The sequence below is a fragment of the Colletotrichum karsti genome, assembly GCF_011947395.1.
Source record: "Colletotrichum karsti strain CkLH20 chromosome Unknown Scaffold29, whole genome shotgun sequence".
Classification (NCBI taxonomy): Eukaryota; Fungi; Ascomycota; class Sordariomycetes; order Glomerellales; family Glomerellaceae; genus Colletotrichum; species Colletotrichum karsti.
In genome coordinates this window covers 514,510-722,723 of record NW_024065929.1, presented here as the reverse complement: position 1 = coordinate 722,723, position 208,214 = coordinate 514,510, and the positions used below count along the sequence as shown (strand labels likewise).

The 208,214-nt window shown below is 52.8% G+C and overlaps 57 protein-coding genes across 57 annotated transcripts; 24 read left to right on the top strand and 33 right to left on the bottom strand.

The window, feature by feature from the left end:
• Nucleotides 1-7,047: 7,047 nt before the first annotated feature.
• CkaCkLH20_08724 (WD repeat protein) lies at nt 7,048-8,657 on the bottom strand (the record flags this gene model as incomplete). The annotated part of the gene is made up of 2 exons (XM_038891439.1): nt 7,048-8,373; nt 8,433-8,657. The coding sequence occupies 2 exons, from the start codon at nt 8,655-8,657 to the stop codon at nt 7,048-7,050; spliced, it is 1,551 nt and encodes a 516-aa protein (XP_038743451.1).
• Nucleotides 8,658-9,270: 613 nt separating this feature from the next.
• On the bottom strand, nt 9,271-10,716 carry CkaCkLH20_08723 (uncharacterized protein; the record flags this gene model as incomplete). The annotated part of the gene is made up of 2 exons (XM_038891438.1): nt 9,271-10,235; nt 10,293-10,716. The coding sequence occupies 2 exons, from the start codon at nt 10,714-10,716 to the stop codon at nt 9,271-9,273; spliced, it is 1,389 nt and encodes a 462-aa protein (XP_038743450.1).
• A 584-nt stretch (nt 10,717-11,300) lies between these two features.
• CkaCkLH20_08722 (uncharacterized protein) lies at nt 11,301-14,524 on the top strand (the record flags this gene model as incomplete). Its single annotated transcript, XM_038891437.1, has 9 exons — nt 11,301-12,053; nt 12,100-12,421; nt 12,471-12,511; nt 12,559-12,828; nt 12,885-12,972; nt 13,025-13,425; nt 13,477-13,751; nt 13,799-13,947; nt 14,001-14,524. 9 exons carry the CDS (start codon nt 11,301-11,303, stop codon nt 14,522-14,524), a joined length of 2,823 nt encoding a protein of 940 aa, XP_038743449.1.
• A 690-nt stretch (nt 14,525-15,214) lies between these two features.
• Nucleotides 15,215-17,162, top strand: CkaCkLH20_08721 (uncharacterized protein; the record flags this gene model as incomplete). Its single annotated transcript, XM_038891436.1, has 5 exons — nt 15,215-15,304; nt 15,390-15,477; nt 15,528-16,154; nt 16,225-16,965; nt 17,074-17,162. The coding sequence occupies 5 exons, from the start codon at nt 15,215-15,217 to the stop codon at nt 17,160-17,162; spliced, it is 1,635 nt and encodes a 544-aa protein (XP_038743448.1).
• Nucleotides 17,163-17,470: 308 nt separating this feature from the next.
• Nucleotides 17,471-18,617, bottom strand: CkaCkLH20_08720 (uncharacterized protein; the record flags this gene model as incomplete). Its single annotated transcript, XM_038891435.1, has 2 exons — nt 17,471-18,214; nt 18,291-18,617. The coding sequence occupies 2 exons, from the start codon at nt 18,615-18,617 to the stop codon at nt 17,471-17,473; spliced, it is 1,071 nt and encodes a 356-aa protein (XP_038743447.1).
• Nucleotides 18,618-19,922: 1,305 nt separating this feature from the next.
• On the bottom strand, nt 19,923-21,174 carry CkaCkLH20_08719 (arca-like protein; the record flags this gene model as incomplete). Its single annotated transcript, XM_038891434.1, has 4 exons — nt 19,923-20,162; nt 20,225-20,331; nt 20,387-21,086; nt 21,142-21,174. 4 exons carry the CDS (start codon nt 21,172-21,174, stop codon nt 19,923-19,925), a joined length of 1,080 nt encoding a protein of 359 aa, XP_038743446.1.
• Nucleotides 21,175-23,938: 2,764 nt separating this feature from the next.
• Nucleotides 23,939-27,617, top strand: CkaCkLH20_08718 (MFS monosaccharide transporter; the record flags this gene model as incomplete). The annotated part of the gene is made up of 8 exons (XM_038891433.1): nt 23,939-24,059; nt 24,114-24,489; nt 24,538-24,658; nt 24,713-25,093; nt 25,155-25,458; nt 25,512-25,619; nt 25,679-25,943; nt 27,053-27,617. 8 exons carry the CDS (start codon nt 23,939-23,941, stop codon nt 27,615-27,617), a joined length of 2,241 nt encoding a protein of 746 aa, XP_038743445.1.
• A 1,063-nt stretch (nt 27,618-28,680) lies between these two features.
• CkaCkLH20_08717 (uncharacterized protein) lies at nt 28,681-29,568 on the top strand (the record flags this gene model as incomplete). The annotated part of the gene is made up of 1 exon (XM_038891432.1): nt 28,681-29,568. The coding sequence occupies one exon, from the start codon at nt 28,681-28,683 to the stop codon at nt 29,566-29,568; it is 888 nt and encodes a 295-aa protein (XP_038743444.1).
• Nucleotides 29,569-32,948: 3,380 nt separating this feature from the next.
• On the bottom strand, nt 32,949-35,999 carry CkaCkLH20_08716 (g-protein beta wd-40 repeats containing; the record flags this gene model as incomplete). The annotated part of the gene is made up of 5 exons (XM_038891431.1): nt 32,949-33,067; nt 33,465-34,465; nt 34,512-34,590; nt 34,791-35,852; nt 35,915-35,999. 5 exons carry the CDS (start codon nt 35,997-35,999, stop codon nt 32,949-32,951), a joined length of 2,346 nt encoding a protein of 781 aa, XP_038743443.1.
• A 5,349-nt stretch (nt 36,000-41,348) lies between these two features.
• CkaCkLH20_08715 (thyroid receptor-interacting protein 13) lies at nt 41,349-42,668 on the bottom strand (the record flags this gene model as incomplete). The annotated part of the gene is made up of 5 exons (XM_038891430.1): nt 41,349-41,727; nt 42,074-42,290; nt 42,345-42,441; nt 42,501-42,530; nt 42,591-42,668. 5 exons carry the CDS (start codon nt 42,666-42,668, stop codon nt 41,349-41,351), a joined length of 801 nt encoding a protein of 266 aa, XP_038743442.1.
• Nucleotides 42,669-44,941: 2,273 nt separating this feature from the next.
• Nucleotides 44,942-47,667, top strand: CkaCkLH20_08714 (uncharacterized protein; the record flags this gene model as incomplete). Its single annotated transcript, XM_038891429.1, has 3 exons — nt 44,942-45,247; nt 45,300-47,428; nt 47,478-47,667. The coding sequence occupies 3 exons, from the start codon at nt 44,942-44,944 to the stop codon at nt 47,665-47,667; spliced, it is 2,625 nt and encodes an 874-aa protein (XP_038743441.1).
• A 717-nt stretch (nt 47,668-48,384) lies between these two features.
• Nucleotides 48,385-49,452, top strand: CkaCkLH20_08713 (D-isomer specific 2-hydroxyacid dehydrogenase; the record flags this gene model as incomplete). Its single annotated transcript, XM_038891428.1, has 1 exon — nt 48,385-49,452. One exon carries the CDS (start codon nt 48,385-48,387, stop codon nt 49,450-49,452), a length of 1,068 nt encoding a protein of 355 aa, XP_038743440.1.
• Nucleotides 49,453-49,865: 413 nt separating this feature from the next.
• Nucleotides 49,866-51,791, bottom strand: CkaCkLH20_08712 (major facilitator superfamily transporter; the record flags this gene model as incomplete). The annotated part of the gene is made up of 3 exons (XM_038891427.1): nt 49,866-50,860; nt 50,917-51,186; nt 51,242-51,791. 3 exons carry the CDS (start codon nt 51,789-51,791, stop codon nt 49,866-49,868), a joined length of 1,815 nt encoding a protein of 604 aa, XP_038743439.1.
• A 4,675-nt stretch (nt 51,792-56,466) lies between these two features.
• On the top strand, nt 56,467-57,714 carry CkaCkLH20_08711 (F-box domain-containing protein; the record flags this gene model as incomplete). The annotated part of the gene is made up of 1 exon (XM_038891426.1): nt 56,467-57,714. The coding sequence occupies one exon, from the start codon at nt 56,467-56,469 to the stop codon at nt 57,712-57,714; it is 1,248 nt and encodes a 415-aa protein (XP_038743438.1).
• A 396-nt stretch (nt 57,715-58,110) lies between these two features.
• Nucleotides 58,111-62,382, bottom strand: CkaCkLH20_08710 (uncharacterized protein; the record flags this gene model as incomplete). Its single annotated transcript, XM_038891425.1, has 3 exons — nt 58,111-59,583; nt 59,635-60,341; nt 62,283-62,382. The coding sequence occupies 3 exons, from the start codon at nt 62,380-62,382 to the stop codon at nt 58,111-58,113; spliced, it is 2,280 nt and encodes a 759-aa protein (XP_038743437.1).
• Nucleotides 62,383-62,436: 54 nt separating this feature from the next.
• Nucleotides 62,437-64,380, top strand: CkaCkLH20_08709 (major facilitator superfamily transporter; the record flags this gene model as incomplete). Its single annotated transcript, XM_038891424.1, has 5 exons — nt 62,437-62,541; nt 62,693-62,898; nt 62,946-63,108; nt 63,155-63,878; nt 64,298-64,380. The coding sequence occupies 5 exons, from the start codon at nt 62,437-62,439 to the stop codon at nt 64,378-64,380; spliced, it is 1,281 nt and encodes a 426-aa protein (XP_038743436.1).
• Nucleotides 64,381-64,894: 514 nt separating this feature from the next.
• On the bottom strand, nt 64,895-65,178 carry CkaCkLH20_08708 (uncharacterized protein; the record flags this gene model as incomplete). The annotated part of the gene is made up of 2 exons (XM_038891423.1): nt 64,895-65,031; nt 65,103-65,178. The coding sequence occupies 2 exons, from the start codon at nt 65,176-65,178 to the stop codon at nt 64,895-64,897; spliced, it is 213 nt and encodes a 70-aa protein (XP_038743435.1).
• Nucleotides 65,179-66,347: 1,169 nt separating this feature from the next.
• On the top strand, nt 66,348-67,799 carry CkaCkLH20_08707 (uncharacterized protein; the record flags this gene model as incomplete). Its single annotated transcript, XM_038891422.1, has 5 exons — nt 66,348-66,539; nt 66,624-66,759; nt 66,813-66,936; nt 66,992-67,428; nt 67,483-67,799. The coding sequence occupies 5 exons, from the start codon at nt 66,348-66,350 to the stop codon at nt 67,797-67,799; spliced, it is 1,206 nt and encodes a 401-aa protein (XP_038743434.1).
• A 116-nt stretch (nt 67,800-67,915) lies between these two features.
• CkaCkLH20_08706 (putative vacuolar sorting protein VPS1) lies at nt 67,916-70,573 on the bottom strand (the record flags this gene model as incomplete). The annotated part of the gene is made up of 6 exons (XM_038891421.1): nt 67,916-68,176; nt 68,250-69,461; nt 69,516-69,642; nt 69,698-69,921; nt 69,988-70,266; nt 70,349-70,573. The coding sequence occupies 6 exons, from the start codon at nt 70,571-70,573 to the stop codon at nt 67,916-67,918; spliced, it is 2,328 nt and encodes a 775-aa protein (XP_038743433.1).
• A 1,124-nt stretch (nt 70,574-71,697) lies between these two features.
• On the bottom strand, nt 71,698-73,523 carry CkaCkLH20_08705 (sugar transporter; the record flags this gene model as incomplete). The annotated part of the gene is made up of 5 exons (XM_038891420.1): nt 71,698-72,232; nt 72,288-72,661; nt 72,717-72,851; nt 72,985-73,091; nt 73,145-73,523. 5 exons carry the CDS (start codon nt 73,521-73,523, stop codon nt 71,698-71,700), a joined length of 1,530 nt encoding a protein of 509 aa, XP_038743432.1.
• Nucleotides 73,524-76,664: 3,141 nt separating this feature from the next.
• Nucleotides 76,665-79,387, bottom strand: CkaCkLH20_08704 (Cel3c; the record flags this gene model as incomplete). Its single annotated transcript, XM_038891419.1, has 5 exons — nt 76,665-77,040; nt 77,095-77,486; nt 77,549-78,590; nt 78,641-79,247; nt 79,303-79,387. The coding sequence occupies 5 exons, from the start codon at nt 79,385-79,387 to the stop codon at nt 76,665-76,667; spliced, it is 2,502 nt and encodes an 833-aa protein (XP_038743431.1).
• Nucleotides 79,388-79,841: 454 nt separating this feature from the next.
• CkaCkLH20_08703 (uncharacterized protein) lies at nt 79,842-81,995 on the bottom strand (the record flags this gene model as incomplete). Its single annotated transcript, XM_038891418.1, has 2 exons — nt 79,842-80,642; nt 81,402-81,995. The coding sequence occupies 2 exons, from the start codon at nt 81,993-81,995 to the stop codon at nt 79,842-79,844; spliced, it is 1,395 nt and encodes a 464-aa protein (XP_038743430.1).
• Nucleotides 81,996-84,562: 2,567 nt separating this feature from the next.
• On the bottom strand, nt 84,563-86,185 carry CkaCkLH20_08702 (putative aldehyde dehydrogenase; the record flags this gene model as incomplete). Its single annotated transcript, XM_038891417.1, has 3 exons — nt 84,563-85,544; nt 85,607-86,002; nt 86,058-86,185. The coding sequence occupies 3 exons, from the start codon at nt 86,183-86,185 to the stop codon at nt 84,563-84,565; spliced, it is 1,506 nt and encodes a 501-aa protein (XP_038743429.1).
• A 595-nt stretch (nt 86,186-86,780) lies between these two features.
• CkaCkLH20_08701 (cytochrome b5) lies at nt 86,781-87,275 on the bottom strand (the record flags this gene model as incomplete). Its single annotated transcript, XM_038891416.1, has 3 exons — nt 86,781-86,924; nt 86,977-87,109; nt 87,163-87,275. The coding sequence occupies 3 exons, from the start codon at nt 87,273-87,275 to the stop codon at nt 86,781-86,783; spliced, it is 390 nt and encodes a 129-aa protein (XP_038743428.1).
• Nucleotides 87,276-87,759: 484 nt separating this feature from the next.
• On the bottom strand, nt 87,760-88,161 carry CkaCkLH20_08700 (endoribonuclease l-psp; the record flags this gene model as incomplete). Its single annotated transcript, XM_038891415.1, has 1 exon — nt 87,760-88,161. The coding sequence occupies one exon, from the start codon at nt 88,159-88,161 to the stop codon at nt 87,760-87,762; it is 402 nt and encodes a 133-aa protein (XP_038743427.1).
• Nucleotides 88,162-89,329: 1,168 nt separating this feature from the next.
• On the bottom strand, nt 89,330-91,069 carry CkaCkLH20_08699 (major facilitator superfamily protein; the record flags this gene model as incomplete). Its single annotated transcript, XM_038891414.1, has 2 exons — nt 89,330-89,526; nt 89,590-91,069. The coding sequence occupies 2 exons, from the start codon at nt 91,067-91,069 to the stop codon at nt 89,330-89,332; spliced, it is 1,677 nt and encodes a 558-aa protein (XP_038743426.1).
• Nucleotides 91,070-94,861: 3,792 nt separating this feature from the next.
• Nucleotides 94,862-95,267, top strand: CkaCkLH20_08698 (uncharacterized protein; the record flags this gene model as incomplete). The annotated part of the gene is made up of 2 exons (XM_038891413.1): nt 94,862-94,919; nt 94,975-95,267. 2 exons carry the CDS (start codon nt 94,862-94,864, stop codon nt 95,265-95,267), a joined length of 351 nt encoding a protein of 116 aa, XP_038743425.1.
• A 668-nt stretch (nt 95,268-95,935) lies between these two features.
• CkaCkLH20_08697 (aldo/keto reductase) lies at nt 95,936-97,210 on the top strand (the record flags this gene model as incomplete). Its single annotated transcript, XM_038891412.1, has 4 exons — nt 95,936-96,100; nt 96,163-96,340; nt 96,399-96,809; nt 96,879-97,210. 4 exons carry the CDS (start codon nt 95,936-95,938, stop codon nt 97,208-97,210), a joined length of 1,086 nt encoding a protein of 361 aa, XP_038743424.1.
• Nucleotides 97,211-98,257: 1,047 nt separating this feature from the next.
• CkaCkLH20_08696 (putative extracellular lipase) lies at nt 98,258-100,123 on the top strand (the record flags this gene model as incomplete). Its single annotated transcript, XM_038891411.1, has 3 exons — nt 98,258-98,949; nt 99,017-99,278; nt 99,338-100,123. The coding sequence occupies 3 exons, from the start codon at nt 98,258-98,260 to the stop codon at nt 100,121-100,123; spliced, it is 1,740 nt and encodes a 579-aa protein (XP_038743423.1).
• Nucleotides 100,124-102,314: 2,191 nt separating this feature from the next.
• CkaCkLH20_08695 (alpha-ketoglutarate-dependent taurine dioxygenase) lies at nt 102,315-103,553 on the bottom strand (the record flags this gene model as incomplete). The annotated part of the gene is made up of 4 exons (XM_038891410.1): nt 102,315-102,846; nt 102,894-102,968; nt 103,022-103,410; nt 103,467-103,553. 4 exons carry the CDS (start codon nt 103,551-103,553, stop codon nt 102,315-102,317), a joined length of 1,083 nt encoding a protein of 360 aa, XP_038743422.1.
• Nucleotides 103,554-104,103: 550 nt separating this feature from the next.
• CkaCkLH20_08694 (uncharacterized protein) lies at nt 104,104-106,101 on the top strand (the record flags this gene model as incomplete). Its single annotated transcript, XM_038891409.1, has 10 exons — nt 104,104-104,291; nt 104,344-104,614; nt 104,663-104,804; nt 104,862-104,951; nt 105,007-105,095; nt 105,150-105,376; nt 105,429-105,460; nt 105,519-105,731; nt 105,809-105,929; nt 105,984-106,101. The coding sequence occupies 10 exons, from the start codon at nt 104,104-104,106 to the stop codon at nt 106,099-106,101; spliced, it is 1,491 nt and encodes a 496-aa protein (XP_038743421.1).
• Nucleotides 106,102-108,215: 2,114 nt separating this feature from the next.
• On the top strand, nt 108,216-108,458 carry CkaCkLH20_08693 (uncharacterized protein; the record flags this gene model as incomplete). The annotated part of the gene is made up of 1 exon (XM_038891408.1): nt 108,216-108,458. The coding sequence occupies one exon, from the start codon at nt 108,216-108,218 to the stop codon at nt 108,456-108,458; it is 243 nt and encodes an 80-aa protein (XP_038743420.1).
• A 1,409-nt stretch (nt 108,459-109,867) lies between these two features.
• Nucleotides 109,868-110,493, bottom strand: CkaCkLH20_08692 (uncharacterized protein; the record flags this gene model as incomplete). The annotated part of the gene is made up of 2 exons (XM_038891407.1): nt 109,868-110,050; nt 110,146-110,493. 2 exons carry the CDS (start codon nt 110,491-110,493, stop codon nt 109,868-109,870), a joined length of 531 nt encoding a protein of 176 aa, XP_038743419.1.
• Nucleotides 110,494-111,879: 1,386 nt separating this feature from the next.
• On the bottom strand, nt 111,880-113,614 carry CkaCkLH20_08691 (uncharacterized protein; the record flags this gene model as incomplete). The annotated part of the gene is made up of 2 exons (XM_038891406.1): nt 111,880-113,501; nt 113,569-113,614. 2 exons carry the CDS (start codon nt 113,612-113,614, stop codon nt 111,880-111,882), a joined length of 1,668 nt encoding a protein of 555 aa, XP_038743418.1.
• Nucleotides 113,615-115,052: 1,438 nt separating this feature from the next.
• On the bottom strand, nt 115,053-116,799 carry CkaCkLH20_08690 (MFS maltose permease; the record flags this gene model as incomplete). Its single annotated transcript, XM_038891405.1, has 2 exons — nt 115,053-116,153; nt 116,215-116,799. 2 exons carry the CDS (start codon nt 116,797-116,799, stop codon nt 115,053-115,055), a joined length of 1,686 nt encoding a protein of 561 aa, XP_038743417.1.
• Nucleotides 116,800-119,976: 3,177 nt separating this feature from the next.
• CkaCkLH20_08689 (sterol 24-c-methyltransferase) lies at nt 119,977-121,301 on the top strand (the record flags this gene model as incomplete). The annotated part of the gene is made up of 4 exons (XM_038891404.1): nt 119,977-120,189; nt 120,252-120,286; nt 120,342-120,663; nt 120,717-121,301. 4 exons carry the CDS (start codon nt 119,977-119,979, stop codon nt 121,299-121,301), a joined length of 1,155 nt encoding a protein of 384 aa, XP_038743416.1.
• Nucleotides 121,302-123,110: 1,809 nt separating this feature from the next.
• CkaCkLH20_08688 (pectate lyase) lies at nt 123,111-124,233 on the top strand (the record flags this gene model as incomplete). Its single annotated transcript, XM_038891403.1, has 3 exons — nt 123,111-123,578; nt 123,636-124,041; nt 124,097-124,233. 3 exons carry the CDS (start codon nt 123,111-123,113, stop codon nt 124,231-124,233), a joined length of 1,011 nt encoding a protein of 336 aa, XP_038743415.1.
• A 265-nt stretch (nt 124,234-124,498) lies between these two features.
• Nucleotides 124,499-125,914, bottom strand: CkaCkLH20_08687 (uncharacterized protein; the record flags this gene model as incomplete). Its single annotated transcript, XM_038891402.1, has 1 exon — nt 124,499-125,914. One exon carries the CDS (start codon nt 125,912-125,914, stop codon nt 124,499-124,501), a length of 1,416 nt encoding a protein of 471 aa, XP_038743414.1.
• A 12,732-nt stretch (nt 125,915-138,646) lies between these two features.
• CkaCkLH20_08686 (putative RNA recognition domain-containing protein) lies at nt 138,647-140,071 on the top strand (the record flags this gene model as incomplete). The annotated part of the gene is made up of 3 exons (XM_038891401.1): nt 138,647-138,939; nt 138,989-139,952; nt 140,033-140,071. The coding sequence occupies 3 exons, from the start codon at nt 138,647-138,649 to the stop codon at nt 140,069-140,071; spliced, it is 1,296 nt and encodes a 431-aa protein (XP_038743413.1).
• An 807-nt stretch (nt 140,072-140,878) lies between these two features.
• Nucleotides 140,879-142,521, bottom strand: CkaCkLH20_08685 (uncharacterized protein; the record flags this gene model as incomplete). The annotated part of the gene is made up of 4 exons (XM_038891400.1): nt 140,879-141,493; nt 141,566-141,814; nt 141,908-142,084; nt 142,144-142,521. 4 exons carry the CDS (start codon nt 142,519-142,521, stop codon nt 140,879-140,881), a joined length of 1,419 nt encoding a protein of 472 aa, XP_038743412.1.
• A 6,504-nt stretch (nt 142,522-149,025) lies between these two features.
• Nucleotides 149,026-150,258, bottom strand: CkaCkLH20_08684 (uncharacterized protein; the record flags this gene model as incomplete). Its single annotated transcript, XM_038891399.1, has 2 exons — nt 149,026-149,864; nt 149,967-150,258. The coding sequence occupies 2 exons, from the start codon at nt 150,256-150,258 to the stop codon at nt 149,026-149,028; spliced, it is 1,131 nt and encodes a 376-aa protein (XP_038743411.1).
• A 2,622-nt stretch (nt 150,259-152,880) lies between these two features.
• CkaCkLH20_08683 (uncharacterized protein) lies at nt 152,881-155,222 on the bottom strand (the record flags this gene model as incomplete). Its single annotated transcript, XM_038891398.1, has 4 exons — nt 152,881-154,514; nt 154,572-154,888; nt 154,955-154,985; nt 155,045-155,222. 4 exons carry the CDS (start codon nt 155,220-155,222, stop codon nt 152,881-152,883), a joined length of 2,160 nt encoding a protein of 719 aa, XP_038743410.1.
• Nucleotides 155,223-157,420: 2,198 nt separating this feature from the next.
• Nucleotides 157,421-159,183, bottom strand: CkaCkLH20_08682 (UBX domain-containing protein; the record flags this gene model as incomplete). Its single annotated transcript, XM_038891397.1, has 2 exons — nt 157,421-158,502; nt 158,562-159,183. 2 exons carry the CDS (start codon nt 159,181-159,183, stop codon nt 157,421-157,423), a joined length of 1,704 nt encoding a protein of 567 aa, XP_038743409.1.
• Nucleotides 159,184-159,981: 798 nt separating this feature from the next.
• On the top strand, nt 159,982-161,412 carry CkaCkLH20_08681 (isocitrate dehydrogenase subunit mitochondrial precursor; the record flags this gene model as incomplete). Its single annotated transcript, XM_038891396.1, has 3 exons — nt 159,982-160,014; nt 160,261-161,270; nt 161,328-161,412. The coding sequence occupies 3 exons, from the start codon at nt 159,982-159,984 to the stop codon at nt 161,410-161,412; spliced, it is 1,128 nt and encodes a 375-aa protein (XP_038743408.1).
• A 365-nt stretch (nt 161,413-161,777) lies between these two features.
• CkaCkLH20_08680 (proteasome component ECM29) lies at nt 161,778-167,449 on the bottom strand (the record flags this gene model as incomplete). Its single annotated transcript, XM_038891395.1, has 3 exons — nt 161,778-167,130; nt 167,183-167,229; nt 167,282-167,449. 3 exons carry the CDS (start codon nt 167,447-167,449, stop codon nt 161,778-161,780), a joined length of 5,568 nt encoding a protein of 1,855 aa, XP_038743407.1.
• Nucleotides 167,450-169,210: 1,761 nt separating this feature from the next.
• On the bottom strand, nt 169,211-170,299 carry CkaCkLH20_08679 (uncharacterized protein; the record flags this gene model as incomplete). The annotated part of the gene is made up of 3 exons (XM_038891394.1): nt 169,211-169,698; nt 169,757-169,820; nt 169,907-170,299. The coding sequence occupies 3 exons, from the start codon at nt 170,297-170,299 to the stop codon at nt 169,211-169,213; spliced, it is 945 nt and encodes a 314-aa protein (XP_038743406.1).
• A 3,571-nt stretch (nt 170,300-173,870) lies between these two features.
• Nucleotides 173,871-176,174, top strand: CkaCkLH20_08678 (high-affinity methionine permease; the record flags this gene model as incomplete). Its single annotated transcript, XM_038891393.1, has 9 exons — nt 173,871-174,123; nt 174,188-174,255; nt 174,337-174,508; nt 174,567-174,662; nt 174,717-174,979; nt 175,038-175,131; nt 175,190-175,501; nt 175,560-175,812; nt 175,871-176,174. 9 exons carry the CDS (start codon nt 173,871-173,873, stop codon nt 176,172-176,174), a joined length of 1,815 nt encoding a protein of 604 aa, XP_038743405.1.
• Nucleotides 176,175-177,919: 1,745 nt separating this feature from the next.
• CkaCkLH20_08677 (uncharacterized protein) lies at nt 177,920-179,830 on the top strand (the record flags this gene model as incomplete). Its single annotated transcript, XM_038891392.1, has 8 exons — nt 177,920-178,051; nt 178,105-178,243; nt 178,303-178,487; nt 178,546-178,582; nt 178,635-178,702; nt 178,759-179,132; nt 179,186-179,253; nt 179,316-179,830. 8 exons carry the CDS (start codon nt 177,920-177,922, stop codon nt 179,828-179,830), a joined length of 1,518 nt encoding a protein of 505 aa, XP_038743404.1.
• A 132-nt stretch (nt 179,831-179,962) lies between these two features.
• CkaCkLH20_08676 (sister chromatid cohesion protein) lies at nt 179,963-181,609 on the bottom strand (the record flags this gene model as incomplete). The annotated part of the gene is made up of 1 exon (XM_038891391.1): nt 179,963-181,609. One exon carries the CDS (start codon nt 181,607-181,609, stop codon nt 179,963-179,965), a length of 1,647 nt encoding a protein of 548 aa, XP_038743403.1.
• Nucleotides 181,610-183,467: 1,858 nt separating this feature from the next.
• Nucleotides 183,468-185,119, top strand: CkaCkLH20_08675 (monocarboxylate permease-like protein; the record flags this gene model as incomplete). Its single annotated transcript, XM_038891390.1, has 2 exons — nt 183,468-184,112; nt 184,166-185,119. The coding sequence occupies 2 exons, from the start codon at nt 183,468-183,470 to the stop codon at nt 185,117-185,119; spliced, it is 1,599 nt and encodes a 532-aa protein (XP_038743402.1).
• A 1,365-nt stretch (nt 185,120-186,484) lies between these two features.
• On the top strand, nt 186,485-187,495 carry CkaCkLH20_08674 (dienelactone hydrolase; the record flags this gene model as incomplete). Its single annotated transcript, XM_038891389.1, has 4 exons — nt 186,485-186,623; nt 186,683-186,794; nt 186,873-187,222; nt 187,293-187,495. The coding sequence occupies 4 exons, from the start codon at nt 186,485-186,487 to the stop codon at nt 187,493-187,495; spliced, it is 804 nt and encodes a 267-aa protein (XP_038743401.1).
• A 1,183-nt stretch (nt 187,496-188,678) lies between these two features.
• On the bottom strand, nt 188,679-189,908 carry CkaCkLH20_08673 (duf814 domain-containing protein; the record flags this gene model as incomplete). The annotated part of the gene is made up of 1 exon (XM_038891388.1): nt 188,679-189,908. One exon carries the CDS (start codon nt 189,906-189,908, stop codon nt 188,679-188,681), a length of 1,230 nt encoding a protein of 409 aa, XP_038743400.1.
• Nucleotides 189,909-193,076: 3,168 nt separating this feature from the next.
• On the bottom strand, nt 193,077-194,861 carry CkaCkLH20_08672 (Aldehyde dehydrogenase; the record flags this gene model as incomplete). Its single annotated transcript, XM_038891387.1, has 3 exons — nt 193,077-193,823; nt 193,888-194,203; nt 194,269-194,861. The coding sequence occupies 3 exons, from the start codon at nt 194,859-194,861 to the stop codon at nt 193,077-193,079; spliced, it is 1,656 nt and encodes a 551-aa protein (XP_038743399.1).
• Nucleotides 194,862-200,038: 5,177 nt separating this feature from the next.
• CkaCkLH20_08671 (uncharacterized protein) lies at nt 200,039-201,480 on the top strand (the record flags this gene model as incomplete). Its single annotated transcript, XM_038891386.1, has 6 exons — nt 200,039-200,161; nt 200,242-200,338; nt 200,389-200,479; nt 200,529-200,543; nt 200,599-200,667; nt 200,739-201,480. 6 exons carry the CDS (start codon nt 200,039-200,041, stop codon nt 201,478-201,480), a joined length of 1,137 nt encoding a protein of 378 aa, XP_038743398.1.
• Nucleotides 201,481-201,908: 428 nt separating this feature from the next.
• CkaCkLH20_08670 (uncharacterized protein) lies at nt 201,909-203,138 on the bottom strand (the record flags this gene model as incomplete). Its single annotated transcript, XM_038891385.1, has 1 exon — nt 201,909-203,138. One exon carries the CDS (start codon nt 203,136-203,138, stop codon nt 201,909-201,911), a length of 1,230 nt encoding a protein of 409 aa, XP_038743397.1.
• A 937-nt stretch (nt 203,139-204,075) lies between these two features.
• On the top strand, nt 204,076-205,668 carry CkaCkLH20_08669 (uncharacterized protein; the record flags this gene model as incomplete). The annotated part of the gene is made up of 5 exons (XM_038891384.1): nt 204,076-204,228; nt 204,294-204,402; nt 204,460-204,723; nt 204,777-204,930; nt 204,990-205,668. The coding sequence occupies 5 exons, from the start codon at nt 204,076-204,078 to the stop codon at nt 205,666-205,668; spliced, it is 1,359 nt and encodes a 452-aa protein (XP_038743396.1).
• Nucleotides 205,669-206,146: 478 nt separating this feature from the next.
• Nucleotides 206,147-207,903, bottom strand: CkaCkLH20_08668 (high-affinity nicotinic acid transporter; the record flags this gene model as incomplete). Its single annotated transcript, XM_038891383.1, has 6 exons — nt 206,147-206,312; nt 206,364-206,556; nt 206,617-207,038; nt 207,093-207,327; nt 207,413-207,681; nt 207,749-207,903. The coding sequence occupies 6 exons, from the start codon at nt 207,901-207,903 to the stop codon at nt 206,147-206,149; spliced, it is 1,440 nt and encodes a 479-aa protein (XP_038743395.1).
• Nucleotides 207,904-208,214: the final 311 nt, after the last annotated feature.

Here is a 208,214-nt window from a genome sequence, read left to right as displayed (position 1 = left end):
GCGGCAGACGGGATTGGACAGGGAGAGAATGACACCCAACGACAGATAGCCTTGGCTGGACCGCCCAGAAATAGATGGAAATGGAATGTTGATACGGTAATTAATGGAATTCATGAGAATGAGAATGAGATGCATCTTGGAGTCGCACTTGCGCTCGCACTTGCAGCTTACCCCTTGCTCACCAAGAAAGGCTGTTTACCTCCAACAATACATGATACGTGATAGATGGCCGGAGCAAACAGTCAGAATACACACAACATGAATAAACAGTGACGGCATCGCGTGGGACAAACCGACCGTCACCCGGACAAAACACACGCTTCCATTCTCAACACCAAGTAAACAAAAAGCCCAACGTACCTCTCAAAATACGGCAAACCGAACCCCAGGAACGTCACTGACGTAATAGGGAACCCAGTTACGTATCCGAGGCGTCAAATGGGAGCTAATGCACCACCTGTACGCCTAATGCACCCGGCCCAAGCCCAGGAAACGGAACCGGACAGGACTGGACGAGAACCCACGAGACAACCTGGACGGACGCCGCCGCTAGATGGCGATCTCGGTTGAGAGGTGCGCTTGATTCGATCGTTTATTCGCTTCCGTTTTGTTGGCCGTCTTGTTGGGGGCCAAGTAAAATTGAAGGTCTGGAGTCTTGAGAGTCCTTGATAGAGACTAAGAGATGCGACTACAACTTGGACCCGATCGAAGCTGGATATACTGATCGGCCGCTCCTGTTTCGTCTCCGGTCACCAGCGCCCTCGAGGTTTTTTTCTTGGTGTTGATGTCGTTTTAAGTTGGCCCAAAGCAGGGTACACCACGTTGCCGCGCCTCTGGAGTCGAGCCTGGCTGGAGAACCGGGAGCTGCACCCACCGAAGCCAGGGAACAGGCAATGTGACGGAACCCGACTGGGGGGCAGCAGAACGGAGCTCACGTCCGGGGGTTAAATGGAACAGAAGAGACCCAGCAGAGAGAAGGCCCGGAAACGAGGATGACCCAGAAGCAGGGGACCGCCCTGTGTAATGGGTCGCGACGGGTGTCTTCGGCGTCGAGGATAGGGTCAGGAGGTTTTGGTCCGCGAGGTCCAGCGCAACGAGACGGTTCTTCTTCTTCTGATGATGATGATGATCGTGATCGTGATCGCGGTGGTTTCTTGGGGAAGAAATCAAGGAAGAGGAACACCAAGAACCGAAAGGCTGGGGTGGGGACGAGGAACGGCAGAGAACTGACGATCGGGGAAGGGATACGACACTTTTAACTGGGAGGGCCGCCTGGAATTTTCCGCCCGAATCAATGAGACGCAATTCACGCTCTTGTCCTCCATGTCGGCGGCATATTGTTCTACATGCTACGGCTACGGCACGGCATCCCGACTCTCCTCGAGTCTATCCCTCTCTAGCAAGATACTCCATGCAAAGAGCAGTTCCTGGGGAATAACTTACTGGAAGAAGAATGCTTGGGACCAGGGGACTGGGGCTGAGCTTCGTCCGGGCTGGCCATCGTCTCGTCTCGGGAAAGCTACACCTCACAACGCCAAGTCAGCACATGTGTACTGAAGTAACTACCAGTTTCTCACCCTCAAAGTAGCTTGTATCTTTCCCATCATCATCTGTATCACTGTGTGGTAATGTACAGTGCCATCCCGAGCAATGCGAAGCAACACAACCACCAGAATCCTACCTCGATAGGCCACTCGGCACCCCCTGGCTGGGCATGCGGGAAGAATTGGAACGAGATTCTTCTGCTGATGGAAAAGCTCACCGAGCACTGGAAGCAGCCGTACCGCGCCGCTGAGACTGGAGTACAGGGATCGCGCCGGTGCACCAGGCGACCGGCCCAAGAGTCCAAGACCACCAGCAGGGGTTCTTTTCGGGGACGACTGGACGAAGGGCCTAGGGTCGTTCTCTGGACTTCTGAGGGTGTGCTTGTTTGACTTGCTTGCTTGCTCGACGGCTTGAGAATGAGATGGTTGGACGGAAGTTCAAAGTTTTTGAGCCATCTACAAAGTTGCAAACGAAGACAAAAAACCACAGCTAACCTGACCTGGCCGTGGCCAAAATGTGATTGATGATGGACTAATAGCATCTCGTTCTCCCTGGCCGACGCGAGCCGGCCTTCACTCTGACTCTGCTCGTCAATTCTCTCATTTGTGACCAAAACAAACTCACGCGCGTTCAAGCTTCATAATCCAAACTTGTCAGTCGCAATGGCCCGGTCCAGGCTGTGGTCTTGGTTTAGATGATGAATGTCACTATCCAGAGGCCGTCCCATCCATGTTTCTCGTCTTGGGGCCGGGTATCCGTCCATGTGCGTCCCGCAAACATCGCACGCCGTTTGCTCATCGTTACCTCATCCCGACCGCCTCATCTGGGTCACCATGAGATGACCGCGTGGATGTAACGGCTTAGCCTCCCCGCCTCTGCCTTGCCTTCTTGCCTCGCCTCGCCTTATCACAATGTATCACAATGTGGCTGCCTTCCTGCTTGCTTAGTCTGGCAGCCAGCGAAGCCACTGATGTCTGGTAAGAGCCCTTGGCGCAAATGAAAGTTCAACGGCCGTGGGGTAAGGTAGGTAAGAGGAACCATCTGAGAGCATCGTCGCCAGTATCATGTGCCCCTTCCATTGTCTCCTCTTTCCATTAACCCCTCTTCTTCTTGCCTCCTTCTGGCCAGACTGAGGGGAAACGGAAAGACTAAACACCACCTCCTCCGTCTCCTTCATCATCACCACAAATCATTCGAAGCCACACCACTCCCACCTCTTTTGTTTTGCATGGCGAGATTCGGCACGTCCATCGGCCTTGAGGGACCAGGCACTCCAATGATTCGGCGATACCACCATGCCAGCACGCACGCCGTCTTCTGTCAGATTGCCGCCTACCACCCCGTACCCATACCGCGCGCGCATGTCGTCCAGCGCAGCTGCGCATCCAGCATTGACTCTGCATATGCACCTCATACATGCTACCTCGCCTTACCGAGCCCGGCCAGGTGTACCTTACCTCGGCCTACAGATACCTCTACTAGCTAGGTAAACCTGCTTCACCTGCTGGTATGTGAGCGGCGAAGAGCATCACTTCCCAACATTGGGAGTCCAGCCGTGCCGGGCTGCGTGTCCTCGATCGTCGAGAAGTTGGCCATACGCCATCGGACACCCCCTGCTGGAGAACTCTGGATTGCCCAGAGATTGTGATCCATCATTTGCTGCCGGCCGCCGACGCGTACCGCGAACGAATAGGCACTCGAGTCGTGTTCGAGGAAGATTACGTTTGGACAACTGCCGTCGCAAAACCCTCATGGCCGTTCGAAAGCATCCGCAAAAAAACATTCAAGCTTCTCATCAAGAATAAACACCGTCCGGTGCAGCTTCGAGCTTGAGCTAGCTCACAGCTACCCAAACCCCAGCTGCAGCTATTAACAGCTTCGCTCTCGGCCACGCTCTCCCGAGAGCTTGTCTCCGCCCGGGCGGTTCGCATTGAGCCTGGCGCAACGCTGATCTCCAAGCTCCGAAGTCAATCCACCTCGGTCTCTCATCACGGCGGACCTCTCCCAGCTCTTACTACTTCAAGGTTTAATCACTTGTACCCTTGAGTTTACCGGCACGTGCGGTGAATGGAGAAGGTTCTTGATACTGCCGGACTCAGCCTGGTGGAAGCGGCTTCCACTCACTTCAGATTGGCAGAGTCTACAATGAAGCTTTCAGAGTTTGAACGAGCGGCCAAAGCAACCTTCTAAACAAATCTTCGAATCCCATTTCGCGCCGGCCACCCCTGACATAACATCGGCTCTGGCCGGGTCCACAAGCCCCTGCGGGTTTGGACCAGTGTTCCACGTTTTTTTCTTCGTCCCTCGATGTCTCTGGACCTGCAACGGCGCGTTGCTGGAGAAGAAGACGACCCCTGCTGGAGAACTCTGCCCGTGTGACGGGAGGGTCTTTCTTGCTGGAGACGCGCTCCAGTTGGGCTGCTGCCGAGAACGATGCTCGCCATCACGCAAGACAGCTTTCATCAATCACCCGGCCAGTTTACAGCATACCAGTGAGGGGCTCGTCACTCGGAGGACGGACACCGGGGCAGCGAGAGTTTCCCTCTTCTCTCCGCGAGGGCGCATAATACCTGTTCAAGAAATTCCCAAGGCTTCATGTTCGTTGGCATTGGATGGCCGGCCACCCTAGCGCATTACTGCAGTCAAAGCCGCTCCAAGAAACATCGACATGCGCTTGCTGCATGTCACTCGAATCAGACCAGACGCTATTCGACCAAGATTCTTCCCTCCTTTCAGCTCACTTGGGTGTGAGGGGTGAACACTCGCGAGATAGGGCAGCCGGGACCGAATCAAAGCCTCGACGCGTGTTTCCCAAACTCTGGGCTGCTGGGCAATGGAGTAAAGAGGGGCACAGTCGACTCCTGCCAGGAGGCCTCGGTGTTGTGAGGGGTTCAACCTCTGTCACTTTGGTTCACGATGTGTCAAGCCACCTGAACCCTCACCTCCGTTATTCCTGGTGATCATCACGACGGATCTCGCAACTGGACATGCGTCTTGATGGGATTCGGCGCCCTCGGGTGACACATTGATGATCGGCGTTCGCTTGGCTGTTCAAACGATCGGCAGAGGCAACAGCAACAGAAGCCCAACGTCTCGATATTAACCACCATCAAGAACCGCTAGGTGTACGCAACGTTGGGCGCATGTAAGTCAATGGAAATGCCTCACTCGCGGCCGCAAAGCAACGACTGCGACTCTGATACTGCGCATCCGACGCGGCCCAACGAACCCCGGGCCACGGATCTGGCCTCAAACCTGGAAATCTCCCCTCCAGTCAAAAGTTTCGCACCGACCCCGTGGCATCTCCAAAACATCTTCTCCAGACGGAATAATCCACAGTCAGATCCATTCCATGTCCATCTGAGCCCTCCCCCACACGCAACGGGACCACAGTCCGAACCACCATCTTTTCCAAACATCGACACTGCCAGGATCTCGCGCTGGAAACGCATCTCGCGGGCTGCTTCTCCCGTGGTGCATCCCAACCAACACCAGAGTCGACATATTCCTCATCTTCTTTGTTAATTCTATCTCGCTATGATCCGCCCCAACGACAGCAGTCCGACATTACCCGATGGTGTAGCGGGCTTTCTCAGCTCATGAACTCCTCATAGGCTAAATGGCATGGCGAACAACCCTCCTCGATTCTAAGAAGCTAGCGGCATGCCAAACAAAACACAGCCCTCGCTGAACTTGATAATGAGGTAGCTCCAATTGCTCGTCGCGTCCAGAGCGGCGATTTGCATGTGGCCATCCACCAACTCGGACAACGGAAAAAAAAGGAAAATCGTCATAAATGACAGAACATCCCCGCCTCCTGTTTTCCGGTTCACATCTCAGTCGCGCCGCAGCCAGGCCATGCACAACGAGCGCACTCACATCAACTCCCAGGATATCTCCCGCGTTCTAGAATCAGTGATCCAAAATGACGGCTCGACATCGGCCTGTTTTCCCCATGGCTTAAATGGTTTCGCGGTTTCGCCATCACAGAATAGCATCTAGCGTTCGGCCATCCGGCCCAAGCGGCCACAAGCGCGGCCTGACTCGGCGAAAGTCGACTGCTCACTAGGGGCGGCCCGGTCCCGTGTTCCGTCGTCGCGGTCGTTATCTCTCTCTCTCTCTCTCTCTCCATGGGGAATTGCCAGTCCGGAGTAGTTTTACGACACTACAGCCTCCCAAGCGCCGGTGGGGGCGGTCGTCTCGGGGAGCGAAGAGAATGATGAACTACTGATAAGCTGGTGTCATTGGGGGGAGCGAATGGTCGAATGGAACGATTGGGGTGACGGGCTGATGCGCGCTTTCGCCAAGGACGCGCTGCAGAACGGATGCAGGAGTTGCTGGCATCTGCATCTTCTGTACAAGGGAGGATCGCTCGGCCTGGATTCGTTCAGCCTCTCTTGGTTTCTCTACAGATACATTGCTGTTCGTTTACTCGTTCCCGCGTCCTTTCGAAGAGACGTTGAGAAAGGGAGGAAAGCCAGTCCACACCGTCGACCTCAGGGATCGACAACTTCTGTAGGAGATCGTCTTGATCGGGCGGCCATCCGTTGAGTTCCACCCAGGTACGCGTTCTCAACGGGTTCGATGTGGTAATTCTTAGTAACGGGGCCGGGTATCTCGCGATGCCGCCTTCACCAACCAGGCCTGATTTCCCCGGACTCCCCAGTTGCAATGACGAACACCCGAGGCAGCCGCGCCGTGATGAATCCATATTTTGAGGGGTTCTCGGTCTTGGGTGTGGAGAAAGGAGATCATGGTGTGACTTGCGCCGAGGACCACCTGACACACGATGCCGCGAGGATCCCGATGCAGCTCCGTTAGTCCGCGGGTGGGGCCCCCGGGGCGGGGTGCCGGGAGGTAGCCGGTTTACGGGCCGGGATTGAAGGGAAAGAATGATGGGTGTTCTTGCGTCAGGCGGAAGAGAGAGTGCTGCCCGGCGTTCTGTCTCGTACTGGATAGGAAATCGAGAGAGAAGTGTTCAAATGCAGCTTCGAGAGCTTTGTTTCGAGAGAAGGGCATGGTGAGGCGTTCTACTATCACGATATACACGAATAAATCAAGTCACGTAGTCATGCCCCTCCTACGTTCAGATCTAGATGCTTTGTCGACGTAATTACGATTTTCATATACAGGCTCGTGGGAGTATCCCGCTCTGGAGTAGCAGTGGGTAGTGTCCTCCGAGAAAGACCTCCGTCGCATCCAATATCGTGGACGAAGCTACCTCAGCGCCGTCCGATAGCCACCTATAACCCGGTCCCAAGAAAATGATCTCTCAGAAGGCAAATGCGTAGTCAAGATGTGCCCTGACCTTCATCGAAGCATGCTATGCGCAGTACATATAATCACAACTCAAACAGCTTGCATCTTTCACGATCACGCCAATGCAAGTGATCTTACCGTCCATACTCCAAACCGTCGGGGTGAAAGGGGGTATATACTTTTGATTTTCTCTAATCCGTCTCTCTAAATCCCAAAAAAAAACTCAAGGCCCGCAGCAAACACTCAGTTACACCACAACCTCACGGCCTTATCCTTCCCACCGCTCCCCACGCGCCCGCCGTCCCTCGGACTCCAGTCCACGGCGTACACCTCGTCCTGGTGGCCCGGCAGGTCGACGGCCATCTTGTGGGTCGCCATCGACCACACCTTGAGCGTGGTGTCCTTGGACCCCGTGACGAGCAGGCGCGAGTCGGCGGAGAAGGCGCACTGGTAGACGGGTGCGACGTGGCCGCGGAGGGTGTTGATGAACTTGCCGTCGCGGGCGCTCCAGAGCTTGGTGTGGTTGTCCCAGCCGGCGCTGGCGATGAGGGTGCCGTCGGGCGAGAAGGTGACGTGGTTGACCTGCTTCTGGTGGCCGAGCATGCGCGCGACGGGTTTGGTGCCGGCGGAGGGGTCCCAGAGGTACATTGTGAAGTCGTCGCTGGCGGAGACGAGGCGCTCGGCGACCTTGCCCTGGACCCTGGCGGCCTTCTCGAAGCGTTCCTTGGCCTTTTGCCGGCGCGCGTCGTCGGTTTCGGGAGTGGGTGTGTGATCGAAGAAGCCGGTGCGGAGGGCGAACTCGGTGGAGAGGGCGAGGTGGTTGACCCAGTGCGCGTGGGAGGAGAGGGTGTGCACGAGGGTGCCCTGGACGGCGTCCCATACCTTGACGGTCTTGTCGTGGGAGGCGGTGTAGATGAGGCCGGTGCCGCCCCATTTGACGCAGCTGACGCTGGACTTGTGGCCGGAGAGGACGTGCTCCGTCCTGCCGGTGTTGACGATCCAGATGCGGACGGTGGCGTCCTTGCTGGCGGAGGCGAGGCGCGGGGTGTCCTCGCGCCAGAGGTGGTAGGGCTCCCAGGCGATGTTGGTCACCCACTTGGCGTGCCCGGTGAGCGGCTGGCCGACGGCGACGCCCTTGTCCGGGTTCCACAGGCGGACCGACTTGTCCATGCTCCCCGTCGCGAGACGGCGTCCGTCGGCGGACCAGGCCACGCAGAGAACCCACCCGGCGTGTCCGGCGAGGGTGTACTTGGGCGTTCCGGTCTCGGTGTCCCATATCCTGGCGGTCTTGTCGCCGGAGCCGGTGGCGAGGCGTTTGGACGTCTCGGGGGAGAACTGGGCGGCGAGGATGGCCTCGCCGTGGCCCGGGATGCGGTGCGCCATGCGCGTTACGGCCTGGACTTTGAAGACGGCCTGGGGCTCGGCGGAGAGGGTGATTGTTGTCTCGAAGGGGTTCGCGACGCCATGGCTTCGGAGGAGTTCGAGGAGGTTCGAGGGGTATGTGTCGACTATGATGTCTGTGTCGGGGATGTGGATGCGGAATTTGTACGGGAGGAACTCTTCCCTCTCCTAGTCTCGCGCATTAGAAACCTGGAGTGGTATAAGAAGGACGGAGTGTCGCGACTGACCTTCCCTTGCAGGGTGTTGAGGAGCAGAGTGAGGTTCTTTTCCGACGCATCGGCGAGGGGCACCTCGATCACCTCGGCGAGCTGCTGGCCGTCGCCGTCGACGAAACGGGCCTTGAAGGAGCCCTCGAGGCCGGGCGCAACGGCGTCGACATCCTGCTGCGTCTGTGTCCTCGCGAGGGTCTCGCGCTTCTGGCGCTTCGACGGCGGGGGGACTACCGTGGCCATTTTTTCGTCGTCGGTGGTTTTGTGTTGTTTTGACCGCCTTGGTGCGTCTCCAAAAGACGGCAGTGAAATTATTTCGATGGCGGCGGATGCGATGCGGGATGGTGGGGCAGAAATTTTGAAAAAGGACGGGACGTCGGGGAGAACTTGTCCGTGGTTGCGACCGTTCTCCACATTAAAATCCGACGAGGATCACACTCCAGGTGGGAGGTCGCCGCTATCTGGAACTGGTGGGGTGAAGAGCGAATCTCTGTTAAGACCTGACGGGGGCCCGGATGTCGAACACCGACAGCGTCCCCCGGCTGGATAGGTAAGGTAGGGAATAATCAAAGGACGACAAACTGACTCCGGAGCGCAAATCCCTGCGACTCCATTCCCAAAACTGTGCTTTTCCCGCGAGGATAAGAAAGAATACGCAGGAAAGAAGACCATGTCCATGTCCGGCCAGGCCTCGCACCTGTCCAGTGCATATAAACGCCCCAATTCCTCCGTACGGTGCTTCCAAATACTCAGATAAAACCTCCGCGCCTTTTTCCCACTCCCGCATTAACCACTGGCAGTCTTCACAACTGCAAACCTCTTCGGCCCCCTCTTGTTCAGACTCGGATGGAGATTCCTACCTCATGTGCATGCTCGCCTCGAGATTCGGATCCAAGGGGGTCTTCTTAGGTCGACCTCGGCGCTTCTGCTGGGTTACTGCCGGCGTGCCTCCGCCTGCTGATGCACCGCCAGTGTTCGCCGGTCCGTTATTATAGTGTCGGAACACCTGGTTATTAGGTCCCGGCCCGCCTTGCATGCCGAACTGCGGCAACGGAACAGGTGTCTGCTGAACAGGCGTTTGTTGCACGGCGTTACCCATGTGCTCGCGGGCCATGTTCATGAAGCTTTGATGGCGGTGGCCCACCTCGGCCTGCCGGTCACGATACTGCGCGTGCTCATCGTGGCCTGGCTGCTCGAACGGGTGTTTTGGCATGCCCGTCATGCTGTCCCGGGACATCTGGGTCATCTGATGCTGCTGTTGCTGGGCAGCACGATTATGGTTTTGATTATGCACTTGAGCGTGGTTGTGATTATGGTTATGGTTCTGGGCCTGCTGCTGTTGATGCTGTTGATGTGACGGATGTGTTTGGTGTTGCGGTTGATGCTGCTGCTGGTGTTGTTGCGGTTGTTGATGATGCTGGGTCTGAGTTTGCTGTTGGGTTTGACCTTGAGCTTGCTGCTGCTGCTGTTGGTGTTGCTGCGTTTGTTGCGTCTGCTGTGTTTGTTGCGTCTGCTGTGTTTGTTGCGCGCTCTGAGACTTCCGACGGGTGTCCTCAATCTCTTGGTGTTTCCTCTCTTGCCTTGCCTGACGTTCTTGCCTTTGCAGATCCTCGTTTTCGATGGCATAGAGCGCCGCTATGCGCAGCTGCAACTGGGACATGATGCCGAAGCGCTCGGGTTTGGACATTTTGCGATACTCCGACTTGAAGTTGTGGAAAGTCTCGCCCGTGAGTCGCATCTGGGCGTTCGAGACACCGGCTACAGCCAGAGCAGTCGAGGTATTAGAATCTATAGCGGCGATCGAGTTGTCCGGTTCTGGCACTGTTCAAGGTCAGTATTATACAACGACGAGATACAGCAACGAAGGGTGGAACACACGGGCTGAAGTTTCCTGGACATCCGCATCGCCCTCGGCGTCTGCATCCTCCTCGTCGGTCGGCGGGTCGGGCGTCCTAGGCTCGTGGTTGTGTTCATCGCAGATGATGGTCAAGAGCCACGCGCCCATGGTCTTGCGATTGACTGCCTTGGCCTTCCATGGACAGTCGGTCTTCTTTGTGGTAGTCTTGAGCTGGGTCGCGGTGCATTTGTAGGGCTGGCCTCCACGGTCGCAAACGAGATCGCATCGCACGACCTCGCTGCCTTTCTCGTAGGTACCGCCGACCTTGTTGCGATGGGTACGCGACTTGACGACCTTGTAACCATCCTTCTGCATGCGCGCCTTGAGGGCGGCGAAGAGCTCTTCGAACGAGCCATAGGTCTTGGTGTTGTTGTCGACATTGACTGCGCCCAGGATGCCGAACATGTTGGGCGTTTGGACCAGGATCGGAGCCCCCGGCGGTCGCAGGCAGACACAGGCCAGACACGGTCACCCCAGAAAAAAAGTCGCGATGGCTTCACCCACTATCGGGTCGGTGAGTAGTCTAGATGGGGGGGTCCTTCTTCGGTGTCGAGGGTGTCGCGGCGCGACGCGGTTCGGGTCCTGCGCAGAGCAAAGCTGTGTGGATTGTCTTGGTGAGCCTGTGCAAACTCTTCCAGACGTGTCCGCCTCGGTGAGGTTGCTCCACTGCGAGTCATCCAGGTCATCGCATTGGTGGCTGAGGTGGGGCGGATTTCACGTGGTCTGTGCTGATTAAGACCCACATGTCCGGGACAACCCCGGCTGTGCTTGCTGCGTGTAAGTCGGGCAGGTCCGCCTGTCATGTCTGGTCGAGACTTCCATTTGGAGCTTCACGACTTGGCCTCTAGGCTTTCTTCATTTCTTTCCGCGGCTTCCTCTATATTGGAGATGTCGTATTCATCCGAGCTGGACAGCCTCATCCTGTTCTTCTCCTGGAGAGATTGGAGGAAGCGTCTTCGACTACGAGTACGTCTACGCCTCTGCCCATCATGGATCCCTTTCGGCCGCCAGTCTCGAAGTCGGTAGCTTCGTTCCGCACGACACAGACCCGTACGCCAGAGCTGTCCAGAGGGTCATCGCCGTACTTCTCAAGTTCATCTCATCACCCCATCATCGACCCTTCCACTTCTACCTACTTCACGCCATCCCCTGAGTCGTCCTCCTTCCGAGACCACAGGCCAGGCGTGGTACATACCCCAAGCTACGACTACTACGGCGAGAACAGCCAGACTGGCTACACAAGCGGACCATCTTCCTATAACTCTCAGCCCGCCAAGTCTACAGTTTCTCGTGCGAGCACTTCCTGCACCACCCGAACCTCACGGACATCGCGAACTCCCCTGCCCGATGGCGAGAATCACAAGATCGTCTGCGCTCTGGCTGAGGCGCGTGGGGTGACACCTTCTGTTGGAATGGCATCCATAAACATAGCCACCGGCGAGGTGATCCTCAGCCAAATCTCGGACAGCAGGTTCTTCACTCGAACCATCCACAAACTTCAGATCTTGGAGCCAACGATTGTGTTGATGGTCAGCTCAAGCTGCCCTCCAAATCCAAAGTCACGCTTATACAGCCATATCGAGGACAACATGCCCGGCACCAAGATCGTTTCTCTTGACAGAAAGCATTGGTCCGAGACGGAAGGCATGGAACGTGTCAACACGTTCGCTTTCCGAGAGGACTCGGAATCGATCAAGGTGGCTCTCAACGGAAGTTTCTACGCTACTTGCTCATTTGCCGCTGTGAGTGCACTGTTGTACATATTTGCAACTTGCTAACTGTTTGTAGGCCATGAGCTATCTGGAAACCCAATGTGCGTTGCGGATCTACCACAACTCCCTTCGTGTTCGATTCCAGCCGTGCGAGGACACGATGATGATCGACGTATCCACCATTGTCTCCCTCGAGATTCTCCAGAACCTACGGAACCCGAAGTCGAAGGATAGCCTAATTGGTCTGCTCAGACACACGCGCACTCCTATGGGCGCCCGAGTGCTTCGGAGCAATCTCTTACAGCCGAGTACGCTGAAAGACCTTTACCTTGATCCGAGATACGAGGCGGTGGAGGAACTTCACAGATCCCAAGACATGTTCGTCGAGGTTAGAAGTGGTATGTTGGCTCTTGCAAGCATCAAGGCATTCTTCCTGACGTTCAGCAGCTCTTGGTCCATTCCCCGACATTGAGAAGATGTTGACACAGGTATGTTTCCTACGACCTTGAATTAGTACACTGTCTAACTTCAGAAGCTCGTCATCATACCAAATCAACCATCCGTTGCCGCAACGGAAATGTCGATGAACAATGTTCTGAAAGTCAAATCATTCGTTGACGCGATGTCAGGCCTGTACCAAGCTTTAAGCCCTGCCGTCTCTCCCCTCCTAACGAAGATACGGGAGCCCTTTCGCCCAGAGAAAATTGCACCAGTCCGAGATCTCATATACGAGACTATTCACGAAGACGTCAGATACGCCAAGAACTCGTTGGATCTGCGCAACCAGAGGACGTTTGCAGTCAAGGTAAGATTCCACTGTATTTTTTGGTCTTCCAAGCCGCTGACTGCCGTTGCCATCAGCCTGGTGTGAACGGTCTCTTGGATGTAGCTCGACAAGCCTACAAGGAGAACACTGAGGAAGTTCAGAATCATGTAGACCTACTCAATGGTGCGAATAGCCGTTTCCGACGTCCAAGCAGCAAATATCTGACATTTCACAGCCGAACTTGGCCTCCCTGCCCAGATACAATACGACCACAAGCGCGGATACTCCCTTCGAATACGGGAAGTCGAGTTCAATGATCGTCCGATCCCACCTGTTCTGGTCAACGTGACAAGGAAACGTGGCAACATCGAATGCATGACGATACGCCTGAAACAGCTCAATCAGCGTATCACGGACTCTGTCTCTGAGGTTGCGATGCAGTGCGACAAGGTGATTCAGGATCTGATCGACAGCATCAGGACTGAAATCACGTCGCTGTATCGGATTTGCGAGTCTATCGCCTTACTTGACATGCTCGCATCTTTTGCGCATGTCAGTTCGATGAATGACTGGGTACGGCCGCAGATAACAGACACATTAGCACTGAAGAACGCCAGACATCCCATCCTGGACAAGGTACGTCGAACTATGCTCTGTCTTTTCGGCCTTCCTGACGATAGACTACAGAATCTCAAACAAGAATACATACCTAATGATTACTACGCAAGCGATGACTACCGTTTTCAGGTCGTTACGGGTTGCAACATGAGTGGGAAGTCTACCTACATCAAAAGTATCTCCTTGCTACAGATCATCGCTCAGATCGGATGTTTCGTTCCCGCAGAGAGCGCCAGCTTTCCAGTCATTCACAGCATTTTTGCTCGAGTAACCGCCGATGACAGCATCGAGGCGAACTTGTCGTCTTTCTCCGTGGAGATGAGAGAAATGGCCTTCATACTCGGGTAGGTAGCATTACGAAAGAAACTGTTCGCATACTGACATCGTGCAGAAACGTCGACAACAAGAGCATGGTCATCATAGACGAGTTGGGCCGAGCTACGAGTGCGCGCGATGGACTCGCAATTGCCGTGGCGATGGCCGAGGCACTTGTACAAAGCCGAGCCAAGGTCTGGTTCGCCACTCACTTCTCGCAGCTTGGTGAGCTATTTTATTCTCGGAAGATTCGGAGGTCAATAGCTAACTCGCGACAGCGGAGGTTCTCAACGACCGCCCTGGAGTGCTGAATCTCCACCTCGGAAGCCACCTGTCGAACTCGGCCAACGGAGATCCGAAGATGACAATGACCTACAGGGTCGAAACCGGCAAGCTCGAACAGGAACTGTACGGTATCATCCTCGCAAAGGCCATGGGCTTTCCGGAGCGTTTTCTGGAGAAGGCGGAACAAGTTTCTCAGTCTCTCCGCGAGCAGAGAATGAAGAACAAGCAGAGCTCCGAGGCGAGGAAGGTTCTCAGCGAACGCAAGCTGATGATTCAACTGCATGCGCAGCTGGAGCAAGCCTATCAATCCGAGATGGACGATTCAGCGCTGCGAAGCTACTTGAAACGTCTCCAGGTCGAGTTTGTGAATCGGCTAGAGGCCCTTCATGGTGGTGATGAGGCGGAAGAGGACAACGTCACTGAAGTGATGGACGAAGATGATGGCGACGCCGATATTTATGATGACGAGGATGTTTTCGACACTGTTGATGTCGAATCTCTATCTATTAGAAGCTGAGTGAACGGAGTACTGTGGGTAGCTGCGCGGAGCTGGGAATGATTCTTTATGGCAGGAGATTTTGCTGCAGGACTAGAAGGGAGTTGTTATCATCTGATGACCGGATGATTTCGGTCTTACTTGCAGGACTGTGAAAACCAAAGATTGACGAATTCGGAATTATGTTTCATAGAGTATCAATATCCAGATCAAGGTGCTCTGTCATTACTAAGTTTCTGTGCGTAATTGTGTGCTTTCACGATGGTGCTCCGAAATAAATAAGACGACTATAACACAGCATTAGAAAAGAAGAAAAAAAAATTGCGGCTTCTAAATAAAGGAAGGAACTCTTGCCGCCGCAGCTCCTGCCTACTCTGACAACAGCCCCTACCTTCTGCCTGTGGATTTCAACTTCCAACTTCCCGTCGTCTTCCAGTCATCCGAACTTTCATTTTCTTCTCCCCTCCAACACAAAGACGATAATTTTCGTCGGCTACCTACTTTTTAGCCGTCGCTTTCATCCTCGACCTTCGATCACTCTTCCGCTTTCTTCCAGTCAGCGACAGAAACACCGGCCAACCACCTTTCAGCTTCCACCATGGCAGATGCCGACGCGGCCTCGTACGAAATTCGTCGAACATCTCCTATGGCACCTGCTAATCGTTTCGCAGCCTTTGGGGAAAGAATGCGGATACCGACATCCGCCTGGTCATGGGCAGCAACGAATGGAAGCTTCACGAGAAGGTCATCCGCGGCAGGAGCGATCTAGTCGACCTCATCCTCGATGAGCAAGCCTCCGTGGTACGTGGTCACCCTTCGCTTACCTTTCAGATTGCCTCACGATGCGACGACATGCGATATCCAAATGACTGACCAAAACCCACAGGACAACGGGATCAAAGTCATCCCACTCAAAGAGCACATGTTCCCGGCACCCGCCCTGGAAGCCACGTTGAAGTACTTCTACGCCGGAGGTGACTGCTTCCCACTGGCTTACACACGTTCCCAGGCTAATGCAACGCAGACGATGTTCTGGAGGACACAACCGAGATTGTCGAGCTTCTCGCAATCTACGAGGTCTCGGCGACCTTGCTCGTCCCGCCCCTGGAGAAGAAATTGGCCTCCCGAATCGGCGAAGAACTCGGTAACATCTTGCAGGATAGAGTCGACATGTTGGATGAGTTCATGATGATTGCGGACATCATCGTGAACGAGGAGGGCGCAGCCTGGGAGGGAGTTCATCGCGAGCTCCAGACCGCTATTGCTCCTCACCTGGTGATGCTTCTGCAACAGGCAGAGTTCTCCGGGTTTCTCAAGGGTCGCCCGGAGTTCTGTTTCGCGACTTTGTCGACGGCTGTCAAGCAGATCGAACACATCACCAATGACTCCGAGACGAAACTTGCCAAAGCAATGGAGAACATGAAGGTTGCAAAGACCGACGACGATACTCCCACTACGATGCCAAAGACGCCGATGACGAAACACTCCACGAGTACCAAGCAATCCCAGGATATTCAGACCGCTGCGGCCACTATCAATGTCAAGATCGAGAGCCCAGATACCACGGAAGTTCTGCCTGCTTCTCCTTCGCTGCGAACTGTTGATGCCGGATCGACTCCATTCCTTGGCTCTCGCTCCCGTAATGCGATTGGTATGTTACATACCAGTATCTCCGAGAGCCCTTGTTGTTTTCTCACAGCTCAGCTAATCACCGAATGTAGACTCAAAGCCTTTCAAGTTCGAGTTCAGAAGCGAGAGAGCCTTATCCCCTACACCACGTGCTGCAAATCGGAAGAAGTCTCTGACGGTCAAGTTCTCTCCCACGGTTACCGACGGCAAGGCCGCCTCTGATGACGAATCCCTTGTGTCCGAAGGTGGTAACATCTCTGTGTCCGATACATCGTCACAGTGGGAGTCATGCGACGAGGGAACTCTCCTGGATCATTCAAAGGCAGAGCAGCGTGGTCGTAACGCATTGGTAGCTACGACGATGGCGAAAAGATCGGCGCAGACCACAACCGAGATCGCGAACAAGAGTCGAGCCATGGTATCTGATGATTCTGCATACTCATCTCCTGCGTACACCGCCAAGGCTACGACTAGACTTGAGGAGGAACAGTCAGTCGGGGTCGAGCCTCTCAAGAAACGTACCGGCAGCTATCACTTCAGCAGCAAGCAGCTCCACCATGACCAGACGAGCGACTACGCTCCTCCTGCTGGACGAAGTGGCATGAAAAACCCCAGCAGCTCTATCTTTCAAGAGCCTCGGGTTTCCACGGGGGTCCAGGAGAGTTACACCAACACCTCCACAACCGCCTCGCGTCCCCGCACCTTGCCTTCCGCATACGCAGTCCCAGTTCAACACCCTGCGCCCTGTCCGGAGCCGGCTGAGCAACGTCCGATACTTGATCGCAAGACAACCCGGCAGGTGGAGAAGGGCCGCCTCCACGTTGAGACATCTGGTAAGCCTCAGAAAGCATTTGATTTCTGGTGGTGCGTAGACCCTTTTACCACTCGTCTCGGTTTCGTAGATATTCAAATTTTATTCGATGATTGCTAACAACGCATAGATACCTTCGCATCATCCGGTCGAAACCACGCGAGATCTCAGTTGGGGAGCCGCACTGATGAGGCTCCGATCGCTTGCAATCCTTCTTAAAGAACGATACCGCCCATTATGAAGCATTGCGAAATACCGAGTTCTGAGGTTGACGGTCAGGTGACCGAGGAGTACGATTACGCGATGGCGAAACCGAATTCGACATCGTTGTACGACGTATTACGGAACAAGAATCCGATTCGATGAGCTCTGAACGACAGATGTTTCCTGGACGGGCAAGATCGCGTTGTCATATTTGCAGTAAAGAATCGGACATTGGAGGCAGATGGGTATCAATCTTGTGCAGAGAACCCACAGTTCCAGTAGGTAGACCAAGAACACATGGCTCAATTGACCTTGGGAGTAGATTACAACTGAGCTCTTTCAGTACGGTTTCCGTTCTCGTCAAACCAGATTTTCTGTCCCTTAATCATCGACTCTTGCAGAGCAGCGCCAATCTTGACAGCCGCCACAGCAGTCGTCAGCTTGACCGGCACAGGCTTATCCTCCAGCACGCTCTCGGTGAACTCGATGGCCTCCGTCGTGAAAGCCGCCCTGAACCTATCCCAGTACGTCTGCGGCAGCTCCTGCCGGATTCCTCCAGGCTGGTAAATGCGCACGTGGTTCTCCGCCGGGAGAATATTCACCGTCAGCTTCCCCTTGGTACCGATGACCTCTGTCGAATCCTCCTGGCCAGCAGCCATCATGCGCGAAGCATACAGATACGCGATGCGACCATCGTAGAACTCGACCGTGCCGACGGCGTTGTCGCGGTCGTTGTGCTTGCGCAGGTCCGGCTCGACTGCCGTGATGCCCACCGCGTGCACCGACTTGACCTTTGACTTCTCCTCGTCGAAGAACCACAGCGCGAGGTCGATGTCGTGGATGCTGCAGTCCACAAAGATGCCGCCGGAGAACTGCGCGTAGGCGACGAAGAAGCCCGTCGGGTCCAGCACGTCACACGTCTGGCTGCGCAGCACGGCGGGGCGGCCGATGAGGCCTTGTTGCATCTTGGCGTGGGCGTCGCGGTAGGAGGCGTCGAAGCGGCGGGAGAAACCGCACATCACCTTGAGATCGGGCCGTTTGGCGGCTGCGTCGACGACTGTTTGGGACTATCACGGTATCACAGTCAGCATACCACTTTCGCCGAGCTCGACTCACTGAAGGACAAGGACACCAATGACTTACCACTTCGACCGTCGTGCCCAGCGGCTTCTCACACAGGACGTGCTTCCCCGCCTCGATGGCCTTGATGGCCTGCTCGGCGTGTACCGCGGTCGCGGAGGCGACGCAGACGGCCTCGAGGCCCTTGTGCGCGACCATGCCGTCGTAGGACTCGTAGACGGCGACGCCATGGGGGGCGAGGTTCTCGGAGGCCCATTGGCGCTCGGCGGCGTCCGGGGAGGAGACGGCGACGAGGGTCGCGCGGGGGACGTTCTGGTGGAAGTTCAGGGCGTGGCGTTTGCCCATGCGCCCGAGGCCGGCGACGCCTACTCTCAGCTTCTGTGTTGACATTGTGTGTGTCGTCGACTGAGGAATGTGAAAGGACCGGGTAGGGACGGTGGGATGACTGAGACTTTTGAGTCTCGCTTTGGCGGCAGTCGTTCGGGACGCTGGCGAAGCGCGAAGGTCGAAAAGGTGAGGCCGGAGGGGTGGGTGGTCTGGGGTATCACAAAGAGAACGGCTGGAACGGGACTCTGCTTTGTCTCTTTCTACGGGTTCCGCTGGACGCCTCTCGAGCAGCTGCAGAAGCAGCCGGCTGGGCGCATTATATACTGTCTCTCCTTTCCCATGCAGGCCTCACCGTTTTTCTTCTTTGGAGCGCAGGCGGTCGAGCTTTCATCCATGCTCGGGGCGTGATCGGAATCCGGTTTCCGGCATGATATGTCTCATATCGTGGGGCGTCCGCCACCGACGCCAGCCAGCAACAGAGAAGGTATCCTTCCAAAACACGTCAAACGAGCCCAGTTCTCCCATGCCTCGTGGACTCGAATTGGCCTATGGCAAGCGGAAGCGCGTACGCAAGAAGCTCTTTGGTGAGCGGCATCCCACTTGGCGACTTGGAGAAATTGGAGACGTGGAGTTGGAGGAGGCTTAAAATTGGCATGAGGCGAAACCCAGACCGGCCGGCCTCGACAGGACCCTTATTCTCGAAATAATTTGCCTGGAATTCCGGAAGAGGTAGGTGGGGGTTACGGCGATGCGTAAAGCGATGTCGGGGATTGGTCGGTGGTGTTTGTCGGGGAAAGTTGCCCCGATTTCTTATGGGTGAAGACGGCAATTTCGCCCGATCTGTGCCATGGATGACATTCGCAACGAAGATGGGACTCTTACCCCAACGGTCTAAACCGAGACTAGAAAGGAAACGCTGTGATGAGACTTTGACGTAGGTCTACCTTACCTGTTAGATTAACGTGCATATGTCGAGAGCTGAGACTTGATCTTGATCTCGTCTTTTCTCCGCACGTCACCCCCCCGAAATATTGGATCCGCTCATCTGGAACTGCATCGCCCCTCCATTCCCCCTCATCTGTGGGATCCGGGGTGTCTGGGGATACGAATTCCGGGGTTGAGTTGGTTAGTTTGGAGAAGTTGCGGTTAGTCTCACCGACGAACTCGGACTCGGGACTATTGTTGTTGGGAACACTGTCACGAGGGATGGGCGGTGCAAATCCTGATACGACTGGTAACTGAGAAAACAAGTCACGTTGGCTATGCAGACTTTATTTCAGCCAGGAATATTGGGTAGAGTTTGATTAAAGTTGTCTCCAGTGGATTCCCACTTCTGAATTGTCTTAATGTCTTTGCAACTCAATATTCTCATGAATCGTCTTCCCAACCCCATGCCCGCTTCAGGTGCGACTGAGCCGATGCCGTCGGCCACATGTGATGTACATCCGTCTTGACTAGGATATCGAGAAGAGCTTTTTGTTCGGCGTGATCTGTGAATCTGTCTCCGCAGGCCGTTACGCCCATGCAGGCTGTGAACATGGCTGGGATGGTGTCCTTGTTGGAGAGGGCTGTGCCGCAGAGTTCTCTGACCTGCGTTCTGATGTCGTTCTGTAAAATCTGGTTAGAGACCTCGTGTGTTATATTGTAATGATAGGAGGGTCGTGGCTTACATCAAGTTTCTGTCTGGCTATCCTTCGGCCGGGGCCTATTCGAGGGATGCTCTCGTCGTGACACATCAGAAGTGCTCGAGCTAGGGTGCCGTGTACGTTTCCGATTACTTACGGATGCTCAGCAAGTGCCTCTCTTAGACAACTCTTCGAGGGGTAACTTACCGACAGCGTGGTTGATATAAAAGATCCGGGGAAACGCCTGGTCCGCCGCGGGATCCGGCTCGCTGTACGCAATCGGCAGCCACGACAACGGCCTCGCGCGCAACCAGTTATGGTCATACTCGACAAGCCTCTGATACTCGCTCTTCCTATTCTCGACCTCGCCAAAGCAGAACTGCACCACCTCGGCGCAGTGCACGACAATCCGGTTCGCCCAGCAGTCGTCGTCGGCCGGCGAGAAGGAGCGGTCGATGAAGAGGTGGTCCACCTTGACCTTGATCGGACGCTGCGTGGCGAACGCCATCGTGATCTCCTGCCTGAGCCCGACCCAGAACGAGGCCTGCCGCAGGGGGCTCGGCGGCGTGGAGGACGCGTTCTGGGTGTTCATGAAGAGCTGGATGCCCAGGAGGTGGCCCTCGTGGTCGGTGCCGATCAGGGGCACGTCGAGCTCCTCGAGGGTGCGGAGGAGGATGGTGGCGGCGAGGAGGTCGTCATTCGTGAGGGCGGAGGAGTCGTTGGAGATGGTGGTGAGCTGTTTGAGGCATTCTTGGTGGTAGCGGTCCGAGGCGTAGGGGTCGTATTGGTCGTGGAGGCTGAGGTGGCGGGAGGAGAGGGCGAAGATCGCGTTGAGGAGGGTCGGGCAGGTTATTGCTCTTTGGGGGACGACGATGGCGAAATGGCGGCGGGCGTCACAGAGGTCGAACTGGAGAAATGTCAAGTTCACGGGACTGAGTTGGTGCTAATGAGACGCGACTAACCCATGTGCACATGTATTCTAGGTAATACTTCATCAACCTCACTTCGTGTGGTTGGGTAAATGGAAACACAACGTCTCCGTGGTGTTCATAGTTAGCTAGCCCGAGGGTCGAGCCCGGAGGTATCGAGCTGTAAGTCGTAGGCAACGGTACAGGAGTTTGGGCATCTTTCCCGGCCGCGGCTGGGGTTGAGCTGGGCTGGCTGAAAGGACTAATTGTTGCAGACTGGTCCTCGTTGACGACACGATGAAGGGACCGAGGAAGGCTGTGCGGAGGAGTTGACTCTGCAGCCGGACATTCTTCAACTGCAGGAAGAGAGTGTCTCCCCGATGGCGAATTCCCAGTCTCTGACCAATAGAGGGCTTCAAGTTCCTGCGTCTCATCGACGAAGTGGACTATCAAGACTCAAGAGACCCGGTTAACGATGAACAACTCATCCCAATACGTACGCACGCGGTAAATGGAAGCGAGCACGACAAATCTCCAGTCTCGAGCATATCTGCCAAGACACCGAGATCCAAGATACGGAAACTCACGGACAACTTACAACGCCGCGGGTAACGCACCCAAGTGTTCCCTACTGCGCTCGGCGCCCTGATAACGACGAATAGATCAGCGATCTGTTCCCGCAAAATAATAACGCAGTACCAATGCGGCGCCCCTCGTGACAATAACACGGCCGACGATAACGCCAGAGAGGGTCTCCAGAAAAGAAGAAAACCTGCAACAGGAAAGTCGCACGTCGGTCACGGAGCCCGCGCGAACGTGGGGCCTGGAGTTCCCGTAGCTTACTCGGTCGAGTGCTTGAATCGAATGGCGGGGGCCGGGATGCACTCCTTGCCAGTCGCCCTGCATCGAATACATGAAGTCAAGGTGCTGTCGGGCCGGGAGGAGGTCGACGGCGGCGGCGGACCAGCGGGAGCGGCGTCATCTGTGCTCCACGCGCATTTGAGATGCTGCCGTTTGCAAGTCTGTTTTTGGCAGTGTTGGGGGCTCAAGGGCTCTTCTGTTGCGTGGGAGGTGGGTTTCAATGTGTGTGATGCTGAATGAGGTTTGAATTTCCGAAGGAGATCCAATCTTCAGATCGCCGTTTTTACCCATCTCGGCACGCAGCAGAAGAGGTGCGCCCCCGGATAAGTCAGCAATCAATTGATTTCTTTCTCCATCACAAAAACGCCAGACTCCAGACTGCTTAGACGAAATCCGGGGTAAAGTAGACTTTGCGGGATGACAATCTGGGGTAAACGGGTTGAAGAATAAGGGGGAAACGTACCAGACATGTCGTCGACATGATTTGACCCTTCACCCCGTCTTTGGCGTCCTCAATCGCACGTCTTTTCGTGAAAATGAGACGATTGCGGTGACCAAGGGAAAGTCGGAGGATAAAAGCATTTCCCGGTTCGTAATAATGGGAAATAGCCGCATCGGAGAGATCTGCTCGGGCTCGTTGGAAAAGGAAAAAAGTTCCTAGCCCGGGCGCGCGCGGCCCCTCCTCACAGTTCACGCGGTGAGAAGCTCACACCGGCTCGAATTACCGCGTCCCAATGTTCCTTGAACCCCCCATGCCTATGACGAAGATGTTAATGCAGGTTCCAGCCGTAAAAGCGCGAATACCCCTGACTCGCGTCAACAGAGACGATGTCAACCAACCACCACCCCGGGCCATCCCCCGTTCAATGTGGAGCGTTCCACGGCCAGATTCCGGAGCTTTTCGAGCCTCCTCGAGACTTCGAAGACGCCGCCCAAATACCCACCGAACCCGTCCATCCCCACGGGCAACTCATTGCGAGAATCTTCCAACGACCACCCCTTGGTGTTGAATGGAAACATGGGTTCTTATCGAAGAGCCCGTTGGAAGTTGGGGCATCAGACCACTCACGGCTCTTCGTCTTCGATGCTCTTCTACAGTCCCGCCCGGGTGCTCCATTAACGGGCTACTCCAACGCCGACAAGGATCGCACGTCAAGCACTGTCATCGGCCTTGATTCCACCTCGAACACGTTCTCAACGACATTGGATCGAATTGCAACTTGCCTCGCGTTCCCAGCTGCTGCCAAGTTCTTCCCAAACTGCCGCGGGCATAACCCCGGTCCTATTCTCGCCCGGACTGATGGCCGCCTTTGACGTTGACAGCGTGGTGAATATGCGGAGAGGATGTGTGTGTGTGTGTGACACGGATTCCCCAATTCCCCAGAAACCCTCTTTGCCTCTTTTGGCCTCCCCCACGATTTAATTAGCGGCTCGCCGTTCCTTGACCAACTAGCGCCCGGTCATTGGTCGTCGCGGCTATTCCCACAGCTCTTGTGTCAACGAGCATCTACGGCCTTCCAAGCGTTGTGGGTCGCCATTCTTGACCCCCTTCGATGTCGTGAATTGAACGGGCGTCCTCGGGACCAGCAGTGCTGGGTTGGCATAGCCAAGGATGGGGGAGCCGGGTTGGGGTAGTCTAGATTTGGAGAAGTCTATAAAGACTTCGCTGTGCCGTTGTTTGAAGTTGAAGTTGGTCTTTTGTGATTCAGTCGAGTGCGACCTCAAGTCTCTTCTCATCTGTTTTTTTTTGATACCCTCATCTTCGTTTCTCGGTTTATAGACCGGCACATTGACCACACGTTGCAACACTGATCACTTGGTTGCACACCCGTCTCTCAAGGTACTGCCCATCCCAAGTGAGTTCGTCCCAAACCGGCCTCCCCAGATACGACGCCCGGCTTAGTCAGGGTGTCGTTTCATGTCAACACCACGTTGAACCGTCGTGAACTAACCAACAGTCTCATAGATCCGATAAGCATTGCGGTTCAAGATGGGTCATCGTTCACCATCCGCCTCCGACGTGGAGAAGACATCGACCAACTATGGCGTCTCCACAGAACAACAGGAGACAGTCCTGTCTGATGCGTCCCTCGAGCCTTACGGACCTTCAGGTACATCGACTCCTTTCTCACAACATCTCTCGTACAACCATTGACTCCTCATAGGTTTTCGTGGTATCTTCGCCTCCCACTATGTAGCTATGTGCGCAGCTTTCTCCGCAATTGGAGGGTTGCTGTTCGGTTATGACCAAGGTGTAATTTCCGTCACGCTGGTGATGGACCAGTTTCTCGAACGCTTCCCCGAAGTCTCCGACCATGCCGCCGGCTCCGGGTTCAAGAAGGGTTTGATGACGGCTATGATCACTCTCGGTGCCTTCATCGGTGCTCTCAACCAGGGATGGATTGCCGATTGGCTTTCTCGCAAGCGTTCCATCATGGTTGCCGTTGTGGTCTTTACCATCGGCTCAGCCATCCAGACATCGGCGCTGAACTACGACATGCTGGTCGGTGGACGCTTCATCGGTGGTCTGGGAATCGGCATGTGAGTACACCCTCTCTCAACTATTCAGACTTGATCTGACCAGGACAGGCTCTCAATGGTTGTTCCCCTCTACATCTCCGAAATCTCGCCTCCTGAGATCCGTGGCTCTCTTCTCGTCTTCGAGCAGCTCTCCATTGTGGTCGGAATTGTCGTGTCATTCTGGATCACTGTAAGCCCAAACCTCTTCTCTCTTATGTATATGTTAGCTCACAAGTACGTTTAGTATGGCACCAAGAGCATCCCAAATCACTGGTCCTGGCAGCTGCCTTTCCTCATCCAGATCATCCCGGGTCTCCTCCTCGGCTTCGGCGCCGTGTTCCTCCCGTACTCTCCGCGATGGCTCGCGTCCAAGGGCCGCGAGGAAGAGGCTCTCCACAACCTCTCCAAGCTCCGCACGCTTCCCGATACCGATCCCCGAGTTCGTCGCGAATGGATGGAAATCATCGCCGAGGCCCGTTTCCAAACCTCCGTATCGGCCGAACGTCATCCCAACCTCGTCGGAAACAAAGACCTTGCGAGCAGCTTCAAGCTGGAGGTGGTGTCGTGGACGGACTGCTTCAAGGCTGGATGCTGGAAGCGAACCCAGGTCGGAGTCTTGCTCATGGTAAGCCTCTCACGTAAACCTGCTGAGAATTCAAGAATTATGTGACTAATTCATCCCACAGTTCTTCCAACAATTCGTTGGCATCAACGCCTTGATTTACTACTCCCCCACTCTCTTCGAGACCATGGGCTTGGATCGTAACATGCAGCTCGTCATGTCCGGTGTTCTTAACGTCGTGCAACTCATCGGTGTGCTTCCGAGTTTGTGGACTATGGATCGCTTCGGTCGTCGGTCGATTCTCCTGATTGGTAGCGTTGGCATGACCATCTCTCACACGGTTATTGCTGGTCTGGTTGGCGTCTACTCCCATGACTGGCCGAGCTACCAAACCCAGGGATGGGTCAGTGTCGTCTTTTTGATGATTTGTGAGTACTCAAGTCTTTGGCAACCATCAACTATCGCTAACCAAAACGTGCAGTCATGTTTGTGTTCGGAGCCAGTTGGGGACCTATCCCCTGGGCCTTGCCTTCCGAAGTCTTCCCTTCCTCGTTGCGCGCCAAGGGTGTCGCCCTCTCCACGTGTTCCAGTAAGTCGCCAAACTTCCCACAGAAAAATAGCTCAGGTCAGATACTAACAACCACGCAGACTGGATCAACAACTTCATCATCGGTCTCATCACCCCTCCGCTCATCCAAAACACAGGTTTCGGAACCTACGTCTTCTTCGCCGTCTTCTGCCTGCTGTCCCTCGTATGGGTTTGGTTCTGCGTTCCGGAGACCATGGGCAAGACGCTGGAGCAGATGGACGAAGTGTTCGGCGACCGCAGTGGTTCCGCCGACGTGGCGAAGAAGAACCAGATCTTCAGGGAGGTCGTGGAGGAACACAGCCGCTCGACGGTGTCTCAGGTGGTGTGAGCAGTAGTAGATAAGATACCCCAATACTGGAATTCAAAGTACGTCGTTGAACATGGCCATGTGTTACACAGAGATTGCCCCGCACTGAGTGACAAGTCCGAACCAGCAAATGGCTTTGTTGGGTATTTGTGAACCAGAGTTGAGTGTGCATGCTTCGGAAACGATCGAATGAGAAGAGCTGGTGCCTGAAATGTGCTAGTGTCGAGATCTTCTTAGTGACGTCGCCAAAGTGCGGCTGCCGCTCGCGAAATACCAATCGCCATCGTGGGATAAAACAGAACGAATCCAATCCAGCATGCTGAAATACGCCCTCTCCCATCAATGGTAAAGTAGCCAGCTGAACATGTGATGATCCTACTCCAACGAAAGCTGATCCCAGCTGCGGTCGATCGAGGCCCTTTGAGGTAGACCTTCCTGAGTGAGAAAGCTGACAGCCGGCGATCATCCTCTAAATCCCATGTGTCAGCAGCGATTGGACCCAGGGCGATGCCCAGCTTTGCTTGACGTCAGATTTCTAGCCAAATACCAAAAGGGCTCTCCGTTTGCGCGACGTAAAGACTGCCACACGTACGATCGTGGCATAATTGTCGCCCTGCTTGTATGAGTGTATTTTGTAGCTGAGCTTGTCCTCGGGCGCGATGCGTCTCAGACTCTTTCACTCTAATGTCCTCTGCAGTATAAAGCCACAGTCATTTACAGTTTGTGGTTATTGTGGTGGTCGCTTGTACTCCTCATTCAATCAGAAAGACCGAATACTTTCGAAACTCTTAAGCAATCTTTGCTACCAGTATCAGTCGTCGAAGCAGAGTAAGCATGTTATCGCGGCTTCTGAACGCGGTCGGAGCGGCGGCTCTGGTGGTGTCATTCGCCCTCCTCGTCGTCTCTTGCGTTTCAATCCCAAACACCAGCCTGCCAGTGTTCACAGTCGATGTTGGTCGAAGAATCAACCGCGAACTACGTTCAGAAATTAGAGTCGACTTTGGACTTTGGGGTTATTGCCAAAGCACGTATACGCCAATGTGAGCTTTACTCCAGAACTACACTAGTTCCCCCTTTCCTCCCTCATCGAGCAGTGAGAGAATTTGGTATCTAACGATCAGTCAAGGATCCGATTCCAGGAAGGGTGTGTCAAAGTCAATGGTCCAGGCTACGACCCTACCGAGATATTGAGCAACATTACACCATCGGATTTCGGTTCGTCGATCAAGACGAGAGGCATGAGAGACCTCACGCCCGGATTTGCACTCCCCGCGGTCGCGACAGCTATTGCCGGACTGGCGATGATATCAAGCGCGATCGGTGTCGTCAAACGCAACAGGGTTACGCCTCTCGTCACGACGGTCTTGTCGGCACTGTCACTCATCTTCGCTGCTGCCGCTATCGGTTGTGTTTTTGGAACCTTTGAGAAGATTAGGAAAGCTATGCGGAACCATATCATCCTAAGAACCACAGAAAGGAACGGACTGGAGTACAGGTTGTCGCCGAGATATGGGCCTTGTGCCATCACACTGGTGGTTGCTTGCGTCATCCTGTTGGTCACGACAATCATCGCTGCCTGCGCATGGCTGGCATCGATACGTGAAGGTCGTGAAAGGCGTCGTAACAATGTTGCTGAGAAGCACTACAGCTCAGACTACGAGAGTAGGGCGTCAACTACAGCGGACCACTAAGGGACGACTGTATTATTGAGGCTAACTAGGTTAAATGTCAATTCATTATCTAAATGCTCATGGTTAACGAGCATTACAAGGGCTGAATGACATCAAAAATCATGTCAGCTTATGACCGTGCGTAAATACAACAGCGGCATACGGCAGCGAAACTGGGAAGACATCAGACGTTTCACCATCGGAGCTTGGTCCCGTCTTGACCTCGGATGTCCGGGGCCGATTATTGTTGCGTGCTACATAAAGCTTGAGATCCCCAGGATCATAGCTCGGTGGCTTTGACAACGTCTTTCGTCCGACAAAACAACCTCACCTCACCTGCGGTAAACAAACGCTCGGAGATACAGAAGCCATGTCAACGGTTTTCCACGTCACCGTCCACGTCGCACCGCGAAATGTTGCCCGATTCCTGGAGGCCGCGGAGCCAACTATTGAGAAGTTGAAGAGGGAGTCTGCGTTGATGTACTTTGAGATGTACCAGGTTCATGACTCACCTGGGACGATAACGTGGATTGAAAAATGGTAAATGAGTTACCCCTATTTTCCATGTTAGTCGACCACACAACTAACAACGGCAGGTCGGAGCCGGTGGAATGGATCATGAAGGTAATAACTTTTCACTTGTTTGAATAATTTTCTTGGAATTGCCATTGACACTCATCTGCCATGCAGCATCAAATGACGAAGGATTATTATAACGATTATTTCGATGCGACGGAACCGTTCTACGTCGCGCCTCGAGAACTGAGGGTTCTTAGTTCGTTTGGACCCCGCTACGCATATCAAAAGACATAGGCGCAACTTATGAACAGAATTTCATGGTATATCTGGGCTCAATAGAACTGATTCTGCGTTGCATTAAATTGAAAGTCACCAATGACATCAATCATGTGATCCTCCCGCGCGCCGTCCCTTCCTTCGACGGCGCGGTCACACAAAAGCGGGGTAGCTTACGACGGCCGACTACACTTATCACACAGGAAGCTATCAAACAACTTCAACCAACAACCATCAGCCTATTCAACTGCTTTCACACAGTCACTCGACGGAGCCAAGATCACTCACAATGTCCGACTATCCAATCCGCCCACCAACGCCTCAGGCAATGCTACACCGTCTGCCCGACAAGTCCGACGAACCGCGGGAGAGCACGAAGCCATCCAAGTACATCATCGTCATCATCGCCTCGACTTCAGTGGCAGGAAAAGTACAAATCGCCAAATCAGTTGCCGCCGGCCTCTCTTGCCCTCTCTTTCAAGGCGACAGCTTACACGAGACCTCAGCCAAGGCTGCTACCGTCGGAGCGAAGAAAGGTTTTCCTGGAGGTAAAGATGACGAGCAAGGCTTTGGGCCGAACGAAGCGAGATACCAGCGCATGTGGCTGTCCAAGATGACAAGAACCGGTCTCCTGTTTCCCGAGGAGTCGCGGCCTGCCAACGAGGGCTTCTCTGGTTTCGGCGGATCGTCGTCAACCTCGACAAGCCGCCGCGGTTCCGCCAGCTCAATCGCGTCAGCATCGTCATTCTCGGATACTACCAACTCTACGGCAAGCATCACCAAAAGCTTCGTCTCACCCACCGCCAAGTACATCAACAAGCCCCCTGCGGCCGCCTTGTCAGAGAACGAGAAGCTTCGGAAGGCGAACCCAGCATTGATGGTTGTCACTCATCCAGAGCTTCAGCAGTGGCACAAAGATTCTATCAGGAAGACCGTGGGAGAGTACGGTATTGGCATCATTTTTGTGCCGCTCTGCGAAGAGGAAGACGACGACCTACCCGTGTTGACGCCGCTGGACCCTAGAACCATGACCAGCTTCGCTTGCCTTGGTTCTTTCAATTTGATCAGAGCTATGACCTTGGAAGAAGAGACCGTATTGAGAGTCAACGTGGAAGGGAAGGTTGAAGACATTATCGATGAGATCATTGACCAGACACGGCAAATTATGGACGGATGAGCGGATAGGACAGGTTTATGAGATGCTACATAGATGAGAACCTCAGTTCCGTTTCACACTCCTAATGTACTGCCCATCAGCTTCAACATGCCAGTTCTGGGGCCTTTCCTGTGTTTCCAAACAACATCGTGAAGCAAATATAGCCACAAAGGTGTCAGAATTCACGGCGATAAAGCCAGCCATTGTATAGCCAATCCTGCCACCTGTCGATTAGTGGCAGCTTTTAGCCGCGTTCAGACTGGAACGTTTTGAGACGGCAGTGACATCAGCGCTATGAAGTCGCTCTGAGCTTGTACCGATTCAAACGACAGGCGCAGCCAGCTGAGATGCCGAGTCAACACGGCCAGTCAGTTCCATGTTCGACAAGTCTATGTCGAGGTCGACTTGAAGCAGGTCAGGCCATTCAAAGCATGGATTGGTCCCATCGTAGTCAACAGGGCCAAGAAACACAATCGCATGAAACTCCCCCTATAAGACACGGAATTCAGTTACAAAAAGCAACGTTAACGACATTCGAAGTACTTCGGAAGGTCAGGGTGCGCAAAGTTTACGTCCTTAGTCCGATGCTTGGTTTATATCGATGGTATTTCCATATATTCGCCTACGAACTCGAGACATAATATATTGTATGAAGCGCTTGTAACATCCATGATGCGTTCCAACTTAACGAAGTGAGCCAGTTGCCATCGACACAATCTGAGATATTTAAATGGAAGAAAGCTAAGTCTGCGTCTCAAGGATATCAGCATTATATTAGTATTATCTGCGACTTCGGAATCAAAATAAGACAGATGAAACTCTGGAACCATCGCCACAGATAAAGATGCAGATAACCTTCTTCTGATCAGTAGCCTTTGCTGGTCTGTAGGGCTTAAAGTACTTGATGTTTTCCAAAAGTCTGCGACTCGTGTTCAAAGTTGAGACATCCACAACACTCCCATAACTCTGGACAGAACGGTTTGCCCAATCGACTGACGTTTGCTCGAAGCCAAAGCAGGACTTGACATCTATTAGACAAAGCTAAGGCATATGCTTGCCCAGATTGCATTCTGTACGTTCCCATGGACTTTAGCCTATCCACCAAGCCCATACCCTCTATGTCGGGATCAGGCTTTCTCGAGTTTGTATCTAAGTACATGGCCGGAAGCACAGTTGATGAACATTATAAGCTCCCTTACGACAACTCTCACAGGCCTGTATAATGAAGGGATCCACACGATCTTCTTGTTATCTTTGACGATCCATTCCCTGTCAAGGCTCAGACCGTATTCACAAATAGCCACCGCTGGAACGCCCCTTTCTTCAGTCAAGCCTGAACATGCTGAAGAGTCAGAGTGCATGTCGATAATTCCAAACTCAGTAAGTAGGCGTGTGTTGGAATTCCTGTCAAAAGCCAGGTTGTCGATCGCACATCGTACCTTTATTGTCCGAAGTAGACTGCCCGCGTCTAAGTCCCATATTTGTATTGTTCCATCGTCTGATGCTGAAACTATGGCTTGGCTGTTGGGAGAAAATGCGACTAGCCTTACCATACGATCACGTTCGGGTTCTTGTAATGCTCTGAGCAGGACACCTTTATCAGGGTCCCAGATTTGTATGTCATAATGCTCGCTGCTTCCAAACAGGATATTGTTGAGCTGGACTGTTGCGAGGAACTTGCTGTCGGGGGAAAACGATATTGCACGAATTATCGAACTGCTGCTTACCCTGGAGTACACGGGACCCCGGAGCACTTCCAGGAGTCTGCGTCTTGTTATATCCCAAAGTTGCGTTGGCCCATAACCTGCGCTTATTGCCAGAAGGGTGTTGTTAGGCGAGAAGGCGAATGCCCAAATTGGTCCGTCGGGGCCCTCGCGTATTTGTTCTAGTGCGCCTGTTTTCACGTGACATAGATAGACTGAGCCATCTGATGATCCTGACGCTATCATCTGGCTGTTGGGTGAAAAGGCGACAGCGAATACCTCTTCACGAAGGCCCCGGAGAATTTGCCGTGGTGCGCCCGTTGTAGTATCCCAGAGTCGAATAGACTTGTCTTTTGATGCCGAGGCGACGAGTTGTTTATTCGGAGACAGAGTAATTATTCCAGAAATGGTCTGACTGTCTCTGAATACCTGTTGCGAGACGTCTTTTTCTATGCTCCAAAGCCGTATGGTTGCGTCCAGTGACCCTGATGCTATGATCCTGCCATTGGGCGAGAAGGCGAGTGAAAAGATAATTTCACTGTGACCCGCGAACACATGCTGCAGTTTACCCGTCGCCACGTCCCAGAGCCTTACGTCAACGCCCGCTGCTGACGCTACTGTCTGGTTATCCGGCGAAAAGGCTGATGTGTTGACAGGGCAGTTCTGGTGGTGCAGGATATGGCGTAGCTTTCCGGTGGTTGCATCCCAGAGTCGTATTCCCATTCACCTTCCCGAATATGATGTGATACTTTGGCCATCGCGAGAAATGTCGAGATCCCGGATGTGGCGGTCGTTGGTTTCGAGTACGTGCTTCAGTGAACTTGTCGTTGTGTTCCATACCCATACCCTACCATCGCGTGGTACTAGTGCCACAATCTTGCGGTTCTGAGAAACGGCGATGCAATAGCCAAAGTCGCCGTTGCCCCAGTTATTGTCGCTATTAGATGAATAGAATGTTGTGTTCGAGTCGGCACTACTGCAATCAAGTGTTTGCAATAATGCGCCAGTCAGTGTGTCCCAAAGCCGCACGGTGAAGTTGTTCGATGTCGTTGCTACAACTTGACCATCGTATGAGCAAGAAACTGCTATCAATGAATTCGTGTCACTGACAAGTGTTCGTGGTGGTTTACCAGCTGTTCTACTCCACAACTCTACTACGTTACGGGATGATGAAAACGCCACCATTTCACTGTTTGTTGTAAATTTGATACTGCTGACAGGGAAGTATTCGAAGTCGAGCGTTTGCTGTAATATGCCCGTTGACGCGTCCCAGAATCGTGTTGTGTTATCTGACGATGTCGAGGCAACGACCTCACCATCGAGAGAAAATGCCACTGCCAAAACCCCTCTGTGGTGGCCTTCAAGAACTTGAAGACATAAGTCCCATTTACGTTCAATTCCTTGAATGCTGTCATAGCTTGGTAGACGCTGATGCCAAAACCTCTGGCGTACTTGACTTGCTGTTGGGGAGAAGTACAATAAAGCGCCGTAACTCTGAAGAGGCGCGCGTCCAATCATAGAAGCAAAGTGTGTGATTGACTCCTTGGCATCTTGAATTAACTCAATCAGCTCTACAGGGATGTTGGGAATTTGCTGTAACCGGAGTTAGTCAGAGGCTCTTACAATGGCAGATTTGGCTACCAACCTGGAATGTGCCTAGAAGCCTTGTAACCGCAATCACCCCGTTTGAAAGACTTCTCAGGAGGGAAAGAGCTTCCAGCCAATGTAGAAAGTGCTCGTGAAGAAAGGTGCAGACATCGTCGACCATGGGGCGTCCGCTACATTGCAAGTGATGGTTCCAATGAAGACAAGCATATCTGAGGTGGTCAGGAATGTGTTCGTCAATCACCTGCTCGTTGATGTCGTCCAAGAAAATGTCTAGGTTCTGGAGATTGCAAATATCTTGTTTGAGCTCTGTCTCCATGCATTGAAGACAACCCGACGCAAGTGCCGCGTGTATCTCTAGAGCATCGACTCTATGAAATCTCGCAGTAGAATTGTCTGGGGAGAGGAGGAAATCGCTGAAGGACTTATGTAAAAGTCGGATTGGGTGATGAGGCTCAGCAGATATGTCCAATACTGCACGCAACTCTGGGAGCCACCAGTTGACATCATCCATGTCTAGGTGAAGGAGGGAAGCCAGAGATGCAGCCGCAAGTGGTGTTACGAGAAGAACTATAGCACCCAGAAACTGCAACTGCCTACTAGACTCACTCTCAGAGGCACTAGAAAATGCTTGACTGAGAACGGTATCGTATATCTGATCAAGCTGAGACTTGTTTTCTTCACACTGCTTGAGCCAAAGCTTTAGCTGTGTCTTCGGGTTCCTCGGGCGTTGTTCATCATAGATGAAGCGGCAAAGAGTTGCGGCGTAGATGAATAGTGGTTCGGGATTGGTGGCCAGCTTGACAAGGCGATCCAAATCATCAGCAACAGGCCACGGGGTTTGTTGAACCGTACGCTTTTTCTTGATGTCCGCAAACCTCGCCTCTAAGAAAGTGCGGATATCATCCTTGGTATCTTCCGGAAATTCGCGGTGGAGTTCAAGGCTTAACACAACCTTGCTGATGACGAGCGGCTCTATGGCGTCAATGATCTTAGGAGAAGACCTGCTTGTGATTAAGATGCGCAAGTTTACCGTAGTAATGTCGCAAAGCCTTGATAATAGTCCAAGAACACGTGAATAGTGCTCAGGTCGCTCGCATTCGTCTAGGGCGTCGATGATAATTACTTTGGAGCCTTGACTGGTGGAGACGGGTGGCAGAGCCCCTAAAGGGTTCCAGAGGAGTTTGTCAAATTGGAATTCGAGGCTCCTCTGTTCTATTGCGTCTTTGTCAAGGCTGTCCAGCGATTTCTGAAGATAGCATTTGAAAAGCGGGATTGCCTCGATTAGCTGCATAGCTAGGGTGGAAAATAGTCGAGTTGTGTCGTTGCGTCCCTGTTCTCCTCTCTTGAAGAAGTAGCCGGCAACTAGTCGGTTTTGGCTGGCGAGACTGTCCACCACGCTGCGCGCAATGGTGGATTTGCCGGTCCCTGCAGGACCAACAAGCCAGAACGTGATTTCAGAGGAGTCGTTCTCTGCCCATTGAGTGATCCTCTTCATGACTTGAGTCCGAGTGCCCATCTCGCATCTTGGACTGTCTCGGACGTTTGCACTGTCGTAGTACGCTTCGTGAACAACGCGAAGTTCGATCGGGCGGTCCTCAAGCAATTCGCTACCTCTATTAGTTAAATCCTACAAAGGCAGTATGAGTTACCTACTTGGTACGTTTATGCTCGACGAGATGCTCAGATGACACGTTGAGATGCTGAGTCGTGACCTGTAGTTGTTCCTTCGCAACTAAAGATAGGGGTCGTATGTCAATATGATACTCTTGTGCCATCTTGATGCCTCCAAGACACATAGAGCTACGATACTCATGACGGTCGATGGATTCCGAGTGCACACTCCAAGATATTGATCTTCAAGGCTACTCTTTTGCGATCATCGTAATGAATTGCATCCCAACTGACAATAGGCAGTCAATGAGAATTACTTACCAGAGACTAGTTGTGGTACAGGCTGTTCCTGCCGGACCCGTTCTGGTGGTATAAACGACAGAAGCTCTTTTGTAAATGCCGCCGCTGTTGCCGCTGCGTACTCTTGCCACATCTTGTTCTTGTGCGAGTCCGCATAGTCGCAGATACCGCGGATTACGAGACACGGGAAATCTTGAAGTCCCGCTGCCTCCATCTCAAAACACAACGTCCCAAGTGCTTTACTGAGCTGATCACGCGTCTTTCCATGCTTGATAACCTTATTGCCAGATGCTATGTTCCCGTAGTGAATGACTGGATCCGTGTCATCCCGTGCTTCGCGCCGAACCTTCTGCGCGGTATCACACTGGCTGCAACCAGGATCCACAGCGTCCCCAGAGTCCCGATCAGGATGATCATACTCTGGCTTGAAGAGGCAATCGTTGGAAGATCCCTGATAGCTGAATTTCTTCTTCATTCTTTTCGGGCTTTTGGCGACGAGCTCTGATAGAAACTGAGGGATAAGGCTTTCTTTGCTGAGGTGTTCGGCCTGAAGACGACTCAGTGCGGTTAGGAGGAGCTGGGGTGGCATGTTGAGGGATCCTGTGCGTTGAAACTCCCCTTCTTGTACAGTTTTCCCCCGATCGTACTGGATGAGACCTCCATGAGTCCCAGAGGGCTTGCTGACCACGACATCGCCCAGTCGAATATCGTTTAATGATGATGGTGCACCGCCTCCAATACCAACCATCAACCCGAACCGGACCGACTTGAAAGTTCGCAATAGATCCTTAGCAACAGTAGCAGCTGGTGTGGTTCCGTAAACACCCGTTGGAAGGCATGCGATAACGATATGGTGGCCCCCAATCCGACCTAACATATAGCTGTTATGATCGGCTGGATCCTGTTGTTGAAGGTCCGAGTATGATTGATCGAGCATCCCTTTCGCAGCGGCCATTTCCAGCGGAAGGGCGCACACCCAGCCGACCGTAAACTCCTCCGCGGCAATCCCGGGCTCGGCATCGGGCGTATCGATCGCTCGGTTTCGTTTTGATGATTGAATGTTGGAGCTTTTCGTACATGTAGCTAAATGCCATACCAGCTTATCAGTTTGAGAGATCTGGTAACGCAGAGGTATGAAGGCTTACGAGACTCTGGCCCACGGCTGCGCTTGAGCGTGCTGCGCATGTTGGCTTCCCCGCCTATGGCGAGGTTGTCGTTTGGATTCGGCATTGGCGTTAGATTCGGCTTCGACGTTGAAGAATATTAGTGTCGTTGCATGAGCTCTGCGAGGTCGATGGCGACATCCTCAGCCGCAGGACTTCCTCTGGACTTCAGCGTCCTTGGGATTTCTTACGCCTGGTTTGGCGTGGTGTTGTCTGCAAGATAATTGACAGAGGCAGTGCTGAGCGGGAAAAGCAGGCTACATACCACACCCATAACTCGGAGCCATTTTAGGCAAACACTGATCCCGACCTTCATTCGACATATGCAGCTTACGTTACAGTAACGTCTAGCTCTTCTCAGCAGCCGAATGCTTGGCCATTGCATATCAGCGAATGAAAGGCGAATAGCTTGAACGGTTGTGGGCGTTGTTTCCACTTTGAGGCCTCGTGTTCGACCAATGCGACAAGCCCACAACCCCGCCTCATGTCCAAGAGACAACCACCATGATACAGATCCTGTAAGCCGTCTCGGCCCATTGCCGAGATCATGGGGAACCTGATAAGCGGTAACTGGCAGAAAGAACGCATCGATTGAGAAAGTCAAGGCTCTACCAGGCGGTCTGTGGGAGTGACATCTTTTTGTCACTTATGAAATTCAAACAACACACGAACGGTAACTTGTCCTTGCGTGTGTGAGCGTGTCCAACCCAACATCCAGTATTCTCGATGGCTTGTAGCATTGCTTTCGGCCTCAGTCCGTGTCGTATCTTCTAATGTCCAAACAAAACATGTCGGCTTTCACTTGTTAGATTACACGTAGTTGTACTGGGCAAAACACGAACCTTACCTACTTCCTCAGCGCCAACGATATCTTTTCCCTCTACAACCTATCACCTGTATGAGCTCCAATAACAATCATGAACAACCTGAACACTTTTTCTCGTCCCTTTGAGACAAACGTTGAGGAGTTGTTAATTGCAGTGAAAGTAAACCAGCGGGGGTCTAAACGTTTTCAAGGAGGCTTTGCCGACCCCGAGAGACGAGCTTTGGTCCGCAAAATCGATTTCCAGATCATTTTGCCAGAAATTCCTCACAAACGCTTCAAAAAGATCCAGAGCAGCTGCGAGGCCCAAGACAGCAGCGAAATCGTAAGGAATGCCGTCGATGACTTGTTCTCTCGCCTTGCATGCTGGAACACAGTCAACGCCAGCGATAACGATGGCCCTAGCGATATCACATTCACGCTGAAAACCTTTTCCGAACGACATTTTAACAAAAGTATCTCAATTGTGGGCATGATATGTGGATTGCTGTAATTCCTGCGATGTGAGTCGAAATTAACCAGCCTTCCTCTAGCTAAGCTCCATCAGCCAAGAGCAACAAAATCGTAACCTAGCATCATAGCAGTACCCGAAACCAAGGTAAGTAGGAACAGGGTCCTTGTATCGACTTGGTGGCTGGACTTGATGCGGGGCACTAATCCTCTGCTGCCAGTTCCGAGGGTCACAACACGATCTCGAATCATGGTTCAGCGGGTGTTGATCCCGAATATGTCCGTTGACATATCCAGGGCCTCCTAACTTGACTGAGTCTAAACAGTTACCTAGAGTATCAAATTCATGTATCAAACCCGTGATGACGAGTACACAGATGAAGTTGAGCCGAATACTTTAAGCTCTCGTGGGCACTGCTGACAAACGACAGGGAACCGACATCTGAATTTCGTCAAGCCTCTAAGAACCTAGGATTTATGCATTGGGAACGCCTTCTAAGGCTACTTTATGACATGAGAGTAAAACTCTGCGTGACGTCTTCCACTGAAGGTTCCAACGAGACATTGCCTCTTACTGGATCCTTGATGTCCACCACGAGTACGTTGTGGCCGTAAGAAACATCCTGGCTTATGACTATTTCGAACTCGTCGAACAGTTCGAACTGACTTTGTTGTAACACTCTTACAACTCTTGCAGTAGGGCTACCCACCATTGGCTCGCTAGTCGTACATGCTCCCCTCCATTCAGCCGCTGTGGTAATCTCTTCTGGAGACCAATTTTGAGTCTCGCGCTTAATGACATCTCCAACTTCGCCCAAAGAATATCCAGTAGGCAACACCACTATCCTTGCGACTATGTCTTTTGGAGAAAATGTATCGTCAATATGATGATATGCCGTGTTCAAGGCCTGTATGACTAATGCTAAATCTGGCAAGTCCGTTTGATGGAGACGCACGATGGTGGGACGGCTTAGCTTTTTGTACACGTCGAGTCGTGACATGCCCACCGGAGAACGAAACGGAGCGAATGCCCTGGGGTGGTTCAGTGGGAACATCTGTGTTGCGATGCGCCATTGTGGCAAAGTGCGGAGAACGAAACCTCTATTCCTGTGATTCCGTAAACGTTGTCGCCTTGAATCTTCCTCCTTAAACATGAGCATCAATTTTCTGCGTTTTGCTGCCCATACTGCTGTCTGGACAGGAAAGAGAAAGCTCGATACCCTGTAGCAAGGAATCCGCTTTTTCTCGACTCCGGACTCGTGGGCGGTTGGAGAAGGACTGGTGAAGGAGAGTGCAATGCATTCCAGGGGAAACTTCTCTCTTCTGCACTGTAGCGGTACCAACATGTCGAAACTCTTGACATCCTTAACCCTGAGAAACGAATTCCCATGTTCGGGACCTTTCCAGAATGGAGCGCTGACTGCGATGCCACCATGTTGAACCTGCAAGACCGTCTCGACTTGACGCGTTCTGAAAGTGATGATGTCGCCTGAATGTTCGAAATCCTCCGGAGAGTTGGCGAGGAGATCTACCTGGAACCCAAATTTCGGATTGTGGCGGTCGCGTATATCAATTTCCTGTAAGGCGGCCATCCGTCCCCAAGCGAGGATGGACTGGTCATCCACCTCACGTAGAATGGCTTCCTGGAGCCTTCTTAACGCTCTCTTGCCCTCTCCGTAGATCAGAGGCATATTGACTTGAAATAAACCAAGCAAACAGTATGCCATGTCTTCAACCCTGGTGGTATTCCTTTTTGCGGCCCAAGACATGCGCCGAGCTACACTGGCATCATTGATCGGCGTGTCTGTTTTCAAATAGATTTCGTCGATGCCAGTGATTGACGCAATATTGCTGCTGATCTGAGGTTTTGATGCGATAAGCCTCCAGTCAGATGAATAAAAGCTGACCGAACGTGGAGCCAAAAGTTCTTGAAGAGTCCATCCTCGAGTGAACCACCGACTGAGAGCCATCTCTCCGAAAAGCTCTTGAGAGCCTACTGGACGACAAGAGACATCGGAAAGATAGGCGATGCACCAAAATGATTTCTGATACCATTCGAACATAGAGTTGATAGATTCCGATAGCTCTGCGCTGCTAGACTTGTCGATACAGCAAGTGTCTATCCAAATCCAGTCGTAGCTGTACGTAAGGGCAATTTTGCAGGCGTTGGTGACCTTCTTCCACCCGGCCTTTTGCCTTGGATCACGATCAAGGTCTTCGAACAGAACTTCATCGGTCTCCCACGTATGCGACAGGATGGCGTAAACGGGTATGTTGCCGATGAATTCGGTAAGCCGTAGGGTTGACGTATTGAGTAACCTCATCTTGACAACAAAGCTGAAGATCTTGTCACGTTGATGATGCTGTCGATATGTGCGAACAGCTTCCTGGTGCATCAACTTCAACGAAGATGAAGAGAACACTGCGGAACATCGAGGTGGGCAGGTTTGACGACATGCGCGGGGTAGGGCCAGCCTGATCAGGACGTTGGCTGTAGACATCAGTCTTTTCCACTTGATCACTTTGCATGGCGCGGGTAAGCTGCAGCAACGAATCAGAACGTGTGGAAATACGGGCTTGGCAATCTAGAGACGTTGGCTGCCATGCACCTGTCCAAGGTCCCCCTCCACGAAACCTGCACACCATGTACCGTCAGCCCTTTACGACGACGCCTCCTCTCCCACGCTACTGACGTCTTGATCGCGACATGGGTCCGAACCGAACTTCACCGGAAACTGCCTGAAGGGGTCCCGGACGATTCTACCATCACGTCATCTCCTAATCCACCCACGATCAACGAAATCTCCAGAGACGCAGAAACGCCTAAAGCTGCTTTTTCGGGTGTGGTTAGGATTGGGTACTGATGATATCAAAGCCAGAGATACGGCGACTATGTTCGGAGCATAAACACCCTTCATTCTCCGTCCGGCAGAAGAGAAGTCTTGCTAGAGGTCCTCGTATTCAAGGTTTAATGCGTTGCGAATATCTCTATGTCAGATCAAGGCGGAAGATCGAACCTTCATGCTGGCTTAAGAGGATACCTAACATGCAATTGGATCCATAGACCCATGATATCAGCCAGATGAAGTGTGAATGGTGAGCAAATGCTAACCGATCCACGAATCTCCACCGCATCAAACCCAGTATATTATATACACTTAGCCCTTATCAATGTTCTACGGCTATGGCAGGTCATAGAGAGGTTGAGGGCATTCAAGGTGTTGAATCGGGCCGCCTGATGATCCATAGTCCAAGACTTCCTGCAACCGTCAAAACTTTACTCAGAGACATCGTTCGCGCCTATGTCACCGTTGGAAAGGCAATTTGATGTTTTAGCGGGACAAGACAAGTTCAATTCTACAAAACAAAGCTCTCTGGGTATCATCAACATCCAGTCATCAAGAGAGCAGTCTCTTCCCAGGAAGAATGCCTCCGAAAAAAGTACTTCAAGTCTGTTCCCACTTTCCTTGACTTGTGCAGTCACAGGAGCCCACAATCCATCGTTGCGTGTAAATGGAGTATACGATGCACCATACGGGGCGAAAGAGAGACCGCTGGCGTTGTCCTTGAAAAGTTTCCCTTCTCTGGAATAGGGTGCCAGTGACCTATCCGGTGCCACTGGCTCGCGACGATGCGGAAGCCCAGCATTACTTGCGAGCTGGTGGCTCGTCGTCGTGGTCGATAATGTCACTCTCATCCTTGTTGAAATTGGCATCGTTGAAATAAGACTCGATTCGATAGTCGATCCGAGGTGAGGAAGGCTCCGCACGTCAAATGTGTACTCGTTGGGTATGGCGAGATATCAATGACCAGAATAATAAGGGTAGCTGCATTGTATTGCGCGGCATATTGCATTTGGTGGGAAAGGCTCCGCGTATATGGAGGACTCTGTACACTGATCAGCAAGCATATTCGACTTCGATGGTGTAGACATTGACGGAAACCTGTCATTGGATTGTCGCTGCTTACCAAGTAGCATGCTGCAGATCATGGAGACTAGAGCCAAGGCCTTGTCCATGCTAACCGCGCCTGTCAAGGCGTCTTTCACCGCGTTGGTCGTGTCTCGAGCAGAAGTGCCTCTGGGATGCACCTCGCGAGTTTCAGGACTTGCTGGCTGACGTTGTCGTTCGGCAAATCACACACCTAAGGCATGGAAACCGCCTTTTCGTATCCAGCTAGCGTGAAGTTGCAATTGATGACCTTGTCTCTCATGTATGCATCAAAGTGTTGACGGAAGATCTCATAACGTTCGACCATGAACGGTGGTTTCAAGGCACGCCGAGCGAGGCATTTGTCAAGAAACTGCTGGTCAGAAGTTTCAATTGAGCTGGATGTGCATATGACCAGCACGTTGATAATGGCCTCCAGAGAGTCGAGTCCACGCACGTAGTCATCAAGGAGCGTTTGGGATTCGTGAGGTCGGCCGTGGCTGAAAGCCTCATCGACGTCATCCACGATGACTATGAAGTTGTGGTCCGATTTAGCAAGAGCGTTCCTGGCCAGAGCATCGAAGTCGAGCGTGCTGCTCGGGGTTGCGTGCTGAAGGTGAATCTTCTGGTAGCGCGTGTGAAGGAATATGGAGATCTTCTAAGCGAGGGCTCTGGCGAAGGTCGTATTGCCAGATTCCGATGGGCCCGTGAGAAGAATGGCAGTGTGTGATGGGTTTGAGGCTGCTCCGCGGGCGAGGTCAGTGAATATTACAGAACGGTGGAGAAGGAAACAAAAGTCTTACCTATATGCATAGCCCGTCGAAACAGCCAAGGCTTCAGATTACCGAGAACCAAGTTACATGTTGGTCAGGATTAGCAGCTAGGCAGAGAGCAACATGTTAATAACGGTATTCTGTAGGGTAGAGTTGGGTGTCGTACAGCTCCCAAAGACCGTCATAGTGTGAGCTGGGCAGAACGGTGACCGTGTCGTCGTCAGAGGTAGGACTGGCGCTGGGGTCAGAGGGCGAGTCGTCGAAGCCGTAAATGTTGATCTTGATGGTGACATCATGCACCGGGACATTGCGCTCAGAGGGAGCGAAGCCCTGTAACTCAACAACGCGCAACGACTCGAACATGTCGGGTACGCCTCGTTTTACTGACAGGTGGTTAGGAATGGGTATGAAGACGTCTGATGATTCACCAAACCTACTTATGGGGTTGTCGAGAAGATCGCTGTCGAGGGTAATGCTAGGACCAGTCTTGGATTCCGTTCGGCACCTCAGCTCACGCTCCAGTTGGGCGATGAGCTGGTAGGGAGTCAGCGTCGTGGTACGAGCAAAGACAGGTAGCGGGTATTGAAAGTTACCTGCTCGTAACCCCTTCTGGTATGGGAGGACTGTTGGAAGTGTGAGCGATGTTTTTTGTCGTCAATTGTGCATGAAGCAAGAGCACGTACGTCGGATTTCAATCGCGCCTCGACGAAGGCAATGCCCTTCCGAGGTTTCGGGACGACGACGAAGTCATCGGCCATCATGATTGTGTCTGGTGTGGCGCCAGGCAACGGCGAGTCAATGGCTAAAAGTATGTCGTTGGAGTCGTCAGCGAAGACGAGGGCGGAAGTAAGATCGCAACGGAGCAGATTGGAGACGTCGGTAACACGTGTTTGCGTGGTTATTTTGCGAGATGAGAATGAATTGCAGAGAATTTTGGAGGGGTAGACGGGACGGCCTTCAATTCAAGTTGTGGGCCGAAGAAAGCCGGAGAGGTAGCGTCGCAGCGAGGAAACGGCAGTGACAGTCTGCAGAAAGGTGCGAGGCGAAGGCCGCTGGAGGTCTGGCCAGAGTCCGGGGAATGACGGGAGGAGGCAGGTCCCAACCCGGTGAGCCGGTTAGCAGGAAGGAACCTAGCTAGGGAGGGAGGGAGCGGCAGGGAAGGGACGGACGGGAAGGAAAGCGCTGGGGAAAGCAGGGGTGACAGGGGGAAGGAGGGGCCTAGAGGGGACAATCCGCGGGGAAAGAGGGAAAGAGCAGGGGAAATTGGCGCCTCCCTTGGACATTTTTTACTTAATTAATAAATGGGAGGTTCCGGAGCCAGCAACGGCAGGTACCTTGAAGGTGAGGTAGGTAGGTAACTACTATTGTAGGTATGTAATGTACCTCAGCCAATACAGATCATTTGATAGGTAACAAAGGCGGAAGGAGACTTTCGATTGGCCCTCGATCCCTCGAACTTTGCTGAAAGTTTTCAACATTGGAAGGTACTGGCCAAGGTCGATCTCGGCCGAAGCCAAGATGATGCGCCATCTTCCATCTTATTCCTCTCTTTATTCACCAGTTGATGTATGGAAACAGAAAGAGAGCCAATGAGCGACCGGTCACATTCAAATCTGAGCTCTGAGCTACATGGTTTTTCGATTTCATCCTGGGCTCAACCGCGCCGGGCCGCAGCTCGGCACTCGACCTGCAACGCTGTTTCGGCTCAGTCTCATCATTCCCACGACGTTTTATTCGGCTTGCTGCCTGCAGGGTCCCTTTCTCGAGCCTGCAATTCATACTGACATTATTCCAGGGCATCAGCTACAAGCAATGGGACTGCGCATCGGCAGCATCTTACCCTCGCGATTTCAATGTCTTTTGGACTTGGTTCTGGGCGTGATGTCAGTCTGAACTCAGTCCCGCAAACGGCTGCAAGAGGACGCACAGGACACGCCAGGTGGCTGGCGACGGTGATGCCTCTCCTCTTTGTCCACGCCGCCACGCTTCTCCAGGCAGCCCGGGATGAACGAAACTAGGGTAGTCCTTCGTGGACATTGAACACCAAACTAACGCAACAGGCGACCATGTTGGAGATCAAGCAACAGCACAGGGCAGAATGCAAACATTTAATGTCGGTGCGTCGGCGGTCCGCGGCATCAGAGCCCCGGAACCTCCCAACTTTTGAGGCGACGTCGTTGGTCATCCCAAGTCTGATTCCACCGTAGAGTTCAACTGTGCCTGCGTGCTTCCAAATGGTCAAACCGAGATCATGGGAATTGCCACCACGAGGCTGTCTTCGGTGTCGATGGCCAACACCGACCTCGGCAGGAGGCCCGAACATCGAAAGAGCTCCATCAAAATAGGGCTGAGTGGCTGGGAGACGTCCTGCACGCTGCCTTTGGAGGCTGGGCCTGGCCTCTTCACGTTTTTTGGGAAGACTGTTTGGTATGTGCAAGCTAAACCGATAAATCCTGAGCTGAATCGGGTTCGCTTTTCTTTTCATGATCAAATGTTGATAATTTCAACTTGGCTCATTTGGCTCGTGGATCCAAGTCTGAGCTGTGGGCATCAGGCAGAGGTGATAACCCAAAAGACCAATCGAGAGAAGTTAATCACCTGCATGGAGGCTCTGGAAAACCTGGTGAAGAGTTGGAAGATACCTCTCATTGATCTGACTACATATCAGATACGAAGATTACTATTGTGGTGGTGAAAAATTCGTCGTGTCTGCAAATTCCGGAAATGACACTTGAGGAATTGGGCGGCCGGCCTTCACGTGTCTTGGTGGCCGTTGCGGTGATTACATAACCGAACGGTCATTCTCCAGCTGCATCATCACGTCAGAGGTTCAGACGAAGTGGAGACCTTCCTTCCATTCTCGCGCCTTGACACTGGAGCTCCAGCTTCAGTTTCAACCCACTTCACGTCCAGCTCCCACCAACAGCATCTCCAGAATCCATCGAGCAGTCCTTGGCCGCTTGTCAGCTGCATCTACACCGCCAACCTCTTCAACAAACCACCGACACCGTCTCGAAACTATGCCGCACGCGAAATGGACGCGCTGATACTAAATTCGACCGATCGGTGTGATAACCGTAATGTCACCGAAGCCATCAAACCAAACACCCGCGCTGTCGTCGTGCAGCTGGCTCTGTCCTTGATTCTCGGTGTCTCGGCTTTCATCGCATTCTGCATCCTCCGTCCACGATGGCCTACACTTTACGCGGCGCGCAAGCGTCGACTCAACCCGAAAGTCGGGCTCCCGACGCTTCCCAACACCTTCTGGGGATGGATTCCGGCCCTGTATCGCGTGACGGAAGAGCAGGTCCTCGCCTCCGCTGGGCTTGACGCCTTTGTCGTATGTGCTGCATGATTCGCCCTGCACCAGGTCGCGTTACTGACTTTTGCAGTTCCTCTCCTTCTTCAGGATGGCCATTCGAATCCTCGTCACCATGGCCCTGCTTGCTCTCATCGTCCTCTTACCCGTCAACCTTCGATTCAAGCCCGACGATTTCCCTAAACCCAGGTTTGACAGCCTCGACTGGCTGATGTCAATGCCTTACCATGCCTCGGACGGCGCCGCATACATTTCCGAGGGCAAGGGTGGTGGCGACGACGACGACACCAAAGACCCCGACCGCAGCTACCTCTGGGCATGGCTAGTCTTTGTGTACATCTTTTCTGGGCTTACCCTGTACGTTCTGAACAAGGAGACCTTCAGGGTGATTCATATTCGCCAGGAATACCTGGGTACTCAGTCGACTATCACGGACAGAACCTTCCGCCTATCAGGCATTCCTCAGAAGATGCGATCTGAAGACAAGATCAAACACCTGATTGAAAAACTCGACATCGGCCGAGTGGAGAGCGTCAGCCTTGTTCGCGATTGGAGACAAATCGACAGCTTAATGGCGCAACGGGCCCAGGTGTTGGCGAAGTTGGAAGAAAGTTGGAGCGTGTTCTTGGGGAAACAGTCTGCTCTGCCCAAGTCGGTTCAACGCCTCCGAGATCCAAATGCCGAGCCATCCGTCCTGGAACCTCGGGAGGACGAGGTTGACACCGAAGCTGGAGAGAACGGCCGACTCCTAGGTCACGGCGAACTTCAACCCGAGCTTGCCGAGCGACAGCGCCCAAAGGTCCGGCTCTGGTACGGCTTCCTTAACCTGCAGAGTCGCAAGGTGGACGCTATCGATTACTTCGAGGAAAAGCTCCGCCGGCTTGACGAGGTCATCTACGAGGCCAGAGAGAAGGACTACACGCCGACCGATCAGGCCTTTGTCACGATGGACTCCATTACGGCCTGCCAGATGGCGATCCAAGCCCGTATCGATCCTCGGCCTGGTCAGTTCCTCACCAAACCCGCACCCGCTCCTTCAGACATCATGTGGGCCAACACGTACGCACCTCGAGGTGTCCGTAGGCTGCGGTCGTGGACAGTCACAACTTTTGTTGCAGCTCTCTCCATTCTGTGGATTGCAATCCTGGCAGCCATTGCAGGTCTCCTCAGCGTCTGCAACTTTCAGCAATGGTTCCCCTCGGTGGTCGACTTTCTTAAGAACTTTCCCACCATCAAGGACCTGATTGAAACATCGCTAACGACGGTGCTCGTTTCCTTGCTCAACGTTGCAGTGCCGTACTTGTACGACTACCTCTCTTACCAGCAGGGCATGATTTCCAAGGGCGATGTGGAGTTGTCCATCATCTCGAAGAACTTCTTTTTCACGTTTGTCAACATTTTCCTCGTCTTTGCCGTCTCGGGCACTGCGCTCAGCGTGTTCAAGATCATTAAGGACTTCCAGGATTCCTGGGGCAGCACACAGAAGTTGGCGCGATTGATCGGATCCCAGATTGAAGCCTTGGGTCTTTTCTATGCCAACTTCATCATGCTCCAGGGCCTCGGTCTGTTCCCCTTCAGACTGCTGGAGTTTGGCAGCGTTTTTCTGTACCCGATCTACCGCATGGGTGCCAAGACCCCGCGAGACTTTGCAGAGATTATGGAACCTCCAGTTTTCAGCTACGGCTTCTACCTGCCGACGGCGTTGTTGATCTTCATGCTCTGTCAGATCTACAGTACGCTGCCGTTCGGAGTTCTCATCCTGCCGCTGGGAGTCATCTACTTCACCTTCGGCTACTTCACCTACAAATACCAGCTGCTGTATGCCATGGATCAGCCGCAGCACGCGACCGGAGCGGCTTGGAGAACTATTTCGTACCGCATCGTGCTGGGTCTGGTCGTTTCCGAGATCGTCTTGTCCAGCGTCATGGCGCTCCAGACTGGGTTTGTGCAGTCGGTGCTGGTGCTGCCGCTCGTCGTCTTTACGGTTTGGTACATGTTCTACTTCAGACGCCGATTCGAGCCTTTAACGCGCTTCATCTCGTTGCGCAGCATCCGGGCTGAGATTGATGCCGAGGATGCCATCATCTTCGACGAAGACTTTGAGGGGCCCAGGCCTTCCCAAGGTCTGCTGAGACGTGGCAGCACTGTCGACGAGGACAAGGAGAAGGGCATGAAGTTTATGAACCCCAGCCTCACCGCGCGGTATGTCCTGGTCTCCTCTTCACTTTGAATCTGTACTAACCTTGCATAGACTTGAAAAACCGTGGATCTACCAAGACCCTCCTCCGGCCGAGGATTCGGAAGAAGAGAGCGGGCCTGAGCAGCAAAGCCAGGAAAGGCCGAGTGCGCCCGCGAATACTGCCTCGGGCGCATCCGATAGCTCAATGAGCCTGGGCGACACGCACATCTGGCGCCAGCAAGCCGACAGCAGCAACCGTTGAAGCTGTAGCGTTGGATAGCTGCCTCAATGTAGCAGCTGTAGATATTATTCTCAGTGTAAATGGGACCGGAATGTGTTGATGAATGGAGCAACGGCGGTGGGTATTAGCGGGGATAACAGTACTATACCACTTTGGAGTTTGGAATGGCCTTAATTTGCACGGGTAATGATACGAGTAACTTGGTGAGAAAGGATAAAATGAAAGAATCATCACCAACATTTGATCTAGTTCTTTCTCACCTACGCTGTTGTCAGTTGTGACGAAGTCGCTTACCGGGGCTTCCCCTGATGATCCAGGGCGGGCAGGCGGTCAGCTCCCTGTTTCGGTTAGCGAGGTGCCCAAGCTCCAGGAGAATGGAAGGCATGGCGGGTAGCTCCTCCACGTCATTCAGCACATTTCGTTGGTTCCCTCCATGAACAGGTGCTAATAATTGCGGTATCACAAGAGGCAGAATGCGGAAGGGAAGGCGGCCATCTCCAAGCCAAGGCTGACACCCGACCTGGAAGGAGGGGACAAGCCTTGGCTGAAGGTGCTTCCATTGCCTACCGCCTGAAAATTCCCTCGACCGACCTCCTCCTTGACCACAATCCTCTCCATCTTCACCACTCCGTTCTTCTTCCACCTTGGTCTTTTGGGTTCCTTATCATCTCAATCCATCAACCAGCAGCATCTTCTTGTTCAATTGCATCATTACTGCCCATCAATCAATCGCCCATCATGAAGCTCGCCGTCTTCAGCTCCAAGGCCTACGACAAGAAGTACCTCAACGCCGAGTACGAGGCCAAGCAGGGCAAGCTCGCCAAGCACATTGCGGGCGACTTCGAAATCATCTTCCACGACTTCTCCCTCTCTCCCGATACCGTCTCCCTCGTCAAGAACGTTGACGCCGTCTGCGTCTTCGTCAACGACGTCCTCACCGCTGACGTGCTCCACGAGCTGCACAAGGTGGGCGTCAAGGCAGTCCTGCTTCGATGTGCGGGTTTCAACAACGTCGACCTTAAGGCGGCCGAAAAACTCTCAATCTTTGTCGCCAACGTCCCCTCCTACTCCCCCGAGGCCGTCGCCGAGTTCGCCGTCTCTCTCCTGCAGACCCTCAACCGACGCACCCACCGAGCCTACAACCGTACCCGCGAGGGCAACTTTAATCTGGATGGACTCCTGGGAAAGACCGTACACGGCAAGACTGTCGGTATCATCGGCACCGGACGTATCGGTGTCTCCATGGCTCGCATCATGAAGGGCTTTGGTTGCACCTTGTACGCGTTTGACCCCTTTGAGTCGGATGCCTTCAGGGAGCTCGGAGAGTACTTGCCCCTCGAGGAGCTCCTGCCCAAGTGCGACTTCATCAGCTTGCACTGCCCGCTGATGGAAAAGACGAAGCACATCATCAACGAGAGGACGCTGAAGATGATGAAGCCCGGCTGCATGCTGGTCAACACGTCGCGAGGCGGGCTGATTGACACTAAGGCCGTCACCCATGCCCTGAAGAGTAAGCATCTCGGCGGCCTGGCGTTGGACGTGTACGAGGGCGAGGGGGACCTCTTCTACAACGACCACTCGGGACACATCATTGACGACGACGTCCTCACGCGCTTGATGACCTTCCCCAACGTGCTCATCTGCGGCCACCAGGGCTTCTTCACCGAAGAGGCGTTGCAGGAGATCTCCGAGTGCACCTTCCGCAACCTCGAGGACTTCATGCTGGGTCGCAGGTGCCAGAACTCGCTTGTCAAGGAGGAGTTTGTCATGTCTCGCAGAGATTCTCTGCCGGTGCGTATTGTCTAGGCTGTCGTTGTCGTTAGCTTGGGCTTGGTGGGAAACGAAACACCTGGGATTGATGATTGATGGATACCCTACTTCTCGACTGGCTGGGGACAAATAGGTAGTTATGGATCACGACTTACGAATTGTGTTACATGGCACTTGGTCTCCAACACCGAGCATTCCGAACTCCGTCTAGGTGATTATGATTTCAATTTTCGTCAAAATTATCTACGGCATTGCCGTCTATATGTCTAATGGTCTAGTATGCCGGCCGACTCCTGGATTCCCCCACCCAACGCCAATCATTACGCCAAATGAACCACATATGATGCTCAACTGACCATGGAATCCAAAGAAAATGGCCGATTTCTCGACAGAGCTGCCGAAGGCAGTGTCAATGCCCGAATGACATCGGTCTAGAAGATCGGACTCGCTTACGCGGGCTCGAAAGTGCGGGTAGGCGCCAGCGCGTTCTTCTGCGGCTTCGCCTTCTCCACATCGGACCCAGACGATGCCTGCTCGTCCTCCCCGGAGTAGGCATACTTGCTCCTCTCGCGGATCTTGGCGCCGTACACCCAGAACAGGAAGGGGATGGCGCAGCACGCGAGGCCGATGAAGGCGAGCAGGGTGGAGGCCCACTGGTCGCCGAGGCGGTCGTACATCTGCTCGGTGAAGAGGACGACGGCGGCGCCCCAGAAGGAGCGGATGCAGGTCTTGGCGGCGAGGGCGGAGGCGGCCTGGTGCTGGTACGAGTCGACGAGGTAGTTGTTGGCCGAGTTGTAGAGGAAGATGAAGCCGAAGCCGACGGGGAAGCCGCCGAAGGCGGGCCCGGCCCAGTGCAGGTCCGGGTAGGAGGTCCAGGCGAAGATGAAGAGGCCGACGGGGATGAACCAGCAGGAGAGCATCATGGGGATGAGGCGGATCTCGGCGGGGGGGTTGCCGTTGTGGCGGGCGACCATCTTGAGGTAGTGCCTGTTGACCCAGGGGGAGCACATGGCGGACATGACGACGCCGACGGCGAGGGGGATGAACATGAGGCCGGTGGAGGAGGCGGAGTAGCCCTTGCGCTTCTGGTAGATGATGGGGAAGGCGACGAAGAACATGTAGAGGAGGCCGTAGAGGACGGACATGTAGATGGAGATGAGGAAGACGATGAGCTCGCGGAAGAGGAGCTGGAAGGGGCGGACGAGGAAGATGCCGAGGCGCTCGGAGAGGGGCCGCATGTCGATGTCCTGCTCGGTGACGTGGGAGGGGTCGGCGGTGGTCTTGCGGAGGGCGGCGGCGCGGCGGGAGAGGATGGTGGGCGCGTAGGTCTCGGGCACGGTGAAGGTGATGAGGACCCAGACGACGAAGGCGAGGATGAGCTGGATCCAGTAGAGCCAGCGCCAGCCCGTCGCGTCGGAGAGGAAGCCGCCTACGAGGGGACCGACTGGGACGTGTTATTTATCGCGGTGTTGAGGGGGAGAGGAAGGGGGTAGAACGTACTGGCTGGTCCGATGAAGGGGGCGGCGGAGAATGCGGCCATGGGGACGCCGCGCTCCTCGTTACGCCAGAGGTCTGCGAGGGTGCCGCCGACGAGGGTCATGGGCGCGGAGAAGGCGATGCCGTCGATGGCGCGGCACACGAGCAGAGTCGCGAGGTTCTTCGCGACGGCGCAGGGGATGATGAAGACCACAGCGACGAGCAGCGTCGAGCCGTAGATGACCTGTCTGCCGTAGACCTCGGAGAGGGGAGCGAAAAACATGGGGCCGATTCCTAGGTACGTTAATCAGTGCTTTGCTCTCCATTTGTTGAATTACCCTGGACTTACCGAAGCCGATGACGAAGACGGAGATGCTGACGAGGGCGGCCTCCTCGGAGACGCCGAACTCGGAGGCGACGCCGGCGATGTCGGCGGTGATGACGGAGGAGCAGAAGGCGACGACGAAGCAGGTCAGCGCGACGACCATGGTGCAGTACCACTTGTAGGCCTTTGACCAGTTCTTTGGGTTCTGGGGGTCTCCCGGGGTGAAGGTGACGAGTTTGTAGTTGGAGGCCGGGCCGTCGCCGGCGGGCGGGCCGGGGATCTGGCCATCGCGGGTCTCGACGCGGTACTCGTCTAGGTTGGCGTTGGGGGAGAGGGTGCGGTAGGGGAGGTTGAGGTCGAGGTCCGGGTCGGCGACTTGTTCTTTTGTGGTGACGGGGTGGAGGACGTTTGAGGCGATGGAGGAGCGGCGGTTCGCTGCTGCTGTGTTTGTGTTTGTGGTTGTCGTGGGTGAGGAGGTGTGGTTTGTGATGGAGGCGTATTGGGGTGAGGAGGAGGAGGCGGAGCCCGGGGGGAGGGTGTGCGAGGACGAGGACGTCCGTGATGGGTTTTCCATCTTTGGTTGGTTTGTGGGAATAGAGTGTTTAAGAGTATGTTTGTATTTCTAGTGGGAAACGAGAAAAGGGATGGCTGTAATGAGAGACTAGTATGGAGGGTGTAGACCCGGGACGTTTACATTGAGCTCGAGGAGCAGAAACCAATCTTTCCATATTTCCGCGGAGGGGGATTGCCGCGTATTTATATCCTCTCTTCTGGGACGCACGAAAACTTGAGTCACATTTTACTTACTTTACTCCTGGTAAGTGTTGCTCCCAGGCGACAGACAGAAACGCGACAGGGCCTGGGATCCGGTCGCAATTCGGGCTATGGGGGTGGGAAATCGGCGCGGCGTTCGGGGTATCCACCGGGGGTGGGTACCCGCTTTTCCCGTCCGACGGTGCGATTTGTTTGGTCGGGCGGGTGTTCTCGTGAGAGTGAGGTATTCTAGACAGAAGGGGGTGTGTGTGTGTGTGTGTGTGTCTGCTTTGGAAAAAGGGCCTGGAAGCGATGGGAATAACTACCTAGATTACCAGACGTGGCCCGTGAGTCGTTCATGTGGGATTTTTCCAAGTCAGGTTTTTACGCTGATGGCGAATTCCCCACTGGTGTCTACCAACTTTGGTCATGTAACCGTACCGTCGCCGTGGGTTTTGCTGCGAGAACGGAGGCCGAGGGTGCTAATGTTGCGGTGATCGCTGAGATACGGGAGATGTGAATGCAGTCTCTATTGTCAGATTTCTCGTTGGTTGGAGCGATTGAGATGGAGGTTTGGGATGCAATAACACATCTCGCAGCTGTCATCAAAGAACAGGGGAGAGGGGTGAAGAAGACTGCATCACGAATACGTACCGGAAAACGTGTCGGGCACGTTTGACGTCTCGACATGGCGGTGCGACGCCAGAGGTGAAGCTATTCCCGGCTCGGGAAGGACAAATTTCCCTCTTTGGACTTTTTCTGAAGAAGCTTCGTTCGTGATGTGAGTTCTTGGTCCAATCGCGTCGTTTCCCAGGCCGATGCAATGCACGCGCATGGATGACATTTCTACCTCTTGGCGCGTTGTTTTTTCTCGTGAGAGTCCTTGCGGCTCTGTCCGGCGATGGCGCTGACGGGGTGTATGAGACTGCTGTGAGAGAGCCCAGGCAATCCAGGAGGGAGAACGGGTCTGGGAATAAGAGGAAATGACTTTTGGGCGTCTTGGCGGTGCTTAGTTCACTTGGTCGACAAGGGGTCCTTGGTGTGTTTTTCTGAGGGCTCCATCTCAGGGCTGAACAGGGGGGAGAATTCTCGGGATGTGTTCGGGGTGTCGTCATGTTTTTTCTCTCGTTGACATTTTCTCTGCGACGCGTTTCCCCAGTTCTCTCTCACAAGGGATCGTCCTGTTGATGTGATTTTCTCCTGTATTCTCCATGATGTTTCGACTCACCTTCCGTCCGAACTTTGGAAAGGCTATTCTAGCTCCATGTTTGGGGTTGAAGGACGAGTTTCTGGGATGTTGCTGTGTGCGTCGGTTGAACGCAGAGGCCTGGCCCCCTTTCGTCCGGGACGCACGGATCCGCAGAAGCCCGGCGACGACGGGACCCACTGCGGAGACCCGGTTCGGAGGGGGACCCACCGCCGGCCGCAGAGATTTCGTTACCCTGGTTTCTTGTGCGGCGAGAGACGCATTTGACTTGTTTTCTCGCGGCATTTTCCGTCCTGCTGGGTTGGTACTACTACGGATCTTGACTGATTTGTTTATTCCCATGCCAAGCTTGCTTTCGAGGCTGTCAAGCCGAGTCAAGTGTACAGATAAGCAACCCGCGCCGACGCTACCTTAGCGAGGACGGGCGCGGTAGGTGGAGTCGGAGCAAAAAGGTTTTCCAGGATGTTTAGATTGCGCTGCGGTTTGTGATTATTCCCGGAGCACTGGTGCGGAGTCTGGCTTTCGTCCGACTGCTGTACCGTTATCAGCGAGCTTTAACCTCGGTGTTCGTTGATAGCCAGAAGCGTGTTGGGCGTGTTGACGCGACTGCGTATGTGTGTGCACCTTGAGACGCCGCTGGATCCAGTTGTCCACCCCACCGTGTATCCCTTCTCTCACGAGGAAAGACAGAGGTTAATAAGAGGGGTTTGATCAGTCAGGGGAGACGTTTTACCATTGCACCGATATCGCATGTGGGAGCCTAGCAGACGAGTACAATGCAAGAGAAAGCTTGTGGTGGATAAAGAGACTGTCGCTTCTGTCGTCCTGCTGTCAAGGGGCGCGATGACAGAGTATCTTACGATGACATGGGTCTTTGGATGCACCCTGCGAGATGAGCCGAGATGGTGGGAGTCAGTCGAGTAGAGTACGTAGAAGGGTGTGTCTTGAGTGAGCAAGCGAGTGGATGGCGCGGGATAGTTCGCAATAGAGGGTTACGCGGGCTTGGGTTTACTGCAATTGATGCCCAAGAACCAAACCGTCGTCGCGGATATCGATCATCCAAGAATTCTCGGTCATGGGTGCTGACGTTTTTGGTTTGGCAGTTGGTCGACCAGCGGCCAGGTGGGGCCATTCTTAAAAGTCGGAGCTCGCGACTTTGCGATCCCCGCGTTTGCGGCCTCGTGGTCGGCGTTGGTCGTGCCGCTGGCCACCCCCGGGATCTGAGAGGATTTATCTTTCGGGTAATGCCCAGACGGGCTGATGCGGGAAGCGGCTTGGCTCTGTCACCTTTTCGAGACGTTCGACCAGTCAAGCTTACTCTCTCCTTGCCAGCGCCAAGTTTCTGGAGGAACATCGTCGAATCGATCAGCACTGATCTCGCACTAGGCCTATCCGAGTGACTCGAAAGAGCCGACAGTCGCCAACAACGGTCTTAACGCTATTTCTGTCGCTGTCGCGAGCGACCGACGGCGAAATTGTTCCGTCTTTCGAAGCTACCAACATCGCGGCTCGCCTGTCCGCTTGTCCCGACATGGAAGTGCCGATTATCTCTGCCGCCGTGAGATCGCGCTAGGTCGGAAGCTCGAGAGCGCCAGCACAACCGAGCAAAGGGAAGCAGGTCTCTCTGCGCTCTCTCACAGGTGTTGAGGTCGAGTTCTCCTCACGGAAATCGAATGGTACTTCCGCGTTCGCGAAGCGTCATCGGCCTGGTAGCTGCTGCCGTTGATGAAAGAAGCAAATAAGAGTGGCCTGAGTCGTAGACCTTCCATCTGCGGGGCCCCCAAGTTCAGCTTGGTAATCCGACAGCGATGAGTATGAATGCGTGCTGATTAGACCCTGCGGCAGAACTTCCGGGTGACGGCGGGAATTACGGCCCCGCTCTCGCCGTTCTCCGGGCCGAAGTGGGCCGACTCATCGGCGATGACGGCCAGGACGCAGCAAAGGTTCAGGAGACGATGCAAAAAGACGAAAGCTTCCAAGATTGAAATGGAAAAGTCGCTGCACTTCCTGTCGTAATCTCTGACTGAAATATGCGGCAGTCGCGACCCTTAACAGCTGCCTTGGGTAAGTTGATTTCCATCGGGGAGGGGAAGGAAAGGTCATGCTTTTCCCTGGCCTGCTTACTTTACTTGCAATTCAACGAGGAATCTCTGAAGGAACCAGCATGTCTCTTTCCCAAACTTCTGGGAGGTGGTATACGGTCAGTAATTTCCTCTCGTGCAACAGAATCCAGCATTACCTTAACCTCCCATCTTCATCCCCCAACTATCGTTGCTGGACCGGCATCGTCAATCAGATCCATCCCATACATCAGCAACAACATTCTTTCCTTTGTATGAGCTTATACAAGAAGCTTCGGTTATACTTTGCTGGATTCGCTTTGCCGTTTTCCCCCATCCACAGCACCATTCTCACGGAAGCCATGACGGCCGACGTGCTGCGCGTCCGAGGCCACACCCACAGCTTATCGGCGCCGCCTTCGATGCGACTTCCAGTCGAACTGATCCATCAGATATACGATTTTCTTCATCCTTTCGAGTTCAACTCCGCCAGACATGTCTGTAGATCATGGTTCAGGGCAAGCCTAAACCGATCCGTTCTAATCGCAATGCTAAGGAGGGGTGGATGGTGGTCAAGCGTCCATTCCATCCTCGGCTTCGACCTCCCTCCTTCCCAGCGACCACAGATACCCAACGAAGAATGGATCATGTCGAAGTGGCTGGCGAGGGAGTGCAGACTAGGGACACATTACTTCGGTTCGAAGTCAGCCTTCGTCGAGATCGGGCGGACGCAATTCGCTAGCTTAGGAATTGGCTATGCCGTTCCCGGGCTTCATGCCGCGACCTACGGCTTGACTACCAGTATTTGCGGCAAATTTCTCATGGTCAAATACGGGCGCCTCCTGTATATCTACGAACTGAATCACAAATGTGGCACGCTTCAGCAAAGTCTGCCTGTCTCTCCACGCGGGGAGAGCACCCAACATCCCACAGGCCTCCTTCGACCGGTGACGCGGATAGTCTGCCCATACAATATTGAGGCATGTGCGATGGATACGTCACTAGGGCGGCACACGGTTGCCATTCTTCTAGAGGGCCGGAAGGGCATTGTTTGCAATATCTCAAACCACAGCGTCTCGGCCAGAAATACGATCACGCCTCCTACACCTGGGTCGAAACCAGCTCCCCAAGGCGACGCGAGACATGAGGAGTGGTCCGCACAGGAACCTTGCATCTGTCAAAGATACCCAGTCTAGCAGACGCCTCCCCTTGAAAGTGGACCAAGAGACATGTATCAAAACGTCTGCCGTGCCGACGATCGACCTCGTTCTGTCGCCATTTGCCCCCACCGCGAATGCGTCGCCTTCGGTTGTGCATCCGCGATTGGTCTTTTCTGGTTCGACGATACTACAGGGCAAACCTTCTCGCGCAGTTTCCCGCTGTCTACGCCTGGCGACTTTCTTTACTTCTTACCACCTCGACCCGTTGTCGACACGACAAACAAGCTTCGGCTTCTTAGCTCTGCCGCTTCACTCAATCCCGAGTCATTTCTATCGCATGAGATTCTCGGTGCCTTTGCACAGCCTGTGGGAGGCCATCTTCAACAAATCCCAGCGGTAATCTCACGCCTCGAGACTTCTGCTGGCGGGACTGGGCCAGAGATTTCCAGCGTCTACACGCTCATAGAAGAGCCGACTGCCTTTGCGAATCGGCTTTCGGCGCATCATGAGTGGGTTAGAGGTTCGAACATACCACTCAGGTCAGCCTCTGCGACATCTTCCGAAAACTACCGAGCCGTTCCTCTCGGTGACGGCTATCACATTATCTTCAATGATCCCCAAACAGGGCATCTTTGCCTCGGCAAGGATGCGCCCATGGGCCCCATGTCTCGTCTCCAGCGAAAAGTTCAATTTCGAGCACCCGCAACAGCCAGTTCAACTGCACCCACTGCATTTGCTGTGGGAAAAGATTTGAGAGATGGCGTCCGCGTCGTCGCCGTGTTCCCAACTACAACATGGGTCGAAGGAGTTGGTTTTGAGTTCTGGAGGCAGCTTCTAGTCTTCTACACTATACCGCCAGATATGTTCCAGGACATATCCTTCTTCGAAAGTTTTGAAGAATTAGACCGACCTGTGGCAGACTGGATCTGGTGGTGGCAGCCGGTGAACACTCTTCGAGCGTTTGCAGCGGCTCACAACAGCGGACATCCGAGCCTTGACTTTCTTATCGGTCCTTCGTATCCCCTCGACGTTCACTGCCAAGTCATTGCGGCATGTTCCGGTGTCACTGAGCTTTCCTTGGATGTCGACCTCGACATCATCATCTGGGCCTTCAGCACCGCAGGTTGGGGACGCTGCTGGGCTCTCGACACTGGCAAGGCGGTACCGATAGTTCAATCCGCAATTCAGATGGACGGCAGTCTGCGCCCGATGGACCTTGAAGGAGACCTGATGATGCCGGACGCTGAGGATGACAGTCTACGCGCGATAGACTTTGAGGGAGACACGCTGATGCCAGACGCCGAGGATTTTTTTTAACAAGCTAGCGACGCAGCAGCACGTGTCCGTGACTGTGCCGTCAAACCCATTTAGGCACGTCCTGCACTCAGCATGCCGTCCAGGAACGAGTTTTAATACTGGACTACTGACATTGGACAGCGGTTGTGAGAACAGAGCAAACATTGTTAGCCTGGTGGAGAACCTACAAGTCATTACGAGACTTAACACCGAGATTCTTCAAGGCTTGGACGGCAGCTCGGGCCGGGCAGGATGGCACGGAAACATTACATGGCAAGGAGAATGATTAATAACATCAGTCATAGCATCAATAACTTACTTCTACGCTGGGTCCCCACATCTCAGAGTCCTCTTGAAGTATCCGTACCAGATGCTTGATAATGGATAATTCCTTAGCGTTGGTTGTTCACTCTCGATCTATCGTCTATATACTCCTTGTATCGTGTAATCCTTCTTCGGCCCGGTGACCGTGTATTCTATGTTCCATTCCTTCAGGTTGACAGCCTTGAAAATGAAGTCATAGTTGACGTTGTAGTAATCATCGATGCAGAGATGTCCCGCCTTGGCCTTCCATCCCTTGTCGTCACCTTCGGGAGGCTGGCTGAATTCGATCTCGTGGAATAAATAATCAGCCTTCTTGGCATCGTCCGTCTTGACGAACCACACGCTGACGCAGTCCTTCTTCTCATCATACCTCCAGACGTAGCGTCGCGTAGCGCGGAACACGAGCCCGTTGGCCGCGCGGAACTCGCCGTCCTCAATGTAGAGGTACTCCGTCGCCAGACCCTCGTCCGCGGGATCCTCGCCCGCCGGCGCCGTGCCCGAGACGCACTTCAGCCCGTCGGAGGTCCTGTCGCGGAGGAGGAACTGCGCTTTCCCGCTGAAGTGCCCGCTCGGGTGCGTGGGCAGCCTGCTCGTCAGGTCCCGCTCCAGGTTCCACGTCCCCAGCAGGCTGCGGAAGACGGCCTTGGCCGCGAAGCGCGGGGTGGTCAGGCCCGCGATGGCGGTGTCGCGGGTCGTCGCGAGCGACGTCGCGGCCTGTTCTCTGGCGGCGTCATCGGCGAGAGGGGAGAGGTAGCGCGCGGGCGTGAGGATGTCCATCGGTTTGCTGTTGTGCGGCAGGACGGGCGTCGGCGGGTCCGGGAAGGGGTTGATGGGGATCCCCAGCGCCGAGGAGAATTCCTGCATCAGGTACGCGTAGTCGCCCATGGGGAACTGCGACGCGCGGGGGTCGTCGCGGAGGGAGACGGTGCGCCAGTCGGAGGCGTCGTCGAGGAGGGCGTCCGCGAGCTTGGGCGGGCGCGGGGCGAGGGAGGACGGGGTCCAGAGGGCCGCGAGGAAGCGGGCCTGCATCTCCATCACGCCCCAGTAGGGCGACCTGTAGAAGCCGACGAAGCCGAGGGTCGGGAGGTCCTTGACGTGGGTGCCGTGGAAGGCGAGGGCGAGGGGCAGGTCGCGGTGTTGGGGGGAGTGTTGGAGGGTCTCGAGGACGGAGGGTGGCAGGAAGGAGAGGCACGGGGACGGGTCGAAGCCCGTGGCGAGGATGACGGCCGCGACGTCTTCTACGGGGTTCGTTGTTGTGGATGCGGTGTTGGAGGTGACCGAGGTGAGTTTGCCGTTGGAGACGGTGATGAGGCCGGAGCGGACGAGTTCCATGTAGTTCTCGCTCACGGCGAGGTAGGCGGGGTCGGAGTGGTGGTCGGGGGTGACGGCGACGGTCGGGGAGAAGGAGGATTGGTCTTCGCCGAGGGACGCGGTGTAGATGCCGTGGGTTAGCTTCGCGGCTTCGGGTGTGATGTGGCCTTGGCTGTTCTGGAGCGGCTGAGGGCGGTTGGCGAGGTTGTAGGACGGGAGGTCCAAGGGGAGAAAAGGGGCTGCTGCCGAGCCGGGCTGGAGGACGTTAGTTATTTGTTATGTGTTGATGGTGATGCTGTGCGTTACCTTTGGGGTGGTGTAGAGTGGGAATACCCAGACTGGACGCTGGATGAGGTGGTGAACCGAGAGTTTGTCTGCGTTTGGCACCGGTACCGGGTCGGGTGAGTTGACGGCCGCGGAGAGGTGAGTCGCGATGGTGCCGGATATCTCGACGCCCGACATCTGGCCTCCTACGACCAAGATCTTCCCGCCATTCTTAACGCCATCCGGGAACAGGCTTTGAAGATCGCGGTACTTGCTGCTGTGAATCACAGGCACGTCCGTCTTCCCAGCCACATCCGGCACGATAGGCTTCCCGAAGAATCCAGACGAGATGAGCAGGTAATCGAACACGCTCGTCTCCTCTCCAGCATCAGACTTCACAGTAACGCTCCACGTCCCGTCGCCGGCCAGATCGGTCTTCACGACGCGGTGACCGAGCTTCACCTCGGCGCCCTTGTAGCGCTCGAGGTACCGCTCGAGGTAGCGGCCGATCATCCAGGCGCGGGGGAACTCGGGATCGTCGGGGCTCCAGGCGTGGTCGCTGAACTGGACGGTGTGCTTGCTCTGGTTCGCGACCATGAGCGGGTGGACGAGGCCGTCGGAGTCATCGCGGCGGGTGGGCCAGAGGCCGCCGATGCGCTTCTGGGCGTCGTATACGGTGACGGTGAAGGCGCCCGCTGGCGCGTTGTGGAGGAGGGTCTTGGCGGCGACGAGGCCGGATGGGCCGGCGCCTGGGAACGGGGGGTTGGTTAGAGATCGGCCCGGCCGGGGGTTGGATCGGAACGGAAGAGTGAGCTCCGGGGAAGGGGGGTTCAGGTACCGACGATGCATACACGCTTGGCCATTGTTGAGGCTGTGAGCAGGGGATGAGGGTGGGATGAAGGTGGGATGAAATGCCCCTCACTTTTTTGAGTGATATCCCTGGCAGAAGATCTCAGAGATGCGGGAGAAGGTGAGAAGAGCTTGTTTTTGATCAGTAACTCGGCGCAAGATTCATAATCACGTGAAGCCTCAAGACTTGGTTCTTCATCGGCATTGAAGCGAGGGATGAAGTTCTCACGTCAGATGCCGCCCGCCGAGAACGCCTCTTGTCTTTCGGGGATTAGCGGCGATGGTGGGGGTTGTCGCCGATAGAAGCCGGCCTCGGTCTGAGTCAGCCGCCAGCTTGAATGATCGGCACCAGGGGCGACGATTAAGGTGGCGGGTAGCTTAAAGGGACCGGTGCCAGCTGTCAGTTTCTTCAAGTTAGCTGGTCGTCTTATCTCACAAAGAACGCCGGATCGTTTCAACATTGTGAGGAATTGTAGAGAATATACACCAAGTACCACAAAAATTATAGATTTTTAATGAGGTAAAAATATAAATGAATGAGACTTTTGAATGTACTCACCCTGATCTTATGAGATGGAAAGCTCATAACCGCCAATGTGGCGCGACTGTGACACGGACCTTCAATAACGCTGCGGCTTCATCGCTCCACGTGGTGATATCCCGTGGGCCATGGCCGTTAACATGTGAAAGCTGCAACTTTCTCATCAATATGCTCATAATAACCTTAAAGGTTCGTCTCTACTTCATAAGAATGTGAGATGCCCTCAACTCGCGCTGATCAGACAGCTCATCATGAAGCAGCACGGACATTCAATCAACTCATCGCTCCACGGGACAAGCCTCAAACCTATGGGCTGAGTGTCATCATCACGTGGATGTAGCTTGGTGTACAAATGAGGTATTCTGCCTCTCAAGCTACAAGAAATCTCTTCTCATCTCAGAAGCTGTCTTGAATAGCCGGCTTGAGCGGTCGTTCAATGTCGTGAGAGCACCGAGAGGGTATTACGAATGACTTATTAGTGAATATCATCAGTTCAAACCAAAATCACAAACCCAGATATTCAGATGGAAATCCGCTTCACTGATTATTAAGTAAATATGCGATATTACGATCAATATCATGCCAAATTGGTCATTGACATCCCATATACGATATGGATCGCGGGGCCATTACTTGAGATCTCATATTCTCGTGACGGTCCATTTCGTGAGGTTTGGTATTAAGCAGCGCAGATGCTGCTCACAGCCTGCAACTCAAACTGCTTTGTATGTACATATCACAGCATCAGGTAGCTCGACTCGGATGCCCTTTGCCTTATAGGACGCACCGGCGATCAAATAATACCACCACCACCACAAGCAAACTTCAAAGCATCACGAGAAATATACCGCACTTAAAATACTCTCGGCAGTGACACCATTCTGAAGCAATCCCCCGCAAGCCCCCTTCAGCCGGACAGCCGAAGCAAACCTTGACTTCAGACTAAGGCACACTGGCTGGACATCCGGGTTCCATATTGCCGTTTCTTCAGACGTCGCGAAGAACGAAAACATACAAGACCCGAGTCTTCATTTCGAAGCATTCATCCAGAAGCCCATAGACTGCACCCTTTTGACCCCGTAATCGTGAGTTTTCATGCAGTGGTTATCTCGGACATCTCAATTCGACGCCTCCCGAGTCCCGGAGACGACAAGGTGGTCCTATCGACGAAAATAGTCACCGCACTCCGGGGGAGACTAGAACGAGTATAGTCATCTCTTCCGACGTTTTCCCCTCCTGTCGTGCATACTGGGAGTATAAATTAAAAATTACACTTTTTTCGTCATCATTTTCACTTGACGTCGACACAGCACCATCTCCTCGAGCACAAACAGGTGTCTCATCGCCAAGAACCCAGCCGGCACTCGATTTCCATAGATCGCCGTCTTGGAGTACTCCATTTCGCAGGACCAGACTGCAAACTTTGAGTGGAACATCCAACTTTTCACGATAAAATGAGCGACACCGACAAGGCCACAGCTAGGCACAGGTCCGTCGTGGAAGCGGACAGTCTTCCCGATCCTGATGCACATCTCAGCACGGAGGAAAGGGCTCAGGTGGTAGGTTCGATGAAGAGCAATACATACACTCACAAGATCCTCACACTGATTCAGGAACGAAGGCTACTCAGGCGACTTGACTTGGCTCTGATTCCATGGGTACGGCCAAACCTTACTGATTGAATATGCTGCAATCTGACGTGTCTTACAGCTCACCCTCCTTTATCTGTTGGCCTTCATCGACCGGGCCAACATTGGAAACGCCAGGATCGCGGGCCTTCTCGACGACTTGCATCTGAGCGAGGCGCAGTACAACTGGACGCTCGCCATCTTCTTCATTTCATACTCGGTGTTTGAACCGTTCACGAATATTCTTCTCAAGTCATTTCAGCCTTCGGTGTTCATACCCCTTACCATGTAAGCGAATGCCCCGGCAGCGGCTGCTGAAAGGACTAACAGCCTAGGATACTATGGGGCATATGCATGACGAGCATGGGCTTCGTGACGAATTGGAGTGGGCTAATGGCGTCTCGGTGGTTTCTAGGCATGGCCGAGGCTGGTCTCTTCCCAGGAGTCAATTACTACCTGTCCTGTTGGTATCGACGGTCTGAGTTTGGGACGAGAGCTGTATGTTACCGTTGCGGTTTACGTTTCACAAAGCTGATGTTGCCAGGCATTATTCTTCTCAGCATCCGCCCTCTCAGGATCATTCGGAGGTGTTCTCGCCGCAGGGATCGAACAGATGGACGGCATTGGAAACCTCTCTGGCTGGTCTTGGATATTCATCGTCGAAGGTGTCCTCACCGTCCTCGTCGGCATTGCCTCCGTCTGGATGGTCCACGACTTCCCGGACGAAGCCACGTTCCTCTCCCCCGACGACCGCGCTCGCGTCATCCGCCGACTGAGGGCCGATCAGCAAGGATCCGCCGTGCGCGAGGATTTCAAGGCCCTGTACTTCTGGCAGGCCATGACCGACTGGAAGATGTGGATGACGATGCTGATATACACGGGATGTGACATGCCGCTGTTCGCATTCAGTCTGTTCATGCCTACCATCGTCAGCGGCCTCGGGTGGGAAGTCACCACTGTGTTCTCGCAGCTCATGACCGTTCCGCCGTACGCTGCAGCGGCGGTGTTCACGGTCATGGTCGGCTACGCTGCCGACCACTTTCGCCAGCGAGGGATGTTCAACATCATTGTTGGATTCATAGGGATCATCGGCTTCTCTTTGCTCATTATTACCGACAACTCTGTCATACAGTATATCGGTGTAATACTTGGTGCGATGGGTCTATATCCGTGCGTTTGTAATACGATCGCCTGGATTGCGAATAACACCGAGGGCGTGTACAAGCGCGGTGTGGTTCTGGGCTTTGTTATTGGATGGGGGAACCTCAGTGGTATTATCAGTTCCCACATTTACTTCAGAGGGCCGCGGTTTATCGAGGGCCACGGAGTCGTGTTGGGGTTCCTCGGCGTTTGTCTATGTCTAGGGAGCTTCATAATGATTATCTTGTTAAAGAGAGAGAACTTGGCACGGAGGCAGGGTAAGAGAGACTATTGGGTTGACGGGAAAACAACTCGAGAGATTGAAGAGCTTGGCGATCAGCGACCGGACTTTCAATATACTCTTTAAAGAGGCGCTGCATTCTACTAGGGATGCACGCAGGTAAATCATAGATCTTTTGATCTATAAGTAAATAAACGAAATTTGCTTTTCTTATGTCCCTGAGTTAAACTCATGGATGTTTCTCTCTGAGTTCCTCAAAACGTGGACCCTAAAAAATCGCAATCGTTCCACTCTAATCAGCCCCAGTCGGCGTCCCGGGTTACAATCTCGTTGTCACGACCTCCACCATATCAAGTTATCCAATCAACTTGTCAGCCCTGATGGTCTAGCGGTATGATTCTCCCTTAGGGCTTCAAAACCTATATCTGGGAGAGGTCCCAGGTTCGATCCCTGGTTAGGGCCCAATCTTTTTGCTTTTGCCTTCACGCGGCTTTTGTTCCTCTCTTTTTGCGATCTACAACCCTGGGACCTGCAGCCATAGCAACTATCTATTCTCTATTTAATTAAGAGCTTATACTATATCAGTCCGGGTTTAATACTTCTGTCCTAGGCTTATTAACTATAAATGGGCGTGCGAAGTGTTCGAAAACATGTGACGGGTGATGACATCTTCGTACTTTCATACTTTCATGACACTTTGAAAGAAACTAGCAGTTTTCTTTGGGCTTAAGAACATGGTGTCAATCTAAAATGAGCTGCACTGATGTCTCATTTGGGACTTGTTTGTCCCGTCTATTGGGTTTAAAGTACACCATCTTCTCGTTCTTATGTCTCCCTCATGTCCGCCCGGATCCCCAGGTCCGTGATACCCTCTCCAACAATTGACACGTTTGAACGACAACCTTACTTGCAATCGTCGCTGGGTACGTTGCTTGTAATGTTGGGCGGGATGTCAATGGAGCATTCTCCTAGGTTGTTGCAGGTTCCTTTGCTGTCAAACCCATCGATCTGCGCCGTGCACGCCTTTCCCGCCTTGCTGGCTGCAGTGTTATCAGTTAGCGCTCAAATTTTCAGGAGCGTGTAAGTTGAAGTGCCAGTTTCGTAGCCATACCCCGAGAGACTGGACCTGCCAGAACCTGGCCGATGAGTGAGGCGAGTATGATGTTGGAAACGGTTGAGAACTGCATTTTGTTGTAGCTGAACTAGGACGCTATGCCAGATAACGTGAGAAAAGAAGAATGAGGTGTGTCGGATATGATTGATTGGTGGAGTTTGCTGCGTGATCAGTTGAATTGAGCTTGAGGAAGACTTTTTGTTGACGGTATATATACATGGCTTGCTTGATAGCCTCTGCTCGCGCAAGACTGAGTTGCTGGTTACATTATACTGCTTGAAAAAATCTGAGGTCTAATGGATTACCCCCTCGACCATCAAACTTGCGCATCAAGCTAGTTCGACGGACATTCTGTCGAGTCCGACTGTGATGGGACGTACGTAAGAGCAGAGAGGCCCCAACTGCAATTGGAACATCCATGGGCACATGCAGGGAACGGGCCTCCAATGTCCCAATGACACACCAGATAGAATAGGCAAGAAACCAGACTTGCCTATAAGCTTGACGCTGAGTTGAATACCGTGGGTACGTTGCCAGACTCGGTAGGTTCCGGCAGTAGTTTAAGCTTCATCTGACATATTTGGCAGCTGTCAATTCAGGGGCGATACAACGGAAGTCAACTGTAAGAATGGTCATCTGAAGTATTCGGCGAGCAAAATCTCTTGTGAAATCAGATGTCACTAAACGATGACCTACATATCAGACATGCTAACGGATTTGAACGAAACCGTACAGGTTCAACTTCTTCTCGTAGCAAATCAAGTGACCTAAAAGCTGTTAGTCTGTGAGCAACTCTAGAACACTGTTGATTTCTTCATCCCCTGTGTTCGGGCGCGGCACAGCTACTCGGGACAGCTCCGGGCAATGTCTACGACATGGAACGCAAGTTCTTTTTTCGAAAATGACAGAGAATGAAAAAAAACCATCTTACCTGCATGATGACTGACCATTCATCAGTTCGTTCCATCCCCGCCAAGCTCTGCGTGTTCTGACGATACATGCTTACACTCGCGGATCTAGCCTGATCCATGCCTAAAACTCTGAGTTTAAAGCGAACACGTCCCCCAGGAAATCATGTTGTTTGATCCGCGTTCCACTGGAATCAAGCCCAAATTCACCGACCCCAGGCCGTTTGCCTCATATAAGCTCATTGAGGCCACGCCTTTCTGTCGCGTTTGAAGCAACCTTCCTCTTTCGGTGCAATCTGGATATCTACACCGTTCACACAGCTTATCACTTGTCATGTCTATGTCTCAGAACGCCAGTAACAACTCTGATTCGACTTTCGCTTCATTCATAAACAGCATAGAAAACGTGGGTTCTGCGTCTTTCAGCAATGAAGGGGAGCGGAGACAGGCGCTTCAGGCAGCCCAAGCCCTGTTGGTCCGCCTGGAGTCGCCATGGGACACAGCGATGAGACTGAACATGAGTCAGGTAATGCCTTCGCCACAGAGATCCTCACTTTGGACCACTGTCACCCCTTCAGTGCTGAATCAGGTGGTTGACTCCGTTGCTTAGCCTGCTGTCGGGGCTGCTTTGAGAATATTCAAAGACTTGAAAGTGTTTGAGAGATGGCACGAGCAAGGCAACGAACCACTCACAAGCGCTCAACTCGCCGGGATCATTGAAGAGAAATGCGATCCGACTCTGCTATGTAAGTGTTTGCTAAGTAAATTCCGCGCTGCAGTTGCTGACTTCCCGCCGAAGACCGGCTGCTGCGCTTACTTGCTGCGAATCATCTTGTCGAAGAGGTGTCGGTGGGAACCTTCAGGCCATCGCAATTCGGCACCGCAATCACCGCTCCCTTGTTCGATGGGCTTTTCAAAAGCTAGTAAGAAAGACATTGCGCCGAATCTCCAGGTAATTCTGACGCAGACTCTGAACAGCTACGAATTGATACTGCCGATATATCTGAACCTGCCGAAGTTCTTGGCCTCAACAAGCTACAAGAACCCGCAAGATCCAGAACAATCACCATTCCAATTCGCACATGATTGGAGAGGGAGTCTTTGGACATACTACCAGGCTCATCCTGAAAAACAAGCCGAGTTCAATCTCATACAGCAAAGTATTGCTTCGCTTCAGCCTGCCTGGACGGACATCTTCCCAACAAGTAGCTTCTTGGACTCCGACCCCGCGACGCCCCTTCTCGTTGATGTCGGGGGCAGCGCTGGCCATGACATCTTGAAGTTTACAGAACTTCGCCCCGAGTTGGCCTCTAGGCTTTATCTTGAAGACTTCGAGTCTGTGGTGGACGCAGCTCAGATGCCAAACGGTGTGAACAAGGTAGCCTATGACTTCTTCACTCCACAACCGGTCAAAGGTACGTCGGGATCGAGATATAACACGTTGTCAAACTTCGCTAATGGTATGCCAGGAGCGCGTGCGTATTACATGCATTCCATCCTTCACGATTGGTCAGACGAGCCTGCTAGGAAGATACTTCAAATGCAGAAAGATGCTATGACACCTGAATACAGCAGTCTGCTGCTTCACGATCACATTGATGTTGAAGGTCCCGCTAATCCACAAGCAACTGCTTTTGACATACAGATGATGGCAATGGTGGCTGGAAGAGAACGCACAGAGAAAGACTGGAGGGATCTTCTTGAGTCGGTGGGACTGGCCATTGTGAAAATTTGGACAATACCTTCTGCCCCTCAGAGTATCATCGAGGCTAAGTTGTTGACCTAGCCAGTTATTTCCATGTTCTGTTAAGTACCGAAAATTTCATTTCATGTTCAAAGTAGCAGAAACAAAGTAATTGTGGTTACACATCAAATCATCGCGAGGATCCCGTTGCTTCCATTTCACAAACCGCCCAAGCTTTGAGTCTGGTTCCTAGCGCTCTGGACAATCTCACCAGCGGTAGTCAGCTTCTCAACAACGTCATCAAAGTGAGCCCGCTTTTGAAGAGTGTCTTCATCCTCTCGAGCCAGCCTCTCTACTTCTTCTTCGTCCAGGTTGAACATCCAGTCTGTCGACAAACCCATCAGAGGCCCCTTGGAGTAAGAAATGAAGTCACTAGTGATGTACTTCGTGACATATCTGACGAAAGCCTCGAGCGAAAGCTGAAGTGTACATAAATATAAGTAAATGTTCAGGATGAAAGCTGGAGAGTAAACCCGGGGGATGTTCTCATACCTCGTAATACACCTTGACGATATCATGAGCATCATCAATCATGTTCTTCTCAATCGAGTGATGACAATGACCAAACACTGCGAAGATGTGGACGTTTGGATCTGTGTCTTTCTGAGGTTGAGGCATTGAGTGGTATGTGTTCAGCAACCGAACGCTGCGCAAAGCCCTCAGATTCTGCTCGAACCTCTTGTCCGTAGTCTGAAGATGGTGTTCTCTGTCTCGGCGGCAGTAATCCTCCAGCTCCGAGAGGGCTTTCTGCTTAGCTTGGGTCTGCAGCTGGCTCAGAATCGTCGACAGTTCCTGGAAGAGAATCGTGGAGCCAGTGGAAGGAGAACAGACGTTCTGGAGGATCGAGTTGGATGCGATTTCAATATCGCTGGCAATCTTGTTGATATGTGCCTCGGCCATGCCTTGCCATTTTTCCGACTGCTGCTTGTAAAGAACCTTGATCACCTCCGGATGGATGAGTCCCAGTAGCTCAGTTGTCTGCCAAACTTGAAGTTGCTTTTGGATCACGGACACGAAAGGTGCGGGGTTATTGTCCTGCGAGAGCGGCTTCCGTCCACGTCGTTCCTTCGGCGGTGTGGAGGGGGGCGTCATGACAGCCTCATACTCGCGCGTCTCCGCAGCTTGCTTCTTGGAAGTCTGATGCGGGTAGTGGTAAGCGAGAGCCTCTGTGAGCTTCGTCATTGAATCGACACCTTGATCTTCAAACTGATACACGTGCCCATGAGCACGCATTTCTTCAGTGAATGTCTCATTCGACTCCTTCACACGACTCCAGACACGAAGGGCTTCCATACTATCAGGCAACTTGCCGGGGCTGTTGATCGTCTTGAAAGCAATGGATCGGTACCGGTCGAGAATTTCCCGCAAGTACTGTTGGCGAAGATTGTGGTTAGACCTAGGATCTCCGAGACTCTTCCTCGAGCTTTGAGCATCTTGCAGAAGTCTTTGGATAGAACTCTGAATGGCGGGGAAGTTGTCGCGAATCCTGGCACAGAGAAGGTTGCCGAGATATTGCTTGAGCATGCTGGACCCTTTACGGTCACTGCGCACCTGAGCCCAGCGTGGTTGACTGAAGAGTCGATCCTCAGCGTCTTTGAGGTCGAAGTTGTCGCCCTCGTTCTCGGTGCGGTTTCTTACCACAAACCAGCCGTCATGCATTGACTTTCTGGAATGGGAACCTCCACCGCTGGCAATCTCCACCACCTTCATCAGTTGTCAGTTGAGATTCTCCTGTCTTGGCTCGAATGGAAACCGTACCTTGACTGGATCTTGAAGCAAATCACACTTGGTGAAAACTCCTACAAGCCGTTTCTTTTCAACAATGTTGATGGCCATGTTGAAGATGCCTTGGTTGGAAAGGTCGGTGATTGCATCAGCAACGCAGCTGCGCGCAATTCGTTAGTCCGTAAAACTCAGAAAAATGTCAGAAATCCTCTTACATGACAATATTGGCAGGCTGTCGCATGTATTCCTCTACCATTTTCTTGATACCGGTCATCTCCTTTGGCTTGACGGTATCTGGAAACTCAAAAACACCAGGAACATCCAGGATACTGAAGTGAGATCGATTCGGACCCGAGAGCTCAACACGGAGGACCTGTGTGGCAAAATTCTTGGATTGAACACCCGTTCCAGGACGAATTCCCATATACTTGGTGGTGATCTAAACACGTGATATCGTGTTATTCAATGACAGAGTTGCGTGCAAGTCAGCGCGATATGTGCATACCTCTTCCATGATGTCTCGAAATTGTTCAATCTCGAGGCGATCGCTGACGTAGCCTGGGTACTGCTTCCAAGCGTTATCCACTGGGTAACCGAAAGCATCCTTCACATCAGGGTCTGTGATGGTGATCTTGACGATGGGGTCGCTGCCCGGAGCGGTCCTGCGCGATACGATGCGTGTGGCAAAGCGAGTACACAGGCCCGCGCCGACAGGGAAAGGAATATCTGTTAAACTTTGAAGCAGCGAAGATTTACCAGTCGACTGTCCTCCGACAATGACGAGCTGAAATGGGGAAATGTTAGAATCTCGTGTTATCTGGACGGCTAGTCGAACTTGCCTGAGGAATAGACAATTCCTGGCTAACTCCACAAGATTGGAGTTGATCGATTGCGTCGAAGAGGATCTTACTACTCGTGCTATCGAATGGATTCTCTGGGATGCGCTTGTCTTGTGCCGCCTTGTCATGAGCATCCATGTAATTGGTGATTGGGGAAGTTGGGGCGGAGTTGGTCGCAGAGTTGGCTTCGGAGTCGACCTGCGACTCCAACCCAAAGACATCATCGGACTTGTTGTTGCTACGGGATGCCATTCTCAAGATGTCATGATCTGACTGGAACAGAGGCGATGGAAGAGACCGTTGAGCCATTGCTGTTGTCCGAAACTTGAAGAATGAGCGTGAGTGAAGTTGGAAGTGGTGCTTCAATGGAGTATGAAGTCTAAGAGTATACAATGGAAGACTGGAAGATTGGAAGTGAAGATGGTGAAAGAACTGTATGAGATGAGGGCTTATTCGAAGATTTGTGTTGCCAAGGAGTCGATTATTATAAATAATTGCTATGAATCGGCTCCTGACTCCGCCATCTCGTGCGAAGCAAAAGGGTCCAAATAGACGCCTAAGCGCTCGATACAGCAACTCAAAACTACAAGCATGCTGGTTTCTTCTAAATGCGTCTTGGCAAGGCAGATTCCGCTCGAGCTGATAGCGCCGGCTGGGTAACATTGCATCTGTTGCGGCCGGAGCAGCCTGGGCTTGAAACGCCATGAAAGTGTATTATTGATAACCATGGCTGACAAGTCTTGGGACTGTAGTGTCTTGGGAATAGCTTCCGGAAGCAGGTGTAGTTGAGGTACGGACTGACACCGTGGGTAGCAGATTGAACCAGCGACCGACGCGAGGCCATAGCTGGGCAAAAGCTCATTGCTCAGAGCCCGCCTGCTTATCTGCCCCTGAAGACCCGAGGGAATGGTCACGAAACCAACCCAGGAGGTGGGTGTTGGCCATGCCGACCTCCTTATATCGAATAGCCAATGCCGATTGCCGCCGGCCCGGCCCCGGCCGCAATTAGTAGGTAAATCCGTCGGGGCCGGTCCAGTCACAGAATGACGACCGAAAATCGACAGGGGGTAATCGAAACAAGGCCGATTGCGTGCAGCCATCATCACGACCCTGTGGCCGCCAGTCCCGCGGCCGAACCAACAGAGACCATGTTACCAACAGAAACCAAGCTTTCTTAGCAGACTTCTAAGAAGCCCAAACGAAAAAGTCTTAGCTCCCCCTGGAATCAGGAATCAAAGCGGCTGTGCTGCGAGTCAATCACTTGGTCACCATACTGATGTTGTCCGAAAAGTATCATCTTTCAAATCTCGTACGAGAGATTGGACTCAGCCCCGAAATAGTGACATGGCCTGCAGCGGACCGGCATGAATCATGTTTTACGCCTTCTCCTCGTGCCGCGCCGTAACAATCACGCCGGCCTTCTCGCCATCTTCCACATCCGCCTGAAACATATCCTCCGGCTTGTAGTTGCCAAATTTGCGCAGCGGAACCCCCTCGTTAAACATGCGATCGATTTGCTCCAAAGACTTGCCCTTGCACTCCGGTATGCAGAACCACGTGAATACGAATGCAAGAACTAGCATACCCGCGAATATGAAGCCCACTTTCGAGCCGAGTCCGGCGCCTGGAGTGTACAGGAGGTATGGTATGCTGAAGTTGACGAGGAAGTTGGCCAAAACATTGACCATGGAGGCCGTTCGTTGAGATGCATCTCGGAGTCGGAGGGCAGGGATCTCAGTCGTGATGACATAGTTCAGGGGCGCCCAGGCAAAAACGTAACCCGCAGCAAAGACGGTGAGCATAGCCACGATGCTCGTCTTAACGGCGAATGAGGGGTCTGATACGGTGCCAAGGGAACCCATGGTCACGATCGCCGCGAACTGCCAAACGGCGCCTATCATAAGAAGAGGTCTGGTAACAAGAGGTTAGCTGAGGCAACCGTGTTGAGAGATATGGGGCTACGTACCGTCGTCCTACGCGGTCGTTGAGGTAGAGGCCGACGAAGACCATTACCAAGTTGACTATGGCATTGACAATGGTCATCGTAAAGGGATTGACAGTTCCAATGTCTTTGATGAAGATTGCTCCGTAGGTGCTGGCGAAAGCCTGACCAGTCGCTTGTTGCAAGAAGTTCATAACCATAACCACGGCTGTTCTCTTCAGATTTACCCCCTTAAACAACTCCATGTATTTACCTTGCTCAACTTCTTGTTTCAGGGCGTATTGAAGGGCTGCGAACTGTTCGTCGATTTCGGCGTCGGAGATCGTACCGGCTCGAAGTTTCTTGAGCGACGTTTTGGCTTCCTCGATCCTATCCTGCATGAGAAGCCACCTTGGTGACTTGGCACAATGTTAGCCAGAGCTTTTCGGTTCAGACAGGCCGATAGTTACTTACCTCGGGAATGAAGAATATCAGGCACATGACGATGACAGGAATGACGTAGAATAGACCCATCGGGATTCTCCACGACGAATTACCTTCCAAGGTACTTGTGCCTCTGCAGACAGAGTTGACGATCAACGTACCGAACTAGAAACTTTGGTCAGGGCATGACTGACTACATTGCAGTTCGATGGTTTACCGAGAAAGTGTGGACATCGCGTAGCACGAGGGAAAAAGAAAAAAAAAAAACTCTATCATGCAACTTTGATGGGTTACTTACCATCAGACTGAACTGATACGAACCAACGGCAAAGCCTCGAATCTCGGAGGGCACAATCTCGGACTGAAAGACGGGGATGACGGAAAGCTCCATGCCAACGTAGATGTCTTGGGGGAAGCAGATCAGCAATGTCGCAACACTCACTCAGATTGGCTCTTACAGTTGAGAATACGCGCAGCCATAATCTGCTCTCGCGTACGAGAGGTCAGGGCAATTGTCGCAGGAATCACTGCCCAAGCACTCATTCCGAACATACACCATCGGCGACCCCAGCGAGCACTGACAAGACTACCAAGAATAACACCGGCTGCAAATCCGATGTAGTTCAAGGAGTTGAACAGAGCCAACCAAGATGACGGGATCTTCCACTTCCCAGTGACCGGATCTTGGTCGCCGAACTGCTGCTGGAACGCGTCCATTGCCTGAGTTGTTGAGTAGCCCGCATTGTCGAAACCGTAGTTGAATGTCGAGATGGCTACAACAGTAAACGCGGCACCCAAAGTGCGGTTGAAGTGCTTGAGAATCCTGTTGGGAGCCATGGCGCCGTGCCTCTTCGAGAGATTGGAGGTGTTGGTCCCTTCAAGAAACCGAATCGTGGAGGTAACATGGACGATGCATCCCTGATGATTAAGTATTGGAACGTGTTCGCAAAGTCGAACCGAGACCCCTCGTCAAGATTTCGTTGTCCCGGCTCTCCTTGAAGTGTGGAGTCAGAGCCTCAAGGCTTCAGAGCTAATGTGACCTCCACTAGTAATAAAAGTCGACCGATCAGAAGACTGATGTCAAACTAACACACGGCACAGCGGAGAAACACGGTTTCCCACCTCGGGGAGACTGGGGAAGCTGCACCATCTACGGCGCTAGAGGCCCGGGAACCATTTCCTGGAGAAAAGAGTGGAGGAGCTGAGTCCAGAACGAAAATCTTTCTGGAGTTGAGAGTGAACCCATTGACCAACCGGCCGGGTCTTTGGTAAGACTGGGGTGGCCCTGGGTTCGGAACTCGGGCGGAGGCATGACGAAGGACATATCACGGAACTCGGGCGGAACGGAACGCAAAACCATTCCCCCCCCGACTTCCCATTTCTTTTCCCGACTTCATGCAGCTCTCACACATCTGGGCTGTTTGACAAGAACTGCGGGTAACAAACATGGAGACGGCCGCACCATATCGAGCATCGGGGCGGCCCCGGAAAGGCCTGCAGATCTGTTTTCAATGCCGAAACCGGAAGGTGAGTTTTTCGGAGCTGCTCCGGATCGGATGAGGGTCCCCGTGGCTAACCCACACCCGATCAGGTCCGATGCGACGGCGCGGCCGGTGGTTGTGAGAATTGCCGTCGCCTCAAGTTTCACTGTTCTTTCTCGGTTTCTGATGCGCCAATTGAAGATGAAAACAATCCAACTTCACAAGACACGAGTCACCTGAGGTTGGAGAAGCGGCGCGTCCGCAGAGCTTGCATACCATGCAGGGACAAGAAAACCAAGTGCTGCGGAACGCAGCCGTTGTGTCGTCGTTGCTCGCAGAAAGGAGTCGCATGCCAATACCCAGAAATCACAACAAGGACAACAACTTCAAGTATAGCAACTTCGAATTCTCGAAACGAACTATTTGAAATTACGGTCAGCAATAAATCGACTGGCAATCTCGCCCAAAGAAGTACGCCATCCGCGCGAGAAGTCTCAATTTCGGCCTCTCCGGCTTCGCCTCTTGATCTGTAAGTATCACTGAACCTCGACAAGCTATCTACACATATGCTGATGCCAAAAACTTAATCAGTGAGCTGAACTCGGACAAACTTGTCGTCAGGCAACACATCGACGCTTTTTTTGACTTGGTGTACCCCATACCATGTTACAGTTTCATACACAAAGCAACCTTCTGCCAAAGCTGGGCCCAAGATACGCACAACCCGCGACTCCTGAAGGCGATGTGTGGTCTTACCGCCCGCTACTTGTCGTCGGGAGACCAAAATAGGTTGCAGCAAGCAACGAGGTGGATTCGAGAGGCCGAGATGCAACTGTTCATGCGACTAAGTGAACCGTCGATGTCAGACGTCGGGGCTCTACTGCTCACGACACTGGACCACATAATTGCGCGACGATTTAGCAAAATGTTGGTTTCGTCATGTCTTGCTGCGAGGCTGGCTTACATGATGAGACTCAACTATGAGGATAGTAGACACAACTCTCTCATCCAGGAGCGACGTCGGCGTCTCATGTGGGCAATTTTCACTCTGGACACGCTCTACTCCAGCGGAAGGGATGAATTTACCGGGTGTTCCAAAGACACTCTTCACTTGCAACTTCCTTGTAATGAGCGGTCCTTCACCTTGGACATTCCCGTCCTGACGGAGCCATTGACACCGCCTCTGGATCGTTGCTCCACGAATCTGGGTCTCATGGCGTACAATATCAGGGTACTTGACATACGGGATCGCATACAAAGGTAAGCACGTCATCAAATTTAGCAATGGACCGTAAGACTGACAAACCGAAGACTATGCCACAGAATTACTCATGGTCAGAAGCCTTTACAAGAGAGCATCGTGCAGCTGAAACATCTTGCGCACGAACTCGACAAATTGCTCCTCTCTCTGCCCCAGCATTACACCTTCGACAAAAAGAACCTATTTCTTCGGGCATATACCCCTCAACGAACTTCATTTGTCATGTTTCACGCATGGTGGCATCAGTGTCAGTGCGACATGTATCGATTTACCATCCCAGGCTTCCGCGAAGGTCTTCCTTTTGAGGAGCTGCAAGCCTTACCGTCAGAATTTGTCAACTACTGCAGACAGAAGTGTCTTGAACATGCACTGGGTGTTGCTGATATCATGTCCACGGTGACGGAAATGGGAAAAGACATTTTCATCACAGACCCATCATTGGCGATGTGCGCATTTCACTCAGCACGCGTCATAAATCGACTTGGATCCCCTCAGTTTTCGCACCTGCCGCGGGCGACTTTGATCACCAAATTGAAGGCTTGTTGGAATATCTTAGAGATACCATCCGAAATCTATCCCACGACAAAACTGTTGCGGAGCGGTATCTCTGATCTGATTCATGACGCTGAAAGGAACTCGGGTGATTCAAGCCCACTGAGGTCCAATTGGGAGGCGGAGCAGCCTGCAGCGAGAGGTGAAGTGACTTCATCTGCACGGCCAGCTGTTCAACAAGGGCTTAATGGTGAAACTCCAGAAGTTTACTCCAAGTTCAGCGTCACGGACGAGATCAGGAAACTGAAGTTCAAGCCGGACGAAGAGGATAACCCACATGTGTACCAGGTCGAGCAGGAAGCGAGGGCGACTGGTGAAGCCCTGGAGGCACCTCACTTCGAGCCACCCAGTACATCCAAGCCGGAGGGCTTTCAACCATACATGACGATGTCTCAAGATATCGGTGGAAGTGGATTCTTTCCAGAAGCTGGATTTGGGGCAACTACTGCGCTATACGATGTGTCGATGACGTTGGGTTTTGAGCCGAGTTATGGAGACTGTCAGCCTGATCTGTTCTTAGACTCTTTCATGCCATTGCAGAATGACTGGAACATGGCTGACTCTGGATGCTTCTAGACTTGTATTACACCTCAAGATAGCAATTTCTGCCGTGGATATGTACCCCCGCCCGATCTCTGCCTGTGAATCCCCTCTGAATCAATCTCAATGCACTGGTTTTCCGGTCTAGAGCCCGTTCCAAAAAGTGCTCTTTTCCAGCTCGAAGCTTCCCTCTAGGCATTGCTCACCCGCGACAACAGAAGCAGTGTACGAGCCCTTCTCGCAGCACCAACTATTCCTCTTCTCATCCCACACTGCTGTGCTGTATCTGTCAATTGCTATGACGACCTCCTTTCGTTCTTTTGGTTCAAGGTAAATCTTCTGGAACCCGACCAGCACACGTTTTGTCCTGGCGAAGCGAGATTTAGGCGTAGTAAAGCTGAGGTAAAGACGAATAACCTCGGCACCAGCAAGGCTTCCTGTGTTCTCGGCACTGACTAGAACGCGGGAGGGGTTTGCCTGCAGCCCAGATATTGAGAAAGTCGTATAGCTCAGTCCATGCCTAGAAGAAAAAAGTAAATGTGATTTCAGACCATAGATCGGGCACCGGACTTACCCGAAAGGAAACGCAACTTCCATTCTCCGCGCTTCATACCATCGATATCCAACGAATACTCCCTCAGAGTAATGAACTTCGCCATTGTCGCTTCCGAATCCCAGGAAAGCAGGGTTATCTTCCAAGCGAGCTGGGAAGGTCATCGGAAGTTTCCCACTGGGGTTGATGCGGCCAAAGACTACATCCGCAACCGCGTTTCCGGCTTCGTTGCCACCATACCAGCTGTGAAGCATAGTACTCGCCTTGTGTCTCCAAGGCATGCTGACCGGGTTCCCTGCCTGGGTGATTATGATAGCATTTGGCTGTGCTTTGAGCACCTCCGAGATGAGCTCATCAACATGGGGAGGCATGTCCATGGTATCCCTATCCTTGCCCTCTTTCTCTAAATCAGCCTGCCATTGGATTAGCCGGGAACACTTTAAATGCATAGCATCTACTGCAAGAAACCACTCACATTCAGACCTGCAACAACGAATGTGTATGTGCACTTCTTGGCCAGCTCAACCGCTCTCCGAATGCCCTCGGCCGGGTCAATCTTGAGGCATCCACCTAACCGGCAAGCACCTCCCGGGATCGCCAACAGCGAACCACCATTGACCTTGGATGTTAATGCACTTCCGGCTTCTACTCGCAGGCAGTACCGATTGCCTGCCTGTAAGTCATAAGTGGCTCGCCTTTCCGCCGACCCCTTGCCAAAGAACATGCCACCCGGAGTTTGTTCAGTGGAATTATCGATCACCAACTCATCGTTGATGAACAAGTCCCCAATACCATACGTAGCCAGTCCGAACTCATACACACCAGATTTTTCAGGGGTGAAGTGAGCACGCATTGACATGAAGAAGACGTCTGACTTCTCAGGGTGCTTGTAGTCCATCAGCTGGTATGTTGTGTCAGGTATCGTGACGTGATCGAAAGGCTTTCGATGTTCCACCGTATGTGGTTCGTTGAACATTTCTATCGTAACACCGGGACTTCCAGCATCGTTGCGGGCATTCTCTTCCGTAAAGGCGGGTAAGAGGATGTGTCCATATACACCTGGCTCATGGTGTATCGTCGAGATAGGTGGCAAAGAATCCCGAATGCCCTTGAGCACAGAGCTGGTGTAGTATGGTCTGAGACTTGCGCTTCCTCCACCACATGCAGCCGGTAGATCCGAGTTCGGACCAATGATGGCAACTTCATCGCAACGTTCAGGGTGAAGAGGAAGCAAATGAGATGAGTTCTTCAGTAACACCACGCTTTCTCCAGCTAGTCGCCGGTTGAGACTCCGATCCTCGGGCACGTCTCGTGTGGTCTCTTCTTTCCCAACGCGTGCTGAAGACGCGTCGTTGACGAACTCCAGGACTTTTGTCGCACGCTCGTCTATGATGTGATGAGGCACCTTTCCGGAGAAGACGGCGGCCAGAGCCTCATTTTCTCGATAACGGCTTGGTCCCGGCATCTCAATGTCGACTCCCGCGTTGAGAGCTGCCTCACAAGAGTATGTACCATACCTATTCACGTCAGGAAACGTCCGGGCTGTGGTAGTGCATTCAAAACATACCAATCGCTCATGATGAGACCGTTGAATCCCCATTCCTTTCGCAAGATGTCCTGTAGAATCTTGGGATTCTCGGAAACATGCAATCCCTCAACTTTGTTGTATGATGACATGACTACTCTGGGATTGCTATCCCTCAGAGCAATCTGAAATGGCATGAGATAGATCTCACGCAGTGCTCTCTCAGACATGCGAACGTCGACCGACATCTTCTCGGTTTCCTGATCGTTAGCCACAAAGTGTTTCAGAGCCGCTAGCGTCCCCCGAGACTGGACGCCTCTGATGATGGCAGCTGCCAGAATACCGCTGAGATACGGATCCTCAGAAAAAGACTCAAACCCTCGGCCATTCAAAGGCGAACGTATGATGTTGACAGTAGGACCAAGCCAGACATGGGCACCTTTGGCGTCACATTCTTTGGATAAGAGCTGACCAGCTTGCTCTATCAGCTCGAGATTCCAAGTTGCGCCCAACCCACTACCACAAGGGATGCACAAGGCGGGCACCGGGTTGAAGAACCTCGAGCCGCGGACGCCGTTAGGCCCATCAGTGCATTTGATGGCCGGAACGTCGTGCTGGGGAAGAGGGGTAGAGTGCCAAAAGTCGGAGCCTGAATATTTTCGTTAGCATTGACCTGAAGTCATCTTTTTGAGATCTTGGTGTACCAGCAAGAAGTGATATCTTTTCTGCAAGAGTGGCGTTCTCGAGGACGCGGCCAATGTTGACCAACTTCCGAGGAGGGGGTTGCATAGTTGAGAAGCAGTTCGCGGGCTTCATGGGTCTTCGACTCCGATATAGGAAGATCTGATCCGAACTACAGATGTAATGGATTCGAAGAACGTGTCAGATCGGGAACCACTTGGAGACGCACGAGTAGAAGTTCGAAAAGCTCCGGCGGCCGGCCCTGAGATGAGACTCTGACTCGGATGTCGGCGACGGAACGGTCCCGGAAGTCGCCATAGTGCAGATGATCGGCTGCATGCCGTGTGGAGTAGACTAAATTAGGCCCGTCGCCGGTGGGATGCCCCCTGAATCTCACTGAAAGCAAGGCACAATTCATGTCTAGAAGCGACGAGATTCCCGACTTATGAGTTGGCACGATTGAAGTGTCGCCTGAGTTCTGTTGACAAGCACCCAGAAATGATGGCTTGAAGCCTTTTTAACCGATATTTGTTGAGAAACACCAACGTAACAAGAGAAAGTCTTAACCGAAAGCCGCCAGCACACTTCGGTGTCCTCCATTAGCACTAACAGCAGCCCCGTTTACCCATCTGCCCTCCTCGCTAGCCAAGAAACCCACGATGTACGCGATATCCTCTGGCTCGCCCACTCTACCACAAATCGAATCCTGGATTTGCTTCATGAGAAAATCCGAAGGGAAGGACCCTTTAGCCCTCTCAAGCGCGTCTGTAGCCGTCGGTCCAACGCCAACACTGTTGAAGGTCATACCTTTCTCCGCGGAGTACTGGTCAGCGAAAGATCTTGTGAAGCTCTCCAGAGCAGCTTTGCTGGCACCGTAAGTCATGATCGGATCCCGGTTTCCCTGCTTGGCGGCGATGCTGGAGATGTTGATGACCCGCCCGCCATATGCCGGCGCATGAGGCAAGAAAGCGACCGTGAGAGCAACTGGCGCGAACACGTTGGCGTGCATCATTTCATTGAAGTCTTCTGGCGTCGTGTCGACCACAGACTTCACCTTGTCGGAGTTTCCAAGGATGGCGTTGTTGACGAGAATGTCGATAGTCTTCGTGTCTAGCCCACTGAGTGCTTCATTGATGACCCTCTGACCGACGCCATGTTCGACCATATCCGCTTGAATCATGCAGGTTCGCTGAGCCCCAAGTTCGCGACAAGCTTTGAGGGTCTCCTCTGCCGCCGTCTTGTTCGCAACGTAAGTGATGGCGATGTTTGAGGCACCCTTTCGCGCAAAGTGGATTGCGATTCCTCGTCCGATTCCGCGAGAGCCTCCCGTGATAATCGCAGTCTTCCCAGCCAATGACCACGGCTGCGGCGTGGAATTAGATTCAGACATGATGAGATTGAGATCCATTTGAACGGCTGGTGTAGGAAAGATGAGATGCTGGTTAATCGGTCTCCCCCGCCCAGGTTGGCGAACGGCTCCAAATATGTACTACCGATGCTTCAGCTATATTACAAATAGTATCAAACTTCAGATGGTGATCTCATCGCGCTCGTATCTCATACTGAGTTCTAGCTAAGCAAGTTTGAGTTTCGGTACGGGCAGTGAGAAGGTCCGAGGCACCTGACCTCACAGACGGTTATGAAACGGGCGTGATGAGAAAGCCGTTGTGGTGAACTTTGTGATCGCAAGCAGGCTGTCGCATTTCTGTTTCGATGACTCTCATTATGAGTTGAACATATGGCATTGCAGCAGTCGTTGCGCAACCGTCATACAGCTCGAATATGCACATGGTCAATACCACGGAAGAGCCACAGAGCTTCCAGAAACATTCATCATCGCAGACCATTCGACTTCAAATTCGTAAGGTTTAGATATCTATGTCAACAAGAAGCATTTTTGACAGATAGGAGAGAGACTGGGCCCGAGACAGGCACCTTTTGTTGATCATCTTCGTCTCTCCCAAGCGGACATCGACGACGCATTCGACTATTTTTTCGTTTGGCTAAGGCCAAAGCTCGTTAGATGAGGCCAATCTAGATTGGAAATGTTAGCAAATAGATCTTTCATTTTAGCAACTAATGACTGACCAAACGTCGTTCTTGCTGTGTTGACATGAGTCACCGTGGCTCTTTCGCCAACGCGCAAGGACTTTCCAACCGAGGACCCAAAGCAATAGCCATAGCGTCCGAACACAGGACTGTACTTTGCGCCCTTGTCAACTCTTCGATCCTTATTGAGCTTTTTCCACGCCATGCCGCGGTCGTCTGTTGCCGTCTTCCCAGTATCGAAGTCGACTGTGATGCTCTGACACCTGTAGCAGTTTGCAGTCAGGGGCATCTGGATCCCTCCGTCAAATGTCAGCTCGCCCCAGAAGTCCTCTACAAAAGGACCAGAAGCTCCCTTTACAACTATGTTCGGTCGAAACTTCGTGACGTCCATCGTGCATCCTCCCTCCAGCCGTGACGACAGATGGTTGTTCGACTCTTCGGTGACCACGAGATAGTGGGCGATGTCGTTAAAGACGAGACGCTCTTCCGGAAAAGAGAGGAACGGAACGAAGGACTGGAGGCGTTTCAGAAGTCTTGCCTTTCTCAGTCCTATCTTGCTGTGAGGTGCCATGGAGCCGAGAACGGGCCGAGAGCCATGGCCTATGTAGGCGAGCCGAGTCTCGAAGCCAAGTCTCTCGGAGAACCATGAAGACAGCTGATCGCCCATGTCGTAGGCTTTGGCCTGACTTCCGTGTAGACTAGTTTCGTATTCATCGCGGCCTTCAGTCGTAGGATTCAATGGGAATCGAATCTCGTCCTGGGTATTGACCCCCGCATCTCTTGCAGCTGCGCCAAACTCGGTGTTACGGCCCAACCATCTCACTATTATCTCACCATCGTCGTCATTTTCTCTTCTGCCCTCGAATTCAACCGTTGCTTGAAACAGCGCCAGTTGAAGATAGTACCCAGCAAGCATGGTTTCATATCTTTTCGCCTTCGCATCTTCCCCATCTCTATGAATTCTTTGCAAAGAGAAAGTGCGGTCTCCTAGGAATCCGTATTTTCCCAGACGAGCTCTATTGATAGCGCATCCTCGGAGTCCTTTTACTGGATAACAGTAGAGCTGATACAAACCGTCAGATTCTCTATCGTGCTAGCTCGGGTTGATGGGAGGTAAATAATTTTATCTTACTTGTGTAATCTCAAGTATCTCTCCAGAAGTTCGGGTCGAGTCCAACAATCTACTACCCACGAAGAGTGTTACAATCAAAGCGGCAACTGCAATAAGCGCAACGTTGGACGATATCGCGGATAAGGATGTTATCGGAAGATGAATATCCGTCAGGTTGGTGAAAGCGTTCATGGTCAGGATAGCTCGTTTTGTATCATAGAAGTTCTTCGATAGGGCCGTGATGAGAAGCAGCCAGCAGACTTTCTCACAGAGGGTTGTCCAACACTTTTATTCGGGGCTTTGACCGGCCGTCGGTATCCCACTCTGGGTTGGACCCTGGACCAAGCTTCAAGATGTCATTCTTTGAGCAGGCGGAGACCATCCTGGAGAACTTCAACTAAACCCGTTATGGAAACAAGATGGACCAAATCCTGCAGGGTGTTGACTTGATGTCGAGAGACCCCGGCCCGGGTTCCAAGCTGTCTCCCACTCATTCCCCGCATGTCTCCCCCAGATGCCGAGTCTTTATCGCCTATCATCGGTGAGGGGGCGAGCGGAGCAGATGTTCGCAGCCCTGATAACAGCTGGCAACGTCAGTCTTACTGCGTCCGTTATCCAATATCATCCTGCATGAATCAAATCCGCTTTACATCACCACATATCCACGATCTCGACGTCGAGGCAACCATTCGGTACATCTCTCATCATGGTCACCAACCGCATCCGTGTTGTCGAGGGCTCTTGCTGGCCGTGCAAGAAACGACGCATCAAATGCGACCTCACCAAACCACAATGCGTCCGTTGTGCCAAAATTGGAGCCGACTGCGATTTCAGTCCACGAAGATTGAAATGGAGCACACGACCAACGATCAAAGCCCCGGCGATTTATCAAATCACCACGCGAGACGAGCAACTCGCGTCATCACTTGCGGCCGACGAGAAACGAGCTCTCGACTACTTCCACCACCGTCTTTGGCCAATGCTTACCACGGCACCGGAGCCATGCGCCGCGCCTATTTTGCAGGCTCTCGAACATCGTGTCGTTCTTCTGGCGACTTGCGTCATCGCCGACGCTCATAGGGTGCTACAAGACGGCAGGAACAGTCGTAACCTCCTTCGGATGAAGCGGCTAGAGTGTCTTGCGGCAGTAAGGGGAGAGCTAGGAGGTGCTCAGATTGACAGCATTGATAAGGGCTCGCTGATGACACTGCTGCTGGCAGTACTCCTTCTCTACTTCCATGATGGTTATCTCGAATGTGCGCAGTCTTCAGCATCGACTTTGAGTCATCACGGAGGCGTCAAGGCGATCGTCGAAAGTCTTGGGGGCATCAACACGGTGCTGGAGACCAGCCATGAGTCCATTCACATGCTTCTCTCAGAGTTCGTATCGACAGATCTCACTACGGTGATGCTCAAAGGAGGACCGCCATCGTTCCAACCAGAGATCTGGCAAACGATAGACAAAAGATCTGTCTGGTGGGGAAGAGACATCTTGGGCCGGTCATCATTGGCATCTGTCTTTCAGCAGACATCAAGGCTGGCGTGGTATTTGGATAGTCTCAGCAGTGGGACGGACAAACTCTCCATGGACGTCGTTCGCAATTTCGAAACCACCTTGTCGCCGGTATACGCGAGAATAACGGATGCGGCAGACAGCGATAGCGAGATGGAGGCCGAAGCAAACCATGCATTCACCCTTATTCGGGCCTTCCAACACACGGCACTCATTTATATGTACCGAGCGATTTGCGGCTTGCCGGTCTATCACTCTCTCGTTCAGCAGCATGTGTTACCGTGTTTGGAGTGCATCCTCGACATCAAGCAGCCCTCGAAGGTGCTCAACTGCGTCATTTTCCCACTGCTGGTCGCCGGGGCACACGTTCGGTCACCAAGGCACCGGAAAGCTGTGCTGGGGTTAGTTCACGTAATCCGGGATGAAGTTCGCTTTGCCTCTTTCCACTCTGTTTGCGATGTTCTCACTGGTATCTGGAAAGCGGATCAGGAGGAAGTCACTTGGTTTGAAATGTTTTATGAACTTGGAGCGGACGCAGTTATTCTCTGAACGAAACAGGCTTCTTCCATGTGTATCTGATATCTCATATTAAAATACCCAAAGCGCTACTTCAAAGGACCGTTCCCATGTTCAGATGAACAGACTTGGTCTGGGTGTACGCCGCAAGGCCAGCCTCACCTAATTCACGACCGACACCACTTTGCTTGACTCCTCCAAATGGTACGCGGATATCGGAGTCATTGGAACTGTTGATCCAAACCATTCCAGACTCCAAACGGGCTGCGACCCGGTGACCACGCTCGATGTCCCGAGTGAACAACGCAGCGCCAAGGCCATAAGAAGTGTTGTTGGCCAAGGCAATAGCTTCTTGTTCGGTCTTGAAGGGAGTAATGGCAACGAATGGCCCAAACACCTCTTCTTGGAAGATTCTCATGTCCTTCTTCACATCGGAGAAGACCGTGGGCTCGATGAAGAAGCCCTTGCCATCGCCAACGTTCTTGTGAGGCACGCCGCCAGTGATAAGCTTCGCACCCTCGTCTTTTCCAGACTGGATATAGCCCAGGACCTTGTCGTACTGAGCCTTCGTGATCTGAGGCCCTTGGAAGGTATCGTCATCAAATGGGTTGCCAACCTTGTTCTCGAGGCAGATCTGCTTGAAACGGGCAACGTAGTCTTGGTAAACCTCCTCTTGGACCAGAATTCTTGAGGTTGAAGTGCAAATTTGGCCTTGATTGCTCATGATACCAACATGGCCCCACTTGGCAGCTTGATCCAGATCGGCGTCCTTGAAAACTACCAGAGGCGACTTGCCACCGGTCTCCAAGGTGATGTTCTTGAGGTTGACACTGGCACCCTTCATGATCTGTCGACCAGTCGCAGTGGAACCGGTGAAGGCAATCTTGTCAACATCGTCATGGGAAACAAGGGCGTTTCCAGCCTCTCGTCCCAAGCCGTTGACAATGTTGATAACACCCGGGGGGAAACCCGCCTTCTCGATTAGAGTAGCGAAGTAAAGGATCGAAAGAGGGGTCTGTTCAGCAGGCTTGAGGACAACGGTGTTACCACAAGCTAAGGCGGGGCCGAGTTTCCATCTGCGAGAGTTGGCGGTTAGCATGGGCATAGTCATGCCTTGAGAGAGAACTTGGAAACTCACGCAGCCATCATCACCGGGTAGTTCCATGGGATGATCTGCCCGCAGACACCAATTGGCTGCTTGAGTGTGTACGCAAACTTCTGCGGGGTGGTCGGAATGGTTTCGCCGTGGATCTTATCGGCCCATCCGGCGTAGTAGCGCAAAGTGGCAATGGTCTCAGCAAGATCTTCTCCCACTGCCACGCTGAACGGCTTTCCGCCGTTCCATGTCTCAAGCGTGGCGATGGTCTCCTGGTGTTCCTCCACAAGATCAGCCAGCTTGAAGATGAGCTGGCCCCTCTCGGTGTTGGAGATGTCGCCCCAGCCAGGGCCGTAGAGAGCGGCGCGTGCAGCCTTCACGGCCTTGTCGACGTCCTCCGGGGAGGCAGCCTCTACTGATGCGATTTCGGACTCATCGCTAGAATGCTAGTTAGCTAAGGTAGGTTCAGCTGATACCTCTGTGACTTATTTACCTTGGGTTGATGGCTGTGATCTTGGAGCCTGAAGTTGCCTTCACGAATTCGTTGTTGATAAAGAGACCTGTGGGGAGGGCGATTTTAGTGCCATTGGGCGCAGTGAGATCTATCGTCAGGGCCGACATTTTGGAGAATTTGAAGCGGTGATGTAGAGAAGAACGATTTGAATGAGAGAATACAAGAGACGAGCTAGGCACGTTGCAATATGTGTCGACCGAGAAGGTCGTGGGTCTTAAGGCTTGATATCTCAGCTAGTCTCGAGGCGAATTGATGCTTAGGGAAGCAAACGGGGCCAAAGAACAGGCCGCAGATACATTGCCTCGGATGAGCGATCTGCCCAACTCGCCGTATCGGTGGTTGACCCAGCGGCAAATGGATACTCTCCCAAAGTAGACAAAAGATGGGCAATGACCAGCATTGGAACGGAGCTGTCAAAACCAGTCCACGAACTGTCAAGCCGAACCAGCCTGGGGAACAGGCAGATAGCTTCCCCGCACTCTCCAACACTCAGCTTCGAGCCCAGCCCGCTCGTCATTGGGGAACACAACGCGTGCGGGGATTCCCTGCAGGATAGATGATCTCCCGCATAGTCTTGCCTATTAGGGTAATGAAATGGACCACTTTGGCGGGGTACTGCAGATGTCCGAATATTTGCACTTCATGGGAACGAGGATGTTGATTACGCCGATTCGATTCTCACAGCTCTCCATCTACAATGCTCTAACGTTGTGCTGATGACGACGCCTTGACTTGAAAGAAGATAACAGCAACTGAGGACAGGAGAAACAACATGGCAACCTCTACGATGCCCTTCCAGTAGGGCACCAGCAATATCCAGCCGCGAGAATCCGGTTTGGTTTGTGTCTAGGAGGATTCAACATTAGAGAGGACCCAATCTTTTGAAGGGGCGTTCTACCTTTGGTTCAATCTTGAGCACCCCGACAAGAAGGGCTTCGAGTTGGGCTTGAGCGCCCTTGCTGTGTCCTACTTCGTGGAATGCCTCGGTAGCATCCTGGCCAAGGACCTCTGCTAGTATATCGTCGCCGCCGCTGCCCAAGAGAAATTAGTCTTGTAGAAAGATCATAGAGACCAGAGATCTCACGGGTGCTTTGCCATGTAATCCGTAATGTTGTAGACCTTTCCCTCGATCACAATCAGCCCGCTCTTGTCAGTAGACTGCTCCGCAACTTGGTCTAAGGTGAAAGTCGATAGCATTTTGAAGATATTGCGAAGTCCGGTGACGTTTACCGATAGTTGCTGATGTGAAGAGTACCATATTATCAAGTACACGCGGAGACTCTTGTAGTATATATACTCGATCTCAATATCTAGCATGGTATACATAACAGAGGTCAGATCGATGTGAAGCTTCTGTCGGCGAAAAGACCCGCTCTGAGGATTGAAAACAGGGAGCTTAACTCATGTCAATTCATCGGGGCTTGTTTTCTGACACAATCATGCCTGCTATTTGACATGTCGAGCCTCGAAAAGATTGAAAAGGACAGTCCTAACTTCATAAAACTTGTCTGGGGAGCGAGTCAATGGGATCATTTTGTTGAAAGGCTGTGTAGATTCATCATAACACAATTTCGAGATGGCATTGCACAATTACTGCTTTCCATTTTTCATGTTGTCACCAACCAAATCTCTGTTTCTGATGGCATCCATTACATGGCGCTCTCCATCCGAACACAGCTAATTACGAAGGGACCAAAGCCTCAACTTCGATTTCCACCTGCATTCCCTCCAATCCAAGCTTTCCGATCTGGATACACGTCCAGATCGGACGGTGGTTGGGGAAGAGCTTCTTGAACAACCCAGTCATGACGTCGAAGCTCGTGTCCATCTCGAGGTGGTATGAACGAATTGCGTGGATGTCGTTGAACGTCAAACGGGAGTCGACCGCCTTGAGCGCTTTCAGGACATTGTCGAATGTGGTGGCGATCTGCTTCTCGAGATCGGGAGTGATGTTGCCTTGTTCGTCCCAGCCACCTTGACCGGAAGTGCGAACGATGTTGCCAAGCTTGACAGCTTGAGAGTAATGGTATTGCTCGGCGTTTGATTCAGTGCCGGGATAGTTGAAGAACTGAGCGGAAGCCATGGTTCAAGGTTTGTGACTTCTTGAGAAGTGAGATGGACTAGCGTATGAGACCGTATGAGGTAGTCTGAGTCGTGGGAAATGGTGACGATTGAGTGGTAGTCGGGTTGAAAGGTCAAGCATTGTCCGCCTACTTATCTATGCGGCTGGCGCGACAGGTGTGGGAAACATGGGTATTCCGACCGAATGCGGGGTGATTGCCAAGTTTGATCGGGCTTGTTTTCGCTTGATAAAGCATATCTGCATGGTCAATCTTACTACTAATTAAGTGCTGGTCGATTTTCTACCACGCTGTTCCGAGATACTCATGCATTGCACAGCCCATCGGCTGGGCTGCGTGTGTTCTTCCGTGATGTTCACGCAGCAAAGTGGGCAATCTCTCGAGAATGGTCCAATACCTTTCCCAACAAGGTATGGTTTCATGCTGCAGCAGTATGCCGGTATGACGCGGTGTGGCCATCATTCGATGCCCAACTTCGGGTCAATATGCGTTCAGATAGCCGTGGGCGTTGCCAAGATGCAGGGGATAGTCACTGCGATCCCAGAAATTGCGAAGGACCCGGCCATGTAGTTCGAATCCAGTTTAGTCAATACGTGTAAAGTACCAACAAAGGTATGCTGGAACGCAGGTTTGGACTGCGTCCAATTACTGCCTTATGACCAAATGGCCACCATTTGCATATCTGCGTACCGCTGCACAGATCAAAGAACCACGTGCCATGTTGGAGAATTGCGACTCGTCCTCGACTTTCTACTATGCTCGTGGTCTCGAGGACATATTTTGTGCAGTATGAATGCCTAAGAACTTCAGTAGGCTGGAGGCTCTAATATCAATTTGCTGCATTTCTACCGTCTTAATACGGTGCTTGAATGATCTGGCACAAATATCATATAATGAATAAGGACGCATGTCTTAAGATTATGCAACTTCATCCAGTCTCCATCCATATCTAAAGTCATCGAGTATAGCTGAACGCGAGACTTCATTAATCACGAATATGTCTGGGTCTGATTCCTCACTCTCAATAGGGTGTCTCTAGATTTGGACATCTCTTCCTACCACTTACCAGGCAGCCGCCATTTGATTATTCACCACACACCGCATATGTCAAAATTCGAATTCACAGTCTGCCTCAAATAAGTCTGCCCACGCCATTTCTCAAGACTGTACTCAATGTGCCAATGCTCCGTGATCTTCAACAAGCTTCCAGTAAGGACCTGCTGCACTCCTCCTGAATGATTTCCCAACGAAGATCATGACCAAACACAAAGCCCATAAGCCCACACCAAGTGCAGCCGTCAGTATGAACGCATTTCGAAGTCCTATGTTCTCGATCATCGGTACGACAGCGTAGCTGAAAGCAAAACCTACATGTAAACCGAGTTAGCTAAACATTCGACCCCAAAGTCGACGTCTGAAATTGAACTTACCCATAGAGTTGCGAATCAGAATAGCGGACACAAAACCTTCCCCGGCCACCTCCTTGAAGCTGTCTAGTATGTATGTGAAAGCCAGACTCGTTCCAAGAGGGAGGGTTACCGAGATCATACCCAGACCGAAAGCTATCCCAACCCAGTGAACACCATAGAAAGCGCCCACCCCGTAAAGAATACAACCCACAGGATGCGCAATAATGGCCAAAATGCAAAGCCAGAGACGGTATTCGGGCTCCATGACTCCTCCACGCCTCCGAGACATCATCACGGACAAGGCGTCGCTAGCATATCCCGAGACAGCGCATCCTATGGAAACCCCGATTACTGAAGCGAGATAAAAGAGGCCGATAACGTTGGAACGAAAGTTGTAAGGTGGATTGCCTAGAATCAGGGCAAGAGATCCGCCGACAACGTTGTACCATGACAAGATACCTCCAACGAGAAGACCTGCGAATAGAACGGTCGGAAAGCGAAGAAGTCGGAACGGGAGGAGGGCGTTCTTGAAGCTGCTGGGTTTCCGTGGATCCTGATGTCCCCAAAGCTTCAGCTTGGATGCAAAGGAAATGTCCGAGGCGCAACCGGAAGCGTGAGACTCGGTGATGTCAACGTTTGACATGATTCTTGTAAGACCTCCATCAACAGCGTCTCCGGGCTTTGACTCTTTCGTTTCCGTCAAGTGTTGTTCGCCTAAGACCCCGGTCTCTGTCACCGTATGTTCGGTGCTGACTGTACCGATAATTTCAGCATGGGTAGTCGGTCGGTAGAACATGGTTTCCTCGAAGAAAAGGAAGGTCGAGACGCTGACAGCGCCGCCCAAAATCGATAAAATGTATTGTATCCATCTCCAGCCCAAGGTTTCTGCGACGAAGCCGGACGCCACTGGGCAGAGAAGCGCTCCACACCATAGAGTCCAACTATAGATGCCCATGTAGAACCCTCGCTGGTGGACGAAGAACAGATCGTCGATGACGACTTCGATGAGGGTCTCCATCGGAGAGGAGACGATACCGATGATGATTCGGTTGACGAAGAACTCGACACGGGATTTGACGTATGCTGACCAGAGGTTGACAAAAGTCGTCAGAACGATCGAAACAACAAGAGTTGGTCGTCGGCCATAGTTGAGCGCAAAACTCTGCGTGATCAGAGTTCCCCAGCCGAGGAAGAGAAACAAGAGACCATTACCAGTGCTCAGATCAGCCACAGAAATGCCAGTATCGGCCTGGATTTGCAGGTATGCAGGCGACAGGCCCGAGATGATGGCAGCTGCGAAGAAGCACCAGGTCATCACCCAGAATATGTTGAAAGTCTTGCGCTTCTGCGTCCACGAAAGGGGGTCTTTTGGGTCGCTGCTTGGTTGGGGGACAAGAACGATGTTCGCTTGGCCACTTCCATGCTTGACATCGAGAACACCTCGGTTGTCGACAAGTTGAACAGTCCCCGGAACGTCGACGGCGGAATGCTTTTGTGGCATGGTTGATACGTGATGCAAATACAGTTTGGGTGTTATTCCTTCTTGATTCAAAAAGCTTTGTGGTGACTCAAGGATAATATATCAACATAATCTGCATCGTCCAAGTTGTAGGAGTGCATACCTGGCTTACAACGGTCGTCATGCAGAGCAACTGTTCGTGGGATTCAAAGGCCTCATCCCTGTCAGCGCTAAACCAATCGTAGGTAAAAGATGGACCAGTACCACATGGCCTGTCTCACGAGTCGCGCCGAAAGTCTATTGAACCTACTGTCAGTCTGTCAATCTGCCATGAGTTATCAATGCCGTTGTGTTCAAGCGTTCCCCCTGAAAACCCCGGGCGTTATCTCTCTGATAATCACTGCACAGCTATCTCTGCAGATCTGCTGAGGATGCGTTACCTTTCAAGACTCTGCACCCAGCTATCCCCCCAATGAAATGCGGACTATCTCTTGGCCCTTTTGGTTGGGGAATTCGACGAACAAGCATCCTTTCTTTCCTAGTCCTCAAGCCTTGTGACTAGCTTTTCAACGTGCACAGCTGGCCGCAATATAGGAAGACATTTTGAGTGGATAGAAGAGGGGATAGAAGGATAGAAGGATATAGTTTATCGTATAATCTTAGTAGTAGAAAGGATAATCTCTTATAGACTAATATCCCTTATTAAGGTCTTACTACTTTTAACCTTAAGAGTAAAGCTATTTATATACTATTAAATATACTAAAAATCTTATTAAGATAGAGTTTTATTCTTTTAGAAATTAAATATTAAATATATACTTATTAGGTATAATAAGATATCTAAAAATAAATTTTAAGGGTAGCTATATTATATTGCGCAGCTTATTGCATTTATTTAGTGGTGCACAGCTGGCCGCCAACCGTGTAGTTCGTAATCATCCTTACTACAAGTCCACACACTCTACCTTTCCTCATCAAAGGGTCTTGGGCTTAGTTGAAGCAAGACTAGATGCCAATAACCAACAGGTAGTATCGCCGCCAGTCTCCAGGCACATTTGTTTGATTCTTAAATGATCCGAGCATGCAGTTGCAACGAAGGAAAGGCAGTTCTGTGCCTTCAAGCGACATATCGAAACATGCTATTTGCGCTCATGAAATCTGAACCAGTATGTTCTATAAGCACGAACCTCCCAATATAAGGAGAAAATCAAAAAAGTTCAGCCCGGCCTTTTTTATTACTGCCTTGATGATTATTGCAACTGCGGCCCTGACTGCTAAAGCATGGAGCGCAGTGTCTATCTCGATTCAACCCCACATTCGGTCTTGACGACTATAGCCAAGTTTATTTGCCAGTTTGCGTCCGCCTTACCGATGCCAAGGGCTGCGAATAGACGCCCCTCTGTTTCTTCCTGTCCTTGTGGTTTGACACGCAGCACCACACACAACATCCAACAAGAAGGCAGAAGATGACCGTCGGAACAACGGCGATAATAATAATTGCCGTCTCCAGTCCCGTGAAAGGCGGCTGGGATTGATATGTCTGGGTTGGTCTTGGTACTAGCTCCTGCCCCGGAACCCACGTGCTCAAAGTTGTTGAAAGACTCGGCGGCTGAGGAGACAACGTCGATGTATCAGACTCTTGCCATGTGATGTGCCACGCTGGATGAACATCGTAGCCCTCTGTAATAACAGTAGTTGATCCGTTGGAGTACGTCGCAGTACGGTTCCCGTACACATTCAAACTGCCAACAAAGTTTACCAGGCAGACTGGATACAGCGTCTGAACCGGAATCGCTGTGGATGTGTCCGTGACCCGCGTTATGACGCGGTATCTGCCGCTGAGAGAGCCGTTAGCTTGAAGAGTGCCCGGAGTTGCAAGAAGCTCGTGTGGTGTTTACTCGAGACAACAGTAGGCTGTCGTCAAAGTAGTGGAAGACAGAACCGTAGTGGCCATCATGTGAGCTACCCAGTCAGATGGACACACCGCGGGGCTGAAGTTCAGCTGCCTGCTATCCCCTCTACTCTTCCACTCCGGTGGTTGGCATGCGGAAACAAGAGGGTCGGCTAGATTGGAAATGGCCACATCCCACGTTTTTGTTGTCGTTCCATCTATGCGAACCATCGATATGGCTTCTAGGATGGCGCTGCATGAAAGCGGATATCGAAAAGGAGTAGTAAGTGCGACTTCTTCCGATATGGTAGATGTCGCGAATTTCGTAAGTTCTGAACTCGTGGGCGACGACATTTTGTGATAGAACCGAGGTATATTGGTAAAAGAATACGAAAATGGACTTTTGGAATCGATCTCGAATGCGGTAGCGCGGGCGATGGTTAAATAAGACCTCTTATACCCTGGTCTTTCAGCTTCGTATTCTACTGAAGCCCCTGGGTTCTGGGCACCCGTACTTCAAGACCGGACTTTATGTCATTATCAACCGAAGTTCCTAATTTCAATAATTTAACCTGAAAGATGTGGCTGAATGCCTTTGCTTTTGACGTGCTCTGCATTGGCACCTGCCTAATCGAGCCATGCTTCATGGCCAACGGCTTTCAAGCTTGTTGGTGTTGGTGGTTGTACGCCAGCTAAGCCACCGTCGAAATTAGCCTGCAAGGGACACGATGAGTCTCATTGGTGGTGAATGTTGGACATGTTGAGCAGCTAACCTCGTTTGGACACCTGGAAACATATTGGCTGCATGACAAGGGTCAATAAGCTTACTTCGCGATGCAACAAAACCCTCCATGCCCACAGCGCCTGCAGAGACCTCGGGATTCAACTCCTTTCATACATCAAATGCTCCGAGAACTCATTAGTACATTAATACATTTCTGGCAGAAAATGGCCTTCACGGTTTGCGTGATGGCATTTGCGTTTACATCAGCCGCTATAATCTGGTCAGAGTTGAGACCTTTGCCTGACTTAATTTCAACTCGAATATTTTCTGACTAGCAACTTGCGCTTCGGTTGACGTACTTAACTCATAGACACGACACCAATCATTTAATTTGTTCTATTCGCAGCTTAAGCTCTAGTTTGATGGAAAAGCAACACTACATGTCTGCTAACAACACACTGCTCGTGGACAATTATAATACAGCGGTTATGTCTTTGTACGACTCCGGTCTGAGTTCTTTCCCATCTCCCCACTCCCACTCGTCCGGTACTGAGTCAAAGGTTTCAACTCTGTTAAAGTTGGTTTAAAGTAAGAACGTGCCTATGACGGAGCTGTCCGAATGCTACGTTCTCAAGAGAGTCGCAGCCCCTGATCGCTGAAACAGTCGATCCCTGATGATAGCCCCCGAGCTATTTCAACCCCTTATAATTGCCTTGAAACCTCTGGGCCAACCAATAGTAGACTGAAAATCGAAGCTGTGGTCTGATCATAGCATTCCGGCTAAGTTTTATGAGACGAAAGGTCAACGTCGCCTGGAGCATTCCGCTATTGACCATATCCCATAAAACAGCAGACAGCTTTCAGCTGTCTGATAAAATCAATTGCCAGAAGCAGGATGCCTACTGACAGTCATGGATAACCCTGCCCCGTGGTTCTAAAAAGGAGTTCCACGGCGATACCCAAGACTTGGTTTGCGTTTCCGTATGTTGGCGAAGGCTCCACCAACTCAATGGAACAGCTGAGTCGAGTTGAGGTTAAATAGACCTCACGAGACCTCACAAAAACAACAGAACTTCGCAGAAAGGCACATCAACCATCATACTTTTTTTTAATACTGAAGTCTGTCCGGAACAGAAAACTCTTACTAATCACTTTTACCTTGGTTCAAACCATCCTTCTCTAAAATCGCGATCTTGTCGAAGAGCCATAACCAACCGGCATGAAGTTGACTGTCTCGATCGCCCTCCTCATTGCCATGGCCGGCTCTACTTTAGCACGTAAGAGAATCACTCTACTATCGCTTTTTGTATCAGGTGTTGACAGTTCTTCCAGAAAGCTGCAATAATGGCCGAGGGTTTTGTCAAGGCGGCAGATGTCAACCCAACAACGACCCCAGCGGCGCCGGCCCCTTCGTCGGTAACTTCAAAGAATGTCAGACTGGTAGCGGAAGATCCAAGGTCGACGATTTCATCCTCGGCGGCGGCAATCAGAACGCCAAAGTCAACGCTGGCGCAGCCTGCAACAACGGTAGAGGCACATGCAGTGCACGAGGCGCTTGTGAACCAAACAACGATCCGAGCGGTGCCGGGCCATTTGTTGGAACGTTCGATGAGTGCTTCAGTTAGTCGATTGCTATGAGATACACGAATGGTCTGCAAATATCTTCCAAGAATGTTCTGTGTATTATCGGCCAATTCTCATTCGACCTCCACATCGCTCTTCATGTCGAGCACAAATCTGATACCCATGTGATGCCACTCAAAACTGGCCAATTGAGTTCTTTGAAACAGCGAATGAAAGTCATTCCAAGTATCTGAGAATCCAGACGAAGCCGGAGTTAAGAACTCCGTTCTCCGGGCTTCAGAGAATAGATAACTTCTTCCATTTTGCAAGCACTACCAATCAACACTCACGCACGCTGTTTTTTCAATCCATATCACGCCATTGGCACAAGTAGTCTTTGCTAAGTCCGGAATGCGGCTTGATGTCAGCAGCACGCATCTATGAGTGATGAATTTCCACATTTGAGGGGCAGAAAGACGGTGATCAGCGCAGTGCGGGGTAGCTCTTCGCCTTTCGGTGCCGTCTACTACCCGCGCTGTGACCCCTCCATTGTATGTCGCGATCGGCCCTTCATGACGTTACGTTAGCCGTGAAGGCGGGAGGATATATCTGTAATGTTCTCCCACCCATAAGCGAATCCTTCCTGCAAGATTAAGTGCTGACAGGTATCAGTAACCGAAATCCTTATTGCAGATCTCGACACACACCAATAGACATCACTTCAGCAACAATGGCGTCAAAGCAACTTCCCACGCGTCTCAAGGAGTCGGTCGAGAACACCAAAGTCGAGTACCGCCAACTTGGAAAGTCCGGACTTCGTGTTTCAGTTCCCATCTTTGGCTGCATGAGCTTTGGCGACCCGCGAACAATTCCATGGGCTCTTGGAGAGGAAGACGTACGTTGCTGCACAATTTTCGATGCTTCCAAAGTGCATGTGACTGACATCGTTGTTTGCAGGCCCTGCCCTTGCTGAAAGCCGCCTATGATCGAGGACTCAACACTTGGGATACAGCCAACGTGTATTCCAATGGCGCTTCGGAGGTCACCATTGCGAAGGCCCTGAAGAAGTACAACATTCCCCGAGAGAAGGTTGTCATTCTGACGAAGTGCTTCTTTGCGGTCGGTGAAGAACCAGGTATTTTCTGGGGCGTCCAGCTGGATAATGGTAGCCTATACTGACCTGTAGCATGAAGAGGCGCGTCAGTTCAACTTTCGCGATGAGTTCAACACAGCCAAAGACTACCAGAACCAATTCGGTCTCTCGCGAGCGGCGATCTTTAACCAGGTTGAGGCCTCGTTGAAACGGCTCGATACCCCTTATATCGACCTCCTCCAAATCCACCGCTTCGATCCCCGAACGCCCATCGAGGAAACCATGAAGGCACTACACGATCTGGTGCAGTCCGGAAAGGTGCGGTATATTGGAGCAAGTAGTATGTGGGGAACACAATTCGCCCAGATGCAGTTCGTTGCAGAAAAGAATGGCTGGACCAAGTTCGTCAGCATGCAGAACCACTATAACCTCCTGTATCGGGAGGAAGAGAGAGAGATGAACCGGTTCTGTAACGACACCGGGGTCGGCCTCATTCCGTGGGCTCCGCTGTGTAAGTGCTCCCCGATGCTCCCCGACCCAGATGCCAGGCGTTCAGGATTAAGCTAACCATCGATGTCAGGTCGCGGCCATCTCGCCCGACCCCCTGCTGACTTTGGCTCTACCTCGCGCAGCAAGGGTGAGAAGGAAGGTCAACCCGGATCTCACGGGACCGTGGAGCCGGACATCAGCATCATCAAGAGAGTTATTGAGATCTCAGAGAAGCGCAACTGGCCCATGGCGCACGTGGCTCTTGCGTGGATCAACAAGCGGGTTACCAGCCCCATCATTGGCTTCAGCAGCGTCGAGAGAATCGATCAGGCAATGACGGCCGACGGCAAGGTTCTCACCGAGGAGGAGGAGAAGCATCTTGAAGAACTGTACAAGCCCAAGGCCATCACTGGGCACATGTAATACTTCTAAGCGAGACAAGGTCTAGCTAGCAACAACAGAAAACATTATCCAATCGGAACTTCTCTCGACTCTGATTCGAGCCGCACCGTTCGTTGCGAAGTGGGCGGAGTCGGATCCGACGAGAAACGTCCTTGATGTCGTGTTGTTTGCAGCGAACCCAGGCCGAGCTGAAGCTTTGGAAATGCATCCAAGCTTCTGAGTGTTTTCCTGGGTTCTCTCTATGTTCGGGAAGCCGATTACGAGATCGGAGGGTCGGAATTGGCAGCGTAGATTGGGTGAAGCGTTTTCCGTCTGATATTCCACATGCTTCGCAACGGCGACCGTCGCAGAATAAGCTTCACCGCCGGGTCTATCGGGGAGGAAATCCACGGCCTGACGTCGATGGTATCCGATCCATAGACTCAGGTTCGATTCCATCCCCTCTCTTCACCCCCGCATCCGCGGTGGGCAGCACTCCGTATTGGGCGAATGCCTTGGTACAGACTTGCCGGTTTGCGACCCTCCATCTGATGCTCGCGGGCGCATGACACCTGCCGGCTCATAATATCACGCACTAGTTGCCGAGGGTCGGAGGAATCTGTTCGGGTCGAAGTGACGGCACAAGCACTACATGGGATAGCTCTAGAACCCTCCCATCCATGGAATCCTTCTAAGGGCCTTCCCAACCGCCCAGGACCTTGACGGGTGTCAAAATTTAGGAACACTTCTGTTTCTGGCGATGCGATGCGAACAATTCCCCAGCAGTTTCCGAAGTCATCGCGCTGTCCCGCAGCACGCTACCTGGTTCATCCGACTTTAAGCTACCTGGGCAAACCCAAACGTATTCCATGAGATCTCTGGGTCTCTATCATATGATATCATTGCCTTTTTCCATAGTTGCCGAAGGCGACATGGAGGTGCATGACTCTAACCTGATATATCCAGCTGTCGTGGCCCGGGCCTCTTCGACCCCTTAGTCTGACCACAACTCCGTAATGTGTCGTGAGAACAGACTTCACCGGTCTTCTCCAAATTATTCTTTTTCTTCTTTACAACTACTTCACTAATATGATGCTGTCGACGCTGGCCTTCGTCAGTTGCGCCGTTCTGGCTTGGGCAGCGCCGCAAGCGAAAGGAGGCGTGCCTCAAGTTACAATCAAGAGTCCACAAGCCAACATCAAAGGAACGACAAAAGGATTTCTCGGAGCAAAGGCCGGCGAAGTCGAGTCTTTCAATGGAATCCCATTCGCGAAGCCTCCCATCGGCGAGCTGCGTTTCAAACCTCCGGTTCGTCTCACGGAACCTATGGGAAACGTCGACGCAACGACCGACCAGCCCGAATCTTGCCCACAATTTGCGTTGAATACCAACTTTGGCTCTCCTCTCATCCCTCCAGATCTTCTCGATAAGGTTCTCAACTTGCCTATTCTGAAGAACTTGGCTGTGGGACAAGAAGACTGCCTCACGATCAACGTTCAGAGGCCAGCCGGAACTACCGAAAACAGCAAACTCCCGGTCATGTACTGGATCTTCGGAGGCGGCTTTGAGCTCGGAAGTACATCGATGTATAACGGCGCTGGTATTGTGGCGGAGGGTATGTCCACGGGAAAGCCGATCATCTTTGTGGCCGTGAATTACCGGGTAGGAGCTTTTGGCTTCATGCCCGGAAAGGATCTCATGATGGAAGGAAGCTCCAACGCCGGACTTTTGGATCAAAGAATGGGCCTCGAATGGGTACAAGACAACATTGCCAGTTTTGGGTAAGTTCACACTCCGTCGCCTGCTTCGACGTGCGAAGCTGCCGTTTGCTGACTTCGAATTTTCCAGCGGAGACCCAGACAAGGTTACTCTCTGGGGAGAATCGGCCGGAGCTATTTCGATCTTCAGCCAACTTACACTCAACAATGGCAATATCACTCGCAACGGAAAGGCTCTCTTTCATGGCGCGATCATGAACTCGGGTTCTGCTGTTCCAACAGATCCCATGGACTCGCCAAAGGCCCAGAAGATCTACGATCAAGTAGTGACCACGGCTGGGTGCGGTAACAGCGGAGATCGTCTCAAATGCCTCCGAGATCTTCCTTACGATGTAGGAACCCCGATATGCAGTGCTCAGATTAGAGCGTTCGCTAACCCCGAACGATACAGGACATGCGAAAAGCGGCAAACTCGGTTCCTGGGCTTCTGAGTTTTAGCTCTATCGCTCTGTCATATCTTCCTAGACCAGACGGCAAGGCCATTGTTTCCAGTCCCGAAATCTTTGCGACATCGGGCAAGCTTCCCAAGGTCCCCTTCATTCTCGGCGACCAAGAGGACGAGGGCACCCTTTTTGCACTCTTTACACCAAACATCTCGACCACGAGAGACGTTGAAAATTATTTTTCAACTCTCTTCTTCAACAACGCTTCCCCCCAGCAAGTCAAAGCTCTCGTCGCAACATACAAGAACCGCCCTTCCGCAGGATCGCCTTTCCGAACAGCTGGCTTCAACAACGTGTATCCGCAATTCAAGCGCATGGCCGCCATCTTGGGTGATTCTGTCTTCACTCTGACCCGCAGGGCAGTTCTCAACATTTCCAACACAGTCCAGCCTGACGTCCCGAACTGGAGTTACCTAGCCAGTTATGATTATGGCACTCCAGTTCTCGGCACCTTCCATGGCTCTGATCTCCTTCAAGTGTTCTATGGAATCAAGCCAAACTATGCTGCTTCGGCCACGAGAGCTTACTATTTCAACTTCGCCTACAATCAGGATCCTAATGACTCAAAGGGTGGTACTGGCGTCGCAAATGTCAAGCTGATTGATTGGCCAAAGTGGAAGGATGGTGGCAAGCTACTACACATGATGGCAGACAATGCTGACCTGATTGATGATGACTTCCGCCAGGAAAGTTTCAACTTTTTGCTTAACAACGTACAGAGCTTACGTTTTTGAGTTTGGGGAGGCGAGGCGAGGCGAGGCGTAGATGATGTTTTGTCTGGATGCGACGTGGGGAACATTGGACTGGGCTTCCGGGACCGTCGATGAAGTGTGATAGTTGAGCTTGAGAGTCCCGAGGGCATTCATAATTTGATTGAGTGTCGTCCTCAATTTAAGCGTATGAATTGTTTTGACAAACGTGCACCGTCGGGAGCCGCAACACAAGGAACCAGATGAAAGTTTCCATCCGAAGAGGAGGACCCTTAGCAAGCACAACATCACCTCGGGACAACTTTGTGAATGTCATCCAAGCGTTTTCCTCATTCCGCAGAAGTTACGATGAGTCTAAAACACGTTATGTATGAACGCTTCGGGATATCATGTCTCGATGTGACGGAACTGGAACGCCTTAAGAAGACAATTCCCTTCGCAACTCGCCTAGGGCGCACTAATGAAGACGTATGGATGAGTGGCCGGAATTGAAAGCCGATTGGTCAATGTTTCACTGCTTTTCATGCTGACTGAACCTCTAATCGTCGTACTGTTGCCCGCTTCTGGAAGTCTTTCCTTTTCGGTTGGTACATACGAGAAAGTCGTTGTGAGGCGCACATAGGCTTGGCTGACGCAATGTGAAAGTCCTAGACAAAAGGGAGCTGAAAATCAAGCCTAGCCAGTCTGATATGACTTTTGAGGCGATTTGATTGCTGTTCGCTGCCGCCGAGGTCCACTCTAAAGGATCAAATCCTTGCCACATGGCAATGATCTCCCATGTAGTGTTTGCCCCGTGAGGTCGAGAGGGCAAGTAAATATCAAGTATTAATATTGGCTTGCGATGAGAAGGTCGGTTCCTCTTACTAATACTCAAACTTCTTGGACGATTGGTTTTTAACCCATATTACTCTGAAGACCAGTTTATCTCATGGACTCGGTCGCCAACATGGATACCAGTAGTGTCAATGATGACGACCTCGCCAATGATCTCATCGCCCGCATCACACTGATGGGTGTCATTTCCATTGCGTCCACCACACTTCTGGGGTGGTCTATCCTGAACCGATCGAAGGTGAATGATGTTTTCATGAACACTGCTTTGGCATTATTCGTTACGTATGGTTCGCCCTCCCGCGATAAGCCAAAACACCAACCCACTAAGTGCCGTTTAGCTTTATGACTCTCAGCATTGCCACAAAACTCGTCACCTTTGTCGCGATCAAGAGATCGGCAAACGACACGACATCTATTATGGCAAGCGGATATTACATACACGCTGTCTCGGTTCTTCTTGAAAACTTGACCCACGCCATCCTCTTCACCGATCTGTTTTTTGTCAGCTTTGACATAATATTTACGACCGATGACGACGACTTCGATTCCATGAGGTTTCTTGCCTTCGTCGCGGGGGCTTACACTGTCTGCGCGCTTGCTGCGGTCTTAGCGCTCCTCGCAGTAGTCGCGTGTGGCCTCGACGTTGCCAGCATAGCTCAAAGTAGCATGCCAGAGAAGGTAGAGTGGCTAAGTCTGTGTCAAAAGCGCGTCCAGGCGGTTATACAATGTCTCTTCCTGTCGCTCTCTCTAGTCACAGTATGGGGCTGCTACTTCGTTCACCGGGCACGGAGATACGAAAACGAAATGCACATTGTGCGCCGAGTAAGAAGACTGCATTTTCTTTCCAATTACTCTGTCTTACTAAGGTTTTCCCAGTTGTCAGCTTGGTTCGTCATCTGTTCCTTATGCTGGCTATTGAGGCACATCTGGACCGTTCTCGTGAGCGTATATTTCACCGACATCACTGGCAGCTCTCAACCCGCCAAGCGAAATGTCACGTATTTCTGGACCATCGATACCATCCTGAACCCACTGCCTACAGCTTTCATATTTCTGATCGTGTACGAAATTCATCTGGTAATGGGAGGGAACTCATTTTTCTGGATGGAGAATCAATGGGCGCCAACACATGCTGGGTCTGGATTAGAACAAAAAGAGCAGATTTGAGAGCCTGAGCGGGCAGAGAAATTTCAAGGCACTTATAGAAGTCTCCGATCCCCAATGGTTCCGGGTCTTATCGATTCATGTGTTTGCAAAATACCCCAGAAGTCCAGTTGTATCTCTTCATCCTTCCGCAGAGACTAGAAGGTTTACCCTCAAGCAATTGCAACAGGCAGAAAACAGCATGCTGTCATTTTATTGTTCCGAAGACTCTGAAAGATCATTCTGCTTTAGTTTCCTCAAAGTAAGGCCTCTCAGCCTGCGGTGTGATCCTCAACATGTGCCTCCTGGTAGTTCCCTCCTCCACACGGAAGTCCCTCAGTGCTGAATGCTGAGTGTTTCTGTTATCATACACCACGACCGTTCCAGGTTTCCAGTGTACTCTCAGATGCCAATCCTGTCCCCTTTCAATGTGATCAAACAAGAAGTTCAAAAGCGACGCGCTCTCCTCTTGCTTCATACCAACAATTCTCTTGGTGTATAGCCTGTTGACGTAGAGAGACAGCTTCTTGGTGACGGGATGAGTCCGGACCACAGGGTGGACAGTTTCGATTGGTTCTCTGATGTATCTCTCTCTGTGGTCATGCACCGAGGCTTGAGAGAAGCCAGAGTGAACTGCCTTCAGGCCGTGAAGAAGCGTACGGTATGTGTCTGAGAGGGCGTAATAGGCAGCTGTGGTGGAAAGATACAAGGTATCACCGCCTGAAGATGGTGTGCTCAGCGCAAGGAACGTCGTCGTACCCATGCCGTTTCTGCCAATGTTAGTTGTTGGATCGCAGTGTATCTGCTCGATTCTTACATCTCGTAACTCATATCACTATGCCACTTCACGCTCGTGATATTGTCTTTGATCTCATTGTCGACAGCTCCAGCCCTACGCGTAGTTAATGACGAAACGATCTGTCCATGATGAAGCTCAAAACTCACGTGAAGTCACGATAGACAGGCAGCAGCTCAGGGTAGTCCTTGATCTGACCGCCCATCTGATGCACATGTAGAGGTCCGAAATGCTTCCCGTATTCCCTTTGCCTCTCGGGCCCGATGTCCGCAAAATCTTGGTCGTGGAACAGCACGACGCCGCGCTCCGCAGCCAGAAGAGCCAGGTCATCCAGCTGAGCGGAGTTCAGCTTGCTCAGCTGGATTCCATGAATCTCGGTGCCGATAGCGGGCGTGATTTCTTCAGCGTTGACCCCCGGAGCCTGCAACAAGTTCTTCTTCTCGGGATCTGCTCTCAAGCCAACATCGACATGTTCAAACTCCTCGAGAGGCGGCTGGGTTCCGGGCGTGAAGTGCGACAAGTACCTTTCGTACTTATACTATCGTAAAGCATTTAGCAATCAGTCTCGTTAGACGCTTCACCCTCTTAACCTACCTTCTCTTTGTCGTAGTCGATAGACGTTTCAGCGCGAAGCTGCAGCGTCTGAGGCTCGGCAGTCGTGGTCTGCACTTCAGTCGACATGATGATGAATTAATGATCCGAATTACCTCAGAACTCAGAGAACCCAGCAAAAAATGTGCAACTTATAAGCATTCTCGGGAGACTTTTCCCGCGGGAACGGCGCGGGCACGCGATCCCGTGTTGCTTGTTGCGACATCATCCTTGGAGATTCGTCATAGCTTCCTGGTCCTTCACATTGGCCAGACCTCACCTCTTCCACACCAACCTTATCTTTCTCCACATGAAATCCCATGCATGCTGTATGAAATCTCCGACAGCCTGCTCTTCACATCGGAGAGACGTCCGCTTGTTCTGCTGCAGGTCAACTATCATCGGACTATTCCCGAGCAGCCTCGCTCCTTTGCGACTTGCCGGCATATTCTGTGCCTGTTGCAGACCGGACATGCATGCTGGCCCCACGTGAAACAGAGTACGTGATTTCAAGGATTAATTGTGATGCTGGTGGCGTGCTGGCAGAGTGTTGTCCGGCTCGGGCAGCATGCCGACACATTATATGAGGATAGATGTCTGTGAGGGGACTGAAGCGCCGTACTGAACACACCAATACCGAATGCTCCAAGACAGCATCATGTCTACCGAAGGCACAAAACACGACACCGTGGTGTCAACTGAGACCGAGTCTGAACTCCGGTCCCAGGAGGCACCGTCGAAGGGATTGTTCTCTACAATCGCCCGGAAGATATGGGGCGATGATGTTCGAGAAAGGAAGTACATACAAAAGCTCGACAGTTTTCTATTGTAAGAAAAGTCCTCAGCTCAAGCTGGCCTACAAGCTGCTGACGTATAGCAGCTCTTACGTACTTCTCGGTTACTTCATCAAGTACCTAGACCAGAACAACTACAGCAACGCGTTCGTCAGCGGCATGCAGGAGGAACTCGGGCTCTACGGAAACGAGAGGAATCTTCTCAACACATACTTCAACATCGGCATCATCCTGGGTACCATCCCAGCCCAGATGATTCAGCTGAAATGGGTTCGGCCGTCGATATGGATTCCCGCTTGCGAGCTGGCTTGGTCTGTCTTGACGATGGTCATGGCAAGCGCGAAGAATGTCGAAACGGTATGTGGATGCCTCGGAATCTGGATCGCACGCTTATCAAATCTCCAGCTTTATGCTCTTCGGTTCTTTGTCGGCCTGCTGGAATCGTGCTCATTCCCGGGTTTCGCCAGCATTCTGGGGAGTTGGTACGGGAAGTCTCAGCTTGCGAAGAGGATGGCCTTGTTTGAGCAGACTGCAGCAATCGCCGCCTGTAGGTTGACGCCTATCAATCAGGCTGCATCGTCACTGACACGTTGTCCGTTTCCAGTCTTCAGCGGATATCTTCAAGCAGGTTTGTACACCGGAATGAATGGCACGGCAGGGTTGTCAGGCTGGCGGTGGTTATTCATCATGGATGGTATGCAATCGGGTTGCCTTTTAAGCTTGATCGATTATCGACTAACTCGAAGCAGGTGTCATTTCAATCCCGATTGCGTTGTATGGTTTCTTCGCGCTGCCGGACTTGCCTCACAACACGAGGGCATTCTATCTGAAGAAAGAGGTAAATCTTCCTCTCCCATCCTGACAAACGAGCATCGCGCTGATGAAGGTTTAGGACCGAGAGTACGGCATGGAGCGAATCAAAAAGATGGGACGTAAGCCGCCGTCAAAACTCACGCTCAAGGGCATCAAAGATATTTACACCTCGTGGCAACTCTGGGCCTTCATCCTGCCGTATCTTATGGTTGCCGAGGCTGGTTCCGGCACCGGATACTTCAACCTTTATCTCAAGGCAGAGGGCTACAGCGTAGTCAAGACGAACATCCTCCCAACCATCGGCAAGTAAATCACTCGTCGTAACAGACACAATTACTGACTGATAATTCTACTCCAGGCAACGTCATCCAAGTCGTTGCCGCGTTTTCTGTAGGCTGGCTATCGGACGCGACAGGTAGCCGTGTTCTCACCGTCGTGTTTGTGCAAGTTCTGGTGCTGGTGTCGAACATCTTATTATCGGTCTGGAACGTGCCGAAGGCAGCATTGCTGGCCGCGTTTTACCTGAGCTACACGGGTGGTGCAGCACAGCCTGTGGTTATCAGCTACGGGCATGAAATCACTCAGTGGAATGCCAACCTGCGCCAGCTTCTCGTGGCTACGGGGAATATCTTCACTTACACCTTCAGCGCATGGATGCCAGGTGAGTCGAAAGTCGAAGTCCCATTTCGACAAGTGCTCAATTCCTACTGCACTGGCGATACTGACTGGCTTCCCCAGTTGTGCTATTCCCAACGTATGATGCGCCCAAGTACAAGTATGGCTATCAGATACTCATCTTGTTTGGCGGTCTCGCCGTCATCGGCATGTATCTTCTGGATTACCTGTACAAGCGGGACTTGTGAGTACTATGCACCAACATTAGATGGCATTGACTGAGCTTACATACGTACAGGATGCGGAATCCTCATCTTTATGAGACGGAATATGAGTCCGACCCTGAGCAAGATGACACAGGTGACCTACACAGCCAGGACGGGCTCCAACCAGGCCAGGATGGAGAAAGACGATGAGGTTAGCTCCGTGCCAATGAGATGGATGCTGCATCGGTGCAAGATCGAGATAAGGGAGCGTTAGTTTCGCGTTGTCGATCCAAGTAGAAGGAACCTCTGCGATAGGAAAGTAATGAAATCAATTGAGGCAGATTCATATTGGCGTGCGTGGCATTAGACGTCGTTAGACGCACGATAACTAGCACTCGTGGAGATTCTCTGTTTTCGTCTATGAAATTAACATCGCATTTGAATCTGGGAATCTGGGAGTTATCAGTCGACTTTCAGTCGCTTTCGTTATGATCAAGACCCCAAAACACATTAGAACCTGCCACGATACCAATCATGATACTACCGGGAACTCGTCCCGATGGTCCGTCTGAGAGATTAACCACTTTGGTTGAAATTCCCTGGCAATCTACCACGTTTTTCGTTAAAACGACGACCAAAAGTCGATTGTTTCCGGATGGCACAGGGAAGAAACGTATGCCTCTCTAGCCAAGTCGATTGAAAGCCACAGTCGGGAGACCATCGGAAGGCGGGTCCGATCAATCGGCGGCTTCCGGAGCAGCAATGCTCCACTAACACATGGCAGACCGATTGACACGACCCGCTCAAGGTGCCGCTACAGGTGTCGACCCGGACCACTGGGATCCGGGGCGAAAGCCGTCTTGGGCTTCATGACCGCCGAGCCGGTTTGAACTTGGTGAATCGTTTCTTTCCAGATACGTCTGACCTTACATTAAAGATGGCCGAAGGGCAAAAGTCAGGCATGTTGGGTACAAGACTTACGACTGAATAGTGGGCGTGGACAGCTCGTTCGGAACAAGCAGCAGCTGTCTCTTGAGGCAACGTCATTCCACTCTTGAACCCTGTAGGTGAGGAGATATCTCACGTTACCAACTACATCAATCATCTACACAGAGTTTGCTCACGATTTGTAGTGCGATTGCTTCCCAGGTGGTCTATGCGGCAAAAGTTTCCCTCCCGTGGGTGTTAATCTGCCTGTCACATGCGTCATTCATCCCCTGCAAATGCATGCTCACTGCTGCCCCCCTTTTCTCCCCTCCAAAAGCAACCCAAAGAGACTCAAAAAGACAGGCTAGACTAAGCCAAGAGAATCCAAGACTGGGGGACTGACGAAGGCCTTTCCATTTCCTCCAGTCCTGCAGACAACAAACACCCAAAGCCAACCAGTCGTGGTCGTCCGTTGGTTCCCATCCCGAGCTCCCGGCTCCACCCCGGGACTTTGTCTAGTTCTTATTAGTCGCGTGGTCGTGTCGACGGGTGTGTGCTCTCCTCGCGGGCGGTTTTTGGGGGGCCAGGGGAGCCGTCAAAACGACCAAAATGTTCCCCATAAAAGTCACGCCACTCGTCCCCATCGGCCTTGAATCATCCCTCCTTTCTCGGGGCTTCCCTCCAACGTCATTTGCTGGGCGGCCAGAACGACTCAGAGTTCTGCTGACCGTTTACGGCAGCTCGACGTGGTTTTTGGTTTTTGCCGAGCCTGCGAAACTTGACAGCTGCCCGAGGTAAAGAAGGACGAGAATTCGCAGGAATCACGGCCGTCTTCCCCCCACGCGAACGCATCGTATCCGACGGTCTGTATGGCTGGGTTTTCCGCTCTTCTGCCCTGTGAACCCAGACCCAAAGTCCGAGCGGCCCTCGAAGGTCCTTCGGGGTCCCGCTTTGCCGCCGGGCCGCTGTCGGTGAGGTAATCGGCTGGGGGATTTCCTAAATAGGTCTTTCAGGTATCATCCCCGGGTTGCCTCTGAGTAGATAATTTCTGCGCCTTTCCTTGCCGTAATCTTCTCTTTCTCTCCTCTCCAACTTTCGTAATTTTCCTTCTCTCGTTTTTTTCCGTCACACACACGATAGACCGATTTCCTCTCTACGGTTCCTATTTCCCGTTTCCTTTTGCGACAGACCGATTCCTTATAGATTGACTTGGCTTATTACATCAACGTCACAAGGTGAGTCCTGTCCTATTGTCACCTTCCGGCTCACGTTCGGGCCAAGATACCCCGCGATCATTCCAGAAGCTGACGAGACCGACGACAGTCACAAAATCCCGAGACATCGAAGAAATACACTCAAGACCAAACACGCAAAACCAGAAACAAACAACCGCCACCATGGTCCTCATCACCCGCGCCATCTCCCTCACCAACTTCCTCGTCGCGAGCAGCGCCCTCGGCTTCCAGGTCTTCGTCCTGTACCCCTGGCACGAGCAGCTCTCCCACGACTTCGAGGAGCTCAAGAAGGAGCACATTCGCGTGCTCGACTACGTCAAGGGCGTCGATGCCGGCCTGAGAAAAGGACAAGGCGGCGCCCCCGCGGGCCAGTCGATCCTGGAGCGCCTGGGCTACAAGTCGTAAACTACACCATGTGCGACTGTAGCCCGTGTTCTCTCTTTTTCTTTTTCTTTTTTGGGGTTATCCAAGGGTCGGTCTGTCTTGTCACAACTTGTCTTCATTTGTACGATTGCATGCGATATTCCCGAAATGCGAATTTAGAAAGAACTTATACCCCCTCAAACATCGGTAGTCTCGGCCTTCCTGATGCTTGCTTTGTCCCTTCCCTGACCGTTGCGGTACGTCTTGTGTATCACGTCGAGGCAGCTTGCCATTTTCCTAGTGCAGTGTTCCATAGTTACTCGCAAACCGTTGGCCGGCGCATCGAGGGGTGTTACACGGCGACTGCTCCGCATCCGGTGGTTCCACGATGGAGGCTTCCGGTCAACGCCATGTCTCAGTCTGCCTTCAACAACTGGACGCCTCTCAGAACACGGCATTCTTTCAGATCTTTCGAACATAATACCTTGGAAAACAGCTTCTCATAACAACTGGGCGATTGGTTTAGGGGTATAACGACCGCTTCGCATGCGGTAGGTCCTAGGTTCGATTCCTAGATTGTCCACAGCTTTCTTTTTTGCCTCTGGGAAGCCTGCCAAACATGCTCCTACCGTAGTAACAGATGCAATTATGTGTCTACCTTGCCTCACGTCATGAGGCCTGGGTTCTCACCAGTTTACTTTGGTGTAAATGTGCACACGTAATGCGAATAACAAGCGTGTTTTCGGCGCAGGAAGATGCTTCGGCAGATACGGAACGGGTTCGGCATGTAAGAGAATTGCTCCACTGCCTCCAGGTGTTCGCCGGAGCTCGCTCCGGATGGGACCCGCCCGGGCGTACATTAGGTCGGGTCGCCATGGTTTGATAGCGATTACAAAAGCAGGTCTCGCCCTTCAATAGATTCGCCGTTACTCGACATACTAATTCATTGATTCTGAATAGCGTTTTCCAATGATATCTCGACAACGCTCCTATTCACTATGATGAGATTCCACTGCTACTCCGCTACAGATCGCATCAACTGAAGCAAAGACTGACCCTTTTATCGCTGAAGACTACGCGACTACGCCGTTTTCGACAGACTAAACAGAGCTCATTCGAACGGAAGACTTCATAGCCAATATCAAAGTGACACTAGAAGCATGTCACATAAGTGCGGCATCCAATTGCCAAGGTTACACAGTTTCATTCGATCGCTAACTCATTCAAGTTGAACAGAAATTCATTTGCTTCTAACCATGAGATCCAGCGTCCGCGATTCCAAGCCTCATAAAGGGTATCGTAAACTCCAAATTTCAAGTCCGTCTCTGAAGAATAATCTTCATTTTCTCTCATCCGTTCATTTCACAGCACTCCTCAACACCCTGCGTCTCATTCATAAAGAGTCCACCTGACGGTCGCTTCGAGATGAATGCCAATGACGATCCCCAGAATCAGGCGTAGCTCTCCGGCTCAGCGGGCCAATTGCACACCCAAGCAACGCCGAAAATGAGCAACCACATGATGAGCCAAGTAACATAGCCGCCAGCCGTGCCGAGTCCAAAAAAGCTCCCCACCAGAATCGCGGCATGAATAAACGCGGTAACCAGCAGAAAAATGTCAAAATGCCAACGGCCCTACCACGCAATCACAGTCAGAACGGGTGCAAAATTCCTCTCATCGACAGCCAAGACGGCACTGCCGTGCCGGAGCCAAGCCGAGTCGCACTCACCAGCATAACCCCAAACACCTTCCGACGGCCCTCGGCCTGCCCGATGACGGCCAGACACCACGCGATGAAGAAGAAACCCAGGACGCCCAGGATGATGCCGATGATCCAGCTCGCGACGCGGCCGGCGACGGCGTCGCGGACGATGCCGACGATGGAGAGCGCGGTGCGGATGCCGAGGATGATGTACATGCAGATGCGGCGCAGGAGCGCCGCCTTGTCCGAGGTCTTGAGGCTGTAGGCCTCCCACGAGAAGGACCAGCAGCCGCGCATGTTGGGGCAGTTGCGGTCCTTGAAGCTGCCGCCGCCCTGGGCGGGTGCCGCCGCGGTCTGGCCTGCGTATTGGGTCATCTCGTGAGTATTAGACGGGCGGTTTTTTGGCTTGGTTGGGAGGGGAGGGTCGATCGTGAACTCGTCGTTGTGGAGGAGGGAGGTTTGGCGGTCGGGAACTAGGGGCAGCACACAAAATCTCGCGAAGCGGTTGAAGGTATGTTGGGAGAGATGCTGCTTTTATATAGCAGTCTGGCCAAGCGAGATGGGATTCCTGAAGCGGAGGGGTCTTGTTGGACATGGTGGGCTGGGGGCGGAGTCTGTGTGACTTGGGGGCGGCCAGTTGGTCCTTGTCTCATGACAGGGGAGGCGTTTCCTCGCCATCATCTTGAGGGAGCAAATTCTGGTCATTCAGCAATGGCTGCCTGGAATCTTATCAAATAAACTTTTCAGAATATCGTATTAAGCGTGTGTTATGTTGCCAGATCTGACGAACTGAACAGAGACACAGAAGAGTAGTTGCGTTGAATCTCAGCGGCATATCAAACTGTAAGTAAGAGAATGACAGGGGAGGCTTGTTCATAGAGTGGAAAATGCATGGGGGCCTTTGGGGTCCCGAGCAGGCGGCCGGTTTCTGCCTAGAAGGCGGCCGCCAAATGAGCAGAGGATTTTTTACCTGCTTCTGGCTTTGTGCGGCCAATTGCTGTTGTTACACGAGCGGTTGCGCTGGTTGGTGAGACGTGAAGATTCCGTCCGGTTTGTTGCGGTGATGGCCGCGTAATCCAAGCAGGACTCAAGATTCCAAGGAAGAATATCTGCCGAAAACAAAGGGTTCAACTCTTGGCGACAAACTCGCGGGAAAGCCTCACCGTACAGAGCCAACAAACTTATTAGGACTTTTGAGTGACAGAAATAGATTGAAGAGACGTTGTTGGTTGGACTCGTAGCCCCAGCCGTAAGTCGTCCGATTCTCAGCCCGGCCCCCGAGTGCACCCACCCACAACGCTCATGGATGTCACCCTCGACTTTTAAGCTTAATCCAGGACAGCTCCATCCTATGAGGGTAGTGAGACGCCAAGACAGGCGCGCACCAGAGGCACGGAAGCTATTTGGCGTGTCATTTCGAGATGAGATATCTGGAAAGCTTAGACTCTTAGCATAGCCGCCTTCGACAAGCACGTCTGCGGTATTCGAGTTGCAAATGTGCTCTCAACATATTTCATTTCAGGGGTTTCGACCCGCAAAAGAGCCGGTCGCTCGTTAGTCTAGGCAGCGGCCATTAGGCCCCCGCGGTTCCTTGGCGTGCGATCCTTTGCCATCGTGATTCAGCCACATCCTTCGCTCCTTCGCCCGTACACCGCACACAGTTTTCTCCGTGGTATGAGTCAAGCGGTGACGATCTTTTGTACGGTAATATAATACATGTTATATACAGCTCGTCGAAGAACTGATGACACGAGCAAGGCGTTACTCGGAGCCCTCCTCTTTGCGACCGATAGGTGGTATGACGCCGCTTTCGGGGCCCCAGCCCGTGGTAGATGTTTTCCCAACAGGATTCTTGGGACGGTTGAACTTGAGGGGTTTGGCCGCGTGCCTTCTGGGATCCTGTTCGCGAAGAGCGCTCCTGTCTTCCTCAAACTTCTGAACGAAAGTCTGGCCCCATGCTCCGTGGTCGGGTATCGCGGGCGTTTCAACGGTTGGAAGGGTGTCGGGCTTGCGATCCGGCTCCTCACGCCGTATCTCCCTTTTTGGAGCCTTTCGAATGCGCTCGAGATGCCTGGCATTTCCCCATTCGCCGCCTCCCGGATTCTTCCACCTTCCGTTCTTTGCAAAGAGACGTCCTTGGCGTCTTTTCGACAGATCTCTCCCGGCTTGACGGAGCATCTGCTTTGCTTCGTCCCGAGTGATTGGCTTATCCTCCCCCCGAGGCGTGGACTTACCACGTCGAGACCTGACTAGACCTTGGCCCGTCTGCGAAGCCTCGCGAGCAGCACTGAACATCTGCTTGAATTCGCCTGGAGTGATTGGCTGCTTGTTTCCCCCAGATGTAGACTTTTCCTCGCGAGAAAGGCGGGCGTGTCTTGCGTACGCCGCAAGGCCGTACTTCGCTTCCTGATTCGTTCTCCTGTCTTGGCTCCAGAAGTATTGGACTACATCCTCTGAGAACGGTTTGTCGTCGCCGACCGTGTCATATACGAAGTACGCCGAGCTGTTGGCCCTGCTCATCACACCGCACTTCCGGCCTTTCGCCAGGGCAGCTCTTTTCAGCCATTCCAACAAGGTCACCAGCTTCCTCAGCGCTACCTGGTTCTGGTCTTCCCAGGCCGACAAGAGCGGTGCTCCGTGGTAATGTTCTGGCGTATAGAACATCCCGTCTCGATGTTGGGCAACAATGAGATGCGGTGTGCGGCCGAACCACATCTGAGTTAGAGTAGAGTCCTGGTTGAGCTCGGAGTCTATATGTACCGTTTTGATTTCCGCCGCCATAGACTGCAGTGGCATAGACCCGCCGAATTGTCGAGCGATTTCGACCACAAGGTCTGGTCTAGCCTCCGTTTTGGACTTGATGTACTCGGTCGTTGGCATGTCTTTCAGAGATAGTCCCCATGCGGCATCGACGTCCGTCTGCACGACGATATTCAGACTGCCGAACTGGTATCGCACATAGCGAATGCACTGTTCAGTGTGCTCGAGCTGAGGCGGTAGCCTTGTGGCGTTCTTCTCGAAGGCGTGTCCATACGAGTGGCCTTCACGACTGACAACTCCGTCTTGGGGTGGTCGTGTCATGAACAGCGTGTTATGTACCATCTCGATATCGAAACGGGACATGTGCTTATCCTTGCCATTGATACGTCTGAGAAGAGACATGAGGAGGCCTCGTGAAATGACAATATCCACATTGTCAAAGCTAGTACGTCGACGTAACGCACGATCCGTCGCGCGAGCAGCCAGGAGCATTGTTTCAAAGACGTGGGTGGTGCTCTGGCCTTCGTACAGGGCACGATGATAGTATGCGGCGTTCCTGGGCGGATCTGGCTCCAGCTTGCGCGGCCACATACCTTCACTCTCAACATATACAGGGGGACATCCTGTCCATAATCAGCTATGTTCGCGTATTGAAATCGGCCTCGAGTTTTTCATGTGGGAGATCTTTACCTGGGACTAGCAGATGCAATTTGGAAATGTCATCCTTGGCGCGCATGGAAAACCGAGTGTTGTAGCTGCACAGCACTTCAGGGTTTGACCACCTTGTGACTAGAAGCTCTGCGGGCTGCAAGGTTAGGCAATTGATGAGGGCAAAGGCTCTGGCTTTGCCTCGCGGTGCGTCCACAATATGGGGGGTTGCGCCCGCGATATCTTTCCAGGCCCAGTTGATCCTCCTTTGGTGTTGTTCCTCATCTGTCCAATCGAGTTTGTCAACAGTGCGTTGCCGTCTGCCTGCTGCACGTTCGGCTCTCCGTAACGGGCTGTTATGTATCCTCTCATGGTAAAGTGCTTCCTCCTGAGCCTTTCTGCGTTCCGCTATCAAAGTTTGTCTTTTGGCTTCAGCCCATCGAGATCCTGCCCGCGAAGCCTCTAGTCTGATTTCTTCTTCCGCTCTCAACCGGTCCTCACGCGCCTTAATACGGGCACGTTCTTCTTCAACTGACACTCGAAGTTTCGGTTTCCGTTTAGGTTTATCAGGGTCCACTACCCTCTTGCGCCTGAAGGTCAATGTCGCTTCCACCCGCGGCGGCTCCGGCTCTTCCTCCTCTTCCCAGGCCGCAGGGTTGCTCTTCAGGCGCGGGGCGACCGGCGGTTCAATGAAACGTCGTCCTAGATTGACTGCTTTCTGGCCTGGTAGAAGCAAACGAGGCGGAATTCGACCTCCTGCTCTACTCGCCGGTGCCGGTTGTGCTCCTGGTTTGCTCGTACTTTGACTTGAGAGAGCCGATGGAGATGGTTCTGGTTCTGGTCGCGCTCCTGGGTTGCTTGCACTCTGGCTTGGGAGAGCCGAAGTAGGTGGTGCTGGTTCCGGTGGTGCTCGTCTTATTACTGGTGGTGTTCTGGCGTCCCAGCCCCTCATACTTGGGTGAACCGACGGAGGGGGGCCTCTGCGCGATGAGGCAAAGCCCCTGGCGTGACACCATTGAGAGACCCTGTGGCCTACATTCGGCGGGGGCATCTGCGCTCGAGTGTGATTGAACGGTGTCGAGTGAGGGTGAGCGTCCCGAGTGAGCGACGCGTCGGTTGAGCTTCAGCGCGAAGTGGACTTTGTCCCGGCCGGCAAACGGCACCGACTGGTTTTTTTTTTTTTCTTTTTTTGGAGGATCGGAAGAGAAGATTATCCGCGACCCACTACGGAGCCGGAGGTTCGGCCCGGGCGCGATTTCCCCGCCATACCATAGCGGGTCCAAGATTATATGGACCAATCGGACTCCATCCTTGGAAACGTCACCAAGCGATCAGAGTGTATTGATTGCACGTTCATTAAACTCCTTTTCGATCACTTTGGACAAGGTTTGAATTGATATGCTATGTACCCAAGTATGTTCTCGTTCCTATGTTATGTAAAATTCATGTGGTATAATTCAATCCGTTGACATGCGCTCACCCAACGCCCGAAACCCCATCCCATCCGAGTCCACCGCCCCGACGTCTCATGAGGTCAACCTTTTCTCAATCTGAGTCACCCCATGTTCCTTGACGGAATTCACAGACGACTCAACGTGCTCATCTCTCAAACTGCTGACCGATGTCTTGCTAAATTTCCTCGCCGACACGCCCCTCTCAAAGAGGACATCGAGGTCGAGGTATGTCCTGTCCTTGGGTTCCGGCAGGCGGAAATATGTCCACACGAAACACAAGAAACAGGTGGCCGCCCAGAAGAACCCGGCCTTGGCACCCCAGTTCCACGCCGACGGGTTCAGCATGTTGGGCGTGAGGATGTTGGTCACGATGCCCGTGATGTTGTACAGGTTTCTCGCGAGCACCACCGTCTTGGTCTTGAGGCGCGTGGAGCTGAGCTCGGAGACGAGAGAGTAGCACACGGGTCCGACGGTGCAGTCGTAGAAGAAGGTGTACACGAGAAGCAAGCTGCCGATCGCCCACTGGGCGCCGACGTTGCTGCGTCCCGCGAGCGAGGTGAAGCCGATGGTGAGCAGGGTCAGGCACATGGTGAGCTGCCCGGTCAGGTAAAGCGTGCGACGGCCGAAGTGCTTCATGAGGACCCATGACAGGACGGTTCCAACGAAGCCGATGGAGTACTGGCCCAAGGACATGTTGAAAGAGTTCTCCACCGCCATACCGGCCTGCTGGAAGAAGTAGGTCGAGAAGCCCATGAAGGTCGAGCCGCAAAGTGTTTGGACGGCCCAGGTACCGCAGACGATTTCGGTTCGGCGGAGATCAGTGCCCTTGAAGCAGTCGGCGTAGGTCGTCCCGGCGTTTATTTCCTTCTCCGTCTCGTTGGTCTTGACCAGCATGGCGATGTACTCGTCGGGGTTGAAGCCTCCACGTTGCATGACGTTGCTCGAGGTCAGACGGAGGACCGCTTCCCTAGCATCTTCGAGACGCTCCTTGCGTACAAGCCACCAGGGGGACTCGGGGGCGAAGAAGATGCCAATGATGAGGGGAACTGGCCACATCCACTGCAGGGCAAACGGAATCCTGTATCCCCATTCGTCTGTGCGATCGACCATGGCGCGGAGAACACCGCTGGCAATCAGTTGGCCAATGACCCAGCAGAGATTGACGTAGGTGGTCTGGTATCGCATCGTGTCAGCTCAGTTCTCGACTTGAGGCAAAAGATAGACTCCAACATACCAGGTAGGCTCGCAGATGGGTAGGGCAAACTTCGGAGGCGTAGGTGACAGTCAAGGTCTGGAAGATGCCCCATGGAACACCAATGAGAATCTCTCCTACCAACAGCACAGGCAGGTTCGGGGCGAAGAACAGGATGAAGACAAAGCATGTTACAGCGATCAGACCACCGATCATGGTCTTGCGGTAACCGAACTTGTCAGCGATAATACCGTTGAGGAAGAGACCACAGATCTCGCCGACCAGAGCGCCGTTGCTGAGGCCGGACTGCCAGGCCGAGGTAAGCTGGTAGGAGCCGTCGGGCTGGAGCTCGCCAAACCTCCTCTGGAAGACCGGGTAGGCGTAGAGGTTGTTCAGAAGAGTCTTGTCAAAGCCTTCCATGATGACAGCGGTACTGAAAAACATGGACCAGAAGATGGCTTGCGGGTACAGCTTGATGGATTGCAACAAACCCATGTTGAGTTCCGCCTCGGTCGCCGCCTCGGCTCCTGAGATGGGGTTGACTCTTTTGGCGTCGGACTCTCGACTGGTGGCCTCGAGGTCGAGGGAGGCAAGCGCCTCGGGCGATGTTGATTTGGAGTCGATCATTGCGGTGGTTTTCCAAAACGTCGTATTTGAAGGATGTAAAGAATGCGAGCTCGACGTGGACGTACAAGCGACTCGAGTAGATGTTTCGGAGTGCTATGACAAGCGTATGATTCAGAAGATTGGTTGTCTTCTGGTTCGAGCGTGTTCAGACTGGTGAAGCTGATGATCCTATGATGCTGTCAAGGTGGGAAAACGAGCGTCTTATAACCTTTTGAAGCCAACCTCCTGTCCTCCGCCAAGATATGATGGTGATGCTCCCTTCAGGAGAGGACCAGGTTGTCGCTCGAGGTGCGAACGCTTCTCACTGGCTCGCTCAAATTCATTCGAAGGTGGCGTGGAGGAGGTGTTGACCTCATGGGCCACTTGTGTGTTATGTTGTTCAATGCAAGAAGAAACCCGATCCGGATCCTGTCGGGCCCTAACCCACGCGCAAAGTTCCCGGGAACTAAGAAAGGACCCAGTGGCTCACGCGGGGTAGTCTGGGGGTATGCCGTCGCAGTTGAATGGGACCGATGATAGAACGACAGAGGCCTTTCCTCCCCTCGAGAATGGAAAAGAGGATGTCGTCCCGCTGCGGAAGTCAGGCCGATCCAGTGAAAAGAAGTGTCAAAACCTTTTCAATGGGGCGATATTGGCTACACTGGGGAAAGGCGAGACATGCAGGCTTGCAACACCGTCTGGACTCGACGACCGTCCGGCCGGCGTCACCGCGGACATCCCTGCACCATGTGGCGTGCGTGATGCCGCTTTGGGTCATGGAGCTTTTCCTCGCTGGGTAAGGCCTCTCGAGCCAGAAGAATTTATCCATGTTCCTCCCAATCACCATCAAGAGAATGCTCGGTAGAACCACTCATCGGCAATTGGCGCGAGGGTTTCTGCGAGATTTAGGGACACGGATTGGCCAATTGGGATTTTTACCTGACGTCGCTGAAACTAGGGGCCCCGGTAGACGACGGGGATCGGATGGGACGATGGTACCGGTGGGTGTTCTGGGGTGCGTGTTGGTTTGCAAGAAATACTATCCCCTCCTTCTTTGTTCCTGGCGACGTTGAGATCTGTGTGACAAGATCGGCGCCGTGTCAGACGACAGGTGCTTTTCTTAGCATGTCTTTCGACGCAAGTTCCTGTCATCACTATCAAACCAAGACAATGAGACTCCGCAAATACATCGATAATATGCGCGTCTCGAAAGATGGAAGCCGTGGTTGGCGCCAGAGTTCCAGCGATTCGTCCGCAGACACTAAACGAACTAACTACCTTCAGAGTTCGTTCGACGCGGTGTGAGGTTGGCGGGAGAACTCCAGACCGTCCCCAACCTCCCCCCAGACTTTTGAAGTTCCAGATCATTGAAAGTTTAAAGAAGCCTCCGGGCCTATTACGGGGGCCATACCAGTCTGTTTGGCCGTTCGACGGCCACATCGTGTGTGATTCCCTCGTCTTGAAGAGACGAGAGGTCTCGGGCCAGGTGCGCTACTCTTTTTCCCCGTGGGGAGGAGCATGTTGGACCTGGTAATAGACTTAAACGTGAGGCGAGGTGAAAGTATCTGCGACTGTCACAACTCCCCTTTCCCAAATCAAGGATAACATGAGATATCGGGTCTGATCCATATTGTCTTGTTGGGCATTTTCCCCGCACTTCCTCGTGCCTCCCGAGACCCGGCCTCTCCCTAGCCCCACGACGGTCGCCAAGTCCGAAACCCGTTGATCCTGTCCTTGCTCCTATTCATTGCTGCTGGCCTTGGTCAGGCTTGCCCTTCAAAACTCATCAAACGCTTGAGATAACCGTCAATGACAGATTCTCAAGTATCATGATCTCGAGATAGAGTAAGTAAGCTACACATGCCGCTTTAAAGTGACAACCACTAGAGGACAATGCATTGAAATCGAAGGTTATAATAAGAAAGGCCAGCGACGATGGAAGTCTGTGTCGCATTTCGCAGAATTTTGGCCGTCACATGTGGGCTCCATGCCTGTACCTCCGGCTTGGAACGGCCCCCAAGTGGATAGCCTCGGGGGCGGCTTTTGACCGGCTGATCGACGAGAATTACGGGACGGCCGGTCAAGTCTGATTCAGACCGAAAGGCTTAGTCATACCAAGCGGTGTATTTCGGTGGGGACAGGCAAGGTGAAGCTATCCGCAGATTCCTAGAGATGCAAAATCCTGAATGTGAGAAGTTATCTTGTCGCACTGATGAGCCCGTCTACCTTTCAACATGTTATGCCGGGATCAACAGATAAAATTCTGCAACAACCTGCATTTGGCCGTGGTGTAGACGTAGTTACGACGAATGAAGAGAGGTTGCATGTAGAAAAGCATCACTATCATCGTACTAGAACTCGTCCAAATGATTCGTATTCTCGAATTTTAGACGGGTTTGACAGGCACAGCGATGGAGTTAATGATGATTTCAACAAGAGTACCACCCGTTTGAGTTCGCACAATTCGAAACCAAATTATGAAAGCAGGATTCTTGTTTAATTCAATCCGTTGTGCATTTCCAGTATGCAAACTTCATAAACGCAATGCTGAGATGTTATGTCAAGCGCATCTGTGGCTGAGCAGAAGTGCGCCTCTGCTCTTTGCTGGTGCTCCAACATCAGCTCTCGTATTCGGGTTGAACCAATCTGTTCCCACTTTACGCCCCCAAAGTTGGATCTGAGATCTGAGCAACCGACCAACACCATACTCAGATAGCGTGCAACAGGAGACGCGCGTTGGTACCACCAACGAATCTGAGAAAGATCGTGGACGAATTTCGCACGTTTGAAGAGATGCGAATTCGTTCATTTCCCGTCTCCACTTCCGATCTGCCTTGAAGCGTAGGACCAATTACGTGAAGCAGCGAGGACCCGCGATGCTGTGCCGTAGTAAGCTGCTTCTACGCATTCGTATTCGGATACAGCTGTGCTCCCTGGCTGACTTATCGTTATCGCGTATTCGTTTCTCTTTACCAAAGGCCCTTGAGACGTAGGATTGAGAGAATATGTGGTTGAAGCACAATGGGTTCTCTGGAAATAGATATAAAAGGGACGAAGTCAGGAAAAGAAGAGAAAGAATGGCATGACAATTATCGAGTACGCTGCTGTAGCCGTCAAGTTTATCAACAATCTCTTCTTCGTCGTCACGGAATAGTTTGAGCCAATCTTTTCGCACACCAGTCTTCTTGCAAAGCCAAAATGGTTGAACATACTGCTGAAGAGGGCCAAGTCCTCTTGGCTCGAGATGCCACCTTCGAGAAAATCCTCCACAAGGGCACTTCGAAAGTCAATGTCGGCATGTCGGCAATGTTGAAGAAGGACTACGAAGCTCAGAAGGCCGCGTCCGAGGATTACTTCAGACACTGGGACAACAAGCTCGACGCTAAGAAGGAGACAAAGGAAGACAGAGAAGTAAGTTTTGGAAAACTTTGATGTTGGCCGTTGACTTGCTAACCGACCCGTTATCTACTTAGGCTCGAGCTGCAGACTACGAATCACTCACAAGACAGTACGTTGACAACACACGTTCGTACTTCGATACCAAAGTCAATCTAACGATGTAGATACTACAACCTGGCCACGGACTTTTACGAATACGGCTTTGGAGAGAGCTTCCACTTCTCCCGCGCAGCAATCGCCGAGAACTTCAAGCAAACCATTGCCAGACATGAACACTACCTCGCACATGTCATCAACATCAAGAAGGGAATGAAGGTGCTGGATGTTGGATGCGGCGTTGGCGGGCCGGCTCGAGAGATTGCCAAGTTCACTGGTGCCTACGTTACCGGAATCAACATCAACGAGTACCAAGTGGAAAGGGCAACTCGGTACGCCAAGAAGCAACAGATGGACAAACAACTGCAATACGTCCAAGCCGACTTCATGGTACATTCATCCCTTTCCCTCGCAATAAATCTCATCTAACACGCAATTATCAGAACATCCCATTCGAAGACAACACCTTCGACGCGGTGTACGCAATCGAAGCCACCGTCCACGCGCCCTCGCTCCAAGCAGTCTACTCCGAAATCCACCGCGTCCTCAAGCCCGGCGGCGTCTTCGGCGTTTACGAATGGGTCATGACAGACAACTACGACAACGACAACCTCCTCCACCGCAAGACGCGCATCGAGATCGAACAAGGCAACGGCATCGCCAACATGGTCAGCACCGCCGAGGCGCTGCGCTCCTTCGAGGCCGCCGGGTTCGAGATGCTCGAGCACGAGGACTTGGCGGAGCGTCCGGACCCGATCCCGTGGTACTGGCCTCTCGACGCCGCCAGCTGGCGACACGCCCAGACTATGGGAGACCTGATGTACACTTTCCGCATGACCGGTCTCGGGAGGACGGCGACGCATTGCTTCCTGAGCGTGATGGAGACGTTGAGACTTGCGCCGCCGGGTATGGCGAAGACATCCCAGAGTCTCTGTGTGGCGGCTGACGCGCTGGTTCTTGGTGGAAAGGAGAAGATCTTCACACCGATGTATCTCATGGTTGGGCGGAAGTCTGGGAAGGCGGAATGATTTATAGAACAGAGAGGTTTGGGAAGCGTAAGGGCAAATAATAGAGAAATAGACCAAGAGATAGAGATATAATACTAGACAAGCAACTCACACAGGTATGTTTTACTTCCTGTTCCTCCTGCAGCCCTAGCAGACCCAACTTGACCTCCTCTCATCACTGGACCTCAAAAATAAGTTCAAAAACGTTATAGACATCGTGAATGGCAAAAGATTGGACGAACAGGGTACGTACCTCACCCCTCTACCTAGAGCAAAAAAGCAAAGAAGATGCTTAGCGAGTATTATACCACTAAACCATCCGCCCAACAAGATGATTTCGCCCGGACTTGAACCGGAGACCTTCAGTGTGTTAGACTGACGTGATAACCAACTACACCACGAAACCATTTGGATTGTTGAAGACCAGACGCGTAGTTTGGGAATATGTTGCGTTGGTGGTGCGGGTGGGAAATTTCGAGTCACGAAGCGAAAGCAAAGCCCTCATGTGGGGCCGAGTCGGGACCCGGTTGGGGCCAGTGGAGCTGCCGGAGACTCGGCCGGTCGTGTATCTCACCGAGTGAGGGATCTAATCTCATAAGCCAAGCATGCAGGATGTCGACGGAGAAGCAAGACCAACCATGATCTTGCTTTTTCTGGATCAAGCCCCATTTCCGAGACAGTTTGGTTCACGGAATAATCAGAGCAGGCCTCCGGTGTGGCGTCGCCGGCTACACGAAAATCAGCTCGGCGAGGGTTCCTGCAAGACCAAATATCCCCAATGCATGGTCGGGTGTTTACTTCATCTAATCCATTGGCTAATGTCCTTCTGTGCCTCACAGTATACGTCAACGACCATGCCGACGGTCCTCCTCATCAAACACAGAACGAGGGGAACGCCGTCCAGTGCCTGAATCAATTACAACGCAATCTATTTCTCTTCCGGAACCATTCCGTCGAAGAGCTGCAACAGCAATGTCGTCAAATTCTCGTCCAAATTGAGGGCGAGGGACTTTATTTGACTTCCGGGAAGACTGGAGTGTCTCCATGAGCTTATTATTTCCGGTCCAACCAACGTCACGCGAGCGCTCACATCAGGCCCCTCTTCTCCAACATGTTCCTCTTCCTCGGCCTGCTTATACCCGCCAAGTTCGCTGATCTTCCCCCGCAACCGACCATTCGTCTAAGCATTCGGATGAAGCCAATTGCTCCTGCTGACCGTCGAAATCACACCTTGCCCCGCCTCCCATATCTGCAGCTCAAGTCACACCAACATCACGAATGCCACGCGGAACTCCCCCCATTTCGCTTGCACATCATGACACTCGCAATTCTTGGCTGCGTTGGATCTTCCACCCCGATTCATTCTGCACGAACTGTAGAAACATTTCGCCCGTCACCCAGCTCGAAACGGATCTCTGAATTTCCACCATTGACAGCAAGTTCCTCAGCATTAGCCGGCTCTTGGCGCAGCCTCTCTACAGCATCGTGGCTGGACCAAGGGTCCCGACCCAACATGCTGGATCGCAATCATTGGCGTTGCTTTATTGGAGACGGACAGGGTTCTCCGCATGGGACCTCCTCGAGGCTCCATGATGCGAAAACCGGAGATGAGTTACCGGGGTTTTTGAAGCTTTGGATCAACACCTTGGGTTGCGCCAGCTCGGCGGATGGGTGCATCATCGCATGGCAGCGTTGCATCATGATCGTGTATAAGTAGCTTCTGAAAGCCTGCTCCCATCCTCCGAGTTCTGTGTGGACCAGCTCTCCCTGCCTTTCTGACGTTATATTCTGTCTTCTCTAGAGGCTCGGTTATCTGCCCTGTCAAGCACAATGAGACTCAACGCCCCAGCTCTTCTATCCCTCTTCGCAAGCTTAGCAACCGCCAACCCTCTGGACTGGCTTGGCATTGCCTCTTGGGATGTCGAGGGTTACGCGAAGGACAACCCGTTGGGCAAGACCACTGGAGGCAAAGGTGGTCCTACCGTGACCGTCTCCAGCGTCCCGGAGCTCCAGACTGCCGTCACTGGCGCCGAACCCAAGACCATCGTCCTCAAGGGCGAGTTCGCTCTACCCGCGCGTCTCAAGGTCGGCTCCAACAAGAGTCTCGTCGGGTACAAGACCTCGGCACACATCACCGGCAAAGGTGTTGACGTGGTGAACTCGACCAATGTCATCTTGCAGAACCTCAAGATCAGCCATATCTTGGACAATGACTGCATAACCATTCGGAACTCAACGAGGGTGTGGGTTGACCACAACGAGTTCACTTCGGATATCTCCAAGGGTCCTGACTTCTATGTATGTCGAATCTCTCTGCCACCTTGGAGAAGAACAGGAACTAACTGCGCGCTTCAGGACGGCCAAGTCGACATCATCCGAGCCTCGGACTGGATCACCGTTTCCTGGAACTACTTCCACGACCACTGGAAGTCCTCTCTCGTAGGAAACGACGCCACATTCCGTGCCCTCGACTTTGGTCACCTTCACGTCAGTTACCACCACAACTACTGGAAGAACGAGGGCACCCGCGGTCCTGCCGGCCGATTCGGTCACCAGCACATCTACAACAACCTCTACGAGGACTTCCTCTACCAGGCAATCCACTCACGATCTGACAACCAAGTTCTCGTCGAGGGCAACGTCTTCCGGGGCAACACACGCGAGGCGCTCAGCACGTACGGTCTCGTGATTCCCGACGACTCGCCTAATACCTGTACTTGCGGCGATTATGAGCTGGATGGGTTTGCCAACCTCGGTGCTCGTGAGTTGTCCAGGACAGTGACCATTGTGTTTCAAAGCTGACATCGCATCTACAGGTAACGATTGGGGAAAGGCTGGCGTGAACATCACCCAGAAAGGCGACTTCTATAAAGCTCCTTACAAGTTCAAGCTGACACCGTTGCCTTTGGTAGCGCCTATCATCAAGCTTGGAGCTGGTATTGGAAGAGTCTGAGTATATTGATTAGTAACATAATGGTAATGAAGGAGTTGGTTTCGGGAACGAGTACTGAGCATGAAGTATTGATGAGATGACGGCTTAAACACAATTATATTCTAAGAAATGTCTATTACGCCTACAAAAGGCAAGGATTATATTTCACTCAGATTCGCTCAAACGTTTCCTGCTTGCTCATCTCCCACCATCCATCGCACACCCTTGCATCATACTCCTGACCACACATCTTCTAACTCATCGAATGGTGCATCTCCCTCTCAGCTTAAGCCAGAGCGTAAGCCATAAGGCGAGGCTCGGCAAGAAGCTTGGGGACGTAAGCCAGCAGACGAATACCGGCAGCAACAATCGTGCCGGCAGTGGCAACACCGTCCTCGAGCGTCAGACCAGGGGCAATGTAGTTCTTGCAGACGTCGTTGAAGTTGATCCTGCTAACCTGGGCGGGTCCCTGGTTCACCAGCGCATCCTTGATCAGGGCCGCCGTGAGGGGGTTGAACAGCATCGTCGCATGGCCGTAGACGCTGCCGGCAGGGCGACCGGCGCAGACTTGCTGGACCTCGATGTTCGTAACTCCGACGCGGCGAGCATCGTTCAGGTAGGCGGAAGCAGCGGTGCCCTGCTGAGGCTCGACAACCTCGTCAAAGAGAGCAGAGTAGAAAGTGGTGGTGGGGACGTAGGCGTCGGCTCCGCCCTTGGCTCTCAGAGTCTTGACGAAGAGGGAGGTGTACTCCTGCTGGATGACGGAAGGGTCGCAGGGGGCGTTGAGGGCACCGGATCCGGGAGACAGGCAGAGCACGTTGGCAAGGACGGTTCCGTGGAAGTCGGGGGAGACGGGGAGGAAGTTGGACACGACGCTGCGGGTGGACGGCCAGAAGGTGAAGGCCCACTGGGTGTCGAGACCACCCTGGGACCAGCTGATGATGCTCGAGTTCTTGCTGGTGATGCCGTTGATGTAGTTAATGGCATAGGCGACGTACTCGGAGTTAACCTGGGCGTCGCCGAGCAGGGCACCGGGGATGTTGAGCCAGACGGGGTCGGCGTAGGGGACGTTGGTGAGGAGCTTGAGAAGGTTGGGGCTAAAGGCCTCGCCTCCGTAGACGCCCGTACCCGGGACGAAGATGACGGGCGGCTTTTGGCCGTAGGTGAATGTCTTGGGAATGTAGATTGCCTGGCGGAGCTGTTGCTCGGAAAGGGTGTAAGGCGCGTCGGCCGCATCCTTCTTCGGGTAGATGGGCTTGGCGGGGTTGAGAGGGTTGTTGTTGTTGGTCGAGTCGATGGGGTTGATGGGAGCAATGAGCTTGCCAGCGACGTTGGCCAAGTCTACGCTGCCGAGGCCGAGGAGGCCGCCTCCACCGAGGAGACCCTGAAAGCCAGAGAGGAGACCAGAGGGGACGATTCCCTGGCCGATTTGCTTCTGGACGTTGCCGTAAAAGTCGCTGTTGGATCCTGCCTGCTTCGAGTTCCAAATAGATCCAAGCTTCGTTTGGAGGTCGTTGGCATTGAGAACGCCAGCGCCGTTTGCGGTTGTAGCTCCCAGGACGCCGGTAAGAGATTGAACATAGTTGGCCGGAAGAAGAAGGTTAGTGACACCGCCGAGGGCATCGAGAAGACCGGCCGGGGCGGCGTCGGCCGACTGAAGGAGGAGCGCGGCGAGCGCGGCTTGCTGGATGGTAGAACGCATGTTTATGTGAGTAATGAAAGTAGCTCTTGATATGAGATGACTGAGTAGTTAGAAAAGAACGAAAGTTGTGGCTTTGGAAAGAGAGTGAGTCTTGTGATGAAGCTTGTGAGGTGGATGAAGGATTTCTCTCATGAAGATGGAGCACTGCTAAGCTTATATCCTTTCAAATTGAAGGCAAAACGAAGGATTTGATGTTTAGGTGGGAAAGAAAACCGTTGCCGTGCGCCATGAACGTGTCCGGGACATCGGCATTCGAAGCCATCCCGCGGTCCTCCGCAGCCTAGCAAGCTCTCACGGAAATAGGTTAGGGCGTTGTGGACAAGCTTCCCACGGTAGACTTGAAGATCTATGAGCTAAAAGCTCCAAGGACCGGGCTTCTCGGGCGGGCGACTGGGTGAGTGTGTGATATTTTCGGTGTTATTGCATGTCGTGTTGGTCATAGAGTTCGGTAGTGGTTGTTGGTGTTACTGTAAGAGGAAACGTTGGAAGCCTAGCGCGTGGCCGATAAGATTCCCGTCCAGGCCCCGTCCAGGGTGCCGCTCTCGGATGGTTCTCCGTTTAGAAAGCCTCATCGTCGGTCTGACGTTGAATATCAGAGACTGACTGTCTTTGTTCTGTTCGAGTGCTCTGCTATAGCAGTTCTTTGATGAAATTTAAGCTTGACCCGTGGCGCCACAACCGGCCGCCAGCCGCAACTTTCATTAACAGCCCAAATTTGTGGTTCGACATTCGAGAAACAGAATCTGCGTCATGGAAGTATGTCGGCATAACCATTACCACTTTCTTGTCCGAAAGTCTCGGAAATCTTCTTATAGAGGACCATTCACACATTGTTTACACGATGTTCTTCATGGACAACCCTTGTTTCATTGTATTCCTTAAATTCCATCATCCGAATCTGTCCCAGCAACCTACGGTCCAAGCTTCCATGATAAGCTCACGGATGCAGGTAAACACGCGCCACACAGGCCTTTTGGCGTCTGGCTCGGACGAAGAGCGGGATACCCCGTGGAGCTCTGGAGCGTTCTGCCCAGGGCCAAGTTTTGTCTTCAACAAATGACGGCTCCGCCGCTCCGGCTTTGCAGACTGCCGTATCAGATCTTTTATTCTCCGTAGCCTTCTTCATCGGCGGTTCTCACACTTCGCAGTCTATGCTTCGGACCGATATCAGGTGGACGCATCTTCCGCTTGACTGCGGTGACCTGGCAACTGTGAGATTCTTTCACGATCTGCCTTTTGTTGTGCAACGGGAGAGACATCGTTCGACGAATTGGCTGGCTACGAAATGACGAGACGATTTTGAGATTCCCCGACTCACCTGAGAGGTCCCCGGCCTTCGACCGCTGATCTGGGTTCCTCGTGCAAGCCGGACCGATTTGAGCATCAGACTCCTAGCTCTCGTGAAGGTCTTGGCAGTAGGCTTGAACAAGGCCATGTGATAGAAGCGCTCTTGTATGTTCACCATGATCGTCCGATGAGTGATCCAGCAGAAAAGCTGTGTTTTTTCCTGAAGATGAGACCAAGCTAGCAATACAAGTACGGGAAGTTCGGTCACGAGTATGAGTGTGGCCTTGAAAAGATAGCATCGATGCAATTTAGCTGAAGACACGGATCTCAGCAGAATTATATGACCTGCATACCACATTCCATTTCGGTTGATGGGCATCATCACCGTCGTCCAGATACACAACTCGTACATCGTCTTAGCTATATATTTGGCGTTCAAAGCCTCAACTAAACATCGAAATGAACTCCGCTGTTGGACTGTGCGACATAGAAGCCACTTGCTGCGCAATCTTCTCTTATGGACACGCCAACAGTGCCAGACTGAAAGATAGCCATTTCGACTGATGTCAGACTAAAGAAATAGACAAATGAAGACCCGTTTCTGGCTTGGAGTATTGCGCTTCGAATACACACTAGAAGAAACCGAGGGACAACCTCTCTTAGAAGCTATGTGTTCTGCGTCAATAAATTCTGTTCAAACGAACCCTCGCTAGCTCGATTCAACTCCGCAAGAACTTGTGTCCAGTTTCGGTGAAGCCGAGTACCTCGCTAACCACCTGGTCTTGGTAGGAATTACTGTTAGTAGCTTCAAAGAGCCATTAACTATCTTTTCGAGATGACCTACGTCCTTAAATTCGAGAGATGTGTTACCGGCTGCGTATCAGATCCAGTTGTATTGTAACATGCAATGCCTACCTACATGTAAGAGCTATTGCCATCTACTGACATTCGAGAAGCTCTCAAAGTGTACGTGTTCCCAGAATTTGACAATGACAGCGTCATCTTGGACGCAACTAACCGACCGCTCGAAACCATCAACTGACGTATTCAAGCGATAGACCGAGCCATTCGAGTATAAGAAAAGGCACCCCAGCACAGTTTGGATCGTCACGAAACAAACGATTCTTCGTGTCTTTAGTGTTCCAGGGGCAAAAGGGGTTGTCACAAATAATCGGTCTCGGTGTCAAGATCTCGCAATGTAACGGCGAAACTACCATACTGCCACGGTGCTTCCACTTCCTATCTTCCTCAAAACCCCCACAATCCCATCACTTGCCCCCAGCATCCTTGATATCCTTAGTATATCAGAAAGCAATACCCCACAAGCGTATGAACGACGAAGACCAAACATGATGACGGCGTTGATATACCTGGGTTGTCAGGTAACAGGGAAACCATCACAACAAAGCCGGCACGGAATAGCAGCGCCTGAAATCCTTGCAGAAGTACAAGCTTCACTTTGGGCTGGGCCATATGAATCGTCGAAGCCGGCTCGTCTCTTAAATACAATCCGGATACATCATACTCATGAATGACACGAGAAGTTCCGTCCTCTTCAACCTTCCGACATACTGAGCTAGCATTGCGTTCCAACTGAAAAGCTAGCTTCGTGTTGAAACGGTATATCCACATGATCGTAGGGAGTCGACCATTCGAGTATAAAAAGACGTCCCCCGCCATCGCCACATAGGAAACCCCAAGTTTAGCCGTAGCGACAATCGTCTATGAATGTGAAGTATCCGCCTCCAGGCGAGACACTCAAGAATTTGCATACATGTTCCTGCCAACCACTTACCTAAACATTAACACAATCGTGATCCAGCTGCCCCCTCCCGACATCGTTTCTATCCTTCGTCTATCCCGCAGCAATACTCCAGGACTTGACGACTCACGAGACATAAGACACAACTTGAAAAGCAACGCCTTCGTACGGTCCCTACAGAAGCAAGTCCATGAGAGTTGAGAGAACCCAATGACAAATTACCGGCAACGACACTGTTGCTGTTGGACTTGAAACCGCCGACAGAATCATGCGTATACAGATACGTCCTCGTGACGTTGCTCCCCGGACTGGGCGGGAAGAGGTGGTTTCCAAGACTCCCGAGTCGGCGCTTCGAACTACGTCCAACATCGGAAGCCATCGACGAAGTCTTAACTCTCATCTCCTCGTACATCCAGCATACCCCACACATCGACGGCCAAGCCGCAAAACCAGCCTGATTCTCCCCACAACCCACCGCTACACATCACCTTTGAACCATTATCAGTTCCATCAAGCAACCCAGAACATCATCATCACGGGATCAGTCACGAGCAAACACTCAACAACCAACAACCTTACGGTCCTCATCCCCAGTGACGTAGCCAACCCTTCCACGACTCAAACAACCTTCCTTCACTCCCACCCTCGCAAACCACCAAAACCCAGGTCTTCCTTCCACCCTCACAAGAAAAGACCCCGACGTCTCCCCGACGAAGGCAGACCAACTTCAGCACACCCTCTTCAGACGAAACAAACCAACCAACCCACCCGCTTCCCCTCGAACCTTCGACTGCAAACACACATGAGACGGAAAGAGAGAGAAAAAAAGGGCCCAACATCCGTTCGTCCAGCTTCTAACTACCCAGCCCGGCGTCTAACAACACACTTTCCTCCCTAGTCAGGTCTCTCTCCCAACCACCAATGGGTTAACGTTCAAGTCGCTCCGTGGTTTTCTATCCAAACTCCCGGGCCAGTCCAATCTTTTTGTTGTTGACTATCCACTCACACACACCATCAAAATCCTCCAACTTCGCCCCAAACGAGGCAACGGAATCGTGCCAAATTCACCACAGCACCAGCTGAAAGAGTCGAGCAATGTGCCGTCCAGCTCGCTCGTCGGACCGTCTTCGCGACGAACTATATCAAACTCGCATATCGTCACCCCGAAACCCCACCAGGAATGGAACGTCAAACCTGGCCAACGTGTCGATTGACTTTGACGCGGCATATAAAAAAGGACATTTCAGGCCTCCCTCGGAGATTGATATCACATGCATAGCACGCGTGCGCCTCGACAACACAGTTGTATCCGGAAGACATACTCAACCTCGTTGATGCTGAGGCTCCGTCAGAAGAGGAAAGTCGCAGCGTCGGCTGTGGTTCGCGTTGAATAGCCGGAGACCAATATCCGTAAGCGCGGCGACGCTATTGCCTCTCGGAGGCGTTCGCGGAGGATGCAACCTCACCGCTCACTAAGACCATCCGACGTCGGCCGAAATTCGTCGACTCGCGCGACTGCGGCGCCGCAGCGATGACCCTTCCAGTACGTGTGAGTGCGGTCAACTCGAAGGAGTTGACAGAAGTCAAGCTTGCGGTTGATCTCACCACGACCCCTCGCCTCTACTCAGCTTCACATGACAATCCGATCATGTACACAAGAACTTCAACCTGCGCGCCAACACTACAGGTGGCGGTTGGCTAAAACTCTTAATTAAGGTTCAGCTACCCGACTCACCATCATCCAAAACGGAACACTTTCTAACCGCCTTGGAAGACTTGCCGTAGAGGCCAGACGCCAACAAGCTTCCCCGGGTGGACGGCTGACGTTCGGGCCTCCTTGTCGTTGCCGGGGATAGCGGAAGAACATGGATGGTGGTCCACGTCCAACCAGAGCTTCGGATTGGTCATCGACAAGACTTGGTTGGAGACAAGCTCATGTTGGAGACCGGATCGACAATTTCAAGTCGCAGCCAAAGTATTCAACAGATATGGCATATCGGCGAGCATCTGATCATGATAGTCCGACGCCCCGTAATACTTGCTGCAGCTCACACAGAAGATAGAGAATGTTGGTTTCCATGTTCTGCCGAGAGCGAACCTGGACCAGATTGACGCGCAATTGTCAATGTGAAGTTGATATATTGAGCTTCACCGTCCCTCGGATTGCCGTCGAGAGTGCAAGCTGACAATTCCGGAAGCAACGCGGGCACCAAATGGACCCTGGCGAGGGAATAAAAAAGCAAAGTACGACTGGGTTTCGCCTGAGAACCGGAGACGCGAGTCAAGGGCGGACTTTGCGGTCGCTGCATGTACACCCGACGCCAGTCACGTCCTTGCTGCGTCTAAATACCAAAAAGGTAAGGTTGCAGTTCGCCCAGACGACGGATTTGCCATAGCATGCGAATTGGAGTGTCAAACTCTGCGGTTATTATGGTGGTGCTGTCGAAGTATGTAACCTTGACGAGCTTCCACGTAAAGGTTTCATTCGCCGAGTCAGGGCCGCAGTGCACGCACCCGGGCTTCAGAAGACAAAGGCCGACGAAACCTGTCAGATTTTGCCGCGGACGGACGGGACGCTGGAGACGCGTGCAGGCGGTCGTTGAATGACGATTCCGTCCGGCTCAGGTCCAGTGGGCAGGGATGTCGTCGATCAACGTGGCCCTTTCCCCGGAGTGTCGTCTCGATATTTCAAGATACGGCCATGTCGCTAGAAGCAGGTATCCAAGATTTTGGGTGGACCTTAAGAATTGCGAGAGGACGGGAACGCTTCAGGAGGGATAAATTGAAAGGGATGGAAATTGCCTCATGCCAGGCCGCTGCAACCCTCGTTATCGGACGACAGCTTACGGTAAGGCCGCGTGTCCGCGAAGACGGCTTCTCGAAGCCTTTTGCGGTCCCATCAAATTCTTGCTTGTGTACCGGTAAGCAGCTGAACCACGGCCCAAGATGTGGTCCAACCCACCACGTACCAGTAAGCGAACGTACCGTCGGGGGTACAGTGCTGCAACACACGCTCTGGATCAAGGAAGACGCGCATTCGCGGGCTTTGTGGAATTGCAAAAGATCCTCAGTGATTCGTTGTGACGACATGCGGTTGAGACAAGCCGAACCATGCTAGCACGAAAAGATGCTGAGAACGCACAAGTCAGTCTCGAGGACAGAGAAGAGAGCCAGACAACGCCCGCCAAATGCTGGGGCTAGTATCGAGGCTAATGTACTTGGTAGACATGATGTACATAGGCCTCCTGGTAGCGTTCCGGGCTCCGAATAACTGTGGTTCCGAGGTGCATGTCCGTGATGCTATTGTCTCCAATAGGCCGTGACATGGAGAGATGAGCATCTGCCGTCCACGATGACAGCCCAACAATCATTCAATGAGCGGGTAAGCTTTCAAGTCAGATAGGCGATTGCGTAAACTTCGAGTCCGCGTAATTGCTAGGACGAAAGGACTTGGTTGATGAGAGTTTCAAGGCCAAAATACTGAAGTAAAACGCAAGAAACCGAATCGCCAAGTTGCCGAGTAACATCTGAGGGCATTCTTGGTCAAGGTCTGAGCGACCGCATATGATGATTGGCTGCGGTTGGAATGAAGACAACTGGAAGGGGGTTGTTCAAATCTCAGCTCCGTATCGTCAACTGAAAGTTCAGGGCCTCTTTTGGTGAGGTGAGGCCAGCCGGAGATGGTGGGCGAGTTTGGTGGCCAGTTAGAAGAAAGGGAGAAGGATCATAGATCTGATTCTTCCCACACCTCGATCCACGGTTGCAGTGGGAATTCTCCTTTCTGCGGCCACGCCCCTCCACCCCCGTCTGATGATTTCATTTCTGAAAGTAAAGCATTACCAACGTCTGGGAGTGCAAGCGCGACGGATCCCGTCTTATGCGACTCGTTCGCAACACCTGAGTCTCCCGTCATTTCGATATCAGAGGCAGAGAAGATGATGCTTCGCACCCGACTCATCATCTTAGACATGAAAGAGTTGCCTATGATCTTCCGGGCTGGGTCGATTTGCCGCCGAATGGCAGAATTGCTTTGGCGCGCCTGCACTCAGTTGAGTTAGAGGATCACCGCCTGGGCACCACTCGGGCGTCGAGCCGACAGGGAAAAGGCAACGCAACCGGCACGCGAGTTGAATCCCGAGCCTCCGGTGTGGTGCTGAGGTGCTGACCGTGCTCAGGACTCCGGACCGCTGCCGTGTAATTAACGCGTTCCTGACTGCCGAAGGGAGAGCGTGTCATGGCGACGCGAAAACACTTTGGCTACGCTCGTAATGGAGGGACCGACGCTATTCAGCCCTGGTAGCCAGGGTTATCAGGAGAGCGAACCAGGACTTCCTTCGGAGTGTCAAAGGGAGCAGTCGAAAATGTACATGACCGATGGCGCTGCCAACGTTACCCGCGAATCAGGGGTGGCCTGTTGAGCGACGGACTAGGAGAGTCAATGTCGACGTCGTTATGGTCCATTTGCTGGTCCCAGGGTTCTTGTTGGGCAAGGAAGCCATGACTTTCCGAGGGGAGAAGACGAAAAATTTGACGTGTCTTTTCCGTGGTCAGGGTTTGGTCGTCGGGGAGACACCGTCAACCGGCTCCGGGTTCGTCGGTATTGGGCGGCGCAGGGAAGTGAAGGCACGGAGCTGAGGTCCGATGTCCACAAAGTCCAAGGAGGTCGGTCAGTGACACGTAGCCGCGGGTATATCGGTGACGACTTGCTGGAGTCGAGAAGTACCACCAGTCGACGTGTATCCACGACTCGAAGGCAAGATATCCGGCAGTTGCAGCACATGTTGATGGCAGTAGTAGGCAGGCCGCAAACAACAGCCGGACCGTGAGAGCAGTGTTCATGACATGACTTGGGCGAAATGGGTTGACGCTGTTGGGGTGTTTCGAAACGCGGTGCGCGCACAATCAATCGGCTAGCGAGGCACGTTTGATAGCAGCTGCAGCAAAGGTTAATAGCACGACATGTCACACGGGTGACCCTTCACTTGCCTTTGCCGGGTCCAGCTGGCGAGAGGACTGCATCGGTAGAGAAGCAGAGGCCAGTTGAAGGCGGAAAAGGAGCTCGGGCGAGGATATTTTCAAGTCCACGAGGGGTTCGCGTGGGGGAGGTCGGCGGTTGGGGAAAAAAAAGAAAAGAAATGAGAGGAGGTCATGTCTCAAACACGAGTTGCCCTTCTGCGACTGGCACGCCGCCATCCCATCTTTCTCGTGCTCTTCCAGCAGTGCGTGGTTGATTAGGGAGAGACATGCGAGCGGGAAGGACCCGATCGACGGGCAGCATCTGGAGTGGACTGATGGGCGCAAAAAGGGATGCATTCCCAGAGAGCGGGGATTGCCGGGTCGACGATGGCAGCAGGGCCGTCTGGATGCGGCGAGGGTAGCGAAGGGATTCCCGTGTCGTCTGATGGAAAAGCAAGCGCCGTATGCGTAGGCGTAGGCGTAGATCAGGGGAGAGGAAGATCGTGAGAGGCGGCAAAAGGTTGCAGGTGTTGAGGTTGAGGGACCTCATGAGAAATGGTTGAACGACGTAGCCGTTGTGCGGAGAAGACTGCTTGTCGAAACAAGCGGTAGGTACCTAAGATAATGGGTGCAAACGGAGAAGTCAATGCATTGTCGGAAAGACAGCGCGGCATCAAATGCTGACCTCGAATTGTCGGTTGCGCATTGTAAGTGCAGGCGCGCACGGCAGGCAGTGAGAGAGAGCCAGTCTGATGGTATTTTCGGGCAATGGCAGGAGGATCATTTGCTGTGATAGGGCTACTCCCTCCTGCAGGCAGAGAGCCCCTCCTCAATTGGCACGCCCCTTCCCCCTCTCCTTCCGTGACGCCATTTCGCGTCCAGATCGGTACGTACCGGGCTTTCCGCTGAAGCCACCCCTCGAGCTCAGGCCGACTCGACGGGGGTGAACATAAAACGAAGAGCGCTTTCGGGTTAGCGTGTCTTGCCGCCCCCGTATGATCTGCCCGGAGGATTGCCCTACCTTTAAGGTACCCGGCCGTCATCTTGGGCTGCTGCAAGAAAGGCGGGAGATTCGTCGGGAGGCACGACAGGACAGCACCTCACCTCACCCGTCCGTTCTTGGATGTGGTGATGGCGGGATCATCGGGCTAGGGACTCGGAACTCCAAGAGGCTGGGCCGTGATAGTCGATGGCTGCATCGCCATCTGTGGAGAGAGCTGGGCGTGATGGAGCACCGGATGGAGCTGGAGCCAGCGGAAAACAACAAGGTTTTCAGGCAGACGGGGGACGCGAGGAAACCTGCCGGGATGCCAGCCCAGATGCCTGCCAGGGCAGCTCCATGCCGAGCGCGCTCTGCAGACAGGAGCTATCATTCGCTGGTGCACCAATTGCAGTTATTTCGATGCAATCAAGACGGTACGAAGTATTTGAAGGGCATTCATTGACTTCTACCTTGGGGAGAAGAATGTCAAGAAGGGGAATTAGGGAAGGAGGTGATTTCTTCCCTTCCTGCCTTCATTCCTGACTTTGCCTGCCGTTTCCAAGCAGCAGTCACCTGGCAGGCCGGAAGGGCATGTGCGGCAGGCACGAAGTACCAGGAACCTTTCAAGGGAGGTATGGTCCTGCCTCGCATCGTGAAGCTCGAGGTACACACACACCTTCTTATCTGAACTCAGGTACCTTATCCATCTCAGGTTGGAAATGTCCTGGACAAATATAATGGAAGCAGGCGTTGAACATTGGAATTTCTGGAGCAAGGGACTTGACAAAAAATAAGAGAGGCCTCAGATGTTCTCGCGCACATACCTGAAGCACTCAGCCAGCCGCGCCAGATTTTAGAGACGAGGCCGTTCGTCGCTTCAGCCGGCGGTGGCGGGCGTCGTTCGGTTTGGTTTCGTTTCTTCCATTCGCGGCGCGCAGCCACAGTCCACTGCTTCGCTCAGACGATACTTCAGTACCTACGTCCAGTGGATGCAGCGCAGCGCACGGCATCTTGTCCGGCAAAAATCCACTCATTCCAATGATCGTTTTCCTGCTTCGACTGGTTCTTTCTATGCATATTCCTTGGATGCTGCTCCTCCGTCTGCGCGCTAGATATGTCTAGCTGGTAAGCTGCGTCTCGAGTCTTGACCGGAAGAATAAAGTACGTAAGGCACCTGTGAGGCCCCACTTCGAGGCTCTGTGAGGAAGGCATCACAAGGTCGTCACCTTCCCGAGGACCTGAGAGAAGGGAAGGACTTCCCAAAGATGCACCTGCCTTTATTTTACCTACTTCCTGCTTTTAACGATTAGTATGTGAGTCGGAAGGAGCATTCAAATGGAACCTGCCTGACTTTGACAGCTAGACAGCTGAGGAGGCAAGACCGAACTACGAATACCCTCGAAAAGGCAAGGTACCTACCTGCCCTCCACATCACAGACTCACACACCACACACACACACACACCACCTCACGCCAAAACTCACACGCCCCCCCTAAAGTTTAGGTCGCGCCTTCCCTTTCCCTGGACAGACATTGTACGCAGGAAGGCACTCTCCTCTCACCCACTGTAAGCCGGCCCATCGCAAGAGCAAGAACCCCCCGGTCTTTAGAATTCTCTTGCTTTCCCTCCCTCTTTTCCCGCTTTCTCTGCCTCTTCTGCCTTACTCTTACACTTGCCCTCTCCCGCATCCATTCCCACATTGCTCTTCTCGTTTTTCTTCCCCTTTTTTTTCTTTTTAGAGTTGCACCTCTCTGCCCTCTTCGTCTGTCTGTCATCATCGTCGTCGTCTGCGCGTCTTCTCTGCTCTGCTCTCGATTGCTGCTCTGCCTGCGTTGCGTTGCGGTTTTTGCAAGGGTATCGGAAAAAAAAAACGAAGCATCCTTTTCAGCGATTGTCTTGGTTGCTAAAGTCGTGCCTCTACCGCGCTGCTTGTTTCCCGGCCCCGACCTGACCTCACGTCACCACTCGACAGAGCGAGATCCACGTCCACCCGGCCCTCACAGGTACCCGAACGAGAAAAAAAAAATCTCTGCGCGCAAGTTCCTTGTCAGGTTCCTCCCTCGTCGTTTAACCCCCCTCTAAAAATCTTCACAAGAGAAAATTACTCTTCTGTAATCATTCCCCCCTCTTCCACCCTTCCCCCTCCTTACGAGTCGCACGACATTTTTCTCCTCGTTATCCGGAAAGAAGAGTCTTTTTGTTGGCGCCCAAAAGTAAGTAATCGTCTTCCCTTTGTCTGTCCAATCCCATCATCCCCAGTCGCATGTCGTCGCGGGCGCAGCCGCAATCGCAGTCGCAATCGAATTCGCCGTCGCAGTCGCAAATTCTGTCCTCGACTCCGACGTCCCGGTCTTCGGCATCTCCGGCAACCATCCGGCCAACGTCCCTCCACGCCGTTGACTTGGAATTGATCGAGGAGGCAACGCATAGTGGCATGGGAAAATTGGGATTGTGGTCCTGAATTCATCGAACGACAACCCCTCTATACCATCGTGGATCATCCTTGGGGTGGTCGTCGATCGCCAACCAACGCCGAAGCCATTCGACCATGACATCGACCTCGACATCACAAACTCGCAAACCTCCCGCGATAGACGGCAAGTCGGACGCGTCAAGTATGCCTTGACAAAACTCGCTCGTCCTGCATTCTGCGACGAAACAACCACCAACGATCCGCCGCATCACGTCGCCCACGTCCACCGGCCACCTATCCGAAAGCCTCCCTTAGCTAAGCATGGTGTCTGGCAACACGACAGCTATCACCATCCGCCACGATCGATGGTTCGCCGACAAAGCTGGCGGGGTATGGACGCCTAGTACGGCGCCGCAAAACAAGCTGGGCTGGAGGATTGCGATAACCGCATTTGGGAACGTCCTTCGTCGGAGTCGAACGCGAAGATCAGGACAAGCGGCCACCTAGATGCACTGTTGCCGACGTGTCAGCACACGTCCCGCTGCAATATTTCGACACAGCCTCACTCCCGGCATCGACATTCCGCCAGATTCCGAAGTCACACCTGCTTACTCATGGGCAACGCTGGATATGCCCAACATTCCGCTGGTTAGCTTCGTTCGCAACCTCAGCTGCCGCGAACAAGAAGCCGTCCATCACGTCCATTCCAGACGGATTCGACTGGTTGCGGGGGTACTCGATCACTGAGGCCTCCGTCTGGTGCTACAACTGGACACAGTTTCCCGAGTTCAGCTTGTTTGCTAGCTGCGATTACGACTGCGACTGCGACTAACCTGTGACTGTCCAATTGGTCGCGACTTTGCTGACAGCTCTCCTAGGTTCCCATTTCGGATCCTTCCTTTGGCCCATTTCTTTGGATCTTCGGTGAAGGTTATCGCTACGGCATCTCTTGATTTCCGGTACTCGGCGCAAGTCTTGGAGATCCAAAAGTCGAATTCGAAGCATCGCTTGGGCCTTGTTCTTAATCGGCGGCTGTAGCATTTTTTGCACGAATACCCGGAGACATCTCGATCTTTCGTTTTGGACGGGGCGTGCTGGCGTAAGAAAGAATCGACTTTTCACAAAGTGCTTTTCGGAGTCTCGGTTTTGCGTCTGGATACAGGTCGTTCTGTTCAATTCTCAAAACCCCACAATTACCAAGGAACAAGACAATTCTGCTTGACTTCCTACGATTTACCATTCCATCGATATCAACGAACGGTTGGTCACGCTCTCCCGGACGTTCAACCCGCGCAAGATGACTAACGATGCCTAGTTTCCAACATTGCAAAATGGACCCCATGAACTCGTACAACCCCGCCCAGGGCAACGGTGCCCCTCCCCCCAACGCCAACGGCGACGGATTCGGTACCCCTGTCTCTGGCGGCATGCCCTTCCCTGGCAACAACGGCTCTGGAGAGATGCCCGGTGGCGTCCAGGCTGCTATCCCCCAGGACGCGAATAAGAACACTCTCTGGATGGGCGAGCTTGAGCCTTGGATGGACGAGAACTTTATTAAGGGTGTCTTCCTCACTGCCACTGGAGAGCCTGTCAACGTCAAGGTGATCCGCGATAAGACGTCGGGGTATGTGCAGCCTCACTGATGCTTGCGAACATCATGCTAACTCTGCCAGTAATGCCGGATACTGCTTCGTCGAGTTCTCTACTGGCGAGGCTGCCAGCAAGGCTCTCACCCTCAACGGAACTCCCGTCCCCAACTCCAACCGCGCCTTCAAGCTCAACTGGGCTTCCGGTGGCGGCATCAACGACCGACGTGACGATCGCGGCCCCGAGTACTCGATCTTCGTCGGCGACCTCGGCCCCGAGGTCAACGAATACGTTCTCGTTTCCCTCTTCCAGGCGCGCTTCCCTTCTTGCAAGTCTGCTAAGATCATGACCGATGCCATGTCGGGACAGTCGCGCGGTTACGGATTCGTTCGCTTCACCGACGAACAGGACCAGCAGCGCGCTCTTGTGGAGATGCAGGGAGTTTACTGCGGCAACCGCCCCATGCGCATCTCGACTGCCACTCCCAAGAACCGCAACCACGGTCCCTACCAGCACCACGGCAACCAGATGATGGCTCCCGGCGGCATGCCTCCTCACCAGCAAGGTTTCTACGGGGTCCCTTCTCCTGCTCAGTACGGCGGTGCTTACGGAGCCCCCTACAACCCCCCTAACCAGCAGATGAACCAGTTCACCGACCCCAACAACACCACCGTCTTCGTCGGTGGTCTGTCTGGCTACGTCACTGAGGATGAGCTCCGAAGCTTCTTCCAGGGCTTCGGCGAGATCACCTACGTCAAGATCCCTCCCGGAAAGGGCTGCGGTTTCGTCCAGTTCGTCCACCGCCACGCTGCCGAGATGGCCATCAACCAGATGCAGGGATACCCTATCGGCAACTCCCGCGTCCGCTTGAGCTGGGGTCGCAGCCAGAACAATTCTGGTGTCGGTACCCCCTACCGCCCGGCTCCTCCCCCGCCTCACTACTTCGCTCCCGCCCCTGGCCCCGGCGCGTACGGCCCTGCTCACTTCGGTGCTCCTGGACCCCACGGCGGCCCCCCGGGACCTCAGGGACCCCCCGGTGCCCCTCCTCAGGTATGTTGGATGCCATTGTATTCACGGAGTTTGCATAGCTAATTTCTGCGCAGTAGAGCGATGATCTGATGGGCCTCTAGGGTGGCCTCTCACCCGTCCTCCTTACTGCTCGCCTGTAAGGCCACTCGAGATCACTCGTGATCAACTTGCTGCTACTATTTCTCGGAACTTCTTTCATCGTTTTCGTTCGCCGCCGCCGCCTTGGAACTTTTATGCTGCACGATGGATACCTGGGCGAGTGACACATTTCTTTGGACTTTTGACTTAGGCATAGGGATAGCGGACACGATTGTCAGACGTCACGAGAATGACTATTACATGCTTGCGCTACGGCCATAGTTATCTCTGGTCTCCCGGGCTTGTCTCTTGACTAGCTGCCTTTTCTATTTGTCTACTCACACGGGACCTGCCCCAACAGAGATTTCCTAGCTCTTTTTTTCAGTTTGCTTGCCCTTGTGTTTTGGTATTTGTGACACTTTTTGCGCGCGTGACTGTAGCCTGTTTGCAAGCTCATGTGTCCGTTCGTTCTTCAGTCCGCCAGCGCTTCAATACCCCCTCCTTCTTTCGTTCGAGGGCTGTCGGCCCTGTGTTACAGTATTGGACTTGGTACTCTGGTTGCGCGGTTGTCGGAATAGGGGTCATTGTCCTCCACGGGGGGTTGTGTGTGGTCTGGCGCGGGTACAGGCACGGCTTGTGGTTTCTCGGGTTCCGGATAAAAAGTTACGGGAGCTCCCAATGTATTTTCACGATGGGCGAAAAAAGCCAAACGGGCGTTGGTGGGCGTGTAGTGCGGGCTCTGGGCCCCCCCGGCTGATAGAGAATCAAAGATTGTTGAGAAGTCGACTCCCTCCGTTTCCTTCCCAGTTGACTGAGGCATCTATGTGAAGTGTGGTGCAAGATGGTCCGTCTTGACTATATCAACCCTCCTATGAACTTCTATCATGTATGATTGTGCATTTACAGCGACGAAATAATAACGTCGTCTGGTCTAAAAGGCGAAGATCAAAGTCTGGCCATTCGACGCGGGGCTCACCGCCAGGATGAACTCTCCTGGGAGGAAACTCGCACTTGCGGACGCTGCGCTGGGACTCCTCGTCGCGGCCGTGGCCGTGGACGACGTCGATGTGCCTGGGACCCGGCTCGTTCCTGGCGTGTTTTGGGATTGCGATCCGGAGACGGAGGTTCCTGGCGAGGAAGTGAGGAAGTTGCTGCTTGATGAGAGGGTGGTTGATGGTCCGTTTTGTGAGGTGATGATGAGCCCGCTGGAGGTCGTGGGGATGAGGGAGGTGGGAGGCGGGGAGAAGAGAGGCGAGGAGAAGAGGTTCGCAGTGGTGGTGCTGGTGGTTGGGTTGGAGAGGGTGGGTGAGCGTGTTGTGAAGGATGTGTTTGGGAAGAAGGGGGTCATGGGCAGTGAGGGTCTTGTGGATGGTACTGGGCTGGTCGGGGAGTCGGTGCTTGCTGGCGAGGCGGAGGAGGAGGAGGAGGAGAAGGGCGTTTCTGGTGTGGTGGAGCTCGGGGATGTTGAAGTCGAGGTTTCCGGGCTGGGAGTTTGTGAAGTTGGGCTGCCGGAAGTGGATGTGCTCAAGCTGCTACTTTCCGACGTTGAGCTAGACGACGTGGGTGTGCTTGAACCAGCGCTCTCGGGTGCCGAGGTAGACGAGGCGGATGTTTCCGAGGCGGTGGTCTCCGAAGTTGACGTGGATGTCGACGTGCCCAGGCCGGAACTGGCTGATGAAGTGGATGTGCTCAGGCTCGCACTCGTTGATGTCGAAGTAGATGAAGCGGGTTCTTTGGAGGTTGAGGTGGATGTCGACGTGCCCGAGGTTGAAGCACTCGGTGTTGTGGTGCTTGTCCCGGTGGAACTAGAAAAAGACGACGATGTGGACGTCATGGTAAGATCTGGAGTGGAAGTGGTCGTGGTGGTAGGATTGAAAGAAGATGTCGGTGATGTAGACGTAGTAGTAAGACTTGAACTTGACGTTGGTGACGTAGTCGTGGTTCTGAGATCCGACGAAGATGTTGTGGAAAAACCCGAAGTAGAAGTCGACGATGTCGACGTTCCAGCAGAGCTCGACGACGAACTGCTCGAACTCGTTGCAGACGGCCCAGTTGTCGTCGTCGTCGAGGTAAGACTACTACTAGAAGTGGACGTCCTGCTCGTCGTCGTCGTCGTCGTCACCGGCGGCGGGACCGGCGTCGTGGAGCTGTACACGGAATACATCGTGTAGGTAGTCGTCTGATTGCCCTGGACGACGGACGTCGTCCCGCCGCAGAACTCGGCGTACGGGAGCTGCCCGCCCTGGGTCTGTTCCTGGCAGGTGATCTGGTTGCACGACATCCCCCCCTGCGGCGGCGTGTTGGCCAGCGCCACGTCCGTCCCCGGCAGCGAGCACCAGCAGGCGTTGTCGTAGATGACGGCGTACTTGCGGGGGAGCGCGTTGCAGCGCCGCTGGCAGCTGACGGGGCCCGAGTTGCTCCCGCGGTAGACGAGCTCTAGGTTGGTTGTGTTTGTTATTGCGCCGCAGTTGAGGTATGTCATGGGCGGCTGGGACCAGTAGGCGCCTCCCATCTTGGCGAGACAGATTGGGGATGGAGATCCGGGACGGGGCGGAAGGGAGGATGGGAGAAGTGGAAAAGCAGAAGATGAACAGGGTCTGGTTTGGGCTGCGGAGATTGTGGTTTATTGGAACAGCCCTGCTTATGAAGTAGCGTATGCTTCGGCTTTGGCTGGAATGTAAAAGGGATACACAACACTCGGTCGAGTATGTTTATTCTGATAGCATTCCTGAGGATATAAGCTAGTGTCTCGGAAGTCGCAATTTAAGACGTCGATGTTGTCTCTGATGCTGACCTGCCTACCTGTATGAAGATTCTGAACGACAGTACGCATTTACAGCATTCTTTGGTGTTATTCTCGACTTTCACAGCAACATAGCAGCGTAACTCTGATGAATGGCTTATGAGGTATTGATTCAACCGTGCTTTGGCAGTTTTGATGCCATGATTCTTCATAGATATGTGTCTGCGCAACAGAGTCAATGTTTCTCCCATGAGATGCAAAGTCTAAGCATATTTCTTCCAGTTGAGTAGACCGTATTTCGCTGTATTTCTATCTACGGCAACCACATTTGATGTTTCGAGTGAGATATATACGTCCGACAGGTACGTACCGTACCAGTCAGTTGGGGGAGGATGTGGTGCCCCCCCGATGGATCTCATTTTCACTGCATCTTTAACCCCCCCAGAGGCTATCAGTGTGTTGGCGGATCTTGGCCGGCACGCGCAACTCGGAGTCTACATACACAAATGCTAATCGCTGACCGATGATGAATTCCCTTTACCCCGAAATCAATAAGTCGCGTATCTTCGATCCGTTTTCCACAGCTGCGAACCTTCAATTGAGGCCTATGATAACTGAGCCCGTGATATCTTGAGTTGGGTTTCCTCATCCGCTGTCATCAGCATCTACGCGGGTTTGTGAGCCTCAACTAGATAATCTGCCTCTCTGATTGGATGTTTGCCCATCCATGTGATCGACGGCCTCCTACATAAGCAAGGCTCGTCGTTGGATGTCGGAGTCCGAAGCTGCTGCAACAAAGACGCGCCGCGCCCCAGGAAAAAGAAAGTTGATCGCGCATCCGCGCATCCATGTGGCATAACAAGAATCCGCGGGCTTCCGATAGTCACAATCACACACAAATTCAGCATCTCGATGGATCAGCTTTCTCGTCAGCTCCCAGTGCCAGAGCCCCCAAACACTATCGCCATGGAGTCAAAGCCAGATAAACCATGCGATCTCTGCATCGGGATGGTTCTGTCTCTCATACCGAACTTTGGCCATAACAAAACTTTCAATTGGTACACGAAAACTAGCCATCTGATCGAGTCGGCGAGAACATGCCAGCTTTGCGCTGCCATCTGGGATCTCCTCCTCGAACCGAGGTCTCTTGAGGCTGAGTCACGATTCGGCGACCTTCAGCCGGACGAAGACCTCTCCATTTCAGTGCAGTTATCAAACTCGGCGCGTTCTAGTCCATCGGATGCGATGCGCTGGGCATCTTTGGAAACTTTGCTGAAGGTTGAACGCCACAGCTTCCATTATCTCACTGAGGGTGTTATTGGAGTTTCTATTGAAGATCATCTCAGATACCCCGGTGTGTTCAGACTCACTCTGATATCTTCTAAAGTCGACAACTAACCCTTGCTCGCTAGATCATCATCATCCTTCTTTCTGGACCTTGGGCCGGATTAAACCGCACCTGACCGTAACGGAAGATCGACTACAATGTGCTAAGGAGTGGCTCGATTCCTGCGAAAACGCATGCGGTCTCCATAGGCAATGTGAGCCTTCGCGAGGATACCTGCCGAAGAGACTTATAGACGTGAGACATGGGCAGCCCCTCCAACTCGTAGCCACCGCAACTTTGGCGCTGACACCAGGTGGAATACGATACGCAACACTGAGTCACTGCTGGGGAGAGTACAAACTGCCCAAGACAACAAAAAGCACGGAAGGAGTCTTCGAAGAAGCCATATCGGAGAATCAACTACCTAAGACCTTCCGTGATGCCATCACTGTCACTCGTTCTTTGGGTATTCCATACCTATGGATCGACTCGCTCTGTATCGTCCAGGACGACCCCGATGAGTGGCAAGTGGAGGTATCTCGTATGAACGACGTCTACGCCGGCAGTGTTCTTACTATTGCGGCCAGCGATGGAAAAGACAGTCGAGATGGATTTCTTCCAGAAGAGCATGGTGCTGTCAAATCTGCCTCGGATCGGTCGCCGCTCCAGAAGGGAGCCCGATACGGCGGCAATCATGACTCTGCCGGAGGAGCTGGCAAGAACACTCGGACTTTCTCTTTCGAATACCAGGATAAGCCAAATAGGTGGCCGAAAAACATCATGGTACATGTTCAGGCCTTAAAGCCTGAAGCCCAACGGCGAAGAGCACATCTGAGCACGCGAGGATGGACGTTTCAAGAACAGGTCCTGTCCCACAGAGTCCTCCACTGCCTGGATTCTGAACTGCACTGGCAATGCAGACAATCATACCAAACGCAGTCAGGACATGTTTCCGAAGAGACTGGTTCTGAGTATGGACTTGATGTGAAGTACGGGGCAACAGTCCCTCAAACGGCAATGTGGTCGAAATGGGTCGAAGACTACTCCCGCCGAGACTTCACTGTTGCCTCGGATCGGATGCCAGCGTATGCCGGAATTAGTAGCTACTACAAAAGTCTCACAGGCGAGGAGCCATACTTGGGAATACGGCGAATGTCTCTTGCCACGGATCTATCTTGGCTAAGGGCAGGTTCCGAGAGAGGACCTGCGGGACTATCCGCTCCGTCCTGGACATGGCTTTCCTGCAACGCACCGATTTGGGTCGATCGCTGGTGCTTTGAGAACGAGAAAGCTGACGAGGTCGAGGACCACGTCTCATCAGTGACGTGTCGTGTTGATTGGGCCGGGCCTGCGATGGCCTCCACGATTGAAGCTACCGTCTTCCGTGTCCGCGGGCCGGTCAAAGAGCTCACTATTCAGGTAGCTCCTGAAGCCAAAGATTACAATCCACCGTATTTTCTCGTGGAACGGGAGAAGTCAGATTTTTCTGAGAGTTCAAGACCATGGAATTGTGCTGGGCAGTTTGACAGCCAGAGCCATCTTGCAGATACAGAGACCACGTACACCTGTCTTCTCCTGAGGTCACGCAAGCGAGAGGAGCCTGATAGATACAGAGAGACGTTCTTGATACTTGTACCGACAGTTGAGATGGTGGAATTATCAGATGGCGACGTCATTGAATGCCCTGGGTTCCGTCGTGTAGGAGTTGCGATGATAAGGGGAAGCGAGAGAACCTTTGAGAATGCGGAAGTCAGAGAATTGGAATTGTTTTAGCCAGGCAGTGGCTGACCTTACGTCACTGCGAGATACAACGACTTTACTCGTAACATTTTGCCCTTGCGGTATGCGCAATCACGAGTCCAAAGTTCGACAAACACATCATATGGCAAGAGAACACCGGACACAACGCGGAGTTCCCAACGTAGGTAAACGTCAGCCGCTTCACATATAGAGACAAACGAGTCACAATACCACCAGCTTGATAATCCGATTACTATTCTAAACAAACTCGACAAACCACCGGAGAATTTCCCCGCGAACCGGTCACCACACGGAATATTATCACATATCCTATCCCGCTATACCATTTAACTCCCACACTAAGCCCACACACCCATGAGTTTCCCAGCGAGCCTCGCCGGTGACTTACTGACTCTGCCCTGCAGGGAACATTTAGACTCCAGGAACGGGCTGACGTGCTCGTATTAACATCATGCAGCTAATCGTTGGGGGCTGTTTCTGCCTCGAAGCCACCGTGCTTTTCGTGTTCGCGAAACCGATTAATCAATCCCCGGATCCAATGGGCAGAAATAAGACCATGAGTTGCTATAACATGGTCCGATTAAGAGAATTCGCCGCGGTCTTTGCCATTATATCAGTCGGATATTGATTTTAGTCAGGAACGCAACCCACTTGCGCCTGCTCTCCCAACGCCACGCAATCTCAAGGTCTCAGGGTTATTACCAGGTAGCACTTCTGCCTTGCTATCGTTTTCGTTTAAACGATCATTCTAAAGGTAGAAGCTCATCTCGGCCAATATCTGCAGTAAAGCCGCCGAGGCCGCTTATTCAAACATCGAGTCTCTTGACTTCTTGCGAGTCCCATCTCAGGGGCTCGATATCGCCATGTTGAGAAAGACTACCAAACAACAGCAGAATTCTCGGCAGTCTTCCCGAAAGAGAAGCAGAAGATCGCCAACTAACAGTCGATCGGAAAAGACAAGCACACAGTTCACTCGATCACAGCACCAAGTCCCAACCAACCCATCGGGAACTCCCCCATCGGCTAACAGAAATAGTGTATCATCTCAGCTTTCGGAAACGTACCCGGGAACGACACACGTCAGAAATGCCAGCAGGACCCGGCACGACCACGCAAGAACGACTTACGAATACACAAATCCTCCTTCCCCCCAATATCTGCGTAAGAAGAAACTTAAGATCGGCCCCCAAATTGCCCACCTCATGCCGCCCGTGGCCCGAGCAGTCGGCACTCTCGCATTTCTCGTCCTCGATGATCCGGCACTCCAGCCGCCCAGCACAACAACTACATGTCCGGACCTGCAAGCCCGATCCCCGTCCGCCCGGATTCTCGAAGCGGGCTCATCCCGGGTCTGAGTTGCCGGGGATGGCATAGTCAAGGGGCCGCGGCCGTCGCTTAGGGGACTCGGTTCTCACGGTACACCCGGCTCCTCGGCCCTCACGCTCCCAGCGTAGCGGCTTTCGGCGGGAGATGGGGAATCTGTATCACGAAGTGCTCCATGTGCCGTTCACGTAGCCCACAATTACCGGTGGAAACTCCGCAGAGGATCATCGTCACTCTTTTAACCGTCGCGAATCCGATGTGTCTTGTGCAAGACTGAGATCGATGAGATTCCACACTCGACGGATCGTGATGCTCCGGAAAATGTATGGAGAAAAGAAGATGGACGTCCTGAGTACCGTACCTCTCGCCACTCATCTCGTCTCTCGCAGCACATCCCGCCGAACCGGCTCGCACACCACCACATCACAGCCATCACCCGAACTTCAAAACTGTCAAAAGGCCGCCCTGCCAAGTCAAACTCTCCCCCATCTCCCCCCGTGAAGTCTTCCAAAACCCCTCATGAGATCGTAAACTCGCCCGATAAGACCCAACGCTCTCTCAAACCCCAAGCTCACCTCACATCCCGTCATGCCCAGCAAAACCGCTGCCCACACTCAATCTGTCAGAAACGCACCAATTGGGTAGTTCACAACTCAGAAAAAAGCGAGCTACCTTGGGGGAGGGTTATATCGCGTCATCCGATATTGTTATAGACATGGACAATCATACCTCATGAGACGTCGCGGCAAACTCTATCCTCAGAATACCCCTACATCCCTGCCTCGCCTTACACCAGGGTCTGACATGGGAGCCGGGGGTCCAAGGCTCACGATGGACGTCCGTTCAGTCACTCACGACGTCGCCCACTCACACAACACACTTCATATCGTCAACACTGACATATGTCCTACGCAAGCCCTCTTTCTCACGTCTAATGCACGCCACTTAGATGACATAAACTCTGTTATGCCCGGCCCCCAACACCCGTGCATAGCCAAACTCCCACCACCCATCCCGTGTGTCGTTTTGTAGGTATTCGTTGCTGAGTATGATCTGCGTTTACCCGTGAAGAAGCATATTCATTCCTCCATGACTTGAGTAAGCAACACCGAAGCCTCTCGAGAGCCGAAGCGCACACAGGAGCCGCAGAGCCCCTGCCGATCATTACCTCCCATTATGAGGCAGCGGCTGAGGGCTGTCCCGATTCACCCAGACCCCCTCCCCCCTTCTACCACGGTAGTATTGGCAGGGCGCAGCACGTGGTGTCCGTCGATTGAGTGGCCACTTATCCGCGGGCTCTCGACTCCGTGGTTCAATGGCTGATCCGGTCGGTCGGTCGCTTAGCCGGGACGGATCCAGCGCGTTGGTAAGCTGAAGGCCGGCACACCCTCCATGTGTGTCTGACGATGTCCAGCCGCTCCGTCAGTTTTAGTGCGGCTGGACGGCTGACGAGTGGTGTTCGTGCCGAGATACCGGTGCTCGCTTCCATCTCGCCCGCCTGATGGTCAAACCAGGAGCGATGTTTAGTCTGTGACGTGATCCTGATTGACTTGAGGAGGAAACATGTTTGCTGTCCGTGGCTATCAGGATCATCTCAACCGTGCGTAGATCAAATCATCTCACCCCCAATGACGTGATTCCAATTTTGATAGAAGTGTTGTTTGTGAATTTCGTAGAAGAGTGAATTCTCATCAAGCGTGAAAGTAAGAAAAAGTAAAAACGATAAGAAATGAAATCCCGCTATCCGAATCGAAGGTATCAACCACCACAGACATCCCATCTCATCCAACAAATCTCTTTTTTATACACCCATTTTCCTCCCTCACTCATCATACTCTCCCGCCTTACACCCTCACCAGCCGCTACGGCAGCTCATACAAACTCTTCTTCCGCCCCTTCGGCTCCGACACGACAAGCGTCTCCTTGCCATCAATCTCCGCCATCTGATACGCGCCGCCCATACCCCCGGGGCTGCCGTCCCACTCACTGCTCGCCCTCCGTCCCATCGTGACCATCGTGCCGCCGCCATACGTCCCCGTGCCCATCGAGCTGATCGTCCCCGTGCCGTTGCCGACGTTCATCCCCCCGTACGCGATCCGCCCGGAGTTGGCCCTCGACAGGTCCCCCCCGTGCACGCTGCTCCCGTCGAGCTCCACCGGCCCGCGCTCCCTCCTCTCCTTCCTCATCCACCACATCACGCCCACGGCGACGAGCAACGCGCCGCCCACGCTCGCGCCCACGCCCATGCCCACCATCGCCACCGTCCCCAGGCCCTGCTTCTCCTGCGTCGTCCCGCCGGCCGTCTGTCCCTCCTCGGAAGGCGTCGTGCTGCCGCCGCCACTCGCGGCCGGCGTCGACGCGGGGATCTTGGACGTCATCGTCGGGACGGACGTCTGCGCCGGCGTGCCCTGGCCCGAGGGCGGCTTGGTCGGGTCGCCGGACCGGTGGGAGCCGGAGGCCGAGGGGGTCGGGGTGGACTTTGCGTTGGGGTTGAAGGTCTGCACGGCGAGGGCGTTGCCGGGCGTCGCGGCGATGAGCGGGCCGAAGACGGCGGCGGGTGTCGAGCAGCAGCGCGTCTTCTCGGCGGCGGATTCGCAGCAGAACTTGCCCGGTACGCCGAAACCCTGGGAGTCGCACTGCCATACCTGCACGCCGTTGAAGCGGAAGTCGAAGGCCGAGTTGTTCTTTCTCGTCTCGGGGTCTAGCGTCATGTTAGTCTCACCGTCCAAATCCCTACGACGCTCATCTTCAAACACGAAACAAAGACGATGACAGATAGAAAGAAAAAGAGAGAAAGACTTACTCAACACGCAATTCTGCGGACATACGGGGCTCTGCCACGTCGGATCCGAACACGTGCCTCTGGCGTAGGCGATGCCCGTGTTATTCGACGTGTCCTCGAGCTTACACAGCCCGTTGCTCAAACACGCGTTGACGCTGCCGCAGCACATGCTGACCTCGGCCTTGGGGTCGCAGGGCACGTCGAGGGCCTGGACGCCTCCGGGGAAGAAGCACAAGTTCGCGGCGGCCCTGACGCCCTGGACGCCCGTTGCCGCGAGGCTTGCCGCCAGCAGGAGTAATGTTGTTGATCTCATTTTGGTGTGTTTATGTGGTTGAGAGTTGCGTGAAATGCTTTCGAGAGAACCAGCCTCTTGATATCGTTGGGTGTTTGTCGAGCTTTCGATGGCTTTGCGAAAAGTTCGATGGACGATTTGAGGCTCGGCGGCGGTGTAGTTTTCGGGTTGGGGGGGTATAAAAGTGAGAGTGGATGATTATAAGAAAAGAATGATGAATGGGGTATGTAAAATGTATGATACTCTTCTCCGGTAGCAAAGAAACAATACTCGATCGACGATGTGATGTATGTATGTAAGAAAGCAAGCAAGAGGCTCTCGATCCTCCCCCGTAGGATTAAGATTACCTCACAAACAAGTAAGGACGACGATGATGATGTAAAGAGTGTGATGGGTTTCCTTTCTTCCTTCCGCTCTCTCTTCAAGACTCGTCGGTATACTGTAGGTTAAGAGGTCGTAGAATTCTTGGTCCGAGGGGAACGTAATCAACACGATCCCAACCGCAGGTTCGAAGCAAGCAGGTGCAAGAACAAGCCAAACGACGAGACGGGACAAACCGACAAAAAGGAGCGAGAAGAGTTGCAAAGAAAGTCCGAAAACCCCTCCAAGAGACGAAGGAAAGGCGGCGGTGCAGGACCTTAAGAGAGATCACATATCCCAAACGGACCGCCCCTCACCTTCTTTTCCCACGTCTTCCAAGAACTTTCACACACACACACACACAGAGAGAGAGAAGCCTGAATCCCGGCTCCATTCTCCATGTCGCCTCTCCCCACGAACATCTCGCCGGCAGCACGCCGACCCGGCCTTGCACCTGTAGGCCCCTTGACCCAGATCGCGAAGGTACCCTCCCCTGCGAAACCCCATACGAGAGGTACATCCAGCCGTCGTGAACGCGAGCAGACGGCGCATCTCGAAGTGGTAAAAAGAGGATCCCGTCAAGGGCAAGCCAAGACAAGTCTGCAGCACGCCCAAACCCGTGCGATTGACTCGTCCCAAGGCCACCCCCAGACATGGGATGGGGTGGTGGGTGGGTTCCTCTCTTTCTTGCCCAGCAAGGCCAGCCATCGTCAATGCGGAAAGGGAAATGGTAAAAGAAAGAGAGAGGCCTGCCAAGTTCCCATTTCCTGGCACCTTTGGGTTTTCGCAGGGCCGGCAGGGGGTCCATGACTCGCCCTACGGTGCTGCTGCTGCCCCACGCGAAAGCGTCTGGTTTCAGGTTGTCTTCTCTACCGTTGCGACCTGCTTCCATTGCTGCTTTCTGCGCGGTTCCCACGGAAGGGAATTGCTAGTGTAATCGTTTGGAAAGTCGTGATCGTGGGTGGTGGTGGTTGTAACCGTGTAATCGGACTCGTCTCCGTAACGCACGACTCCTGACGCAGGAACAACGAAAAAACAACAAACTTGGTCCCTGACCCCAAGTCCCAGGAAAGCCCGTGTCTCTCTTTCTCTTCCCGCCTCCGCACAATTTTATCCTCTTTCGATTCTTTCGATCGGTTTCTTCCCATGCCGTGCGCGTGATGGCATGCCATCCCATACTGGACATCCGATGCCACCATAACCTGAAGCCAAGGTCTCTCTTCACCTCTTCAGCCTCAGACAAGGGTCCGTCGTGGATAGAGTCATGTCAAGCAAAGCCCGGCAGAAACCATATAACCCACCTTCCCCTTCCTCCTCACACAGTCACACCCGCACGAAGGCAGGCCTAAACCAGCGAGAATAAGTCCCTGGAGCACCGTCCGTTTTCGAAATCTCTCGCTTAGATCGAACCCTGGAATTGGAATGGCTCATCAGGCCGCGTCTAGACCTCATGAAAATGCCTCCCATGTTGAAGAATAGCTTGGCCTCCTTCTTTTTCTTTCATCAGTCCATCAGTCCGATTGCGCGCTTACTCCGCGGAATACCGGGGTTCGAAAGTGGGTTTGAACGCAGATAAAGTTGAGTAATCGTATGGGCTTGGGCAGACAAAATAGAGAGAGAGGGAACACGGGCTTAGAGGCCGCCAGATAATTGCCTACCACACCACAACACGGGCACGCCCTGGACCGGAGCTTCGTGAGCGGTCGTGAGCGAGCGAGCGAGCCTCAGCCCTGCATCGGTTTCTCCGGGGTCGCCCGGGTTTGGGAAGAGAGAGAGGAAGAGAGAGCACGTACTCTATTCTTGGTAAATGCCGGGTATAATACAAAGGGAATTAAGAAAAAAAAATGAACCGTCTTGTCGAACCCTCCCTCAAAACCTGGTAGTACTCGCCACCCGTTGTTTCTTCCCAGTCTGAGAAAGACATACGGCCAAGACCTTGGTCGTGTCGTGTCGTGTCGTTGCCTCAACCCTATGCCCGCCGCCATGTGTAATGTAAGTGTGTGTAATGTACGTAAGTAGTCGTGTCTTTTTTAGTGGTCGTTTAGTCTGATTGATTTCGTTCGTTTCCCACCGCCAACGTTGCCCGTACTCTTTTACTCCGTTCAGGTACGCCGGGGCTCGCAATATTCATTGTTCCCATATTCCATCCTACCTCGCCGGTCACTCGTGACACCGGCGAGTCGAGCATGTGCCTTCTTTTCTCTCGCCCCACCGAGGCCATGCGACCCCTGTTTCCCGATCCCGCCCTCGCCTCACACACATCCGCCTGGGCCATCAGACGGCTCACGCCGCAACTTCCTCCTCGTCGAGGGGTTCAACCCTGACCAGAATCTCTTCCAAGAGGCCCTCCAGGAAGGTGCCCACGTCCCTCCCCATACCCACCGGCTCCGCCTTGTCGTAGTGGTCAATTTCTTTGCAGACGTGGGCGAGCTTATATACGAGCTTGCGCAGTTTCTCGTGCGCCGCCTCGGCTCGCTGCTGCTTGGGCGTCACCTGGTTCATGGACACCGGGCTCGAGGGGCCGTACTGGGGCCGGGAAGCCTGCTGCAGCCTGATCTGCCTCCTCTTGAGCGCCTCCTCGAGCGCTGGGAAGATGACGTCGTTAAGGGCGTCCAGCTCGCCGTTCGGGTTCGAGGGCGCGGGCGGGGGAAATGCGGACGGCGCCGGCTCCGGTGTAGACGCCTGTGTCTTTGAGGGCAGCGCGTGTGCCTTCGGCGGCGCGGGCGGCACTTGACCCGAGGCATGGCGGGAGTACTGTCCGCTCGGTGATTGGCTTGATACTCTTGAAGACGGTTGTGATGCCTGTGGTGGCCCACCGCGGTAGGGCGGGATCTCCGGGAGAGCCATGGGGGTCATCTTTGGATTGGGTCGCGGCCCATGGGGCGGTGGCCGTGGTGTCGTTTCTTGGGCCTGGAACTCAGCCGGCTGGATCACGGGGCCTAGGCTCAGCAAGCCCATGTCTCTTTGCAACTGTGCTTGTAGTTCTCGGTCGTAGTCCGGAGATTGACTGACGGGGACAGCAGGTGGGATGAGTCGAGAGACGGGCCGCGGCGTCTCTGGAGCTCTCATCTTCTCCGGTGATACCGGAAGAGGCACCTTCGCCGGCGATTGGGGCGCGGTTGTCGGGACTGGCTTCCTTTGCGGTGATGCTTGTCGAGATGTTCCCGTATTGGCGCTCGCCGCCTTTAGCGTATCCGAAGCGATGGCAAGGTCGCGGCTGAAATCACGAAGCTTGGTAGGGCTGTGGTCTCTCGGCCGCTCGCCGTAATCATCTGTGCTCTCGACCGACCTGGTCGCTCTTGAGTTCGCCGCGGACTCGTCCAGGGCGTTCAGTCCAGGTCGAGGAACGACACCGCCTCTGTCGCCTACCAGCCTGACCGTGCCAAAGTCCCACATGTCCTCGTCCACCCGCTGGCGCTCGTGGTACTTCTCGTTCTCCTGGTCGCTCTCTTCGTCGTTATCCTTGTGAGTAGCGGCCCACCGGGAATGGCGCTCAATTAACTCTGTTAGATAGCTCGTCTTCTTCGCGCGACGTATAAAAGGGTGCTTCAGCAGGTCCTTTGCCGTGGGCCGTTCCCTGGGATCCCTCTGCAAGCAGGCCTCAATGAAGTCCTTGAAAGCCTTGGTGAAGTTCCCTTCCAGTCGCGGCGGCGGGTTCTTGGGGATCAGGAAGAGGACCTTCATGGGGTGGATGTCGGCGTAGGGAGGCTCGCCGTTGGCAAGCTCCAAGGCGGTGATGCCGAGCGACCACACGTCTGCCTTGTGGTCGTAGCCCGATTGCTTAATGACCTCGGGCGCCATCCAGAAAGGGGTACCGACGAAGGTGTTCTTCTTGGTCATGGTCGCCGAGAGCTGTCCGGAAACGCCAAAGTCGGCGAGCTTCACCTGGCCATTAGAGCTCAGGAGCACGTTCGCGGCTGGAAGGGTCAGCAAGACGGCCGCAAACTATGCGCATGGTCGAGGAAGACGCGAACCTTTGACATCACGATGTAGCTTCTTGTCCGAGTGCAGGTAGTCGAGACCGAGCAGCAGTTCACGGATGATGATGGCGATGTAGTCCTCGCCGATCAAGCCGGGCTTCATAAGATCGGCGCAGCTCCCGCCGGAGCAGAACTCCATGACAATCCATAGCTCTGCGCCCTTGGCGTAGGACCCGTAGTATTTTGTGACGTATGGGGATTGCAGCTCCGACAGGATGGCGATCTCCTGGATGATGTCTTCGACCTCGTCCTCGGCACTCTCGATATCGATGATCTTGATGGCGACGGCGTGGCCGGTGCGCTTGTCGACGCTGTGCGATGCGATGGTCAGTCAATGCCGCCAAGAGAGAGGTATGCGGTGCCTGGAGAGTAGTTACCCCTTGTAGACCTTGCCGAAGCTTCCTCCGCCTAGGATGACCTGCGTGTTAGCGACATGCCGTGGTGTTGGGCGCGGAAGCGGCGCATACCGATGCAGTACTCTTTCGTGTAGAGCAGCTCGGGGTCGAGCGCCTCGTTGCCCTCCTCGATATCCCTCTCGCGGTCTCCCATGTTTGTGATCTGCGAATGCGCCGACGCGAGGGCAGCAAGTCGTCTGTCGGCGTAGTGGAGGGGTATGTGGTCCGTCGTCTGTGTAGTCCGGCGCAAGATTGATGCGATAGACAGACGGTCGTCGCTCGTGTTCGTCTCGTTCGCCGCGGCGGTTCGTCAGTCCCAATTGTCGAAGCCGGCCGCTTGGGAGATTGCGAGGGACCAGGAAGACTGCCCTGGTTCCAGCTCAAAACGAGAGTGGAAAGGAGCTGCAATCTGCAGAATGAGGAGGGGACCCCGGAGTTCGAGGCAGGGCCGAATGGCGGCGGCGGACCTGAAGGAGGGGAGGCGGTGGGGGACGACGGATGCAGCCGTCGGGAGCTGAGTTGTTGGTCTGGCGGAGACGCAAAGAAGAGGACTCGAAAGGAACGGAGAAAGAGAAGCGATCTGGAAGAAGGCCGAGTTAGCCCAAGATGTTTCTAGTCGGGATGGCCTAACGGTGGTTAGCTCGAAAGGGGGCGTCGGCAATCGTACGTCTTCGTCGCGTGTCTCTTGTCTTCTTCCGGGGGATTGGCAGAAACGGGATATACAAGAAAAATGTTCCAGAGGGCGCGAGACACTCTAACGGGTCGTCGCAATTCGCATTCCCCGAGTCGAGACAAGACAAGACAGAGGGTTGTGTTGGGCCGGGAGGACGGCAATTCACGATCAAAACAAGCGGACGGTGAAGGGGAAAAGGAAGGAAGCTAAGGTCGCAGTTTAAGATGAGGTAAGGAAGGGCCAAGAAGAAACGTGCCGTGGGGTCTTTCCTTGCTGCCGTTCTCTGCTCTGGACCTGGAGCAAACACAAGCTGCAGGTGCCGTTTTCCTCGGGTTCAATGTCGACCCAAGACTCGAGACTCCGAGAGACGAGTTGGCAGGTGAAGCTGAACCGAGATGAGAGCTGAAGACGGCGGTTCGGTTTGATGTGAGGCTGCGTGCCGTTGGCGCTACCTAGACTCGACGCGATGAGGGAACGGGCGCAGGAGCACACGAGGGAGATTGTGGGGTAAAAAGCAGACCAGACCAGTCTGGACGAGGGACAAAGAAGGGGATATCGACGGCGTCGTGTGGTTTCAGTTCAGTTCGTTGATGTTCGTTAAGGTATTGTCGTTCCGTTGTGTTGGTAATGGGATTAGAAGGTCTCGATTTGGGGGCTGCCAAGTGCCTGAGATCTTCTTTCCCCTAACATCAGCTGTCTAAGGTACTGCCGCAATAACAAGACCACCCTACGAAGGATGTATCTCACTTGTGAGGTGTTTGTTTGGCCAGTTCCTCTCAATTGCGACGCTGACCCCCGCCAGAGTTGCTATTCCTGCTTCACCAAATGCCCTCTGCCTCGATTTCATTGGCGGCATGTGTGCGTCTCAATGTTTACGCCATTGCCCTGAACGGCAACCGAGGGGTCGGTTCACCAGCAACCAGCGCTGCCCTGTTGATGTCAACTCTCCCCCTCACTGGCTCCCCGCCCCTTCCTTATCCCCTGTAACCGTAACCGACTCTCGTCCCCTGTCCAGTAAAACGTCAGCGCCCTCCAGCACCCAAAACAGCGGGATTACGTAAGATGGAGATGGTAAGCGAGGCACAGACCACATCTTTTAGCCCTCCACCTGAGGAAAATCGTCCGTCCCAACTCGGAAAAGCTTGGTTTGGCTGAATAAGTCGCTGTCCGCCTGTCATTGGCTGATTTTCACCCCGCGAACTCCGAACATCACCCGCGCTGCCGTTCAGGAACCCGTTCGCGACGCCGGCTTGATTGGCTGGCCTGGTCGCGCCACTCATCGCGGTGAGCCGGGGTGAAACACCCGTACACCTCAGGTGAAGGCGGCGGCCGTGGCCTCGTTGGTCCGTAATTTACGGTCGACTTTGAGATGCATCTAGGCAAACATTTTCATGTCGACAGGAGATCAAGAGCATGATGTGAAAGCTAAAGCTCACGGTGTCACGAAACGTATGTCTGTTCCCGAGGTCTATTGATGCGCCTCTGTAGCTCGTCTACGTTAATCGATACTCGTAGGGCTATCCGCAGATGCTCCCAGCTCGGTCCTTCTGTCTGTATTCGGCGCATTGCATCCACGTCCGCCTCGCTGCCACCGAGGCAATGCCGCCACCGTACCATGGTATGTGTGTCAAGAAAAATATGAAATGACGAAACAACCCTCCCAGCCCTGCCACCGAATCTATTGGCCATGCCCATAGCCCATCCCAAATCATGCGTGTTGCCCCCAAAAGCCGGCTGTCATTACGGATCCGTCAGTCGTCAGGTCAAACCCACTCCTAGTCCTCGATGAACTCAATCATGACTGTCCCCTGCTTAAGACCGGCCTCAGCAATGGTCTTATCCAACTCGGCCGTCAAATCTTGACCCTGTGGCATGCGCTTCAGCTCGAACTCGATGCCGCCCTTGCCCTCCAGGGGCTCCGCCTTGAGCCACTCGTAGATGCGTCTGACCGGGTCAAACACGTTGAACCGCCTGATGACACGTCCTGTCGGGTGGCGGAACTGTATCCGCGTCGTCGTCGCCGGGTTGTTCTCCGGTTCCGTGTGGGGCTTGTCGCTTGCAATCGTGGTCCAGATACTTGGCGGGGCTGACGTCTCTGCCGCGGGAGTAGAAGCTTCGTCCGCGGGGGCCTTGCCCTTTTCGCTGGAAGAGTCCGACTTTGTGAGCGCGTCAGGATCGACGACGCCGGCCTTGGGCTTGGCATCGCTGCTGCTGCCACCGTTGGACGTCTGCAAGCTGTTCTGGAGCGCCATCTCCAGCATCTCCTCCTCCGTCATGCGATCCACGTCCACCGTCTTGGGTCTCGGCGCCGACTGATCCGCCACAGGGTTCTTGCTGTTGGCGGCTAGGCTGTAGCGGTCCAGGAACTCGGCCAGCTGGGCGTGGAAGTCGGAGGCGCTGGGGAACGGCCGTCCGCTCCAGACCTTGACCTGCTCTCCCGTCCTCGGGTCGATGATGGCGACGTGGGGGTAGTTGTCGGGGTTCTCTTGGGCACCGTGGTGGAAGTAGAAGGTGACGTACTGCTGCGCCGACACGGAGTCCTTGTCGTACTGAAGGAAGATGAAGCTTTCGGCCAGCAGTTGTCGGATGGCGGCGTCTTTCCAGATGTCGCGGTTAAGGGCCTGGCAGTTGAAGTCGCTCATGTCCTGGAGGTTAACCAAGATCCATTTCTTCTCGTCTTTGCCTTCCTGTCTTGCCTCATCCCAGTCCAGTCTCGACATGATATCGTAAGGTGGGCGGAAGAGCTCCGCGAGTCTCTGCGCACGGGAAGCGCCCTCTGATGTGGCCGGCTGCTGAGGCGTTGAGCCGTCGTCGTCCCAGATCGACAGGTTGTGACTGAAGGGACCTCCTCTACCACCTGTGAAAGCAGTGTTAGTATGTGGATCCTCGGGAGGGCAGCCATGGGAAATCGCCTACCTCTTCCTGCTCTTGCTGCCTCGCGTTGCCTCATCTGTGCCCGAATGATGCTGTCCATATCCATGCCCATGCCATCATCGGCATCGTAACCTCCAACCAACGTCTCCGTGGTTCTGGCGATGGGCGATCTAACCTCATCGTGGGCAGCACCCCCTCCACCGGCACCACCACCGGCACCACTTCCGTACAGCTCTTCTTGTAGTCTCTGGGCCATGGCGGCATCTTCCTCTTCCTGTGCCTTCTGTGCGATGGCCGTGGCCTGGGCATGCGCATCAACCTCGGCGGCGCGCGCAGCAACCTCGTCGTCGTCCTTAAAATCATCCTTGACGAAGAGACCGTCGTCGTCGTCGTACATGGCGGTGTCTTCGTCGTCATCGCTGTCAAGGTGGATGACCCCGCTGTTGTCCTGTCTTCCAATGTTCGGTCGAGTGCTCGCGGGTACGGGAGGTGCTGCGGAACTGCTGGCGGCAGGCGCAGCGTTGAAGCTGTTCTGGATGTCGGGGTTCTCGAAGAAGAGCTGGATGGCGGCCTCAAGATTATTGTTGGCCATCTCGAGGAAGCCGCGAGCCACCTCGGGGCTGGCCGCCGTGATGGCGACGAAGTTGCTAATGTCCCCGTCCATGGTGGCGGTGTTTGGGTTTTCTCGTCTCTGCTGTGCGAGACGACGCTAGGCAGAGGAAATCAACGTCAAATAGTATTTTTTCGCGGGAGGCGGTCAGAGAGGTGACGTTGGCGAAGTGCACCGCAGAAAGAAAGGGCTTCGGAGACTGGAAGGCGATGGCACCTCTGCCCCACCTTCAGCCGAATGTGCTGGGCGTGGGTTTCTGGCCCAAGGCGAGGGGCACTTCTAGGCCTGGGCTGTCCGTGGTTTCGTTTGGATTGGGGGAAGCTGCTTGGTTCGCCCCTTCGACAAGGATATAAAAGGTGCTGCTTCGAATGATCAAAGAATTCCCAAGGTTTGATCCTCCGGGTGAATAAAGAAAAGGGGTGCGCGCCACGGATTCACGTCATGGATGGTGTTTGATGTTGGGTGTTGTTTTTGGTGAGGTGCAGGTGCTCTTGCAAGTTGCTGAATGCGCTGTCGCTGCCGAATCAGTGCTCCTCTGAAGGCGCCAACTCAGTGACGCAACCGCCGCCAGCCAGGTCGCGTCCCCGGATTGACCTGCCTTACGTAAGACATCTTAGATAAGCAGACTTGGGCACCTCAGTTTTCCTTACGGCCGCTCGGGCCATGTCCGGTCTCCGCGGTGCAGACCTGGAGTACGGGCAATTCCGGCTGTTTTTGCGGCTTTTGACTGTTGACAACCTAAGCAACTTTGAACCTCGGAGAAACTCGATTTTTTTTTAATTCTCTCCTAAAACCTCCACCTTCTGAACCTCCTTCGTCCTCTCTAATACGCCTCAATTGCCGCCGCCCAAGATGCTTTCCCGAGGATCCGCCCGCACCGCGCAGGTACGTTTGCTTTACTACTATGTTAGCCGAGGTGTTGCGTTCTTTCTGCGCTTATCGCGGGTCTATGGTGAAGGGGGGGAAGAGAGAACAACAGAACAACATCGTGAAGTCGAGATGACGGCAATGGGTCGCATATCGACTGGCCGTACACTCGGGCACACACAATTAGACCTGCGCCTGGCCTGGACACACTACTACAATGGCTAGACGTACACACAGACATGGCTGACAATCCTCCTACCCCAGATCCTGCGCACCGCGCAGCCTGCCCGCGCCTACGCCACCGTCGGCTCCGACATCTTCAAGCCCACCAAGTTCGGCGGCAAGTACACCGTCACCCTGATCCCCGGTGACGGTATCGGTGCCGAGGTCGCCGAGAGCGTCAAGACCATCTTCAAGGCCGACAACGTCCCCATCGAGTGGGAGCAGGTCGAGGTGTCCGGCCTCAACACCACCTCTCCCGAGCGCACCGAGGACCTCTTCCGCGAGTCCGTCGCCTCCCTCCGCCGCAACAAGCTCGGCCTCAAGGGCATCCTGCACACCCCCATCGAGCGCTCCGGCCACCAGTCCTTCAACGTCGCCATGCGCCAGGAGCTCGACATCTACGCCTCCATCTCCCTCATCAAGAACATCCCCGGCTACCAGACCCGCCACGAGAACGTCGACCTCGCCATCATCCGCGAGAACACCGAGGGCGAGTACTCCGGCCTCGAGCACCAGTCCGTCCCCGGCGTCGTCGAGAGCTTGAAGATCATCACCCGCGCCAAGTCGGAGCGCATCGCCAAGTTCGCCTTCAACTTCGCCCTCGCCAACAACCGCAAGAAGGTCACCTGCATCCACAAGGCCAACATCATGAAGCTCGCCGACGGCCTCTTCCGCTCCACCTTCCACCGCGTCGCCAACGACTACCCCACCCTCGAGGTCAACGACATGATTGTCGACAACGCCTCCATGCAGGCCGTCAGCAGACCCCAGCAATTCGACGTCATGGTCATGCCCAACCTGTACGGTGGCATCCTGTCCAACATCGGCGCCGCCCTCGTCGGTGGTGCCGGTATCGTTCCCGGCTGCAACATGGGCCGCGACGTCGCCGTCTTCGAGCCCGGTTGCCGTCACGTCGGTCTCGACATCAAGGGCAAGGACCAGGCCAACCCCACCGCCCTGATCCTCTCCGGTTCCATGCTCCTCCGCCACCTTGGTCTCGACGACCACGCCAACCGCATCTCCCAGGCCATCTACGGCGTCATTGCCGACGGGTACGTCCAACACGCGATTCCTGGTGTCACACCCGTCATCCGCTAACAACCATACAGCAAGGTCCGCACCCGTGACATGGGCGGCGACGCCACCACCCACCAGTTCACCAAGGCCATCCTCGACAAGATGGACACCTTGTAAAATACGCTGTTTTTATGAAATTAGACCGCGTCGGTGGTATCATACCCACCCCCCGTCTCGACCCTTACGCAAGGGCTACTACATCGAGTCCAAGTCACAGGGGAGCTTGGTAAGTTCGAGGAAACGGTTGGCGCCGAGGTGTAGGTTGCGTATTTGTCTATAAGCTATACAGTATCTTAGCATAGCGCGAGGATGGCCTATTAGATTTTCTCTGTTTTTTTGCCAATATCACCACAAACGATAAAATTTGAACACAGTTTATTCATATGAGCAAGTCTATGGGGTATCTCGTGACCCCGCGGGTGATTTCCAGACACCCACCACCTAAAACCAACAGTTTGTCCTCGTCCTCCTCCACCATCCCCCTACTTATTCAGCTCTCCCAAGATTTCCTTAAGATGCCTCTGCACTTCCAAAGACCTCTCCGCCGCGAGCATCTTGTTCACCGTCTCCGTGAACCCCTTCCTGTCGTCCGCCGCCACCGGGAACACCCCGCGTTGAATCGCCTCGAATACCTGACCGAGAGCGTGCACCCGCATCGTCCGCTGCGCCTCGGTGCCGTTATCGGGCTCCTCGAGGTCGAGGCTCTTGAGGTACGCGAAGGCAACCTCCCTGTCTCCGGGGGTCTCCGTCTTGGGGGTATTCTTCATCAGGTCCCGGACGCACTCGTACCACACCTCGCGCTTGATGGCCGCGAAGTGGGGGCTCGAGAGGTACGGCTTGAGCAGCTCGAGGATCTTCTTCGTCACCGCGCCGGGGTTCTCCTTCATCTGAGGACGGTTGTAACCCCTTGCGACGGCCTCGATTCCATTGACGGCCGCCTTCCGCGTCTTATCCCCGGACCCGTCGACGTCCATCCTGTCCTCGTCGAGCATGTCGTCCAACACGCCACTGACGATCGTCGAAATGTCCTCGAGCATGTCCTTATCCTCACGCTGCTCGGCGAACTTCCACAGCGCCTTGAACGCGTGCGGTCGGTAATCCTCGTTGTTGCGCTTGGCCTCGCGGATCGCGATCTTGTACTGCTGCGCGGCGACGGCCGAGTCGTTCTTCCAGAGACTCTGTCCCTTGCCGACGAACTGGGGGTACGATTCCAGGAGCTTCTCCTTCCCGGGGAACGTCTTCACCGCGAGGGCCTTGTCGAAGATGGGCCAGATGACCTTCAGGTTCGCGTCCGAGATCTGTCCGGTGGCGTCGCTGGAGCCGACGACGGCCTTGACCATCGCCGCTATGGTGAAGGACGCCGTGTGCTGCAGGTTCCACCTCGGCGCCTCGAGACCCCGCTTCACGAACTCGACGATCTCGGGGACGTACCGCGCGACGGTGCGCGAGCTGCACCCGTGCTGGCTCCAGACCTCGTCGAAGCACTTGCGCGTGTAGTCGTCCGTGTCGTGGAGGCCCATGTAGGTGAACGGGACGAACTTGGCCGCGAGGCGGTTGAAGTGATCCGGCGCGAGCTTCGAGACGCCGAGCACGACGTCCGCGACCTTGGCGCGGCGCGTCTCGTCCTCGCTGCCGAAGTAGAGCTCGACCATCCTGTCCGCGAGCCTCTCCTTGGACGCGTCCGGGACGATGCGCATCAGGTAGCCCACGGCGCGCGCGTAGCCCTTGCTGACCTCGTCGTTGCGGTCCAGCGCCTGCTTCTCCATCAGCTGCATGAACCGCGACGAGACGGGCGTGAAGTCGACGGCGTGGCGCATGACCAGGTCGCCGATCAGCCTCGCGCAGGCGATCTTGGTCGGCATGCCGATGGCGGTCTTGATGATCTCCTCCAGCTTCGGCGCGAGCTGCTTCATGCCGTCGGCGTCGAGCTGCCGCAGGCAGTTGTCGATGGCCTCGGAGATGGGCGACTGGTTGACCCACCGGGCGCGCAGCTTGTCGAGCTGGTCGCGCGAGTCTTCGCTGACCTTCTGGTAGGCGTAGTTGATCTGCTCGGGCTCGATGGTGCTGTGCAGGCCGAGCAGGGGCGGGATGAAGTCCACGATGAAGGGCTTCAGGTTAGGACCGCCCTTCTTGGTGATGTCGATGATGGTCTTGAGGGAGAACATCTTCACCTCGTCGACGCCGCTCTCCAGGCCGCTGGGCGAGAGGAGGAAGCGGAGGGCCTGCTTGAGCATGGCCTGCGCCGACGAGGACGATCCGCCCTCCTCGAGCTGGCGCACGATCGTGTTGGTGAGACCCATGCAGAGCTTCAACGCCGTCTCGCGGACGGAACCCTTGACGTCGTCGAGGACCTTCAAAGCCGCGGTCCAGATCTCCGCGTAGTACCGCTCGTACTTGTTGAACGGCTGCCCCGAGATGAGGTCGGAAATAGCGCCGCAACTCGCCTGCCGCACGCGCCACTCCTTGCCGAGGATGTTCTTCAACAGGTCTTGCATGATGGCGTCGAAGTGGACGCCGATCGTCTCGTTCGGGTTCTTGACCAGAGCCTTCCAGATGTCGTCCATGGACCGCTGGACGTTGGAGTTGGGGTCGAAGCGGTAGCGGAAGAGCTTGGGGTACAGCTTCGGATCGACCTCTGACTCGGAGAGGATGTTGCTCAGGCCGAACCTGCCAAAGGCAGAACGTGTCGACCAGGTCGCCGCGTTGGTCGCCAGAGACATGAATTTGTAGACCAAGCTCTGGTCGCCGACTTCGTTGGCCAGGCTGACGATGTCCTTGTACGAAGTAACGGACTTGCCCTCGCCGGTAGGCAGAGCGCCGGGCTCGAACAACTCCGTCTCCTCTTCGACCTTGATCTGGGTGCTGTTTCCGGTGAAAGCAGACACCAAGTCTCTGACAAGGTCCTGCTTCAGTCCCTCATCGCCCTTCTCATACACCAACGACAGTCCCCGAGAAGCGGTCTCTTGCACGAGCTCGTCCCTGGCGCTGAGCAGTCTCATGAAAGCGGCCTGGGCCTCCCGGAGGCGAGACTGGACTTCGTTGAGGTGTCCGCAGTACTGAACGACGCAGAACAGCCAGATGCCGGACGCCTTGAGGAGGGAGGGCTTGGTGGTCTTACAGTCCTTGAAGAGCTTGTCCAGCACGGCAGTGATTCTCACGCTCCGTTTCTCCTTCTTCCACGGACCAGCGGGTGCGTCCACATTCATCGTGAGCTTGACAAAGTCGGAGTCCCAGCAGGCGATAGCGGCGGTGATGGCCTCGCCGACGGTGAACTGGATCTCGGTCTCGCGCCTGGTGTGGAGGCTGAACAGCGCGCGAAGGACGTTGTCAATGCCAGAGGTCTTGCTAGACGGGTACAGAAGACCGTCTTCTGGAGTAGCCTCTTCCTTGGGCTCGTTAAATGCCAGAGCAAGGCGGCCGAGGGCGAAGATGGCCTTGTCGCTGCCTGCCGCAGCCTTTTCTCCGAGTCTCTCAATCACGTAGTCCGCTGTGAGGTTGTTAACGTTGTCGGGGATGTACTGTGAGAGACCGGCGGTCCAGAGCTCGGCGTAGCAGTCGAGAATGGCGTCCTCCAGCGACGGACGATGGTGGCTCTTGTCCATGAGCAGCTTGGGCGGCAGGTGAGTATCGGCCGGGATCGGGAGGCCGTAGTACACCGCTCTAGAGAAGATGTGTCCGAAAGCTTGTATGGATCCCTCCACAGCATTCGCGTGCGACCCAACAGAGTTCTCCCACGTAAAGATCATAGTCTTGAGGTTTCGCAGGAATTCCTGGATCTGCTGGTTCCTCGCTTGCTTCGCTGCAACCTCGTCAGGGAAGTCCAAGTCCGCCTTGTTAAGGGGATGAGGGATCAGGATGCCGCAAGTCTGTGCCGCGAGGAAGCGGATGTGGCGGTTGTTGTTCCGGGTGCAGGACTGCATGAGATGCGCATAGCTGGCAACGTGGTTGATGCAGGCCGAGGGGGCGAGCGCGGCGATGTCGACGAGGGACCTCAGGCAGCTCTCAACGATGGGATTCGCTCCCTCCTTGTTCTTGAGGCGCACGCCGTCGAAGCAGATCTTGATCAGGAGTGAGGCGTTCGCTTCGTCGATGGAACGGAGGTAAGCGCGGATCTTATCGCGCGTCTTGATGTCGTTTCGGACTTGAGTGTCGAGGTGCTCCGCCCAGCCTGGTACAAGGGGGAAGTCAGGCAGAGCGGCGACGAACATTGCCCTTTTGACGTACTCCACGGCCACGGGGTACGCGAAGAGCTTCTCGCCTTCGAAGTTCTGGATCGTCGCCTCGTCGTCGAACTCCATATGGTACTTCTTCGGGGTTGTAAAGTCGTCGCTGGTGAAGTCGTCGGTGATCTTCTGGCAGAAGAAGTAGGTCATGAGCTTGATCCAGTCCGGCATCTTGTGGTCCTCGCCATCGCGGTATGTCCACGGATCCAGGCCCTTGCGGCCTTCCTCGACAACTTCAGTCCGCTCACCCACGCGTCCGGCAATGGCGAGAATGTCGATCCATCTACCGCGCTCGTCCCACGATGCTATGGTCTGGTTCGCCCACTTAACGGCCGAGAAGCGCGCACTACGCACCGCGGGGGCGTCCTCTGACAGGTTCATGTAGTGAAGCAGCAAGGAAATGAGGTTGGCCATGCCGCTGCCTCGTCCATCGCCGCTGACAGTCGCCGTTTGGAAGCTTCTGGTCAATCCCGACAGCGAGCCCTCGATGTTAACAACCGCCTCATTTGTGGGATCTTCTGAGAGGGAGCGGAAGAGCCATCCGACGAGATGAACGCGGTCTTGGACAGATAAGGGACTGTTCATGCCGAGCGATCCAAGGAGATCGTACGCCATGGCACGAAGTGTCTCCTCATCTGCGGATAACGTCCTTGGTACCGGCCAGCCTTGGTCCTCAACGTATGTGCGCATCATGTCAATGAGTTTAGATCCGACCGTAAACGGAGCCAGGGTAGGGCCTTGCGTCGCGGTCCAGTTGATGAAGTAGAAGAGGGCCTTGTGAAGCTTGTTGCGCTCGAGGCCGCTCGCCGCTTGGAGATGTGAGGGTGTATTTGACGAACTCTCTGTTCCAAAGTCAAGAGTGACGACAGCGTGTATGCGGTCATGCATAGTTGTCGCAAGCTTCGACTTGGAAAGAAGACCGAGAATTCGGATGCGATGCGGTGCGGGGAGTCTGGCGTGGGCGCTGTATAACTCGTCGACAATCTCCTTCTTCTCGAAGTCGATTGTCATTCTCTTCAGGATGTCCTCGCCGACTTGTGAAACCTGGTAATCAGGGCTTGCCGCGGCTGAGAGCGCGGGCAGAAGCCTCTCCTCATCCTTGAAGGCGCCGCTCGCAAGCAGCTGTGCGATCTTCCGTCGGAGGTCCTGCATCTTCTGAAAAGCGGGAGCGGTGTCCTTCTGCTCGGGTCTGAGAAACTCGAGGTCCTCTGAGGTGAGTGCAGGGTTAAGCCTCTCAAAGTCTTGACGGCTGGGGTTCGAGTTTCCGGGAATCCTCAAGAGGAGCACCTTTCCGAGCCATTTGGCGATGAACGCAGCATCGGCATCGTCGGTCAGGCCGCTAGCCTCGCAGAATGCCATGTCCTCCTCACTACCGCGGGATGGTACTTTGATGTCGGGGAGAATCTTCAAGAGGACATTGAACATGGATGGCTGGGTCGCTCCTTGTGACGATGAGGAGATGCCCTTGGCGACCTTGCTGACGAGGGCGCGGCGGTCGTAGTCTTCCATGCGACCGATGCTGTGTTGGATGAATGACATGTCAAGCATACGAAGAATTGGCGCTGTGCTCTTCTGGTACTGGTCGATGAGAGCCTCAACGGGTAAGATGATGCTATCGCCACTGTCAGTCTGGCCACATCTCAAGAGAGCAGACGGCGGCATACCTCGGGTGCATAATCAACGTCTTCAACTTGGAAGCGAACTGAATGACCTGTCGAAAATGTGAGCCTCAATTCAATCGTCATGAACTCAGGGGCACTCACCTCATTGCGGACTGATGCATGCTCGCTCGTGGCCTTCAGCAGCAGAGCACACAGGTACTTCTTGAGCAGTTCGTTGAGCTTGTCCTCCTTGTTCGAGGCCTCGAGGATCCGGATTTGAACCGTCCCCACGAGCCTCTTCTCCCGCGCCTCGGGAGATTCGCCCGACATGTTCAAAGAGCTGTCGCGACGACGATGATGTGTTGTAGAAGGTCGATGATGAAGGGAAGAGTGGTGTGGGGGTACAAATACGGGTTCGGGTACATGTACCACGTCGCTGGTTTAGGCGGTGATGTACCTGACGTGGCTGGTGTACGTGCTGTGGCCAAGTCGACGTTGCTTCCGGCTGCCTGTCTCCGTAAGGTGCCGCGTGAGCTGGATGAATAAGCTGGATCTGAAGGGTTCCAGAAATCCCACAGCGGCGGCGGCAAGGATCCGTTCTGGCGGATGTTCGGGGGTGGCTGTTCTCCGAAACCAGCTTAGCGAGCTGATGCGGAGACTGTTTGCGCGCCGCCGAGACAGCTTGACGCTTCGGGTTTCCTCGAGTCAGTCAAGTATCTTGGAAGCTGAAGCTGTTGCAAAATATCAAGCTTGAATAGGCTGTATTGGATTGGAGAGGGAGTAGAAGTGGTAATGGTAAGAGTTGGAAGAAAGGTTGAGTTTGGCTGAGAGATAAGGTTGGCCAGGGTGTCTGGGTCACTGAGGGCGGGTGCTGATTTCATTCAAGGCGAGAGCCATCGCCACAAAGGCGGGTGCGCTCGCCATATTTAACAAGTGCATTAACAAGTACGCATGTAATGACATCTCCGAGTGACTGTTGGGAATTGGTTTTGAGGCGAGAGTTATCCTCATAGACGACATACGGGTGCCCACGCTCATTTATGTTAGTTGCTTCCAACAGTACTTAGCTTCACTAACAGGTTTATTCTATTTGAGGCGGGTGCCATTATCACAAAGGCGGGTGCACTCGCCCTTGTTGAGTGACAGCCACTTTGTTTACCATAAGCCAGAGACGCATGAGATAGCAGCTCTTAGTTGTAGAGTTTCTTCTCAATCACAGCAAGATTCACACTCACTAAGAGCGGCCCACGTTGTTGAAGTCCCTCATTTCTGATGAGTTGATAACCCAGCCTTATTCAAGTGATGTCTGCTAGATCTAGACCTATTGGGTAATACCTCTTCATAACGAAGGTTCTTTTGCTCAGGGCATGATCAATCCTCACTGGGGGTGGGTGCACTCACTCTGTATTATGGACGCTGGATAATGTAGCAACTCTTAGTTAATTCGAAGTTGAGAGGTCCTTTTCTTTAGTGTGAGGGTCATCCTCCCAGAGGGTGGGTTCAATGCCCTCCTTCACGCCTCACTTTCCTGCTTACTGACTCTGTTTGGGAAGTGAGATTTATCCTTAGACTCTGAAGTTTATTTTTATTTAGATAAGAATTAAAGTGAATTACATAAAGCGGATGAAGTCATGTTGTATAACTTCCGGTTTGATATCAAAAGTAACGTTCATAGAAGAAATGAGGACATCGCGAGCTACGAAAAAAAAAACTCGTATCAAGCAACACCTTGAGAATAACTTTCCACATATGACGCGATATAAGTGCAATACCCAGCACTCAACACAATGAGAGTTTATAAGCCCCATGGATATATGAAAGTAACGTTCATATTTACCCCCAAGAAACAAATCCGAGTGCCTTAAAATCCATTCTTCATCCAAGATGAGAACGACCCGTCTCTACGGTGGCTACAATCTAATTTCAGTACAATAGTTCTCGACTAGTATCAAATGTCTGAGTTTGAACTTTGCGCAGACTCAACGGAGAATAAGCCAATTCATAGTAATTCAAAACGGCTCTCTTAACGGCTTCTTCCAATTTTCTTCCATACGTGGTGTCACTGGACTGATCAATTGTAAGCCGAGTCTACTATTCCGACAACGTCCTTCCTGCGCGCACTTCGATAGTCCTCATTGCTTCTGCCGCTGTGAGCGCAATTTCTCTCGTCTCTGCACTCAGACCAGACCCCTCCTTTCCGAGTTCCTCGAATCGTTCAATCCAGAAGCCCCATCGTTGAAGGCACATTGTTTCAGGTCCTCGGTACAACGGACCTGCTTCGATGTATTGCGCCCCATTGTCGATGTAGCCGACGTTCTCTTGCGCCCACGTCAGGAGAGGCTTGGCCGCGTGAGTGATCCATAAACAGGCGATCTGCATTCTGCAATCTGCGATTCCGGGAATCGTACTCTGCTCCTCCTCCTCGAGCGCCAGGCTAATGGCCCGCATCGCCTCTCCGTAGGCGCTGGCTGCCAAGCCCGCGCCCATAATGCGCGCCGCAAAAGCGGTCGTATTCAACCACCTCTGCGCCGATTTTGGAGTGAACTGTCTTCCTTCTTCATCTATGTATAGAGTGGCATCTATTCCCGACGTTAGATACTTTCATTAGAGGTCGAAACAGTGACAAGACTGACGTACCATTAAAGCACGGATCTAGACACTCAAAGAGGTAAGGCAGGTCTTTCCAAACCCTGGCCTCACTCTTGCGAGTTGTTAGCCGAGGATGATAACCAAAACAAGACGTCGTTGCACACGCAGCGTTGAGTTTAACTGAGCGAATGTACTCACGCCATAGACTTTTGTCTCTCCCTTTGCGCACCGCTGCAGAGCCTGCAGGATACTTATGAGACGTTCTTGTATTTCGGCCGTCGTATCTGGGCTTCGGGCAACGTCCAGAAGAATGTCCCAGATATTCCACAGCCAGTTGTTGGCAGCTTCTTGTTCTTCGAGAGGAGGGCAGAAACCGTCAAGATAGTATGCAACCTCTTCTGCAGCTTCTCGGCTGGGCGAGTACACGCCATAGCTGAGCGTATTGAGGATGAAAACGTCTTGTTCGGAAAACTTTGGTCTGCTTTTGATCTGTTCCAAGTTGAAGAGGCCACTTTCGGTCTGGGAAGAGCCATTCTCATGTGTTCGAGATGGAGTATCTTCTTGGGACTGGAATGAGGCTTCTTGGGCCATTTTTGACATAGATTCCTGTTCCGTCAGGGTCTCCGCCATCCTGCTCGTATGAGAGTGCCGCTTCAGACTGTGAAAAGCCGGGCCCGAAGTGTGAAGATGGACGTCGATTGTTTTGAAAGGTTATTAGAAGACGTTTGTGTGCGCGGGGAAACTGCGCGTGAAAGTATTGAAGATTGAAAGAGTATGTGCTAATGTGACAGGATGATGAGATGATGGTGATAAGATGTTACTTCGCAGCGAAGCGCTGACCCCAATTGTTTTAAGCGCCAGCCCACGGCGGCCTCACGCCTGGCTAACCCACGTGACCCTTTGTGGCGGAGCGTTGCTGTCTTCGGAGACCGATCGATTGACCTTTCCAACCAACAAGTGGGAGGTAGGCGGTTAAAATGCAGCAAAACCAACCGTAATGAACCCTGCTAGGTGTGACCAGACAGACACCCCGGGTCAAGGATGCTTCACCATATGCCATATTCCCAAGGTAAGCCTATTTAACGCGCAAGCGCTCGGGAGATGGCCGTTCTGTTATCTGGAACTCCAGAATGACTAGACCACTGCGAGAGCTTCCTGAAACTCGGCGCCAAAGTCTGTGAAAATAGGATTTTCCCTCGTTTGGTTACTTCACGATCAGGCGCTTGGGAACTGTTGGATCGGTCGCCTAAAATCTGGCGGCTGTCTATGGATCGTTTCAAGACAACTTCAGTCTGGACTGGCCTTTCGCGGCACGCGGCCAAATGGGGCCTTTTCCGAGCAGAAACTGGTGAAACTGCGGCCAAGTGGCGTAGCGTGAGTTGAAGAGAAATACATACTTGACTGTTAGAAATTAAGAGCATAAATAGATGTTAGGAATCTCTCAAACATGCCTTCCAACTAGACTCAGCTCATTCTTAGCCGTCTTTCGTTCAAAACCTTCAGTAGCTCACTCAAACCCTGGTGGTTGTAAGCTTCAAAGTCATTCACACAGAACTTCCTTCCATTTGACACCATCCCTCGAGCCTTACACCTTTTCGACAATTTGAACCTACTGTCACTTATCATTTATTCATTCACTATGGGCATCTTTTCTCGCTTCTCCAGACGCGGCACAGGCTCATCTACAGCCTCTGAGACCCGATCACCTGCTTCCCCGACTCAACGAACTCGGGGCGCGAAAATCGAAACTTTCCAAGCGGACCGTCCACACCAGGGTTATGCGGGCGATCCACAAGACATGGACCATCCAGAATTCACAAGAACCGGTTCCTACGTAAGAGCCACTCTCCATATGGGCATCAGGGGCACGCAACCTACACTGCTTGGAGTTCCAGTCTATGTTGCTTCGCGAGATACAATCACTAACTCCCTTCCGCCCAAACACCAGTATCAAAGCGGGACCGACGATGAACCGAACTACAAGTATCTCCAAGCGTCCGACGTGAGACGCCAGGTTCAGCAGGCGCCGGTAGAAAACAGATCGGTTGGCAAATACCCTAATCCGTATTACAATAAGCCGCCTCAACCCTTGGTTGCGACGCCACCTTGGAGCGAGTTCCCGATAGCCCCGAGCCCGAGAGATGCGTCTCGTCCTGCCGGTAATTTTGTTGGCCAAGGCCCCCCTGGGCCAATTAGAGCCCTCTACAACAACAGAGACAGGACTGTTTTTGACGTGGCCTACCACGACAAAACCAGGAAGCCTGGGCCGCCCGCATTGGGCAAAAAGAATGCTCACAATCCCTACAGTCTGGCGAAGTATCATCCGGCCCCAACTTACACTGATACCAGCAGTGTGAGGCGCTGAAGGTTGTTTGTCTAGTACGGGGTTGGACGTTTTTTGTTAGGTGGGAAAGAGATGTCGAGATTCGACTGATGTTTGGGGTTTGATTTTGAATCCGCCGGTCGTTGTGGATAAGAAGCTGGAAATTTTGCAAATTGTCTGGAGACTAAGATGTCGTTCTTTGTTTGTTACTGGAGCTATCAAGCGCTCCTATAGTTGAATGTCTTATTTCTCATTTGGTCTACTTACTTACATGTAACGTTCATGAGAACTTCAGAATGGACTGACACGAGAGCTCATTGGTAATGCCGAATTTCAATGAGAATAAGTTTAAATCTTTTAAACTTGAGACGATTCGAACAACGCTCTGGTCTCAGTTCATCAGCTGTGCAAACTATTCATATTTTGGGCTCCTGCGATCAACTCAATTTACCCGCCTGGGTCTCGAAACCAGCCATAGAACAGTGTCGTGAGACACCGATGGTTCCTTTAAGGTGAATCAAGAAAACCTTAATGACCTTCCGAGATGTAAGATAAAAGCATTAAACATCCATGTCTTCAAACAGTCAATCCGCAGGCTAATCGTCTTTTACTAACACACATCGTGCTCCCAGCCTTGGTCGACCCTTCGTAGGAGTAGAAGTCGAAGTTACGTGTAGGTGCTGAGCTCAAGTATGAGCTATATTTCGTCCGGAGTATCTCCGTGAGGTTTCGTCGGCTGAAAGATCCTGATATGCTCCAAGCACGCAACCGCGGGCCCAATTCCTAGCCCCCGTAATGGAGCCTCTTTGGATCGCGTCATTCATTCAAGCCTGTCTTTACGTACTAATATTACCGAAATAACCATGGTTCGGGCCGCTGAAATCCACTTTCCGCAACCTGAAGACGAGGATGACTTAGGCGAATATTGAACTTGAACCAGCGGTGCATTCTATCTTGAACGCGGCTATTTGATCCACGGAAATGCCTTCCTGCATCAACTTGATTCTCTTCTAAAAGAAGCAATTGCTCCATGATCTTGGGTTGAAAGCTACGACAATGCCCTGCTCATGCATGCATTCTTGATGATCAGATTTCACGTCCATACATGTAATGTGATACTACAACTGGATTAATGGAGACTGGAGGGTAATAATATGAACGCTACCAAAAGGCACAATGCCGGTGACCATCTACTTCGGATGTTCATCTTCGGGAGCGGAAGCGGAAGCGGATATTCGCCATGTTGGTGTTGTCTGTTGTCATCGCCAAACCCTGTCTCGCGGCCAGTCGGTCCCCTACTTTGGTACATGAGCGCCGATTGTATCATCTGCCCCTTCAATGTTGAAATCGACATCGGCCCGGAAACAAATGTCACCCCAACCAAATGTCAAAAAGTGAGTTTCCACAATACTCTTGCAGATCTATGTCACTGAAAATCTCATTGGATCGTAAGAGATGTGAATACTGACGGCAAAACACAGTTCATCGTTGGATCCCGACGCAAGTGGAATTCCAGATTAAACATCTTCATTGCCCCTTGCCTTTGAGCTAAGATGGTACCTTTTTATCATACTAACACTTTCGGGTGGAAATCCCGAAAAAACAGAAATCTTGATGGAAAGTCTTGCGTTGTGTATATAATCCATGACATCGCGTGTCTGTCTCCTTCCCCTTGGACGCTGGTCGCATGCAGTCAGGCGGTCGGACCTAGCACCGAAACCTCAACACTACTCGTCAACTTCGGATCGAAACGCCCAGAGCACCGCATCACTACGTGCCAGGTTCAGCCTTACCCGCTAGCGTTCCGCCTCTCCCGTGTCTTGGTACTTGGCGATTCAAATGGGTTGGCGAAAGCCCTTCGGTAATCGCTCTGCGGCGACCGCTCCCGCGTCGAACGGTCAGATCGAGCAGATCTCCAACGGTAACGTGCAGTACGTTGGCGAGAAAGGCGGCAATGATGCGCCGCCGACCTATCAGGATGCTTCTGGAGCTCCCGTCGAGAACAATTCCCCGTTGGGATACTCCGTCGGCCCGGTCACGATTACCCTGCTGAACATCACGATGATGATTGGTGCTGGAATCTACTCAACTCGTACGTCTTTTGCGAGCATCTCTTGAATACGTGTTCAGCGTGAACTATTGCTGACACGGCGAAGCTGCTTCTATCCTGGTGGGAACTGGCTCCGTTGGGGTCAGTTTCGTTTATTGGACTTTGGGTTACCTGGTACGTCATCTGCATGCATCATACTCGGGGACTAAAGCCTGATCAAGTGAGCGACAAGTTACTAACGTTTGATGATATCAGTTATGCATGGCATCTGGAGCCGTCTATCTCGAGTTCACTGCGTACTTTCCTAGTCGATCCGGTTCCGAAGTCGTCTTCCTCGAACAAGCCTATCCTCGTCCCATGTGGCTCTTCCCAACAACATTCGCCGTCCAGAGTGTTATTCTTTCATTCGGCAGTGCCAATGCTACGGGTGAGATGAGTCAAATGGTCAATACAGCGAGCGACTCTATATCTGACATGTGCAATAGTCATGGCGAACTACTTGATTGCCATCTCGGGACATTCGGGCACTGATTGGCAGATCAAAGGCACTGCTTTAGCATGCTACACACTAGCAACCCTGAGTAAGTCTTGTTGTCCACAGTTGACGTGTGGGAGTTTATGCTGACAGCCTGTAGCTCTCGTATTCAATACCAAATATGCCTACTGGTTTTCCAATGGCGTCGGTCTAGTCAAGATTTTCACCTTGCTCTTCGTCATTATCACCGGATTCGTGGTGTTGGGCGGCAACACCAAGGTAGAGAATCCCACTGCCAACTTTAAAGACGCATGGTCTGGTAGCTCATCAGCAACTGCGTACGGGCTTACTACCGCGTTGTACCGCATCATATTCTCGTACGGTGGTTACAACAACGCCTTCAACGTGGCAAACGAGGTCAAGGTACGTGATTTGGTCAACGACTTGAAGTTGTCTCTTGCTGACTTTGAGGTCTTTGCAGAATCCCGTCCGTTCCCTCAAGATCTACGCAACTGCTGCATTGACGACCGTCTACATTCTTTACATGTTCGCCAACGTCGCCTTCTTCGCTGCTGGTAAGCCTCCATGAACAACTCGTTTGAGAAGGCAACACAATTTTAACAGATGCTCCAGTTCCGAGAGAAGAGTTTGAAAACTCTGGACTCACCGTTGCCAGTTTGTTCTTCACGGCGGTGTTTGGCAACACTGGAGCCGTCCGCGGTCTCAACTTTCTGATCGCCTTGGCATCTTTCGGCAACATGATTGCTGTTATCATTGGCTTATCTAGACGCATCAGAGAGTGTGGACGCCAAGGAGTACTGCCATGGACAAGGTTCTGGGTTTCTACTAAACCGTTTGGGACGCCTCTGGGGCCGTATGCGGTTATCTGGTCCCTCACTGCTCTGATGATTCTTGCGGTTCCTGCTGGAGATGCCTTCACCTTCGGTAAGCACCTCAAACCCACTGAGTTATTACGGTTATCGTATGACTAACCAGTAATCAGTGAACGATCTTGCCATCTTCCCTCAAGCTGCCTTCAATTTGGCAATGGCTGTGGGAATCTACATTGTCCGCTGGCGACGAAGCAAACTCAACCTTCCCCAGCCTGAGTTCAGGGCGTGGCATGTGGTGATCATCTTCAACATCTGCATTCAACTCTATCTTCTGATCATGCCCTGGTATCCTCCGGCGGGTGGGCAATATGCTGGTGATGTCAGTTTCTGGTATGCCACTTACGCCGTGACGGGTGTCGGAATGTGAGCAAAACTCTCCCCCAAGTAACATTGCTCTCCACAGAAGCTAACGATATTGAAGTCTTCTTGCTTGCGGGGCGTACTACGGTCTTTGGGCCTTCCTTATTCCAAAGTGGAGGCACTACCAGCTTCGTCAAGAGCTCATCAGCTTCGAAGACGGCGCGCAGAGTAACCAACTTCGGAAGGTGCCTTATGACCAAATCGCCGAGTGGGACGCCACGCATGATGCAGTCGGACGTTTGATCAGCGCCTCCGGCAGCGAGGTTCGGGTTCAAGAAAAGGGTCTGCGAACTTCCTCGGAAGGAAGCAGCTCAGATGCTGGAAAACAAGTTCCGAGCACCGTCAAAGAGAATAGCTACGCTTAAGTGGGAATCTTCCATGTTAGACTCCAATGTTCCTTCGCACAATTGCGACGGAGGGCTCGGCGATTATCATGTCAACTCTTCTCCGAGTCACGACGAACTGGAAGTCCGATTGAGACATAGTGGAGTTCTGAAGACAAATCAAATCAGAAGGTGGTTTTTCTCATGCTGCCGAGCGGAAGACGCACGTGAAGTGATGCATGAGCATGAGTCGCCCTGCCAAGCATGCAACTGTGAGCAAACTAAGCTTAAGTCGGGATAGAACAAGTGAGGCAATCATCGCGATAGATGAGCGACCGTTGAGGTTCTTTGGCTTCTCGGCTTTTCTCTGATAGGCAATCTATCGGATAACATTGCTTCAAGCTGGAGGGTGCGCTAAGGCTGGTTCGTCACACAGACGCGAGGCACATGGGAAGGGTGATCCCGTCCGTCAACGGAGTACCCGGGAAGAAGGTTATTTGAACAGCTTGGTTATTCGCAGCATCGAGAGCCTTACAGAGTTCCAGGCCATGGAGACCTGGTTTGACGGACTTGGCACGTTGCTTCACCGGCTGGCACGGCTAGGTTGTGCGCTTGAGTCAGGGAATGCCCTCGTCAGAATGCGCGGCTATGGCGTTAGCGCAACGCGAACTCCTGCTTGGTTCCTGCGAGCACTTCGCGTTTTCGAAACGTGAGTTCACGTTGTTATCTAAACCATCTTTGACATGTCATATTCTTTCTGGTATCATATGACCGGCTTGTACTCTTCAAATACGTCGATCTTATCCTCCATGCAATCAACGTCTCCATAGCCCAGCCATCCTGACCCGCGTGAGGGCCACGATGCCTGTCTCGGACTCGACGGCCATCATCCGGCTTAGCACACGGTTCTTTGAGAAGTCCGGGCGTGGCTTACCGCGCGGGCGGGCGGGCGGACTCATCACACGCGCCTCACACGTGGTTTGTGGTGACGCGATAACGGGCGGGGATACTTGTCAGTTCTGCATGAAATGGCAGAAAGCTGCATGTACCCGGTGGATGATTGATAGACGACGGGTGGATATATCACCACAGAATTGAGTTTCTAGATATTAATCAAGCAGCGTGATCCCTCTTAAAGACCCAGACAGACGGCCGGAGAGGTTGCACGGGCTCACCAACCGACATGTCAATGTGAAACCCCGACCCAGCGGACATCGGACGAACCAATGGATCATTCAGCCGAGTCCAGGGTTCATGATTCATACTCGGGCTCACCCCGCCGACCGGTGTAATCGCTCATGCCGAATTGAGGCGACAGGTTCACAGCGTTTTGCCGTCTTTGGAGAAAACTGTAACCCAACTTCAAGAAACTCGACGTGGGTCGAATCAATATCAGACAAGCTGGCTGCATATTGCAGTATTCATAGGTTCTCTGCCAAGATATGGATGACAGATTCGTGGAGCTCATGCATATGAAGACCAAACCAGAAATAGACATGGTTCAACAGTTGCGGATATCCACGAGGCATCCTTCGAATCTTGGGTCGTGTAAGGCGGATGCGCCCGCTGGAATGCGACGGTGTCTACCGACATACTTATGTGCAGACCAAGATCCTGTTGGTTTCAAACCCTCGGTCTTGGTTCTTCTGGAGAAAGCATCGGCCTGGCCGCATCAGGAAATCATGCTCCGTGGTCCCCGAGGCGCATCATCGGGCTGGATTCTGTTCTTGAAGTAATAGACACTGGTTGATGATTCAGCTTTACTGAACTCTTTGTTTCGAATTGTCATGAAGAGCCTCCTTTGGCGGGCGCTCATCCTGCTGCCATTGGCAGCTGGTATCATCAATTGTCAGAGTATTACCAACACTGGCTCATCTCCTTCGCCGTTGGATATCATCACGCAGATTCCACAATGCGCCGTATGTATTGATCTTGCAGACTTATGTATCAACCAATGCTGACTCTATTGTAGGTTTCGTGTGTTACAGACTCGTTCCTCGGTTCAGGATGCGCTCTCGACAACATTGCTCCTTGTATTTGCACCAATGTCACTCTGTTAGAGGGCATGTCTGGATGCGTCCAGACGTCTTGTGAATGGCAAGATCAACTCAGTATGTCCAACATTAGTTTACACTCTTGAAATACCGTGTGACTGACGTCCTTTCCGCAGAGCTCTCCTACATGACCGACGACTTGTGCCGGCCCTATCCTCATGCCTCCCGCGACCTCGAAATCAAGCTGGTCGTCGCAGTCCTAGCTGTCATAACGTTTCCGATTGTTGCCTTGAGACTCTTGTCACGCGTGACAATTGCAGGTCGACTGGAACTCGACGACTGGACCACACTTGTCACAGCAGTACGCCTCCCCAATTTGCGTCTCAGACCCAGCCAGGGAGTGCTGACATCGGCCACAGATTATACTCGCTGCAACAATGGGTTGTGTAATTGCAAGTAAGTATGAGTTGAAAGATCAAGTCTCTGTCTGTGTTACTGACGTAAAAAGGTGCCAAACTTGGGTTCGGCCTCCATTACTGGAACGTCAACCCCGCGAATGCTCAGCGTATCTTGCAGGTAAGTTCCTCACACTTCAGTCGTGCAATATCATCTTAGACTCACTCGCTCCACAGCTTTACTACGCCGTTCAAATGCTTTACGTTACCGTTCTTATATTGGCCAAAGTGTCAATCGTTGCGCTGTACGCGCGCGTTTTCCCCAGCCACAAGTTTCAACTTTTGAACAAGCTGGTTTTTGTCCTTCTCGCGGGCCATGGATTGGTCTTTCTTTTCGTCATCATGTTTGAGTGTGCACCGATAGCCGCCATTTGGGACAGGACCCTCGAGAGGAAGTGCGTGAACGTCAACGCCGTCGCCATGGCTAGTGCCATTCTCAGCATTGTCGAGGATATCGTCATCCTTGCAATGCCCATACAACAACTCAGCAAGCTGCAGCTCGGGCTAAAGAAGAAGCTTGCTGTTTGCTTCATGTTCAGCTTGGGATCATTGTAAGTTCTGAGTCTATCTGACCTGCAAAGACCCCCAGACTGACATTATGTAGTGCGTGCATTACTTCGATAGTCCGCCTGAGGTGGCTTGTGCTGTTTGCCGAATCCTTCGACACCACTTGTAAGTCGAGAGTCCAGTCCTCCCATCCACATGTCAAGGTATGTTCTAATAATTTGAAACAGGGGACAATGTCGATGTTGTGACATGGAGTGTCACCGAAATATCTATTGCATTGATGTGCGGCAGTCTTCCCGCACTGCGCCCCCTTTTCAAGAAGATCCCGGGACTTCTCACCACCATGCGTGGACCGACAATCGAAATAAAAGAGACACACGACAGAGGGAGCAGCCACATGTCATTTAGAGACAAGGGTCTCGTGCCCCAGTCCATTTCACCCAACCCAACCACACCAGAGCCGATGTCGCCAGACATGGACATGGTCATCATTCATATTTCGAATCAGGATGACCCGCGCATGAAGCCATTACCACCACCACCGCTACAGCCGCTCACGTACCAGCCGCCTTGGAGAGGGAGCGGTAGTTTGATGAGCCCCAGGACGCCGAGAACTCCTAGGACACCCAGAACCCCAATGACGCCTATGACACCAAGCAGTGTCAGGAGCGTTCGAAGGCAGGCCGACGCAGACTACGAGATGGATCTGCGAAGCGTAGTAAACACGAAGACCTGGATGTAGATAGAAACTTGTACTTAGATACCCCTTTCTGTTATTTTGCTTCAACTTTCTCTTATCATAACAACAGAATTGTTCATCAAACCCGTCAGAGATGCTACACATAGCTCGTGGAACTCGTTCTACTATTTGATGTCATCGAGAGGTGTTTCTGTCTTGATCCTGAATCTCCATCGCGACATGCCAGTCCAGGTGTTCGAGAAAATCATCAGCCTGCACCACTTCGCCACACTTCGGGCAAAGATAACCCCCATCCTTACCGCTATCCATAACATCTTCCGTGGGTCTACTTATGGTGTCGATATCGGGTGATGCTACGGCCTGCCGCTTCGTAACGGGTTCTGCATCCTCCAACTCCTCTTGCTGCCTGTTCCGCTTACGGGGAGAAGATGAGCTGTTGGTAGAAAAGAAGGAGGTTATGCGTGGTGTGTCCACTGTAGGCAGCCCAGATTCAAGATTCGACATGCTGACAGAAATACCCAAGCAAGGCCAAGACTCCCCATGTTCTGTGAGATCTTTAAGAAGTCCGTACAACATGTTGAAGATGGTTTCCTGATTGATCTCAACTTTTCCTGGTATGGGCGCCTGCTTCGACCGGGTTGGGCCGAAGCGTCCATTAATGTGGTGATGGACTGCAATAGTTCGAGGGCGACGAGGTATCTCAGAATCAAGATCGAGATCGTGCAGGCGAGACTCGAGATCGGCCGCAAAAATCCGAAGCCATTTGCTGGCCTGCTGCAAGCCTTCAGCCTTGGGTACGAAAGTCTTCGCAGCTAGTAGCGACTGGACTTCGCTCCGAGGCCTAACCGGACCATGCTCGATGCCTCTGATGGCCTTGAACACCCAATCGCCATCTTCGGCCCCAAGCTGTGATTTCATGTCCGCCAGTGAAACCTGAAGAAGATCTCGAATGTTATCAGAGCCAAATGTCTTGACAACTCTCTGACCAAGTTGTCTTCCCAGGCCTGAAAGCGAGGTTGCTTTGAGGGTCGGCATTATCGACGGAATGGACTTTAGTCGAACGACAGTTTGCCCGGCTGGTTTGTTCATGCGAGAAGCTGCCTTGGCGACCATCTTATTGGTACTGATCCCGGCAGATGTCGTGAGTTGCAGTTGCTTCCTGATCTCGTGGCGGACATTGCGAACAACTTCGGCTGCAATGTTCAGAGCCACATCGTCCCAATCAAGGATATCGCTAGTATCATCAAGTGTTGAAGGGTTCATCACCTTATCAACATCCCAGTTCACCAATGTGCCGGCCGGAGGTAACGGCAGGCGCTCACCCAGGCTTTTGCCTGACGTCTTCAAAGCAGGAAACCGTTCCGTGAGAATGCTGTGAACCTGGGCCGAGAGATCGAGATAGAACTCATCTACGCCAGCCCTTTCGATGGTCGGGGCAGGTTTAACAGGCAAAAGCCTTTTGACAAGCTGTATCGTCTTCCGAGAGACTTGACGGTATGGATCTAGAGAGGCTTTGTCCGTCTTGAGATGGTCCAGAACATCGGCTCTATACCTCCAGCAATGGTCTCCCTCCCTCCAAGTCGGAACATGTTGAAGAACCACATCTGGGCAGATCCGACGGGCTTCATCAACAGAGATTGTTCTCTTAAGCCCGCGTTGTTTGGCCGCGTAGTTGAGTGCGATAATGGCATTCCATTGGCGGACTGCGAGGGGCTTGGTTTGAGGAAGGCCGAGCCTCACTGATTCATACTGCGCGTAGAACGAGTCGTAGTCCACGAGCGCAACCACTCTCAGGGGCGATTCTGGCGAAGATTGCGACATGAGTTGCAAATCATTGCGGGTGAATTGCGACGACGAGCCCGCCGGATCGGCCGGCAGTAGCAAGTCATGATCGGCCATAAGTGCGACACATAGCGCTTCCCATAGACCGGCAAGTGGAATAGACAACTGCAGTTGAAAGGTATACAGGCGGCCGTATCATGGGTCGTTTACTATCACTGAGGAATGAAATCTGATGAAGAGGAGGTCATGTCGTAATAAACTCAGTGTTGGAGACACCTGTGGGGAAATGAGCTAAGCTGTGAAGTTCTGTTACCTGTTCACGGCAATCTGCGAGTAATCGCTAACTGACTCAAACAGTCACTAACAACACCCCATAACCTGCACGTATTCTGTTGGAATGTTCGACCTCATCTTGAACAACTACAGCAAGTTGTACGCATAGCCTGTTGAGTCCCTCGATGCTGACGAGTTTAGCCATGATATTTTCGAATTGTATGGCATCAACGGTCGTTTTGTTTAAATCTCACCCGAACGCGTCATTCAGTGAGCTTCAACCCTGGACTGCCAATGCTCAGACAATAGGCCAAGCCCGGAGCGGCAGACGTCAGACCTCTGGTAGTCGCCACCCGCGGCCATCATAAGAAAACGCTCAAGCTTGTTCTCGAAGCCATACCAAGCTTTTGCAAGGTCGATGCGTACTCTAGGGCAGACTAGGCGTGGCTAAGTAGGCCATGCGAACAGGTGCCCAAGGGTCTAAGAACGCAAACAAGGGACGCTAGGAATTCCATCAAGGGTGAGTTCGCTAGGTACATGTCTAAAGAAAGGCACACAAATATCATTCGCCTTTAGCACTAATTAATAAATGAACCTGACAGGCGCCATGGCTTACATCCTCCGCATCTGACCAAAAAAGCGGCAGCATTCTGACGCGTTTCTCTGTCGCTTTTCCGGGCAATGTGCCGTTTTCTAGACTCTTGAATAACTGTTATGGATCTCGGTTTGACCGGGCTAGAGACGGCACCGAAGAGGGATGATGGGGTCCGACAGGATCACCGAGGCATCTGCTCAGCGATCTTCAACATCCAGCGAGAAGAAGGAACCGAGGCCGGAGTGCCTTGCAAAGGCTTGAGAGACCCATAAGGTGGCTGCTTACGGCCGAGGGTCTAAGTCTTGACAACGGTCGGGATCAACGGTATGACTTGCGTCGGACGTTGGCTTGCAGCAAACCGGGCAAAGAAAACGGGAATCCGGGCGGACGTCAACGTCAGCCTTCGACTATCAATAGGATAACTATCAGGTGAAGTTTCCAACATCTCGCTTCATTCTTTCCCGATCAACACCCGCCAGATATTCAGATGACAGTTCCTAGAAAGTGTATTTTGGACGCCCAATCTGGCGCTTCTTCAACAGCCATCATGCAACCTGAATGCCATGCTGGATGTAGTAAAGAACCCCGAATTCGCAGAAGCTGCTGGGTGCAGACCTGAAGCTCATTTCAGGTACCACTCGGCCTGGGCTGCATATGCTCAGACCTGCTCTATCACCGATCTCCGTTCACCCGCATACGCACGTCCGCTTTCGACCGTGCCGTGTCCGCAACCGAGTAGCTGTACCGGCGATAGCTTCAGTGGCTCGGACTGGCACGTTCTTTAATGAGCTGTGAAGCTACGGAACTCGAGATTCTGTAGATGCAGTCGACATCGGAGCCCCGAGATGAACATAGCGATGCGAAAACGACGACATAAGAAAAAGGTGCAGGTCTGCAGGTCGGCAGGTCGGCAACCGTTGAATAGTTCGATGACGCGCTTTCAGAAACACCATGAGACAGTTCTTAATCTATCATTCCGGCAGTCGCTCCTCAGACTTGGGCAGACAATCGCCACAACAGGAGGGAAAGATGGAAGCCAAATATCAAGTCGTGCATGACTTGGAGCGGGAGGAGCACCCGGAGACGACAACTGATGATGCTATCACAACAGAAGATGGTCCCACCTCGGAGGAGGAGCCTACTTCGACAGAAGACACGCCTCTGACGGACTCGGCTCCGTCGACACCATCGGCATCCGAACATGAAGCATTCGCGACTCCACCAACTGGGGAGGAGTCGAGGCCAGCAACTGCTTCGAGACCAACAACCGCTGAGCCGACTCTCCGGGAGCAGCTTAGCGAAGCTCGAAGAGAAGCACGTCGGCAATCTCGAGCGGAAGCAGCCAACAACAACTCGACTCCCACTCAGGAGAAGCAGGTGAACCAGGAGAAGCAGGTGAATCAGGAAAAGCAGGAGCGAGTGTCCCAGTCTGATGAGGATGACTTTCCCGAAGGAGGTCTGCGTGCCTGGCTGGTGGCTATTGGTACAGCAGCCATTCTGTTCTGCTCGTTGGGCTACACGAACTCCTTTGGAGTATTCCAAGCTTATTACATGCAACACCAGCTTGCAGATTATACGCCTGACGATATCTCCTGGATCGGATCTATCCAAGCGTTCTTGGTCTTTGCCTCAGGAGCCATTGGAGGCCCAGTCTTTGACCGGTATGGCGCATGGGTAAGTTCGGATCCCATCGCAGGGAACATATGAGATACTAACAAGTTATCCAGGTCATTCGTCCTGCAGCTATCATCTATGTGTTTTCAATCATGATGACCAGTCTCTGCAACCGGTATTGGCAGTTCATGTTGGCTCAGGGCGTTCTCAGCGGTCTCTCGAACGGCCTGATCATGTTTCCCGCAATGGCCGCCACACCTCAGTACTTCTTCAAGAAGAGAGGAGCAGCCATGGGCATTGCAATTGCTGGCTCATCCATCGGCGCGGTCATCTTTCCCATCGTGTTGTCAGAACTCCTGGACCGAATTGGATTTGGCTGGGCTGTCCGCGTCTGCGGCTTCACCATGATCCCGCTACTCCTCTTTGCCTCTTTTGCAGTTAGAGCTCGTCTCCCCTCTCGAAAGACCAAGTTCTTCCTCTGGTCAGCATTCCGGGACCCCCTCTACTGCTTACTCATTGCCGGAGTCGCCTTCATGTTCATCGGCATGTTCATCCCGCTCTTCTACCTACCGACTTTCGGCATTGCCCATGGTATGGATTCGGCGCTCGCGTCATATCTTGTGGCCATCATCAACGGAGCATCTGTACCGGGACGAATTGTCCCGGGCATTCTTGGCGACAAATTTGGCCGCATCAACATCCTCTTCTTCGCCGGAATGTTCACGGCAATTTCGATTTTTTCATGGACCAAGGCAACCACAAACGCGGGGATTATTGTGTTCTCCGCATGTTACGGACTGACATCCGGAGCCATCATCTCTGGAGGATCGGTGGTGTTTACTCTATGTCCGAAGTCGCCAAAGGAAATCGGCACTTACATGGGCATGGGTGTCGCCTTCGCTTCCGTGGCTGTGCTCATCGGACCGCCCGTTAGCGGTGCCCTGTTGAATAGGTTCGGCGGGTTCCTCCAGATCTCCATCTTTGGCGGCGTGATGTGTATGACGGGTGTGGTCTTCACCTTGTTTGCCAAGTTTTTCACCAAGGAGGGTGTCTTTGGGCGCATATGAGACGCCAACCTGTACATGACCTCATAGATCACCAAGAGCCGTAACATTTGCATTGTATAGATATTCAAGATGACATTTAGATACATGTAGTTTATAGCTATAATTATTAGTTTTCTTCCCACAGTTATGATTGCTTTCACCTACCCGGTTTTGTACACTTTGCAAATATCAGGAAAAGCTCACCGCCAGTGCTGCCGGCCACCCCCTTTTCACGCTTGAACTGGATCAAACCTCCTCTTATTGTCTGAAATCAGATTCTCTCATTAAGACTTACTCGATTATTGCTTATGGACGGAGGTATCTCATCCGAGACATGTTGCTTGAGGTGCATGAGTGTTCTTGTCCGTGCGTTCAGTCAAAGTGAAAGTTGTGTAGGTTTTCGTTCTTGGTTTGACGTCTTGAAAGGATTAAATGAGTTTACCGTCAAGGTATTCCTCATCGCGCTCATGGTGTACATCATACCTTCATTGGTAATCAGCGTGGGAATGCCCCCTCCCCCATTGTTATGAGATGGGATGAGAAAGATGAAGATATAAGTACGTTGTCATGAAGATAAATGAGACGCGTTATTCCAATCGGAGTTCAACGATCAGAATTGGGGCCGGAAGACAATTGTGGCAATCAACATGTCATGAAGTCGTAGAAGGTGATGATGCAAACGACATGGGTAACCACTGAGAGTGAGATGTCCAAGACCGGCAAGTTCTCGCCGAATCGGCAGCGAAACACCAATTGATAAGTCGCAATTGCCCCACGCGGTCCCCTCACTCAACGGCCAATTCGTCCCAAACGATCCTCATTTCCCGTCCTGCAGAGCAGCCCTGGAAATCCAAGGATCATCACGGACTCGAGTTTATCGGCGTAGCATCTAAACCAGCAAACAAAGCAACGTCAAATCAGGGCACCAGCCACACTGATTGGCGCAATTTTCGGAAGCGCAGGTCTTGGCCTCCAACTTGGGCCTGGACTGGAACCTTACCCCCGCCCGGCATCTCACCGATCACGGCTGTTTTCATGGAATGTCGCTGGATTGGATGACGTCTCCAAGGGTCTTGGCTAGGGGGCTTGGATGCTTACTGAAGATGTGTGATTTTGGAGAGGACCATGAGTAACGACTCGACCATCTTGCCCCCTCTCAGTGCCCTCCCCGGTATCTCCGTCCGGCTTTACTGTCATTAATAGTTCCGATCATCCGTAGTCAAAATTTGTAATCAGAGAGTAAACATTACCCCGGAGGAAGCTTAAAACTTTAAAGATCCCAAGGTTATTGTCGACCGTTCCTGGACTGGAATCGTCCGGTCTCATCCCCGTCTAAACGCTCAAGCTCCGGACTGCAGGTATCTTCATCAGCAAACACACTTCAAGATGCTCACCAAGACAATCGCAACGGCCGTCCTGGGTCTCGCGTCCCTGGTTTCCGCCGCTAAAAACTGCCCCGTCGCCGATGTTTCCGCGATTGCCCACACCGGCAACCCGGTCGGCGAGACGGTCTCCTACAACGGACGTGAGTGTTGCCCTTCGCGAAGCTCCCGATGACCGTGCGCTGAAGCTATTCCCACGCAGTCGATATCTACGTCTCCAAGCCCAAGAAATGGAGCGCGCGGGGTAACAAGACCACCACGGGTGTTCTCTACCTCACGGACGTCTTCGGCGTCCAGCTCGTCCAGAACACGCTGTGAGTATCTGCAACTCCGTGATCTGCCATGTGGTGGTACTCGACCTCTCAGCGCAGCGATGCTAACGCAATTCCCAGTCTGACCGACAGCTTCGCGAGAGCCGGATACCCATCCGTTGCGCCCGACCTCTTCGGCGGAAACCCTGCGCCCAACGACATCAACATCCCCGGTTTCAACACCACTCAATTCCTCGCCCAACACGGCCCCAACGTGACTGACCCGATCATCGCCAACGCCGTCAAGTACCTGCGTGAAGAGATCGGCGTCGACAAGGTCGCAGTCACTGGATACTGCTTCGGCGGCCGCTACGCCTTCCGCGAGCTTTCGGAGGGCAAGGGCGCAGATGTCGCTTTTGCTGCGCACCCCAGCTTGTTGACCGATGACGAGATCAAGGCCATCACGGGTCCCGCCAGTGTTGCTGCTGCCGGTACGTTCAATCTCCCACCGCCATCAGATGTCTCCAGCAGCTCGTGTTTGCTAACCGCTAGAGTGTGTAGAAACCGACAACATGATGTCTCCCGCTCGTCGCGCCGAGATCGAGGCGCTTCTTTCCCAGACCGGTCAGCCGTTCTCGGTTGCGTTGTACGGTGGTACCTCGCATGGATTCGGTGTCCGGGCGAACGTCTCCGACCCGAAGCAGAAGTATGGCAAAGAGGAGGCCTTCTTCCAAGCCGTTCGCTTCTTCGACACCTGGGCTTAGAGCGTCACTGTACATAAATGATGTCGAAAATCGAGTTGCTCGTACTACAGCGTGTTCGTTTGATGTATGGTGGTGATCTCGATCGATGTGCCCGCATGTCTCGTTCTGCTGATCAAAGACTTCGAATGATGTTTTGTATCAGAAATTGGCCATAGACCGTTCGCGATGTACGAGCCATGGACACCTACAACGGTTAGCGCATGCGTTGGTGAACTTTGACATGAACTCGTCACAACTTCTACCTATAATAGTACTGATGAAACCTGACGTAGAGAACAGACGTCGGGTCGGAACGAGTAGGCCACACTATCTCGTTTGGTTTCAGTATTTGTCGTCAACACAGCTCAGGACGCTCGGCCAAGGAGAACAGATCGGTAACCGCGTGCCGGCTGCCGGAGCGAATGCCGGAAGACTCGACATGCAGATGCCATCTGCGATGTAAGAAGTAAAATCTGGCCTTCGAGATATTGGATAAGTTGCCGTCGGTCGTCCCTTCAAAGGCCTGTCTAGACCCTTCGTGGGGCATCGGAAGTCTTGGTCGACCTTGTCTCTTCCAACGCCGGGATCGACTCTTGGGTCGCGTGCCGTGTTAACAGATAACTTGGCAAAGCTTGAAGCTCGTGGCATCCGAAGAAGAGGAGCAGGGAGACATTATCAAATCAGCCTTACCAGTCATTGTTCACAGCAGCTCAGGTCATTTTAACTTTCACCCCACTGCCTCGCTTTCGCTTTCGGGGGGCTTCAGAGCTGGACCCGGTTTGTTTCACAGTACGGCGGTTTGGCAGCCAGGGTTTTGCCTGGGTCTTACACGAACTTCAAATGTGCCTTGCCTATTTTCTGGCGTGCTTCATGCAGTTTCTAAGTCATTGGAAGTGATAGCCGCAGTTAAACGCCGACAACAGTAAAGCCTTTCTTTCGGCTCGGCCGAGTATGATCCTGAGTCGGCTCGGAGAGCACGCCATTGAAGCAAGACCTGATTGAAGTCTAATGCGGAATGTGCACGTTCGTACGTAGTAGCAGAGTCTCGTCTGATCTATAGGTTGTTGAGGAAGTCTATGGACTAGAATTGTGGTGTAGAGATTGTGGTTGATCAGCAGTTCCCGTAACATCATAGGCTTACTAACGGCAGTATAAGCAGGTCGTGAAGTTAACAGTTTGATTTCGTAATCTCTAGATATCGTTACTAAAGCTGTATAGTTCTGTCGCTGATAAACGCCAGCGGCCACTGTATCATCTCTTTCCACTCCGGATCCAAATCGCACACAATCGCTTTTGCCGCGTTGATGCCCCATCCCTGCATAAACCATGTGCTGTTTTCCGTAGAGTGAACGGCGACGGAGTAGTAGGCCAGAAGTGTCAACGCGGCCGGATCTCGGTACCGTAATAGCTGCATGTACTCCTCTGTGAGGCCGATGGGCCATGTCAGGCTAACCCGCAGTTCGGGAAACGCAGTTGTCGCCGTGGCGTGATCGATCCACTCCAACAGGACCGCAACCTCTTTCCCGACCACCTCCTTACTCGCCCGGTCCGCATTTGTCGTCTCCAAGGTCGTCTGGAACGTTCGAAGATGTTGTTTAATGGCGTCTAGTAACGGCGTGGATGCCGGTGTTACTATCTCTGAGAAGAAATTCCGGAAAGGTCCGGACCTGATGACTGGCTGTGATGATGCCAAGATGTTGCTCATGCCTCTTACGAGTAAGAAAACGTCGAGAACATCGTCCACGGTTGGCGCCTCATGCCCTTCTGAGCCGCTCCTCTGGTATGGGAATGTGGCGTACGCGCTTATGAGCAATAGTGATGAACCCGCAAATAGAGGATGGCAGTTGTCTGGCGAGATCTGAGTGAGTGTCTCTCGCATGCCGGCGATGGCATCATTCTGATGCTGTGAGGCATGTAACGCGTATGATTCCCGTTGTTCGGGGTGCAAATGCCCTAAATGTAGTGCGCTGATGGCCAGGACTTGGTGCATCAGGAACATGTAAGTGAGACCCAGTTTCGGAACCTCGTATTGCCAGATATTGCTCGCGTCTGACGACCTGGGCATCGTAAGACATGTTGTCGTTGCGTAGTGGTGCATGAGTTCGAGATCTGTAATCCACTTTCCCAGATGAACGGATTCCACCGGCCCGGTAGAGAACTTGACAAAGTACGGAAACGGGTCGGGACTTGAGGCTGCTAATGAAGACTGCCTCCTGGCCTGTCCAGCTGATGACGCGTGGTCACTGATGAAGTCGGCGGGCAGGTTCAGAGTAGAGTCCAGCAGACTCGGCGGCGTGAGTGAGTGGTCTATCGGGCTGATGGATGATCCGGTCTTGCGACTGCCGCCTGATCCCTTTCGTGTTGAGGTTCTTCGTTGAACACTTGAAGTTCTAGCAATTGAGACGGCCTGAGGTCGTGAAGGCTCCCAGTTCATGTTGGCGTCATCCGAGGCTGTCTCGCCTGTCGTAGAACCCTCGAGGAGACTGCACTGAGTGTTGTGTCTGATGCAGGCGCCACATGGCTTGTTCTCATCGCACTGGATGAAAAGACGTCAGCCAACCATGATGAGATAAGTGCGGTGATACAGATGTGCAAATCCGGCTGGTGAGAAGGGTGGTATGTACTTTTACACGCCGCTGTTTACATCTTGCACAGCCACCGCGAGACTTCTTGTAACCGAGCCGCGGCATCTTTCCTAGCGACACGACACCCGCGAAGGTTGCCCTCTTAACACCCTTTGGTCACCCTCACTTCAGCTCTTCCCAGACGGGTGAAGCGGGTAATTCTTCACGCTCAAAGTGAGTGGACAGTCCGTCCGGATCCGCGCCCCCGGGAGTCCGACAGTGAGCCAGATAGTGCCGATATCCCACTCGTGGCACTTCGGTCCCCTGCTTCGGGAAGCCGGCGAGCCCTCGGCAGGGGAGACGTCGGGCGGTAGCCTGGCGAATCGGTTGGCGGCCAGTAATTCAGCGTAAGAGATGTCAGCGGGATGCAGCGCCTTTTGGATTCGCCAGCGGCGCGGTCCGCTAGGAGGTAGGCACCAGATGGCGGTTGAATGGTTAGAAATCGAAGGGTTGAGAAGACCGAAAGCGAATTTGTGGGGTTGAATGGGTGTATGTATGTATGTATGTACGTATGTATGTAGGTAGGTACGGAGGATTTGGATCGGGAGTTGGGTGCCGGGGGCCGGTTACGGTCGGGGCACTCCTGTTGTTTCGGTAGCTGAAATGAACGGGTGAATGCTTCTCGCACGAACGTCAAAGTCGAGACAATGCCGATGGCTTCAACAGTCAGTCTGCAGAGCAAGCCACTTGGTTATATCATGGAAGATGGAACGAGTACGACGGGGAAGCTGGGTATTGGGATCTCGGAGAGATTGGTCGAGTATGCCCCGTTGAACGGCCGGCCGGGGCGGGTATTGAGGAAAGAAAAATCGAGCAGTCCAACTGCGCCTTGCTGACGAGTCAACACGAAGCACGGGCGCGTGCGTCAGAAACAGCTACAGTAGAGTAAATCCGTACAGATGAGGAATGGTGTGGGCGTGGAGAAAGTGAAACGGGTACAGAGAGTATCTCGATTGTTCCTATTGGAGGCTAGGGGAAGAGAGACAAGGGATAGGGGTAAATGATGGGAGAGAAGAGTGGGCAGAATACATAGAGACGAAGTGTGTGTGTGGTGTGTGTGCGTGTCGTACGGCTTCGTTTCGTCTAAGCATTTCCAAGGCCGCAGCACGGCTCCTCTCTGGCTTAGGTTTCAAGGGTGCCACGAGGATTCAAAGGTTGAAAGATGACTCTCCCATGCTGATCCCTCTATGGCTTCGGGAATTTCCGTGCTACTCAGCCACGGCAATGAGACGTCAGGTAGGCCACAAGCCTCCATCCACACGGCATGGCTTGCGTGGGTTTAGGTCTTTGTTTCCTATGCAAGTGATGACTATCCGGTCGTAGTCCGGAGTTGTGTGTAATGCGGATGCATCTGCCATTAAGGTTCCCGCCGTAAATCTCTCCTGGCCTGTGCATACGTCGTATCGTCAGGGGTGACACTCGAACTACCTAACCGTTGAGTTCATGATTGGATTTCGGTGTTAACGGTATCGTCGGTATGTACGGATATTGCTATTCTTCGACCCGGCACCCCTCAATCTTATGCGTCCCCCCTTGTGCTCATCAAATCACATCCATGTTGACGGCTGTCAGCCTGGCGGGAGCAAGGCGCACTTCTTCATCGGTGACGCTTCTACAGGAAACTCTACGACATGTAGGGCTGGCCAGAACCAATTTTATTCCTATCCTATCCGCGATGTTAAGCTAATGGATACCCATCCGGGCCGGAGCCAAGATGAATCGAATCGATGGTATCCTGCGCTAATTTCCCCATTTTCACTACAGGTGCCAACTCAAGATCATGTCATCAAAAATTACGACCGTGCTAATTCGTCAACGGCGCCATATCACCAGCCACGCCGTCGGAGACAAAACCGAAAGCGAGGTCGCCGAAATTTGTTCTAGAAGGTCTACTACACAACCACAGCCCTGCGGAGCCGATTTATCGAAAGCCACGTTCAACAACAACATGACAGCTCTTGCGGCGTGTTTGGATGACGGGTTCGTCGTATTTTCCATCCCCGATAAATATCGCGGTTGAACACATCAACCTCCACGCATCGCGTGGCGGAGTCGCGACTCGCCCGACTCACCCGCCAGCTTACTTCATGCTCTATCCATACGCGTATCACGAATGCCAGAACTGAACACGACTCCGGTATGCATCCGGACTGTCACAGCCAAGGCAGTCTGCCTGAAGGTGGGACAAATGTCTTCTCCTTCTTCTTTTTTTGACTCCCCCAGTGACTGCTATGATGCTTCCCAGTCTCTTTCACTGAATCATCAATCAGACGATCTGCCAGGTTGATTTCCCCTCCGGACCCTGGTCTGAAACTCCATGATCGCCGTTAGCCGCGAACAAAAAAACTCCATCGGCGTCAATTTCCCCTGAATCACATCAATTGACATTAAAGTTGTTCACGAATCCATGTCCTGTGGTTCTGGGAAACCCGTCTTTGCTTCGAGTCAACCCCTATTTTCTTTGAACAACTCGAGCGACCGGCACTTTCACAAGCTCTGGGTGTTGTATGTTCTACAGCATCTTTTTGTCGTCTTTACTTGGATTAATAAGAATCTATGCCACGTTCTCCGTTCGGCCGCGGAGTATCGGGACGATGTGGAGTACCTGGAGTACCGCAACAACGTCAACCCAATGGCATTGTCATATGTAGAGTTTCATCCTGCAGATCTCAAGATGAGATAGCGCCCGCTTGTTTAGACTAACAAACACTGCACCGTGGCGACTTCTGACAGCTGCTAGCCGCGTCGGAGCCTACTGCCCGGGAGATGATGTTGAACCCGTCATCGTCTCGAGTTCCGCTAGTTTACAATGACTCCGCGATCGACTCCTCCAACTCGGCATCGTGGGCCTCGAAACAGCACGACGAGAGATCCTTATATATCAAAGAAGTACTCACTCCTTACGTAGTCGGAATTTGATAATGAGGCGTCGGAAGAGGTGATCAGAGAAACAAGTCGTTGATGCCTGAATACAAAAGCTATTGCGGAGCTTGCAGTCCCATGTTGAGATAAACAGCCTTGGTTTCGGTGTAATTCTCAAGTACTGCCTCACCACACTCACGGCCGATACCACTCTCTTTGAAACCCCCAAAAGGAATAGAATAGTGAACAAAATTGAACATGTTGACCCAAGTCGTGCCAGCCTGCAGCGCATTAGTCATTCGGATAGCTCGTGCATAGTCACTAGTGTGTACGGCGGCAGCTAAGCCGTAGGATGAGTCGTTAGCCAACTCGAGGACCTCCTCTTCTGTGGAGAACTTTGAGATAGCAACAACAGGGCCGAATATCTCCTCTCTCATAATCTGTTCATCTGAAATCAGGACTGTTCTAACATCATCCATATCAAGAGCACTGACCTGCATGTCGGGCTTCACGTTGGTGAAGATGGTGGGTTGGATGTAGTATCCGCCCTCCGTTCCGGATGTAGCTGGTTTTCCTCCGAGGTGCACAGTAGCACCTTCTTTTCTACCACTCTCGATATACCCCAGGATCTTGTCGTACTGCATCTTGCTATTCTGGGGACCCTGATCAGTTGTTGGGTCGAAGTTGTCACCGACCTTCAACTTGGACAGGCGACTGGCGAACTTCTCAACGAATGAATCGTAGACGTCTTCATGTACGTAGATTCTGGTGCCAGCATGGCAAGTTTGGCCGAAGTTCATGTTGATTCCCCAGGCCGACCAGTCCGCAGCCTTTTCGAGATCGGCATCAGGGAACACGATGTTCTTCGGATAATAGTGATTAGTACCGCTGAAGACAACGTTGAAGCCGGCGTCATGTTGGGCTTACCGGACTCTTACCACCCAACTCCAAGGTAACTTTCTTCAAGTTGGAACTCGCGGCGGATTTGAGGATCGAGCGTCCCGTAGCGGTTGATCCAGTGAATGCAACCTTGTCTACATTCATATGATTCGCGATAGCATTACCAACAGTCTTTCCAAAGCCGGGCACATGATTGATTACGCCCGCCGGAAACCCAGCCTCCTGAATCAGTTCGGTCATCTTGAGTGCTGAGAGAGGGGTGGCTTCGGCGGACTTGATAACCACGGTATTTCCGGTGACCAAGGCTGGTGCAATCTTCCATGTGAACATGAGGAGTGGAAAGCTGGTTGTAACGCGTTCGTCAGCAAGGGCTCTATCACCACTAATGAAAAGAATTCATATACATACTTCCACGGGATAATCTGACCGCACACGCCAATGGGCTCTCTTCTGGTATAGGCAAACGTCTTTGGGATATTGAACGATGTCAATCCGTGAACCTTGTCAGCGTAGCCAGCGTAGTATTTCAACGTCGAAACAGAGCTGGGGAAGTCCAGAGTCGATGCTTGACGATGCGTCTTCCCAGTATCCAACATTTCGAGTGCAATGATATCATCCTTGTCTCGCTCCATGAGATCCGCCAGCCTGCGAAGAAGATCGCCACGGTACACAGGGTCGGCGTTGGACCATTCGCCGCTTCGGAAGGCCAGCCGGGCAGCCTTGACCGCTTCGTCCACATCTGTTTCGCGCCCTTCTTCGACTTGCAGGATCTCTCTTCCTGTTGCTGGGTTTTCGACGCCAAAGGTTGTGCCGCCGATGGATTTGCGGAATTCGTTGTTGATGTAGATGCCTGTTGGCACGGAGATATCACGGCCACCAACCCGAATCGATCGGGAGTTCGCCGTGCTTGCCCTCCGAATTTGGTAGACGGTCGGGGTAGGTATCAATTTGGACGAGAAGGCGACACGCGCCGCTCTAAGAAGTTGAGTCGTTACCGGCATGATACAACTGCTACTGAGGTGAAAGCGACCAGGTTGATTCGGACCAAGAAAGACAGAAGAATCTCAGAATGGCCCAATTTGTAATTTTACTACCATCTACTGTTCGGCTATATGCGTGCGGGCATATTCTTGGCGTGGTCATGCGATCGGCTACCTGCAGTCCTGATGACGATCTTGTGCCGCTATTGGCATGACAGAAGCGGTTGGTCGCCTTTCCAGACGTCAGAAGCCGAGGCTGGCAGTCAGAACGGTCTGAGTTCAATTAGCTGGCTTTCTCAATCAATGAACCAATGAACTTTGTCTGGTGGCCAGACCGACACCAGTATCATCAGACATTTCTATCATCCTTATGAACTACTTGCACCATGAAAAGATTGAAGAGAAGCCTTCTTGGCTAAGCATAGCATGGAAGTGAAGTTCTGCCAACTACCACCGTCTTCGCCCTTTATATCTCTCGCTTTTTATTCTGTCATCATAAGCATAATACAACCAGTGCCGGAAGGCTTGCTTGCAAGGTTTTCATTATAACAGGTACGCTGAAGAATCTTTGCGGTATGTAAAAAGAAAAATAACTCAAATACTCGAGGTGGTGGCTCTGGATATGGCAAAAGAATCGTCAAAAGATTTCCACAGTAGGGTGTCAAGGTCCTGGTTGCAGACGTAAGTGAGCAAGGAGGAAACGATATAATGAGAAGTAATCCGGACTCAATATCTTGTTGATGGCAGATATCTCAATAGAACAAGACTGGATGAGATTAGTTGAGACAACCGAGTTGCGATTCGGACGCCTGGATTGTCTTGAAAGTCCCGTGAATAACGCGGGGACGACGTATCACGATAGGGTAAGAGCTCCAGCCAGGGATAGTCTATTGAAATATTGCTAATATTCGTAGCATACTATCAATGTGACTGAGAGGAGGACTTCGACAAGTGCTTCCGTATCGACGTCATCTTCTTCGGCTCTCAGGCCTTGATACCTGAGCTTAACAAGCGAGACGAAGGAGGGCCTATGATCAGCGTGGCATCGGTAGGTGAGACGCGGCTAAGGTGTGGACTGGTTTGGTTCAACGCGCCCAAGGGGGTAGTATGCAATTTCAGTAGTCCCAAGTTCGAGGCCTGTAAAACGTGATGTTAACCCATGACGGGGTCTAGGCAACAAAAGGCCTTGCTGAAAAAGAAGTGTGGTCATCGCGTGGCACGAAAAGCAAAAAGCTTGTATCATGCAACAACTTGAGGAATAGCTTTCCACATAGGACACGATATGAGTGTACATACCCAGCACTCAACACTATGAGGGTTTATAAGCCCATAGATATATGCCCCGAGATCATTGTTGACGTGATTATCAGAAGCCGTCGACCTTCTCGGGTGCCTGAGCAATGAGTTCGCCGGCAGTGTGGTGGAACCCAAGTCAGATATTGAAGCTGATTGTCGTATATTCGAGACGTTTGGAACCGTATGCGATGGTAATAAAGTCTGCTTGCTCGACTTATGAGAGTCTTCCGCTGAAAGACTGGGGTTCACATTACTCTCGGAGGACAGTGAGAATGTGACGTGGTCGACTTCTTCAATGTTCGTTAGACCGCGTGAGAGCTCCGTATATCTTGTGTCTACGGGAGTGCTTTCCTCTTCGCGATTCTTTTAGAGCACAAGAAGTGTTGGTAGATGCACAGTTTGTGCAAGGAATACCACGGATAGCATTGCATTTGACCCGTTGTGCATTGAACGCTGTACAGGCCTGGCGAGCACGCGTTTGCGGCCCCTCTCTTGCGATTAGGGTCAACATGGCAATGACTTCAGTTTCCACTGGAAAGCAGCACAATTGGAATGACACCAGCCGACAATCAATCCATATGTCCTTCGAAAATGCGTGGATGTCCGGGGCTTGCCATGGTACAGTAGTTAACCGAGGCGGGGACTGATCATTCGTGATGGCTCATTTGTTAAACGCATATCCTTTACTGACGGGTCCCACCTGATGCATCAGCTAGTTGAACAACAAGAAGCAACCGCCACGAGCAGGGTACCGCTAAAGATGAACACACGCTGTTGGCTGGAGGTATGCCGAGTTCAAAGGCTCCTTGCATCGGTAACAAAGCTGCATATAACCATGTAACCTTACTCCGGTGTATTAACAATCTTGTTTGTCGAGTGAACCAGGCCGGTATCGCATCGGGATTAAAAAACATGCATCTAACTAATTTTCAGTACGTTTTGTCATGGAATTAAAATGGGAAGTTCTCGACTGGTCATCTTTATGCGTGGCGGGGCGATACACATATCATTGTGATTGACCGATTCCACATTCGTGTGACAGCAAGAAGACGCCTCCAGGAGTGTTAGAAGCTGGACCTTCTTTCAGCACCTCGGTCGTCTGATCTCTGAAGACAAATTGACACAGAAACACTTGGTTATCAGCCCAATCACAGAGCCAATCTTAATTATTTTGTGAACCAACAAATCATACGTATGCAGTGACGATGCGATCAAGTCACTATTTTTGATCTGTCTTGTCTGAGATGGGCGCTTACGCTGATGAGCACTTCGATAATGCAGTGCTACGTCCCTTCTTGTTGACCTCCTGGCACCCAAATCTGTGTAGTAGGATCGGCCATCTGCCATCGCCGCCTTCTGGTAGCTAGCTGAGGCCTTCTCTTATCTAGAAGCGAAAGGCTGAGCTACTGTGAAGTCAACGCGATGGAACGGTAAATGCAAGACCTCAATCGCTGATCCTTCCTTATCTTTTGATAATATAGTGACAATGTGTCACGAAGGGCGTCTTGCATGAACTCAACAGATAAGCACATCGAGCCCTTGCTTCTCTCAAGAGGAAAGCCCTGATACGGCGATGACACTGATGATGCACGAACTTTACATGCTCAACATACCTACCTACCCCAAGATTGGGCTTGTTACCGTCGATCAACCCCTCACGGCTGATGGAACCCCGATGACAGAACTCATCTCATAAGAGTCAACTTCCCCCTTCCATAAAGGCCTTCTTCGCCATTCGTGTCCACGTCCTGCCTTACTTGACTTAAGGCCTGACACTTGGCTGGTCAAATGACATTTCAAATCGTTCCACAATCTTCGACTCCTTCACAGACCAAGGCCGACACTATGGCAACGAAACTCGATAAGCAAGACAACTATTCCTTGTCTCCCTCTCAGGCAGCAGGCAACTCTGTCCCAACAGATGTGATTTCGGGCCCTGATCATCTCGCTCGTCGTTACTCTCCCTTTTCGGTCATTGCATTTGCATTTACTACAACCAACTCCTGGGTCGCCTTTAGCACCGGTCTCGCGGTTCCTTTAGCTTGTGGCGGAGGCCCTGGACTTATCTATGGGCTCATTGCAGGTGGCGTAATTATGTGCATCATCAACGCTGGTTTCGCCGAGCTCGCCTCCGCCTTCCCCTCCGCCGGAGGCCAGTATCACATTGTATACATGGCGTTCCCTCCATCTACTCGACGTGCTGCTGCGTTCTTTACTGGATGGGTTTCCATCATATACGCAATGGCTGCAACGGCGTCGTGCAATTTCTTCGTCGCCAGTTCGATCCCGACGCTGGCAGAACTCTGGGTTGAAACTTATCATATTCGAAGTTGGCACACATACTTCGTCCATATTATGCTGTGTGTCATCGCATTCATCATCACATCTCGGTTTCCGTCAGCTGTTGGCCGCATAGGTATTACGATCTTTTGGCTTTCCATCATCGGATTTATAGCCTCGATCGTTACTTTGCTATCGGTCAGCCATAGCAAGCAACCAGTCCACTTCGTCTTCAAGGACTATACCAACACCAGCGGCTGGCCCGATGGGTGGGCAGTGTTCATCGGTCTTACGGCCTGCTTGTGGGCCTACTCCGGAGTCGATGCAGCCACCCACGTATCGGAAGAAGTCCCAAATCCGAGCAGAACTGTACCTCTGGCTATTGCCCTTGCCATGGGCATGGGCATGATTACAGTTGTTACTTGGAATATGACTTTGATGTTTGCAATCAAAGATGTCAATGCTATTATCTCTTCCTCTGTACCTATTTTGGAAGTGTATAACCAAGCTTTGGGATCGAAGATTGCAACCACCATCTGGAGTATTTACTATATGGTCATGCTCTACCATATCGTTCTCAATCTTTTCATATTTTCAGGTCGGATAATCTGGTCCTTTTCAAGAGATCGTGGCCTACCGTACTCCGGCTTTCTCTCACACCTGAGCTGGGGAGCGAGCCCGGTGCGAGCTACGGCTGTTTCTCTCGCTCTGCAAATTATAATCGGCATTCTTTACATTGTGTCTTCGAGCGCCTACAGCAGCTTCGTTAACCTGACGCTTTTTCAACTCAATATCACGGTCGCACTCCCTCAGACTGCACTGCTCTTCAGAGGCAGAGGCTGCCTCCCAGAGGAACGAGCTTTCTCGCTTGGCAGATACGGTTATGCGGTCAACATACTTTCAACATTATTCGTCATTTTCTTCTCGGCTACTTTTTCATTCCCCGCTCTTCTTCCAGTCACTGGCTCATCCATGAACTATCTTATTGTGGTAATGATCATTGGCTTGTTGGTAACTACGGCGGCTTGGTTTTGTGGCATGAAAGACAAATTCACAGGCCCCCAGCACACAATATCTCAGCTAGATTAGAGTTCTCTATGTAGTAATCCGAATCAAGCATTTTCGGTTACAGCATTGTTGACATGCCGGTCATTTTCTACGGTCGTGTGATCTGGTTATCTTTCGGCTTTAGCATCGGCTTCTCGGCTACATGCGCTACGATGCTAGTTTCAAGCCGCGATGATCATGGCGTATGAGTTGGCGTTATCAAGTGAGTTTGATGCTGGTGTTGTAAGAATGATACTACTTCGAGCTAGCGCCCACCTGAGTCGTCGTTGGTCTCCGGATGCCGCGGACCGCAGCGGTTCATCAGTTCTGCCGTGAAATCTCCGGGTTTGCCTACCATAGCTCCGGCAAAGAGCGGCTCCCGAGTACTCCGCACTTCTGCATCGTGTCCCCTGTTTCCTGTTATCGCAGGCCAACAACATGGCATGGCTGGTGTAGCTGTGTAAGTGCAGAGCATGATCTGGCTATATACTCGGCAGCGAAGTCATCACCTCGCCTTCGCTGCCGGCATCGCCCAAGTCAACCACTTCGAATCACAGTATTAACTCTAGACGACAATGTTCACCATCGCAACCTGCTTTTTGGCAGCCAACGCTGCCTTGGCCGCATCGCTTAACGCCCTGCAGCGGCCCCTGAATCCTGAACATGATGCTCCAGTCCAAGATCAGGTCACGAACGTGGTACGCGAGCTGTCAATTCCAGAGAAAACGCGAGTGTTTGGCTGGAGAAACTGGCAGTTTCATACTGATACTTGGACCAGGGGCACGTGGCCTTCAGTGGCATAACAACTTATGGATTGCTGCCTCATGAGCCTTGTCTTGACCGTCCGAACGCCGAGTATGATATCGGGATCATTGGTAAGTCGAGTAATTTGATCTAAGACTTCTGTCTCCTGATGTGCTTGAAGGAATACCGTTCGACGTTGGGGTCAGTTACCGGCCCGGTGCCAGGTTCGGGCCCAATGCCATTCGACAAGCCTCACGGCATTTGACACTTGCGTAAGTCAGTAGACAACGATGCAAGTGACCGATACTAATTGAGACTTAGCGGCGGATACAATGTGTAAGTACAAAAGAAAAGGACATGAGTTGCCAGGCCGAAACTGATCTCGTTGAAGCCCGCAAAGAGTTAATCCCTTCAGGTTCTGGGGCCAGGCTCTCGATTGCGGAGATATCGCAGTAACTCCGTAAGTCACTTCGTTCTTCGCGCAACAGCGACTTTGCTTCTGTCTAGTTCTTCATTCCTGATATTGTACAGCTATGATAAGCATCTTGCTCTGCAACAAATTGAGGATGCCTATGATAGGCTTCTTGACAGGAAGACGTACACCGCCGCCGCCTCTGACGCAGCGTCGGCTCAGAGGACCATACCGCGCCTTCTCTCGCTCGGGGGGGATCACACTATTCTTCTACCGATTTTGCGAAGCATCAACAAAATATACGGTCCTATTGCAGTCATTCACTTCGACTCTCACCTTGATTCATGGAACCCATCCCTGAGCGCGCCGTCAAAAGAGGCTACCGTGACGCACGGTAGCTTCTTCTGGCTTGCAGGTCAAGAGGGGCTCATTTCCAACGACAGTAACATCCATGCTGGACTTCGGACAACGCTGGGAAGTCTCGGAGACTACGAGGACGATGATACGTGCGGGTTTGCTCGCATTGAAGCCCGCGACATCGACGAAATTGGTGTCAAAGGCATCATAAACAAGATTGTCAACCGGATCGGAACGGAACGACCGGTATACCTCTCTTTTGATATCGATACGCTCGATCCAGCCTTTGCCCCAGCAACTGGAACTCCTGAAACTGGAGGTTGGACCACCAGGGAGATGCGAGCAATTGTTCGAGGTCTTTCGAAGTTGAACCTCATTGGCGCAGATGTTGTCGAGCTAGCTCCTGCCTATGACACCAACGCCGAAGTCACCGCAATTGCAGCGGCCGATCTCCTATATGAGATGATGAGCATTTTTGTCAGGAAGGGCCCCTTAAAGTTGTAAAACAAGATGGCATTCTTGAACCGTCTGGGTTGCAATGTAAATGGGTCATGTCAGCAGTAGTTTTGATGCCTTTGCTTTCAAGTCAATTTAGAAACTGCGCTGATATAGAAAATCAACATTCACCCGTCATAACTGAACATCCCAAGCGTGTGAAAATAATGTGAGTAGTGTATTCAAAAAAAGAAATTGACAAGCTGGAAAATGCTGAGAGACGGCGTCTCTCACCGAAGAACCTTGCGTGGTTCTCGTGGAGTCCCGAGAGTACATAATCAACTTCATTGAGCCATCCTTAGAAAAGGAAGTTATCGCAGAGACTTGTGGTCAAGTAGAGAATAAGGAGACTAATATTACATTTACAACGAGTCTATTTGCACACGTGCCGTGCACCTTGGAACTGGAAGCAATGTCTTCACTGGAGAGTAGTTCTCTCATGTCAGGAGGTCTTGTTGACTTCCAGGTTCGTCCTCGTCCTCTTTGATTCGGTCCAAAGCCCGAGTAACTTCTTGCTCCCAATCTGTCCATAGTACAAAGAGTAGTTCTAGCATTCCGACTAGACCCATTCCTATACACTGCCCGATCCAAAGCCCTGAGAGTTCAAGGCCTCTAAATGCCATATGTGATCCCAAAGGAAGGGCGACGACGTAGTAGCTTATGAGGTTTGCCGCAGCGCCGATCCTCTGCTTGCCCATCCCTCTTAGAATCCCGCCGCAGCTTCCATTGAGGGCGTCTGCAAGCTGGAAAAGACCTACCCAGGGCAGGACCCCAGCAACGTATTGCACAACCTCAGGGTCCGTCGTGAATAGTTTCCCAAGGTGGTTGCGACCTATTACCAGAACGGACAAAATGAGGCCAGCTACCGCAACGCTCAATGTGACTGAAGTACGGGCAACCCGTCGAGCGGCCGCCGCATCTTGAGAACCAAGAACGTTGCCCACACGGAAGCTTGTGGCTACCCCGATTCCAAATGGAATAGTGACAATGACTTGGTCGGCCGTCATGAGAACGCTCTGTCCGGCCAACGGAAGACTACCTAAGCGGCCTGCAACTAGAGCAATAATTTCAAAGGCCCAGAACTCGGTGCCAAGTTGAATGATGCCCAAAGCCGCTATTCGAGAAAAGGCGTCGAGGTTTTTGAGGCAAGATCTGTTCCAGCCACCCCAACACTCATGTCCTTGGACGAAACCAGTGTAGAGGGTCAGAAGTATGAAGGCGATCCAGTAGCAGATACCAGTAGCGATAGGAGCTCCCATCAGGCCGACGTTGAAGCCGTTGATGAACAGGTAGTTGAACAGCCCGTTGAGTGGAGATACAATGAGCATAACGTAGGTTGACGGCCGTATGATTCCTTGCGACTGTAGATACTTCTTCATGAGTTCAAAGTAGATGTAACCAAAACCTCCGGGAATGAGGTACGTCAAGAACTTCGCCGAATCGTGAGAAAGCTGTTTGTCTTGACCGAGCACGAGGAAGATAGGCTCGGAATAAAACCAAATAATGCAAATCGGAATAAAGAAGAGAGTGAGAACAACGAAAGAGCGTTGCAACAGTATCCCGGGTTGATACTTATTGATGCCTCCAGTGAACGCCACAGAAGCAAGTGTGTCGAGAGCTGTGGAACCTCCTTGCCCGATCAGCCAGCCAGAGCATGTTGCAAACATGTACGAAAAGGCTGCAACTGACAGGTCACCGGGCAAGCATCTTCCAACGATGATGACTGAGATTGTTTGTAGAGAGTTTTGAAGAAGATAGGAGGCGATCACGGGAAGTGAAAGCTGGAGGAGAGCCCAACTTTCACTTAGGGAAAGGGCTGCCTCCCACTTCGAAGTGTACGGTCGAAATAATGCATGGTCTTCCGGTCGTAGAAGAGAAGTTCCTTCGTCCGAGTAGAGACTATCTTCACCGATAGCGTCGGGCAAGAGGGGGTCTTTGTTCAGCGACGAATTAGCAAGCTTATTGAAGTCATCTGGGGATTTCTTACTCTGGCGAGGATGGCGCGGCATGCTTGCAAAATCAACCGTTCTATTCGTGCGCGTGAACTTCGAGCAAATTTCCTCGGCAGTACTGACTGGAATAAGTTCATCGGGTTCGTTACCTCAGACGGCTTTCATGTCCTCCCTATAGGAAAGACACGCTCAATTAAGATAGGCTGATCCTCGGGGAAACGGCGATACGTAATCCGTCCAACCTGAATCATCCATGCTCTCTCGTCAAGTCCTGGTTAGCCTATCCGGTTATATGCATTCTTGGCAAGTGCAGAAAGACTTCCTATTTGGGAAGATTGCAGTCAAGCATTGCGTCAATAATTCATCGCGTCATTCGCCCGTGCGTCCGTTGCGGGTGACAAGGACCGCTTGCAGGTGATTGAGGCCTTCTCGACTGACGAGAGTTATTGCTTACGCAAAACTCCGGATAGAAGTGCCATGAATATCCGGAGTGTTGAATGTTTGAGTTGTATTTAATGCTATATTCGAAGCATACAGTGTCTCCATATGAATGTGTTTACATACTTGATTCTTCGTTTCCCCTTTACCGTGAGCCTACAATTGAAGTTGAAACCATCAACGTTTTGCGAGGAACTCGACAAACGTTCTCATAATGCCTACCTCAACGAACAACAATGTTACCAAGCGCACTTTGAAAGTGTCTGAGTCTGGTCGAGAGTTATACAACTTCTCGCAACAGTACAGTGTGGGTGGTGTGAACCTACTCCCAGTCTACTTTGATTCCGGGAAGGGTTCTCGCCTCGTAGTAAGTAAGCCCTCTTGACTTTAAACTTCGTATCAAGACCATGCTTTTGAGAACTGTTTTTCTAGGATTCAGCTGGAAACGAACTCATCGACTTTATTTGCGGCTTTAGCGCCACTAACCTTGGCCAATGCCACCCAATTATCGTTGAAGCACAAGTCAAGTCAGCCCAGCAAAGTAAGATCGCATATATTTCGGGTAATGACATAAGTGCTTACCAGTACAAAATTGCAGTTACCTTGGCCAACATCGCTGGAGTCTCAGCATCCTGGCCCCGTTTGGCTAAACGATTGTGCGAGAAGTTCGGATACGACAAGGTCACCGCAATGACTTCTGGGGCTGAGGCTGCGGATACGGCTTGCAAGCTTGCCCGTGGCTGGGGTATCAAGACAAAGAAGATCGACCCAGCCGAGGTTCTGGTCTTCGGAACTTCAGAGAACTACCATGGCACAATTTCGGGCGTTTGGCCACTGATGGAGCAGGAGGCAGGCTGGGATCGTACGTGGACTCTCTCGAAACTCCAGTCTCTCGATGGCTAATTGAGGCATTAGTATACGGAACCTTTAGTGGAAACGTGACAAACATTAATCCTTTGACTGGTAAGGTCCTTCGATATCTTCATGCTGAGGATTACGCCGAAGCCTTTGAACAAATGCACGAACGTGTCGCTGGTGTCATTATGGAGCCTCTTCATGGTACTTCAAGGTCCGAAATTGCCCGCGCTTGGAACCCCCAAAGACGCAAACTAATTTGTACTTGAGTAGGTCAATGGAGGAGGAGATAGAGTTTTGCATTCAGGTCCGTCAACTTTGCAAGAAGTACAACATCTTGTACATTGCAGACGAAGTCCGCATGGGCGCCTGCAAGACAGGCAAGACTCTCAGCTCAGATTGGCTGGGACCGGAGAACAAGCCCGACATGATTGTCATGGGCAAGTCCATCTCTGGGGGCGCCTATCCCGCGTCCTTCGTACTCGGGTCCGACGAAGTTTTGACAAACGTCAAACCGTACCATTCGCTCAGCACGATTGCCTCAACCCCGATGGCGTGTGCTGTCGTTGAGGCTTCTCTTGACATCTGGGAAACTGAGAATCTGCCACAGAGAGCACTGAACATACACAAGCAATGGAAGAAGGAGATTTCAAGCTGGAGTTTTCCATATCTCAGATATGCCACCGCCTTCGGCGCTGATATGAGCCTTTTTCTCAACGAAGAGTACGAGACCCGAGAGGAAAAGATCACGGCTCGTCGGCTCATGCTTTTATGCGCGAACAAAGGACTTCTAGTGTATCCCGCACCTAGAGGTCGCGTACGCTTGGGAACGGCACTGACAATCAGCAACGAGGACCTCCTCGAAGGGTTCAGAATTCTACGAGAAGCCTTGACCGAGTTGCCACTCTACGGAGATATTGAACTAGATGAGCAGCAGAGAGAGGGTTTCTGAGCCGCTGCAACATGAGCCGTCCCCTTTGTCGTCAGCTCAACTGCGCTTCTCCAGCGTTGATATCATCAATAGCTTCGAACACCAACCAACAACACAAGGGAAAGGTTTTACGCTGCATGAAGCTATTACATATTTTATATTTACATATCTTATATTGAATAGTTCCATCATACGTCTTCTATCATGCTTCCGTTGCTACCATGACATGCGGACCTAACAATTTTGAAAGCTCCCATGTGATTAGGATTCCGCCACTGGAAATGATCTATTGGTATGTATGGCTTTCTGGAGCGAGGACGTACTCAATCACATGGCAACATAAGCTTTTAAAGTCTCCCAACTGTAATTCCAGCTGTACTCTACGAGACCGTCCATCAGCCAGTCCACATATTCCATCAGTAAAGTGCGAGTGCAAACAGGTCCAAATATTTTCAGGCAACCCCGGTAGACAACAAATGTGTCTCTTCCGTTGATTCCTTCAGATAGTGTATCTGAACCATGGCACGTTATCCGCTAGCTCTGCTTCCAAAGCCTTTTGCTCTTCAGTCAACTCCTGAACTCCGGCTTCTTGGGCCACTTTGTCGCGACGGGCATTCTCTCTCCTGCACCACGTAGTCATGAACAACGTCAGACAAAAGGCCATGCTGGTTCTGGGTTAGCACGTAGAAGCAGAGAATTCAGAGTATGCATCTTACCCAATGAACCCGATGAGAATGCTGTGCCCGGTAGTGTAACGTGGGCCGTCACGGGAGAGGTAAACATAGGAGGCGATGATGCCTCCACAATTGCCTCCCATAACTTGCATGGCAATCCCTGTTCCTCTCTTCAAGCTGCCGCCGATATTACTGCTGTTCCACGCCATTCCGAGAGGAATCTGTGGGTAAATTCCTGCCAGAACTGTTAGTCGTTTTGTGATATGTAATCCCAGAATCTTCATGAGTTACTTACCGACCGCAGCGAAGACTGTCCCGGCATATTGCGACGAAGCTTTGCTGGTGCCAACCAATAACGCAAACCCCAAAATGCCGACGAGTTGGAACCCCAGCAGGAAGATACCACGTTGCCTGATCCTATCTGCGTACCAGCTGGCAATAATTGTGAAAAAGCATGCGCAGACGTAGGGCGGCACAGACATCAGCTGGGCATTGTTCGACGTGTAGCCCATGTTCTTGATGATGGTCGGCAAGAAGAGAGCGATGGAGTAAATGGGGCAGAATCCCGCCATGCAAATGAGCATGTGGATGTAGATCTTCCAGTCTTTGATACCCTGCCACACATACTTGACGTTAAACTCGTTTGATAGGTAGCCCGAGTCTTCCTGGAGCCGTCTCTGGACTTCAGTGCGTTCTTTTTCGTTGAGAAATCGAGCACTAAAAGCATGCACGTCTTAGCTTGTGGTTACACGGAGGGAAAGCACCACTTACGTTCCAGGATAGTCGTAAATAGCCCAGTAAGCGGTGAATGAGACCAAAATGCTGAGAATGCCTTCGAGAATGAAGATCCAGGCCCAAGCAGAAAGACCTCCGACGCCGTGCATCTCGGCGATTCCTCGTGCAAGAATACCGCCGAAAGCCCCAGCAAGCGTGGCAGCAGAAAAGAAAACGGCCATCCTTAGACCGCATTCATGTCGACAATACCATTGCGTGATGTAGTAGTTAACTCCCTAGAAACACTTGTCATTACATGTCACCGCAAGATGCTGCAGGTAGTGGACTTGCTGGGAAGAGACCACCCTCAAAAATACCCAGAATGACTCTCGTCGCCATAAGCCCTGAGTAGCCCTTGACAAAGCCCTGTCCTATCATTGCTGCCGACCAGCACACCATGATGAAAGTTAACCAGATGGAAGGCCGCAGGCGTTTCATCATCATGTTGCTGGGGATTTCGGCGGCGATGTAGAAGGGGAACAGAACGGCAAGGCAGTCATTGTATTGAATGCCGGTCAACTTGAGATCTTGCTCCAAGTGGTCGAGACGGGCGTTTCCGATATTTGTCCGATCTAAGAAGCATAATCTTTACTCTAATTAACGTTGCATGTTCAAGAGACCTTATTTTGTGGGAACGGTAATCCATGACTTACAGATAGATCAGCGACATGAACGGGATGATGTGCCAATCAAGCTTCCTGAGGAGCTTTTTTGTGGAGTGTTGGTCCCATGGCTGCGACTCTGCGAGCTCGATCGACTCTGCTTGAGGAGCCGTCTTTTCCGACTTCGTAATACCGTCTGATTCCATTGTGGCTTCAAAGCTTCAATTCGTGCTTTCAACGAGACCGCTTCAAATGGACAGGTAACTTAACTACAGGTATTAAGAGAGAAAGGCATCTCCGCGGAGGACAACGACTGCCGAAGTCAAGCTTTTAACCCCAGACTTGACCCCGATGTCCAAGATCACCTCCCTGTCAGCATTCTGGGCGTCTTATCAAAGCCCTAGTCAGTGGCAAGCTGCATCCAATAGACCCGTCAGACAAGACTGACACTAGACCTGAAGGATTGAGTCTGGGACATGCACGTAAGACGGGCAGCCGTACAGGGTCGTGTTCTGGC